Source organism: Crinia signifera, chromosome 2 (assembly GCF_055691185.1).
Source record: "Crinia signifera chromosome 2, ASM5569118v1, whole genome shotgun sequence".
Classification (NCBI taxonomy): domain Eukaryota; kingdom Metazoa; phylum Chordata; class Amphibia; order Anura; family Myobatrachidae; genus Crinia; species Crinia signifera.
In genome coordinates, this window is record NC_139218.1 from 392,494,387 (window position 1) to 392,760,114 (window position 265,728).

The 265,728-nt window shown below is 46.0% G+C and overlaps 2 protein-coding genes across 13 annotated transcripts; one reads left to right on the forward strand and one right to left on the reverse strand.

Annotated features, from left to right (window-relative positions):
- Positions 1-8,500: 8,500 nt before the first annotated feature.
- Positions 8,501-241,465, reverse strand: LOC146058238 (uncharacterized). 12 transcript variants are annotated; one of them, XM_083170401.1, is made up of 17 exons: positions 241,184-241,465; positions 239,774-239,958; positions 238,421-238,563; positions 237,894-238,031; positions 237,096-237,207; positions 236,865-236,965; positions 236,677-236,749; positions 227,677-227,777; positions 227,446-227,515; positions 165,322-165,422; positions 165,091-165,160; positions 60,621-60,721; positions 60,396-60,465; positions 58,265-58,392; positions 58,059-58,128; positions 52,332-52,406; positions 8,501-9,280 (listed from the first exon to the last, which is right to left on the reverse strand). In XM_083170401.1, exons 3-17 carry the CDS (start codon positions 238,538-238,540, stop codon positions 8,655-8,657), a joined length of 1,956 nt encoding a protein of 651 aa, XP_083026527.1. In that variant the 5' UTR covers positions 238,541-238,563; positions 239,774-239,958; positions 241,184-241,465; the 3' UTR covers positions 8,501-8,654. The 12 variants fall into 12 exon arrangements, with proteins under 12 accessions (XP_083026527.1, XP_083026526.1, XP_083026528.1 ...); XM_083170400.1 differs by having other exon boundaries at positions 239,779-239,958; positions 241,184-241,460; XM_083170402.1 differs by having other exon boundaries at positions 58,265-58,365; positions 239,779-239,958; positions 241,184-241,455.
- Positions 241,466-259,569: 18,104 nt separating this feature from the next.
- On the forward strand, positions 259,570-261,548 carry LOC146058241 (E3 ubiquitin/ISG15 ligase TRIM25-like). Its single transcript, XM_083170433.1, has one exon. It carries the CDS (start codon positions 259,571-259,573, stop codon positions 261,239-261,241), a length of 1,671 nt encoding a protein of 556 aa, XP_083026559.1. The 5' UTR covers position 259,570; the 3' UTR covers positions 261,242-261,548.
- The last annotated feature ends 4,180 nt before the right edge of the window (positions 261,549-265,728 follow it).

Genomic DNA, 265,728 nt, shown 5'->3' on the forward strand with positions numbered 1-265,728 from the left:
TTTTTCCCTGTGGGGCCAGGGTCTGTGTGTTTTTCCCTGTGGGAGACTGATTATAAATTGTAAACCAAAACTGAAATTATAAACTGAATATAATGATAAATTCTTGTTAAGAGTGCCCCGTATCACTGGGCCGCATATCTTCGTAGCCCAGGGATCAGGTAAAAGCCACCCACCCCCTTCCCGAACACACTAATTCCCGCCCCTGTGCATGGCTGCTTATTCGTTCGTAGTCGTGCACTCAGGAATAAATCTGCTAACCATTGAATGGTTTGCAGCGCAGAGAAAGCTAGGACTTACTTGGCGCCGCAAAGGCTGCAGTGACTTACTGTGTAAACGTCCAGATGAAGTGTTGTTAGACTAAAAAGAGGTTTATGGCCTCTCTCCCCTCAAAGTAGAGCCACAGGGGAGGCCTGGGAGGTTGTAAACTTAGGTTTTGATGCTTCCTTTCAGGAAAACATCAGTGTCTCTGTTAGGTTTCGGGTGTGACCCCACCGCCGGGACTGCTGTTTAGGACAGCCACGGCCAAACCCTATACTACCTCTGTTGTACCCCCCAGGCTGGGTGAACGACTCCTGCAGGTGTTACTAGGCTTCGCCTGTAGCCGCCACGTTTGAATGGGTAGGTTAAGCCCACCCAAGCTCCGGTGCAGCCAGGTGTTATGAGAGGACAAGGAGCCGGGGACCCCCCTAGGGTACGGTCAAGAGGAAAGCTGACTGAGGGACCTAACTGAAATTAACAAACGGCGACTTGCCGGGCCCTGGCTAACGCAACTAAGCGCCCGCGACCTGGTCGCCACAACCCGCGACAACCGTCGCCCAGGGAACCATACAAAATGTAAGACACAATACCAAAGTATACAAAGAGCAGGAGGGACTGAAAAACCCCAGAAAAACTGGGAGACAAGGGGAGAGAATGAGTGGGAAGCAATGGACCTTCCCAACATAAATGACCTGCCAATGCGGCAGACAGAGAACACAGGTAATGAGTATAGTAATGACAATAAAGAAGGTGTGAATGAAACTACCCCAAAGGGGCAACTCACGACACAGGAGGGACCAAAGGAGGAGGAGACCACGAAGGAGCCGCTGGGAACAGCAGGGAAACGGACCGGAGAGCAGCAGACAGATAGGTCCAAACAGGAGCTATCACCGGCCAGGACTGCAGGGCTGGCTTCCTAGATAAGAAGGCTAGGAGCCAATGAGAATGGAAGCCTGAGTCCCGCCTGTCATAACGAGTCCTTTCCGACACCTGCGGCCTGTTGAATTTCGCGGCTTTTCCTCTCTGCCTAGCAGCGTCTGCCGTTGCTAAGCAACGGCGCTGCCGCGTCTCAGGCGCTGAGAGACGTGAGGAGGAAGGACGGGCGTCACGCTCCGACGCTGCGTCCTCCGGCGTCCCTGGTTGCTAGGCAACCGGACGTCAGAGCCGGAAGGACAGGCGGCTAAGCGTACATGCCGCTCTGTCCTTCCAGGAGCGCTCCCACGGCGCCTAACAGTACCCCCCCCTTGAGGAGGGGTTAAAGAACCCCGAAGCCTTGTTTTCTGAGGGAAATCCCGAAAGAAACTTGCTTTAAGGCGTGGGGCGTGCATGACCTCTCTTCCGGGCCGTAACCTTTCCAATGGACAAGGAAACATAAAGAACCTCGAGAGACCTTGCAATCCAGGATTTTTTCTACAAGAAATTCTGACTGTCCATGGACATTAACAGGTGGTTTACCCAGGTCTGTCTTTCGAGGAAATTTCCTAGACGTGAAAACAGGCTTGAGCAGAGAGGCATGAAAAGTATTGGCTATCTTTAAAGCCCTAGGAATTTGTAACCGAAAGGCTACAGGATTCACTCTCTTAACAATGGCAAATGGACCAATAAATTTTGGACCAAATTTAGAAGTTCCTTGTCGCAATCTGATGTTCCGAGTAGACAACCAGACTTTATCGCCTACTTTAAAGTTGCATGGTCGTCTTGACCGGTCAGAAAAAACTTTTTCCTGAAGAGCAGCCCTCTTAAGAGCGTCATGTACCTCCTTCCAAATGACCTTTAAACGGGCAGTAGTGGAAGAACGAACTACTGATCCCTCTGGAGCCAGAGCAGTGGCTTTAGGGTGAAAGCCATAATTGGCTACAAAAGGTGAAGTCCGGGTAGCCGAGTGATAGGAGTTGTTATATGCGAACTCGGCAATGGGGAGGAACTCCGACCAGTCATTCTGAGTTTTGGACACAAAAAGGCGCAGATATTGCTTCAAGGATTGATTAAGGCGTTCCGTCTGCCCATTGGATTGGGGATGATAAGCGGAAGTTAAACTCAACTTGATCTTTAATGCATTGCAAAAAAGTTTCCAAAACCGGGCAATAAACTGCGGACCTCGATCAGAAACTATATCGGTTGGAAGACCATGAAGTTTGAAAACATAAGTTAAAAACAATTTGGCCAACTTATTGGCTGATGGCAACTGGGGCAAAGGAACAAAGTGGGCCATCTTACTGAACCTGTCAATAATCACCCATACTACTCGAAAACCTGATGATAGGGGTAGGTCGACCACAAAATCCATGGCAATATGTGACCATGGTCTGGAGGGAATTGCCAAAGGGATAAGTTGTCCTGTGGGCGACACTCTGGGAATCTTGTGTCTAGCACAATCGAGACAAGACTGGATGTACTCCTTGGTATCTGGAACCATGCTCGGCCACCAGACGCATCGGGAGAGAAGATCAAGTGTCTTCTTGATGCCAAAATGCCCTGCAATCTGGCTGTCATGGAACTCCTCTAAGACCCGTTTTCTCAAGGACTGCGGCACAAATAAATGGCCGAGAGGCATCTGTCTAGGTGCCTGACCCTGGACCTGCAGAAGTAGATCCTTGAGGGTCTGAGTAATGCCAAAATGGATAATTGATGCCGGAAGAATGGGCCGAGGAGATTCCCGCAACCCTTGTTTGGGTAAGAAACTCCGAGACAATGCGTCCGCTCTTACATTTTTAGAGCCGGGACGGTAAGAGATAATAAAGTTAAAACGTGTAAAGAATAATGCCCACCGGGCTTGTCGGGCATTCAGGCGCTTTGCTGATTCCAGGTATTGTAAATTTTTGTGGTCTGTGATAACCAGAATCTGATGGTTGGCCCCTTCCAACCAATGCCTCCATTCTTCGAATGCCCATTTTATGGCCAACAATTCCCGGTTCCCGACGTCATAGTTCATCTCTGCAGTAGAGAATTTTCGAGACATGTAGGCGCAAGGAAAAAAAAATAAGGACTCAGGATCCTGTTGAGACAGGACTGCCCCTGCCCCTACCTCAGAAGCGTCGACTTCCACGACAAACGGTAGTTGGGGATCGGGATGCCTTAAAATGGGAGCGGACACAAAAGCTTGTTTTAAGGCCCGGAATGCCTCTTCTGCCTGGGGAGGCCACTGGGATGGATCTGCTTCCTTTTTTGTGAGCGCCACGATGGGAGCTACCACATCAGAAAAAGAGCGGATAAACCGCCTATAGTAATTTGCAAACCCTAAAAATCTTTGGACAGCTTTAAGGGTTGTGGGCTTGACCCAATCTAAAACAGCTTGCAGTTTTTTGGGTTCCATATAAAAGCCTTCCGAGGAAATCACGTATCCTAAAAAGGATACCTTAGTAACTTCGAATTCACACTTCTCAGGCTTAGCAAAGAGACGATGTTCTCTAAGCCTTTGAAGAATTAACCTGACCTGATGGCGATGTTCTTCCAACGAGCTGGAGTAGATCAAAATATCGTCTAAATAGACCACAGCGAAGACTCCCAAGAAATCTCTAAGGATGTCATTGATGAAATCTTGGAAGACCGCTGGTGCGTTGGACAAGCCGAATGGCATTACGAGATATTCGTAGTGCCCTGTTTGGGTACTAAAGGCAGTCTTCCATTCGTCTCCCGCTTTTATGCGGACAAGGTTGTAGGCACCGCGCAGGTCGATCTTAGAAAAGATCTTAGCGGTGCGAAGCTGGTCAAACAACACAGATATTAATGGTAATGGATACGTGTTTTTTACCGTTATCTTGTTGAGTGCCCTGTAATCTATACAGGGTCTTAAGGAGCCATCCTTTTTGGAAACAAAAAAGAACCCTGCACTTAAGGGAGACTTTGAGGGCCGAATAAAGCCTTTAGCCAAATTTTCTTGAATATAGGTATTCATGGACTGTGTCTCCGGTCCAGACAAGGAATACAGTCTGGCTTTGGGAAATTGTGCCTTGGGAATTAGCTCAATGGCGCAATCATATGTGCGATGAGGGGGTAAGACCTCAGCTTCGCCTTTAGAAAAGACATCCTGGAAGTCAGCGTAGGCCGCTGGAATCCCCTCCACGGAAACCATTGCCCCGAGTATAGGCTGCCCTAGGCAATGACTGGAGCAATGACTACTCCAACGAGTTATTTCCCCTGTCTGCCAGTCAATCTGAGGGTTATGAACCCGGAGCCAGGGGTGACCCAGAACGATCGGCACAGTGGCGCATGAGATAAGAAAGAAAGAAATCTTTTCTGTATGAAAAATGCCCACACGTAGGGAAACTGGCGGAGTCTGATGGCGGACCACTCCGTTGACCAACGGGCTGCCGTCCAGGCCTCGCATTATTACAGGTTTTTTCAGAGGGAGCAGGGGGATGGCCAGTCTTTCAGCCAGCTGAATATCAAGAAAATTCCCAGCTGCCCCGCTATCAATAAATGCAGTAACTGACATCTTCACCTCTATACCCTGAATCTCAGTAGGGACTAATAATGCATTGTGAGGGGAAATAAGAAGAGAACCAAAGTGAATCCCCTCTGCATTCACTTGGTTTTGGCGTTTCCCGACTTGTTGGGACAAGCGCGGAGGAAATGCCCTTTGCTCCCGCAATAAATGCATAAACCGGCATTCATCCGGCGAGCTCTCTCATCTGAGGTGATGCGGTAAGCACCAATTTGCATTGGTTCTTCTTCGTCCTCTGAGGGTACAAAGCCGAGGGAAGTAGGCCTTAAACTAGGTCCTCTCTCAGACCTGCGTTCCCTAAGACGCCGATCAATTTTAATCGACAACTCCATGAGTTTATCAAGGGATCCCGGGACGGGATACTGAATAAGGCTATCTTTAATGGCTTCAGAAAGCCCTAGCCTGAATTGGCTACGTAATGCTGGGTCATTCCAGCCACAGTCATTCGACCACCGTCGGAATTCTGTACAATATGCTTCTGCAGGGTTCCGGCCCTGCCTAAGAGAGCGTAGATGACTCTCGGCAGACGCCTCTCTATCAGGGTCATCATATAGAAGTCCTAATGATTTAAAGAAAGCATCCACCGACACTAAGGCGGGCTTATCGGATTTTAACCCAAACGCCCAAGTCTGGGGATCCCCCTGAAGCAAAGACATAATTAAACCAACTTGCTGTAATTCAGAGCCGGATGACCGGGGTCGCAGCTTGAAATAAAGCTTACAACTTTCTCTAAAATTAAAGAAATCCTTCCGGTTACCCGAAAACCGGTCTGGAAGATTAACTTTGGGTTCTACCAGAACCGGCGGATTTCCTCGTACACCCTCCTCCTGGGTTTTCATCCTAAGAGATAAATTTTAAACCATCTGTGTTAAACCTTGTAATTGACTGGCAAATACCTGAGCCTGACCCTCAGGAGTGGGATTCATCTTAATAACAGATCCACACCAGAGACAACAAAGATATACACACCCAAAAATGCTATCTGTCCAGACAAACGGGAGAATATAAAAGGGGAAGGGAGAGAGGGAAAAAAAAAAAAAATATATATATTTTTTTTTTTTTTATATGGCCGGTGATAATGTTAGGTTTCGGGTGTGACCCCACCGCTGGGACTGCTGTTTAGGACAGCCACGGCCAAACCCTATACTACCTCTGTTGTACCCCCCAGGCTGGGTGAACGACTCCTGCAGGTGTTACTAGGCTTCGCCTGTAGCCGCCACGTTTGAATGGGTAGGTTAAGCCCACCCAAGCTCCGGTGCAGCCAGGTGTTATGAGAGGACAAGGAGCCGGGGACCCCCCTAGGGTACGGTCAAGAGGAAAGCTGACTGAGGGACCTAACTGAAATTAACAAACGGCGACTTGCCGGGCCCTGGCTAACGCAACTAAGCGCCCGCGACCTGGTCGCCACAACCCGCGACAACCGTCGCCCAGGGAACCATACAAAATGTAAGACACAATACCAAAGTATACAAAGAGCAGGAGGGACTGGAAAACCCCAGAAAAACTGGGAGACAAGGGGAGAGAATGAGTGGGAAGCAATGGACCTTCCCAACATAAATGACCTGCCAATGCGGCAGACAGAGAACACAGGTAATGAGTATAGTAATGACAATAAAGAAGGTGTGAATGAAACTACCCCAAAGGGGCAACTCACGACACAGGAGGGACCAAAGGAGGAGGAGACCACGAAGGAGCCGCTGGGAACAGCAGGGAAACGGACCGGAGAGCAGCAGACAGATAGGTCCAAACAGGAGCTATCACCGGCCAGGACTGCAGGGCTGGCTTCCTAGATAAGAAGGCTAGGAGCCAATGAGAATGGAAGCCTGAGTCCCGCCTGTCATAACGAGTCCTTTCCGACACCTGCGGCCTGTTGAATTTCGCGGCTTTTCCTCTCTGCCTAGCAGCGTCTGCCGTTGCTAAGCAACGGCGCTGCCGCGTCTCAGGCGCTGAGAGACGTGAGGAGGAAGGACGGGCGTCACGCTCCGACGCTGCGTCCTCCGGCGTCCCTGGTTGCTAGGCAACCGGACGTCAGAGCCGGAAGGACAGGCGGCTAAGCGTACATGCCGCTCTGTCCTTCCAGGAGCGCTCCCACGGCGCCTAACAGTCTCCTGATATATTAATATCTTCTCCAGCAAGGGATACAATGCAACAAGTCACTCCAGTCTTTGTGAATCTTCGAAAGTCCATTCTACAAGGACAGTTGATCCTCTAACTATTTTGGTATATCTGTTAAGCATTGTGAGAAACTGTTCTCATTTAAAATCAGATTCTTCTCGGTGATAATTATTGGATCCATGGTGGTGGTGGATTGAGACAGGTTATGTTACATAAAGGTGTGCAGGTTTTTATTTGGGGGGTTACAACTTGGATTTTCATTGTTGTTCTAAAACAAACTCAAGGCTTCTTATTTGGAAGTGTTCAACCTTGAATTAACCGGGAGGTTGTAGCAGATATACTTTATAGTGAGTGGGAAACACAGAGGTGTAATCATTGTGGAAAGAGAGACCTACGTCAAGTAGCCTTAAAGATCCTGGATGAGTCCATGGGCCAGAAAATCCACCACTTTCTTGGACTTGTAGGCAGGTGCATTGATGTGATGAAGGAGGACACCACAAATGCGAGTTTCTAGTCAGTGCCTGGAAATGGCTTCAAGCACTTGTCGCAGGCATTGGTTAGTGAACAAGTCCCCAGTGTTTTTTCTACACAAGTGGTACAGTAGCTACCATCTGCTTGGTCATGCTGCGTCACATCAGAACTTCTTTGGCAGCATACCTCCAACTGGGATGCACTGGGCAGATTGTTGTAGGTTCTGGAAAGATCACCACCTTAACTATGGCCCACAAGGCAGTAACATGTCATCGGTGCTGGCAGACACAGGTTGGCCGAAGCTCTGTCTTCCAAGGACCATTTACCGGCTGAAATTTTGCAACGCACTCAAAACACACTGGTTCGATATAGTGTATCCTCCCCAAAAACAGCTCAGTCAGTCAAAAGTGTCCTGCTGTAGCAGACCCCTCTTGTAGTTGTAGAAGATCCTATATCTCCATTGGCTCCTGTTGAGGTCCATAACTAGTTTGTGAAGAAAGTGAACATGTTGACCTTTTGCTTATAAATGGTTCTGTGCCCTGACCTTTCACAAGAACATTAGGTCAGAGATTACAATTCCCAACCAGTCTGTCAGATTTTTTTTTTTTTTAACTCTACCTATACCTACTATACACCAGTGATTTTCAACCTTTTTACCTTGCGGCACACAGATTTTAAAATGACACACCATGAGATCCCCATGAGATCCCCATAGGGAAAAACACATTGGCCCCCACAGGAAAAAAACAAACCCATTGGCTCCCATATAAAAAAATAATAATCACACTGGTCCCCACAGGTAACAAAAATAAAATACATTGGCCCTTTATATGAAAAGACGAGACCAGTAAATAAGAGTTGAACTGGTGGTGGCTGTAAACTGGTTTGGACATCTCCAGATCCGGGGGCACACTTGAGAACAGCTCAAGGCACACTAGTGTGCCACGGCACAGTGGTTGAAAAACAGTGCTCTACACATTGGGAAACTTATTGCTGACCCCTTGTATCCTAAAATAGTTTCAGTGCCACATAATAATGTCTTATTTTTATCTTCAAAATGGTGTTATAGATTTAATGTTCCACAACAGATAAAAAAAAAATACTGTTACGTGACATCACCCATCCTCATTCATACAAATGTTAGTTTATTTTGGGGAGGGTAGAGCAGAAGAGAATTTGTGTGATGGTTTCACTATATTCCCTATGCGCATTATTAGATGGATCCATAATTGGACACACCGCCCTCTACCTGGGGAGGACCAGACAACATAACCCTGTACCTTTAAATGCATTTGATGGAAAAAAGTTGTCCATGTTTTTTATTTCCAGTTAGTAAACAAGTCTTGTTATGTACGTGATGAGTAGTTTATTCAGATGGACTATTGTGAGTTCTAAGATGTCGGCAAAGACTTGAACTGTCCGAATAGCATTGCCCGCACATGGGACACACAAACGGCTTCTCCCCGGTGTGGATGCGCTGATGCTTGACAAGATCGGATCTCTGGACGAAACTCTTGCTGCAATATTTGCACGGATACGGCCTCTCCCCGGTGTGAATGCGATGATGTACCACAAGGTGACATTTCTGGACGAAACGTTTGCCACATTCTGTGCATGAAAACGGCTTCTCGCCAGAGTGAGTGTGCTGGTGCTTAGTGAGAGCAGATTTCCAGGGAAAGGATCTCCCGCACTCCTGGCATGAAAATGGACTTTCCCCGGAATGAGTCCTCTTATGCGCCAGTAAATGTGACCTCTGTTGAAAGGATTTCCCACAGCAAGAGCAGTGTAATGGTTTGTCCTCGGTGTGACATCGCTGGTGGGCGTTAAGAGCCAGTTTAGAGCTGAAACCCCTCCGGCAGACCGAGCACCTATACAGATTACTGGCTCTATGCGTCTGCAGATGGGTGACGAGGGCTGAATGATTAGGGAAACATTGCTGACACTCCGAGCACTGATGCGTCATCTCAGGATAGTGTGAGGAGGCGTGCGGACCTGTTGGGGACAGAAGTACTGAGATAAACCCTCTGTACATCAGCGGATGGGTCGTGTCATAATGTGTGATATAGTCTGTGCAGTTATACATATGTACCATACAGATATCAGGTATTATTAGCTGTATTCAGTACCATAAACAACTGTTACTTAGAAGATAATCCCATCATTCCCACGTTACCTTGGAGTTTGTCGAGAACGGTCTTGATTACTGCATATTTATAATATAAATTGACAGTTGAACTGACCTAGTCACTCCACACACATTGTCACAATGGAAGCAACCTTCTTTCTTTTAAACTTCTAGAATGTTGATGACCCAGACTCCTTCCCACACTGACATGAAGGGAAAACACCAACAAGAATGGGATGGGACAGTTAAGATGCCCACACACACACACACACCACAACGATTTTTTTTTTCAAAAACCGGCCGATCTCGATCGGATGTGCACTCCCGCGGGTCTTACATGCTGCATGAAAGATCAGAAGATCTAGCAAATGATCAATAGGAACGCACATCAGATCTTAAGATAAACCTTTGGTGAGGATGGGCGCTTGTCTGAAATCTTTTGTCCAGGATGGACAAAAAATGTCAAGGTTAATTTATGCGCACATCTTAAGATCACAGATCTATGGCACCTGAACCTATCCAAAAGGAGACAGCGAACTTGGAGGCATTACACTCAGTCTACGCTAGTTATTACCGCCATAAAATAGGCATAATAAATATATATAAATCATTAGGATACATGTTGGATAAGATGAGGACTGATAATAACGAAATCACAAAGACCACGGACGTATTAGTGCTGTATGAGGACACCAAGTGCTCATGCATCTTCTGTACCAATCTGCGGTTACCAGTAGAAGGATCTAGAACTGGTTTTGTATCCTGTATTGCTGGCGGAGAACATCATCACAGGCGATAATTGTTCTACTTTCCAACTTATTTTTTTCAGCCTCGGTGGTATTGGTTTAACGTATTTTGTGGAAAATTTTATTATGTGATGGTTGGATGTTATCGATCAACTTGTGCGCCTCACTGGGACTGTTCTGTGTTTTTTCACTTATTGTCCTCTTCCGCTTGTCTTCCATTTGTCTCTCTCCCAATCTCCTGACTTGCTCGGAGGTTTGCAGACACTTCAATTGTAGCTGGTGAGGATCCTCCGACAGATTTGACTTATCTGCCTCTCTCTGTGTCCTCCCCACCAGCCTTTCCCTAGGGAAGCTTTCTTCGCGCCTCTTCAACCGCTCTGCATTTTCTAACCATCTCTTGTGAGCTCTGATAAAATATGGCCTATAGCTTTTATTTATAGATGGTTTCAGGGATTAACGTCTATAACTGAGGCCAAATAAAGGTCTGGTGGGGATATTTCTGGTGTATGAGTAGCTTGTTATGTAGTTTCCCTTCTTTGATATCACTTTATATGAAAATGTAATGCACTGATTTACCGCGTCCCTTTTAACAACACAATAACATTTTTTTCCCTTACTTATTTTCTATAGACTCACAGTATTGTATATATTTTGTTACGTACACTAGAAAAGCAAAAATGGAACCGGTTCAGAGTCAAATAGCCGCAGGAACAGGTCCAAGGTCTGTTGGCTACACAGATAATTCAACATCCCCATATGTACAGCCGACATAGGGCGGATGTGAGCAGCTCAAACTACAGTCGTCCCCCATAAGGATGAAACCGTATTATAGTCATTGGGAGTCGGTGGCACAGCACTGGGAGGATGCAATCCAAATAAACACATGCCCTATGTGCGGTTACTCCCACTAAATAGGGGTGGCCAGTAGAAATCAGCTACCGTAACTGCTACTTAACCCTTTCAGTGCTAAAGGCCCCCATACATCACAAAGATATTGCACCTAATCGTACAATCTCAACTGGTTGTATGACTGATTGGATGACAACAGATTGTGAGTACATTGTGTGTCTAAAGACCACCAACGATTGCCGGGGAGTCAAAGGGAAAGTTGGACACAATTGTGATTGTAAGACAGGTCTTTCTGATGTATGGCCACCTTTAGTAAATTTGTCAAAATAGGTGTCCAAATTGGCAAACATTATTATTATTCATTATGACCTGAAATATTTACCTTATACAATATATTTTCTTTTATTTATTTTACACTTTTATTTTAATTTATATAACAAATTTGAGCGATGCTGGCATTTTTAGCATATATTTTGAAACATCTCTCAGAGAGATGTTAGCACTTGAAGGGTTAATATAATCATAATCACTTAATGGGGACTTGTCAGGTGGTTAACATTTATGGAACATTTTTATCTTTAAAATGTCCTGGATTGAAGCCTCATTATTCATATCAACCCAGATTCAACACTTTTTCGCATATGGGATAACTATATCCAATCTCAACCTCCTGACACAATACGCCAGGTACAACTGTGTTTTCCCCGTCTACAAAATACTAACTCAACCACATAATTCATTACTTTTAATAATATAGATGCACACCGCCATTATCACCGGCTCTTTCCGCGCTCTCTCCCCAGCTTTGTCTGGGGTATGTCGCCTTCATGCACTCAGTGCAAACCCGTATCCATTCCTCTACACCAATTTCCAATTCTTTCTCCCATATCCTCTTCTTTCTACCCTCTTCTATTACCCCTTCTTTCCCTTTCTATTTTCTAGTTTTACAAACCGTTGATATTTCATTTCCACAATAGACAAACACAACTTACTACAGCACAGCTACGATTGTAATTGCTAAATGTTAGGTCTAGTCTATTTCGACAAAAATTAAAATCAAATATGCTTTGGATGAACAAAAGACAATTGTTTCTCTCTTGCTCCCACGATGTACACTTTAACCCCTTCCTGACACAGCATGTTTTTGCCTTCCTGACAGAGCCCTTTTTTTCAAATCTGACATGTATCACTTAAGTGGGGATAACTTTTTTTTGTTTTTACTTATCCCAGTGATTTTGAGATTGTTTTCTCGTGACACATTGTACTTCAAATTAGTGGTAAATTTGGGTCGATACAGTCTGTGTTTTTTTGTGAAAAATACCAAAATGTCGTAAAAAAATGGAAAATTTAGCAATTTGCAAAATGTTAAATTTTCTGCTTGTGAGACAAATAATCATACCACTCAAAATAGTTAATAACTAACATAGACCATATGTCTACTTTATGTTTCCATCATTATTTCAACTTCCTTTTAATTTTTTTGGACACTAGGAGGCTTACAATATGAATAGCAAATTCTCAAGAAAATTTCAAACACTGATTTTTTTAGGGACCAGTTCAGTTCTGATGTGACTGAGGGACTTGTATGTGAGACACCCCCATAAATGATGCCATATCAAAAACTGCACCCCTCACAGTATTCAAAACAGCATTTTGGAAGTTTGTTAACCCTTTAGGTGTTTCACAGGAATTAAAACAAAGTGTAGGTGAAATTTCAAAATTTCATTTTTTTTGCAGATTTGCAATTTGAATACATTTTTCTAAGGAACACAGTAGATTTTACTAGAGAAATGTGACTAAAAATTGATTCCCCCAATTCTTTTGTTTTCATAAATATCCTATATGTGGCCCTAGTGTGCACGTTGACCAAACCACAGGCTTCATAATAGAAGGAGCACCTACTTGATTTTGGAGCCTCCTTTTTATGAGATTATTTTTTAGGCACCATGTAGGTTTCTAGGCACCATAAGATGCTAAAAGTTAGGAACCCCCCCACAAGTGACCCCATTTTGCAAACTACACCCCTCAGGAAATTCATCTAGGGGTATAGTGTACATTTCAAACCCCCAGGGGTTTCACCAATTGTGGTACAACTGGGCAGTGAAAATGAAAAATTACATTTTTTACACAAAAATGCAGTTCTGGCTCAAAATTTTTCATTTTCACAAGGAATGAAGGAGACAAAGCACCCCAAAATCTGTGCCCCAATTTCTCCCGAGTACGGCAATGCCTCACATGTGACCAAAAATACCATTTGGGTGCATGGCAGGACTCAGAAAGGAAGGAGTGATTTTTGGATTTTGCAGCTCAGATTCTGGTGGAATGTTGGTGGGTGCTATGTCGCATTAGCAAGACCCCCCAAGCACCAATACAGTGGAACCCCCCCACAAGTGACCCCATTTTGCAAACTACACCCCTCAGGGAATTCATCTAGGGGTATAGTGTACATTTCAAACCCCCAGGGGTTTCACCAATTTTGATACAACTGGGCAGTGAAAATGAAAAATTACATTTTTTTACACAAAAATGCAGTTCTGGCTCAAAATTTTTCATTTTCAGAAGGTATGAAGGAGAAAAAGCACCCCAAAATCTGTGCCCCAATTTCTCCCGAGTACGGCAATGCCTCACATGTGACCAAAAAATACCATTTGGGTGCATGGCAGGACTCAGAAGGGAAGGAGTGATTTTTGGATTTTGCAGCTCAGATTCTGGTGGAATGTTGGTGGGTGCTATGTCGCATTAGCAAGACCCCCCAAGCACCAATACAGTGGAACCCCCCCACAAGTGACCCCATTTTGCAAACTACACCCCTCAGGGAATTCATCTAGGGGTATAGTGTACATTTCAAACCCCCAGGGGTTTCACCAATTTTGATACAACTGGGCTGTGCAAATGAAAAATTACATTTTTTACACAAAAATGCAGTTCTGGCTCAAAATTTTTCATTTTCACAAGGAATGAAGGAGACAAAGCACCCCAAAATCTGTGCCCCAATTTCTCCCGAGTACGGCAATGCCTCACATGTGACCAAAAAATACCATTTGGGTGCATGGCAGGACTCAGAAAGGAAGGAGTGATTTTTGGATTTTGCAGCTCAGATTCTGGTGGAATGTTGGTGGGTGCTATGTCGCATTAGCAAGACCCCCCAAGCACCAATACAGTGGAACCCCCCCACAAGTGACCCCATTTTGCAAACTACACCCCTCAGGGAATTCATCTAGGGGTATAGTGTACATTTCAAACCCCCAGGGGTTTCACCAATTTTGATACAACTGGGCAGTGAAAATGAAAAATTACATTTTTTTACACAAAAATGCAGTTCTGGCTCAAAATTTTTCATTTTCAGAAGGTATGAAGGAGAAAAAGCACCCCAAAATCTGTGCCCCAATTTCTCCCGAGTACGGCAATGCCTCACATGTGAACAAAAAATACCATTTGGGTGCATGGCAGGACTCAGAAGGGAAGGAGTGATTTTTGGATTTTGCAGCTCAGATTCTGGTGGAATGTTGGTGGGTGCTATGTCGCATTAGCAAGACCCCCCAAGCACCAATACAGTGGAACCCCCCCACAAGTGACCCCATTTTGCAAACTACACCCCTCAGGGAATTCATCTAGGGGTATAGTGTACATTTCAAACCCCCAGGGGTTTCACCAATTTTGATACAACTGGGCAGTGAAAATGAAAAATTACATTTTTTTACACAAAAATGCAGTTCTGGCTCAAAATTTTTCATTTTCAGAAGGTATGAAGGAGAAAAAGCACCCCAAAATCTGTGCCCCAATTTCTCCTGAGTACGGCAATGCCTCATGTGTGACCAAAAAGTGGCAGGACTCAGAAGGGAAGGAGTGATATTTGGATTTTGCAGCACAAATTCTGGTGGAATGTTGGTGGGTGCTATGTCGCATTAGCAAGACCCCCAAACAGGGCCGACGCCACCACTAGGCAAATCTAGGCATTTGCCTAGGGCGCCGGCCACTGAAGGGAGGCATTTCGCCCCCCCCCCGTGCCGCGGGGGTACCTGTCCTGCGGCTGTGTATTCAAAGCTTGCGGCGGCGGCAGCGGGGGGTCCCTGCAGTCAAGAAATAACGAGCGCTATCCGCCTGGCTACGCGGAAGCGCTTCTGTTGTGGAAACACTGGCCGCACGCTGATTGGCTGAGATTCAGCCAATCAGCGTGCGCCGTGCGGCCAGTGTTTTCACAACAGAAGCCAGGCGGATAGCGCTCGTTATTTCTTGACTGCAGGGACCCCCCGCTGCCGCAAGCTTTATATACACAGCCGCAGGACAGGTACACCCCCCCGGCACTGGGGCGCCCCCACCCCGACTCGCCTGGGGCGCTCCGGTGCCTTGCACCGGCCCTGCCCCCAAAGCACCAATACAGTGGAACCCCCCCCACAAGTGACCCCATTTTGCAAACTACACCCCTCAGGGAATTCATCTAGGGGTATAGTGTACATTTAAAACCCCCAGGGGTTTCACCAATTTTGATACAACTGGGCAGTGAAAATGAAAAATTAAATTTTTTTACACAAAAATGCAGTTCTGGCTCAAAATTTTTCATTTTCAGATGGTATGAAGGAGAAAAAGCACCCCAAAATCTGTGCCCCAATTTCTCCCGAGTACGGCAATGCCTCACATGTGACCAAAAAATACCAGTTGGGTGCATGGCAGGACTCATGAAGGGAAGGAGTGATTTTTGGATTTTGCGGCTCAGATTCTGGTGGAATGAATGGTGGGTGCTATGTGGCATTAGCAAGACCCCCGAAGCACGGTGAAATTATGAACCTAATAATCCATAGATGTGTGGTATATTTTAAAACACTCCTTTATACATAGGCCGGGTTTGTCGGGGCAAGTGTCACACTGGAAAATAGTTTGCTTTCTTATTCCCTTTTTATAGCAATCTTTGCACCTTTTTTGTGTCCTGCCCTTTTTTCCAGTGGAGGGGATTTCATCAGGAAAATGCTGCCCTGGTACAATACGGGGGCCAGTACTAGAAGTACTGGGGCCCTCTGCCTGCTGGTTCAGAAATATTAGGCCCTTTATGACTTCCTCTTGAAAGTGCATAAATGTCCCCCTCTGGCTGGTAGAACGGAATAGCACGTAAGCGTTATACAGTGCCATCTGGATGATATACACGGCCAGCTTCTTGTACCAGATTTTTGTTTTCCGCAGGGCACTGTACGGCTTCAGTACCTGATCTGAAAGATCCACTCCGCCCATGTACCTATTGTAATCCAGGATACAATTAGGTTTTCAGGTGTGGGTACTGGTACCTCGTACAGGGACGGAGGTGGTACTGTCTCCGTGAATTGTTGTCAGTATAAGGACATCCCTCTTGTCCTTATATTTGACCAACAACATATTTTCGGTGCATATTCCCCTGCTTTCACCCCTTCTCATTACTTGGGCAATGTGCGTTTTTGGGAGGCCTCTTTGGTTCTTGCGCACAGTACCGCAAGCTGCTGTACCTCTTGAACCAAGGGCCTTAAACAAGGGGATGCTAGTGTAAAAGTTATCCACATAGAGGTGATAACCTTTATCCAGGAAGGGGTGCACTAAATCCCAGACAATTTTTCCACTAACACCTACGAGGGAGGGGGGGCATTCTGGCGGTTCAATTCTTGAATCCTTCCCTTCATATACCCTAAACATGTGGGTGTACCCTGAGGTGCTTTCACACAGCTTATACATTTTTATGCCATACCTTGCCCTCTTACTGGGAAGGTACTGGCGGAATTTAACCCTTCCTTTAAAATGTATAAGGGACTCGTCAATACAAATAAATTTTTCAGGGATGTACATCTCTGCAAATTTGGCACTGAAATGATCAATGACCGGCCTGACTTTGAATAGCCGGTCAAAGGTGGGATCATCTCTGGGTGGGCACTGTGCATTATCGTTGTAATGCAAAAATTTAAGGATTATCTCAAAACGAGCCCGAGTCATGGCCATACGGTAAAATGGGGTGCTGTACAGAACATCTGTACTCCAATATTGCCTAATTTCTGGCTTTTTTACTATGCCCATATGAAACACCAGACCCCAAAACGTCATCATCTCTACTGCATCTACAGGGGTCCACCTAGCAAATGATGACGTGGGGTTTTGAGCAATAAACTGCTGGGCATATAAATTAGTTTGGTCCACCATTAAATTTATAAAATCATCAGAGAAAAATAATTTGAAAAAGTCAATTTCTCTGAGACCTGTGGAATCAAATTGGATTCCTGGCATGGCCAAAAACTCAGGAACCTGGGGCTCAAAATTGTCTGGTGGTGGGGTCCATACGAGATCAATTATTGGGGGGGGGGGGGTCTCAGCTGCTCTACGGGGGCGTCTTTGAGGGGGTCCCTCATCACTAGAGGAGGAAGAGGAGCTTAAGATGAATCCTTCAAATTCCCCGCTTGCCTCACTGGCTGTGTCAGAGTCAGAGGCAAGCATGGCATATGCCTCCTCCGCTGAATACATTCTTCTGGATGACTGGGATGACATTTGGGATGACATTTGGGATGCCATTTTTATTTTTGGGTTTCTGGTAGTGAAATGTTTCAACACGTGTATAGTGTAGGGGGGGTACAAACTTTATTTCAACCCGGGGGGGTATGTAGTGTGTAGTGTGTATGTAGTGCAGAAAAAAAAAAAAGGTCCTGCACCAAAAATTGAGCACAGATGTTGGTCAGTAACGTCCGTCACTGAACAGCGCTCAAAGGCAACAGGAATTTGATCAAAAAAAAAAAAAAGATCAACCCTGTGCCGAAAAAGCTGATCAGTGATGTACGTCACTGATCAGCGCACAGTGGCCACAGGACACCCACAAAATCACAGTGTGTGTAAAAAAAAAAATTAAAAAAAGACCCCACAGCACCCTCAAAAAAAAAAAAAGGTGATCACTGATGCGACACTGATTACCAGTGAGGGGCAGCAGGTGCACAACCTTGGGTGCAACTGACAGTGCAACTGGCAGCAACTGACAGGTATACTGTATATAAAAAAAAAAAAACCCTGCACCCCCAAAAAGTTGCTGATCAGCACAGATATACTGATCAGCACAAAAGGGGGGGTAGCAGACACAAAATATAGCACTCTCTATCACTCTCTGTCACTATCTCTCTCTATCTATCACTCTATGACACTGCAGCAGCAGCACTGACAGTTATATATATAAAAAAAAACCTGCAGCCCCAAAAAGGGGGGGTAGCAGACACAAAATATAGCACTCTCTATCACGATCTCTCTCTATCTCTCTATCTCTCACTATCTCTCACTATTTATCACTCTATGACACTGCAGCAGCAGCAGCACTGACAGATATATATATAAAAAAACCCTGCACCCCCAAAAAGGGGGGGTAGCAGACACAAAATATAGCACTCTCTATCACTATCTCTCTATCTCTCTATCTATCACTATCTATCACTATCTATCACTCTATGACACTGCAGCAGCAGCACTGACAGTTATATATATATAAAAAAAAACCCTGCACCCCCAAAAAGGGGGGGTAGCAGACACAAAATATAGCACTCTCTGTCACTATCTCTCTCTATCTCTCTCTCTATCTCTCTATCACACTGCAGCAGCAGCAGGAAGTCACAAGAAGTCAGATCCAGGAAGCATCCAGCACGCTACAAGCAGTGATCAGGTAAGGTATTTGCAAGGATCAGGTAAGTATTTGCAAGGATCAGGTTAGTATCACGGCAGATAGGCACGGTGACCGCTCTGCACGCAATTCCAGACCGGAATGGCGTCTGCAGCGCAGTCGCCGTTAGTTTAAATGTCGCGCCTTGGCTGTGATTGGTCCGTGGGTCCCACAGACCAATCACAGCCTTGGGGGCAGGTGGGGTGAGGTGTCGTCGTCACCGATGACCCCCTCATGCCCCCTGACGCCCTGATTCGCTGGTAACACAGGAAAACGCTGTGAATGGCTGTTCACACTGAACAGCCAATCACAGCGATCGCCGACGGGGGGGCGGCATCGCAGCCCCCCCTGGGCATGCAGGGACATGTCTGCTGTCAGGGACAGCAGACATCGTCCCTCTGTCACTGCGTCTCTAGACGCAGTGACACTTTAAAGTCATGACGTACATTTATGCCATGTGTCGGGAAGTACATCCCGACCATGACGTAAATGTACGTCAAATGTCGGGAAGGGGTTAATGTCACAACTGGATCTCTGACAACACCCTTCAGACTTTGTATCCGCTAATCCAGCCATGTGTTGGGACTCCTTCACCTACAAGAATTATACTTTTGGAAAGTACCCAGAAAGCCCACATTATTAACGTCTTTGTTTAACTTGCTCGTTCCTTTTCCGGTTCATTATCCATTATATGACTTTGCAAACCATTAACCGTTCATCTACAATGTGATCTTTAATAAAAATGTATGGATATAAAAAAGAAAAAACATTTATGCAACAATTTACACAACATAACCAATCACATAATAGGCTTCAGGAGACATGATGACGCATGGTGTGTTCTGGCAGAAACATTGTTCCAATACAAGTTTATTAGGTATCATTTAGAAATTGAATATCAATGTGGATGTTTGAGAACAGCCCTGTGCTAATATGAAAGGTCATCAGTGGAATAAGACCATCACTCAGACTCACTATGACCTAGAGTGGCGCAAATGCAGATTCAGTGACAACACCTGGTTACTTTTGCGCCATATCAGGGAATATTTGGTTGAGCCATGGACTTGTGGGCAAAACTACAGCATAATCTGATGAGCAAATAAGGGATTTTGGCTTCTCGGATTACCTCAAACCACAAGGTTAATTAAGGATAATCTTGTGGTTTCCTTCATTTAACCTAATTGTTCCTGTTTATCGACTTCTATGGGGTTCCCCCCCCCCCCCCTGTAAAGTAGCTTATGGTGACCCTGGAGTAACAACTCAGCAATGCTTAGTAAATCAGGATTACACTATTATGCGGTGCTCCCTGCTTGGCTGTGATGACTACATGGAACAAAGAGGACCGATCTACACTGGATTAGGGGAGTATGGTTTTTTTTTTTGTTTTTTACAGGTGACCTATGGATTGCTTCTGGAGAAGGTAACTGATGGACTACAGGGTTTGCAGATAAGTATGCAGAGGAGGCTTGCTGGTACATGTAGTTCCACCAGTAAACACAAATGAATGGCTAAAGAAGTCCAGAACTTGTTAAAAAAAATACATGGGGGACCTATATTTTTCTAAATGAACTCTTTTATTCACTTTTACAACCAGCATTTCATATATCGGACTGATCAATGCAGACTTCATGTTCGGCAGTGATTTGTTTCCGGCAAACACGAATGAGTACACCGTTGGAAAACATGAATCCAGTAAACCGGAACTTATTGAAATACCAGAATTTTATTTTAATAATACACCAGTCTACGTTCATAACCAGCAGTTTAAACTCAACTGAAACCCGAATTATAGTACATTTACCCCAGTGTGTCTGCATGAAGTGGAGGAGACTGGGCGAGTAGGAGATCAGGATAATAATGCAAGCTGTGGGTGATCTTATAGAGGAGGGACGGTGAAGTGACATTTTCACTCTCTCCAGCCTGGCATTGTCAGATGGTTCCGTAGCAGGACACAATCCTTCTTACACGCCCACTTATAGGGACCAGAGATCAGGCATAATCTGCACTCGGGTGCCAAATAAGCACGGACATTCCGCACTTTTGTGGTTCATAAACCAGCTTTATTATATACTCGAAGGACTGTTTGCTCGGCTAGACCCCCAAAGATTTGTCTCTAGTGTGAATTTTACTGTGACGAACAAGATCGGAGCTCTGGTAAAAGCAGCGGCCGCACTGAGTACAAGCGAACGGCCTCTCCCCGGTGTGAGTGCGCTGATGGATCATCAAGTTGGACCTCCAGACAAAACATTTGCCACAGTCCGTGCACTTAAACGGCTTCTCGACAGAGTGAAAGCGCTGGTGCGTAGTGAGGGCAGACCTGCTGATAAAGCACCTCCCACATTCCGGGCATGAAAACGGTTTCTCCCCGGTGTGAATCTTCTTATGTGACAGGAGACGGGACCTCTGATGAAAGGATTTACCACAGTAAGAACAGGGATACAATCTGTCCTCTGTGTGACATCGCTGGTGTCTGGTAAGAGACAATTTGGAGGTGACACACACCCCGCAGACGGAGCATATATACAGGTTACTGGTGCTATGCGTTTGCTGATGGGTGACGAGGGCTGAATGATTAGGGAAACATTGCTGACACTCCGAACACTGATGCGTCATCTCAGGATAGTGTGAGGAGGCGTGCGGACCTGTTGGGGACAAAAGTACTGAGATAAACCCTCTGTACATTAGCGGATGGGTCGCGTCATCATGTGTGATATACTAAACATACTTATACATATGTACACCTTGTTCAGGATCATATGGATTTGTCCATAAAAGTTACACGCTCACCTTCCCACATTACATATGGGGTCAGTGTATATTACAAATACTAAAGCAGATGACACAGCCACTCTATCTACACTGGCACAGTGGAAGCAGCCATCTTTCATTATACACTACTAGAATCCTCTCTCCAGTGTTACAGCCATTGTAATGGTCATGGGCGATGAAAAGATGTTACATTGTAACATGGGATCCCAATCTGTCCATCACAAAATGAACCAGTTTCTGCTGGCACTGGTTTACTCACCTGAGTCAGGTGATTGTCCTAGCACCAACGGAAGACAAGTTTGCAGTCACATGACACCCACAGCCAATCCCCGATTAGCCAGGGGTATAAAAACGACTTCCTGGAGAGACAGGAGAGGCCAGTGCAATGTTGTCCATAGACCTGCTTAGATCTCTCCCATGAGTGCTAGACTCCACCTTGCTCCCGAACCCAGTCCTATACTATACCAACTCTTCCATTCTTGTGTATACAGCTATTACGATATTCTGATTGGTTCCATTTCAGGGTAATCCACTATGAAGCCATTCCGTTTCCATCCCGGTATTCTCAGTTATTGCGGTTCAATATTCAACATTCAGAAATCTGGATCCATCCCAGTCTGGAGAATTGTTGTTCTATTCATTCTGGTTCCATTTTAGTGAATCCCGTCTTCTGGCTCCATGTTATTCATTATCTGTGAAGAAGAATCCCATTGACTCCGTCCAGCACCCACGGTTTCCAGCAGAACTGCCTTTGTACATCAGCTTCTCACAGACCGTTATTACTACTCCTCCGTTCTACCATTATCCACGAGCAGAGACGACTGAAGGCCGCCAGATTCCCAATGTTCACAACAGATTCCAGGCCATCTTAGGACTCCAGTTCGGGTTCTACAGTATGTCACTATACTGGGGAGATCTCCCAACATACACCCACCTCTACCGTACACTAGCGCATCCCGGGATCACTATGTATCAGGCAACAGTAGGGAGACCCCGTGTCTACTCCAGGCCTAGTCTTGGGTGATCAGCCCCAGCACTGTGATATATGTATTAGCATGTGGTTTGAGGCTCACGCAGATGGTGGCAGTGCTGGGTTATAAAGGCCTGTGTTCTGCTTAGTGGATTGGAGGAACTCGGAGGCTTCAAATCTACAGTGTAAGGGACTGTCTGTATGGTGATAATGTGTAACCACATCCTCATGTGTGCCCATATATAATATACAGCACATTACCAGGGACTGAGATTGGTGATATTATACACAGTGATTACTCTGGGACTACACGCAGTGTAAGGGACTGTCTGTATGGTGATAATGTGTAACCACATCCTCATGTGTGCCCATATATAATATACAGCACATTACTAGGGACTGAGATTGGGGATATTATACACAGTGATTACTCTGGGACTACACGCAGTGTAAGGGACTGTCTGTATGGCTGATAATGTGTAACCACATCCTCATGTGCCCATATATAATATACAGCACATTACTAGGGACTGAGATTGGGGATATTATACACAGTGATTACTCTGGGACTACACACAGTGTAAGGGACTGACTGTATGGCTGATAATGTGTAACCACATCCTCATGTGTGCCCATATATAATATACAGCACATTACTAGGGACTGAGATTGGGGATATTATACACAGTGATTACTCTGGGACTACACGCAGTGTAAGGGACTGTCTGTATGGCTGATAATGTGTAACCACATCCTCATGTGTGACCATATATAACATACAGCACATTACTAGGGACTGAGATTGGGGATATTATACACAGTGATTACTCTGGGACTACACGCAGTGTAAGGGACTGTCTGTATGGCTGATAATATGTAACCACATCCTCATGTGTCCATATATAATATACAGCACATTACTAGGGACTGAGATTGGGGATATTATACATAGTGATTACTCTGGGACTACACGCAGTGTAAGGGACTGTCTGTATGGTGATAATGTGTAACCACATCCTCATGTGCCCATATATAATATACAGCACATTACTAGGGACTGAGATTGGGGATATTATACACAGTGATTACTCTGGGACTACACGCAGTGTAAGGGACTGTCTGTATGGTGATAATATGTAACCACATCCTCATGTGTGCCCATATATAATATACAGCACATTACTAGGGACTGAGATTGGGGATATTATACACAGTGATTACTCTGGGACTACACGCAGTATAAGGGACTGACTGTATGGCTGATAATGTGTAACCACATCCTCATGTGTGCCCATATATAATATACAGCACATTACTAGGGACTGAGATTGGGGATATTATACACAGTGATTACTCTGGGACTACACGCAGTGTAAGGGACTGTCTGTATGGCTGATAATATGTAACCACATCCTCATGTGCGCCCATATATAATATACAGCACATTACTAGGGACTGAGATTGGGGATATTATACAGTGATTACTCTGGGACTACACGCAGTGTAAGGGACTGTCTGTAAGGCTGATAATATGTAACCACATCCTCATGTGTGCCCATATATAATATACAGCACATTACCAGGGACTGAGATTGGGGATATTATACACATTGATTACTCAGGGGATACACGCAGTGTAAGGGACTGTCTGTATAGCTGATAATATGTAACCACATCCTCATGTGTGCCCATATATAATATACAGCACATTACCAGGGACTGAGATTGGGGATATTATACACAGTGATTACTCTGGGACTACACGCAGTGTAAGGGACTGTCTGTATGGCTGATAATGTGTAACCACATCCTCATGTGCCCATATATAATATACAGCACATTACTAGGGACTGAGATTGGGGATATTATACACAGTGATTACTCTGGGACTACACGCAGTGTAAGGGACTGTCTGTATAGCTGATAATGTGTAACTACATCCTCATGTGCGCCCATATATAATATACAGCACATTACTAGGGACTGAGATTGGGGATATTATACACAGTGATTACTCTGGGACTACACACAGTGTAAGGGACTGTCTGTATGACTGATAATATGTAACCACATCCTCATGTGTGCCCATATATAATATACAGCACATTACTAGGGACTGAGATTGGGGATATTATACACAGTGATTACTCTGGGACTACACGCAGTGTAAGGGACTGTCTGTATGGTGATAATGTGTAACCACATCCTCATGTGTGCCCATATATAATATACAGCACATTACTAGGGACTGAGATTGGGGATATTATACACAGTGATTACTCTGGGACTACACGCAGTGTAAGGGACTGTCTGTATGGTGATAATGTGTAACCACATCCTCATGTGTGACCATATATAGTATACAGCACATTACCAGGGACTGAGATTGGGGATATTATACACAGTGATTACTCTGGGACTACATGCAGTGTAAGGGACTGTCTGTGTGGCTGATAATGTGTAACCACATCCTCATGTGTCCATATATAATATACAGCACATTACTAGGGACTGAGATTGGGGATATTATACATAGTGATTACTCTGGGACTACACGCAGTGTAAGGGACTGACTGTATGGTGATAATGTGTAACCACACCCTCATGTGTGCCCATATATCATATACAGCACATTACTAGGGACTGAGATTGGGGATATTATACAGTGATTACTCTGGGACTACACGCAGTGTAAGGGACTGTCTGTATGGTGATAATGTGTAACCACATCCTCATGTGTCCATATATAATATACAGCACATTACTAGGGACTGAGATTGGGGATATTATACACAGTGATTACTCTGGGACTACACGCAGTGTAAGGGACTGTCTGTATGGCTGATAATGTGTAACCACATCCTCATGTGTGCCCATATATAATATACAGCACATTACCAGGGACTGAGATTGGGGATATTATACACAGTGATTACTCTGGGACTACACGCAGTGTAAGGGACTGTCTGTATGGCTGATAATGTGTAACCACATCCTCATGTGTGTCCATATATAATATACAGCACATTACCAGGGACTGAGATTGGTGATATTATACACAGTGATTACTCTGGGACTACACGCAGTGTAAGGGACTGTCTGTATGGCTGATAATGTGTAACCACATCCGCATGTGCCCATATATAATATACAGCACATTACTAGGGACTGACATTGGGGATATTATACGCAGTGATTACTCTGAGACTACATGCAGTGTAAGGGACTGTCTGTGTGGCTGATAATGTGTAACCACATCCTCATGTGTCCATATATAATATACAGCACATTACTAGGGACTGAGATTGGGGATATTATACACAGTGATTACTCTGGGACTACACGCAGTGTAGGGGACTGTCTGTATGGTGAAAATGTGTAACCACATCCTCATGTGTCCATATATAATATACAGCACATTACTAGGGACTGAGATTGGGGATATTATACACAGTGATTACTCTGGGACTACACGCAGTGTAAGGGACTGTCTGTATGGCTGATAATGTGTAACCACATCCTCATGTGTGCCCATATATAATATACAGCACATTACCAGGGACTGAGATTGGGGATATTATACACAGTGATTACTCTGGGACTACACGCAGTGTAAGGGACTGTCTGTATGGCTGATAATGTGTAACCACATCCTCATGTGTGTCCATATATAATATACAGCACATTACCAGGGACTGAGATTGGTGATATTATACACAGTGATTACTCTGGGACTACACGCAGTGTAAGGGACTGTCTGTATGGCTGATAATGTGTAACCACATCCTCATGTGCGCCCATATATAATATACAGCACATTACTAGGGACTGAGATTGGTGATATTATACACAGTGATTACTCTGGGACTACACGCAGTGTAAGGGACTGCCTGTATGACTGATAATGTGTAACCACATCCGCATGTGCCCATATATAATATACAGCACATTACCAGGGAGTGAGATTGGGGATATTATACAGTGATTACTCTGGGACTACACGCAGTGTAAGGGACTGTCTGTATGGCTGATAATGTGTAACCACATCCTCATGTGTGCCCATATATAATATACAGCACATTATCAGGGACTGAGATTGGGGATATTATACAGTGATTACTCTGGGACTACACGCAGTGTAAGGGACTGTCTGTATGGCTGATAATGTGTAACCACATTCTCATGTGTGCCCATATATAATATACAGCACATTACTAGGGACTGAGATTGGGGATATTATACACAGTGATTACTCTGGGACTACACGCAGTGTAAGGGACTGTCTGTATGGCTGATAATGTGTAACCACATCCTCATGTGTGCCCATATATAATATACAGCACATTACTAGGGAGTGAGATTGGGGATATATACACAGTGATTACTCTGGGACTACACGCAGTGTAAGGGACTGTCTGTATGGCTGATAATGTGTAACCACATCCGCATGTGCCCATATATAATATACAGCACATTACCAGGGACTGAGATTGGGGATATTATACACAGTGATTACTCTGGGACTACACGCAGTGTAAGGGACTGTCTGTATGGCTGATAATATGTAACCACATCCTCATGTGTGCCCATATATAATATACAGCACATTACTAGGGACTGAGATTGGGGATATTATACACAGTGATTACTCTGGGACTACACGCAGTGTAAGGGACTGTCTGTATGGTGATAATGTGTAACCACATCCTCATGTGTGCCCATATATAATATACAGCACATTACCAGGGACTGAGATTGGGGATATTATACACAGTGATTACTCTGGGACTACACGCAGTGTAAGGGACTGTCTGTATGGTGATGATGTGTAACCACATCCTCATGTGTGCCCATATATAATATACAGCACATTACCAGGGACTGAGATTGGGGATATTATACAGTGATTACTCTGGGACTACACGCAGTGTAAGGGACTGTCTGTATGGTGATAATGTGTAACCACATCCTCATGTGCCCATATATAATATACAGCACATTACCAGGGACTGAGATTGGGGATATTATACACAGTGATGACTCTGGGACTAAACGCAGTGTAAGGGACTGTCTGTATGGCTGATAATATGTAACCACATCCTCATGTGTGCCCATATATAATATACAGCACATTACCAGGGACTGAGATTGGGGATATTATACAGTGATTACTCTGGGACTACACGCAGTGTAAGGGACTGTCTGTATGGTGATAATGTGTAACCACATCCTCATGTGCCCATATATAATATACAGCACATTACCAGGGACTGAGATTGAGGATATTATACACAGTGATTACTATGGGACTACACGCAGTGTAAGGGACTGTCTGTATGGTGATGATGTGTAACCACATCCTCATGTGTGCCCATATATAATATACAGCACATTACCAGGGACTGAGATTGGGGATATTATACAGTGATTACTCTGGGACTACACGCAGTGTAAGGGACTGTCTGTATGGTGATAATGTGTAACCACATCCTCATGTGTGCCCATATATAATATACAGCACATTACCAGGGACTGAGATTGGGGATATTATACACAGTGATTACTCTGGGACTACACGCAGTGTAAGGGACTGTCTGTATGGCTGATAATATGTAACCACATCCTCATGTGTGCCCATATATAATATACAGCACATTACTAGGGACTGAGATTGGGGATATTATACACAGTGATTACTCTGGGACTACACGCAGTGTAAGGGACTGTCTGTATGGTGATAATGTGTAACCACATCCTCATGTGTGCCCATATATAATATACAGCACATTACCAGGGACTGAGATTGGGGATATTATACACAGTGATTACTCTGGGACTACACGCAGTGTAAGGGACTGTCTGTATGGTGATGATGTGTAACCACATCCTCATGTGTGCCCATATATAATATACAGCACATTACCAGGGACTGAGATTGGGGATATTATACAGTGATTACTCTGGGACTACACGCAGTGTAAGGGACTGTCTGTATGGTGATAATGTGTAACCACATCCTCATGTGCCCATATATAATATACAGCACATTACCAGGGACTGAGATTGGGGATATTATACACAGTGATGACTCTGGGACTAAACGCAGTGTAAGGGACTGTCTGTATGGCTGATAATATGTAACCACATCCTCATGTGTGCCCATATATAATATACAGCACATTACCAGGGACTGAGATTGGGGATATTATACAGTGATTACTCTGGGACTACACGCAGTGTAAGGGACTGTCTGTATGGTGATAATGTGTAACCACATCCTCATGTGCCCATATATAATATACAGCACATTACCAGGGACTGAGATTGAGGATATTATACACAGTGATTACTATGGGACTACACGCAGTGTAAGGGACTGTCTGTATGGTGATGATGTGTAACCACATCCTCATGTGTGCCCATATATAATATACAGCACATTACCAGGGACTGAGATTGGGGATATTATACAGTGATTACTCTGGGACTACACGCAGTGTAAGGGACTGTCTGTATGGTGATAATGTGTAACCACATCCTCATGTGCCCATATATAATATACAGCACATTACCAGGGACTGAGATTGGGGATATTATACACAGTGATGACTCTGGGACTAAACGCAGTGTAAGGGACTGTCTGTATGGCTGATAATATGTAACCACATCCTCATGTGTGCCCATATATAATATACAGCACATTACCAGGGACTGAGATTGGGGATATTATACAGTGATTACTCTGGGACTACACGCAGTGTAAGGGACTGTCTGTATAGTGATAATGTGTAACCACATCCTCATGTGCCCATATATAATATACAGCACATTACCAGGGACTGAGATTGGGGGTATTATACACAGGGATTACTCAGGGAATACACGCAGTGTAAGGGACTGTCTGTATGGCTGATAATATGTAACCACGTCCTCATGTGTGCCCATATATAATATACAGCACATTACTAGGGACTGAGATTGGGGATATTATACACAGTGATTACTCTGGGACTACACGCAGTGTAAGGGACTGTCTGTATGGTGATAATGTGTAACCACATCCTCATGTGTCCATATATAATATACAGCACATTACCAGGGACTGATATTGGTGATATTATACACAGTGATTACTCTGGGACTACACGCAGTGTAAGGGACTGTCTGTATGGCTGATAATGTGTAACCACATCCTCATGTGTGCCCATATATAATATACAGCACATTACCAGGGACTGAGATTGGGGATATTATACAGTGATTACTCTGGGACTACACGCAGTGTAAGGGACTGTCTGTATGGCTGATAATGTGTAACCACATCCGCATGTGCCCATATATAATATACAGCACATTACCAGGGACTGAGATTGGGGATATTATACAGTGATTACTATGGGACTACACGCAGTGTAAGGGACTGTCTGTATGGTGATAATGTGTAACCACATCCTCATGTGTGCCCATATATAATATACAGCACATTACCAGGGACTGAGATTGGGGATATTATACAGTGATTACTCTGGGACTACACGCAGTGTAAGGGACTGTCTGTATGGCTGATAATATGTAACCACATCCTCATGTGTGCCCATATATAATATACAGCACATTACTAGGGACTGAGATTGGGGATATTATACACAGTGATTACTCTGGGACTACACGCAGTGTAAGGGACTGTCTGTATGGTGATAATATGTAACCACATCCTCATGTGTGCCCATATATAATATACAGCACATTACCAGGGACTGAGATTGCGGATATTATACAGTGATTACTCTGGGACTACATGCAGTGTAAGGGACTGTCTGTATGGTGATAATGTGTAACCTCATCCTCATGTGTGCCCATATATAATATACAGCAAATTACTAGGGACTGAGATTGGGGATATTATACAGTGATTACTATGGGACTACACGCAGTGTAAGGGACTGTCTGTATGGTGATAATGTGTAACCACATCCTCATGTGTGCCCATATATAATATACAGCACATTACCAGGGACTGAGATTGGGGATATTATACACAGTGATTACTCTGGGACTACATGCAGTGTAAGGGACTGTCTGTATGGTGATAATGTGTAACCTCATCCTCATGTGTGCCCATATATAATATACAGCAAATTACTAGGGACTGAGATTGGGGATATTATACAGTGATTACTATGGGACTACACGCAGTGTAAGGGACTGTCTGTATGGTGATAATGTGTAACCTCATCCTCATGTGTGCCCATATATAATATACAGCAAATTACTAGGGACTGAGATTGGGGATATTATACAGTGATTACTATGGGACTACACGCAGTGTAAGGGACTGTCTGTATGGTGATAATGTGTAACCACATCCTCATGTGTGCCCATATATAATATACAGCACATTACCAGGGACTGAGATTGCGGATATTATACAGTGATTACTCTGGGACTACATGCAGTGTAAGGGACTGTCTGTATGGTGATAATGTGTAACCTCATCCTCATGTGTGCCCATATATAATATACAGCAAATTACTAGGGACTGAGATTGGGGATATTATACAGTGATTACTATGGGACTACACGCAGTGTAAGGGACTGTCTGTATGGTGATAATGTGTAACCACATCCTCATGTGTGCCCATATATAATATACAGCACATTACTAGGGACTGAGATTGGGGATATATACACAGTGATTACTCTGGGACTACACGCAGTGTAAGGGACTGTCTGTATGGTGATAATATGTAACTACATCCTCATGTGTGCCCATATATAATATACAGCACATTACTAGGGACTGAGATTGGAGATATTATACACAGTGATTACTCTGGGACTACACGCAGTGTAAGGGACTGTCTGTATGGCTGATAGTGTGTAACCACATCCTCATGTGTGCCCATATATAATATACAGCACATTACTAGGGACTGAGATTGGGGATATTATACAGTGATTACTCTGGGACTACATGCAGTGTAAGGGACTGTCTGTATGGCTGATAATATGTAACCACGTCCTCATGTGTGCCCATATATAATATACAGCACATTACCAGGGACTGAGATTGGGGATATTATACACAGTGATTACTCTGGGACTACACGCAGTGTAAGGGACTGTCTGTATGGCTGATAATATGTAACCACATCCTCATGTGTCCATATATAATATACAGCACATTACCAGGGACTGAGATTGGGGATATTATACACAGTGATTACTCTGGGACTACACGCAGTGTAAGGAACTGTCTGTATGGCTGATAATATGTAACCACATCCTCATGTGTCCATATATAATATACAGCACATTACCAGGGACTGAGATTGCGGATATTATACAGTGATTACTCTGGGACTACACGCAGTGTAAGGGACTGTCTGTATGGCTGATAATATGTAACCACGTCCTCATGTGTGCCCATATATAATATACAGCACATTACCAGGGACTGAGATTGGGGATATTATACAGTGATTACTCTGGGACTACACGCAGTGTAAGGGACTGTCTGTATGGTGATAATATGTAACTACATCCTCATGTGTGCCCATATATAATATACAGCACATTACTAGGGACTGAGATTGGGGATATTATACAGTGATTACTCTGGGACTACACGCAGTGTAAGGGACTGTCTGTATGGCTGATAGTGTGTAACCACATCCTCATGTGTGCCCATATATAATATACAGCACATTACTAGGGACTGAGATTGGGGATATTATACACAGTGATTACTCAGGGGATACACGCAGTGTAAGGGACTGTCTGTATGGCTGATAATATGTAACCACATCCTCATGTGCCCATATATAATATACAGCACATTACTAGGGACTGAGATTGGGGATATTATACACAGTGATTACTCTGGGACTACACGCAGTGTAAGGGACTGTCTGTATGGCTGATACTGTGTAACCACATCCTCATGTGCCCATATATAATATACAGCACATTACTAGGGACTGAGATTGGGGATATTATACACAGTGATTACTCTGGGACTACACGCAGTGTAAGGGACTGTCTGTATGGCTGATAATGTGTAACCACATCCTCATGTGCCCATATATAATATACAGCACATTACCAGGGACTGAGATTGGGCATATTATACAATGATTACTCTGGGACTACACGCAGTGTAAGGGACTGTCTGTATGGCTGATAATATGTAACTACATCCTCATGTGTGCCCATATATAATATACAGCACATTACCAGGGACTGAGATTGGGGATATTATACAGTGATTACTCTGGGACTACACGCAGTGTAAGGGACTGTCTGTATGGCTGATAATGTGTAACTACATCCTCATGTGTCCATATATAATATACAGCACATTACCAGGGACTGAGATTGGGGATATTATACAGTGATTACTCTGGGACTACACGCAGTGTAAGGGACTGACTGTATGGCTGATAATATGTAACCACATCCTCATGTGTGCCCATATATAATATACAGCACATTACCAGGGACTGAGATTGGGGATATTATACAGTGATTACTCTGGGACTACACGCAGTGTAAGGGACTGTCTGTATGGTGATAATGTGTAACCACATCCTCATGTGCCCATATATAATATACAGCACATTACCAGGGACTGAGATTGAGGATATTATACACAGTGATTACTATGGGACTACACGCAGTGTAAGGGACTGTCTGTATGGTGATGATGTGTAACCACATCCTCATGTGTGCCCATATATAATATACAGCACATTACCAGGGACTGAGATTGGGGATATTATACAGTGATTACTCTGGGACTACACGCAGTGTAAGGGACTGTCTGTATGGTGATAATGTGTAACCACATCCTCATGTGCCCATATATAATATACAGCACATTACCAGGGACTGAGATTGGGGATATTATACACAGTGATGACTCTGGGACTAAACGCAGTGTAAGGGACTGTCTGTATGGCTGATAATATGTAACCACATCCTCATGTGTGCCCATATATAATATACAGCACATTACCAGGGACTGAGATTGGGGATATTATACAGTGATTACTCTGGGACTACACGCAGTGTAAGGGACTGTCTGTATAGTGATAATGTGTAACCACATCCTCATGTGCCCATATATAATATACAGCACATTACCAGGGACTGAGATTGGGGGTATTATACACAGGGATTACTCAGGGAATACACGCAGTGTAAGGGACTGTCTGTATGGCTGATAATATGTAACCACGTCCTCATGTGTGCCCATATATAATATACAGCACATTACTAGGGACTGAGATTGGGGATATTATACACAGTGATTACTCTGGGACTACACGCAGTGTAAGGGACTGTCTGTATGGTGATAATGTGTAACCACATCCTCATGTGTCCATATATAATATACAGCACATTACCAGGGACTGATATTGGTGATATTATACACAGTGATTACTCTGGGACTACACGCAGTGTAAGGGACTGTCTGTATGGCTGATAATGTGTAACCACATCCTCATGTGTGCCCATATATAATATACAGCACATTACCAGGGACTGAGATTGGGGATATTATACAGTGATTACTCTGGGACTACACGCAGTGTAAGGGACTGTCTGTATGGCTGATAATGTGTAACCACATCCGCATGTGCCCATATATAATATACAGCACATTACCAGGGACTGAGATTGGGGATATTATACAGTGATTACTCTGGGACTACACGCAGTGTAAGGGACTGTCTGTATGGTGATAATGTGTAACCACATCCTCATGTGCCCATATATAATATACAGCACATTACCAGGGACTGAGATTGGGGATATTATACACAGTGATGACTCTGGGACTAAACGCAGTGTAAGGGACTGTCTGTATGGCTGATAATATGTAACCACATCCTCATGTGTGCCCATATATAATATACAGCACATTACCAGGGACTGAGATTGGGGATATTATACAGTGATTACTCTGGGACTACACGCAGTGTAAGGGACTGTCTGTATAGTGATAATATGTAACCACATCCTCATGTGCGCCCATATATAATATACAGCACATTACCAGGGACTGAGATTGGGGGTATTATACACAGGGATTACTCAGGGAATACACGCAGTGTAAGGGACTGTCTGTATGGCTGATAATATGTAACCACGTCCTCATGTGTGCCCATATATAATATACAGCACATTACTAGGGACTGAGATTGGGGATATTATACACAGTGATTACTCTGGGACTACACGCAGTGTAAGGGACTGTCTGTATGGTGATAATGTGTAACCACATCCTCATGTGTCCATATATAATATACAGCACATTACCAGGGACTGATATTGGTGATATTATACACAGTGATTACTCTGGGACTACACGCAGTGTAAGGGACTGTCTGTATGGCTGATAATGTGTAACCACATCCTCATGTGTGCCCATATATAATATACAGCACATTACCAGGGACTGAGATTGGGGATATTATACAGTGATTACTCTGGGACTACACGCAGTGTAAGGGACTGTCTGTATGGCTGATAATGTGTAACCACATCCGCATGTGCCCATATATAATATACAGCACATTACCAGGGACTGAGATTGGGGATATTATACAGTGATTACTATGGGACTACACGCAGTGTAAGGGACTGTCTGTATGGTGATAATGTGTAACCACATCCTCATGTGTGCCCATATATAATATACAGCACATTACCAGGGACTGAGATTGGGGATATTATACAGTGATTACTCTGGGACTACACGCAGTGTAAGGGACTGTCTGTATGGCTGATAATATGTAACCACATCCTCATGTGTGCCCATATATAATATACAGCACATTACTAGGGACTGAGATTGGGGATATTATACACAGTGATTACTCTGGGACTACACGCAGTGTAAGGGACTGTCTGTATGGTGATAATATGTAACCACATCCTCATGTGTGCCCATATATAATATACAGCACATTACCAGGGACTGAGATTGCGGATATTATACAGTGATTACTCTGGGACTACATGCAGTGTAAGGGACTGTCTGTATGGTGATAATGTGTAACCTCATCCTCATGTGTGCCCATATATAATATACAGCAAATTACTAGGGACTGAGATTGGGGATATTATACAGTGATTACTATGGGACTACACGCAGTGTAAGGGACTGTCTGTATGGTGATAATGTGTAACCACATCCTCATGTGTGCCCATATATAATATACAGCACATTACCAGGGACTGAGATTGGGGATATTATACACAGTGATTACTCTGGGACTACATGCAGTGTAAGGGACTGTCTGTATGGTGATAATGTGTAACCTCATCCTCATGTGTGCCCATATATAATATACAGCAAATTACTAGGGACTGAGATTGGGGATATTATACAGTGATTACTATGGGACTACACGCAGTGTAAGGGACTGTCTGTATGGTGATAATGTGTAACCTCATCCTCATGTGTGCCCATATATAATATACAGCAAATTACTAGGGACTGAGATTGGGGATATTATACAGTGATTACTATGGGACTACACGCAGTGTAAGGGACTGTCTGTATGGTGATAATGTGTAACCACATCCTCATGTGTGCCCATATATAATATACAGCACATTACCAGGGACTGAGATTGCGGATATTATACAGTGATTACTCTGGGACTACATGCAGTGTAAGGGACTGTCTGTATGGTGATAATGTGTAACCTCATCCTCATGTGTGCCCATATATAATATACAGCAAATTACTAGGGACTGAGATTGGGGATATTATACAGTGATTACTATGGGACTACACGCAGTGTAAGGGACTGTCTGTATGGTGATAATGTGTAACCACATCCTCATGTGTGCCCATATATAATATACAGCACATTACTAGGGACTGAGATTGGGGATATATACACAGTGATTACTCTGGGACTACACGCAGTGTAAGGGACTGTCTGTATGGTGATAATATGTAACTACATCCTCATGTGTGCCCATATATAATATACAGCACATTACTAGGGACTGAGATTGGAGATATTATACACAGTGATTACTCTGGGACTACACGCAGTGTAAGGGACTGTCTGTATGGCTGATAGTGTGTAACCACATCCTCATGTGTGCCCATATATAATATACAGCACATTACTAGGGACTGAGATTGGGGATATTATACAGTGATTACTCTGGGACTACATGCAGTGTAAGGGACTGTCTGTATGGCTGATAATATGTAACCACGTCCTCATGTGTGCCCATATATAATATACAGCACATTACCAGGGACTGAGATTGGGGATATTATACACAGTGATTACTCTGGGACTACACGCAGTGTAAGGGACTGTCTGTATGGCTGATAATATGTAACCACATCCTCATGTGTCCATATATAATATACAGCACATTACCAGGGACTGAGATTGGGGATATTATACACAGTGATTACTCTGGGACTACACGCAGTGTAAGGAACTGTCTGTATGGCTGATAATATGTAACCACATCCTCATGTGTCCATATATAATATACAGCACATTACCAGGGACTGAGATTGCGGATATTATACAGTGATTACTCTGGGACTACACGCAGTGTAAGGGACTGTCTGTATGGCTGATAATATGTAACCACGTCCTCATGTGTGCCCATATATAATATACAGCACATTACCAGGGACTGAGATTGGGGATATTATACAGTGATTACTCTGGGACTACACGCAGTGTAAGGGACTGTCTGTATGGTGATAATATGTAACTACATCCTCATGTGTGCCCATATATAATATACAGCACATTACTAGGGACTGAGATTGGGGATATTATACAGTGATTACTCTGGGACTACACGCAGTGTAAGGGACTGTCTGTATGGCTGATAGTGTGTAACCACATCCTCATGTGTGCCCATATATAATATACAGCACATTACTAGGGACTGAGATTGGGGATATTATACACAGTGATTACTCAGGGGATACACGCAGTGTAAGGGACTGTCTGTATGGCTGATAATATGTAACCACATCCTCATGTGCCCATATATAATATACAGCACATTACTAGGGACTGAGATTGGGGATATTATACACAGTGATTACTCTGGGACTACACGCAGTGTAAGGGACTGTCTGTATGGCTGATACTGTGTAACCACATCCTCATGTGCCCATATATAATATACAGCACATTACTAGGGACTGAGATTGGGGATATTATACACAGTGATTACTCTGGGACTACACGCAGTGTAAGGGACTGTCTGTATGGCTGATAATGTGTAACCACATCCTCATGTGCCCATATATAATATACAGCACATTACCAGGGACTGAGATTGGGCATATTATACAATGATTACTCTGGGACTACACGCAGTGTAAGGGACTGTCTGTATGGCTGATAATATGTAACTACATCCTCATGTGTGCCCATATATAATATACAGCACATTACCAGGGACTGAGATTGGGGATATTATACAGTGATTACTCTGGGACTACACGCAGTGTAAGGGACTGTCTGTATGGCTGATAATGTGTAACTACATCCTCATGTGTCCATATATAATATACAGCACATTACCAGGGACTGAGATTGGGGATATTATACAGTGATTACTCTGGGACTACACGCAGTGTAAGGGACTGACTGTATGGCTGATAATATGTAACCACATCCTCATGTGTGCCCATATATAATATACAGCACATTACTAGGGACTGAGATTGGGGATATTATACACAGTGATTACTCTGGGACTACACGCAGTGTAAGGGACTGTCTGTATGGCTGATAATGTGTAACCACATCCTCATGTGTGCCCATATATAATACACAGCACATTACCAGGGACTGAGATTGGGGGATATTATACACAGTGATTACTCTGGGACTACACGCAGTGTAAGGGACTGTCTGTATGGTGATAATGTGTAACCACATCCTCATGTGCGCCCATATATAATATACAGCACATTACTAGGGACTGAGATTGGGGATATTATACACAGTGATTACTCTGGGACTACACGCAGTGTAAGGGACTGTCTGTATGGTGATAATGTGTAACCACATCCTCATGTGTGCCCATATATAATATACAGCACATTACCAGGGACTGAGATTGGGCATATTATACAACGATTACTCTGGGACTACACGCAGTGTAAGGGACTGTCTGTATGGCTGATAATGTGTAACCACATCCTCATGTGTGCCCATATATAATATACAGCACATTACCAGGGACTGAGATTGGGCATATTATACAATGATTACTCTGGGACTACACGCAGTGTAAGGGACTGTCTGTATGGCTGATAATGTGTAACCACATCCTCATGTGTGCCCATATATAATATACAGCACATTACCAGGGACTGAGATTGGGGATATTATAAGGAGATTTATGTTCTTACCTGTTAAATCCTTTTCTTCGAGATCCATAGGAGACACAGGGCTTACGCTGGGTATAGGTGGTGATGGACCTGGCAGGCAGCAAACGGGATAAACAAAATCCTAAGCCTCCGGGAACTGGGCTCCTCCCCTCCTATACCCCGCCCCCGCCTCAGGCCACCAGTTTTTTTAAAGTAAACAAGCCCAAGGCAGGAGCAAAGAGAGAAGGAAGAAAACATGCAACATACAAGGCCACACACAAAAACAGGCCTAACCTAACCGCAAAAATCTATAAAATGCAGTGAAAAGTATAAAAGCAGGCGCGTCAGGGAGGGATCCCTGTGTCTCCTATGGATCTCGAAGAAAAGGATTTAACAGGTAAGAACATAAATCTCCTTTTCTATCTCGAGTCCATAGGAGACACAGGGCTTACGCTGGGACGTCCTAAAGCAACCTCTCAGGGGTGGGGACGCGCCTGAGCCGCGCTAAGGACACTCCTTCCAAAAGCAGAGTCCCCGGAAGCAAAGGTGTCAAACGCGTAAAAGCGCAAAAAGGTACTGGGGGACGACCAAGTAGCCGCCCTACACAGCTGCTCCGCAGTAGCCCCACCGCGGACAGCCCAAGAAGCACTAACCGACCGCGTGGAGTGAGCCCGAATCCCATCAGGGACCGGAAGGTCAGAGTCCCTATAGGCCTGGCGGATGGTGGATCTGATCCACCGAGCCAATGTCTGTTTAGACGCCGGCCAACCTCGCTTGTGAGCAGCGTAAAGGACAAAGAGAGCATCTGATTTACGAACTGACTTCGTACGCTTTACATAGATGCGAAGTGCGCGAACCACATCCAAAGAAGATTCTGAGGCCGATTGCTCAGGAGACCTGAAGGCAGGGACCACAATCTCCTGGTTGATGTGGAACCTCGAGACAACCTTAGGCAAATGAGAGGGGCGAGTTCGAAGAACTGCCCTGTCTGGATGGAAGACAAGATAAGGGGAACGCCACGACAGGGCCGACAAGTCGGACACTCGTCGAGCCGAAGCAATAGCTAGCAGGAAAATAGTTTTCCAAGTGAGCCATGGAAGATCAATCGAACGCAACGGTTCGAATGGAGGAGACTGTAGAGCCTGGAGAACCAGGGAGAGGTCCCACGGGGCCACCGGAGGGACAAACGGAGGCTGTATTCGGATAACCCCCTGCAGGAAGGTACGAACATCCGGTAGTAGCGCCAGTCTTCTCTGAAACAGGACAGACAACGCAGAGATCTGCACTTTTAGAGAAGAAAGACGTAAACCAGCTTCCAAGCCCGTCTGCAGGAAAGATAATATTCTAGATAGCCTAAAACGGCTGGGATCCAGCCCCCTTGTCGCACTCCAAGCAAAGAAGGCTCTCCAGATCCTATAATAAGCACCTGCTGAAGACGGCTTACGTGCTTGAAGCATAGTCCGGATTACTCCTGAGGAAAAACCCTTCGCCCGCAAGAGGGACGTTTCAAGAGCCACCCCGTCAAACGGAGGCGGGGCAGATCCGGGTGCAGGCAAGGACCCTGACTGATGAGATCTGGTCGTAGAGGAAGATGGAATGGTAGGTCCATTGCCATCCCCAGGAGATCCGCGTACCAGGGCCTCCTGGGCCAATCTGGAGCGACGAGGATCAAGCTTCCTCCTTCGGCTTTGAATTTGCGAAGGACCCTGGGAAGGAGAGATATCGGGGGGAACACATACATTAGATGAAATGGCCAAGGTGCCGATAGAGCGTCTGTGAGACAGGCGCCTGGATCTCTGGTGCGAGACCCGTACCTCTGGACCTTGCGGTTGTGACGAGTGGCCATCAAGTCCACTTCCGGAGCTCCCCATCTGTCTACGAGCAGGTCGAACACGTCTTGATGAAGAGACCACTCCCCGGAGTGGAGGGTCTGGCGGCTCAGAAAGTCCGCCTCCCAATTCAGTACCCCCGGTATGAATACTGCAGATATGGCCGGGATGTGTTTCTCCGCCCACTGGAAGATGCACCTGGTCTCTGCCATGGCCCCCCGGCTGCGAGTTCCTCCCTGGTGATTGATGTATGCTACAGCCGTAGCATTGTCCGACTGGACCTGAACAGGGTGACCCCGCAGCAACGGGAGGGCTAGACATAGGGCTCGGTATACCGCCCTTAGTTCCAGGCAGTTGATGGAGAGCTGGCTCTCCCTTGCCGTCCACAACCCCTGGAAGGATCTCTGACAGGTGACTGCCCCCCATCCACTCAGACTGGCGTCTGTCGTAAGAAGTACCCAGTCCTGGATCCAAAAGGGGCGTCCCATCTGTAGGTTTCGGGAGAGGAGCCACCACGTGAGGGACAGACGTAGCTCCTGGGAGAGGACAATCCTCTGCGCCCTGATGAGACGGTGTGACCCGTTCCACTGGGTCAGAAGCTCCCACTGCAGCGGGCGGGAGTGGAATTGGGCATATTCCACCATCTCGAAGGTGGAAACCATCGAGCCCAAGACCCGCATGCAGGCATGAATGGAAACCGACCGGTGTCTGAGAAGATCTCGAATCCTGGACTGGAGTGTCTGAAGCCTGTCCTCTGGCAGGAAAACCCTCTGAAGTCTGGAATCCAGGAGGGCTCCTAGATGGACCATCCGTTGAGATGGAAGGATAGCAGATTTTGACCAACTGATAATCCAACCGTGACTTTGTAGAAGGGTCACTGTCCTGTGGATGTGATCCTGGAGTTCCTCCGGAGACTGAGCCAGCAGCAGAAGGTCGTCTAAATAAGGGAGAATTCTGACCCCCTGACGTCTGAGATGTCCTGCCATGACTGCCATGATTTTTGTGAATACACGAGGGGCAGTTGAGAGACCAAAGGGCAGCGCACAAAACTGAAAGTGCTCGCCCAGTAGAGCAAACCGCAGGTACCGCTGGTGATTTTGGCGAATGGGGACATGAAGGTAGGCATCCTGGATATCCAGGGATGCCAGAAAATCTCCCGGTTCCAAGGCCAGTATGATGGAGCGTAAGGATTCCATCCGGAACTTCGGAACCCGGAGGAACCGATTGAGAGATTTCAGGTTCAGTATTGGTCGATAGGCCCCGCTGGGCTTCCGAACCAAGAACAGGCTGGCATAGAATCCTAGACCCCGTTGCAATGGGGGAACCTGTACAATGACCCCAGTTCGAAGAAGGGACTGAACGGAGTCCCTGAGGGCACTTGCCTTGATGGGATCCTTTGGTAGATTGATGGAAAAGAATTGAGAGGGAGGGCGATGGCGAAACGTGAGAGCATAACCTCGCGTGACGACATCGCGGACCCAACCGTCTGTTGTTGTGTCCAGCCATGCGGTGGAAAATCTCAGCAGACGACCTCCCACCCTGGGGTCCCCCAGGTGGAGGTCCGCCCCGTCAGGCAGACGGCTTGTCTGGCTGCTTGGGCTCGGGGCGACGGGTAGACCAGGCCTGACGTCCTCGCTGTTTAGGCGGTCTGGAAGTATGAGGCTGTGATCTTGGAAATGGCTGACCCCGTGCCCTGCCCTGAGGTCGAAAGGCCCGAAAGGAAGTAGTACGAGGTCGCGGAGCCGCTGTAGATGGCAGGAAGGCAGTCTTTGAAGCCGCTACTGTAGCCACTATTTTGTCCAGTTCTGGGCCAAAGAGGATAGTCCCAGTGAACGGCAAAGCCTCCAAAGCCCTTTTGGAGTCAGCATCCGCCCGCCAGGAACGGAGCCATAAAGCCCGTCTTGCTGCAATGGCGGAAGCCGAGACCTTGGAAGCGAGAACTCCCGCATCTAGGGCAGCTTCTCCTAAATAAGCTGCAGCCTGTTGGACCCTGCCTGCTAAAGGTAAGAGTTCCTCCCGGGGTGTACCTTCAGATAGGCCCCTGACGAGGGAGTCTGCCCATTCTGAAAGCGCCCTAGTGACCCATGCTGAGGACAAGGCCGGCCTATCGACAGCCCCTGCATGTGAATAAATGACCTTTAGGAAATTTTCTAGCTTCCTGTCGGTGGGGTCCTTCAAAGAAGCGGTGTTAGGAATGGGCAAAGTAGAAGCTCTTACCAAGCGTGCCACATGGGCATCCACTGGAGGCGGACTTTCCCATTTAACTCTGTCCCCCGGGGGGAGGGGATAAAGAGTGGGAAATCTTTTGGGGAGCTGAAATTTACGATTAGGGGTAGTCCATGCTTCCTCCAAGATATCCTCCAGTTGATCGGATCTAGGGAAGAAGGAGGAAACCTTCTTTTTACGTTTAAAGACCGGGCCCTTAGACACCGGGACTTCATCCTCTGCCAAGTCAAAAGTTTCTCTGACAGCCTTAACAAGGGCCTCCACATCTATGTCAGGAGGAGGGGGTCCTGGGGATCTGTAGCAGGGTCAGCGTCGGGAGGGTTATAACCCGTATCCCCCTGATCAGAGTCTGTGTCTGTGTCAGTGTCCCCTAAAAGCTGAGGAGGGTCGTCCCTGAGCAATGCTGGGCGCTTAGCCGGTTGTTTGGACAACATTTGTTGTAACCCCTGAACCGAGGCCGTTAGGGAGCTAACCCAGGGAGGCTCCAACATGGGGGGTAAAGCACTCTGGGCTGAAGCGGAAGGAGCCGCCTGCGGAGCAGGCTGCGCAGGAGGAGCAGATGTAAGGCGGTCCACCAGCTGCGACATGACCTGGGTGAGGGACGAAGCCCAAGCTGGCTCAGTAATAGATGAGGCGGCTGAAGGCTGCTGCTGACGCCTATGACAGCATGCGCAAAGGCCATCAAACACTTCGTCATGTGTTGACAAGCCTGCAGCACAGGAAGTGCAAGTGCGCAGCAAAGGAGCTCCCCCCTCCTTAGGTGCCTTTCTGGACATGTTAACCTGAGGCACACTACAATCTCCACAACCCTATAAGGTGTGAGAAGTGGCTGAAGTGGGCACTGCAGCACAGGGGGTGTAAGGTTACAGCACTTACACACAGCACTTCAGAGCATACAATGCACAGAAAAATAATAAATGCAGCACCTCTCACTGACCAAAGCCCCAAGGCTGGCAGGAGGAAGCTTGTATAGCCTGACCTGTGGAGGAGAGGTATACAGGGGATAGCCCAGCGTCTCCGGAGGTGCAGCAGGCAGCGCGGCTGAGGCAAAGATGGCTGCTCCGCGTCCTGTGCAGGGAGGGAGAGGGCGGAGGAAAGCCTGCGGCGGGAACTCTGCAGAGAAGGCGCCAGCAGACCCGGGGGAGGGGCTAACGGAGTGAGCCTGCCTCCCCCTGCTGATACTAAAGCCCCCAGGGAAAATGGCCGCCCGCAGCATCAGGCAAATAGCGGGGATCCCTCTAGGGATTGACCGCTGCCTGTGCTGCGCTCCGTTGCCTGATACCCTGGTGGTCTAGCGGGGGAACGAGCGACCCGGTCCCCGCCCGATCAGCACAGTCCAGCGGTCCCCAGCCGCCGGAGCTGTAAGCCGCGATAGGCGCCTAGCGCCTCTTACCTGCTCCCAGCTTCCGGCTTGCGGCTGTGGGTCCCGCTGCGGAGGATCCCGGCCGAGGTCACTCACCCAGTCGTGGTGCTGCGGCCGCCGGCGCTGGGAGTCGTTGGGGCGGCAGCGCGGGCGTCTCACAAGACGCCCAACGCTGCCTGCCCTAGTTAAAATAAATAATAAAAACGGGCTGCCAAAGGCAGCCCCCCGTTTCAAAGGTGCTGCTCCTGCCGCACCAAACGAAAAACTGGTGGCCTGAGGCGGGGGCGGGGTATAGGAGGGGAGGAGCCCAGTTCCCGGAGGCTTAGGATTTTGTTTATCCCGTTTGGTGCCTGCCAGGTCCATCACCACCTATACCCAGCGTAAGCCCTGTGTCTCCTATGGACTCGAGATAGAAACAGTGATTACTCTGGGACTACATGCAGTGTAAGGGACTGTCTGTATGGCTGATAATGTGTAACCACATCCTCATGTGTGCCCATATATAATATACAGCACATTACTAGGGACTGAGATTGGGGATATTATACACAGTGATTACTCTGGGACTACACGCAGTGTAAGGGACTGTCTGTATGGCTGATAATGTGTAACCACATCCTCATGTGTGCCCATATATAATACACAGCACATTACCAGGGACTGAGATTGGGGATATTATACACAGTGATTACTCTGGGACTACATGCAGTGTAAGGGACTGTCTGTATGGTGATAATGTGTAACCACATCCTCATGTGTGCCCATATATAATATACAGCACATTACCAGGGACTGAAATTGGGCATATTATACAATGATTACTCTGGGACTACACGCAGTGTAAGGGACTGTCTGTATGGCTGATAATGTATAACCACGTCCTCATGTGTGCCCATATATAATATACAGCACATTACTAGGGACTGAGATTGGGGATATTATACAGTGATTACTCTGGGACTACACGCAGTGTAAGGGACTGTCTGTATGGTGATAATGTGTAACCACATCCTCATGTGTGCCCATATATAATACACAGCACATTACTAGGGACTGAGATTGGGGATATTATACACAGTGATTATGTCAGACATATAAACTACACATGGAGTGACCCCCTGTCATTGTACCCATCTGCCTAATTACCCCTGTCATTTACCAGCAGTCATTGTTGCTGTGACTCCTGCCATAGATAGGTGGATGGACTGAGAGCTGCTGACTGGGGAGAAGGCGGCCATGTTCCCGGAGACACCACTGCAGACGGAAGCATTCATGCAGTATATATCTAGTCAGGCAATAGCGGCGTGCGAGTACACACATTGCCAGGGGTCATACACACAGAGTGATCCATGCTTCATGTGTAATAGCCCTCACATCGCCCTATGTACAAGTCCCGTAAGCATGAAATGCATCTGCTTCTTATGCACCAACATCTCCTTCATAAGTGAATTATTTGATAGCCTGCCATATTGAAGCCTGCATCTTTATAGCATCAAAAGCATGGTGCTAGAACCAAACCATGGGGGTTATTCAGACCTGATCACAGTTGTGGGACATTCCGAGCCCTGCGATCACATAGCCGCCACCCACACAGTGAGAAATCCCGCCATGCGCAAATCCGCAAATGGATCGCTGATCGGCGGCCCTCTGCAAACCCCTACGCAAGTCACTCACTATCAAGTGATTTCCCAGTCTGTGTGCGACAAAATCAGGATGACTGAGTCCGACACAGACCCTACCGGAAAAGGCCTGGACACACCTGCGCTTTTCCCGACACTCCCAGAAAACGGGCGGGAGTCACTCACAAATGGCGGTTTCCTCTCAGTCAAATTGCAAGGGGAATGCAATTAGATTATACGCTGTTTGGGCTCGCGTACTACGGTCTGTACGTGTGCGCAGTTATTCCATAACCGATAGGCTTGCGAATTCGCACAGCAAAGATCCACTCTGAATAACACCCTTTAAACTGAATTTGGATTTTGGCCTACTCACATTATGTAGTATTACTACTTTCCGTCTTTTGCCCCTAGAACCCCAGGCACTGGGGATTGAGGGGCAGTTCTGTGCTGCAGCCAGTCCCACAGCAAACTTCCGCATGTACACTCGCATGATGGAGGGGCCAGGCCAGGCCGAGTCATGCGACTTGTAGCCGTTTCCTCCAAAGTTATTATTTACTGCGCGATAGATTTTATAGCGCTCTTATCATAGTTTCAATCCTCCTGTTTTATGCTTTTGTTTTATTAATTTCCTGCACCTGGATGTTCTATTTCTGCTACTTGCCAGATGCAACCTATGCAGTGCAGCCAAGATGGCTGCCACTGATGGTTCTTTTTGTGGGTGGGATGAACACCACATGGATCTATTTATGCAGTACTTATATATTACACACGGTGAGATTTGACATTAGACTTTGACTATAGAGTCAAAATCGCATGCAGATCGCACTGGTTTTTTACCTTGCGATCCCGATGCGCGCTCCAATGACAGCATAAATCGAAACCCAGATAGACAGGGCAACAATGACTATATAGTGCAAATCGAATGTAGATAGTATGTAAAAAGTACTATGCAAAGATTGTATAGCACTCAAATCTTAAGTCAAATAGCAAGGGAATCTCACCATGTTTACCTCACACATTGTAACCTTTGCAGAGGACCCAAGATGGCTGCCTCACCTAGTACATCGGTGAGTGGTATTAAAAAAAATACTTGAAAACTGATGCCTCTGCCTCTAGCTTTAGTATACTGTAATTTCGCCCTTTTAAGTAATATCTTCAAGGCACTGATCATTCCATCCATGGTTACCCATGTAACGCATCCAATATGGCCGCCTCACATGCTCACTTTTGTGGGTGGCTTAAGTAATCAGTGGAACGTTTCAAAATAGCTGCACCACCCCATACTAAGCTCATTGTGTGCATTATGTTCCCTATATTTTGGTTTGTTTTCTTTGTGCTGTAAACCTCTGTGCTACAGAAAAAAGTGCCATATAAATAACGATTGTTGTTCTAATCATGATTTTCATAATTTTGTGTCTGTCATTCAGAACATTTTGGATATGGGAGTTCACATATAGCGAACTCATGTGCAAAATGCCAGGTCCCGACTGTACGTCCTGATAGCTGTGACTCTGGCCCGTTTTCGGCCCGCTCGCCAGTTAATCGGTAGGCAGGATTCAATGTTCCACCTGCAGATCGGCGAAATGGGGCCGTGTCTGTGAAAATGGCCGTGGATTGGTGAGATGTGGCCTTGATCACCACAATCCATGGCCGTTTTCAGCAAGTCGGGTCCGTTCTGTCGATCTTGCTCTTCAATGCTGTCGGGAACGACAGCACTGAATAAGCGCCCAGCACTATTTCCCCCATCGGAAATAGCGGTGAGGATTGAATACCCCCCAGTCTAGTACCTGTGTGTAAAGATTGGCTATAAAGACCAATGAAACACTTACGTTACAAGAATACACCTTATACACAAGAGTAGCCATTCAGCTTTGATAGTACATTCAGTCACATGAAAGCCAATATCTGATAGGCTGCGGTGCATAATCCTTACACCATCAGTTAACCATGAAGTCTTAGTAAATACTGTGCTACACATGAGGTGTAACCTGCAGCCACCAGATGCCACCTGTGTTCCCCTCACAGGACAAAACACATTGGCCCCAACAGGAAAAACCAACAAAACTATTGGCCCCAATAGAAAAAACAATCCCACTGGTCCCCACAGGTAAAAAAAAAATAAAAATAAAAAAGGTACTTGTGTAATATCTGGGCGCCCGATGGTTTTATCGCATGCCTTAACTTAAGGCATGCGATGAGATGCGATCGATTTTTTCAGAAAACAAAACCCAACCCGATTTTTACATTGGACCCAATGTTAAATGGCCCCTCAGACCCGATTTTACGTTCGGTCCAATGTTAAATGCCCCCCCAGACCCCATTTTTATTTGTATACCCACCCTGATGGTTAATTATTATGTCAAATGACCCCCCCCCATTGTTAACGCCACGATCAACGTCAACCCGAAGCGGGGCGAGCGCCCGCGGAATACATGTTAAGTAATCCGCTGCGCTCGCCATGCTTCGGGCTCGTATTCCACGTCTGCTCGCCACGCTTCGAGCTCAGTGGCTCGCTGCGCTCGCCACACTATATAAAATCCAATGTAAAAATCGGGTCGGTCACATCGCATGCGATTTGGATGCATGCGATGCAACCGATTTTTCCGACCCGATGAAAAAACTGGGCGCCCATTTATTACACAAGTACCAAAAAATACATTGGCCCTTTACATGAAAAGAAGAGACCAGTATATAACAGTTGAACTCATGGTGGCTGTAAACTGGTTTGGGCATCTCTAGAACTGGGGGCACACTTGAGAACAGCTCATGGGACACTAATATGCCACGGCACAGTGGTTGAAAAACACTGCTGTACTGGTTAACTAAGATGGGGGCATCTGGGCAACACTGCAACGCCCAATCCATGAGATGGCTGCAGCAAGAGAACTTCCCTGGAACCCTGAAGATTAGTATGAATCCTTTTCAAATTATCTTCATCCTCATCTGGTGTCATTGGTTGGAAAGGTTACTTCTGGGGTCATACGTCACACCTCTACCTCCACTGGATATAAAAATATTACATTGCTACTTCTCTCTTTGTTTATCAATATTTAAAATAAAATAAAAGTTTTTCTTCATTTCCTCTTTATAATTCTGCACAGTCATGAAATAACGACACATCCCCAGGCCTGCTACCATAGCGCTGTCCTGACCCAATGAGAGAACGCCGCTGCTCCTGGGACCCCTCTGGAAGAATCCGCTGAAGAGCCAGTGATGGAGGCTGCCGCCTTAATATTGCAAGGCTAGGAGGTCTCCGCTGGGAGTCGTAGTCCTCCTCTGAATCTCCAGGTGGCTTAGTCAGAGCTATGGTGACCTTGATACACCAACTAGAGGCGATAACGTGTATGAAGCGTACAAATGCTGTTATTCCAATATTTACCAAGTATTCTATTCAATTACCCAAAATTCTCAATGGTAACTAAAGATTTATTTTGTTGTAGGAACTATTGTCTAATCGGCAGGAATCTAATAACAGCAACCCAAGAATTACAGCAGTTTGTGTAGCATATGATGAAGACCTACAAGAATTTCACATTCATCATCCCTTGCAGAGACGAAGATAGTAGGATAGGCCAGAAGAACACGTGCTGCATATGTGGAAATGCATGCTGGGAGTAAGCCTGTTCGAGGTTACGTCTGAGTGCTGAAATCAGTACCCTGACTATCACATAACTAAAATGAACACTGGAGGGGAGGAACTCAGATTCAGTGACTTCCTGCTGAGGGCCAACAACCTTGGTATAGTACACAGGACAGTGCAGCAAAGAATAAGAAAGGAGACACCCAGCAACTCTTTATGTACACTATGGCGCCATAGGGAAACCCCACACATTCCTCTGCCATACGTCGTCCATGCTCTTAACCCTAGTTACCTTACAGATCCACACCACCTGAGAGTCCAGGGACATGCAACACCACCAGTCTAACCTTGTTTCTACATCACAGACATAGCCCACTTTAACAACTCGTGGGCAATGTCGAGAGGCTGACTTGTGATATAGAGACCCTGTATACAAAAATAACCCATTTTTCTGATCTCAGATGGGGACCATACAATAGGAGTTTTTATTGGAGTTAATTCAATTTATTTTATCTCATAACTATGTTTGTTTCATTTACAGTTTCACTTACAAAAACATGGTACAGCCATGGGCACCAGTTTTGCCCCTAGTTCTGCGAACCTCTATATGGGTTTGTTTGAAAACCAGTTTATCTGGGGAAGCCCAATCAGTGCAAACTTTGTGCAATACGGTCAATACATTGATGACCTTTTTATAATTTCTTATTATTTGGGATTAACAGTCTTCTATTTTTTCATTATATTGATTCTAAAACCTTTTGGTCTTAAAAATCCATCCAACTTTCCACCCTCCTCACAATGATTACTTCGACATGGTAATCACATACAGAGAAAACTCCCTTTTGACTAAAACATTCAGAAAAGATGTTGATTGTAATAAGGTATTGGAACTATTACAACAGTCATTAGAACAAAAAATAACATATCAAAGGGTTAATACGTGCGACTTAAGTGAGATCGTTATAATAAAATCTTTTTTGAACAAGCTAGAGAACTTATCTGGGGAATGTTGTATCAAGGTTACATTCAGGATCTCATGGATTGTGCATTAGTGGAAGCCACAATACGACATACAGTATTACGAAGTATAGTATCTGTTCCAGTGAGATTAAGGAAATTATGAATAATTTTAAAATTAAACAAATTTCTCCAGGTCTAGATAAGGAACTTACAATTGCATTCCAGATTGCTAGAAACCTGTACAAGGTGCTATTTGATAGCTATCCAAACCTGCAGACAGTTACAGGTGTGCTATATAGATGGATAGAATCCATTTCCACAACTTTGGTAACAGGTTCAGCCTTGGTTTATCCATTACTTAATATTGGTACGTTGTTTATAATTATCAGTTGCATTCATGACAAACAATGTAGGTAGAACAATGTGAAGCCTAAATGTTACATCCTCGCACATAGGAGAAACATCTTGAAAAAGTAACGATAAGCGCAGCCTCTCTCTTCATGTAACTCACATTCATGCTAATAATGTGGGAGCATTAACAATACAGGGTAATGAACATATCAATCCCACTGTAAGAGGAGGGGACCTATATACACAACTTTGTAAAAGAGAGGCAGACAGACAGATAGATATTAATATGACAATTCTATGTTATTCTGTGTATTGTGGTACTTTTTTTTTATAAATTTGTGACAATATATATATATATATATGGATGATTAAAATCACTTGGAGAAAAAGCAATCTTGACTTATTAATTAAAGAAATAAATGAGAGTGGTTGCTTGAGGTTCAAAAAAGGGCACCTTGAGTCCTGCCAAATGGATGGAGAAACACCTTAGAGCAACTTAGTTGTACTCTGAATACCTGCTCTAAAATCTGAATGCAGTACAACCATTCTGACATTCCCGATTAAAGAATGCTGATGTTGACTACTATACAAATAACCGGGCTGGAGAAGCACTATTAAGGAGGGGAAGAGAAAGCATCAATGTCCATCTCTCTCTGCCCTCCAGTACAATGGTGCGGGTGCTGGAGTACTATCAGCGGCTGAGGGGCGGGGGAGCGTACCGCTGTTGCCTAGACTGAAAGCGGCCAGTATGATCCCCCCTCCTCCAGCATACTGTGACATCATAGGGGTGGAGCTTAATGCTGTGCATATATCTGTATTTCCCGACAAAGATCTTTGTGGCACTACTACTAAAAGGATACAGCATTACTAAGATGCCAGAAGTGATGTTCTGGCATTAATGGTCATGGGATGACCGTTAACCAGTCAATAAAAATTATTATTATTGAACCGCTTGGAGATGGGACATGTTATCCCTATAATTCATGCATTTGTAATTTATGTTTTCATTATGTCTAATGGTGATTTTATTATGTCCGTATATAATTTTCCTTTACTGTGATCTTTAATGTGTAAGAATAAATAATGTTTTCATTTATACTAGCAGTTTTTACTGTGTGCCCTTTTTATGATTTTATTATCTAACTCTTTACAAAAACAGCCCCAACCTGTGATAAGGGTGGATAAGGGAAAAAGGTCCTAATGCACACTGTCCCCAAGGTGGGAGATTCCTGTCCATAGACGGGCATAATATCTCTATTTGAGTTCCATCCTATGGAAGATCTGGAGAGCCAACCAAGGGGTAGCAGTGAGCTGAGCGATGCTGTGTAGAAGGCTCTGCTATAAGGATACCTATAGCCATCTGTGTATTTGTCCTTACATCTCACATACTGCCCCCTACAGCCAGAACCACAGCCTCCAATCATTATATGTGACGAGAGAAGCAGCCCGATCCTTCTCATACCCGATGGTCACACATCTATTGCCCAACATATTATAGAGCAGCCATAGAACCGGCTCACACCCAGAACAGCCGCCGGGCACAGTCTATGGCCTCCCGTTCTGTCCGGCAATGTGATATGGGGCAGTCTGGTATAAGTCACATTATAGGAGAGCGAGCAGCACTGACCTGCACTGGATTCTGGGAGGAATTCCTGCAGCTCCCGATGGTCACCAGCATCCAGCTCTACACCGGCCTCAGCTCCTGTGTATGACAATAAGCAGCCAGTGTTACACATAGACACACGTGTGCAGCGACAGAAGGGGCCGGTGTCTGTGTGTAGTAGTAATTACTATCATATGCGCCAGGAGGAATATCCGGACATACGTGTTACCCGCAGCCAGTGTTACACATAGACACACGTGTGCAGAGACAGAAGGGGCCGGTGTCTGTGTGTAGTAGTAATTACTATCATATGTGACAGGAGGAATATCCGGATATACGTGTTACCCACAGCCAGTGTTACACATAGACACACGTGTGCAGAGACAGAAGGGGCCGGTGTCTGTGTGTAGTAGTAATTACTATCATATGTGACAGGAGGAATATCCGGACATACGTGTTAGCCGCAGCCAGTGTTACACATAGACACACGTGTGCAGAGACAGAGGGGGCCGGTGTCTGTGTGTAGTAGTAATTACTCTCATACGTGACAGGAGGAATATCCGGACATACGTGTTACCCGCAGCCAGTGTTACACATAGACACACGTGTGCAGAGACAGAAGGGGCCGGTGTCTGTGTGTAGTAGTAATTACTATCATATGTGACAGGAGTAATATCCGGACATACGTGTTACCTGCAGCCAGTGTTACACATAGACACACGTGTGCAGAGACAGAAGGGGCCGGTGTCTGTGTGTAGTAGTAATTACTATCATATGTGACAGGAGGAATATCCGGACATACGTGTTACCCGCAGCCAGTGTTACACATAGACACACGTGTGCAGAGATAGAAGGGGCCGGTGTCTGTGTGTAGTAGTAACTACTATCATATGTGACAGGAGGAATATCCAGACATACGTGTTAGCCGCAGCCAGTGTTACATATAGACACACGTGTGCAGAGACAGAAGGGGCCGGTGTCTGTGTGTAGTAGTAATTACTATCATATGTGACAGGAGGAATATCCGGACATACGTGTTACCCGCAGCCAGTGTTACACATAGACACACGTGTGCAGAGATAGAAGGGGCCGGTGTCTGTGTGTAGTAGTAACTACTATCATATGTGACAGGAGGAATATCCAGACATACGTGTTACCCGCAGCCAGTGTTACACATAGACACACGTGTGCAGAGACAGAAGGGGCCGGTGTCTGTGTGTAGTAGTAATTACTATCATATGTGACAGGAGGAATATCCGGACATACGTGTTACCCGCAGCCAGTGTTACACATAGACACACGTGTGCAGAGATAGAAGGGGCCGGTGTCTGTGTGTAGTAGTAATTACTATCATATGTGACAGGAGGAATATCCGGACATACGTGTTACCCGCAGCCAGTGTTACACATAGACACACGTGTGCAGAAATAGAAGGGGCCGTAGTCTATGTGTAGTAGTAATTACTATCATATGTGACAGGTGAAATATCCGGACATACGTGTTACCCGCAGCCAGTGTTACACATAGACACACGTGTGCAGAGACAGAAGGGGCCGGTGTCTGTGTGTAGTAGTAATTACTATCATATGTGACAGGAGGAATATCCAGACATACGTGTTGGCCGCAGCCAGCATTGGCCTCTCTCACATGCTTACTCCTCCTTCCTCCCCTGGCGTATATGAATGCCTGGAGGGCGTTATTACTTTTTGATAATTCCCGAACACCATAGTGCTGAAGAGGTCAATCCTAGTGACCCGATATAGCGGAGGAAGTACAGTAAGTAAGTTTTGAGGTTTTTATTTTTGACCATATGCCCATCCTATGTTATTATACAGTATTTTTATTTCCCCTGTATGTATCACAGCCAGGTCCTGCATGGGAATGACAGAAAGATATTTGGGATGTACTGCACACAGGGTGGGGGGTGATATTTATCCTCCAGTGTCTGGGATGCACTCCACTCTTCCTGATAAAGAGGTGGGGGGACAGCTCCTAAACCACGTCTAGGTCGACAGCAAAAAGGTCAAATATGGAAAAGGTTGACACACAAGCAGAAGCTTAACATGGAAAAGGTCCACCTGCAACTGATCTGTCTGTCCATTGTGAAAATGGACTTTATAGTACTGTGGCTGCTGTATAGCAACTATACATTATGGGTACCTTCATGAGCCAATCACCAACTCCCTCAATGTCCCAATGTTTGTTGATACCATCATCAGACCCCCGAAGAACAGACTTACGTGCTGCACATTCCTGGAACCGATGTAGCCTATATTCTATGCTAACGTAACAATCACCCACAAATATTACATCCCATGTCGGTTGGGTCACATTGTGTGTTATCCTTTGATTTGGGGATGTTGCTACACTCGTCTGTATTGTCATTACTGCAGGAAATCCTTACAGCCAACATGAGGAATGATTGGGAATCCCAGCAGCATAGACCTCTGTGCGTATCACCTATATGACACTACTGTCTGTACGTCAGCCTCTCTCACCTGATCTGATCCCAGCAGCATAGACCTCTGTGCGTATCACCTATATGAAACTACTGTCTGTATGTCAGCCTCTCTCACCTGATCTGATCCCAGCAGCATAGACCTCTGTGCGTATCACCTATATGAAACTACTGTCTGTATGTCAGCCTCTCTCACCTGATCTGATCTCAGCAGCATAGACCTCTGTGCGTATCACCTATATGACACTACTGTCTGTATGTCAGACTCTCTCACCTGATCTGATCTCAGCAGCATAGACCTCTGTGCGTATCACCTGTATGACACTACTGTCTGTATGTCAGCCTCTCTCACCTGATCTGATCTCAGCAGCATAGACCTCTGTGTGTATCACCTGCATGACACTACCGTCTGTATGTCAGCCTCTCTCACCTGATCTGATCCCAGCAGCATAGACCTCTGTGCGTATCACCTATATGACACTACCGTCTGTACGTCAGCCTCTCTCACCTGATCTGATCCCAGCAGCATAGACCTCTGTGCGTATCACCTATATGAAACTACTGTCTGTATGTCAGCCTCTCTCACCTGATCTGATCCCAGCAGCATAGACCTCTGTGCGTATCACCTATATGAAACTACTGTCTGTATGTCAGCCTCTCTCACCTGATCTGATCTCAGCAGCATAGACCTCTGTGCGTATCACCTGTATGACACTACTGTCTGTATGTCAGCCTGTCTCACCTGATCTGATCTCAGCAGCATAGACCTCTGTGCGTATCACCTGTGTGACACTACCGTCTGTACGTCAGCCTCTCTCACCTGATCTGATCCCTGCAGCATAGACCTCTGTATGTATCACCTGTATGACACTACCGTCTGTACGTCAGCCTCTCTCACCTGATCCCAGCAGCATAGACCTCTGTATGTATCACCTGTATGACACTACCGTCTGTACGTCAGCCTCTCTCACCTAAATCTGATCCCAGCAGCATAGACCTCTGTGCGTATCACCTGTATGACACTACCGTCTGTATGTCAGCCTCTCTCACCTAAATCTGATCCCAGCAGCATAGACCTCTGTGCGTATCACCTGTATGACACTACCGTCTGTATGTCAGCCTGTCTCACCTGATCTGATCTCAGCAGCATAGACCTCTGTGCGTATCACCTGTATGACACTACCGTCTGTATGTCAGCCTCTCACCTGATCTGATCTCAGCAGCATAGACCTCTGTGCGTATCACCTGTATGACACTACCGTCTGTAGGTCAGCCTCTCACCTGATCTGATCTCAGCAGCATAGACCTCTGTGCGTATCACCTGTATGACACTACCGTCTGTATGTCAGCCTCTCACCTGATCTGATCTCAGCAGCATAGACCTCTGTGCGTATCACCTGTATGACACTACCGTCTGTATGTCAGCCTGTCTCACCTGATCTGATCTCAGCAGCATAGACCTCTGTGTGTATCACCTGTATGACACTACCGTCTGTACGTCAGCCTGTCTCACCTGATCTGATCTCAGCAGCATAGACCTCTGTGCGTATCACCTGTATGACATTACCGTCTGTACGTCAGCCTCTCTCACCTGATCTGATCTCAGCAGCATAGACCTCTGTGCGTATCACCTGTATGACACTACCGTCTGTATGTCAGCCTCTCACCTGATCTGATCTCAGCAGCATAGACCTCTGTGCGTATCACCTGTATGACACTACCGTCTGTATGTCAGCCTCTCACCTGATCTGATCTCAGCAGCATAGACCTCTGTGCGTATCACCTGTATGACACTACCGTCTGTATGTCAGCCTGTCTCACCTGATCTGATCTCAGCAGCATAGACCTCTGTGTGTATCACCTGTATGACACTACCGTCTGTATGTCAGCCTGTCTCACCTGATCTGATCTCAGCAGCATAGACCTCTGTGCGTATCACCTGTATGACATTACCGTCTGTACGTCAGCCTCTCTCACCTGATCTGATCTCAGCAGCATAGACCTCTGTGCGTATCACCTGTATGACACTACTGTCTGTATGTCAGCCTCTCTCACCTGATCTGATCTCAGCAGCATAGACCTCTGTGCGTATCACCTGTATCACACTACCGTCTGTACGTCAGACTCTCTCACCTGATCTGATCTCAGCAGCACAGACCTCTGTGCGTATCACCTGTATGACACTACCGTCTGTAGGTCAGCCTCTCACCTGATCTGATCTCAGCAGCATAGACCTCTGTGCGTATCACCTGTATGACACTACCGTCTGTAGGTCAGCCTCTCACCTGATCTGATCTCAGCAGCATAGACCTCTGTGCGTATCACCTGTATGACACTACCGTCTGTATGTCAGCCTCTCACCTGATCTGATCTCAGCAGCATAGACCTCTGTGCGTATCACCTGTATGACACTACCGTCTGTATGTCAGCCTGTCTCACCTGATCTGATCTCAGCAGCATAGACCTCTGTGTGTATCACCTGTATGACACTACCGTCTGTACGTCAGCCTGTCTCACCTGATCTGATCTCAGCAGCATAGACCTCTGTGCGTATCACCTGTATGACATTACCGTCTGTACGTCAGCCTCTCTCACCTGATCTGATCTCAGCAGCATAGACCTCTGTGCGTATCACCTGTATGACACTACCGTCTGTATGTCAGCCTCTCACCTGATCTGATCTCAGCAGCATAGACCTCTGTGCGTATCACCTGTATGACACTACCGTCTGTATGTCAGCCTCTCACCTGATCTGATCTCAGCAGCATAGACCTCTGTGCGTATCACCTGTATGACACTACCGTCTGTATGTCAGCCTGTCTCACCTGATCTGATCTCAGCAGCATAGACCTCTGTGTGTATCACCTGTATGACACTACCGTCTGTATGTCAGCCTGTCTCACCTGATCTGATCTCAGCAGCATAGACCTCTGTGCGTATCACCTGTATGACATTACCGTCTGTACGTCAGCCTCTCTCACCTGATCTGATCTCAGCAGCATAGACCTCTGTGCGTATCACCTGTATGACACTACTGTCTGTATGTCAGCCTCTCTCACCTGATCTGATCTCAGCAGCATAGACCTCTGTGCGTATCACCCGTATGACACTACTGTCTGTATGTCAGCCTCTCTCACCTGATCTGATCTCAGCAGCATAGACCTCTGTGCGTATCACCTGTATGACACTACTGTCTGTATGTCAGCCTCTTTCACCTGATCTGATATCAGCAGCACAGACCTCTGTGTTTATCACCTGTATGACACTACCGTCTGTATGTCAGCCTCTCTCACCTGATCTGATCTCAGCAGGGATGTCCTCTTCTTTACATTGCTGGTAACACATCCCATCTGCCGGTACAGCCTGTCATACAAGAACATGTGTCACATACGTGTCCCACTCACGTCTATAGGACAAACAGGATGGGGACAAAGGAATGACACAATATCCTACAATGTTAGGAATCAGACCTCGGAGAGGTCAGACCAGGTTCCTCTACCTGATAATCCTGGCTAATCATTCTGTTCTCTTCTCCCATACACCCCGGAGTATAGAGAGGGGACTTATATGGATCTGCAGGATGTGTAGGATTACACCCACCTGTGGGGAATGGGTACACACATGTATCTGTATAAATGCAAAAGAAGAACTCAGCCGACACAAACACATTATAGTGACGGATATGGCGGAGTAACATAGAACCAAAGTCATGCAAATAAAAACCACCGTATCCCGACTCCCGGCTAATGGTCCAGAACAGGAATCAGCGCAAGAAGGACAGCAGTGACCAAACAGGATTACCCCTGTACCATCTGGTCTCCCCCTGCTACATGGTCAAATGCAGGGGCCACACCTTGTACATGGTCAGATGCCGGGGCCGCGCCTGCCTGCCACTGGTCAGATGCCGGTGCCGCGCCTGCCTGCCACTGGTCAGATGCCGGGGCCGCGCCTGCCTGCCACTGGTCAGATGCCGGGGCCGCGCCTGCCTGCCACATGGTCAGATGCCGGGGCTGCGCATGCCTGCCACATGGTCAGATGCCGGGGCCGCGCCTGCCTGCCACATGGTCAGATGCCGGGGCCGCGCCTGCCTGCCACATGGTCAGATGCCGGGGCCGCGCCTGCCTGCCACATGGTCAGATGCCGGGGCCGCGCCTGCCTGCCACTGGTCAGATGCCGGGGCAGCGCCTGCCTGCCACTGGTCAGATGCCGGGGCCGCGCCTGCCTGCCACTGGTCAGATGCCGGGGCCGCGCCTGCCTGCCACTGGTCAGATGCCGGGGCCGCGCCTGCCTGCCACTGGTCAGATGCCAGGGCCGCGCCTGCCTGCCACTGGTCAGATGCCAGGGCCGCGCCTGCCTGCCACTGGTCAGATGCCAGGGCCGCGCCTGCCTGCCACTGGTCAGATGCAGGGGACGCGCCTGCCTGCCACTGGTCAGATGCCGGGGCCGCGCCTGCCTGCCACTGGTCAGATGCCGGTGCCGCGCCTGCCTGCCACTGGTCAGATGCCGGGGCCGCGCCTGCCTGCCACATGGTCAGATGCCGGTGCCGCGCCTGCCTGCCACTGGTCAGATGCCGGGGCCGCGCCTGCCTGCCACATGGTCAGATGCCGGGGCCGCGCCTGCCTGCCACATGGTCAGATGCCGGGGCCGCGCCTGCCTGCCACATGGTCAGATGCCGGGGCCGCGCCTGCCTGCCACTGGTCAGATGCCGGGGCCGCGCCTGCCTGCCACTGGTCAGATGCCGGGGCCGCGCCTGCCTGCCACTGGTCAGATGCCGGGGCCGCGCCTGCCTGCCACTGGTCAGATGCCGGGGCCGCGCCTGCCTGCCACTGGTCAGATGCCGGGGCCACGCCTGCCTGCCACTGGTCAGATGCCGGGGCCGCGCCTGCCTGCCACTGGTCAGATGCCGGGGCCGCGCCTGCCTGCCACTGGTCAGATGCCAGGGCCGCGCCTGCCTGCTACTGGTCAGATGCAGGGGACGCGCCTGCCTGCCACTGGTCAGATGCAGGGGCCGCGCTTGCCTGCCACTGGTCAGATGCAGGGGCCGCGCCTGCCTGCCACTGGTCAGATGCAGGGGCCGCGCCTGCCTGCCACTGGTAAGACACCCTATATGGGGGACATATATGTGACAGATAATACCACAGAATCAGTCAGTGTGGGTGTAATATGTTCCATGTATGTAATGTCTTCTGGCTTGGATACTGGGGAATTGGCTTGTTGTGGTTCAGGCAAGAATATCAGCATATTATTACCATTATAAATAAATATAACTAATCATTATATAGGTAAATAATATGAGAGACCCCCATTGCTGGAAACGATTACAGCTACAGAGAGCGCCCCCTGCAGTCAGTGCACTGGTTATACAGAAGGTGCCTAGTTGGGGTCACCAGGTTCCCAATCTTCTGTGGGTGGTGCGGTGTCATCAGATTGGAGAGACTGATCACTGCGTGGTAAAGATGGCGGCGGTGATGTTCCACTGACTCCGTATCATTCCTGCATTCCCATTTATAGTCCTGAGATAACTGCTGTTCCCCCCCATTTATATAACGTAACATATACCCCACATTCCCAGTAATATCCATATCCCCCCTACAGCAATATTGTATCCCCAGAGCATCTGTGTCTCTCACCTGGGCTGATCTCAGCAGGAACTGCCTCTTCCTTACACTGCTGGTGATAGATCACGGGTCCCGGCTCAGCCTGTCATACAAGGACATGTGTCACATACGTGTCCCACGTTACACGGGACATCCCTATAGGACTCACACACAGGGCGGGGACATGGGAATAATACAATATCCTGCACTGTGAGAAGCGGATGTACAAGGAGGAGAGGTCAGAGCAGGTTCCTCTACCTGATATTCCTGTGTCACTGTCCTGTTCTCTTCCTCTATACAGCCCGGAGAGTACAGAGGGGTCTCACAGGGGTCTGCGGGATTTCTAGCGCTGCGCCCACCTGCGGGGAATGGGTACAGAGCATTACATTACAGTAGGTATAGTTATTCTATATACAGCCCGGAGAGTACAGAGGGGTCTCACAGGGGTCTGCGGGATTTCTAGCGCTGCGCCCACCTGCGGGGAATGGGTACAGAGCATTACATTACAGTAGGTATAGTTATTCTATATACAGCCCGGAGAGTACAGAGGGGTCTCACAGGGGTCTGCGGGATTTCTAGCGCTGCGCCCACCTGCGGGGAATGGGTACAGAGCATTATAGTAGGTATAGTTATTCTAAGTACAGCCCAGAGAGTACAGAGGGGTCTCACAGGGGTCTGCGGGATCTCTAGTGCTGCGCCCACCTGCGGGGAATGGGTACAGAGCATTACATTACAGTAGGTATAGTTATTCTATATACATCCCGGAGAGTACAGAGGGGTCTAACAGGGGTCTGTGGGATTACTAGCGCTGCGCCCACCTGCGGGGAATGGGTACAGAGCATTACATTATAGTAGGTATAGTTATTCTATGTACAGCCCGGAGAGTACAGAGGGGTCTGCAGGATTTCTAGCGCTGCGCCCACCTGTGGGGAATGGGTACAGAGCATTACATTACAGTAGGTATAGCTATTCTATATACAGCCCGGAGAGTACAGAGGGGTCTCACAGGGGTCTGCGGTATTTCTAGTGCTGCGCCCACCTGCGGGGAATGGGTACAGAGCATTACATTACAGTAGGTATAGTTATTCTATATACAGCCCGGAGAGTACAGAGGGGTCTCACAGGAGTCTGCAGGATTTCTAGCACTGCGCCCACCTGCGGGGAATGGGTACAGAGCATTACATTAGGTATAGTTATTCTATGTACAGCCCGGAGAGTACAGAGGGGTCTCACAGGGGTCTGCGGTATTTCTAGTGCTGCGCCCACCTGCGGGGAATGGGTACAGAGCATTACATTACAGTAGGTATAGTTATTCTGTCTACAGCCCGGAGAGTACAGAGGGGTCTCACAGGGGTCTGCGGTATTTCTAGTGCTGCGCCCACCTGCGGGGAATGGGTACAGAGCATTACATTACAGTAAGTATAGTTATTCTATGTACAGCCTGGAGAGTACAGAGGGGTCTCACAGGGGTCTGCGGGATTTCTAGCGCTGCGCCCACCTGCGGGGAATGGGTACAGAGCATTACATTACAGTAAGTATAGTTATTCTATATACAGCCCGGAGAGTACAGAGGGGTCTCACAGGGGTCTGCGGGATTTCTAGCGCTGCGCCCACCTGCGGGGAATGGGTACAGAGCATTACATTACAGTAGGTATAGTTATTCTATATACAGCCCGAAGAGTACAGAGGGGTCTCACAGGGGTCTGCGGGATTTCTAGCGCGGCGCCCACCTGCGGAGAATGGGTACAGAGCATTACATTACAGTAGGTATAGTTATTCTATATACAGCCCGGAGAGTACAGAGGGGTCTCACAGGGGTCTGCGGGATTTCTAGCGCGGCGCCCACCTGCGGGGAATGGGTACAGAGCATTACATTACAGTAGGTATAGTTATTCTATATACAGCCCGGAGAGTACAGAGGGGTCTCACAGGGGTCTGCAGGATTTCTAGCGCTGCGCCCACCTGCGGGGAATGGGTACAGAGCATTACATTACAGTAGGTATAGTTATTCTATGTACAGCCCGGAGAGTACAGAGGGGTCTGCGGGATTTCTAGCGCTGCGCCCACCTGCGGGGAATGGGTACAGAGCATTATATTACAGTAGGTATAGTTATTCTATATACAGCCCGGAGAGTACAGAGGGGTCTCACAGGGGTCTGCGGGATTTCTAGCACTGCGCCCACCTGCGGGGAATGGGTACAGAGCATTACATTACAGTAAGTATTGTGATGTGGGGAGGGGAGGACTTCCCTACTGAGCAATGAGGAGACCACCGCCTGCCTTAAAGTACCACGTTACATGTATGTCACACGCTGACTCAGCCTGGACGTTACGTGAAGCTAAATAATTTGCTAATTATTAACATAATAGTCTTAAGTTGCCATAGGCACCACAATACAGTGCCAAAATGTGCCTACACCCTTACAGCCACCTCTATACCTCACGATTCCAGAATCCACAATGTGTGAAACAGTTATATTTATAAGGACATCTATGAACACTTCTCTCTATCGCTGCACAGGTAACGATTACCTGCTCTGATGCTGCAATCTGACCGCCCTATGGCTACATACAGTTTCGGTGAGGAAACAGCCTTATTTTGCATAACAGATGTAATATTTTGTACACATCAATACGTAGTATGTTATTAATTGTAATATTTACTGTGACAGGGAATCACATACACTGGATATTGATGAAGTCTGGGTCTAATCTGTAGCAGGTAAACAGCATACCAGGTTAACAGCTCGGCAAGCGAGGTTACAGCATCACAGGTTTTTCCACATATATCACAGTCAGGGTACACTCCAAAGCACCTAATGTGTTATTACATTACCGGCCTATCACCTAGCCACTTTTCAGCATTGGGAGCAATGACCTCCTGCCCTGGACACAACTATAACAGGAAGCCACAGGTGCTGCTAATCAGCCAAACCTTTATCACATCAGTTTAGGAAATCTGGACTGGATCTAATTTTCCTTCTGCTGCTCTAAAACCTGGGCTGGATCTTCCAGATCTTCCATATTTCATCCTGTGGAAATATGCTGTCCCTTCCACAGTACCCAATTAGCTATTTATATACAGTAGAATACAATTACATACAATGTCTCAGTCATGTGACCCAATCCCGCTGCGGTCTCACCTGAGCTGCTGGGATTGGGGACCGGCTCCTCTTCCTTACACTGCCGGTGATACATCCTGTGTTCCGGCTCATCCTGTCATACAAGGACAGAGATATTATTACACCGAGCGTCTATACCAGAAGGATACACAGGATAAGGACATGACAGTAACATAATACAGAAGAGATAATGTATCCAGTCCCGCTACCTCATATTCCACTATGATAATCCCATTCTCTTCCTTTATATGATCCCGAGTATACAGAGGGGTCTCACGTCGTCCTGGAGGGCTTCTAGAGCTACACTCACCTGCGGAGAGAACAGACAATGACAGCCATATGGCAATGCGATAGATGGTGGTCAGATGTCAGCTGGAATTGGCAGTCCCTTTGGACCCACATGCAAAGTGATGGAGGCCAATTAGGCCCAAACTGCAGCGATCAGTAACAGCCAATCACCTGGGAGAGGGTGGAGAGAAGTGACTGGATGGTGCAGGATACAGACACACCCCCTGACAGACATCCTCTTACCCACTGAGTCAGGCTGCTGCGGAGGGTCCATAACATCGTCCTTGTGTCCGCCTGAATAGTCCCACTCTGTCACAGAGAACGAGACCTCCATATCCTTACACTTCCCAGGCACCTGCAGCATAGGAGAGCTGGTTACATGAGTTACCCCCATACCTAGGAGCACCGTGTAATACATTCCCCTGCAGGGCACTATGGGAGACGATGGGTCAGGGATCAATTACCGAGTGCACCCTGACCAATCACCAGGGGTCCAGTGATGGATCAGTAATGTTACACTATAGCACAACATAAATCAGTGACCAATCAAAAGGCCATATAGCATTGATTATATAAAAAACAAAAGTTCTCCCTGGAAATATACAACTATATGTACAATAAGAGCGCTCACCTCTTCTGTCTCTCTGTGATATACCTCAGTAGGTGCCTGGATACGGTTCCTTTCCTCTTTTGGCGCATGAGGTGATGCCTCTGTGCTTGGGCTCTGGGAACGGCTGCTTCTGTCTGTCACCAGGTCATCCGACTTTCTCACAACAATAAAATCCTAGGAGACAACAGCGAATGTCACTATGTCGCACATACAGTACAGACCGAATAGAACACGTCACAATTCCTTAGGAGACATCACCCTGGCACCTCTCAGCGAACCGGAGCAGCAGCTGCGTTAACAGCTAACACAACGCTATAAATGGGTAACAGACATAGGGTATTATGTGTCCATGCTCAAGGAGAACTAAATTAAACAAAAATACTTCTTCATTAACACTACGGTGGAAATTTACTAAGATGGGAGTTGTATTTCACATGGGGTGTTGCTATGGGCAACCAATCAAAATCTACTTATTTATTTAGCACCTTCTAGAAGATAACAGATAGTATATGATTGGTTGCTCTTAGCAACATCCCATCTAAAATAGAACTCCCATCTTAGTGAATGTCTCCCTACATCACTAAAGAAGTATTTCATGTTAAAATGGAAGACCTTGAGAACTGAAGCTAGCGAAATAATTTACGGTTGATCGGTGCGTCAGAATCAGTTAAAGTCAGAAGATCTCCTTCACCTGGTTTCCTCCTCCCTTCCTGAAGCATTGGGATTGTCGTCAGCCACATTGCCAATGTGGGCCTGATTGTCAAGGCTGCCAGCTACGTCTAATGCTAAACCTTTTTATTTGTTTCCTGGATAAAGGCGAACATTTTGGAAGCTTACTGAAAAATGCAGAAGCTTTGTGAAGGCGGCTCAAAATTACTATATCAGGACTTCAAGGTTCAGCTAGACTAAGGGAATTCTCACCTATCTGCAAAGAACTCATTATAAAAATGTGTTTGCGGCTCTCTCCTGTATCTGGCCAAGTTCTGAGTAATCCATGACAAATAAACCCTTCTGTTTTGACTCTCCTAAACCTGTGCAGAATGTTCTCCACTCAGTAAGCTCCCCTTCTTCTGGTTCCACTCAGGATGAGAGTGACAAAGATTGAGACAATTGATAAATGTCCTATTATGCTGGTTGTTTTAATATAAAAAGTGTTCGGATTCTTTATTCTATATGTCTATTTGTTTTGTGACTTCCTCGCAACCCTTGTGGTTGTATTGTTGATACTGCGTTTACCATCTCATAGAATGCATGCTTGGGTTCACAAAAAGAAAAACTTTGCTGGGTTGGTTTGAGTGCGGGCCTTCTTTATTCAGGTATACACTGGGACGACTGTTCTTCCCTTCATCTGCTTGCTGGGACAGTTTGGGGGTTTATAATGTGTCCTCCCTTGGAACCCACTTTGGGATGATTGGTTGGGGTCACACATCCTCTAATGGAATTTTGGGCCATTTATCCAATCGCTCTTTAAAATGCATATTGTGGAATGAGGAAAACGTAAACAGGCCCATTAAGAGGAAAAAGTTTGGTTTTCATTAATGACTTGGATTATAATATCGGTTTTGTCAGACATGCAAAGTTTCTTAGTCAATGCAAGTTTTCCCGTCGCTCCATTCATTTTTATGAGTGATACCATCTCTTTGAAGAAAGTGTTGAATTAACCATTACTCTGTCTGACTGTAATGTACTTCTGTATTTCCTGGGTTTGTCCTCATTGTACTTTCGTCATTTACATATACGCCCGAACCTAATCCTTCCCCAGCCCAGCAGCCTAACCCGAATTCCCCCCTTTTATGAGCCTAAACCCTCCTCCCTGCAGCCTAACCCTAACCTATCCGCTGCAGCCTAACCCCTCCACCCAGCAGTCTAACCCCAACCCATTCGCTGCAGACTAACCTTAACCCCTCCATCCAATAGTCTAACCCCTCCCTCGTAGCCATACCCTAACCTTTCCCTCCCAGCAGCCTAACCCTAAAACTAGTGCCTTCATGTAACCCTCCTATTCCCAGTCTAACCCACCACTAAACCACTAGATTCTCTAGTATATAGAACAGCAACTGCTCAGCGCCTCTCACCTCTCTGGTCAGCAGACTGATAATCTCCATGGTGAGGCTCAGCAGCTTGTCTATGATCAGGTCTTTGTTCCTGTCAGTCAGTAGCGAGTGCCGGATATGTTCCAGGACCAGGACCTCCATGGTTGGTCTTCAGGTGACGTCTCCTGAGGGAAGGTAATAAAATGTCAGCTCCATATAGGTCATTTGCTGCCACAAACTCTGCCACAGAGGGAGCACAAAAATTGGGAGTTGTCTGCAGCATTTGGGAGAGCGTAGGGTCAGAGGGTCTCTGGAGAACACACACACACACGTCTCACATGTAATGTTCTATTAGCCTAGCTACAGCGGAGGAGGCCAGCTGTACACTTAAGCCCTGCTAGAGCAGAGGAGGCTGGCTCTACACAGAAGCCCGGCTAGAGCGGATGAGGCCGGCTGTAGACAGAAGCCCAGGTACATCGGAGGAGGCCGGCTGTACACAGAAGCCCATCTACAGTGAAGGCCGGCTGTACACAGAAGCCCATCTACAGTGAAGGCCGGCTGTAGACAGAAGCCCGGCTAGAGCGGATGAGGCTGGCCACAGACAGAAGCCCGGCTACAGCGGATGAGGCCGGCTGTACACAGAAGCCCGGCTACAGCAGAGGAGGCCGGCTGTACACAGAAGTCCGGCCACAGCGGAGGAGGCCAGCTGTAGACAGAAGCCCAGCTACAGTGGATGAGGCCGGCTGTAGACAGAAGCGCGGCTAGAGCGGAGGAGGCCGGCAGTATACAGAAGCGCGGCTAGAGCGGAGGAGGCCAGCTGTAGACAGAAGCGCGGCTAGAGCGGAGGAGGCCGGCTGTAGACAGAAGCGCGGCTAGAGCGGAGGAGGCCGGCTGTAGACAGAAGGGCGGCTAGAGCGGAGGAGGCCGGCTGTAGACAGAAGGGCGGCTAGAGCGGAGGAGGCCGGCTGTAGACAGAAGGGCGGCTAGAGCGGAGGAGGCCAGCTGTAGACAGAAGCCCAGCTAGAGCGGATGAGACCGGCTGTAGACAGAAGCGTGGCTATAGCGGATGCCCATACACAGGTCCAATTTGGCCTGTTTTCATCCGATTCTGACAGATCGGCCCAATATTAGATGAACACTGGCTAAATGGAACTTGTTTGACATCTGATCTGACCCAATGCACATTCCTGTGGGAATCGGATCGTGTAGATCATATGATCTATCAGATTGGATTGGTACATCAAGGGGGATGTAGGTGTGTGCCAGTGGTCCTGCACCTATAGTCAGCAAAGCAGGGAGACGACAGGCAGGAAAGGCACTTTCCCCACTCTGCTCTTCTGAACCCCCCCCCTTCCCTACCCCCACCGCTGGCCACCAGAGAGAGAGAGCAGCTGTGTGGCAGATTTAAAAACTCCCTTTCAAAAGAATGGGGGACACTAATTGGTCACCTATTAATATAATGGGAGTTTTAAAATATCCTGCCCATGCTGCTACCGCAGCATATCCCCAGGAGTCCTTTTTCACTGTGCGATATGCTCCACCAGCCATATTGATCTTGCACGTCATGTAAAAATGATAAGCGTTGAAGCTGAGCAGATCTATGTAGTTAGCTGCTGAACGGAGGTGTGGCTGCACACTACATAGATCTGCTCAATTGTACTACTGCCTCCTGGTTACTAAAGGCAACCAGCAGTGGCATGGATAAACGTCCTCGGCCTTGCTCCTCCAACTGGACGTGAAAGGTCCTTTAGCCCCAGGGTTGTGGCTAGTTCCTCTTCACCGTAAGGACCTGGGGAGGAGAGGGGGCGGGAGAAAATGAGCAAAGTTAGAAAAAAGGGACCAAAACAGACCCTTGCGGGCTCCCTTCGTACGCCACGCTTCGGGCATGGAGTTCCTTCACTATCCATGCCACCACTGGTTGCCTTTAGTAACCATGTGGCGAGCGAAGCGGAGTGAGCCACCATGCGTCCGTTTGGGTCCCTTGTTTATTTATTTACAGTTCCAACCTTGCTCCTCCTCTCCCCGCCCCTTCTCCTACCCAGGTCCTTTTGGCGAAGGGGAACTAGTCACAACCTTTAACCCACCTGGATTTAGCAGCTACCAAACTGAAGTGTGTTAATTAATTGATCGAGATTAGATATGCACCTTATGTCACTATTTGATAGGATGGAAAGAGGGACAAGAAATGGGAGAGAGGAACAAGGGGGGGGGGGAGGGGCAAGAAGCGGGGGAGAGAGGGACAAGAAGGGGGGGGGCGCCAATTCTCCTCATGGCACTAGGTACATACAAGTCTACTTAGATCTCTACTGAGGAGTGTTGGCAAATGGCGCCAGGGTATTCACCTGAGGCTTCTGCTCTACGGGTCACTGCTGGGGTCTCCTTCTGGGGTCAGAGCGCTGCGCTGAGGGGCTGCCGGTAACACTGCCCGCTATGTCCGGCCTCTATGTGATGGGGAGCGGAGCTTCCGGCATCCATTCGCTCGGCAATCATCAGGCTTCGTCTGGTGGCCTCATCGGTGTGTGCGACTGCTTGATTCCTCAGGTCTGGCACGCAGATCCCATTCGGTAATCTTCACTTCCGCCACTGAGAGGATGCGGCGGCCATCTTTAACACTGGCATTAATGGCATATGTGCGTTACTAATAAGTGTTAGATACAGTAGATGCGCTGAGTTTTTTCATACTTCAATCAGTCAGTGACCCAGACAGTAGGGAAGGTGCTTCTGCTGCTATCTGGCCGATGATACACGGGATGTTTGCTCATTATTGTTGATATTTGCCCCATACTTTCCTACCTGACCCTCTTCCTCAGGGACACAATGCTCTGTTCCTTGACTACCCTGGTAATGTAGGATTGCCATCACCACCCTCCAACTGTACCGATTTACCTGGTACAGTACCGTTTTTTAACGGTCTGTACCGGATAAAATAAACTGTACCGATTGTACCATTTTTTTAACAGAAGCTCTGGATGTTTCAGGGTCTCTGGGAGTTGTAGTTTAAAATACCATTGACTGCTCCCCAGGGAGCGTGGGGGAGCTGCCGGCCAGGACTATATACCCCAGGGAGCACTGCGGGGGGACGCAGCAGGCCTGCCTCTCCCTGCTCAGGGATAGGCTGCAGTTGGAGGATGTCATGGCATGGCTGCGGGGGAGACTACAAGTTCCGGCATGCTGTGTGCGTCCATTCAGCAGTGCCAGACTGTGGATTGCTCTCCCCACGCCGCCCCAGCCCCTACAGAACAAGATTACACCGGGATAAAATAATAGAATGGGCTGCGTGATGTCACAACCCGGCAGTGGGGAGTGGGGACTAACAGCGGCCGAAGTTTCCTGCCATCTTCCTGCTAGAACCCACACAGCCGATGGGGCAGAGGTAGGGACAGCCAGCGCTATTTAAAAATGGGACTCTAAAAAATGTTGGATACTAAGTGGAAAGTAAAAGGGTCATGGCCACTCCCCCTTTACCCATGGTCACGCCCCTCTATATATGGCCACACACCCGGTACCGAGTCAGATATGTTGGAGGGTATGCATCACCTGTGGCGAAACAACTTTCTTATCAGTTACCTAGCTCACCAAAGATGATGCCAATCTTACATTACCAGGGAGGTCCAGGAACAGAGCTTTTTCAGAGGGTCAGGTAAGCAAGTATGATTGCCTATTCAAGGCTATGTCGGCCATCTTTGGTGCTGGTACATCGGTAGTAAAAACAGCTTCATATTGTCATACCTCCCAACATGTCCCTCTCCAGGAGGGACACAATGCTCTGTTCCTGGACTTCCCTCTTAATGTAAAATTGCCATCACCTGTGGTGAAACTCCTTTCTTATCAATCAATCTGTATAACACAGGTGATGTCAATCATACATTAAAAAGAAAGTGCAGGAGCAGAGCATTCTGTCCCTCCTGGAGAGGGTCCTGTTGGGAGGTATGTGATTGTGTAAGTGCAGCATACTACAGAAAACACACAAAGACTGAGCCCCAAACCACATATCTAAAACACTAGTTCATACCTCCCAACATGACCCTCTCCAGGAGGGACACATTGCTCTCATTACCAAGAGAACGCCCAGCAGAAATGCGCCTGCACAGATGCACAACATCGGTCCTCTGTGTGAATGCAAGGAGGACCGAATGGATTTGAATGAAGGTCCTTTACCGCTGTGCGATAGAAAGTATCATTACCAACTGTGTTACAGTTTGGTATGGTAATTGTACAATGCAGGAGCGTAAGAAGTTGCAGCGGGTAGTTAGAATGTCCGAATGGATTGTGGGGACTACATTACCATACCTCCCAACTTTCATCAACGTCGATGCAGGACGTAGCTCCTTCGCGCCGGAGGCGCGGCGGAAAGTTCGTGGGCGTGGCCTAGTTTCAGGGGCGTGGCCTATAATCGCGCCCCCACGAGGCCACGCCCCCATTTTGCCGCTATGGGGGCATGACCCAGAGGCTCTGTGAGCCTCTAGCCATGCCCCCAGCACCCTGGCTGCGGGAATAGACGCTGTGCGCATAGCGTTTATTCCACGCTGTTTAGCAGCCGATAGGGGGGACTCCCAACAGCCCCCCCTCACCGCGGGACACTGCCGACCGCGGGAGGGACAGCGGGACAGGCCCTGATAATCGGGACTGTCCCGCTGAAATCGGGACTGTTGGGAGGTATGCATTACCATCATTGGAAGTCATTCAGCGGAAGCGATGTTTGCGCCGTGCAAACAACATTGTAAGGGATCCGACGCACCCAGCACAGGGCCTATTTACACTGTTGCCATCGGGCAAGCGTTTTAGATGTCTTAGAAATAGGACTAGCAGATTGAGGAATAGTTTCTATCCCTCAGCTGTTGTAGCATTGAATACTGGCTAGTGTTTATTAACAGTTTTTAGGTAGAATATACCTTTTTTATGTATATATTAGTATGTATTGTATTGTGTAATGTTCTTGTATATTATATAATTGTTTGTAATGTAGACTGGATTACGATTTGGATGTTAAAACTGAATTTTGTTGTCCTGTCATGGGGCAATGACAATAAATGAATCTGAATCTGAATCTTTGTTTCAATCCAGTCTTTGTGATTCTTGTCACAGTTCCTAATAAACATATGTGATCCTCCCAGTTCTGTTATATCCCTTGTTCCATCATTTCCTATCACTAGATGAAGAGTTGTTTATTTAAATGCCCCCATACACTAGTGAGATTTGGTCCCATGCAGTCCAGTGCACATCAGATAGAGTTGTGAGGTCGGATGGGCTGCACATAAGATTTTATAAATCTTATGTGCAGCCCGTGCCGGGAGATGGGGACACAGAGCAGCCAGGGGACGCTGTGAGCCACCGAGGGGACCAGAGAGTCGGGCACGGAAAGCCAGCAGGAAAAGACAGCAGAGGCACTTAAAAAAAACAAAAAAACATACAAATGAATGGGAAGCCCCCAGCTCCCCATCGACTATTTGTGTCTCCTTTGCCCGGCTCTTGGCTCGACCCCGCCGCCTCTCTTGCAGCCTGCCACAACCGCCTCCCCCACCATACCGCTGAACCCCCTCACTAGCATGCAAGAGGATGTATACTCTAGTCTAACACATCCCCTCAGATGCAGCCGATGGGGAGAGAAATCATCCATGTTCGCTACCTATCGAATGTTTTTTCTCCCCTTCGGTATCAAAATTCAGTCTAAACTGAATTTTTTTTTAGTTCTAATGAACTCTTCTTCCTGCTCGGCAGTGAGACGCTTCAGAGCCATCTCAGCACAAACTTTAATCATGTGATGATCTTGATGCAAAGCATGCCCAACAGGTTCTCTGTCAGTGTTCCCATTTTTGCTGTAGATGGTAAATTTTTGACACATTCCTTATTTTTTATCGCACACGAGGCCTTCCAGGACGTACATCTGCCTAACCATCCTGACAACCGTCACTAGGGGCCTAATTCAGACCTGATCGCTGCTGTGCGATTATCGATGGACTGCGCATGAGCCATGCAGCAATTAAGTCCTGCTACCGTTTTCTATTTGCTAGCCGTTGGCCAGGTGAGTGAGAGGAAGCGCACATCTCTACAAAGCAGTGATGACGCTGGTTTGTTTACCTTCCGACTTTATCAGGCTTTACATGGCTCGTTAAATCCTATGCAGCCCACACACGCACCGATCCCGGCGTGCGTAGTGGGCTTAACTAGCACACACAGCATCGTATGCCTTGTGCATACGATGTGCATGCGATGCGATGCTAGAAAAAGCTAGTACAAAAAGTATGTGCAGCACATACTTTTTGTACTGTACGATGAGGTGCCGCGGGAGCGCGCACCCCATCGTACAGCATCGCACCGCCCGCATCGGTGCGTGTGTGGCCTCCTTTAGATTTTAAATTCAAATTCGATTCAGCAAATGCTTTTGGATGACAGCAACTGTCCACTTTTTTTGCCTGGAAAAACGGTAAAATCAGATGGGAGACATTGGGTGGAAGAGAGGATTGCAAACACGAGGGTTTATTTCATGGGATGAGGTTAAATGAATATTCGGAGGTGTAAGAGGAGACACATTCACAGAATCGTTCCACACATTGGGACGGGCAGAACCTTTTTTTGCTCAGCGAGAGGACTTCTTCTAGCTGCTCTGAGATGGTTTAAATTAGGCGTCATCCTGTACTTATCAGGGGCACCTTACAGCCGCGCGTATGGAAAAGTGCATTGCTAGGATGTGAAGAACCATTTAAATTAGAAATTGTGGGACCCAGTAAAAACTGGTACTTCTCTCCAATGGACCAGTGGATGCTGAGAAGAAAGCACATGATATGTTTGTCCCCTTTCACTGCTGAAGTGAACAACATGCCCCCTCCCAAGGCACCCGCGCACATGTTCACCAGACCTGCCCAATGACCCCTCCAGTACCTGCACATGTCCATCAGACCTGCCCACTGTCTGCTGGACCTACTCACATACCACCAGACTGGTTGCTGGTTGTTATCTCTTACAGATGAAAGCACTCTATGTTTGAGAGCCCTCCCACTTGTTTGACATTAGGGACCCCCCCCCCCCCCCAACAAAAAAAATAAATAATTGCCATGGAATTCTGCTTTGTCCTTGCTCTACCAATGGCAACCATTCCAGCTGCAATCCACATCCAATTCACAGAATCAGCTGTCTAACCCTCTCAGTCCAGGCTCCTTTCTACTAAGCCTTTAAGTGCCAAGTGAATTAGTCAAAATTGGTGTCAATATTGCCAAGCAAACCTTTTTGTTCATCATTATGACCTGTAATGTTACCTTATATAGGAAATATAATCTTTTATTTATTTTTTTTACACAAATTTTTTTATTTGAATTTATATAACAAATGTGAGCGATGCTGGTATTTTTTTAGCAGATATTCTGTGAGGGGGAAGCTGGTGACCCAACTCAAAAATACAGTGTAACCATAAAGCTGTCCAGCATTGTGGGCTGCATGCAGAGGCACACAGTATTTACCCTGCCTGAAAAGAAAAGTGTTTGTATCCTTTGTGTTGCAACATGGTTTGCTTTGCTGAACAGTTACTGTTGTAGACTTTCAAGTGATGTTTCTATTGTATCCAAAACGAGCAATTATGGATGTATAAAGGGACACAGCCCCTTGTTCTGCAATTCCAATTATTGCATTAGGGTGGAAAAAGAAGTCTGTCTGCAGTTCGTACACAAGTCTTGGTATATGCAGGGTCAGCTGCACACCAGTAACTTGGAGGGGTGGGGCTCTTGGAGGGGGTGTGGCAATGTCCCAGTGGGAAAATAGTTATGTGAGGGGCGGTTTATTCACCTGGATCAGTGTGAAGCTTCTTATGTCGCCAAAGATTTGAGCTGTCAGAAAAGCAGCGGCCGCACTGGGAACACACGAATGGCCTCTCCCCGGTGTGGATGCGCCAGTGTTTTACAAGGCTGGATCGCTGTGTAAAACATTTCCCACAGTCTGTGCAACGAAAGGGTTTCTCACCAGAGTGAATACGCTGATGTCTAACAAGAGGAGAACTTCTAGCAAAACATTTCCCACACTCCTGGCATGAATATGGCCGCTCCCCGGTGTGAGTTCGCTTATGGTACAGAAGAGATGACCTCTGATGAAAGGATTTCCCACAGTAAGAGCAGTGAAACAGTCTGTCCTCGATGTGACATCGCTGGTGGGCGGTGAGAGCCAGTTTGGAGCTGACGCACATTCCGCAAACCGAGCACCTATACAGATTACTGGCGCTATGCGTTTGCTGATGGGTGACGAGGGCTGAATGATTAGGGAAACATTGCTGACACTCCGAGCACTGATGCGTCATCTCAGGATAGTGTGAGGAGGCGTGCGGACCTGTTGGGGACAAAAGTACTGAGATAAACCCTCTGTACATGAGCGGATGGGCCGCGTCATCACGTGTGATATAATATACATACTTATACATATGTACAACGCAGGCATCGGGACATATAAAATACCATAGGCATAGGCTGTTTATATAAATGATGTCATTCCCATGTAGCACTGGAGTCTAGTTTTCATGTTTTCTAGTAAGGGTGATGTTTGTAAATAATAAATAAGAAATTAGTGACTTACTAAATTTCTATATAGGCCACATATGTCGTTTTCCCTTCGGACTGGAGTACAAAAAGATTTTTTTCATGTGATACACAAAAGGGCCACATGTAGTTGTCCATGTGGAAAAAAAAACATTTCACACCTACTCCACACCACTGCCTCCCCACACAGCTACTCCACACCACTGCCTCCCCACACTACTTTTCCACACCACCTCTTCCCCACACAGCTACTCCACATCACTGCCTCCCCACACAGCTACTCCACACCACTGTCTCACCACGCTACCACTCCACAACACTGCTTCCCCACACTACTGCTACTTCACATCACTGCTGCCCACACTACTTTTCCACACCACTTCTTCCCCACACAGCTACTCCACATCACTGCCTCCCCACACAGCTACTCCACACCACTGTCTCACCACGCTACCACTCCACAACACTGCCTCCCCACACTACTGCTACTTCACATCGCTGCTGCCCACAAAGCTACTGTCATGAGCCATTGTTGTGGCTCATTAGTTTCATGTCAGTTCTGTGGTCTTCCAGTCTGTTTGTGGTAATAGACTCTCTGGTGGCCTCCGGTGGTGAGTCTGTGCCTTTGCAACTCAATCTTCTCTAAGTTGCTCTGTGCACAAAGCTGTGGTTTAATGACCTCGTTATCTCAGCCTCAGCTGGCAGAATTAGGACTGGGGAGCTGGGCTGGATCTTTCCCAGGTGATTGATCACCTGAGCCCTTTTTAAGGCATTCTCCCCAGCACTGCCCTGCCAATTATATTTTTCTGTTTCCTGTAGGTCACCTGTCAGCTTACTATGTTATCCTCTGTTCATGGATTCCCAGTTATTAGTTCCAGAGGTCTCCTGTGGCCCACCTTTGTCGGTCCTGGTTCTGTAAGCGTCCATTTTGGGTCAGTCACCTGCCTTGCTTGCTCCTGGTTCCTGTGGTCCTGGTCTGGGTTCCTGTAGTTCTTGCTCCCCTGCAGGTCCTACCGGTCACCTTGTGCCTATCTGCTGTTCCTGGCCTGTCCTAGGGGACTTCTGCGGCCCCCTGTGTTAGTTCCAGTAACTGTAAGTGCTCCTAGTCGGAGCTCTGGTGTTTCCTTGTTTATAATTCTTGTCTGCTATCTCAGTGCAGTATTTCTTTATCTTGTATATTTGTTTGGCAATCCTGCGGGCAGGCTTTCTCCAACCTGCCTCAGTTGCATGCTCAGGCCCTGGGTTTATTTGGCGTGTGCCACAGGAATTCACTAATCCCTGAGGGAAGCTCTTGTTTGCTGTGTATAAATGTGTGGTGTTCTATTGTGCTTTGTGTGCCTGCAACGAGGTCACGTTTTGGGTTGTGACATGGTCGCCATCTTACTGTTGTTTCCCCTGGTATTGGCTCAGGAGCCGTTAGCTAGTGTTATCCCCAGTCAGGCCCTGTTAGTCACTTTTTCCTTATGGTCTTCCCTAAGGAATCATCAGTACCTTGTCCACCATAAAACCTGGTTGCACCGGAGTTGGGGCAGACTTAATTCGCCCCTTCAAACATGGAGATTATATGGGAAGCCTAGCATACGCAGGTACTGATCATTCCTTGGGTCGAACCAACAGAGTCAGAGTAGGACTCGCCGTGGCCATCCTTAACAGTGGTCACGGCTGTAGGTTAACAACCAATACAGCTACTGCACACCACTACCTCTCCACACCGCTGCCTACACACACTGCTACTCCACATCACTGCCTTCCCACGCAGCTACTCCACACCATTACCTCTCCACACCGCTGCCTACACACACTGCTACTCCACATCACTGCCTTCCCACGCAGCTACTCCACACCACTACCTCCCCACACTACTACTCCACACCACTGCCTCCCCACACATCTACTCCACACAACTGCCTCTCTCCCATACTACTACTCCACGCTGCTGCCTACACAAATTACTACTCCACATCACTGCCTTCCCACGCAGCTACTCCACACCACTACCTCCCCACACTACTACTCCACACCACTACCTCCCCACACAACTGCCTCTCCCACACAACTACTCCACACTGCTGCCTACTCACATTATTACTCCATATCACTGCCTCTCCATGCAGCTACTCCACACCACTGCCTCACCACACTACTACTCCACACCACTGCATCCCCACACCGCTGCCTACACACACTGCTACTCCACATCACTGCCTCCCCACACAGCTACTCCACTCCTCTACCTACACACCACTGCATCCCCACACTACTACTCCACATCACTGCCTCCCCACACTACTACTCCACACTGCTGCCTCCCCACACAGCTACTCCACTGCCTACACACACAACTACCTACACACCACTGCATCCCCACACTACTACTCCACACTGCTGCCTACACACACACACTACTACTCCACATCATTGCCTTCTCCACACCACTGCCTCACCACACAGCTACTCCACACCACTGCTTCCCCACACTACTACTCCACACTGCTGTCTACACACACTGCTACTCCACATCACTGCCTCCCCACATAACTACTCCTCTCCACTGCCTCACGACACAGCTACTCCACTCCACTGCCTACACACACCACTGCCTACCCACCAGCTACTCCACACCACTGCCTACACAAACTGCTTACCTACACACCACTGCCTCCCCATACTGCTACTCTACACTGCCACTCCACATCACTGCCTCCCCACGCAGCTACTCCACACCATTGCCTCACCACACAGCTACTCCACACAACTGCCTCCCCACCCTACTACTCCACACCGCTGCCTACACACACAGCTACTCCACATCACTGCCTCCCCACACAGCTAATCCACTCCACTGCCTACGCACACTGCTACCTACACACTACTGCCTCCCAACACTGCTACTCTACACCACTGCCTACCCACACTGCTACTCCACATCACTGACTTCCCATGCTACTACTCCACACCGCTGCCTACACACACTACTACTCCACACTGCTGCCTACTGTTAGCTTCTCCTCCGCCGCTCCTCCCCTGTGTCCCTGAGCGCTGCTGTCAGTGATCACACCGCAGGCTCAGGGGCTGGAGGCAGCCATCTTCTTCCGGGACCCATCTAGGAAGCCTCAGGGACATTGCTAGGCAACACCCTGAGCTGTGCTGGGCTGCGTCTGACGTCACCAGAGGGGATTTTTGTATATAATCTGGCTCCGCTATCATTATGGCACCAGTTATAGCGCCCAGTGTGCCTGTCCTGTATAGTGCCTCTGTCAGCATGTTCCTGGTCCCATCTGCTGTGCAAACTCCTGTACTGGTCTGTGTTCTCCATCTCTAAAGATAAGTCAGGGGTTGCCAGCCCTTGTATTATTATATTTCTGGAATCATCACTCTTGCATTGTTGCATTTATTATCTATTTGTATTATTCACCCCGGATCCACCTTGTGTATTGTTACATTCCCTTATAATTGTTGTTACTTATATCTGGTTACATCTTCTTACATTGTTGCATTTGTTGGTTATTTCCTTCTTTGGAGGGTCTGCGCACTCAGGCTTGTTATCCCCCTCTTGCAACACCTGGCCACCTGCGGCGGCCTTGTCACCCATAAGACCTGGTAACACCGGGGTGGGGGTGGAACTAATCTAACCCCACAAACGTGGCTGTCATAGGTGAAGCCTTAGCTCATAGGAGGCTAACGGGATAGCCGGGTGTCCGCAACAAGGTGCCTGCGTACCCCCTGCACACACTACTACTCCACACCACTGCCTCCTCTCACTACTACTCCACACCACTGCCTACAAACACACTGCTACCTACACACCACTGCCTCTCGACACAGCTAATCCACATCACTGCCTCCCCACACTACTCCACACCAATGACTCCCCACACAGCTACTCCACACAGCTACTCTACATCACTGCCTACCCATACAGCTACTCCACATCACTGCCTACACACACTGCTACCTCCACACCACTACCTCCCCACACTACTACTCCACACCACTGCCTCCCTACACAGCTACTCCACACTGCTACTCCTCACCACTGTCTCCCCACACAGCTACTCCACATCACTGCCTCCCCACACTACTACACCACATCACTGCCTCCCCACACTGCTACTTTACATCACTGCCTACACACACACACTGCTTCCTCCACACCATTACCTCCCCAAACCACTACTCCACACCACTGCCTCCCCACACTGCTACTCCACACTACTACTCCACACTACTGCCTCCCTACACAGCTACTCCACACCACTGCCTCCCCACACAGCTACTCCACACCACTGGTGTGGAGTAGCTGTATGGGGAGGCAGTGATGTGGAGTAGTAGTGTGGAGAGGCTACTCCCCATCACTGGCTTCCAACACTACTACTCCACATCACTGCCTCCCCATACAGCTACTCCACACCACTGCCTCCCCACAGTGCTACTTTACATCACTGCCTACACACCCAGCTACTCCACACCACTGCCTCCCCAGACTAGTACTCCATACCACTGCCTCCCCACACTACTACTCCACACTGCTGCCTACACACACACACACACTACTACCTACACACAACTTACTCCCCACACTTCTACTCCACATCACTTCCTCCCCACACTTCTACTCCACATCACTTCCTCCCCACACTTCTACTCCACATCACTGCCTCCCTACACTTCTACGGGCCCAACTTGCGACTCGCGAGCCAATTGGAGTTCGCAACCTGGTAGCCAATCAGGAGCCACCTGCAATATTGTTACGTCACATTATGTCGGTTAAATAAACGGTGAAACTGTTTTCACCACTGAGGCAGACTTCAGAGTGCCGCTTTCTTGGAATTCTATATCTTACCCATAGGGTTTAAGAAGGAGCCGGAGCAGTTACATCTTCATCGAAATGGGCATTTTTGCCAAGTGTGTATGGACAGCGATGACCGCTGTCATTGCTGGGGGAAAGGCGCTCAGTGCATACACACTGAGCTGCTTTCCACCTGCCCGGCGCTATCAGCAAATGGCTATGCATTGAACAACGCTATGGAAGGCCGTCCTCAAAGCCGTTCATCTGCTGTTAATACCAGCAGATGAGCGGCTTTCCTGGCTATGATGCGGGAGTGCGCAGCAGCGCTCACCTCCGGGCTGTACACTGCTCAAACCAGAAAACGGAGCGGCTATCACGTGAAAGTCTCCCAGTGTGTATGGGCCTTTAATCTCTCCTTACCTATTTGATTATGACTATGACTGTTCGGCGCTCTCCCCTACTCCCCCTTCCACATCCCATTTGGTTCTTGTTATTTTTTTACTGTGCTTTGAAAAATTCAATAAAAACTTAAATTTAGAAATGTGAATGCCACAAACTTTTAAATGTTTCACTTATTAAAGCTGAATCCATGAATTGGAGATTGATTTGACATCTCCCAACAGCCCTGCAATTATCCACTTTTCTCTTTGCAGGAACTAAAGATTTTGCTTCCCTGTTTCCCTGTCCGTCAGGATAATCTGAAGTTAATGGAAGCGGTATAACATTTGTTCCTGAAGCAGTTTTAATACTGAGGGGATTAACCTCTGTTTATTTTGCTGTTAACGTATCCTTTATATTTTCTGCTGTAGTCTGAATATAGAGTCTATTTATCTCCTATGAGATGCAGAACTTTATCCAGTTCTCTGACTATTAATGAGGATGACGCTCCATTATCCCACTGACCTTTATATATGTGTTGCTATGGGCAACCATACAGAAGATTCTTTATTTAGCACCTTCTTGAATATAACATATAGTATCTGATTGGTTTCCCATAACAACATCCCAGGTGAAATAGACCTCCCAGCTTGGTAAATTTCCCCCTCAGTCTCTTTTGGTACTAAACTTATGACTGCAGTTTTACTCCATATACTCTCATTATTACTGGGGCGTGGTTGCTATGCTTGTCCACCTAAGATTTTTGGGTCATGCCTCCTAGCAGATGGGTGCCGTTACTCCTCCGTTGCGCCGGAGGCTTGTCTTTGTCACCGTGGGACAATATGGGTAAGTGCCGCTGATAATCTTGCGCTGATTTCTCCTCACAGCAAGCGTGACTCTCCTCCTTTTCTCTCCACTGTCAGCCATATGACCCCCTTTTATACCCTATCGGGGGCTAGCGGTTCAGCTCCCTCGGTCCTCAAGCCCCCTTTTCTTCAGGTGCCCTGTGACACTGCTCATCCCTGTTATACAGATGGTACAGTCCATCTTCTGATCTCAGGCTCGTCGTTACTACAAATGGCTGAGGTCGTTTTAGGTTCAAGTCCCCTCTATGAGGGGTATTTGTAATTTATAAATTTTCCTTCATGCATTGGTATATATTTATTACTCTACATATATTGTTTAATCAACTTTGTTTCTAGTGTATCACACTGTGTTTGCTGCCACTTGCTGTCATGGCCACCGAGAAAGGAGGGGGGGGGCTAACTACACTGGCTGATGGAACAGCCCGGCAGGGGTACTGAGGTGCCGCACCCACTCCCCCTCTCTCCCGCACCCACTCCCCCTCCCTTTCGAGCAGAAGCAGCACAGCATACTTATTTTTTTTCGTTAAGGGGCATTGCTGGGTGCCACTACACCGGTTTAAAAATTTTTGAGGGCATGCTCAGTGGTCTCCTAGCGACTGGGAAGCCCCTGGCTCCCTCCCTCTTCTTCTCTGCATTTAAGAGATGTCGTGCCCAGGATCACGGCAACTCTTCAGCAATCACCGCTGCTCACTTCAAACTGCTTCCCCCCCCCCTCGGGATCTATGCCAATATGGATGTTGGTTCATGGCTATTGGTTATTTCAGTGCTCACAGATAATAGACAAGGTCTCCCCCACAAGCAAGCAGATTTTGGTGATTGGTCACCAGGTATCTCTTCACTCTATACACAAGTAATAATATAAATGATAATATCACATACATGTAGCATGGATTTTGGGTACTTAGAGGTCTATGGATTCTTGAAGGACACAAGAAAAAGTATTTATTAACGATGTTTAATTTAAAAATAATTTTAAGGCTTACAGTGAGATATTACACAGGGTGACAATCTATAAGCAGAACAGATTCAAAAATAACTAAAATCAACACAACTCACAATGAATGGACATAAAAGTAGATCACATAGAACTGGATACCTGTCGGTCACTTCAGCAACTCTGCTTAACCCAGAGCCTGAACACATAGGGTCACCAAGACATTGTATCTTTCCAGTAAGCTGCTCCTGTGCCCCAACTTTGGACTTTACTCTTAATACCAAAAATGCATTGATGTATACAGCTTTAAGCTGACCATACATCAGGACAACCAGGTCGTGCACAGGTCGCGGAGTGGCTGATGGAGCGATCGTATGCGCATAGACCATAATATCGTTCAACCGTAATGAGAGCCGATGGATGAGACATGATGCGAGAATACCGTCTCTAACATGCGGGGATGAGGGGATGTGCTGGGCAGAGAAAGCTTCCTGTACGGTCACACTTATGCGTCTTCTGTACCAATGTGTGGTTACCAGTAGAAGGATCTAGAACTGGTTTTGTATCCTGTACTGCAGGCAGCGAACATCATCACAGGTGATAATTGTTCTACTTTTCAACTTATTTTCTGCTGCCTCGCTGAAATTGGTTTCATGTTTTTGTGGTAAATGTCATCATGTGATGGTTGGAAGTTATCGATCAACTTGTGCACCACCGGTGACTACCTGCTGGGACTGTTCCGTGTTTATGCACATATTATTTTCTCCGCCCGTCTTCCAGTTCTCTCTCTCCCCATCCCCTGACTCGCTCAGCAACTTGCAGACGCTTCCATTGTAACTGGTGAGGGTCCTCTGAGAGCTTTTGCTTCCCCCCCCTCTCTGTGTGTGTTCACCCCCCTCAAACATTCTCTAGGGCAGTGGTTCTCCAACTCGGTCCTCAGGACCCCACACAGTTCACGTTTTGCAGGTCACCCAACAGGTGCATTCATTATCCAGTGACACATGTGAAAAGATCCACAGGTGGAGCTAATTAGTTCACTTCATTCTGTGAGGAGACATGCAAAACATGCACTGGGGTGTGGGGTCCCGAGGACCGACTTAGAGAACCTGTGCGCTAGGAAAACTTTCCTCATGCCTTCATTCCGCTCAAGCCTTTCTCCACTTCTTAGCAGTTTCTTTTCATCTCATTCCTGAGAAATTGTATTCTAGTCAAATATGTATATAATGAAGACCAAAAACCTTGAATAATGGGATATTTCTTGCGTAGTGTTAACGCGTTCTCTAGGTTGTCATCTTAAATTGACTTTATAACGGAAATACTGTAAATGTAGCGTTTAAGTTTACCACGTCACTTTTGGCAAGGCAATAAGGGATCTTCAACCTGTAACTTCTAGTATCAAATTTATTAGGGATGACTTAAACAGAGAATAAAACTCCTGATGACCAAGACCGGACCTGTGCTAGAGAGAAAGGTTATCGGTGCAATATGGAGAACATTCAGGCTTCATTTTCTCCCAGAATGGTGCAATTGCAGATTCTGTGACATCACGCGGCGACTTGGGAAATGGATTTTGGGGCAAAATTGCTGAAAAATCTGATGGGAACACAATCAGCTAGAAGATTTCCCCCTAGCGTGAACTCTCCGATGACGAAAAAGAATGGAGCTCTGGGAAAAGCAGCGGCCGCACTGAGAACACCCGAACGGCCTCTCCCCGGTGTGAATGCGCTGATGCCGGACAAGGCTGGATTTTTGGACAAAACGTTTGCCACAGTACGTGCAGGAAAACGGCTTCTCGCCGGAGTGTAGCATCTGGTGCGTAGTTAGAGATAGTCTTCTGGTGAAACATTTCCCGCACTCCAAACAAGAAAATCTTTTCTCCCTGGTGTGAGCCCTCTTATTTGACAGGAGACCTGACCGCTCTTGAAAGGATTTTCCACCCTGTTTGCCCTTGGTGTGACATCGCTGGTGGGCGGTAAGAGCCAGTTTGGAGCGGACGCACACTCCGCAGACCGAGCACCTATAGATATTACTGGCGCTATGCGTTTGCTGGTGGGTGATGAGGGCTGAATGATTAGGGAAACATTGCTGACACTCCGAGCACTGATGCGTCATCTCAGGATAGTGTGAGGAGGCGTGCGTACCTGTTGGGGACAAAAGTACTGAGATAAACCCTCTGTACAGTGGATGGTTCCCTCTATTGTGTGATACAATTCTGCTGATAGAAATATATTTACAATTCTGACTTTAAGTTTTAATCAATGTCACAAATGTGTTGATGTCCTGGAGTAGGCGATGGACAAAGACAACTGGACTCCACCAGACAGGAGCTCAGGGCAGTCCTGTGTTTATGATGGAGAGAGCCCATTCTGTAATTTGGGTGGGAAAATGCATTTTATCTCACCTCAGAGATGGTCCAGAATCACATGCATGGGGTACAGTTTGCTCCTCTATACAGTGGCCAATCAAATACTGTAGACATGGGATCACAAAGATATTCGATAAACCACCCAGACAGGCCATGCACAGCACTGTTGAAACCTCACTCTGATGTCAACAAAGTTCCTCATCCACTAAGTGGGCATCTCTAGACTGAACTACTGTAACCCCCGCTTATCTGGCCACCCCATCTCTCTCCACTCTGACCTGTCCTCAATACTTCTGCTCGGTTTGTCTTCCTCTCCAAACATATTACTTCTGCCTCCCTACATTGGCTCCACCTTCAGAATCGAAAGCAAACCCTCCCACTCACCTATACAGTCATCACCCAATCCTCCACCCCCTACATTTCAGACCACATCTCACTCCTTTTTCCCCCCACTTCACTCTGACAACTACTGCCACCTCTCCTCCCAACTGATTACCTTCTCTCACTTCCGACTTTTTCCCAAACTTCCCCATACCACTGGAACTCACCCCCTCTCCTTTCTCCAATCTGCACAGCTTCAACCACGCTCTTACGCTACAATTCTTTATTAAAGCCTTACAGTTCTCATCCTAACAAACTGCTCTATACTCTCTCTCTGTGTGATCCTTCTGCCCCTCACCCTTAGATTGTATACCAGAGATGAGAAAGGACATGAGCGCTTACACTCAGCTTCTCCACAATGCAAACAGCACCAGAAATCTTGTTTTGGTTGCACAGTTTTGCACTATGGCCCTTATTCAGGTTCATTCGTTCGCATGCACACACGCACGCAGTGTTACACTTGATAACAGCACGTACGCATCTTGCAGAGTCACGCCTATAGGGCTTGCGAACTCATGCGTTCGCACCCATACTAAAAAGGGTGTGGCCTTTCATTGCGTGCAATTATAACTGCTCGCACGCGCCAACACATTTTCACACGCACACGCACCACAGTGTGCGTGCGAACATGCTACACATGGCAGAGTTAAAATGTACATAAAGGTATGTTATGTAAGGGCAATTAATAAATGTGTTAAGTGCATTTGCATTTGTGGCCTACAATTCACCTTACCATAATAATTTAAATGTGTCTGCTAACACTTGTTTGGTTTTGTGATGCAAACTGAAGTGGAGCAGAGTTAAATGATTGTCACAATCAACCAATAATTGGTCACAATGGTGTTCAGGTGCTATTGATTTCCCCATTTCGCTACTGTGTTTTAAGCGTACGAATGAGCAGTTCACAAGAAGTATGGTGTGCGAAACTGAAAACCTGCTTTGAGCTTGCGAAAGTTTTGGAGTTTGTGTGGGAACAATCCCTGTTGCAGTCATGCGAAAGCAACCCCACCACTCGAAGTGAACGCCCACGTGTACGCCCATGTGTACGCCCAGTTTTGCTCATTATACTGGACGCGCCCATACAAACGCCCACATCACGCCTACTGGCTAAACCTTCGCTCGGACGACAGAAACCGCTTGGAAGATTGTTTGCGAATAGGAATTTCGCAGTTTGCACATGCGCATTGCGTACACTGCACATGCGCAATGGGAGCAGTTGGGTGATACATGCGAATTCGCATGCGAACGTGTCAATGTGAATAAGGGCCTATGTAAGATGATCTGTACCACTGTGACACCCAGAGCTGTTTCTATACTATACTAATACAAGAAATACATTGATCTCACACATAATAACAGGAGAAATTATTTATTCAATCCATCGTGATCGGATCGTGACAGTATATTTTCCTTATATTCTGTAGCAAGAAGAGAATAACATGTTATATAAAGTTTAACTCCTGAAGTAAGTGAAATAAAATAACAGGTTTCTGATGGGATATTTAATTCTGAAGAATTCAAGTCAGTGTAAAATACACTGTATTATAGACTCATATGCAGTTAAGAACAGAACAATTATTGAAACAGTAATTACAATGGTGACAATGACATCATAATTGGTGAGCAGGGCAGACAACGCTGCAATGTAGTGAAGGACACATGTATGTAAATATTAAGGTACTTGTTTCCTAGCACGGCGCCCGTCGGGTCCCATTGCATACCATTAGTTAAGGTTGGGGGTGCATTATCGCCCATCAGGGTCACTGTACAATTAAAAATCGGGTCTGGGGGACCATTTAACATAGGAAACAGCCATCAGGGTCACTGTACAATTAAAAATCGGGTCGCATCACATGCGATCGGGTTGCATGCGATGCGATGCAACCTGATATGATAGACCTGATGCCATAAGATAAAAGTCGGTGGCGCCGTGCTAGGAAACAGGTACCAATATTAATTACATTAATCAGTGTCGCTGGGTCAGTAGTAGTGAGGGTCAGGATAACATGTATGTAAATATGAATTACATTAATCAGTGTCGCTGGGTCAGTAGTAGTGAGGGTCTGGATAACATGTATGTAAATATGAATTACATTAATCAGTGTCGCTGGGTCAGTAGTAGTGAGGGTCAGGATAACATGTATGTAAATATTAATTACATTAATCAGTGTCACTGGGTCAGTAGTAATGAGGGTCTGGATAACATGTATGTAAATATGAATGCCATTAATCAGTGTCACTGGGTCAGTAGTAATGAGGGTCTGGATAACATGTATGTAAATATTAATTACATTAATCAGTGTCACTGGGTCAGTAGTAATGAGGGTCTGGATAACATGTATGTAAATATTAATTACATTAATCAGTGTCACTGGGTCAGTAGTAATGAGGGTCAGGATAACATGTATGTAAATATTAATGCCATTAATCAGTGTCGCTGGGTCAGTAGTAGTGAGGGTCTGGATAACATGTATGTAAATATTAATGCCATTAATCAGTGTCACTGGGTCAGTAGTAATGAGGGTCTGGATAACATGTATGTAAATATTAATTACATTAATCAGTGTCACTGGGTCAGTAGTAATGAGGGTCAGGATAACATGTATGTAAATATTAATTACATTAATCAGTGTCACTGGGTCAGTAGTAATGAGGGTCAGGATAACATGTATGTAAATATTAATGCCATTAATCAGTGTCGCTGGGTCAGTAGTAGTGAGGGTCTGGATAACATGTATGTAAATATTAATGCCATTAATCAGTGTCACTGGGTCAGTAGTAATGAGGGTCTGGATAACATGTATGTAAATATTAATTACATTAATCAGTGTCACTGGGTCAGTAGTAATGAGGGTCAGGATAACATGTATGTAAATATTAATTACATTAATCAGTGTCACTGGGTCAGTAGTAATGAGGGTCAGGATAACATGTATGTAAATATTAATTACATTAATCAGTGTCACTGGGTCAGTAGTAATGAGGGTCTGGATAACGTGTATGTAAATATTAATGCCATTAATCAGTGTCGCTGGGTCAGTAGTAGTGAGGGTCTGGATAACATGTATGTAAATATTAATGCCATTAATCAGTGTCGCTGGGTCAGTAGTAATGAGGGTCTGGATAACGTGTATGTAAATATTAATTACATTAATCAGTGTCACTGGGTCAGTAGTAGTGAGGGTCTGGATAACATGTATGTAAATATTAATGCCATTAATCAGTGTCGCTGGGTCAGTAGTAGTGAGGGTCTGGATAACATGTATGTAAATATTAATGCCATTAATCAGTGTCACTGGGTCAGTAGTAGTGAGGGTCTGGATAACATGTATGTAAATATTAATTACATTAATCAGTGTCGCTGGGTCAGTAGTAGTGAGGGTCAGGATAACATGTATGTAAATATTAATTACATTAATCAGTGTCACTGGGTCAGTAGTAGTGAGGGTCTGGATAACATGTATGTAAATATTAATGCAAATGAAATGAATAAGCAGCTGTGTGCACTTGTCTACTACTAATTATAGTATGAAGATTCAGAACTTGAAAACCCTGAAAAACTACTCAGAGGGCGGACCAGGCCATCAGGAGTGACTCCAGAGGAGGCAGGAACAGGACCCACCACCACAAAAGGAGTCGTGGACGCAGAGTTGGACTGCAGCGCAGTGTGTAGCCAGAACACAAAATGCGCCAGACGTCAGGGCCTTGGAGACGCAACAGCGCCCGACCACCGGGAGGCATAAAGAGCCAATCCATGCAGTAATATCCCTGGCCGGACCTAGGGATGACCATCGATGATTAGAAATTATTCATGGTTTATGGCCGATATTGAATAGTTTTGCCATCGACGGGGGAGAACCAGATGGTTACCCATAATCGATGTCATGCTTAAACGAATAGTTTCGTTTTTGCTTTTTCCCCAAGGATTTACCAATGGGTGGGAGGGACGCATTGTACAGATGGAGAACACATAATAGTATTACAGGGAACCATGGAAGCCAGGGCAGTCACAGTGGAACAGCCATGAATCTATACACATATGTAATGAGTCCTGTGATGTGGGGATGGGCGCACACCCTGAGCTAGGTGCATTTACATCCAACGGCGACCTGACCGATCTTCAGTGTAGGTAATATGGCGATCTGAGCGAAGACCAATCAAATCAAAGTATTTCATTATAACATTGTGAACAGATCAGTACATTGGCTTATAATAGATTAGGAAGATGCACACACTATGGCAGTATCTTATGTTGTGTCTCTATAGACTAATACTATTGTGTATGATCACAGGCTAAAGGACGTCTCGCAGCAGTGTTCGGACAACCGATACCCCTGCAAGCCGTCGGGAAGGACGCATGCAATCCGTCGGGATGGGTCGCATGCATCCCTGCTTCCCGCCCGCCCCAGAACGGGTGGTCGGACGGCCAGCCGGTCCGACCACCTAGTCGGGTCCGATGCGCACGGGACCTGACTGCATGTCAGGGAGAGGCGATTTGGTTCGATTTAACGGGACGATTGGTCGCAATTGGACCAAATCGCCTCAGTGTATGGGCACCTTTACTATATGGACAGCAACAGTGTAATAGCTACAACAAACAAAAAACACGAAAGCGCCAGCAGATTTGTCCTCGTAACACAGGAGCTTATGTATTACCCTGCAGATTGCTGGCTGTGCGGAAATTCTGATGAGTATTTTTAAAGCGGCAATCATTTATGTACAAGGCAACACTAGGCTGGTTTTGCCTTCTAAATGATTGCCGCTATAAAGATATGAGGATACTCACCAGAATACCTGCCCAGCCTGCATCCTGTGGGCCAGGGCTGGGGAACCTTTGGCCCTCCAGCTGTTGTCGAACTACACATCCCAGCATGCCCGGCAACAGTTTAAGCATGGACAAATAGCAAGTCCAAAAACAGCCAAAGGAGGGCCAAAGGTTCCCCATCAATGCTGTAGGCTTTTACATGAGCCCCATAAAGTGGAAGCTGCGATTTGTAAGCTGAACCAATATTAATGAAAAATCAACTTTTTCTAGGAACGAGGTGATAAAACCGAGGTATATCGACATTAGTGGCTTAACTAATAATTTGGTGCCCCCCCCCCCTGAATCTGTTGGCAGCACACCCCCTCCCCCCATAGAGTACACAAACCCATCTCCCGTGCCCCCCCCCCGTCAGGCAGAAGACAGACAGCAGCAGTGACCACGTGTACCACCATGTCCCCCAACCTCCTTACCACCCGCTGAACAGTGGCGTAACTATAGTCCCGCAGCCCTCCCGGCGCCCACACACTCTAAGCACCTCCCCGCCACCGCGGAGGTTGCGGGACTATAGTTACGCCACTGATCGACATACATATTTCTCCAGCAACTTATCAATAAATCTATCTTATATTAGAGTATATTTAATTACTTAAAGGTCCTAATACTTCAGAAGACATTGCCACAGCGTATAAGGCCTACTATAAACCATAATCGGCAGGTGCTTGTCAGATGCAGCAACCATTTTGTTAACTATGACTTGAAGAAATTATTACAAAATGGCGTAGATTGAAATGTTTTTGTAGAAAGTGAACTGATGTTAGAGAATTGTCTTTTGTTGAAATTACAGTGTTCAGGAAATGCCAGCTAGTCTGAACATTTTGTTGACAAAACTAAATTACAAGGCCACGCATGTGTAGACCCCAAGGCCACTGAATCTTTTCCCCAGCAACAAGAAGTTGGGTGTTGGGGGGGGGGGGGGGGGTGGATTATGACATTATGACTGAAGGCAGAGATGTGCAATGAAAACTTGACACATAGGAATAATTGATTAATTGAATTAGATAGATAGAGAAGGAGGGAGTAGGCAGTTGAGGAAGAAGAGGCAAACACGGGGCTGGAGGTAACTTTGAATGAGGTTTAATGGCTGAGTCATTGGAAGGTTTATATTTTGATTTGATTTCGAATTTTTGTTGAAGTATAAGCCAATCAATTTTATTTTTCTTGTGTTAGTCTGCATTTTCAAATACTTATATTCCACCTTTTAAGTAAAGCATTATCATTCATTTTTACAGGTTTGTGATGGCGTGCAATTATTTCAGCGTTTGTCATTACATTTAAGGGTTATAAAGTACTTAGATATAATCACGTTTTAACAGAGGGACCCTCATTATTTACTAGATCAGCTACAACTTTGTGGTTTCAGTCAGCCCATGCAACGGCCATATTGTCTCGGTGATGTCACTGGTTTCAGAGTACTGATAGGCTGCACAATCATAATTATTCAGCCAACAAAATGGTTACCGGCAGGCACGCTTGAACAGGAAACCCACCCTTTTGTCATTAGTCTCTTTTTCACAGTTATAACATTCTTTATTCTTGTAGGCCATGGATTTAAGAGGCAAGATGAAGGAGCCAGTTGGAGAGCTCCCACTTTTCACGGTGGAGTTTGGTAGACGGTGGCCGGGATGGATGAAAGCAAGATGTCCTTTAGCATGACTGGATGATCTTGTTGGGACATGGATTTGTGAGAGAAACCGCATTATAATCGAATGGGAACACAATCAGCTAGAACATTTCCCTCTCGTGTGAATTCTCCGGTGACGAACAAGAGCTGAGCTTACGGAAAAGCAGCGGCCGCACTGAGGACACGCGAACGGCCTCTCCCCGGTGTGAGTGCGATGATGCTTCACAAGGTCGGCTTTCTGGACAAAACCTTTGCCACAGTCCGGGCAGGCAAACGGCTTCTCACCGGAGTGAATCCGCTGGTGCATAATGAGGGCAGACCTACTGGTACAACGTCTCCCACACTCCAGGCATGAAAATGGCCGCTCCCCAGCGGGAGTCCGCTTATGTGACAGGACACTTGACGTGTGATGAAAGGATTTCCCACCGTGTTTGTCCTCGGTGTGACATCGCTGGTGGGTGGTAAGAGCGATGTCGGAGCTGACACACAACCCGCAGACCGAGCACCTATACAGATTACTGGCGCTATGCGTTTGCTGATGGGTGACGAGGGCTGAATGATTAGGGAAACATTGCTGACACTCCGAGCACTGATGCGTCATCTCAGGATAGTGTGAGGAGGCGTGCGGACCTGTTGGGGACAAAAGTACTGAGATAAACCCTCTACATCAGCAGATGGTTCCCTTAATTATGTCATAAAGTTCTGCTGATACAAACATATGTACAATTCAGACTTTAGGTTTTAATCAATGTTACACATGTGTCCTGGAGTTTGGAATCTCATTGAACAAGATTAAGAAACATAAATTAGGTGATTTAATGATGTCCTTATACAGCACAGAGTGGAATACGGCAGCCCCTTCGGGAGTCAGGGTCCCTGAGATGGGGACCAGTGGGCGATGGACAAGAGGACTGTCCAATGATGACTGGACTCCACCAGACAGGAGCTCAGGGCAGTCCTGATGGAGCGAGAGTCCATTCTGTCATTTTGGGGGAAATATTTTATCTCATTACCCGTCACCTCAGTGATAGAGATGGTCCAAAATCACATGCATGTGGGTACAGTTCGCTTCTCTATACAGTGTCCAATCAAATACTGTAGAACACAAAGAGATCAGATAAACAACACAGAACCCAGACAGACCATGCACAATGCTGTGGAAATCTCACTCTGAGAGCAACAAAGACCCTCATTCACTTAGTGGTCATCTCTAGACTGAACTACTGTAACCCCCTCTTATCTGCCCCCCACCCCCCCATCTACTTTCACTCTGACCTGTCCTCAATGCTACTGCTTGGCTAGTCTTCATCCCTACGTTGGCTCCCTACACCTTCAAAATCTAATGCAAACCTGCCAATAAAGTCATCACCAAATCCTCTGCCATCTACATCTCCAACCTCATCTCTCTGCTCATTCCCACCTACCCACGTCACTCTGCCAATTACTGCCACCTCTCCTCCCAACTGATTTTACCTCCTCCCTCTTCCGCCTTTCTCCCAAACGTCCCCATACCACTGGAACTCCCCCCTCTCCTTCCTACAATCTGCACAGCTTCAACCTCACTCTTAAGTTGCACTTCTTTATTAAAGCTGAGAGAGGGAGGGAGAGGAGAGCGGAGTGAGGGATTGAGAGGAGAGCAGAGTGATGGATTGAGAGGAGAGCAGAGTGAGGGATTGAGAGGAGAGCAGAGTGAGGGATTGAGAGGAGAGCAGAGTGAGGGATTGAGAGGAGAGCAGAGTGAGGGATTGAGAGGAGAGCGGAGTGAGGGAGGAGAGTGAGGGAGGAGAGCGGAGTGAGGGAGGAGAGCGGAGGGAGGGAGGAGAGCGGAGTGATGGAGGAGAGCAGAGTGAGGGAGGAGAGTGAAGTGAGGGATTGGGAGGAAAGCGAAATGAGGGAGGAGAGGAGAGCGGGATTGATGGAAGAATGGAGCGAGGTAGAAGAGGTGAGAGTGGAAGGGAAAGGAGAGCGGAGTGAGGGGCTGAGAGGTGGAGGTGAGAGCTGAGAGAGGGAGGGAGAGGAGAGCTGAGAGAGAGGAAGAGGAAAGCGGAGTGAGGGATTGAGAGGAAGGAGAGCTGAGAGAGGAAGGGCGGAGGAGAGTGGAGGGAGGGAATGGGGAGTGGAGTGAGGGAATGAGAGGATGGAGGAATGAGGGGAGAGGAGAGTGGAGGTATTGAGAGGATAGCAGAGGGATTGATAGGAGAGCCGAGAGAGGGGAGCGGAGTGAGGGATTGAAAGGAGGGAGGAGAACTGAAAGAGGGAGGGAGAGGAGAGCAGAAGTAGGGAGAGTAGAGGTGGAGAGCAGAGCAGGAGAGTGGAGGGAAGGAGGAGAGCGGATTGAGGGAGAGAGAGAAAGGCTATACACTTTTAAGTGTATGTAAACCCAGTTACTTTTCAAACTCTCAGCATAGTAATGCAAAACCTACTTACATAATGCAGTGTACAGTAGAATTATTAACATATGTATAAATATATAAAGCAAGGTATATCTACATAAGTATAATTGAACAATGTGTGTGTGTATGGGTGCTGTCATAAGGGTCCATGCTATTCCTGTTTGCAAGCATTGTGATGTCATTGGAAAGCTTATGACTTTCTGAATACAACCCAATAAACAGATCATTAAATGAAAAACATTTTCACTTTACAAAACTTTTGACAAACTGAAATAAATAAGTGACTCATCGGCAGAGTGGTCTGTGACTCGAACACTGTAGATATCGTTGTGAAATCCATGTGAGATCGATCCCCAGTCAGTTATTTTTTCTCTTGATTGTTTTCTTATATATTGAGGGTTATTTATTATTATTATTTACAGTTTCTTATATAGCGCAGCATATTCCATTGCGCTTTACAATTGGGAGTTATTGGGATCTTCTGTACCTGCTGTGGTTGGGTAGGGTAGGTGGATAGTTGGAGGCTTGCTCTGGCTGCTGCAGCAGCTCCTGCCCTGCTGTGGTTGGGAAGGTGGATAGTTGGAGGCTTGCTCTGGCTGCTGCAGCAGCTCCTGCCCTGCTGTGGTTGGGTAGGTGGATAGTTGGAGGCTTGCTCTGGCTGCTGCAGAAGCTCTGGCCCTGCTGTGATCGGGAAGGGAAGTTGGATAGTTGGAGACTTGCTCTGGCTGCTGCAGCAGCTCCTGCCCTGCTGTGGTTGGGAAGGGAAGGTGGATAGTTGCAGACTTGTTCTGGATACTAAAGCAGCTCCTGCACAGCTGTGGTTGGGAAGGGTAAGTGGATAGTTGGAGACTTGGTCTGGCTGCTGCTGCTACAGCAGCAGCTGCTGCCCTGCTGTGGTTGGGAAGGGAAGGCGTAGAGTTGGAGGCCGGCTCTGGCCGCTGCAGCAGCTCCTGCCCTGCTGTGGTTGGGAAGGGAAGTTGGATAGTTGGAGACTTGCTCTGGCTGCTGCAGCAGCTCCTGCCCTGCTGTGGTTGGGAAGGGAAGGTGGAGAGTTGGAGACCTGCTCTGGCCGCTGCAGCAGCTTGATTGAAAAAGTGCCTAAGGCATGAAACACGTTGATCCCGTTGCTGGAGATCACAAGAAGCAAGCATTCCGACATCCAGATTAAAGCTGAGCGCCCTCCCGGAGACTGAGAAGCTGGGTGACGTCAACCGCCCGCAGAAAGTCGTGACGCTCACAAGCACTGCAGCAGTGGCAGAAAACTAGCAGAAGAGAAGCACTTACTGACCGCCTCCTCACTGTTTATCATAACAACAATAGGTAGGGATAGCCTACCTACCTCAGCAACCTACTCCAGACAGAGCTGTATACATTTCAAGTTACTTCTTCCTTCCCCCTCCTTTTTTTTCTCACAGCAATAATAATAATTATGTTCATTTTATTCTATTTTTATTTACTTTCTATTTATTTTTTTATTTTGTTCATTCATTTATAACTTTGTTTTCTTTTTACATTTTTAGCGCTCATTAATACCAATTCATTCTGAAGAATACAAGTCAGTGTAGAATACAGAGTATTATAGACTCGTATGCAGTCAAGATGAATCAAAAAATTATGGAAACGTTTATTACAATGGTGACAATGACAATAATTGGTGAACGGAGCAGACAACACTGCAATCTAGTGAAGGGCAACATGTATGTAAATATTAATACAAGTACGAACTTGTCCTTTATTAACCAATTATAGAATGCAGATTTAGGACTTGAAAACCCCAGAAAACGAGAAGGCAGTAGCGGGACCCATCACCACCACAAAAGGAGTCGCAGTCGGCAGAGTCGGACTGTAGGCTGCAGCGCGCAACAGTGCATGCACCAAGCCCGACCACCAGAAGGCATAAAGAGCCGCTCCCGCCGGATACGGCTTACACTGGGCGCCGGCCTACTCTCCGTCTCCAGTCAGTACTACACTACTCGTGTCAGCTGCACAGCTGATGGGTGAGCTGGACTCTGAGGAATACCTGCCCTCTGGGAGGAGCCATGTGGCAGTTGCACGGCCTTTCCCCCTGTAAGAACAGCCCTGTCGGCATCATATAAATAAAAGGATAATAAAAATGACTAGAATAACAAACTACATAATAATATAATAATTACACACTTACTAGGGAAGTCTAAATGATATGACGATATATTGCTGGGAGCAGGAGAGGGAGAAAGATAAAACAGGAGCTGTAATATATACTTAGGATTTACCAATAGGCGGGAGGGACACGCTGTACAGAGAGAGAGGAATTACAGGGAAGCGGGGAAGGGCAGTCACGGTGGAACTGTAATGTGGGGATGGCAGATCATACTGAGCTAGGTGCATTTACATCCAACGCCAACCTGAATGATCATCAGTGCAGGTAATACGGGAGGGTAGAATAGACTAAGGGGGGCATTCTGGTTGATTCGCCCAGTACACCGGCCCACCATTCACAAGGTGTGTATATGTTTGCACTGTCTGCAAAGGGATGTTTTACATAAACATCCCTTCGCAGCCTGCGGGGTAACACCCACATCATTCCATGGTTGCTATGAGCAAGTAGATGGGCAGCTGATATCTGGTGATGTCAGCTGCTGCCCCCACATTATGGCGTCATTGGACTGGGCTTTCCCATATGCTAATAAGGCCACCTGCCGTCCTTCTCCGCCTCCCCCCCCCCCACCCCCGCACACTGTCCTGGGTGCATGCACCCAGCGAACACACTGTTTACAGTGGGTGCACGCAACCTGCATATGGACAACATCGGTCCCCAGGCGATGGAACGGGTTCTGCGAACGGACCGGAATAAGGTCCTAATACTATAGTGTCTGATCACAGGCTAACTCTCTGCATGGACAACAAAAGCACCAGTGACCCCTACAGGTCATAGGGGTAACTAACCAAATTCGAAAACGCCAACAGACTTGTCATCGACACCTAGAAGCTTATGTAATAACCTGCAAGATGCTGGCTGCCCGAATATTCCGATGAATATTTTTAAAGCAGTGATCGTTAATGTACAAGGCAACACTAGGCTGCTTATTCCTTGTAAATGATTGCCGCTATTAAAAAAAAAATGGGTTTACTCACCGGAATACCCACCCAGCCTGCATCCTGTAGGCTATTGCATGAGTCCCATAGAATGGAAGCTTCGATTTGAACCAATATTAATGGAAAATCTACGTTTTCTAGGAACGTGGGAACCTCAATAATTACTAGCGACCTGATCAGCAACAATTTTTTTGGTTTGCATTCTGCCCATGTAGCGGCCATCTTGTCTCAGTGATGCCATTAGCATCTAGTGTACTAGCCAACAAACTGGATACCAGCGGGCGCACTTTAACAGTAAACCCATCTTAGGAATTATTTTTAACTAAATGCATTCACCAGAAAGCAGAATATGATGTAATGTCACACGGCCCTTCACAAGCCTGGTTACAAACGTTCTATGTCATTAGTCTCTTTTCACAGTTATAGCATTCTCTTTACTTGTAGGCCACAGATTTGAGAGCCAAAATGGAGGTCGGAGTAGGGAAGCTCTGATGATTGACAGTGGAGTTTGGTAGAATGGGACGGAATCGGTGAAAGCAAGATTTCCTTTAGCCGGACTGAATGATCTGGTTGGGCCATGGATTTGTGAGAGAAACCACAGTATAATCTGATGGGAACACAATCAGCTAGAACACAAAAGATTTCCCTCTGGTGTGAATTCTCCGATGACGAGCCAGAGCTGAGCTCTGTGTAAAGCAGCGGCCGCACTGAAGACACACAAACGGCCTCTCCCCGGTGTGAGTGCGCTGATGCTTCACAAGATCGGCTTTCTGGACAAAACCTTTGCCACAGTCCGGGCAGGCAAATGGCTTCTCTCCAGAGTGAATCCGCTGGTGCGTAGTGAGGGCCGACCTACTGATACAACATCTCCCACATTCCAGGCATGAAAATGGCCGCTCCCCGGCATGAGTCTGCTTATGTGACAGGACACTTGACATGTGATGAAAGGATTTCCCACCGTGTTTGTCCTTGGTGTGACATCGCTGGTGGGCGGTAAGAGCCAATCTGGAGCTGACGCACAACCCGCAGACCGAGCACCTATGCAGATTGCTGGCGCTATGCGTTTGCTTATGGGTGACGAGGGCTGAATGATTAGGGAAACATTGCTGACACTCCGAGCACTGATGCGTCATCTCAGGATAGTGTGAGGAGGCGTGCGGACCTGTTGGGGACAAAAGTACTGAGATAAACCCTCTGTACAGTGGATGGATCGCTTCATTGTATGATAAAATTCTGCTGATACAAAGATATTTACAATTCACAAATGTGTTGATGTCCTGGAGTTTGGAATCAGATTGAACAAGCCTGAAAAAAGGAAATTCTGTGATTTAATGATGTCTCCCTGCAGGAGTCAGGGAGGCTGAGATGGGGACCAGTGGACAATGGTCTGTCCAAAGATGACTGGACTCCACCAGACAGGAGCTCAGGGCAGTCCTGTGTTGATGAGGGAGAGAGATCACATTCTGTCAGTTAGTCCATTAGGTTGAACTCGATGGACTAACGTATTTTTTCAGCCTTAATTACTATGTTACTATGTATGTTACTATGCATGGGGTACAGTTTGCTCCTCTATACAGTGTCCAATCAAATACTGTAGAACATGGTATATCAAAGAGATTAGATAAACCACAAAGAACCCAGACAGACCATGCACAGCGCTGCGGAAACTTCACCCTGATGGCAACGAAGACCCTCATCCATTTAGTGATCGTCTATAGACTGGACTTCTGTAACCCACGCTTAATCCCCCCCCCCCCAATCTCTCTCCACTCTGACCTATCCTCAATGCTTCTGCTCAATTTCCTCTCCCAACTGCCTCCCTACGTTCAGAATCAAATGCAAACCCCCACACTCAACCAAAAAAGTCATCACCCAATCATCTCCGACCTCATCTCTCTCCTCATTCCCACCCGCCCACTTCACTCTGCCAATTGCTGCCACCAACTGATTACCTCCTCCCAAACTTCCCCTAACCACTGGAACGTGCCCCTATCCTTCCTACAATCTGCACAGCTTCAACCACGCTCTTAAGTTGCACTTCTTTATTAAAGCCTTACAGCTCTCGTCCTAACATAGCGCTCTATGCTCCTCGCTCACTGCCTCTCTGTGCGATCAATCTGCCCCTCACCTTTACGTTGTATATCAGACATGGAAAAGGACATGAGAGCTTACACTCAGCAAACAATGTGAGCGATCCTGTTGTGGGTACTCTGACAGCATGTGCAGCAGCAGTTATATAGGCATATACCATGCATACCTCCCCCAATGTCCTGATTTACATCAGACAGTGCCTATTTTTTGGCTCATGGGGCCAGCAGAGTTGATCGGTTGAGGGGGTGGAGCAGAATCTATTCACTGTAACCTCTCAGAGCCCTGGCCATACCCCCAGAGTTGTTAGAAAAGGAGTCGTGGCCAAGTGGTGCCTGTGTCATAGGCCACACCCCCTGGTCGATACATCATGCACGTGGGCATCCCATGCCTTGCACTGATTTGCACTTTGAGCCTTTTGCACATTTGTCCTTGTTCTGCACTATATAAGGAGCTCTGACATGTTCTCAAAGTCGGTCCTTCAGGACCCCACAGAGCGCATGTTTTGCAGGTCCCCTCACAGAATCAAATAAAATAATTATCTCCACCTGTGGATCTTTTAAAATGTGTCAGTCCGTTATGAGTGCACCTGTCTGGTGATCTGGAAAACGTGAACTGCGTGGGGCCTGTGGACCGAGTTTGAGAACCACTGCTCTAAGCTAGACACATCTGTAATGAGTCATGTAATGTATTATTTCTTTACAGCGCTGCACATTCCATTGCGCTTTACAACTGGATGTGGGGATGGCAGCTTATATCAATCTAGGAGTATTTAGATCCAACATCACCTCCCTAATACTAGTGACCTGATCAGCTACAATTTTGCATTCAGCCCATGTAACGGCCATCTTGTCTAGTTTCTAGTGTACTAGGCTGAGTAGTCATAATTATTTTTTGATAATGGTGATGTTTCACCAGGTAGGACCCCCGGACAAAACGTTTGCCACACTCCGTTCACTTAAATAGCTTCTTGCCACAGTGAATCCACAGGTGCGTAGTACGGTCATACTGTCTGGTAAAACATCTCCTGCACTCCAGGCATGAAAATGGCCTCCAAGTAGGTACATGGTATATAAACATGGCTGCATCAGGGACATGACACTGAAATAAACATCAGGGTTGCAGAAACTGAGGGACAGGTTCCATTGCAGGAGAAGTAACAAAAATCTAAATAAAAGTATAAAAAAAGGGTACTTATGTAGTATCTGGGCGCCCGATTTTGTGATTGTATGCCTTATCTTAAGGCATAAAATCAGATGCGATTCGACGCGATTTTCGGCAAAATCGCATCGAAGCGCATCCGATATCGCATGCTTATCGATGCGATTTTGCATAGGATTCAATATTAACAAGGTCCTGTTCATTTCCCCACTATCCAAGTGGGCATAGAGTTGATTTTATAAAGCGTGGCGAGCGCAGCGAGCCCCGCGAGGGGACGCGGAAAACATTTTAAGTAATCTGCGTCCGCTCGCCACGCTTCGGGCACGGTGTCTCGCCACACTTTATAAAATCAACTCTATGCCCACTTGGATAGTCGGGAAATGAACAGGACTATGTTAACATTGAATCCTATGGAAAATCGCATCGGATCGCATGCGATATCGTATGCGATTTTTCCGACCCGATTTTAAAATCGGGCGCCCAGATACTACATAAGTACCAAAAAAAGCAGATGAGGGAAGAGGACAGTGTTCCCTCTAAGCTGTGCGCGTGTGCGCGCGCACACAACTCGCCGAGCCCGCGCACAGACATTACAACTGAGCGCACAAAGGTTAAAATCTTGTTTTAGTGTGCCACGAGTTTAATAAGGTTGAAAATCACTGCTATAGCCTATATGTATGGTGTGTGAAGTCTGTAAACATTCAAATTGCTTTATTAACTCAACAGAACTCGAAACCTAGGCCTGTATACGTTATGGGACGCACAAAAATGTACATTTCCTTTCAAAGTTGCACAGCCAATATCTTTTTCTGCACAAAGCCTTCGTAAAATTAGAGGGAACATTGGAAGAGGACCCTGCACGTGACAGCGTACATTCTGATGGGGAAGGGAAGACAGACGCGTTCTGTTAAGTTGTCATCTAAGAATTATTTTTATTTTTATAACTGCAGTACTGTAAATGTAACGCTCTGATTTACCATGTGACGTCTGGCAAAAGCAATAAGTGAGCTTCAGCTTGGAATTTCTAGTGAATAGCAAATTTATTTGGAATGTTTTTTCTAAATCTGTTTTTTTTATTTTTCAAAGAAAGAGAAAATTTACATATAAAGACAGTCCAGGTACAACTCCAAAAATACAAAACCAAAATTAACATAATGAAGAAAAACAACACACTGCATCAATGAGATAAAATAGGTAAGCATCTCATTAAAGAAAAAAAAACGTACAAGGATGTACATTTGATCACATCATAAAACGATCAAACAATCAATTAAAAAAAACATAAATCAGTAACAAAAAAAAACAGGGAAATAGTATCAGCAGGTTATGGATACAACATCTATGCAAATTATAAAGAAGAGATGATTACATATCAACCCCAATCTGTCTGAATAAGTAGTAAGTTCGAACATCTTATAGATCTGGGTTTGTCTAGTTGTAAAATAAAGAATTCCCATTTCTTACGGAATTTAATAGCTCCTTTTTCTCGATCTTGAATCGTTGACTTTCTGTCAAAATATATTACGTAGTAGTAGTCCGTTTATTTATAAGGCGCCACAAAGTGTCCGCAGCGCCGTACATAGCAAACAGAAAACAAATTACAAGGTAACGTAAAGGGGGTGTTGATAAAATACAGCATAAATAGGGGTATAGCTGGTAGAACGAAAATCAGCATCAGTTCAGAAGTAGGTGTCGAAATAGTCGAGGAGACTGAAGATGAAGTAGAGGAAGGGAAGAACAGGACAGGAGCACTGGTGAGGTAAAGAGGTAGGGTGAGTACGTGAGGAAGGAGGGCCCTACTCATAAGAGTTAACAGACTAAAAGGAGGTGGGTGGACAAACAAAAAAAATAGGATAAGTAGGAACGGATGGGAACAGATGGAAGGGTAGGGTAGGCAGGATAGGAGGAGCAAAGGAGGTTAGGAGGAGGAGGGATAGGCTAGTTGGAAGAAGTGGGTTTTGAGGGAGCGCTTGAAGGAGGGTAAGGGAATCAGAAAGCCTGATAGGTGGCGGGAGGTTGTTCCAGTGCAGGGGGGTAGCGCAAGAGAAGTCTTGGACACAGGAGTGGGAGGAGGTGATTAAGTGAGAGGTCAGGCAACGGTCGGCGGCGGAGCGAAGAGGACGGGAGGGAGTGTGGATAGAGATCAGTGAAGAGAGGTAAGGAGCAGTGGAGGAGGAGAGAGCCTTGTAGGTAGTGGTGAGGAGTTTAAAGAGAACTCGGAAAGGAATGGGGAGCCAGTGAAGAGATAGACAGAGGGGGGAGGCGGAGGTAGAGCGGCGGGAGAGGAAGATGAGCCTAGCAGCGGCGTTAAGAATGGATTGGAGAGGAACGAGAGGTAGCCCGGAGAGAAGGATGTTGCAGTAGTCAAGGCGGGAGATGACAAGAGAGTGAATGAGAAATTTGGTCACGTCAGTGGAGAGGAATGGTCTGATGTGCGGGATGTTGCGGAGGTGAAAGCGGCAAGACTGTGAGAGAGCACAAATGTGAGGGGTGACAGAGAGGGAGGAGTCAAAGATGACACAGAGGCAGCGCATTTGGTTGGCGGAGGTGATCTCTGTTTCACCAATGCTGATGGAGATAGTGGGAGAAGAGGGGATGTTCGGTGCCCAGAGAGGTGGTGTAGAGGGAGAAGAGGAGAGGGCCAAGGACTGACCCTTGGGAAACATCGACTGGCTGTGGGGTAGTAGGAGAGGAGGAGCTCGGAGTGGAGATGGAGAAGGAGCGATCGGAGAGGTATGAGGTGAACCAGGAGAAGACCGTGCCAGTGATGCCAAAGGAGCGGAGGGTGTTGAGTATCAAATGTGTAAGCAACCATTTAACTGTGGATACCATGGTGTATGGCAGGGCTCGACTAAATCCGGGGGCCAGGTCATCATGGCGACCGGATTTGCCAGGAAGCAGGTAACGCCCGGCAGAGTGGTGCGCTTGTGTTAATGGCAAAAGCCGGGCAGAGCGGTGGACAACTCACCCAGCTGTATCAGACCAGGTCCACGGCGCGGCTATTTCGAAACTCGAGGCGGATCATGAGCAAATTGGAGCTAGTGGTTCAGCAGTCAATCAGGAGTGGCAGCTCCTGATTGGCTGATGGCTCACAAGCCACCTCGAGTTTTGAAATAGCCGTGCTGCGGACCTGCTCTGATACAGCTGGGTGGTTTGTCCACTGCTCTGCCCGGATAATGCGGTTACTGCACGTGGTAATGGTGTGGAGGAAGGGAAGTGGAGGAGGGATAATCATCCATGGCAATGAGCATGTACCCCTGGCAAAGAGCATGCAATCCCTGGAAAAGAGCAGGACCTTTCACTGTTTCCGAGAGGCATATAATCCGGAGGTTGTTACGACGTCCATCCATTTTCCAGATCGTCCACATAGAATAATTATCTTTATATACAGGAAGTAAGAGGACACCTCTATGATTTCTGCTAAATTTAACCCCACTCTATTCTCAAGCACAGCCACATCTGCAGTGATGACGAGCTTTCACTCCTGAACAGAAGCAGCAAATTGAGCTGCCTGATCCTGCAGCATAGGACCTATAGTGTCTTTAATGGTCTGTACAAGCACAGAATAGAAGGGTCTGAATCAGGAACACTACCAGAATATAATGTCAGAGATGGTGGAGGTGGTGCAGGACCATCAGTAGGCAAGGAAGCAGCCAAGTGACCCAGCTCCTCAGATGCAGGGAGCGCATCTTGTGCTCCATGTGTGGCATCTACCTTAGTTTCTTGCAGCTTTTCCACATGGAGGAGGACAGAAATGTGTCCATCAGCTGCTGCACTGTGCTGGAAAACACACACGCCGGTGTTTAAACGCCATGATCGGCAATTGTGCAGGTATTAGTCAGAGATGGCAGCGGACCTCTGCTCACATCGGCACCAGAGCCGAAAGTCTTATTAGGGATAATGTAAACAAAATCAAAATCTGTATGACAGACCGGTCCAATGTTAGAGAGGTTATCAGTGGAATACGAAGAACAATCAGGCTTCATTGTGTTACAGAACAGGGCCATTGCAGATTTTGTGACATCACCAGGATACTTTTCCACAATGCCCAGATTATCTGGTTGGGAAATGGATTTGTGGGCAGAGCTGCAGAATAATCTGATGGGAACACAATCAGCTAGAACACAAAAGAGTTCCCCTTAGTGTGAATTCTCCGGTGACGAGCAAGAATGGAGCTCTGGGAAAAGCAGCGGCCGCACTGAGAACACGCAAATGGCCTCTCCCCGGTGTGAATGCGCTGATGCTTCACAAGGTCGGCTTTCTGGATAAAACATTTGCCACAGTCAGCGCAGGCAAATGGCTTTTCACCAGAGTGAATCCGCTGGTGCTTAGTAAGGGCAGACCTACTGGTACAACATCTCCCACATTCCAGGCATGGAAATGTCTTTTCCCTGTTAAGAGTCCTCTTATGTGACAGTTTTTCCTTGTTGTGACATCGCTGATGGGCGGTAAGAGTCAATCTGGACCTGAAATACATTCCACAGACCGAGCATATATACAGATTACTGGCGCTATGCGTTTGCTGATGGGTGACGAGGGCTGAATGATTAGGGAAACATTGCTGACACTCCGAGCACTGATGCGTCATCTCAGGATAGTGTGAGGAGGCGTGCGGACCTGTTGGGGACAAAAGCACCAAGATAAACCCTCTGTACATGAGCGAATGGGTCGCTTCATTGTGTGAGAAAATTCAGCCGATATAAACATATCTACAATACAGACTTGAATGGGTGGTATTCAATTGTTCCGATTTTTTTAGCGCATATCACGATCATTATGGTCAGGGTCAGCCATGCATTCCAGCTTACTACCCATGGAGAAAGTGAGCTGAAATGCTGGTGAAAAACAATTGAATGCCACCCTATGTGTTAATCAAGGCAACAACTGTGTTGATCCCCTTGAGTTTGGAATCTGATTGTACAAGATTGAGAAAAGAACTTAAGTGATTTAATGATATACTTATACAGGATGGGAGGGGGGGGGGGGGGCCTGCAGGAATCTGAGAGGCTGAGATGGGGGATTTATCTCATTATCGGTCCCCTCTTGACAGTGATGGTCCAGAATCACATGCATGGGGACAGTTTGCACCTCTATACAGTGTTCAATCTAATACTGTAGAACATAGGTTTACAAAGTAATTAGATAAACTACACAGAACCCAGACAGTCCATGCACAGCGCTGTGAAAATGTCACCCTGATGCAGGGCCTCATTAATTGATTCCCCTTCCCCACCACCAATTTATTTTACTCATATTCAGCTAAAAATCTGTAACAAGCTCGGGCCTCAGCTCCTTTTGCCAGATACGTCACTAGCCATGTTTGCAAAGGCGGCAGTGGCATCAATTACAGCCTGCTGCCGTCTCACAGGATGTCCTCTTCCCTGCAACCCTACCTCATTGACGTTGGCCACCCCAACAGGCACTGCTACTCCCACAATTGTTGGGGGAGATCTGAGATCATGAGACCTTCCTCGACCCCAACTCCAGTGGCACAGGTAAGTGCCCAGATCCCAGTGAACTGGGATGGGCGCTGCGTCCCCCAGGACCCAGTGCGCCCCACCTAGTCCTGGCGCCCTCGGCTGCAGCCTAATCAGCCTATTGGTTTATCAGGCCCTGCCATGATGGCGACAAAGGCAGTCATTCACTCAGTGGTCATTTCTAGACTACTGTAACCCCCCTCTGATCTGGCCTCCCCAACTCTCTCCACTCCGACCTGTACTCAATGATTCTAATCGGCTTCCATTCCTCTCCAAACATATTACTTCTGCCTCCCTACCATGTTTTGTCTATAAATAAAATCATCGATCAGAGCTGGAAGTCTTGAACATATATAGTTTTGAATCATTAGCGTTATGACAATAAACCTACATGTTGTATTGTATAAGTTTTCAAAAGGTTGGACTTTAGACTTGGACTCCAAAGGCATAATATCCACATAGTCAATAAGCCGAAGTAATATATCTCTGCAAGAATATATTTTACCTTCGATTGGGTGTAGTTCCCGGACAGTAGATATGGTTCTTATACCCCATGAGCCAATCACATGTACATATAGTGTTCCTTCTAGGAACAGGGTCGGACAGGGCGCCGCTGCACGGGGGCAGCGTCAAGGGGGCGGACCGGGCCAACCAACGTCACAAAAGGGGCATGCCCGGGCCGCGCCATGACAAAAAGGGGCAGGCCCGGACGCCGTCGTCATTGAAGGGGGCGGGCCCGGCGACCCCGAAGGCTCTGCACTTCCGGGGAAGCGCCGGGCTTCCCTGGTATCACCATTACAGTAGGAGGCAGGCTGTTTTAGCGGGACGCTGCCAGAGGGGCAGGGCGCATTTTGCCCTTTAAAAATCGGGCAGTCTAGCGGGAACACTATACAAATGTATAGGAATGTTCATGTAAAGTACATTGCTCTGTGATTGGACTAATGATAATATCGCTCTTTTGTTATATATTATATAATTGCATATGTCAAATACATAAACCATTATATCAATATCTGATATAATAAATATACTTGAGATAAGATTTCACTCTCTCGACAATTGGCACCCCAGTTGGGACCATTATTATTATTGTTATAAGAGAGAGATACTATTCGAAACTCAATAAATCCCAGTAAAAGTGGAGAGCCCCCGCAAATAACTGGCTAAGGGCTCAAATGCCAGGGCAAAATGTAAAGAGGGGAGAGGGGTATCTGTCTGGTGCCTCTCTAAACTCTAAAAGGTAAAGAGACAAAACCGTTACCAGCTGTACAATGTCTGAGGATCAGTATAAGAAGCACAGAGAGTATGGTGCAACGTTTCATATTATAGATGCTCCAAAGTCACCATATGAAGAGCCTTTTCCTCAACTAATGATAGAATAGCGCCATCTAGGCTCCTGGAGGACTCAAGCCACGGCTGAACTTTACATAGATTAACCATAGAATGTCTGCCACAGACAAAGCCAGTTTGGTCTTTGTGAATCCCTGATGGGAGTATATATTTTAAAGAATGTGCTAAAAACATTGTAAGGATTTTATAGTCTATGTTCAAAAGTGAAATAGGCCTATATGAAGCAGCCAACTTTAAGAGTTGCAGAGTTAAAATATTCCGGTAATGATTTTGTGGTCAAAATATCATTGTACACCACCAGTAACGTGTCTTTACTTCATGGAAACAACAGTTTATAATATTCCCCTGAGAACCCATCCGGTCCAGGGACTTCAAGGATTTAATAACGGAAGTTAAATCCTTCATCGGAATTGGGGTTACTAGAGAACAGGCATGCTCTGAGGATATTTCAGGTAAGGATGCATGCACACTGCATCCATATCAATACTCCTAGAGCAGTGGTTCTCAAACTCGGTTATCAGGACCTCACGCAGTTCACGCTTTCCAGGTCACCTGTTGCACATATTATTCACTGACACAGTTTAAAAGATCCACATGTGGTGCTACTTATTTCACTTGATTCTGTGGGTTCCTGAGGACTGACTTTGAGAACCGATGTCCTAGAGGAAGGTCTTAAAGAATTCAGTAATATATAGCCTTGCCTGAATGTATCCAAAACCATCTGGTATTTTAGAGATGTAATAGTAGTGTTCATTCTAGCACCTGCTATCTTTGAAAACCCATGCAGTTCCTCTTCCCTGCCTGGGGTGTCACTGTCTGCTGTAGTGCTTCTAGCACTGCGTGGTCAGTATATCAGCCCTGATATGCAAAGCAGACCTGTGCTAGAAACACCACAGCAGACAGCGACACCCCAGGCAGGGAAGAGGAACTGCATGGGTTTTCAAAAATAGCGGGTGCTAGAATGAACACTAATAGTCATAGAAGGCTGAGTGCCCCTGAGAAAATTAGACCATAAACGACCTGTGTGATTACCATGTTGGTGAAATCTATAGTTGTGCTAGGTTGCAAAGCGTTCTCCTCCTACAGAACAAATTTCTGTGCTTTTAAAAAAAATAAGCATCTTTATTTGCCCTTATTGGAGACGTCTTATAGATTTGATAAACCTCTGTTAGTGCTTCTTGTGCTGCATCATAGGATGCTGTAAGGGTCTTCCTATGCTAGGAAGATATACTACCCCGAATAACCACCTTAGAGACCTGCCTAAATAGCACTGGGATCTGCTACGCATGTTATCATGCCATGCTGCTTCCACCATGTTTCTGAACTTCAATAAATTAGAAAGGAAAGTAGGAAACCACCATTGGATTTGAGAATCACGATCCACCCAAGGCTGAAGGATGAACCACGTTAGAGCATGGTCAAACACACAAATTGTCTCTATAGCCGAATCAGTGGTCTTAGGCAGCAGATGCGTGGGAGCAATCAAGTAGTCGATACAGAACAATGTGCCATGAACAGCAGAAAGATGTTTATTTATTTATTACAGGTTATTTATATAGCGCATACAGCGCTGTACAGAAAATATTTGAACAGTCACATCAGTCCCTGCCCCAGTGGGGCTTACAATCTATATTCCCTACCACAAGCACACACATTCATTCTAGGGTTAATTTTGTTGGGAACCAATTAACCTACCAGTATATTTTTTGGATTGTGGGAGGTAAGTGGAGTACCCGGAGGAAACCCACATGCAAGAACAGAGAGAATATACCAACTCCACACAGTTAGGGCCATGGTGGGAATGGAACCAATGACCTCACTGCTGTGAGGCAGTATGGGATGATGGACCCTCCAAAATATCAGACAATAGGAGTTGATCAGCAAAATAGGAGACACCTAGATTTGGTTGGTATTAAGGATGTTGACCATGTGTCAACCTTTCCATAGTAGAAGAGGAGATCATGTTAATGGGTGTGGTATAATTACCCGACAGTCGGGATTCCGACAGTCATTAGTCAGACGTCGGAATCCCGACTGCACAGCGTGGGGAGCGCAATGAAGCCCCTTGCGGGCTTACTGCACTCGCCACGCTGCGGGCACGGTGGCGAGCTGCGCTTGCCACCTATTTTATACTCCCTCTCCCTCTAAGGTTAATGTGTCCGAACACACCCCCCCCCCCCCCCCCCCGTTTAAAAGAAATACAACTGTTAACCCAGATAATTTAGCCAATACATTTTGAAACAAAAATATATATATTTATAATGCACATTAGGAGCGTACACATTGCAAACAGCAAGTCTAAAGGCCCCCATACACTATGCGATTTTGGTCCGATTTCATCCGATTTCGCCACTTGGTGCCGATAATCGGATGAAATCGGCCCAAAATCGTATGTGTGTGATATCTGATCCGATCCGATGCGCGGTCCCGTGCGCATCGGACCGGATCAGGGAGGTCGGACGGTCTGTACATACGATCACGTCCGACCTCCCTGTATGCATATGCCTGCCACCTGACAGGCGGGCAGCGGGTCCCTGAGCACCGGCTGACTGACCTGGCCGGGCGGTGGTGCGTGCGGGCAGCGGCCAGCGGTGGTGGGGGGCGGGTGTGGTGAGCGCTGCTGACCTGGCCGGGCAGTGTACTTACTTACACATAGCAGCAGCGGGGACGGGCAGCGCAGTGGCGGCTATTAGATTTTGAAAATACTTGTCAAATGAACGGCCGCTCTCTGATTGGCTGAGCCGCCACTGCGCTGCCCGTCCCCGCTGCTGCTATGTAAGTAAGTACACTGCCCGGCCAGGTCAGCAGCGCTCACCGCACCCGCCGCCCGCCCCCACCACCGCTGGCCGTCCCCACCACCGCTGCCCGCCCCCACTACTCCTCACCGCCCTGCAGCTCCCCGGGTTTTTTTTAACATGGGATAAATCGCATGCGATTTATCCCATGTAAAAAATGGCACATCAAGTGCCAAATTGTATGTGAGCCTCCCGGGGAGCTGCCGGGCGGCTCGCAGGTAAATTGGGTCCGACTTGTCCCTAGGACAAGTCGGCCTAATGTATGGGGGCCTTAACAGAGGTAATGGCTACATCAACAATAGCAAAGCATCCTTCAGGGTCAGCCACTGCAGAATGAACCGTGTGAGGTGATGACTACCACTCTGGCTTTTGAGGTATAAGGGGCAGAGGTCAGGATCACTCTCTGCTGGGTGGATAATTTCAATGTTTCTTTCAACGGCATCCTAACATTGCTACAGGTAACAACCTATAAGAGGCCTGGTTATGGTATAGAGGGTTGACAAAGTCTAGGTCGACAGTTACTAGGTCAACCATTAATGGTAGACAGTTTCTATGTCGGCAACTAAAATGGTCAACATACCATAGGTCAACATTGTTAGAAGGTCGATACAAGATTAAAGTTGACACTCAAAAGGTTCTGTGCACTCTTTTAATTACCATGTCTGCACTTACAGTATGTGCCTATGCACATCCTTGCTGGCGGGTCGCCAGAACGTACGCGCTGGCGACCCGCCAGCAGCCTCGCCAGCGAGGAGACTGAGACGCGCGTGCGTCTCACGCGCACGCGCGTCTCCGTCGCTAGCGTGGCGGAAACCCTGTCCGTCTCCGCCTCAGGGAGACGGACGGGGTTAGGGGGGGGTTAGGGGGGATGCGGGCAGGCGGCGGGGACCCCGGGTTACCGCCGGCAAGCCGGCGGGGACCCGGGGAAACGTTTGGAAGCGCCGTCGGAAGGGGGCGCGCGCGCCTCTCGTGCGCGCGCGTCCCCTTCTCACGATCGCCATGGCGCTGGCGGGGGATGGCGGCTGGCGACGCCAGCGCCATCCCCTGCAAAGATGGGAACAGACCCATCTGTATGTCCGCTACATCTAACAATTCCGGCAGGGTATCCTTAAGAAAGCGATAAGGACCTTTCACTGTTTCCGAGAGGCATATAATGCAGAGATTGTTACGACGTCCATCCATTTTCCAGATCGTCCACATAGAATAATTATCTTTCTTTATACGCTATGATTTCTGCTAAATTAGTCCCCACTCTATTCTCAAGCACAGCCACATCTGTAGTGATGGTATGGTTTTGAGCTTTCACCTCCTGAACAGAAGCAGCCAATTGAGATGCCTGATCCCGTAGCGTAGGGCCTGAAGTGTCCTCAATGGCCTGAACAAGCACAGAAAAAGTAATCGGAGGGTCTGAATCAGACTCATCACCTGAATATAATGTCGGAGACGGTGGGCATCAATAGACAAAGAAGAAACAGAGTGATCTAGCTCCTCAGATGCAAGGAGTGCAGTTTGTACTCCATGTGCGGCAGCCATCTTAGTTTATCACAGCTTCTCCTTCTCCACCTTTGCTTTATGGCTTTTGGGCTGCATGGAGGAAGACAGAAATTTGTCCATCAGCGACCGGAGTGACCGCACTGACCGACGATTGTGCAGGTAATAGGCAGCAGATCCTCCGCTCACAAAAGCGCCAGAACCATTAGTCTTATTAGAGATAATTTAAACAAAAACAAAATCTGGATGACGGACCGGTCCTACGTTAGAGAGGTCATCAGTGGAATATGAAGTACTAAAACTCAGGCTTCACTTTGTTATAGAACAGTGCATTGCAGATTGTGTGACACCACTTTTGTACAATGCCTGGGTTTATCTGGTTGGGAAAGGGATTTATGAGAACGCAAAAGATTTCCCCCTAGTGTGAATTCTCCGGTGACGAGCAAGAATGGAGCTCTGGGAGAAGCAGCGGCCGCACTGAGAACACGTGAATGGCCTCTCTCCAGTGTGAGTGCGCTGATGCTTCACAAGGTCGGCTTTCTGGATAAAACATTTACCACAGTCTGTGCACTTAAACGGCTTCACACCAGAGTGAATGCGCTGGTGCGTAGTAAGGGCAGACCTACTGATACAACGTCTCCCACACTCCGGGCATGAAAATGGCTTCTCCCTGGTATGAGTTCTTTTTTGTGACAGTTTTTCATCGGTGTGACATCGCTGGTGGGTGGTAAGAGCCAATCTGGACCTGAAATACACTCCACAGACCAAGCATCTATACAGATTACTGGCGCTATGCGTTTGCTGATGGGTGACGAGGGCTGAATGATTAGGGAAACTTTGCTGACACTCCGAGCACTGATGCGTCATCTCAGGATAGTGTGAGGAGGCGTGCGGACCTGTTGGGGACAAAAGTACTGAGATAAACCCTCTGTACAGTGGATGGATCGCTTCATTGTATGATCAAATTCTGCTGATACAAAGATATTTACAATTCACAAATGTGTTGATGCCCTGGAGTTTGGAATATGATTGAACAAAATTGAGAAAAGAAAATGAGATGATTTAAGGATATCCTTATACAGCACAGTGGGGGATACGGTCGCTTCCTGCAGGAGTCATGGAGGCTGAGATAGAGACCAGTGGGCGAGGGACAAGAGATCTGTCCAGAGATGACCGGACTCCACCAGACAGGAGCTCAGGGCAGTCCTGTGTTTATGATGGAGCGAGACTACTCTGTTATTTTGGGTGGAAAAATGCATTTGATCTCGTTATAAGTCACCTCTGTTATAAAGTTGGTACAGAATCACATGAATGGGGTACAGTATTGTGTCCAATCAAATACTGTAGAATATGGGACCACACAGAGATTAGATAAACCAAATGGAACCCAGAGAGACCATGCACAGTGCTGTGGAAATCTTACCCTGAGGGCAACAAAGACCCTTATCAGTGGTCATCTCTAGACTAGACTACTGTAACCTCCTCTTATTTTGCCTCCCAATCTCTCCACTCTGACCTGTCCTCAATGCTTCTGCTTGGCTTCCTCTCCAAATGTATTACATTGTCTGGCCTTCACCTTCAGAATCTAATGCAATCTCTACCACTCAACTATAAATTAATCACAATCCTCTCCCCAATGCATCTCCGACCTCATCTCTTTACTCATTCCCACCCGCCCATTTCACTCTACCAATTACTGCCCTCTCCTCCCAACTGATTACCTCATCCCACTTCTGCCTTCCTTCAAAACTTCCCCATACCACTGGAACTCAACCCCCTCTCCTTGCTACACTCTTCATGGCTTTAACCACGCTCTCAAGTTGCACTTCTTTATTAAGGCCTTTCAGGTCTTATCCTTACAAACCGATCTATACTCCTTGCTCACCGCCTCTCTGTGCGATCCCTCTGCCCCCCTGCAATGCAAACTATAAGCCTTTTGCACTTCTTGTTTTGTTTGCACTGTTCTTCAATATGTAAGGTGCTCTGACCCACTGCGGCACCATATACATAATAAAGTATATGTACATGTAAATAAAGTATAAAAATCACACGTAGAATAACAAACTACATAATAATACAAATGGTATAGGTTACACACTGGCTAGGGAAGACTAAATTATGTGAAAATATATAGCTGGGAGCAGATAGAAGCTATAATGTATACAGGATTTATCAATGGTTGTGTCTAAATCCACTTCTGTTCTTTGAGGTGAATATGACGTTAGGTGAGGGAGGAAGATGCCCTCACAGTGGTTTTTATTTTTTTCTATAATTTACGTCGATGTAAACGACTTTATTTTATTGCAGCTGGATTCACTTGCAACACTTTGGACACTTTTATATTCCCCCTCCAGGTATACGTGGACCCAGTGCATGATGGGAAAAGTCAAAAGACAAAAGTGGTTCTAGCCACAACCATTTATCAACGGGCAGGAAGGATGCTCTGTACAGAGAGAGAAGGATAAGAGAACATGTACTAGAATTACCGGGAACCAGGGAAGGGCAGTAACGGTGGAACAGCCATTAATCTATACATATATGTAATGAGTCCTGTAATGTGGGGATGGCAGATCATACTGATCTAGGTGCATTTACAACCAACGCCGACCTGCTTATTATGCGCGTTCTTAAAAACACGAACAATCTTCAGAGCAGGTAATACAACAATCTTCAGAGCAGGAAATACGGCAATCTGAGCGCAGACCAATCAAATCAAAGTATTTAATTGAAACATTGTGAAACAAACCAGTACATTGGCTTATAATAGATTAGAAAGATGTACGCACTATGACAATATCTTAAGTTGTGTCTCTATAGACTAATTCTATAGTATCTGATAACAGACTAACTCTTTATATGGACAGCAATAGCACCAGCGACCCCTACAGGTAATAGGGGTAACTAACCAAATACGAAAGTGTCAGAAGACTCGTCCTCAACATCCAGGAGCTTATGTCATAACCTGCAAGATGCTGGCTGTGCGGAAGTTCCGATGAATATGTTGGTATTTTTAAAGTGGCAATCCTTTATGCCCAAGGCAACACTAGCCTGGTTTTGGCATGTAAATGATTGCCATTATAAGTATATTGGGATACTCACCGGAATACCTGCCCGGCCTGCATCCTGTAGGCTATTACATGAGCCCCATAGGAACGAGGGAACCTCACTAATTACTAGCGACTTGATCAGCTACAAATTTGTGTTTGCAATCAGCCCATGTAACGGCCATCTTGTCTTGGTGGTGTCACTGGTTTCTAGTTTACTGATAGGCCGCGTCGTCATAATTATTTAGTAAACAAAATGGTTACCAGCAGGCACACTTTAACAGGAAACCCACCAAAAGGATTTTTTTTTTCTAACTAAATGCATTCAACATAAAGCAGAATTAGATGTATTGTTACGCAGCCCTTCAAAAGCCTGGTTACAAATGTTCTGTGTTAGTCGTCTCTTCACAGCTATAAAAGTCTATTTACTTGTAGGCCAGATTTGGGATGGAGGTCTGAGTAGGGGAGCTCCGACAATGGGCAGTGGAGTTTTGTAGAAGGGGGACAATGGCGGAGATTGGGCCTCATCCTATACTCGGACCAGTTGTATTTCCATCTTGCCATCTGCACTTTTGGAAAACCACCATTCTAGATCTGTAACTGGACGAATTCACTGTAGCACACACATTTCCTTAGAGCAGATAGTTGGCCTGCAGTATAAAATGCATTTGGAAGACAAGTCATGAAAGTCCACATTGTTTGTAATTAGTAGGCCAGCCCTATGACATATCCCAATGCTTATTCACTTAGAACACAAAGAATTTCCACCCAGTGTGAGTTTTCCAATGATGAACAAGATCTGAGCAAGTGGAAAGGCAGCAGCCACTCTGAGAACGCACAAACTCTGGTGTGAATACGTTGATGATTAACCAGGTCAGACTTCCAGACAAAACTTTGCCATACTCCAAGCACGTAAATGGCTTCTCGCCAGAGTGAATCTGCTGGTGCCTCAACTCCAGGCATGGAAATGGCCTCCAAGCAGGTACATGTTCTATAAACGTGGCTGCATCAGGGAAATGACACTGAAATAAGCATCAGGGGGGCAGAAACTGAGGGACAGGTTCCACTGCAGCGAGTATGAAGGAGAAGTAACGTTAAAATTTAAAAAGTTGAAAAAAAATAGAAAAGGGGAGAGGATCCTGCACGTGAGAGCGTACATCTGAAGGGGAAGGGAAGACAGACGCGTTCTGTAGTTTGCTGGATCGAAATAAAGATATCGGAAGAAAGGCGCTTTGAAAGGAGTGTGCTTTGCTCAGCAGCAGTAAATGTATGGGTAGTCACTCCCAATAGTAGACAAAGAAAAGGGTACAGGAAGGTATAACTGCGCTAAAGAAACATTAGATATATCATTTTAAGTACAATATAAAATAACATTTATTGAATAGGTATAACATCAAAAAAGAAGTAGATGAATGGAGGCTCTTGCTGCACCACTACCCACTACAGTGGAACAGTCACCCTATCCACATCCAGAGACATGTTTTTTTTTTCATCCAGCAGAGGTTCACTTTGCCATTTCACAAACGGCGGCTTCTTCATTCCTTCCTGCCGAGGCAACTAAAGGTTGGAGGCAGGCCACCTCCTAAGGACCCGGTGCTACACTTACTAAGGAAGAAAGATCTCCTCCAGATTAACTGGACTCACTGGAAAGTCCTCTTCCAGATTCATCTCCATTCATCAATCCGGCCTTTTTCCCAGTACTGGTGGATACCACAACAAGGGTGACTATTCTTTTGCCAGTGTACTGTGCAGGTCTAATTATGTTTTAATCCAATTCACCATATATTTTTTTATTAATTGTCATGCATGAGTATTTTTTACTTATATTGCATCTACTTCTTTTTTGATGTTATACCTATTCAATAAATGTTATTTTATATTGTACTTAAAATGATATATCTAATGTTTCTTTAGCGCAGTTATACCTTCCTGTACCCTTTTCTTTTCCGCGTTCTGTAGTTTGTCATCTTGGAAGTATTTTATAACTGCAGTACTGTAAATGTAACGCTCAGATTTACCATGTCATGTTTGGCAAAGCAATAAATGAACTTGAGATTGGAATTTCTAGAAAATAGCTTATTTATTATTTTAAACAGAACCTAAATCTGGATGACTGAGCCCGGTCCTGTGCTAGGGAGGTTATCAGTGCAATATGAAGAACTAATATTTAGGGGGAAATTTACTAAGCTTGCTGATCAATGCGGATCCGCGGTATGAATGGCTACGAACGTGACCGTAGCCATGTATTTCAATAACCATGCATCAGGCTCTTGGACTGGTCCTGGCTACAAAAAAACTAGCGGTTCTTCATATTTTTATAACAAGCATCGGGGTCCAATTCCCATCGGTGTCATACGCAGCCGGGGGAAACGTTTTATGCAAGTTACCCCAGCCAAAAAGGACAACCTTGGGTGTTCATTCCTGGCTGGGTCCCTGTGAAAGTGGGGACCCCCAAATAAAGGTGTCCCCCCTCCAGAGCACATTTGGCCCAGGCTAAAGTGTTAAAAAACTGTTAAAATAAGTTATTCAAATTATGTAGTAGAACTACAAGCCCCAGCAAGCCTCCCTCGCGTGCTGGGTCTTGGAGAACTACAATTCCCATCACGTGGGGCATAAATGGGCCTGTTGGGACTTCTAGTCCCACTACAGAATCAATGCCCAAAAAACTGACACACATATAAAGTAAGGCTTTATTACACACACTATAAATACATTCTTACCATCTTCTCCAGCAGAATACAAATGGGCACCTGTCAAGAAAAAATTATACTTACCACCTATAGTGTAGATCGGTCCTCTTCAGTCCAAGTAAAAAACAAAACCACAAAAACCTTACACCAAATGGACTAAGGAGCCCTAAGTGTGTTTACACTTATAGATCCTCACTGGGACTTCCCACAGCCCATCAGAGGTGGGCTCTGGGGGAGCTCTGCACCCGATAGGCTTCATAGACACACGTTAGCTCCCCCGGAAGTCCTAGTGACGGAACTCCCTCATTGTCCGGGACAAGCTCCAAGTGTAAAGACACTTGCAGCTTCTCAGTCCATTTGGTGTTGGGTTGTTGCGGGCTTTTTTTTTAAACCCTGGATTGCCCACTTGGACCGAAGAGGACCGATCTACACTGCGGGTGGTAAGTATAATTTTTTTGTATAAGATTGTATCTATGGTGTGTATGATAAAGTTTTACTTTATTATGTGTGTGTCTTTCATTGGGTATTGGTTCTGTAGTGGGACTAAAAGTCCCAGCAGTCCCATGAATGCCCCGCATGCAGGGACTCATGGTTATCCAAGTTCCAGCATGTGGGGAAGGTTTGCTGGGGCTTGTAGTTAAACTACAAAACCCAATACCTAATTCTAACATTTTTTTTAAACACTTCAATCACCATCAGTCAGGCACCCATTACCCAGGGGCACCGGGAACAGCCCTGGGCTTCAGCCCTGGAGGGTGACCCTTATATTACCCCAGTGGCTGACTGGCCAGGGTGATCATGCTTTGGCTGGGGGAACTGATGTAAAAAGTTTCACCCAGCTGTGGGCAGTTGGAGGCCAGTGCCGGTTATAGAAAAACAGGAGGACCCTGTGCAATGTGTCCCCTGTATTTCTGCAACCAGCACCCACTCAAAGAGCCCAGAGCTGGTAATACTTGTGCAGGAGGGGGGGGGGGGGGCAATGGGACCCAAGCAGTTTTTTTTTTTAATTCATTTTTCTATTTATGAATTATTTGCAGGCTTCCGGACAATATGAATGGAAAATGTGTCTGTTCTATTCGTATTTTCGGCTGAATTCACGGGCGAGTGTTAGCAAATGAGCAGACTACCCCTTCTGCTCCACGGGAGGTTTCTGTCCTCCCTGAGCTTGCCTTAGGACACCTGCGTTACGGTTTGACAGGTGTACTGCAAAAGGAGCAAACTACAATGTAACTCATGGCCATATATCGAGTTCTATCGATGGTGTACTCAATCTTACACCTGAAGTTGCTGCTTGTAAAAATGTCTAATCAGTCGAATAGCGGAGTCCGGACGTATTTAAGATTGAATGGGTGCATTAGTACCCATTTCATCTTAGTAAATTTCCCCCTCAGGCTTCACTTTGCTACAGGATGGAGAAATGGCACAACAGGTTTCCCTCTAGTGTGAATTCGCTGGTGACGAACAAGAGCTGAGCTCTGGGAAAAGCAGCGGCCGCACTGAGGACACGCAAACGGCCTCTCCCCGGTGTGAGTGCGATGATGCTTCACAAGGTCGGCTTTCTGGACAAAACCTTTGCCACAGAATGTGCAGGCAAACGGCTTCTCTCCAGAGTGAATCCGCTTATGCGTAGTAAGGGCAGACCTAAAGGTAAAACATCTCCCACACTCCTGGCATGAAAATGGCCGCTCCCCGGTGTGAGTCCTCTTATGTGACAGGAGATTTGACCGTTGATGAAAGGATTTCCCACAATAAGAGCAGTGAAACCGTTTGTCCTCTGTGTGACATCGCTGGTGGGTGGTAAGAGCCAGTTTGGAGCTGAAACGCAACCGGCAGACCAAGCACCTATACAGATTACTGGCGCTATGCGTTTGCTGATGGGTGACGAGGGCTGAATGATTAGGGAAACATTGCTGACACTCCGAGCACTGATGCGTCATCTCAGGATAGTGTGAGGAGGCGTGCGGACCTGTTGGGGACAAAAGTACTGAGATAAACCCTCTGTACAGCGGATGGGTTGCTTCATTGTGTGATATAATTCTGCTGATATAAACATATGTACAATACACACTTTAGGTTTTAATCAATGTCACAAATGTGTTGATGTCCTGGAGTTTGGAATCTCATTGAACAAGATTGAGAAAAATAAATTAGGTGATTTAATGATGTCCTTATACAGCACAGAGTGGAATAAGGCAGCACCTTCGGGAGTCAGGGAGCCTGAGATGGGGACCAGTGGGCGATGGACAAGAGGTCTGTCTAAAGATGACTGGACTCCACCAGACAGGAGCTTATGAGGGAGAGCGAGTCCATTCTGTAATTTTTGGTGGAAAAATGCATTTTATCTCCTTACTCATCGCCTTAGTGACAGAGATGGTCGAAAATCACATGCATGGGGTACAGTTTGCTCCTCTATATAATGTCCAATTAAATACTGAAGAACAGATTATATAAACCACACAGAACCCTCATTCACGTAGTGGTCATCGTTAGACTTTATCTGCCCCCCCCCCCCCCCCCCCCCCCCTCCACCTACCTATCCTCAATGATTCTGCTCGGTTTGTCTTCCTCTCCAAACATATTACTTTTGCCTCCCTACATTGGCTACCCTCCAACTTCAGAATCTAATGCAAACCCTCCCACTCACCTATAGTCATCACCCAATCCTCTCACCCCTACATCTCCGACCTCATCTCTCTTCTCATTCCCACCCACTTCACTCTGCCAATTACTGCCACTTCTCCTGCCAACTGATTACCTCCTCCCACTACCGCCTTTCTCTCAAACTTCCCCATGACAATCGAACTCACCCCCTATCCTTCCTACACTCTCCACAGCTTCAACCACACCCTCAAGTCCAAGTTCTTTATTAAAGCCTTACAGCTCTAATGATAACATACCACTCTATGCTCCACGTTTATGTCTCTCTGTGTGATCCATCTATCCCTCACCTTTAGATTGCATATCAGACAGAGATGGGAAAGGACATGATGGGAAAGGACAATCAGAATTGACGCAAAGCAAACTGTGCCAGCAATCCTGTTGTGGGTACTATGACAGCATGTGCAGCAGTAGTTATATAGGTGTATCCCATGACAATAATACTGAAGAGACGATAGTCATTATATTAGATAATCACGATCTTGGAATGTTGACCATGATATAAGAACTAGAAGAGAGCTTTTCTGGAACAACAGTGCAACCTGGTAGAAAGTAGAACATTTTCACAATAAATCTGAATGTTATTCAACACAATATAAAAGCTGGTGTATTGAAGAATTCTACACCATAATTTCAAATGATTTTAAAGATCTGTGTGAGCAATTAAATTAGAAAAAGAATGAATTTACATTCAAATGAATGAAAAGCTCTGAAAGATCTGATGAGGGAATGAGACGATTATAGTCAAAACAGCAGACAAGGTGGAGTGGTGCAAGACAAACAAGATTACGGTATGTGAAAGAAGCATTTCACCAATTAAATAATACAAAATTGTATACTATATTACAGATAGATCCTACTTCTACATACTCCAGTGAATTAAAACTATTCCAAGGGGCGTGGCCTGGCGGGCATGAGAGGAAGACGTGTCCTGCAGGAGCTCCCTGATCCCCTAGCGATCCTCGGACCCCGAAGCTTCACCAGCTTCACCAAGGTGCCCACGTCACCTTTGCAGTGCTCACCACCCCCCGCACCCCAAGAGACAGCCCCCGCGGAATCGGGAGAGGCACTAGGCCTCTCTGTGGATTTCGGCCTGCCTCTGACTCACAGGCCGGGCCCTCAATTAGTGAGCCCGGCCCTCAATTAGTGAGCCTGGCCAGACAGACAGAGAAGCGGTCCCTCCTGCGGCGCTGCAAACAGACGGCACCTACTGTGACTGCTCCCGGCCGCCGCTGATCCGTCCGTCCTGCTGTGGGATCCCCGCAGACACTCGGCCCCCATAGAGGAGAGTAAGTGCAGTCTAATATAAGATACCTTCATTGTCCTTATTAAAATATTCCCCAGCCTCAGTGTATGCTGGTGACCTGATTCTCCCTACTTGAAGACATACTCAGTGCATAGGGTGCTCTGCTTTGATATACCTGACTGCCCTCTAGTGTCTACTAGACTTATTAGCACCTCCTGCCCTTTACACTGAAGGGGAGTACCCTGGGTACTGACAATATTGAATCATAACCACAATTCCTCGTCCCCGGATGGAGTACCGGAAGCTTGTCTCCAACTATGCTACCTCCCGACTGAAGATGCACCTTTAAAGCCAGGCTCTTGGGAGTCACCGCTCGCTTTGACGAACTGATCTGCTATGAATACAGTCCGAGAATACGATCCCAGACCAAGCTCCTTCTTATATTATAATTTGTGCTAATTATGGTCAAAAATATGAAATCATCACAGAAAGGTACCACACCTCTCCCTGAAGAAAATATGTCCCAAACAGACATGAGACCGTTCTGCAACCCACCCCTTCTTGACAGGTGGATGAGTCCTCAGTGTCCAGTCCTTCCTCATCCCTCCCATCTTCCCCATCCGCTCATCCACCTGGAGCTCAGATCTCTGCCAGCAATAGAGGTCACGGAACTGAGAGACGTCCTCTCCTACATGAAGACCTTCCCGACAAAGTACGATATTCAAGATACCATCCGATGGGAAATAGCCCTTGTCCTACAATATCTCTCCCAGCTTTGCCATCACACAACCTCCTTTGAAATTTGTCAAGATGAGAGACACGTTCTGTAACTCCCTCTCAGTTATCCTCACTGCCCAGTCTGCAGAGATCCGCTCACTTCAATTGCGGTTGACAGATCTCAACAACAGAGGGAGGAGGAACAATCTCTGAATAAGGGGCCTGAGACGTTGCTCAAGTCAACCTCATCGATGCCCTCACCAAGGTATTCAATGAGATATTGGGAAACGATCCCTCCGAGACCATTCTCTTTGATAGAGCACACCGTGCACTCAGACATATCTGACCATCCACAAGATGTGATATGTTGTTTACACTACTACTCACAAAAGGAGAATATCGTATGTAAAGTACGTCAGCTAGATGCTGTGGACTTTAACGGTTCGAATATCCAGATATATCAACATCTGTCTTGGCATACCCTTCAACAACAGAAAGTGCTTAGACCTCAGACTTCAGAACTCCGTAAACACCAATTGAAATATAAATGGGGCTTCACATTTAATCTACAAGTATGCTCCGCTGGGAAACCACACTCCCTAAATTCCTTCTCTGACCTCCCCTCGTTCTGCGCAGGCCTTGGCCTTCCAAATCTTGACATCCCCAACTGGGATTTTGCGCAGGCTGACCTGCCCCTCCCAAGACGACCTAGACACAACCAGCCTTAGCAGGAAGTTTACCACTCCAAGAAGAAATCGTACCCCGATTCGACACCCCCCACCAGCGACCCTACTAGAGTGATCGAAAGCTCACAACTGTTGGACTCTATGCAACCCCCAGACAGAGTCAAGGACTGGTTAATATGTTATTATAATTGATTATAGTTATAACCATTTTGCATACTGCTTCCCGCCCCTACTCCCCATTCCCCCGCCTGATGGTAAATTTACCGGTCTTTATTTTGGTACCTTTCCAAATGTTATATTAAGTATTACGTGTTAATTTGATAATATCCTTTTCAGTATACCTTAGAGTGTATGCTACACACTGCTCTACAGCGGTGACTCCCTTACCCCATGCCCGCCTTAGGCTATACTGCCTCTTGGGTCACTGGTGTGTAGTCAGTCACCAGTTACCCCATTGCAGGTGTTCTATTACTGTTACTGTTGTTGTTTACTATGTTCCCATTTATCTCCCTCCTCTACTTCTTAATGTTTCTACCCCTATTTTACTATCCTCAGACCTTTCCCAGCCTTTCTAACACCACTCTATGTATAGATACACGACTACACAGCGCAAACTTAAAATTCTCTCGATTAATGCAAAGGGCCTGAACACCCCTGATAAACGGTCCTCCCTACTCAGAACCCTCTGGGCCGAAAAGGCAGGTGTCGCTATGATCCAAGAAACTCACTTCAAAATCTCTGCCCATAACCCAGCTATCTCTAACCGCCACTTTCCCCTCACGTATTACTGCAACACTCAAGAGCATTTTCTGACAACCAAGGCAAATGGGAGGTCCCTTCCAGGGACTTTTGTAAATTCTTCAAGTTAGACACTTCCTACAAAGAATTCCAGAATTCCATTAGCATCCCGCGAACTGACCACGTTTGAGAGACTATGCATAGCCACACTCGATCCTATACACACGATCTCAGCATTATACAGACTTCTCCAGAACTCAAATAATGACATATCCTCATCATTCACCAAAGCCTGGGAACGAGACTTAGGTATAACTATCACCGAAAAGACTGGGAATCTATATTTCTCAAAGCCCACAGAAGCTCTGTTTGTATTCAAACTAGAGAAACCCAATAGAAAATAATCATGCAATAGGCATCCAACTATCTTACATACCATGAACCCCGATACCTGGAGATGTAGGAATGCCACCGGAAATTTCTTACATATTTGGTGGGATTGCCCACTTATTAAACCCTTCTGGAATGATATTAATAAAATATCACAGGACATATTCCACACCTCCCTCCCCACAACTCCTGCCTTTTGGCTGTTAAACCTCTCCTCCACTCCGCTCTCCTTATATAAAACTTCACTGCTTAGACATTTAGGTAATGCCGCCAGAGCAACAATACCAGCACTCTGGAGATCCACAACCCCTCCTACACGTAAATCCTGGTTTGCCAAAATTGACTACTACATGAACATGGAAGATGTATTACTATCCTCAGCCAATGTTCCCTCTAATTTTACGAAGGCTGTGTGCGGCAAAAGATATTGGCTGTGCAACTTTGGAAGGAAATGTACATTTTTGTGCGTCACATAACGTATAAAGGCTTAGGTTTCAAGTTCTGTTGAGTTAATAAAGCAATTTGAATGTTTACAGACTACACACACCACACATATAGGCTATAGCAGTGATTTTCAACCTTATTAAACTCGTGGCACACTAAACAAGATTTTAACCTTTGTGCGCAGTTGTAATGTCTGTGCGCGGGCTCGGCGAGTTGTGTGCGCGCACACACGTGCACGGCTTAGAGGGAACACTGTCCTAAGCCGATAAACAGTCAGATTTTGCAGCCACCTGGCTTCCTTGGCTTTACTATAAGATTTCACTGGTGTAAAGACTCTCTCTCACGTAGACTAACTCAGCACTTTCTACTATACCACCTTTCAACTGCATATATATATTTATGTCTTTAAAGCTCTGGGAAAGGTTAGTTTCTCTTCTCCTCTCCTCCTCTTCTTTTATTCACTCTATTATCACACTATTTTAATTCCCTAACCTTCGCCCGCCTCATTTTGATTGTACTATTTTGATCACTTACAATTCATCCCACTCAGTCTCCTCATCTCTTCATACTCAATCAAGATGTTGATTTGCTAGTTGAACTGTTCATTTTATTTCCCATTTTATGAAAACGTTGGTCTCGTTGCGTCGAGACTGGTTGACTAATCTTATGTTTTCTTAGATTGTAATCACTTCAGACTGTTATTTCTATTACTTCTTTTAATTCTCCATAAAAACAGATTACACAAAATAACTATTCCAATACACTGGAGTGAAAATAAATGCAATATCCAGAAAGGAACACTCATTTTTGTTTAACCCCTATTCTGTTATCCCCAAATATTATCACTTACCTAAAACTAAATCCCTCCAATCACCTCCGGGTTGTCCTATAATTTCTGGTAATGGTCCCTCACCACCAATCATTCTACCTTTCTCAATTTTTTTTCTTCAGAAGTCTGTTGTGCACATCAGTTCTTATATAAAGGACACCACACATTTTATTTTTCTTATAAACAGTGTCCAATGGAACCACAAAAAAATTACACAACACAACTACACAACCACAACATGTGATGTTGAATCACTTTATACCAACATCCCACACAAAGGAGGAGTATGAGCACTCCAGTATTATTTGGATACGAGTCTGGGGGATACAAGAAACTAATTTATACTATATTCAGTTACATTTATTCGGTCACACATTTATTTAATCTTTAATGGTGTTCTTTATTTATAGAGCCTTGGTAAAATCATGCAGTCAGTATTTTCCCTGCACAGAAACAAAATAACTCACCCAAATCGAATTCTCTCTGCACATGTTACATCTGCCCCCCTGCAGTGCACATGGTTTTGTCCATCTAAGAAGGATTTTGTCAGAAAGAATGAACTCGAATAAACCCCAATGTGTCCTCTGGAACAGGTCCAGCTCGGAGAGGGTGTGGGTTGGAATTGAATCTCAGGCTCTTGCTCTCCAATCTTCCCTTCTGTGGCTACCCAGACCGTCTCGCCCGAAAATATCCAGAGCCCACCCGTCAATATCTCATTCTCTTGATATCTGGGACACGGAGAATAAACTATTTAAACTTGCACCTTCTCCTAGCCCCCTGATCCCTTTATATAATAATCCTAATTTTTGTCCGGGATGCTCTCCTGGGTCCTTTAACAACTGGTGGAAAAGAGGGATTATTTTCCTAAATGATATATCTCAAACCTCCTCATTCACGGAAATACAAAACAAACATCCCATTCCACATAAATGTTTCTACCAATTCCTTCAATTGAGGCATTTCCACTCCTCAGTTAAAGCCCGACTATCTGCTAGACCTCTCACATCCCTCGAACACCTGGTTTTCTATAGGGCTTCAACTAAGGGTCTTATATCGACACTATGGGGGAAATTTACTAAAGGAAATTTGTAAAAAAAAAATAGGTGTATTTGTATCCAGAAATTCACTTATTTTTTACATTTACTATCCTGAAAATACAGCAATTTGTATTCGTATTGATGTGCTAGCAATATGAATACGAATTGCTGTATTTTCGGGATAGTAAATGTCAAAAATAAGTGAATTTCTGGATACAAATACACCTATTTTTTACAAATTTCCTTTAGTAAATTTCCCCCTATACCTCTCCTTATTCCCCCAACTTTCTAATACTAGACTCCCTTTTGAGAAAGCCTGGGAATCTGACCTTGGGGAGGCGCTGGAGGACTGAACAATGGTCTGATATCTACTCCAGCGTTGCCTCCAGCTCGATTTGTGTACGGCTGAAATAGAATGCTTATAAGCTGCTTTACAGATGGTACTATGTTCCATCTAGGCTCAACAAAATGAACCCAGATATTTCTTCCTTATGCTGGAGATGTGGAAACGCGGTTACATATCTGCTGGAACGGTCCGATTCTTGCTCCCTTATGGCAGGAGTTGACGAACCTGGCTAATTCTGTATTATCTTTGAATATTCCCTTCAAAGCGGGTCATTTTCTCCTTTCAATGGCTATTCCAGATGCAACTCGAGCTCAAACTTAATTTTAGCCATATGATATTGGCGACCAGGACCGCCATAGCGGGATACTGGAAATCTTCAACAATTCCGTCTTTGACCGAAATTGTAGCTAAAATCTGGCATATCCATTCAATGGAGCACATCACTAGCATTCTGAAAGGTTCTTCCAAAAAATTCATTAGGGTTTGGGATCCCTGGACCAGCCATTTTAATATGCCTCCGGCTTTTCAATAAATAAACATTTCTAGATTGACTATCACCATATCTCTTGCTTCACCCAGATGAGTGAAGTCAGTCAGGTGGACCCCCCCTTTCCCATTCTTTTTCCCTTCCCCTCTCTCTCCCTACGATTTTCTCTTGTTCTCTCTTTTCTATATCTTTGATAGCCTTACAAAATTATAAAACTGTAGTGATGCCTCTTTACTGTACAATTTAAACACAAATTCTTATAATTTTTTACTTTTTGAACCTCTGCGTAGGTTCCCTATTCTGCTAATATTTTGGTATTTCTTGGCATTTCACTAATAAAATTTATATTGAAAAAAAAATATATATATATATATATATATATATATATAAGAGAAGGTAATCATCACATCCACCTATAAAAAAATAAGTTGATAATTATTTAGGCTACCAAAGCTGTCATTATAAACCATGAATAGATAATATTCCTAAAATTCAATATATGAGAATAAGAAGGAACGACTGACTGTGATTACTTCCTTCAGCAGGCAGATGAACGCACAGTGGCATAGGCACCGGGGCCTGTGCACTCACGGAAAAACTTAAGCACCCACCAGGCCAGCCAGCTCCCCCCCCCCCCCCCCACTAGTGCCAGAGCTGAAGGACAGGGGGCAGGACCTACCCGGAACGGTGGAAGACAGCGGGATTGGAGGGGGCTGCAGCGCAAAGACAGATGGGAGAGTCCGGAAGCTGCAGGGGGTCAGAGGATGCCGGCTGGTGCGTGGAGAGGGCGGAGGAGGAACGACGGGCAGCCCTGGAGGACTGCGCGGCGGGAACAGTGCGCAGCCCTAGAAGACGGTGCGGGGAGTGACAGCTTCCTCCCGGCACCGCTGACGCGTCCCCTCACTGCGCTGCACACCAAAGAGCCCCCGTTCCCAGCCTCCCGCCCCGGCAAGCTGAAGCACCTGCCAGCAGCGGTATCAGCTGCCTGTTACAGAAGGGGCAGGCTGACTTGTCGGCAGAGAAACAGAGGTGGCTGGAAAGCCCCAGCAGGAACTACCCAGACAGGAAGCCTCCTGTATCAGAAGCCGCAGCAGAACCGTGAGTTGGGCCCTGGTGGCCACCATTGGGCACCCAATTAACATCTCCCAGTGTGTGGGATCCGGAAGGGCCTGAAAGTGCTGGGTTGGCCATAGGAGGCCCTCCTAATTTAGCCCCGCCAGTTGTGGAGGGTACTTCCTCCCTTACCACCGAGCGGACACCCGCAGATGCCACAGTCCCTACACTTAGACATCGTCACCAGGTTGCAGACAGACTAGGGGGAGCAGCCTGTGTGTGGTGTCCTGGTATTATTATTGTTATTTTATAGGGGAAGCAGTCACATATGGGGGTTGGGGGTGAGACTCCTCTGGCCGGCTCGCGGTGGCAGGGGGGGAACTCTGCTGCCGTAATTTAAATAATGGAGACATCTGTGCTGTGTAAAATAAATTGGTATTATTTTGTGACCACGCCCCTTTCCCATAATGCCACTCCCCTATATTTTTGGCTTGAGCACCCACCAGCAAAAACATAAATCGGCACCTATGCACAGTGGCATTTTCAGAGGATGGATATCCTAATTATATCCATTTTAAAAAAAACTTAGAATGTGCATAACCGGAAACGTTTGTATTCCACTGTGATTATTGTATTTTTGTACAGTTCTTCAAAAAAATATTTAGAAAAAAAAAAACCTCAGAAGATTTCAAAAGTATGGAAACTTTACTGAAAACATTCCTCAGACTAAAGAAGCCAGTAGAAACATCGGAAAGTACATCTATATTTAGTTCTAAATTCAAGCCTCGATCAAAATAAAGGGACCCATACACGGTCCTTTAAACGGATCCGTTCGGGTCTCAATTAGCACGCTTCGCATCGGATCGCATGCCTAGTGCATGCGGTGTGTACTGCGATCCGATGCGAAGTTTAGCTAGTACAAAAAGTATGTGCAGCACATACTTTTTGTACCGTACTATGTGATGCGCGGGAGCGCGCATCGCATAGTACTAAACCAGGGGTGGCCAACCGGTCAGAGGTAAAGAGCCGAAAGATATCGGAAGTCAAGCTAAAGAGCCAACATCATGTGCGCGCCGAAGGCGCTTGCGCCAAAAAAAGGGGTGTAGTCTATTTTGACCCCTTGGGTGGGTGTGATACAAATATGCCTCCAATAGTGCAGTGCCATATATACATATGCCCCCAATAGTGCCAGATACACATATGCCCTCCACGGTGCCAGGTATACACCACACAGTGCCGGGTATGCCCCTACGGTGCCAGAAAGCTGGTATGCCCCCACAGTGCCACAAACTGCTATGCCCCCACAGTGCCACAAACTGCTATGCCCCCACACTGCAAATTTCCCAGCAGCACTCACCGTTGTTGCATCTGCTGCCGGACAGGGAGAGGACAGTCTGGCGTCCCCCTGCAGTCCGACTCCTGTCATGTCACCGAGGGGAGGGGAGGAGAGCACACAAGCACAGCACAGCACAGCGCACGTCTCCTTCCCCCCTCACTTCCCTGTGACTGGTCCGTCCACCAATCAAAGCTCGCTGGCCGGCTCCTGATTGGCTGCTGGCCACGGCCCAGTCACAAGGATGCACAGTAAGGGGTAGGAGAGATGCGCAATGCGCGCTCTCCTCCCCTCAGAAGGAGAAGGGATTCAGGGAACCGGGAGCAGTGGGGACTAGGACGGACGGTGGGCGGCGGGCAGCAGTGGGAGCAGGAGCCGCGCTTTACAAGGGGGAGAGCCGCATGAGGCTCAAGAGCCTCGGGTTGGCCACCACTGTACTAAACGGACGGTCCGGGAACGGACCGTCTATGGGCGCCTTAAATAATAAAGATTATTTATAAATATCATAACATTTTGAAAACAGAACAAAAATACTAAAGAGATAGAAGAACCCAAGGGTAGTTTCTACATTTCAAAGTTTTCTAGCTCCCATTCATTTCAGAACAGAAACACATGTTAATATCATCGGTACACGGCTTGGGGAAAATGAAGGTAAAAAAGGATGTTTTAAGTGTGGCAAACCAAGATGTTTGACATGTACAGTAAGTTTGTCAAGAATACCACTTTTCCATTAAAATCCTGGGTCAAATCTGTTCCTGGGATATTCCCAGGTAGACATCATTTTGACTGAAGGGAAAAGCCGGGAAAGTAGGGCAGTGGGCGGGGACCGGATGAACCAGAGGACATCAAACAATGGACAGACTTCCCAGCCTGGTTTAAAAATCCGGGGTAAGAGCTGTTTCCACAGCTCATTACCTGGGTTTTACCTGCTAAAAACCCTGCTGGATTCCTAGGTAAAATTCCCGGGTCACTTTACCAGGGATTTTTACCTTGTACCTGTTTAGTACTCACTGAAACTCTTTCACATTTGAGTTTCCTTTCGAAATTAAGTTTTATCACATGTTCAACTACATCTATGGAAGTATTTGTGAATGAAGTGCCGAATATGTGGGCAGAATCACACGAACCATGAAAACAAGATTATTTAGAACACAGATGAAATATACTTAAAGGGCTACATACAGATGGGACTTGGCCCATCTTTGCAGGGCTGGCGTTTCTAACGCCAGCCCCGCCATGGGGCGCGCGTGCACGAGATGCTCGCGCACCCCCTGGCAACGGAGCCTGCCTCCGGTCCCCGCCGCCGTTGCCGCAGGTACCCCAAGCGGCCCCGTAACCCTAACCGTCTCCCTGACGCGGAGACGGGCAGGGACACGCAGCGTCCCCGCCGAGAGACTGGGACACACGTGCGTGTGAGAGGCATGCGCATCCCAGTTCAGTGTAGCCCTTGTCCGCCAGCGCTCGCCAGCGGGGAGGGTCTGGCGAGCCCCGGCCAAGGATGGCAGGGGCTACATCTGTACCTACACAATCTCAATGACAGCATAAAGGTAAAATTTTAATGATAAATATTCAAGGTATTGAAGAAATTAAAACAACAGGCAGAGGAGGTGATTGCTTCAATTTGTTATGTAAAAGAGAAGCCTATTAGACTTTTTTATTGGTAACTTTGTTCCCTGCAGGATTGAATGAATTTGTTTAGCTTAATAACCTGGATATTCTTTTTGTGTAATGAAAATCAGAGTATAATGCCCCTTTCAGACCGCACTTTTAAAACGGTATATTGCCGTTTTTTTACCGTTTTAAAACGGTAATGTGTGCGGTCTGAAAGGTACAGTCCCACTTAACCGGTTAGAAAATGCCGTTTTTTCTAACCGGTTAAAATGCAGGGTCCTACCCGTTTCAGAACCGGTATTTTAGGCTCAAAATCGGTTCTGAAACGGTATTTAGGACCCAGCCAATGAGCTGGGTCCTAAATTCAGCACAGTGAATACTTAATGAGCGCTCATTAAGTATTCACAGCACTGGAGCCCCCCCGCGCGCGTGTCGACGCCCCCCGCACGTGTCGACGCCCCCCCCTCCCCCCGCGTGTCGGCGCCCCCCCCCCCCCGTGTCGACTTACCCCGTGCCGGTATCTCCGTTGTGGTTCCCGGCACTGCAGCTCAGTATGCTCGGAAAGCACTTATGAAAAAAGTGTCTTTCAGAAAATGGCTGCCCCCATACGAAAGACAGTTTTTTTAAACAGGGTTTCCTATGGGGCAGCCATTTTCTTGAAGACACTTTTTTCATAAGTGCTTTCCGAGCATACTGAGCTGCAGTCCACAACGGAGGTACCGGCACGGGGTAAGTCGACACGGGGGGGGGGGGGGGGGGGGCCGCCGACACGCGGGGGGGGTGGGGGGGGCGTCGACATGCGCAGGGGGCGTCGACATGCGCGGGGGGGGGGGCGTCGACATGCTCTCGGTCGACACGCGCGAGGGGGGGGGGAGCTGCACGGAGGGGAGGGCTGAAGGCTGCACTGGCTTTGACCCTGTATTTGGAAAGTTTCCAAAAACGGGTCTGCCAGTGTCAAAAAATCGGCACTTAAACGGTAATATACCGTTTAAGTGCTGCGGTGTGAAAGGGGTTTTATCTGGCAGACCCGTTTTTGGAAACGTTTCCAAATACAGGGTCAAAGCCAGTTATGCGGTCTGAAAGCAGCATAAGTTACACAATCTAAATGACAGAAGTTACCCTACGGTGAACGCTCTGCTATATGGAAATTATTTATGAATTAGATGATTGGATAAACAACAGATCCATCTAAATTATTATTCTGTGTTACTAATTCTATATTCTTAATTTAAGAGCATCTGTTTCTTGATCGTATCGTTTCCTTCTAATATACTGTAGAAGGAATACTGTATATTAGATTTTCACACCCATTGATTGGAGGTCTGAACATTCAAAAATAGAGCAGTTTCGATTTGATTTGACATTCCCTGTCCCTGTTTTTCTTTCTGTATCCCTCCCCATTTATTTTGTATCGTTGATTCTATCATTTGTTATCTTTGTTTTTCAATAAAAAAATTATTGATGATAAAAATAAAAAAAATAGAGCTGTCTACAAGAAACTTCCCTGTCTGTAGGAAATATTCATGTTAATACTCAAACTATAAGGTTATTTAGATCGTCTCTAGGTGTCTGATTTATGCTTTACTATATACACCTGTATTTGTTAATCTTCTTTGTATGTTTATCTAGATTTTAAATAACAATTGAAAAAAACAATAGAATATATACCGTAAGTAATACTGCGTACACACGGTGCCGGTGCGATTTGCGTTTTTTGATTTGGACTAGATAGTCAAAATCGCATTTCATCTACTGCAAATGGCAACGTGCTATGCAGCACCTGATCTTCATGCACGGCCCCAGAATCTAATGTACAAACAGCCTGTGCAGCACGGTCAATTTCCCGAGTTTTTAATATTATAGAGAGTTGGGACTCTACTTACTGATACAATTGTTAACTGTTGAAAAGGCTTTTGATAGGCTGCGTTGGGGCTACCTTGAAACTGATCTGCTCAGATTTTATTTATTTACAGTGTCTTATATAGCGCACCAGATTCCGTTACAGTGTGTTATACAGCGTAGCAGATTCCGTTACAGTGTCTTATATAGCGCAGCAGATTCCGTTACAGTGTCTTATATAGCACAGCAGATTCCGTTACAGTGTCTTATATAGCGCAGCAGATTCCGTTACAGTATCTTATATAGCGCAGCAGATTCCGTTACAGTGTCTTATATAGCGCAGCAGATTCCGTTACAGTGTCTTATATAGCGCAGCAGATTCCGTTACAGTGTCTTATATAGCGCAGCAGATTCCGTTACAGCGTGTTATACAGCGTAGCAGATTCCGTTACAGTGTCTTATATAGCACAGCAGATTCCGTTACAGTGTCTTATATAGCGCAGCAGATTCCATTACAGTGTCTTATATAGTGCAGCAGATTCCGTTACAGTGTCTTATATAGCGCAGCAGATTCCGTTACAGTGTCTTATATAGTGCAGCAGATTCCATTACAGTGTCTTATATAGCGCAGCAGATTCCATTACAGTGTCTTATATAGCGCAGCAGATTCCGTTAGTGTCTTATATAGTGCAGCAGATTCCGTTACAGTGTCTTATATAGTGCAGCAGATTCCGTTACAGTGTCTTATATAGCGCAGCAGATTCCGTTACAGTGTCTTATATAGTGCAGCAGATTCCGTTACAGTGTCTTATATAGCGCAGCAGATTCCGTTACAGCGTCTTATATAGCGCAGCAGATTCCGTTACAGTGTCTTATATAGCGCAGCAGATTCCGTTACAGTGTCTTATATAGCGCAGCAGATTCCGTTACAGTTTCTTATATAGCGCAGCAGATTCCGTTACAGTGTCTTATATAGCGCAGCAGATTCCGTTACAGTTTCTTATATAGCGCAGCAGATTCCGTTACAGTGTCTTATATAGCGCAGCAGATTCCGTTACAGTTTCTTATATAGCGCAGCAGATTCCGTTGCGTTTTACAATTGTAGACAGTGATAAAATAAACTGGGTAACAGACAGACTTGGAGGCTAGAGGGCCCTGCTGCAAGCTTACAATCTATAGGGACATAGGAGGGAAACACAAGGACAGGCACCAGTAATAGCCTAGCAGTCCCACCAAGTTACAGGTCCAGAAGGGAAGCTATATAATACATAAGTGCCTCAGAGGGTTATGTGTGCGGTATATAAATATGATAGGCTTGCCTGAAGGGGTGAGTTTTCAGGGAACGCTTGAAAGTTTGGAGGCTAGCAGAGAGTCTTATTGTGCGTGGAAGGGCATTCCATAGGGTGGGAGCAGCCCGATGAAAGTCCTGTAATAGTGAATGGGAGCTAGTGATCCATGCAGAAGAGAGACGCAGATCTTGTGCAGAGCGGAGTGGTCAAGATGGGAGACATTCTGTGACAAGTAAGGAGATATATGCAGGTGCAGTATGGTTAATAGCTTTATATGTGAGTAGAAGTGTTTTATATTGAATACGGTAAGATACAGGCAACCAATGGAGGGACTGGCAGAGCGGATCAGCAGATGAGCGTCTTGCCAGGAAGATCAGCCTAGCAGCCGCATTTAAAATGGATTGCAGTGGTGAGAGTCTGTTCTTTGGTAGACCAGTTAGGATTGGGTTTAATTGGAAGGTTTTGGGATTTTATATTCGCTCTATATTCATATCCCTCCGCGAAGGTATTTGTGAATGGATGTCTCTCCTTTAGTTTTATTAAATCCAATGTTATTAGAGAGGGCTGTCCTCTTCCCCACTCATTTTCGCTCTCGCCATTGAATCCTTATCTACAAAGATTAGATCCACTGAGGAAATTCGTGGCCCTGTGATTGGAGGGATCCCTCATAAAATCACTCTGCTTGCAGACGATATAGTCTATTACAGCCCGAGGAATCCCTTTCTAAAACTTCATATGGTATCGGATGAATATTCTCATATTTCATTTTTTAGATTAAACACCTCTAAGGCCGAAGCTCTTCCCTTTAAGATCCCCTTAGAAAAGGGCAAATACCGGTATGCTTGGCAAATTATGAAATTAAGTTATGTACTTTTAAACCGTTTCTTTTCTCCTTTGAGGAACTTATTCCGAATGGTCTCTACATAATAGAGTACACAAACACTTTCTGTTTGAGACGGCAGACTAAGTACTCGTCCTATGTATTCACTTAAAATGGTTCAAATGGAGCGAATACAGTGACAGTCGAGGTCAATCCGTCATATATGGTGACCCTCTGGACTTGGCAGTGTTACGTTCCCTTTCTCGTGACGAGGTAGTGTGACATGTCTTAATTCTGGAATTGTATTATTTGATTTGCTATTCTGAGGCACTTACTCTGTTCAACCCTACCCCATCCCCTACCTTCTAGTGTTCCCGCCTATCTAAGTCTGTCTTTTTCTGTTTATATCCTCTATCTTTATTTATATATGAGTCTTTCAGATGTATTGTTTTTAAATAGTACTGTACACTGGTATTGTGAAACTACTATTATCGTCTGCTTTCTGTGTATCGAGGAAAAAAATGAAAATTTTGAAAGAGACCGGTTCATTGGCTTATAATAGATTAGGAAGATGTACAAACTATACCAGTATTTTATGTTGTGCCTCTATAGAACAATGCTATAGTGTCTGTTCACAGACTTATTCTCTATACGGACAGCAATAGCAACAGTGACCCCTACAGGTAATAAGGGTAACTAATATGCCATCACCAACAGACGTGTCATAGTCAAACAGGAGCTTACATAATAACCTGCAAGATGCTGGCTGTGCGGAAATTCCAATGAGTATGTCGGTATTTTTTTTTTTTCACATATGTTTTATTAAGGTTTGTATAAAATCAATTAACAACAATGGTTATAAATGGCCAGCACAGATTACACATGTATGAAAAAGATACATTTACAAATCAGACATGCAAATGTGAAGCAGAACATTCACATTAACAACAATGAGAAGAAAATATTTTGTTTTTGAAAATAATATCTGCGTCCCATCTAAGTTTATAAGGTGTATTATCCCTCTTCATGCGGTGCAATAATACTAGAAAGTATAGTCAGTCATAAATAATCACATATACACATGTAAACTAATAAAAACATGGTATTATATAGTAATAATAAGTTCGGAGGGAGGGGCAAAGGTAAGGGATATAGGAGTTAAACATACGCTTTCGGAGAAGACAATAAAAAGACAAGACAGAACAAATTTACACATATAAACCCGGCGTAAATTCATTAGTCATTTGTGATTATGCACTTAGGGTGGTTTTTGTTTCGAATATTCATCAGAATATAATGTAAATCCATCAACCAATGTGGTAGAGGTTATCCCCAGTTGTAGCAATTTGGCAGCGCAAAAAAAAAAACAGGTGGTTTTCTCAAACCAGTTCTGAATATAGTTACGTGAATTCTCATCTAAGATTATAATTAGAATATCCCTTTTTATTTTTAAACGAGCCACCCCTTTCTCAATATTTTGAAAAGTGGCTTGTCTTTCAAACAATAGTATACTGAGTAATAAACGTTTAAGTTCGGTTATTGTCGGAGACCTGCTGGTTACCTAGGTAGCCAAGATTTTTAGCCAATGTTAGGATTATTGTCAGTAATGGTGCAATATCTTTAATCCATGGATTAAAGTAAAGAAAAATACATGATAAAGTCATCTCACTGTGAACAAAGCATGGAGCCTATTAATTTATTCCAAAGTATCTTGATCTTCCCACACTTACAAAAATGATGCTAACAAGTGAATCCCCGTACACCACACTTTAGACATATACATAGGTCATTAGGTACAAAATGACTTTGGTGTTGTTGTGATACATACGCTCTGTTTATGAATTTAACATGTTATTTTCGGCAATGATGTTGGGATACCTTTTGTCCATTTTAATTCTAACAGATGTCTCAATTTATCTTTATTTATCAAAATGAGAAATGCATATACAAATGTAGCCACCCACATGTATCCCAGTTCCGTACATATCGCTCCTGTTTGTGGCGCCAAAATTGCCACTCTGTTATATCAACGCTCAATGCGTTTCTATGAGTTGCAGGAGCGAATTAGATGCACATGCATGGCAACGGGATCTCACCAATCACCACAGGAGTCGCACAAAGAAAGAACCAAGTCAGTTTTTTTATTAATGTCAATCACTTTTGTTTTGGACTGGGCAAAAAATTAGAATACAATTAATTGAAGTTTAGTTAAATATTGCACATAAAAAAAGAACAGTCTCGGTCAGATTCTGACAGTCGAAATCTCAGACTGAATACCCCCCCAAGGGTCAAAAAATATTTTCTTCCAATTGCTTATTAGTATACATTAAACACGAGGTAAACAATCTGTAAATGTATCGAACTAAGTCGTATTGTGAGAAAGATGGTATATGGGGCATTCCAAAACTCCCGTCTGCTTTGGGTAGACATAATCATGCAAGAGGTAAAGCACTTTGTGGGGTATTCAATATGTTTTTTTTTTAGTGCAATATTTAACTAAACTTCAATTAATTGACTTGGCTGTATTTGTATTTATTTATACTTAAAGAACTGACAGTTTTAGCGGGTATTTTGAGGATTGCTCACAGCAACGTTGGTACTCAAAGGGTTAATCTTTTCAAGTCCAACGTATAATAAGGCTCAACAGCCCTAGCGCGAGTAGTAGATCCAATAGTGAGCAACTTTAAAATAGGAACATTAACTTCGTTCAACATTCAAAGTAGACCATTTTTTGATTAAACTTTTTTTACAATTAATGTAAACATTTAAATCAGACTGTATGAAGGGCAAACAAAAAAATTTGGACTGCAAAAGGTTAAGCCTACTGCCTCGTGAAGAGATGATGGCACATAACAGTTAGTGTAGAATAAAACTGTAAGCAGTGAGCATCAAAGTCAAACTCTGTGTGGTTTATACATAAAGGGGTGACAAAAAAAAGTCACAAGAGGAAAAACAGAAGGGGTGATTGCGGAACCAAAAAATAAACAGTGGTTAATATTAGTAATCAATATTCAGGAATCACCTTATTTAAGGGCACAAAAACTAGCCTCTGTAAAAAAAAAGTTAAACAATGGCTGATGGGACTCCAGTAGAAAAGTAACTCCTCTGGAATTCGGGGAACTAATGAGAATAGAACAACAACAACCTGAAGTCTAGGCCAAGCCAAGCCTTTGAAAAAGGATACATTTACGTTTTGCAGCATATAAATATATGCATGCCAACTTATGTCATATAATAAAATGTATAACATTATCGAAAGAAACAGAAGGTACAAAATAAACCATAGACAGCTAGAATGACTAGACTTAAATATCCTCAAGATCAGTAGTAAAGAGTGGAAATGTGAAGTTACGCATTTATATTGTAATTAGACTCAGTCTGATGATCAATAAGAATAGGTGATCTCCTATTGGAAATCCGAGTAACTACACTAAGGTCATATAGCAATCAGAATATAAATTGAAAAAGTATATAGTGAGAAGAATAAAAGGGGGGGGGATATGTAGATCAGAGACTGCTGTTCAATGGTTAATTCCCGAAACAGCAGGAGTAAATTATTTCTGGGCTTCCTCCAATAGGTAATTGTCTGCATCAGACACCATTGAAAAATCTTTATATGAGGAGCCAGAGAACATGTGGAGGCGGGCTGGGAAAAGGAGTGCAAACTTCCTGTTATCTTTAAGTAGGCGTGTAACTCTTTTCTGGTTCTCATCACTTCCGCTGAGATATATATAATCAATTTACTGTCTTTCCAAGTGAGGTCCCTGTGTTGTCGTGAAGCCGGCCATATTGTTTCTTTATGTAAATATTTAAAAGTGTCCTGTCAGCAGGGATCTCTCGTGGTGGGCCCAGTCTATGCACTCTTTCTATGACCATTCCTGAGCAGAGTTCCTGTACAATTAATAATTCAGGAAGCATGGTTAAGAGAAAAAAACTGAAGCATTGGCCCGTAAAGAGATTCAGTTAGTCCTTTCCAACTTCGGTTGCTACGACCTAGTCGATTTTCAAGATCATCAATTTTGTTTAGTAACTGGTAGTGACATTGTTGTAGGGTTTCAACTTCGCCACATCTTGCACTTTTTGTGATCTTATTGATCTGTGATTTTGGCAGCTTGTATTTCCAAAATGGGGATAATTTTTTTGAATGGCCCTGACAACATCAACTTAAGTCAGTGTGCCTGGGGCATCATGTTGGCAGAACATATCAATCTGCGTAGGCACACGGAGTGTTGAGTCTTTGTCTGGGCTGCAACGGCCATGTTGGAAGGCCCCTTTACCTTCTGTGTGCACTGGCGTTGTTGCTTGCCCATGGGTTGGGAAGCTAGGAAGCAGTCCATCAGGTGCCCAGAGGTGACCCCCAAATGAGCGGCAATGTTTGTCCAGGGTAAGTGCCAGGAGGACAACGTGCATGAAGAAGCAGGATGGGCAGAGCTCTGCAAGGTACTGCCACAAGTATCGGCACCGGAACCAGAAATCCAATATGTCAGTATTTTTAAAAGTGACAGCTACTTATGGACAAGGCACACTCACCAGAATACCCACCCAGCCTGCTATTACATGAGCCCCAAACAGTTATGATCTGTAGACAGAACCAATATTGATGAAAAATCTACTTTTTTCTAACAACAAGGTACCCTCACTAATTACTAGCGACCTGATCAGCTACATATCTGTGCTTCCCTTCAGCCCACATAATGGCCATCTTGTCTCGGTGATGTCACTGGTTTCTATTGTACAGTCATCATTATTCAGCCAACAAAATAGTTACCCATCACAGGTTTTTAATTTAACTAAATACATTCAACATAAAGCAGAATGAGATGTAATGTTACACAGTCCTTCAAACGCCTGGTTACAAATGTTCTGTGACAGTCTCTTTTTACAGTTACAAAAATCTATTTAATTCGTAGGCCAAGGATTTGAGATCGGAGTAGGGAAGCTCCGACGTTGGACAGTGGAGTTTGGTAGAAGGAGGAAGGGAATTTGAGAAACCAGATTTATTTTAGCTGGACTGACTAATTTGAATGATACAAAAGGAGAGGCAGAGACATATAACTCAATATTCCCTGCAGTGCAGGAGGCAGAGCTGCCTATTCCCTCTTGGTATAAAAGGATTAAATTGCTCTACCACCTTGACAATGGCGGAGATTGGGAATCATCCTATACTATAAACAGGTGCACTTTCATCTTGCCATGTGCACTGAGACCGGTCCTGTGCTAGAGAGCTTATCAGTGCAATATGAAGAACTAACACACAGGCTTCAGTTTGTTACAGAACGGTGCAACTGCAGATTGTTTGACACCACCAGGATACTTATGCACAGTGTCCAGGATTTTCTGGTTGGGACACGGATTTGTGAGAGAAACTGCAGTATAATCTGATTGGAACACAATCAGCTAGAACATTTCCCCCTAGTGTGAATTCTCCGATGGCGAACAAGAGCTGAGCTCTGAGAAAAGCAGCGGCCGCACTGAGGACACGCAAACGGTCTCTCCCCGGTGTGAGTGCGCTGGTGCTTCACAAGGTCGCCTTTCTGGATAAAACATTTGCCACAGTCCGTGCACTTAAATGGCTTCACACCAGTGTGAATCCGCTTGTGTGCAGTAAGGGAACACCTAAAGGTAAAACATCTCCCACACTCCTGGCATGAAAATGGGCGCTCGCCGATGTGAGTCCTCTTATGGCAAAGGAGTTTTGACCTTTGATGAAAGGATTTCCCACAGTAAGAGCAGTGTAACAGTTTGTCCTCAGTGTGACATTGCTGGTGGGTGGTAAGAGCCAATATGGAGCTGTCACACAATCCGCAGACCGAGCACCTATATAGATTGCTGGCGCTATGCGTTTGCTGATGGGTGACGAGGGCTGAATGATTAGGGAAACATTGCTGACACTCCGAGCACTGATGCGTCATCTCAGGATAGTGTGAGGAGGCGTGCGGACCTGTTGGGGACAAAAGTACTGAGATAAAGCCTCTGTACAGTGGATGGGTCGCTTCATTGTATGATAAAATTCTGCTGATATAAACATATGTACAACTTAGACACTAGGTTTAAATCAATGTCACAAATGTGTCGATACCCTGGATTTTGGAAATTTAACAAAATATTTATTTTTAATAAAATTGCAAAAATATCCCCCAAAATTTTTCACGTTGTCATTATGTGGTATTGTGTGTAACAATTTGAGGGGGAAATTATTTTGGAACAAGGCTGCAACACAACAAATTGTGGAAAAAAGTGAAGTGCTTCCGGATGCACCGTATTACAGGTGGGAAAGAACATTCTTCGCAATGCAAACAGCGCCAGCAATCCTGTTGTGGGTAATATGGCAGCCTGTGCAGCAGTAGTCATATAGGCGTATCCCATGCACACCTGCCATCTGTCCCAATTTTCACCCGATTTTGCGCACAGCATCTATTAACTGTTATAGATGGACTGGGGGCATGACCAGCACATTGCAGAGCTTTGGCCATGCCCCCACAGCGTTGGGAAAAGGAGACTTGGACTAGCGGTGCCTGGGTCATAGGCCACACCCTGGTCACTAGGTATAACCCCCAGTGCACACGGGCGTTCCTTTTGCATATTTGTTCTTGTTTTGTTTGCACTGTTCTGCACTACGTAAGGTGTACTGACCCACATAAATAAATTATAGTAATAATGACCACACCTAAAATAACAAACTACATAATAATACAAATGGTAGAAGTTACACAATAACTAGCAAAGTCTAAATGATATGAACATATATAGCTGGGAGCAGGAGAGAGAGAAAGATAAAACAGAAGCTGTTATATATACTAAGGATTTACCAATGGGCAGGCGGGGTGCGCTGTACAGAGAGAAGTTTAAGAGAACACAGACTAGAATTACAGGGAACCGGGGAAGGGCAGTGACAGTGGAACAGCCATTAATCTATACACATATGTAATGAGTCCTTTAGTTTGGGGACGGGAGCACAGCCTGAGCTAGGTGCATTTACATCCAGCGCCGACCTGACCGATCTTCATTGTAGGTAATACGGCAATCTGAGCGCAGACCAATCAAATCAAAGTATTTCATCAAAACACTGTGAATTTGTATTTTTAAAGCAGCGATCATTTATGTACAAGGCTGGTTTTGCCTCGCCCAGCCTGCATCTTGTAGCCTATTACATGAGCCCCATAATGTGGAAGTAGCGATTTGTAGACTGAAACAATATTTAAAAAAAATCTAGGAACAAAGGACCCTCACTAATAACTAGTGTCCTGATCAGATACAACTTTGTGGGTCCGTTCAGCCCACAGAGCAGCCATCTTGTCTTGATGAAGTCTGCAGAGACAACAGGACTTCTGGTCCATAGGGGAACATGAATCATTACAGTGGGTATAGGCTGGGCTGGCAGGCACCAAAAGTGTTAACTTAAAACTACAACAGTGCCTAGCTACTCAGATCCTTATACCTCTCCCCTAAACCCCAGCCTGCCAGTTTTAGCAGCAAGCCCAAGGTAGGGACAGGCATGGAAGGCACACCATACACACAACAGACTTATGGGAAACCACCCACACCACCAATACAGGCACAACTCCAACAAGACAGGAGTGGCAGGGAGGGCATCCTGGACCCCAATGACTCAAAAGGATTTACCAAGGTAAGACCATAAATCCGATTTTTTTTTTTCAAACCCCTAAGGGGCACAGGAATCATTACAAAGGGAGGCCCAGATTAGTGTCGGGAATGCTCCTGGACTGCGGTCAGGACCGGGTCTGTAGATTAAAAGTTGAAAAAAACGCATAAGGGTTTAACTAACCAATTAGTTTCCTTACAAAGCTGTTCTGCAGAAACTGCCCATTAAGTACCCACACGGAATGAGCAATAATTCCCACAGGAGTAGGAAAGACTTCCAGAGTTCCGTCCCACAAGGTCGTAACCACAATCTCTTGGATTTCATGGAACCTGGAGACCACATTAGGTAGGAAACCCAACCTAGTGCAGAGGACTGCCCTATTCTGATGGAACACTAAATAGGGAGAGCGACATGAAAGAGCACTCAGGTCCGAGAACTGCCTAGTCCAGGAAATAGCCAACAGAACTAAAATTTTACACATAAGCTATCGGAGGTCCACACACTGACTGAAGAGCCCTAAGGACCAGAGAGAGGTCCCACAGGGCCACTGGACAAGTTCAGGGAGTCCAGTCATGAAGAACTCCCTGCAGAAACTTTATGACATCTGGTAGAGATAATTTAAGACCTAACCAAGGCCAGATGGAGAAACGCTAACAAACATGAGGATCAATTTGTCTGGAAATATAAGTCAGGTAAATCTTCCAGACCCTGTTATTAACTATTGCCCGCGATGGCTTCCGTGCCTGAAGCATGGTCTGAATCACCTGCTGTGAGAATCCATTCTTTCTCAAGATGGCAGACTCAAGCCACCCCAATAAAGCAAGATGGTTCAGGGCCAGATGAAGGCAAGGACCCTGCGAATAAATATTCTGGCAGATGGGAAGACGCCCCAGACATTTATGGACAGAGCCAGGAGATTCACTTACCACAGACTTGAACTTCAGAATGACCCATAGAATTAAGGAAAACAAAGGGAAGACATACACCAACAGAAAGGTCCACAGAGCTGTTAAGATCATCTACTAAGAACGCACCTGGATCAGTGCGAGATCCGTACCTCTCGAACTAAAAGATGGGGCATGAAGCCATGAGGTCTATATCTATAAAACCCAACCTTCTGATCAATATCTGAATGTGTGTCCTGCTGCCTTAAGAAGTCTGCCTCTCAATTGAGGAAGCCTGGGATGAAGACTGCTAACAGAGCTGGGAGATGTTTCCCCGCTAAGAGGAAGATCAGTGATCTCCTGCATGGCACCACAACTGCGTGTGCAGCCCTGTGAGCTGAGATAGGAGACCGCCGTCCCACTGTCTGATTGTACCTTTACAGGGAAACCTTGAAGAAGAGAGCATGCTTCGAGAAGTGCTCTGTAGATCGCTCTTCGTACCAAGATGATGATCTATAGAAGACTGCTGTGGTGATCAACGGCCCTTGAACAAGTTGCCCTGGTCGAGAGCCCCACCCCCGAAGACTGGCATCGGTGATGAGCAAGGTCCATTCTGGAACCCAAAAATGGGGGCGATCTTAGTTCAGGTTGGTCCAAAGAAGCCACCAGGTCAGGGAGAGTCAAATGTCTGGAGGCAGAACCAAGATTTGAGTCATCCCATCGCCGGAGCATTTCCCACTGAAGGCGCAAGTGGTACAGAATTACCTTGTCCGATGGTAAAAAGACCCACTATTCTCTGGAGATGAGGATGTCCCCAAAATAACGCTTATCCTGAGAAGGAGTAATAGACTACTTCAGCCAGTTTATCTTTCAACTGTGACATTGGAGAGACCGTACTGTGGTCTGCACATGAGTGGTAAGCTCTGTTGGAGACCGATCCAGAAGTAACAGGTCATCCAGAGCAGGACAACCCAAGCAAGAGCAGGGTGCTGAGACAAAAGCCTTATCTCTGGAGGACATGGTGTCACAAAATCAGTGCAGTATCCACAAATGTAATAATTAGAGCTACGGGAGATTCCCCCACAACTTTCTTGTGTCCCATACACACACTGCATGCAGCATAAATTTAGCCCGGCTAGATGGCAGCATGCAGGACATGGCCATGAGTGTACTACTGGTAAGTCCCAGTGGCAGAGGAGGGGCTGCAGGCTGGACACCCTCCCCCTCAGATGCTAAACCACAGGGATTCTGCACTCCCAGCCCTGCTGCTGTGCCCTGGTGGTCTAGTGAGAAGGAGCTCAGTAAAGGGCCCCCACTGCATCCGGTTGCCGCTAAATGGATTTCCCACCCTCTGAGCGGCCAAATAGGAAGCAACCCACTGTGGAGAGCAGCAGAGGGTTTTGACGGAAGTCCCTAGTCATGTGTTAGTGCTGCCATTCCGGCGTGAGGCGCTGGAGCGGCAGCACCAGGCAACACATCCCAGGACGGTGCCACTCATACAGGATACCAAAAATAACAAAATAAATCAAAGCCCGAAATATGTGCCTGCTCTGCCTTGGCACCAAAAGAAAAAATGCCAGGCACTGTGGGAGTTTTCATTTATCTCTTTTGGCATCTACCAGTCAAGCCTATACCCACTGTAATGATTCCGGTGTCCCCTAGTGGACAAAAAAACAAAACACAATGGTTACTAGTGGGCACGCTTTAACAGGAAACCCATCATAGGATTTTTTTCTTTTTTTAACAAAATGCATTCAACAAAGCATAATTAGATGTAATTTTACACAGCCCTTCAAAATCCTGGTTACAAATGTTCTGTTATTAGTCTCTTCATAGCTATAAAAGTCTATGTACTTGTAGGCCACAGATTTGGGATGGAGGTCTGAGTAGAGGAGCTACGACGATGGAGTTTTGTAGAAGGGGGACGGAATGGGGTAAAAACAAGATTTCCTTTAGCTGGACTGAATTATTTGAACGAGACAAAAGGAGAGATAACTTGTAATTTCCAATGGTGTAGGAGGTGGAGCTGCCCATTTCCTCTCGGAGAAAAGGTGTAATTTCTCTACCACCTTGACAATGACAGAGATTGGGCCTCATCCTATACTCGGACCAGGTGCCTTTTCATCTTGCCATCTGCACTTTTGAAAAACCCACCATTCTAGATCTGTAACTGGATGCAGTCGCAAACACAATTCCTTAGAGCAGATAGTTGGCCTGTAGCATAAAACGCATTTGGAAGACAAGCCATGAAAGTCCACACTGTATGTGATCCGTAAGCCAGCCCAATGACGTATCCCAATGTTTATTCACTTAGGACACAAAATATTTCCACCCAGTGTGAATTTTCCAATGTCAAACAAGATCTGAGCACTGGGAAAGGCAGCGGGTCACTCTGTTAACACATGAATGGCCTCTCTCCGGTGTGAAGGCGGTGATGATTAACCAGGTAGGACCTCCGGACAAAACGTTTGCCACACTCGGTGCACTTAAACGGCTTCTCGCCAGAGTGAATCCGCTGGTGCGTAGTAAGGCCATACCTTCTGGTAAAACATCTCCCGCACTCCAGGCATGTAAACGGCCTCTCCCCTGTGTGACTTCTCTTATGTGACAGGAGACGTGACCTCTGATGAAAGGATTTCCCACAGTAAGAGCAGTGAAACAGTTTGTCCTCGGTGTGACGTCGCTGGTGGGCGGTAAGAGCCAATGTAGAGCTGACACACACTCCGCAGACCGAGCATCTATACACATTACTGGCGCTATGCGTTTGCTGATGGGTGGCGAGCGCTGAATGATTAGGGAAACTTTGCTGACACTTTGAGCACTGATGCGTCTTCTCAGGATAATGTGAGGATGAGTGCGGACCTGTTGGGGACAAAGGTACTAAGATAAACCCTCTATTCATCTGCCAAATAAACAGTTCCAATCTCTTATCTCTGCTCAAGCCTCTAACCTTAAGTGATCTTTAAAACATTTAAATTACTTCTGACTTCTCCCTTTCCCAAACCCACCAGCAACTATCTGTGCACAGGATTTAATTTTCTACTCAAGGACAAGATTGAGAAGACCTGAAATGAAATTCTATACTCTCCCTCGATCAGTAGCCTGCTTTACTCCCTACCTGAACCCTCTGGAACTTTCTCCTTATTTGATCTCACTAATGAAGATAAAGTATCAACACGTTTGTCATCCTCCTAGGAGCAGGGAGTATGAAGTAGAAGACAGTCTGAGTAAACGTAGAAAAAGCACACGAGGAGAGAGGACCCTGCTAGTGAGAGCTTACATTCTAAAGGGAAGGGATAGAGTTTTGTCACACATTGGAATGGCAGTGAGAATGGACTACAAGGATAGGATGAGCGATGGTTGGGTTTAGTGAAGAAGTGGGTCTATACAGCCCATTTTAAGTTTTGTAGAAGGGCTTGTACGAGAGGGGAGGTGGACATGGTCCATTTAGAGAGGAAGATGAGCTGGGCTTCATCATTAAAGATAGAGTGGAGGGTGGTGGTAAGGATGCCATACAGGAGAAGATTACAGTTGTCCAGTCTGGAGATGACCAGAGAATGTATGGGGCTCTTATTAGCATCCAGGCTGAGAAAGTGTCAAATCCTAGAAAGGATGGGGCAAATTGTTGAGGGTCTTGGTGGAATGTGAGGTCCTGACTTATGGAGTCAATTTTGGATATGAAATAGGTAGCAAAGTAAAGGGTAGAGCCTGACAAGTGAAGTCAAGTCAGGGGTTGGCAGTGCAGAGAGTTGACAATGGCAAAGAGATGCGAAGGGGGGAGGGTTTGAAGACTAGGTGAGGAGGTTCCTAAAGTATGACTGTTTAGAAAAGAAAAGGGCAGTACTGTAGTGTGGGAGCATTCATTTGAAATAGAGGATGTTTTCCTTAAAGCATTGCTAATGTGAACATTTTTTAAATATCTGGTAAGTTTGGTATACCAGGGTTGAGGTGTTGAACTTCAAGGGGGAACAGTGGTCTGTGGAGCAACAGAGGCAAGGACAGAAGAAAGAAAGATTTTGGGAAGTGGCTTGTTCAGGGCAAGAGAGAGAGAGAAAAGGATGGAGAAGTGAGTCAATCATGGAAGATAAGTAAACAGATGTTAGCCTTAAGAGCTAGGGATGAAGAAGCAGAGATGGAAAAGTTAAGAGAGCAGATTATGGTCAGAGAGAGGGAATGTAGATTTGGAGCCATAACTATCATAGTGGTGAGTGAAGACCAGATCATGTGAGTAACTACTCACATGGGAGAGTGAAGAGGTCTAGTGGGAGACATGGGAGAGTGAGGAGGTGGAGTGGTAGAAATGGAAGAGTGAGGAGGTCCAGTGGGAGACATGGGAGAGTGAGGAGGTTGAGTGGGAGACATGGAAGAGTGAGGAGGTCCAATGGGAAAGACCAAGTGATGATGAGAGGTTGTAAATTTTTAAGGCATAGGATTGTGGGGATTACGTTTGGGATGTTTAAATCACTAAAATAATGAAGAGAATGTCTGAAGAGAGGAACCGAGGAAGCTGGGAAGAAAGTTGCCAATGAATTTGTAGGGCGGGCCAGTGAGGTTGGTAAACGACCAGTTAAGTGAAGGTGAACCGGTTGGAAGAGGCAAACAGCATGGACCTCAAATGTAGAGAATATACTTTACGAGTTGGTAGGACTAACCTAAGGATAGAAGGAATCTAATACCACCACCATGGTGATCCATGGACTGGGGGTGTTTGAGAATGTGGTGCCAGAGGTTGAAACCTATGTTTCTGTGATGTCTAGGAAATTCAGGGAGTTGGAGATGTCATGGATAGGAACCAGTTTGTTACAGAAAGATCTGGTTTTCCAATCAGAGGGCGCAGGAGTAAAAGAGATATGTGAATGATAATATCAGAGCTTCTGTAGTGGTGAGGTGAGATTCATTTGGAGAGCAAGGGTAGAAGGTGTAGTGATGGTGAAGGCACCTGAGCTAGGAAGGGAAACTGCAGGAGGTCACAGCCTATGGAATGAAACTTAAGTAGAGATACATTGTATGTGTTCTTAATAATTGGAACCTACACCCAAAATATATATAATATTTTTATACATACAATGCTTTTAATCCACAACACTCAACAATCAGTGGTGCCTGAGGTATGTGCACATCATTTATATAGATATATATTGTATCAGCATGGTCCTTACATGAGCGCTATAATATAGCAATCTTCAAGCACTTAAAACTAGGTAATTTAGCTCTTATCAAAGTGACATAGTGCAATCAAGCCAATTTTTCGGCCCATCAATAGACCTTAATTATAGCATAACCTCCATCACCGAAGACAGATAAAGACTATATAGACACGCACAGACATAAGTGAAAATCTAAGATATAACAGAAGGAAAATATTCTAAAAGTCTTTATACTAAATAATTGGTATTTTCATCCTTAGGGGTGTTGCAGCACACCTACGAGGTCCAGGCAATGCAAGCAACAGGAGGAGCAAGGGGATGGGACATATGGGGAGGCAGGAAGTACAGCTGGTCCAGAAAGTCCTCCGAGTGTTGAGATCCAACACCTCCAACCACGCCCTGCCCATGATAAAAGTACTCTGCTGCCACCACTGGTGACAAGTGGGACTCGCTGCGGTCACTGCTGATTATCCCAGCTATGAACCGATACTTGTTGATAGTACTGTAGAAGTTCAGATCCAGAATCATCAGTGACGGCAGCATCAGGCACCATGTCACTGCGGTCCTCATACCACAGTACTGCTCACACCCCCATGATGACAAGAATAGAGGTGCACTCCTCTTCAACACACAACCTACGGTGATTTTGTTAGACATGGATAATGCTACTGCGCAGTCTCTACCATGGTTTTCCTGCATTTCCATTTATTATTATTATAATTATTATACACTAGTTAAAAGCCCATTAAAATGACAGCATCAGCAATGTACTTTCACTTTGAGCTGTGACAGTTTTTAGCCCACAAACTCAACACCCCACCCGCAGTCCCAATCTGCTCCGACCTCCAATCATTACCTGACCTCAGAGTACTGTTCCATCACTGGTAAGATTTCAGTTTGCATTGACAAAGTAACTGACCTGGCAGTTCCCCAAATCTACGCAGGGACATGACTTATATAAGTTAGACATTGTTTTTTTTTTAATTATCTTTTTTTATTGAGAAAGCGATAGTAAAAAAAAATATATATATATATAAAAATAAATAAAAACACATATACTGTATAAACAAACAACCCACAACACAATTTGTGACAAAGAGAGGACCGTGTGAATGCATCAAACCTACGTCTAGGTCTTTTGCGTGACCAGACAAATTGTTGGATCAGAAAGTGGACGGAGAGGAACCAGGTACCTGGGACTGAATCGGCAAGGTCCGCTTTATTGTTTTGACTACATTAATTCTGCCTAGCCAGGAGAGTTGATTACAATGACAACTGTTATGGTCAACTGGTGAAGAGCCCGTTAAAATGAATGTACTTTCACTTTGAGCTGTGACAGTTTTTATCCTTCCAGTGAGTACCTGAACTGCTGCTTTATCAGTCACAAGTGTCCATTGCAGGTTTTCTGTCTGGGAGTCGAAAGCATGTCCGACCGCACCAACTTGTCTATCAGCATGCTCTGGACACAGTGAAGCCGCCGCACACGAGTTAAACGGTACTAGGAGCCGGCGCTGCAGGTGCACTGCCCGCACTTAGCGGCCGCCGTAAGGACGCGCTTCCCCACACCAGAACTTGGCGCACTCCCTGTGCATTGGAGCTCTGGTGAGACCACAAGTCCCATGTGAAATTGGCACCGCTGACGTTGCTGAAATCAGCCTCTATTCGTTCTGAAACAACACAGCCTGCACCGGGGCTGCTGCGCACCTGCCAGGTAGAAGGGAAATCTTTTCCCCGCAAATTGTCCTAATATTAGAACATCAATGTTTCTGAAAACTTGGGTGGTCCTTCACCCGGGGGACTTCTGAAAGCTACTGTTATAATTAAAAACAGGGACTCCAGGGATAGTACTCAGAGTGGTACCCTGTTTTATTTCTGCACCCAGTCATTTTTGCTGTGACCGATATAGACCGCATTCTGTAGAAAATAGAATATCATTTTCTAAGCAAAATGAGAACTGATAACCCGGCATATCTGACCCACTTATACAGTCATAATTAACATAATTAGTTATGATTATGATAGAACACCACATTGGACCTAGTAGATTCTGTTGAAATCACTAAGGGGGGAATTAAATCATGGGCCACGGCTGTCGAGCTGGCCGGACAGCCGTGACCCAGTCCCGTTCTGCTCGACCGAGAGCAAGCAGGATGGATTCAATGTCCTGCCTTCAGTGGGGCGAGAAGGGGGCGTGGCCACGAGCTGCGGCCGGGAAGAGGTACGCTGCGGCAGGAAGCTCGTCACTTCCCGGCCGTTCTCACCAGAACAAGCCTGACTGCTTGTGAAGTCGGGCTCGTTCTGCCGAGATACCCTGTTCAATGCTGTCGGGGAAGACAGCATTGAATAGGGCCCCGCAGCCGTCTTTCCCGTCGGGAGAGGGCTGCGGGTGATTAAATACCCAAATAAGAGTCTTTGAGTGAAATATTACAAGTACTACTTATCAATTTATTCACTTGTGTAATCAAAACGACGCAGACAGAGTCCTCTGTGTATTTATCTCATTTTTTCCTCTACTACTGTTTCGCTCTCCTCTTTTTCACACTCTCGCTCATCTCCGGATTATAGTAGCGGCTCTTTGCAATGTCACACGATAACAAGGACTCACAGACATTTTAACAGGGGACCGCAGAAGAGCGCCTACACTATCCTCAATTTGTCAGAAATACCCAACACAATTTCACACTCTCTCTCATACCCGAATTGCGGTGTGACCCTCTGCAATGTTAGAAGACAGCAGGGTATCCCACTTGCCCTAGGACAGCAGAAGGGTGTCTCTCTCCGTTTTATTAATGCACATCTATCTGGGTTACAGTGCTGCAATGTATTCTCACTGAGGGGCAGATTTATTAAGCTCAGTGAAGTGATAAAGTGTCTGTTTTTTATCACCGGCCAATCAGCTCCTAACTGAAGTTACAGGCTTGGTTTGAAAAATGACAGGTAGGAGCTGATTGGCCGGTGATAAAAACCAGGCACTTTATCACTTCACTGAGCTTAATAAATCTACCCCTCAAAGTTTCAAAGTGATATATATATATATATTGTTACAAAGTAATCATTGAAACATATAAATAAAAACATTTGTATTCATGACTGATAAGCAGCTTCTTTCATGAGAAATAGGTTTGATTAGAAGCGCCAGAAATAATACATTTAAAACTAATATTATCTCATGAAAACAGTTATTTTCATGTCCAGCTGTGTCTGGATGCATTTGTTATGTACTTCTATATATTCATACCAAATCTTTATTAACAACCTTATTAAAAGTTACGTTTTAAGTTACTAAGAGCACCTCAAAACATACATTTGCGATCCCCTCTAAATCATCACAAGAGTCCCAACAAAAGAGCCGTTTCTCCTTTTTTTTTTAAATAACCGTTTTTGTCCCACAAACTCTCCACCCAGCCCAGTCCCTATATGCTCCTGGCTTCAATCCCTGTCTGCATAGCTCCCACTAGAGGTATCCAGGAAGTTTGGAACAGATCAGTGTGCCTGCAAAAATTGCTTTTACTTTATGTTTTGACATCTTTCAGCACACAAAGGAGTAAATTGGTACACTGAGTGGTCACCGACGGTACTTCACTTCAGAGATGAGAAGAATATATAATATAATCTATATCTATATACACACACACACACACACTCAGGCGTCTACATCCAGCAGCCAAATACTGCTTACTACTGTGTATGTGTCGACACACTGCTGACACACCTGACTGGCATTGGCTGGATTCCCGTTGGTCAACGATCACGGACCAGGCCCTGCACTGTAGCATGCTGAGGGCAGAGTTTGAAGACACTGTGCTCACCCCAGTACAGTTGGAGAATGAGAACACATTTCCCGCATTCCTATTGGTCGCCAGTTGAAGTCAGTTGTCTTGAATGCAAAGATATTTATTTACTCAAAAAGTCTTAAAAAGATTATGGGGGGTATTCAATGTCAGGGGTACCCCTGTCCCGTTCTCGCTTTGCTCGACGTGAACTCGGCAGTCGGGATTCAATGTCCCGGCCACCGAGCGGCGAGAAGGGGGCGTGGCCGCGAGTTGAGGATGGAAATAGATGAGCTCCGGCCGGGAGCTTGCCTATTTCCGGCTTTTCTCGGCAGAACGAGCCCGACAGCTTGTAGTGTCGGGCTCGTTCTGCGGAGAAACCCTGTTCAATGCTGTCGGGGAAGACAGCATTGAATAGGGCCCCGCAGCCATCTCCCCCGTCAGGAGATGGCTGCGGGAGGTCGACTGACATTAAATACCCCCCTAAGTCCATTTCTAGAGGTGCGCAGGACTATTCACAGCATACACGATTTTACAGACCATTCCACACTTCCAGAGGTCACAGATGTACACACTGAGGACCGAAGGCCTTCAACACACAATACCACAGGGGGTAGCTCCACCCTGGGCCTTTTAACCAATTTGGCTATCTCTCAAAATATAAATGCATACATATAACATTTGTTCGGGCAGCACGGACGGTGTAATGGTTAGCATTACTGCCTCATTGGTTTGATTACCACCATTGAGCTTACTGTATGGCGTTAGTATATTCTCCCTGTGCTTGCGTGGGTTTCCTCAGGGTGCTCCGTTGCGTCCCGTCTCCCACAACACAAAAATATACTGGTAGGCTAATTGGCTCCCAACAAATTAACCCTAGAATGTCTGTGTGTGCGTGTACATGTGGTAGGGAATATAGATTGTAAGCTCCACTGGGGCAGGGACTGATGTGAATGTTCAAATATTCTCTGTACAGCGCTGCGGAATATGTGTGCGCTATAAAAGAAACTCATAAATAAATAAACTGTCTGCCAGCCATCTGTATATGGTATTGTACAACGCAAGTACATTCATTTTGTTAAAACCGTAATTTCCAAAGCTGCCAATCCACCTAACCAGGAAACCTCCAGGCCCAAACAGCGGCTCAGCAGGTCACCTGACTGCCTAATAAAGGGGGCAAAGGTCACGTTTGCCTCGCCAACATCACAGCTGGGGATAATGATGCCCGGATAATGCAGATGACGACATTTCCAATTATAGCCGGCTTAACATCTACATCATTGATCGTTTGCAATGTTAAAAGCAAATTCTTCTGGTTTTTCTGTTGCCCAGTTTATATAGAGAGGGTGCACTAAGACGATCTATTATGGTAGGTAGCCCAGGCAGGGAGGATTCTGGGTCAGTAACAAGCACCAATCTCTGGGTCGTATATGGTATTGTGCGGTGTAGTTTATGTGTGGTGGAGAGTTCAGAAATAGAGCAGTATTCCTAACCGTGAAAGATAAAAGGTTGCTATGACGTACATCAGAGGGCAGAAAATATTCCCGCAGAAGCCAAACTTGATTGGAGGGTAACTAATGTAGGCGATAAAATGCCTTTTTGGTGTCCAATGACAGAATCCAAAAAGTGGCGTCCACATCTCTTGGTTTATTCAATGAATTTACAGTATCGGGGCTTCCCCTACTAACAGCATGAACCTCTCACTCAGAGCTGCGTTAATGAATACAAGGGAGTCAGATGCTTAAGATCATTGAGAAAGTACAAGATTCTCCTATCGGCTGGTTAGCACCCATATCATTGCCGAACTTGGTAGCACCCCCATATATATAGGTAGCGGTCAGCTGAGTGATGCCGTGTAAAATGTGAGAGAATCTGCTGTGAGGTCACCTATGTATCTGTCCCTGCCCCTCACATTCTGGGCCCAGATTCCTTGGCATCGTAAGCCACTCGCAACAAGTAAGGTTAGACTTAGTCTAACTGCAGTGGCAGAGTGGCACCGCGACCTACGTCCCAGCAATGTGGCGATTCCACTTCTAGAAGCAGAAGCGAGATGCGCACGACATAAAATACTGTCTGTATCTAAGACTCTCTCACCTGATGTGATCTCAGCAGGGACGGCCTCTTCTTTACATTGTTGGTAACTCATCCCCTCTCCCGGCTCAGCCTGTCATAGAAGGACATGTGTCACATACGTATCCCCCCCACACGTTACACAGGACATCTCTATAGGACACACACAGGGCGGGGACATGGGAATAACACAATATCCTGCACTGTGAGACATGTGAGGAAGCAGAGCTGGGAGAGGTCAGACCGGGTTCCCCTACCTGGGATGGGCAAAAAAATTGGAAGATGAGGTGTAATGCTGATAAATGTAAGGTTCTGCATCTTGGGAGATATAACCAGTGAGCTAGTTATAATCTAAGCGGGCGGCATTGGGGAAATCAGATCTGGAAAAGGATCTAGGAGTCCAAATTGACAACAAACTGGGGTGCAGTGTTCAGTGTCACGTAGCAACAAATAAAGCCAACAGGATACTGGCCTGTATAAGAAGGGATATGGAGACCAGGAACTCAAATGTAATTATGCCTCTGTACAAAGAACTGGTTTGACCACATCTAGAACGCGGAGTACAATTCTGGGCCCCGCACTATAAGAAGGACATCATAGAACTGGAAAAGGTCAAAAGAAAAGCATCTAAACTAATAAAGGGAATGGAGAAATTAAGCTATGAGGACAGATTGGACAATTTGGGATTGTTTGATTGCTTCAGAAGAGACGTTTAAGGGGGGACATGCTTAACATGTTCAAATATATCAGAGGCCAATATAAGGAACTGTCCAGCACCCTTGTTTCTTTTAGGGAGGACTCTAGGACACATGGGTATGGGTTAAGACTAGAGGAGAGATTTTGTTCCCTCAGAAGGAAAAACTTTTTTACGATCAGGGCAGTTAAATTGCGAATCTCTCTTCCTGAAGAGGTGGTGTCGGCAGATGGTGAGGTGGTGTCGGCAGATGGTGAGGTGGTGTCGGCAGATGGAGAGGTGGTGTCGCCAGACACAATAAAACACATTTAAATTAAGGTTGGACACACATCTACTGGGTAAAAACCTCCAGGGGTACAAACAACATTCACTTGTCTAAAATAATATTAGAGTACACAATTTATATAAAGGGATATAGCACATAAATGATACACTGTAACCAAAGGTTGGGCTTGATGGCGTATGTCTTTATTCAGCTTGAACTACTATGTAACCATGTACCTGATAATCCTGGCTGATCATCCTGTTCTCTTCTCCCATACACCCCGGAGTATAGAGAGGGGTCTCATATGGGTCTGCGGGATGTGTAGGATTACACCCACCTGCGGGAAGGGGCACACACATGTATCTGTATAAATGGTAATGCAAAAGAAGAACTCAGCCGACACAAACACATTATAGTGACGGATATGGCAGAGCAGGGATGCTAACCCAGGGGCAATTTCACATCCCCCCCCCAAAAAAAAAAAAAAAAAAAAAAGCCTAACCCCCCCACCAGCCGCCCCGCACATTTACTAACATGGGCGAGCAGCCGGGAGCAGGGGGAAGCCCAACCTCCAGACCACAGCATCCTGCGGTTAACATGGAGGTTGGGTGAGCGCACACAGCCTACGCTGCTGTCTGCTGTACTCTGCAGACAGCAGCAGAGAGGAGGGGAATGGATGCCTGTGTGCGGCATCTATTCAACTCACCGACGGGGGCCGCACAGGGGCAGCCCAGCAGCTTACCTTAGTGCTGGGCTTGACCCCAGCGCGGCGATCCCAGCGCTTGAAGATGATGTCATCTTCAAGCGCCGCTGCCCGTTTACACGGCGGGTGGACACCGCAGTGTAAATGGACCAAAATGATGGATCCAACCTGGCTTGGAACCTTGTTAAATACCGGGTCGGATCCGGGATTTTGGTGTAAAATGGGTATTACTGTGATGGGAAAAGGGATTGGTCAGGGATAACATTTATGTAACATAACATATACACCACATAAACAGTAATATATACCGTTGTGCTCATAAGTTTACATACCCTAGCAGAATGTGTGATTTCCTGGCCATTTGTCAGAGAATATGGATGATAACTCACAAACTTTTCTGTCACTCATGGTTAGTGGTTGGGTGAAGCCGTTTATTGTCAGACAACTGTGTTTACTCTTTTTAAATCATAATGACAACAGAAACTGCCCAAATGACCCTGATCAAAAGTGTTCATACCCCAGTTCTTAATAGCGGGTATTGTCCCCTTTAACATCAATGACAGCTTGAAGTCTTTTGTGGCAGTTGTGGATGAGGCTCTTTATTTTCTCAGATGGTAAAGCTGCCCATTCTTCTTGGCAAAAAGCCTCCAGTTCCTGTAATTCTTGGGCTGTCTTGCATGAACTGCACGTTTGAGATCTCCCCAGAGTGGCTCAACGATATTGAGGTCAGGAGACTGAGATGGCCACTCCAGAACCTTCACTTTATTCTGCTGTAGCCAATGACAGTCGACTTGGCCTTGTGTTTTGGATCATTGTCATGTTAGAACGTCCAAGTACGTCCCATGCGCAGCTTCCGGGCTGATGAGTGCAAACTTTCCTCCAGTATTTTCTGATAACATGCTGCAATCATCTTGCCATCAATTTTGACCAAGTTTCCAGTGCCTTTGTACAGTATCTCACACATCCCCAAAACATCAGCGATCCACCTCCATGTTTCACAGTAGGAATGGTGTACCTTTCATCATAGGCCTTGTTGACTCCTCTCCAAATGTAACCTTTATGGTTGTGGCCAAAAAGTTCAATTTTGGTCTCATCACTCCAAATGACTTTGTTCCATAAGTTTTGAGGCTTGTCTCTGTGCTGTTTGAAGTATTCAAACTTAGTACAGGTCGAGTATCCCGTATCCGAATATCCGTTATCCGAATTATTCCGAAATACGGACATTCCAGAAAGTGAAAAATTTTTTTTTTTTTGCTAAAAACTCACTGGGGACATTTGTAACAGCATCACTGGGGACATGATATGTAACTGGCACTATATATGTGCAAGACAATGATTGCTTGGCATTCAAATTCAGTGCTGAGGTAGTACACACATTTTGTTTCACGTTTTGAAACCTTGTTTTTTTAACAATTAAAATATATTTGTGTGTATTTTATGTGGTAATAAAATATATTTGTGTGTATATTATGTGTTTATACAGCATAAATGCAAGATACTTCAAAATACATCATTGAAATATTAAAATATTCCGAAATACGGAATAATCCGTTATCCAAAATTCTCCTGGTCCCGAGCATTTTGGATAAGGGATACTCAACCTGTATAGGGAAAAGGGGAAAGGGAGATGTTAGGGGTCCGTACACACCTATTAGGACAAAGATCCCCAATAAAATATTGGGAATAAGTTTTGGGTCGCCTTATTTTCATATTTTGGCAGTGGGTGCTATCCAGGCAATATAATGAAGACAATAACAAGATAGAGAAAGAATTGCACTATGGATGCACACCAAAAGAGAGAAGGAAAAACAATTATGTTATTTTGGAGGGAATAATCTCAAGATATTAAAATTTAACTTTTATTGGTATTTAAACTAAAAAGAAGAGAGAAGAATCCTGCGTCGATTTTTTAATATATAGAACCACACAGGATAATCCCCTTCTGGTCCTTGTGAAAATTTCGAGAGTTTAAAAAGACTTTAAACATACATACACATAACACATATTGGTGGTGTGCAAAAGCACAAAAGAGAGAAAAGTGATATTTAGGGATAAAAAGTTCCCCTTATGCTGGCTACAAAGAATACTGTGAATTTATGTTGTAGTATTATTTTGGGTTCAATTCCCATCAGAAAAGGTGTTGTATTTTCTCCTTTCTTTAGGGGTTTTAATTCCCACTCTTCAAGGATTTGTTGTGTATGTACAACTGTCAGTATTTTAGATCGCTTTTTGTAGGTAATGGTGTATTACAGAGTCACATGCGTTTTATTCATCAAGGTGGCTGTTTTTTATATGTTCATTTCACCTATGCAGTTCCTATTTCAGCATGTCACAGGTGAACCATTTATTAGGTATTTTAGCTCTCTCTCACGGGGCCACTAATACCAATAAAAATGTATGATCACAGTATCGATTCCAAAATTTCCCTGTGCTGTTATAGCGTCTGCATACTATCAATGTGCCACTTTTGCCTGGAATTTATACTGGGTGAAATGGGTACCAGGTATTTGATTCTCTACTTGTTACTCCACCTCCCTTTGGGTAATAATTACCAATCAATGGATGTTTGGAGTATGTCACAGGTGAACCATTTATTGGGTATTTGGGCTCTCTCTCACAGGGCCACTAATACTACTCAAAATGTATTATCGCAGTATTGATTTCAAATTCACCTATGCAATTTACAATACCTGCGTGCTATTAGTAAGCCACTTTGCCTAGATTTTATATTGGAGGGAGTGGGTACCCGGTAATTAATTCTCCACTGGTTACCCCACCTCCCTTTGGGTTATTATTACCAATCAGTAAATATGGTACTTGTGTACTATCACGGCTCCCATCTCATTGCATACCATAAGGCTTAAGATGGTATGCAATGAGATGAGATGTGCTGCGATGGGACCCGATCTTATACAATTTAAAATTGTATACCATTGTAAATGGCATACGATGAGATGAGATTTTTAATTGTATAAGCACCCTAATGGGTGCTTACAATGTTAAATGCACCCCCACTATCAACGCCAACCCAAAGCGTGGCGAGCGCAGCGGTACGCGTCCTCCAACCTTTTCATACCCCCACTATCCATGTCGGCGTGGAGTTTATTTTATATAGTGTGGCGAGCGCAGCGAGCCCGAAGCGTGGCGAGCGCAGCGAGCCCCGCATGGGGACGCGTAATACATGTAAAGTATTACGCAGGGCTCGCTGCGCTCGCCACGCTTAGGGCTCGGTGGCTCGCTGCGCTCGCCACACTATATAAAATCAACTCCACGCCGACATGGATAGTGGGGGTATGAAAAGGTCGGAGGACGCGTACCGCTGCGCTCGCCATGCTTCAGGTTGGCGTTGATAGTGGGGGTGGTGTGGGGGTGCATTTAACATTGTAAGCACCCATTAGGGTGCTTATACAATTAAAAATCTTATAGGGGGGCCAATTGACCTTGAAAGCACCCATTAGTGTGCTTATACAATTTAAAATCTCATCTCATCTCATCGTATGCCATATACAATGGTATACAATTTTAAATTGTATAAGATCCCATAAGATGGAAATCGTGGGAGCCGTGATAATACACAAGTACCGTAAATATTTTTGAGAAGGTACATGTCAGTAACTCTGTAAATACCTAATACTGATATTTTTCCTGTATAGGGTTAAATATCTATTAAAACCTTTACTGTGCCTTTTTATCTGGGGCTAATACTGACAGGTTTGAGATAGTAGCTGGTTTCCCTGTATAGGGTTAAGTCTCTACAAACACCTTAAATGTATCTCCCTATCTAGGGCTTCACTGTCTACAAACATATTTCACAGTAACATTGTTTCATTATTGGTACATTTCAATATGGTTAGAAACATTTGTAGCCAGCTAGAGGCTGACACGTGTTTCACAAGTTAGCTTCCTCAGAGCCACAAGCCGAGGGTCTCCTGCTGACAGTATTTATTGATATAGTTCAGCCAATCGTTCGGCTGGTAGGTGTCACATGTAATCTTTTGGCAAATGGGTTTGTACGCCATTTGCCAAAATTGCGGATACTATTTCCGCCCTTTCTCCTTGCGTGCCGGCGTATGACGTCATCCGCCCGGTCACGTGATGTGTTTTAGCCTATCGCGGCTTTTCTTTGCCGCAACTCGGAAGTTCCGGGCTTGACTGTAGCGCCCCAGACTCTGTGTATTAAATACTCTGGTTTTAACTTTTATTTAGTTGGCTTTTATATTACAGTCTTCACATGTTTATTCTCACTGTTAATAAAACGTTCTCCACTCCTGTACTCAAGATTTTTTGGAGTGATTTTGTTAGGAGAAACTGCTCCGGTTCGTCTCAGATTATTGCTTTATTCTTATTCGGGTCCTATTGTCCCCGGAATCTGTATGAGTTTCTTTTCTACTGCATAGCTTCTATCTGGAGTGTATGAATGTTACCCCGAACTCTGTATTTTAATAAAGAGTTTCTTTCACTGTCGTATTTAATTTGAGATTTCATCCTTCACCTGAGGTTTATACATTAGTTATTACTAATTCCATTAATATTAGGAGAGTAAATGATTGAGCATATTATTACTTATGTAGATTAAGGAAATTAGCGTTATCTGATTTTGCTATACACATTTAGGGTTTCCAATCCCCGGAATCTGGATACTCTATTAATTCTCTCTTATTTTTCCATATATTTCAAATGGATATGGTAGGTACGTTTAATCTGGAATTGGGATATTATAATGACGTAGTAGTATCGAAGGTTCGAAAGTAATCCATATGACTAGTTGTATTTATTAAATGTTTTAATTGTTTTCATAAATTATGGTAAGGGTAGACATTAATTAATACTAGTTATATCAGAAGTATGAAAGGTTTTTTGATTAATTGTAATGGAGAAATAGAGGAGTTCTAATGGAATTCATTTTGATACTAATTGTGTATTGTATATATAGGTATATTGTGGTTTCAACTTTATTCTGACCAATGGAATTATTTTTGATACTAATTGTGTATTGTATATATAGGTATATTGTGGTTTCAACTTTATTCTGACCAATAAATATTGGTTTTGAATACAAAATAATAATTATTGGGTATATGTGTTATGAACATATTTTAGTGTGGATTTCTTGAACATGATAATATATGGTGAGGAAATAAGATAAGAGGTGATATCAAAATTAAGTGAACAGTGAGTAGTGAGAGGAAGAAAAAAAGGGGAGGTTTTTGGGTGAAAGTGGAGGTTTTCCACTTTCACCCAAAAACCTCCCTCCCCCTTTTTTTCTTCCTCTCACTACTCACTGTTCACTTAATTTTTATATCACCTCTTATCTTATTTCCTCACCATATATTATCATGTTCAAGAAATCCACACTGAAATATGTTCATAATGTTCAATATTTATTGGTCAGAATAAAGTTGAAACCACAATACACCTATATATACACACAATACACAACTAGTATCAAAATGAATTCCATTGGTCAGAATAAAGTTGAAACCACAATATACCTATATATACACAATACACAATTAGTATCAAAAAGAATTCCATTGGTCAGAATAAAGTTGAAACCACAATATACCTATATATACAATACACAATTAGTATCAAAATGAATTCCATTAGAACTCCTCTATTTCTCCATTACAATGAATCAAAAAACCTTTCATACTTCTGATATAACTAGTATTAATTAAGGTCTACCCTTACCATAATTTATGAAAACAATTAAAACATTTAATAAATACAACTAGTCATATGGATTACTTTCGAACCTTCGATACTACTACGTCATTATAATATCCCAATTCCAGATTAAACGGACCTACCATATCCATTTGAAATATCTGGAAAAATAAGAGAGAATTAATAGAGTATCCAGATTCCGGGGATTAGAAACCCTAAATGTGCATAGCAAAATCAGATAACGCTGATTTCCTTAATCTACATAAGTAATAATATGCTCAATCATTTACTCTCCTAATATTAATGGAATTAGTAATAGATAATGTATAAACCTCAGGTGATAGATGAAATCTCAAATGAAATACGACAGTGAAAGAAACTCTTTATTAAAATACAGAGTTCGGGGTAACATTCATACACTCCAGATAGAAGCTATACAGTAAAAAGAAACTCATACAGATTCCGGGGACAAAAGGACCCGAATAAGAATAAAGCAATAATCTGAGACGAACCGGAGCAGTTTCTCCTAACAAAATCACTCCAAACAATCTTGAGTACAGGAGTGGAGAACGTTTTATTAACAGTGAGAATAAACAGGTGAGGACTGTAATATAAAAGCCAACTAAATAAAAGTTAAAACCAAAGAGTATTTAATACACAGAGTCCGGGGCGCTACAGTCAAGCCCGGAACTTCCGGGTTGCGGCAAAGAATAGCCGCGATAGGCTAAAACACATCACGTGACCGGGCGGATGACGTCATACGCCGGCACGCAAGGAGAAAGGGTGGAAATAGCATCCGCAACTTGGGCAAATGGCGTACAAACCCATTTGCCAAAAGATTACATGTGACACCTACCAGCCGAACGATTGCCTGAGTGATATCAATAAATACTATCAGCAGGAGACCCTCGGCTTGCGGCTCTGAGGAAGCTAACTTGTGAAACACGTGTCAGCCTCTAGCTGGCTACAAATGTTTCTAACCATATTGAAATGTACCAATAATGAAACAATGTTACTGTGAAATATGTTTGTAGACAGTGAAGCCCTAGATAGGGAGATACATTTAAGGTGTTTGTAGAGACTTAACCCTATACAGGGAAACCAGCTACTATCTCAAACCTGTCAGTATTAGCCCCAGATAAAGAGGCACAGTAAAGATTTGAATAGATATTTAACCCTATACAGGAAAAATATCAGTATTAGGTATTTACAGAGTTACTGACATGTACCTTATCAAAAATATTTACTGATTGGTAATGATAACCCAAAGGGAGGTGGGGTAACCAGTGGAGAATTACCAGGTACCCACTCCCTCCAATATAAAATCTAGGCAAAGTGGCTTACTAATAGCACGCAGGTATTGTAAATTGCATAGATGAATTTGAAATCAATACTGCGATAATACATTTGAGTAGTATTAGTGGCCCTGTGAGAGAGAGCCCAAATACCCAATAAATGGTTCACCTGTGACATACTTCAAACATCCATTGATTGGTAATTATTACCCAAAGGGAGGTGGAGTAACAAGTAGAGAATCAAATACCTGGTACCCATTTCACCCAGTATAAATTCCAGGCAAAAGTGGCACATTGAATGCAGACGCTATAACAGCACAGGGAAATTTTGGAATCAATACTGTGATAATACATTTTTATTGGTATTAGTGGCCCCGTGAGAGAGAGCTAAAATACCTAATAAATGGTTCACCTGTGACATGCTGAAATAGGAACTGCATAGGTGAAATGAGCATATAAAACAACAGCCACCTTGATGAATAAAACGCATGTGACTCTGTAATACACCATTATTACCTACAAAAAGCGATCTAAAATACTGACAGTTGTACATACACAACAAATCCTTGAAGAGTGGGAATTAAAACCCCTAAAGAAAGGAGAAAATACAAAACCTTTTCTGATGGGAATTGAACCCAAAATAATACTACAACATAAATTCACAGTATTCTTTGTAGCCAGCATAAGGGGAACTTTTTATCCCTAAATATCACTTTTCTCTCTTTTGTGCTTTTGCACACCACCAATATGTGTTATGTGTATGTATGTTTAAAGTCTTTTTAAACTCTCGAAATTTTCACAAGGACCAGAAGGAGATTATCATGTTTGGTTCTATATATTAAAAAATCGACGCAGGATTCTTCTCTCTTCTTTTTAGTTTAAATACCAATAAAAGTTAAATTTTAATATCTTGAGATTATTCCCTCCAAAATAAAATATTTTTTTTTCCTTCTCTCTTTTGGTGTGCATCCATAGTGCAAATCTTTCTCTATCTTGTTCCTGTTTGGAGAATTGTAAGCGGGATGCTTTGTGGCATTTGCGTAGTAATGGCTTTCTTCTGGTGACGACCATGCAGCCCATTGTTCTTCACATACCTCCTTATTGTGCATCTTGGAACAACCACACCACTTTTTTTCAGAAAGTCCTGTATTTCAGCTGACGCTATTTGTGGATTTTTCTTTGCATCCCGAACAATTTTTCTGGCAGATGTGGCTGAAATTGTTATTGGTCTACCTGACCATGATTTGGTTTCCACAAAATCCCTAATTTTTCACTTCTTAATTAGAGTTTGAACACTGCTGATTGGCATTCTCAATTGCTTGGATATCTTTTTATATCCCTTTCCTGTTTTATACAGTTCAATTACCTTATCCCAGAGATCATTTGGCAATTCTTTTGCTTTCCCCATAACTCAGAATCCAGACACGTCAGTGCAGCACTGGATGAAAGATGCAAGGGTCTTTCAGGAGACCAGAAACTCACTGACCTTTTATACACACACACACTGATTACAAGCAAACAGATCACAGGTGAGGATAGTTACCTTTAGTAGCCATTTAAACCCTTTTGTGTCAACTTGTGTGCATGTTATCAGGCCAAAATCTTCAGGGTATGTAAATTTTTGAACAGGGTCATTTGGGTAGTTTCTGTTGTCATTATGATTTAAAAAGAGTAAACGGTACTTGTTTCCTAGCACGGCCACAACGATTTAGATCGTTGTGGTCGTAAGATAAAAAATCGGATCGATCGCATCGCATGCGATTTGGTCGCATGCGATGCGACCGATCCGACCGACCGATTTTTCACCCGATTTTTTTTTTTTTTTTTCACCTGATTATTTTCAATTGCCCCCCCAAATGTTACTAAGTGGGCTAGACCCCACGATAGACGTCAACCCGAAGCGTGGCGAGCGCAGCGAGCCCGCGAGGGGCGGCGGTGCGCGTCCTCCGACCTTTTCATTCCCCTACTATCCACTAGGGCGTGGAGTGAGAATAGAATAGTGTGGCGAGCGCAGCGAGCCACCGAGCCCGAAGCGTGGCGAGCGCAGCGAGCCCCGCGAGGGGACGCGTATAACTTCACAGGTATACGCGTCCCCTCGCGGGGCTCGCTGCGCTCGCCACGCTTCGGGCTCGGTGGCTCGCTGCGCTCGCCACACTATTCTATTCTCACTCCACGCCCTAGTGGATAGTAGGGGAATGAAAAGGTCGGAGGACGCGCACCGCCGCCCCTCGCGGGCTCGCTGCGCTCGCCACGCTTCGGGTTGACGTCTATCGTGGGGTCATGGCGGGCACATAAAAAATGTGAAATGGGTCATATTGGCCCATTTCACCTTTTTTATCATTTTTCCCTATGTGAGATGGACTTAATCAAGTCCATCTCATCTTGTGCCATTATAATGGCACAAGACCGACAAGATCCTCCCGATTTCAATGTTAAAAGATTTTTTAACATTGAAGTCTATGGAAAAATCGGGTCAATCGGTCGGTCGCATCGCGGCCGATTTTAATTGGTCGCGACCGACCGATTGACCCGATTTCTGTCAATCAAAGGGAAAAAATTGTAAAAAATCGGCCACATCGTGAGGATCGTGTCCCTTAATTAAGAGCCACGATCACTCACGATTGTGGCCGTTCTAGGAAACAAGTACCGAGTAAACACAGTTGTTTGACAATAAATGGGTGAAAGAAAAGTTTGTGAGTTATCATTCATATTCTCTGATAAATGGCCAGAAAATAACAAATTCTGCTAGGGTATGCAAATTTATGAGCACAATACAGCAATATTGTATCCCCAGAGCGTCTGCGTCACTCACCTGGGCTGATCTCAGCAGGAACGGCCTCTTCCTTACACTGCTGGTGATAGATCACGGCTTCTGGCTCAGCCTGTCATACAAGGACATGTGTCACATACGTGTCCCAACCACACATTACACGGAACATCTCAATAGGACTCACACACAGAGCGGGGACATGGGAATAACACAATATCCTGCACTGTGAGAAGCAGATGTACAAGGAGAAGAGGTCAGAGCAGGTTCCTCTACCTGATATTCCTGTGTCACTGTCCTGTTCTCTTCCTCTATACAGCCCGGAGAGTACAGAGGGGTCTCACAGGGGTCTGCGGGATTTCTAGCGCTGTGCCCACCTGCGGGGAATGGGTACAGAGCATTACATTACAGTAGGTATAGTTATTCTATGTACAGCCCGGAGAGTACAGAGGGAACTCACAGGGGTCTGCGGGATTTCTAGCGCTGCGCCCACCTGCGGGGAATGGGTACAGAGCATTACATTACAGTAGGTATAGTTATTCTATGTACAGCCCGGAGAGTACAGAGGGGTCTCAAAGGGGTCTGCGGGATTTCTAGTGCTGCGCCCACCTGCAGGGAATGTGTACAGAGCATTACATTACAGTAGGTATAGTTATTCTATGTACAGCCCGGAGAGTACAGAGGGGTCTCAAAGGGGTCTGCGGGATTTCTAGTGCTGCGCCCACCTGCGGGGAATGGGTACAGAGCATTACATTACAGTAGGTATAGTTATTCTATATACAGCCCGGAGAGTACAGAGGGGTCTCACAGGGGTCTGCGGGATTTCTAGTGCTGCGCCCACCTGCGGGGAATGGGTACAGAGCATTACATTACAGTAGGTATAGTTATTCTATATACAACCCGGAGAGTACAGAGGGGTCTCACAGGAGTCTGCGGGATTTCTAGCACTGCGCCCACCTGCGGGGAATGGGTACAGAGCATTACATTACAGTAGGTATAGTTATTCTATGTACAGCCCGGAGAGTACAGAGGGGTCTCACAGGGGTCTGCGGGATTTCTAGCGCTGCGCCCACCTGCGGGGAATGGGTACAGAGCATTACATTACAGTAGGTATAGTTATTCTATATACAGCCCGGAGAGTACAGAGGGATCTCACAGGGGTCTGCGGGATTTCTAGTGCTGCACCCACCTGCGGGGAATGGGTACAGAGCATTACATTACAGTAGGTATAGTTATTCTATATACAGCCCGGAGAGTACAGAGGGGTCTCACAGGGGTCTGCGGGATTTCTAGTGCTGCGCCCACCTGCAGGGAATAGGTACAGAGCATTACATTACAGTAGGTATAGTTATTCTATATACAGCCCGGAGAGTACAGAGCGATCTCACAGGGGGTCTGCGGGATTTCTAGCACTGCGCCCACCTGCAGGGAATGGGTACAGAGCATTACATTACAGTAGGTATAGTTATTCTATATACAGCCCGGAGAGTACAGAGGGGTCTCACAGGGGTCTGCAGGATTTCTAGCACTGCGCCCACCTGCGGGGAATGGGTACAGAGCATTACATTACAGTAGGAATAGTTATTCTATGTACAGCCCGGAGAGTACAGAGGGGTCTCACAGGGGTCTGCGGGATTTCTAGCGCTGCGCCCACCTGCGGGGAATGGGTACAGAGCATTACATTACAGTAGGTATAGTTATTCTATATACAGCCCGGAGAGTACAGACGGGTCTCACAGGGGTCTGAGGAATTTCTAGCGCTGCGCCCACCTGCGGGGAATGGGTACAGAGCATTACATTACAGTAGGTATAGTTATTCTATGTACAGCCTGGAGAGTACAGAGGGGTCTCACAGGGGTCTGCGGGATTTCTAGTGCTGCGTCTGCCTGCGGGGAATGGGTACAGAGCATTACATTACAGTAGTAAAGCAATGTGTGGAGGGGAGGACTTCCCTACTGAGCAATGAGGAGACCACCGCCTGTGCCCGAGTACCACTTTACATGAAGCCAAATCATTTGCTAATTAATAACATAATCTAATGCTGCCATAGGCGCCACAATACAGTGCCCAAATGTGCCCGCGCTCCTACAGCCACCTCTATACCCCACGGTTCCAGCATCCACACTGTGCCCGTGCTCCTACAGCTACCTCTATACCCCACGGTTCCAGCATCTACACTGTGCCCACGCTCCTACAGCCACCTCTATACCCCACGGTTCCAGCATCCACACTGTGCCCGCACTCCTACATCCACCTCTATACCCCACGGTTCCAGCATCCACACTGTGCCCGCACTCCTACATCCACCTCTATACCCCACGGTTCCAGCATCCACACCTCTAGAACCCATTTATCTCTAAAACACTATAATCTGTATGTACAACCTTATTACCTACAGTCTGACTGCTCTGTAGCTGCAGTTAGTTACAGTATGTCACCATCCTTATTTTGAACAACACATGTAATGTTTAGTACATAAAAGGTTTTTGGAGGTGGATGGGATTCTTACAGCGCAAGCTGCTGGAGTGTATGGTAAAGGATGCCAAGAGGGAACACCTACCCTCTGGAAGTAAAACTAAAAGGAGAAAGAAGGAGGCCCTTCACCAATCATACAGCGCTAGGATAGATATTACTTTCCTGATTTGGTTTTTCAGGTCCGATCCCTTTTGTCGGAATACTCTCAGTGTGGAAAATAAGCGTGTCACAGGTTCTTTTCTCCACTCTCCTGAGGATATAGGACTCCACTCTGGTTAAATTGAAATGGATCCTTTATTACAATATGATAAAAGTATACTTTTATCATATTGTAATAAAGGATCCATTTCAATTTAACCAGAGTGGAGTCCTATATCCTCAGGAGAGTGGAGAAAAGAACCTGTGACACGCTTATTTTCCACACTGAGAGTATTCCGACAAAAGGGGTCGGACCTGAAAAACCAAATCAGGAAAGTAATATCTAACCTAGCGCTGTATGATTGGTGAAGGGCCTCCTTCTTTCTCCTTTTAATGTCTAGTACATACCAGTATGTTGAAAGTTAATTTTAATTGTACTATGTATGCAATTAGCTATTTATATAGGATACAATTATTTATTTACAGTTTCTTATATAGCGCACACATATTCCGCAGCGCTGTACAGAGACTATTTTGAACATTCACATCAGTCCCTGCCCCAGTGGAGCTTACAATCTATATTCCCTACCACATGTACACGCACACACAGACATACTAGGGTTAATTTTTGTAGGAAGCCAATTGACCTACCAGTACATTTTTGGAATGTGGGAGGAAATCGGAGTACCCGGAGTAAACCCACGCAAGCACAGGGAGGGCCATGGTGGGAGTCGAACCCATGACCTCAGTGCTGTGAGGCAGTAATGCTAACCATTACACCATCCGTACTGCCCCAATTACAAAAAATGTATCGGTCTCGGTCATGTGACCCAATCCCGCTGCTGTCTCACCTGAGCTGCTGGGAACAGGGATCGGCTCCTCTTCCTTACAGTGCGGGTGATACATCCTGTCTCCTGGCTCATCCTGTCATACAAGGACAGAGATATTATTACATGGAGCGTCTATACCAGAAGTATACACAGGATAAGGATATGACAGTAACATAATACAGAAGAGATAATGTAGCCAGTCCTGCTACCTGATCATCCTCTATGAGAATACAGTCCTCTTCCTTTATAGGATGCCGGGAATACAGAGGGGTCTCACATCGTCCTGGGGGGCTCCTAGAGCTACACTCACCTGCGAAGAGAACAGACAATGACAGCCATATAGAAATGCTTTGTAACAGCCAATGGCCCGGGAGAAGAGTTGAGAGAAGTGACTGGATGGTGCAGGATACAGACACACCCCCTGACAGACATCCTCTTACCCACTGAGTCAGGCAGCTGCGGAGGGTCCATTACATCATCCTTGTGTCCACCTGAATAGTCCCACTCTGTCACAGAGAACGAGACCTCCATATCCTTACACTTCCCAGGCACCTGCAGCATAGGAGAGCTGGTTACATGACTTATCCCCACACCTAGGAGCACCGTGTAATACATTCCCCTGCAGGGCACTATGGGAGATAATGGGTCAGGGATCAATTACAGAGTGCGCACTGACCAATCACCAGGGGTCCAGTGATATCAGTATTGTTACACTATAGCACAACATAAATCAGTGACCAATCAAATCCCTTATAGCATTTATAATACAACATTAAACTCAGCGTTCTCCCTGGCAATATACAGCTATATGTACAATAAGAGCGCTCACCTCTTCTGTCTCTCTGTGATGTACCTCAGTAGGTGCCTGGATACTCCCATCACGGTTACTCTCCTCTTTTGGCGCATGAGGCGGAGCCTCTGTGTTTGGGCTCTGGGTGCGGTTGCTTCTGCCTGGCACACTACGGCCGCTGATGTCTGTCACCTGGTCTCCCGACTTTCTCACAACAATGAAATCCTATGAGAGCACCAATATGTAAGACGCCGCCCTATGTCTATAATACAGTAATCTCCTCATATACAGTAATCCCAGCTGTATATAGGCGGGATAGCAGCTCTGCACCATCTCTGTGTAACAAAGGCTGTGCTGTATATATGGCTGTAACCATAAGAGGCAGGAGACACACACAGAGGGCATCTGCCTGCTCCTACCCACAATTCCTGGCGGCCACTGCTCAGCGCCTCTCACCTCTCTGGTCAGCAGACAGATAATCTCCATGGTGAGGCTCAGCAGTTTGTCTATGATCAGGTCTTTGTTCCTGTCAGTCAGTAGCGAGTGCCGGATATGTTCCAGGACCAGGACCTCCATGGTTGGTCTTCAGGTGACGTCTCCTGAGGGAAGGGAATACAATGTCAGCTCCATATAGGTCATTTGCTGCCATGGCCTCTGCCACATAGAGGGAGCAGCATCGCTCATCTACTCCGGGGACAGAAGACATCAGTGTCAGTCACTTAATGCACTATGCGCCATCTGTAATGTGGGGATTATGGGATTTCCCAGCAGCACCTGGGTGTAACAGAAGCATGGAGGCCTCTTATACCCTCTTCTAACATCGCCGCACCATCAGCTCTTCCACGGCAGCCATTTTACTTTATAAGAAGCTTAAAATCTACAAATGTATATGGGCTTGTAAATGGTGGACCCCCTATAAGATGTCAGAGTGAGCTGGAAATGATGGGCGAGTAAGTGAAATAGCTGGGCCTCTTTGTTCCTAAATCTTCCCATAATGGCAACCACAGTCTTGGACTGGATAAAACAGGGACAGCAGTTCTGGTGGACAGAATACCTCATCCAACTGTCTGCAGATCAATTCTGTCCAGCCTCACTGCCGCCTGCTGAACCACATAGACTTCCACATGGACGGAGGGTAACATATATCCTCTCTTACAATTACCATCAAACAACTAGGTGTGGGCTCTGTGAGGGTCTCTTATTCTAAGAAGCACTAAAATGAATACAAATATCTGGAAATAAATGTATTTTGAACAATTTTAGATTTAAATTTTGCTCACTGCAATGAGATGCATAATAGGCCACACTGTAATACCCCCTATAGATAATATGCCACACTGACATTATAGATATTAAGTGCGCTCAATCTGGTACTACCTAGCCAGTACAATTGTTCCATTGACATGATACAACTATCAGATTTTATATAGGAGATCTCTTGTCCTTTTTTGGAATAAAACGTAAGCTTCGTTCAAACAAGTAGTTCTTTATTTAAAACCAACCCAATGCGTTTCGTCAAAACGACTTCATCAGGGGTAAGACTAGACCCCACGGCAAGGTCTGTACAATGAAGAGTGTTCTTAAAACACTTAAAATGCTTTTTATTTTTTATATCAATCACTGGTCATTTGAGCAATTAAACCTTTATTAGGCAGATCTCGATAAGATGAGTCTTTACCGTATTTCAAATATCAGTGATAGGCACCGCCCACTTCTGAAAATTCTGTAAGGTAAACAATCACCCAGAAGGATGGTACACTACAGTGTAATGTGATATCCTTGCACCTCCACTGGCTGACAGAGGAGGTGCGTTTAGACGCCGGTCAACTAAGCTTCCGAACATCGTAGAGGATAAACAGAGAATCAGATTTTCTGATTGCCGCCATACTAGAATCGTAAAAGGCGTCAGCCCCTAACAACGTCCACCACCAAGAGGATATCCGCATCTGATGAGTAAGAACGGAGAGTAGACAGAAAGCACAATCTCCTGTGGAGGATCCCAATAATTCCACAGGAAAAAGGAAACTTCGGGATGGAGGGGCGACTCCACGGAGTGGATTGTTTGCCAACTTAGAAAGTCGGCCTCCCAATTCAACAACCCGGGAATGTATACTGCCGACAAGGCCAGTAGATACTTCTCGGCCCACCGCAGGATGAAAGTCACCTCTTTCATGGCTGCTCGGCTCTTTATGCCGCCCTGGTGGTTTACATATGCAACCGCTGTTGCGTTGTCCGACTGGATGCTTACGGACTTTTGGTGGATGGCTCTAGGACATTTATCGGAAGAGTGGTCTCCTGACCTATCCAAAGTCCCTGAAAGGAGTGATGCTCTACCACAGCGCCCCACCTGTGCAGGCTGGCATCCGTGGTCACGATCACCCAATCGTTACTGGCAAACGAACAATCCTTCATGAGATTTGCTGACTGCAGCCACCATAAAAGGGAGATCCAAACGTCCCTTGACAATACCAGCAACTGTGTTCTTAAGTGGAGCTGGAGGGTGCGAGAATGGAATTGTCCGAACTCCACCACGGGGAAACTGGACACCATTTTTGCAAAAACTTTCATGCATATTTAGATTGATACCTTGCGATGTTTGAGAAAGGACTGAACCAATACCTGTAATTCCATCATCTTGTCTAGGGAAAGAAGACCCTCTGTGAGACTGTATCGATGAGAGCCTCTAGATGTATCATGGAGGTCGAGGGAACCAGGCTGGACTTTTTCCAGTAGAGAGGTATGGAACAATCCGTACCCTTGTAGGTGGAGGTGAGCTGTCAGTACCGTCATGATCTTTGTGAAGACACGGGTGCTGTTGAAAGGCCGAACGGGAGGGTCTGAAATGAAGTGGCGTTATATTACTGCGCTAACTTTATGGGTATGTGAAAGGTACGTATCCTGGATGTCCAAGGATGCCATAAAGTCTCCCGGTTCGATGGAGTGTAGAATTGACCTGAGGGATTCTATCTGGAATTTTGGCACTCGAAGAAAGGGGTTCAAACTCTTTAGATTGAGTATCGGGCAGAATGAACCATCCAGTTTGATGATTAAGAAAAGGTTTGAGTAGAAACCTGTTCCTCTTTGCTTTGGAGGAACAAGAACAATCACTGATTCCAAAAGAGTCGAGATGGCTGTCTCGAGGGCGGCAGCCTTCAATGGGTCCGCAGGAAGACCAGTTGTAAAGAACTGGGTTGGAGGCCTGGACCAAAAGGTGAGGGAGTAGCCTTGTGAAAGTATATCCAACACCCAGGAGTCTGATGTTGAGTTTGGACAAATCCCTGCGAATTGAAGAAGGCGACCCCCTACCCTTGACACAGCCGGATATTGTATTCTGGCATCAGGCTGTAGTCTTATCAGCCTGCTTTGGGGCTTGTCGATGACCGGCCCAGCCTTGACGGGGTTTGGAATTTTGTTTTTTTTTTAAAGGCAGGCTGAACTCCTGTAGATCTTTGAGATATTGCCTTACTTTGGGTCAAAAAAAATGAAAGGACTGTTGCCTTGGTTTTGACATTCCTGAGGGAAGGAAAATGAATTTAGAGGCAGCTAGGTAAGGCTTCTAATGCTTTTTTTGGAGTCGTTCTGCGCCTTCCAAGATCTGAGGCAGAGAGAGTTCGTCTTTCTGCTGCCACTGATACCGCTGATACTTTAGAAGCAAAAACAGCCCCGTTCAAAACACAAAAAGGAGTGACTACGTCGCACTGGTTCCACCTGGGGATCAGATTATATTTACTATTAAGTTTAGCTGCAGCCACTAAACAGAGGGAATGTGTACCTCTGTAGGCTTAAGACAAGAATGGGGTGTAGTGATCGTGAAAAACTATAACCACTAGATGGCACTGCTATGCTCAATTATATACAAATTGTGTATATAATTGAGTATAGCAGCGCCATCTCACACCATTCCCATCCAAAACACCCTCACTGAGGTAGATGCTTGCTTAGTCCCCACTAGGGACAAAAGTTCTGCTCTGCGTGTACCTGATTGCAGGCCAGTGACCTATAGTCATGGTAGTCCAAGCGGCTGCAAAAGCCTGGTGAATGGAAGCCCTTGCATTATTATAGATCGATTTTAGAAACTGATCTAATTTCTTATCAACCGTGTCTTTAAGAGTAGTCTGGTAAGGTAGGGTGGTAGCTTTAACTGGCCTCGTCACGTGGGCGTCCACCGGAGAAGGAACGCCCCGTTTTTATAATCCTCAGGTAGGAGATAAAAGGTGGAAATGCGCTTAGAAAAGCAGGAATTTCTTATTTGAAGGTTTCCAAGCTTCCTGAAATATTTTGTCCAGTTGAGAAGACTGTGGGAATACTGCCAGATCTTTCTTTTTCTGCTTAAAAAGCGGGGCCTCAGAAGGAGGTTGAAAATCCGATTCCTCAATTTTCTAAGGTAAGTCGGATAGATTTAATCAGATTGTCCACCCTGGCCTGAGTTATGTGATCGTTATTGGCCTTGGAATCATCCTAGGTGCTCCTTGCATGACTTGACACCTCACGGCCTTTACTTTTGGAAGGATCTATGACTGAAGGATCCTCAGATGAGGACCCTGATACAGATGGTATCAGGGTCCTCATCTGAGGATCCTTCAGTCATAGATCCTTCCAAAAGTAAAGGCCGTGAGGTGTCAAGTCATGCAAGGAGCACCTAAAGTGTGATGCAGTGAAGATGATACCTGTACCAAACCCTGGACAGATTGGGACAGGCCTTGTACCCAAGCTGGCTCCTCTGGCTACGGAAAACCTGGGGAACAGGGGGAGCAACAGAAGTACGTGAAGCTGCCAGCTCCCTCATTGCAGAGGACAAGGAAGTAGCCCAGTCAGGCTCGCAGGGAACCTCTGCAGTAGCCTGCAGACTGGGTCCCGGCTGAGTGCAGCGCTCACATACGCCAGTGTGGTTTTGCTCAGCACATGCTAAATTCTTATTACATGAAGTGCATGTACAGTATAGGCAAACAGCGCTGGAGCATTACCCTTTTCCTTTCCTGAGCCCCTAGAAGACATTGTGGAAACTGTGGCTATAACTTTTCACAAATGTAACCTCCAATTCACACTATGGAATGAGAAAGTACTGTAAATTAGCTACTATATACCGTGTACCCTGATAGCCAGTATATAGTACAAAAACAGTGATTTACAATACAGTATATGTACAGAAATAGATGCACAACTTCCCAGCACCAACACAATAAGTGAGGTGAGGGAGTAAAACCTGGTCACTGAACATTCAGCCAGACCGTCTGAGGTAAAATGGCCCCCGCAAGTGCTGAGGGGGGAGGAGAGGAGCGCCCTTGGCGGGAACCAAGGATGAGTCATCTGGGAGGAGGGGGGGACCGGGCTAATCCTGTCCCCTCCTGGAACCCCTGAGTGCCTGCATAAGGCCTTGTTTGCAGGCCGATATTCCCTGGTGGTCTAGCGGTTTCTCATGAGCGGAGTACCGCTGGTAGCGCTCCCCCATCCCACACCGGCGCTGTGAGCGGGGAGTCGCTTACCTGCTGCCTCTCCCTCAGCTGCGGCCCCCTCCTAGTGCAGGGAGGTGACTAGTGTGAGCGGCCGTGGGGTCCGCCCACCAGTCACCGGGGAGAAGACGCTGCAGGTGTCAGTATTAGCGCTGCTGCTGCGCTGACACCCAGTGTTATAACAATTAAAATTAAATAAAAAAAGACAAAAACTTAGGGCTGAAACAGCCCTCTCCCAATAATGGCACCCTGTTCCTCAGAGCACCAAGGGAAAAAAAACTGGTCACCGAGGACAGGAAGGGGTATAAGGGGGAGGAGCTATGGGCTGCATGATCTAAAACAGTGATAGCTAACCTTGACACTCCAGCTGTTGTTGAACTACACATCCCATCATGCCCTGCTACAGCATACAGCAGCAGAGGCTGTAAGCATCCCCTGCTCAACCTCCGGACTGACCACATGATACTGCGGTTGGGAGGTTGGGGCTCCGCCATTGGTGAAAACGGTCCCAGGTCAGATGACCCGGGTTTACATGTCTACACTGCCCCTGAACCTGGGTCTCATCCGTCTTTTAACCCTACACATTTTCTGGGTTAAATTGCTGTGTAGCAGGCCCGAAGTTATTAATCTTTTTTACAACTATTACACCAAGCACTGACTAGGGTTGACTCGGCAATAACCCGGGTTATTGCTTTGGTGTAAAAGCGGTATAAGGGTTTTAGAACTACTGGAATGAAGGCATACACGGTTATGGCTACATGTTATCACTTATAATTTACAGGCTCACACAGTCTAATATGTCACAATCATCTTGCCGAAAATATACCACAAATGCTTTGCTGTATACAGACTTCTGTAGCACAAATAACTTCACAGAATTGGTCCACAGTACTAGTGATTGTAACCTCTGCGGAGGAGGGGGGCTGCCACAATGCAACCCCCCATCCTCTGCTGCCACCTCTGCTGTGCTGGTGGTCCCCGCTGCTGCCAGCCCATAGGTAAAAACCGCCACTGATTGTAACCAATTTACTTGGGTCAGAGTGGACCCACTTAATCCCACTCAAGTTTGAAAAGGTAACACCCCTCTCATCAGTTTCCGTCTGGGCGTTTTATCCCATTGCCTCAGTTTTATCTACTTTTCTGGTACGGATTTTACCAGTATGTAAATTATGTATACGGTACACCAGTAATCGTAAGTCAACTAAATGATTTTTTCCTTCACAATAAAACAGCGTACCATGCTGATTTTTGTGTGTGGTCATTTATACACTTGTTAAGCACCTAAAAAAAAAATTGGTATATAGGGGGAAATTTACTAAAGGAAATTTGTAAAAAAAATAGGTGTATTTGTATCCAGAAATACACTTATTTTTGACATTTACTATCCTGAAAATACGGCAATTCGTATTCATATTGATAGCACATCAATACGACTACGAATTGCGGTATTTTTGGGATAGTAAATGTCAAAAATAAGTGTATTTCTGGATACAAATACACCTATTTTTTTACAAATTTCCTTTAGTAAATTTCCCCCATAATGTCGATTTGACCTAGTGTTTTTAATACTGTTCAAAAAACATGTGTTTAATGCGTTAGAATTTTTGGATTCAGGAGGAGAAGCTACTTCAGGGGGTCCAAATTACGTGGTGATTTCTTAATACACACCCGTGATACTTCAAATAAAGGTGCGTACACACGTACAGATTTTTCTGTCTGATCTATCTGGTGGGAACAATAACCTGGAAATGTATGGGAGCATATGACAATTAAACAATTGTTCCCAAACACTTGAAAACAGACGTGATCGGTCAGACAAATTGTTTAAATCGTTCTGATATAACATATTTATCAAAGCAGATATTTTTTTTTCTGTTTTCTTGCATTTGGGTGGAAATTTTTGATTGTCATATGCTTCCATTTACAGTATTTCCAGGTTTTTGTTCCCACCAGATAGATCAGACAGAAAATCTGTACGTGTGTACGCACCTTAAACTGGATAAAACTGGATAAAGAAGCCATCATTGGGAAATAATTCAATAAATGGAAAACAAAATACAATATTTTATAAACTGTCAAGTTATTTGGCAGAAATAGTTGTTTTGTAATAATCTGAGATGGATGGTGGACATTTCAATTTTTTGGGGGGTGAGCTGAAGTGGAATGACCCCCTATAGAGAATAATCCCTCTTTCAGACCACCAAATCAACATGGGTATTGCCATGTTAACCCAGGTTCATCTGCGGTGTGAAATCAACCCACCATTTCAACCCTTGTCACAAGCAGGGTTGAAGCTGCTGTGACCTGGATTGCTCTGCATTGTGAACGGCATACCTGCAGAGTTCCCGAGGGGGGATGGGGCTAGCCGTCATTAAGCCTCACCCCCTTTCTGGAAAATGGCATGATTTGTGGATCTTCAGGGAAGGGGATGGTACTAAATGACGTGCTTTGTGACTTTTAGCCCTGCCCTCTCCCCAAAGAGCCACAAATTCCGGTATTTGATTGGCTGAGGGGGTTGCGGGGGCCCCGCTAAATGCGTGAGGCTTGCCAACCCTTCCGGGGGGCCGGGAGGGGAACCTGATTTTCTGTACCAAGGAGGGTAGGTAAGTATGTGAATGGGTATCTCGGGTTGAGCGACTCGGGTCACGTTCACACTAAGAAAGTATGGTACTCTTTACTTAGAACGGCGCCCACGATTTTGATCGTCGGCATCGTTAGTAAAAAAAACGCGGGCATTGAATGCACTAAAAAATCGGGTGCGATGCGACCGACGCGATGCCCGCGATTTCCAATAGGGAACAATGCTCAATTGACCCGATTTTTCCATAGGAAACAATGTTAAATGGCCCACAGAGGCCAAATAGGCACCCTGAAGTGTGAAATGGCCCCCACAATTGTTAACTCCAACCCACGATCAACGTGAACCCGAAGCGTGGCGAGCGGTGGCGGTACGCGTCCTACGACCTTTTCATACCCCCACTATCCACGTCGGTGTGGAGTTGAGAATAGAAAGTGTGGCGAGCGCAGCGAGCCCGAAGCGTGGCGAGGGGACACGGACAGCTGTGAAGCCCGCGAGGGGACGCATTTACCTGTGAAGGTATCCGCGTCCGCTCGCCACGCTTCGGGCTCGCCACACTTTCTATTCTCAACTCCACGCCGACGTGGATAGTGGGGGTATGAAAAGGTCGTAGGACGCGTACCGCTGCGCTCGCCACGCTTCGGGTTGACGTTGATCGTGGGGTGGCGTTAACAATTGGGGTGGCCATTTCACACTTCAGGGTGCCTATTTGGCCTCTGTGGCCCATTTAACATTGTTTCCTTTGGAAAAATCGGGTCAATTGCGGCATTAAACAGGAAAATCGGGTCAATTGAGACATTTAACATTGTTCCCTACGGGAAATCGCGGGCATCGCGTCAGTCAATTTTTTAGTGCATTCAATGCCCGAGATGGCCACGATGGGCGCCCTTCTAGGTAAAGAGTACCGAAAGTATTGCTTGCGCTCCTCCCTCGATGATGCGCCGTTGCTAAGCATGCGATGCATGGGATGAGGCCAGGGTATAATGCCTGCACCTGCCCTGGATGAGGGGTATAATGCCTGCACCTGCCCTGGATGAGGGGTATAATGCCGGCACCTGCACAGGATAAGGGGGTATAATGCCTGCACCTGCACAGGCTGAGGGGTATAATGCCTGCACCTGCACAGGATAAGGGGGTATAATATAATGCCTGCACCTGCACAGGATGAGGGGGTAAGAGGGCCCCAGCCATATTTGCTACCTACACGATAACAATAAGAGCCTTCCATACCTCACCCTGCAGAAGGAGGTGTCCCCGGCTGACGGACAATCACTATGCAAGCCTCTGTGCGCCGCAAGGGCTGATGGGAGCTGTAGTCCTTCCCAGTAAACAATCAGGTGGCATGAGGCGGTAGAACTACAATGTCCAGATAGGATGTAGTCACGTGATGCGCCTCCTGCCGGTGCCCGGGAGACAGGAAGTGTACAATGAATACTGATACCCTAGTGACTCAGCTCCGTGTATGGGGACTTATGATGCGGCAGCCATTTTTCTGAAGACCAACTTTAAGTGGAGCTAACAGCAAATGTCGCAAACAAAATGTCCGCCGCCATCAGTCAGACACTGTGGTGAGCAGGCTTACGCTATGGCGACGTGATCCAGTTCTACCCCCTGCTACCCGGGGGAGGGGGCGTGGTCTAACAATATGGGTGTGGTTTCAATCCTCCCCGACCTATTGTATGAAGCAATACATGTACTAATCTTTGGAGAGAGATCATGTGCATATAAAATAGCCAATCAGCTAGTAGCTGACATTGTACAGGCTTATTATTATATTTATTATTGTTTATTTATATGGCGCTACAAGGGTTCCGCAGCGCCTGACAACACATAGATTGAATAGAATAGAATACATAGAAGTTAAGTTTTTAAAAATAACTTTTTTTTCAAGTAGTGCCCCCAGAAAAAGAGAGTATTTTCTCTTCAAAAGCACAAAACAAGAAAATAGAGATTTACAGTACATAAGTATGTGGTAAATAAAACACAGTTGCAGCAGCGGATACAGACAAAATTATAACAGTCGCAGAGATATATTCTTAGAAAAGCACGAGGAGAGAGAGGGCCCTGCTCGTTAGAGCTTACATTCTAAAGGGAAGAGGCAGACAAACTGGGGTGACACAGAAGGGGTAGAAGTGAGCATAAACAGAGGGTTAGGATGAGATTCCTATAGTAGCACTGTCGGGACATGGACTTCCGCCTGCAGATGACTCCATTCTGTCCGTGGCCAACTGCAGTCTGCGCTGAGTGATGCTGATGTAATGATGTCATCACTTCTGCACCAGGGCAGAGAGGTAGTGTAGACTGTAACCAGCCAGCACCAGGGCAAAGAGGTAGCGTACACTGTGACCGGCCAGCACCAGGGCAGAGAGATAGGGTACACTGTGACCAGCCAGTACCAGGGCAGAGAGGTAGTGTATACTGTAACCAGCCAGCACCAGGGCAGAGAGGTAGGTAGTTTTCGCCAGATTCCGGGAAGATCGGGTAGAGAATTCGTACCAAATCACGTGTAACATTCAATCCGCAGTCGGACGTGCTGCACATAACATAAATCATATGTGCAGCCGCCAGCGATACAGTACGTAGGTGTGTACCAGCGGTGCAACACAAATTGTATATACACTTGTCCGACTCAAATTGTAGAGGAAATGGAATGAGGAAGGAAACTACAGAGTGAAGGGGAGGTGAGAGGAAGAAAATGACAAAGGGAAGGGGATGAGAGAAGAAAATGACAAAGGGAAGGGGATGAGAGAAGTAAAATACAAAGGGAAGGCGACGAGAAAGGAAGGAAACTACAAAGGGAAGGGGCTGAGAGAGGAAGGAAACTACATAGGGGAGGAGAGAGAAAGGAAATTACAGAGGGAAGATAAGATAGGAAGAAACTACACAGGGGAGATGATAGAGGAAGAGATTAAAGAAGGAATATGAGAGAGGTAGAAACTACAGAGGGAAGATGAGAGAGGAAGAAACTACAGAGGGAAGATGAGAGAGGAAGGAAATTAAAGAAGGAAGATTATGAGAGAGGAAGGAAACTACAAAGGAAAGGATATGAGAGACAATGGAAATTACAGGGGGAAAGTGATGATAGAGAAAGGAAATTATAGAGGGAAGTGGAGGATAGAGGAAGGAAGTTACAGAGGGAAGAAGATTAGAGAGGAAGGAAGTTACAGAGGGAAGAAGATTAGAGAGGAAGGAAATTATAGAGGGAATGGGAGGAGAGAGAAAGGAAATTACAGAGAGAAGGGGATGAGAGAGAAAGGAACTTACAGAGGGAAGGTGAAAGAGGAAGAAGCTACAGTGGGAAGGATCTGAGAGAGGAAGAAAAAACAGAGGGAAGAAGATGAGAGAGGAAGTAAAAACAGGGAATAAAATGAGAGAGGAAGGAAACTACATAGGAAAGGGGACGAGAGAGGAAGGAAATTACAGAGGGAAGGGGATGAGAGAGGAAAGAAATTACAGTGGGACGGAATGAGGGAGGAAGGAAACTACAGATGGAAGGGGAAGAGAGAGAAAGGAAATTACAATGGGAAGGGGATGAGAGAGGAAGAAAACTAGAGAGAAGAAGATGACAGTGGCAGGAAATTATAGAGGGAAGATGAGAGGGACAAAAAAAGAAATTACAGTGGGACATGATGAGAGTGGAAGGAAATTACAGAGGGAAGAAGATGAGAGAGGAAGGAAACTACAGAGGGAAGTGGATGAGAGAGGAAGGAAATTACAGAGGGAAGAAGATGAGAGAGGAATGAAATACAGAGGGAAGATAAGAAAGGAAGGAAACTACAATGGGAAGGGGATGAGAGAGGAAGGAAAGTACCAATGGAAGATAGAGGAAGGAAACTACAGAGGGAAGATAGAGGAAGGAAACTACATAGAGAGGATAAAAGTGGAAGGAAATGAAAGAGGAAAGATGAGATGAAAATAAATTACAGTGGGACAGGGATGAGAGTGGAAGGAAATTACAGAGGGAAGAAGATGAGAGAGGAAGGAAACTACAGATGGAAGTGGATGAGAGAGGAAGGAAATCACACAGAGGGAAGAAGATGAAAAAGAAAGGAAATACAGAGGGGAAAAGATGAGAGGGAGTTGAGAAGGAAATTACAGAGGGAAGAAGACGAGAAAGGAAGGAAACTACAGTGGGAAGGGGATGAGGTAGATGAGGTAGAAAGGAAACTACAGAGGGAAGAAGATGAGAGAGGAAGGAAATTACAGAGCGAAGGGGAGGATAGAGGAAGGAAACTAGAGAGTGAAGACGATAACATAGAAAGGAAAGTACAGAGGGAAGAAGATAACAGTGGAAAAAAATGACAGAATGAACATTAGAGAGGAAGAAACTACAGTGATGAGAGAAGAAGGAAACTATAGAGCGAAGAAGATGATAGAGGAAGGAATTGCAGAGGGAAGAAGATAAGAGGATGGAAATACAGAGGGAAGAAGATGAGAGAGGAAGTAAATTACAGAGGGAAGAATATGACAGTGAAAGGACACTAAGGAGGTAAGGAGAGAGGACTAAACTACAGTGGGTGGGGGATAAGAGAGGAAGGAAACTACAGAGAGAAGTAGATGGTAGAGGAAGGAAATTACAGAGGGAAGGGGAAGAGATAGGAAGGAAATTACAGAGAAAAGAAGATGAAGGAAATTAGACGGAAAATGAGAGAAGAGGAAATGACAGAGGGAAGGGGATGAGAAAGGAAGTAAATTACAGAGGGAAGGAAATGAGAAAGGAAGGAAACTACAGAGGGAAGAAGATGAGAGATGAAGGAAAGTACAAAGGGAAGATGTGAGAGTAAGGAAACTACATAGGAAAGGAGATGAGATAGGAAGGAAACTACAGAGGAAAGGGATTAGAGAGGAAAGAAATTAAAGTGAAGAAGAAAACCAAGGAAGAAATTTAAAAAGGGAAGGGGATGAAAGACGAAGGAAACTACAGTGGAAAGGAGATGAGAGCGGAAGGAAATTAGAGGGAAGAAGATGACAGAGGAAGGAAACTATAGAGAGAAGTGGAGCATAGATGAGAGGGGGCTCCTAATGTATTGTAGAGGGAGCAGAGCTCCATAATTATTTGCACTTAAATACAAAATGTAAGAAAGAAAGAGTACTCTCAATTTTTTTTTTTTGGGGGGGGGGGCACTCTAGTTAAAATGTCACTTTTTGTATAACAATATAGGTTTTATTCAGTCAATGCAAACATACATGACAAGACTGTCAAGCAATAGTCATACAATCAATACAAATGTTTGAATAGATATAAAAAAGAAGTAGAAATATAGGCAAAAATATAACAAGGGAAAATAACCTCCCCCCCCTCACACACACACACACCGATATATGTGCCTGAGAATCCTTATCCAGTGAATCTATGTAAACTCCCCATTTTTGCATAAACCTCTTGAACCTGATTCAGTTTGAGGAAGTGTGACTCGTCTATCTAAGAAAGTTTTGCAAAGTCAATTTAACAGAATATAGAAATGGGGGAGTAGATGTCATCGAAAAATTTAACTTTTAATTGGTATGTAGTAAAATCAGAGCTAGGGCTCCTAGGATATATAGCACACACAATACAAAGACAACAAAGGACAAATACACACAAAATAGAATTACATTTAATATCACGTGGATGTACTCTAGCTCTTGCCTTTAATGAAATAATATACAACAATCACACACAAAATAACAGTAAAACACTCATGGTTGTTGAAATGTTTAGGTATGTGGCTTAGATTATACATGTAGCCCCCTCCCAGCCAAATTGTGTGTCAATAGTCCGTCGTTTTCCAGGCATGCCAGTAATGGACAGGTGTGTGCCATTGGTGTCTCCACCATTTGGAAGCTCCAGCGCTCCACCCACACCTTGATGCTCCTACCCTTGCCCGGCACTCAGATCCTTACCCCCCTCCCCGTGCAGCTGGTCCTGCTGCTGATTCTCCCTGTCAGTGCGCTGGTAAGTTTGGGGGCCACTCGGGAGTGCTCTGGTGTTCGGGCGCATGAATTCCCGAGTGCCCAAGCACACGAACACCTGAGCTCTCCAGAGCCTCCAACCCAAACTTCATTCAGCAGCTGCAAACAGCCAGAGCCTTCTGTAGCAACCCCAGGGGAGCAGGAACTGCTGCAGAAGTGGCTGCCCCTTGTGTGGCGAGTATTTCCAGGCCTGGACAAACCAACCTGGTAGGTTTGTCCTGCCTCAGAAAAACCCACCACTCAAGGGGTTAATGGTGGTATGTTTGCACTGGTTTCTCCACCCATTCCCCTTCCCCCAGATGCCATAGATACTATATGCCAGCTAATTTCTAAGTTATATAAGGTATCGTGGATCATGTAGAATGTGGGGGTTATTCTAGTTTACACACTCCCCTGTGTGTACTCGCAGGGGGTAGTTTTTTTTGTGACTGCGCATGTGCAGCTGCTGTCCGCAGCCAACAGGTTATTCGCTGAGTGCTCGCACACAACTGTGCGGGCATGGGGAGGTGGGCCGGGGGATTCGTCCATGGGAATGTCCAGTGTTTCATGGGCGTTATCATGGTAATTCCTGGATGACGCGGGTGCAGGGGGACTGGCAGCTGATGTCAGCTGCCCGCCCAATTTCTGCACAGAGCACTCGCAGATCTGAGACACCACAGAGGCCTGCGAGGAAAGGGGGGCGGCCATGCGGGTGGTGTCTGTGGGTGGTGTCAAGCAGAATAACCTCCAGTATTCTCAGAGTTGCTGTGATGCTTTATATGTATTAAAGGATTGTCTCAAGTATTTTCCACAGTGTTTTATTTTTTTTTGCAATTAGATGACTTGCTGTTTCATCTGGTCTGGGGGACAGGAGAGCTTATATTCAGATTAATACACTTACACTGCGACTCATTTTAAATAGCACATGCCACGTCATACTATTGAAAATGTCCATCCCAAAATGGCTGCTGCCTCCTCTAGAATACTTAACTGTCTCCTCTGTGGTGGAGGCCATTTTGGGTGGGCCATCACTCTCACAGTGCTGCTCCTCTCAGCTGCAGTGACAGCTGTGTGGCAGCCCAGGACAGTTGTCCCTACAGTACCCCTGGGGCCCACAAGTCACTCAGCACCTCCAAGCCACCGCTGGGTCTGTTGCTATGCTACTGATTGGAGAAAAACAAGATGGCTCCTACAGGGAATAAGCTTCATTAAGTATATCAGTGCCTCAGTTGCAATTGATGCAACCTGGTAGAATGTTTTATATAGAGGGTTAGGGCCCTAAACCCCTTTGTTGTATACACAGATGCTTCCTGAATTGACAATCTTGAGAACAACTTTATATAAAGGTATTTGGGATTTCTTAACTACAACTAGAATTTGGAGTCCGTAGATCTTATTTTTATAAATTTCAACAACAGTCACTCATTGAAAACTACATTTAATGAATCCCCTATAATCAAGGTTTCCTCTATAAAATAACTATTACAATCAGTAGGAGCTGAGCCATAGGAGATTGTGGGGGATGGAGGTACATAATGGGCCCTCTCCTCTCTGGCAGTAGGCTACAGAATTGTGCCAGAGTTTACTGCACATGCCCAGGTCCCTTGGAACATTCATGGGGACACTTCTATTGCACAAATCACCGGAAAACGGTCATAGGGGCCATATTTCCAGTGATTTTTGATGATGCGTTGCTGGCGCTGGACCAAAGGAGAGGTGAATATAGCGAATGGGTTCAGAAAGTGCATTGTATGGGCCCGCCTGGACAGCACACACCTTGCACCCAATATAGATAACCCTGGGCACTTGATCTCTGGGATATATTTAAGATTTACGCATCAGATTTGACCATTATTAAGAAATGTGTGAGATAGATTTGGGACTGATGCCCATGGCCTCAGTCTGATGCCAAGAGATACAATTTTTCTGTTTGTATAGGGTTTATATTTCACCCATGAAACTATTTAAGTCAATGTCCCAAATGCTGTGCGATGTTTTAGCATTTGCTATGGGACTGTGCCAATAGTAAAGACTTCTTGTGTAATATTCTTAGCGTTAATGCAGTATCTGGAATACAAACTGCAGAAGATAGCGGTCACGGCCACAATTTGATGAGGAGGGGGGGGGGGTGTTCCCCCCCCCCCCTCCCCCTGGATCCGCCATGTACAAATGCGAGATTATTTTCAATCGCCTAGTATTATATGAATAGTATGAAGGGGAAGTTAGGAACATTTACAATATTGTTCCCTGCATTGGGAGCGGTAGAGCCTTTTCCACCTTGCAAGAGGACTTGATTTTCCAAACTGTTTTGAAATGGTTTAAATTGGATCTTATACTATACTTCTCATGGTGGGGGAACGTGACAGTGATGGCTCATCACCATGGAAACACCATACTTGCTTTCTTCTGTGACATTTACCCCCCCCCCACAGGATGGGGTAGGATGTGACAGTGATGGCTCATCACCACGGAAACACCATACGTGCTCTCTTCTGTGACATTTACCCCCAACAGGATGGGGGGGAATGTGACAGTGATGGCTCATCACCACGGAAACACCATACGTGCTCTCTTCTGTGACATTTACCCCCAACAGGATGGGGTAGGATGTGACAGTGATGGCTCATCACCACGGAAACACCATACATGCTCTCTTCTGTGACATTTACCCCCAACAGGATGGGGGGAGGATGTGACAGTGATGGCTCATCACCACGGAAACACCATACGTGCTCTCTTCTGTGACATTTACCCCCAACAGGATGGGGGGAGGATGTGACAGTGATGGCTCATCACCACGGAAACACCATACGTGCTCTCTTCTGTGACATTTACCCCCAACAGGATGGGGGGAGGATGTGACAGTGATGGCTCATCACCATGGAAACACCATACGTGCTCCCTTTTGTGACATTTAACCCCAGCAGAAAGGGACTCTGGGAACATGCCCCTTATCTTCCTCGTTCTGGCTATACCATAAGCGATTATCCCAGCAGCAATTATTTAAAGCCTCCGGTCCCTGTCTGTCCAGTGTCCTTTCTATTGTACCCCTCTCCCCCCAATCATGGTCATTGCAGGATTCTGGTTTGGGAATAAGTAAGAGCCAGTAACTGTGCAGCTTGGTAACGCCGTGCAGAGAAATATAGATGTTGGGGCAGTACGGACGGTGTAATGGTTAGCATTACTGCCTCACAGCACTGAGGTCATGGGTTCTATCCCCACCATGTGTTATATATATACGGGGCAGTACGGATGGTGTAATGGTTAGTATTACTGCCTCACAGCACTGAGGTCATGGGTTCTATCCCCACCATGTGTTATATATACGGGGCAGTATGGATGGTGTAACGGTTAGTATTACTGCCTCACAGCGCTGAGGTCATGGGTTCTATCCCCACCATGTGTTATATATACGGGGCAGTACGGATGGTGTAATGGTTAGCATTACTTCCTCACAGCGCTGAGGTCATGGGTTCTATCCCCACCATGTGTTATATATACGGGGCTGTACGGATGGTGTAATGGTTAGCATTACTGCCTCACAGCGCTGAGGTCATGGGTTCAATACACAGCATGGCCCTAACTGTGGGGAGTTTGTATATTCTCCCCGTACTTGCGTGGGTTTCCTCCGGGTACTCCGGTTTCCTCCCACAATCCAAATATATACTGGTAGGTTAATTGGCTCCCAAAAAATTAACCCTAGAATGTCTGTGCGTGTACATGTGGTAGGGAATATAGATTGCAAGCTCCACTGGGGCAGGGACTGATGTGAATGTTCAAATATTCTCTGTAAAGCGCTGCAGCATATGTGTGCATTTTATAAGAAACTGATAATAAATAATAAATAGATGTTAGAGGGGAATTGTCCAAGCTTAAGCTGCAGTGTAAACATACAGCTATCTAGCAATGCAGGCTACATGCAGAAGCAGACAGTATTTACCTCACATGCAATAATGTATGCGTTTGCACCCCTTGCGTTGAAACACTGTCTGTCCTGGTGCACAGTTACTGGCTGTCACTCTTACACCTAATTTACATTACGCCAATGGCATTCGGTGGGACTTTCCAGGGATGTTTCCTATGTACACACAATGCCTAATTTTAGATGACTGCAAAACTGTACACGGTCCCTTGTGCAATTCCAAGCCCTGCATTCATCAGGAAAGGACATCTGTACACACCTTGTCATTCTAGGGACAGTTTAGTTACATATTTGAGCCTTCTTATGATGCCAAAGATTTGAGCTGTCAGAAAAGCAGCGTCCGCACTGGGAACACATAAATGGCCTCTCCCCGGTATGAGTGCGCCGGTGCTTCACAAGCTCGGCTTTCTGGATAAAACATTTACCACAGTCCGTGCACTTAAACGGCTTCTCGCCAGAGTGAATCCGCAGGTGCGTTCGAAGGCCGTACCGTCTGGTAAAACATCTCCCGCACTCCTGGCATGAAAATGGCTTCTCGCCGGTGTGAGTCCTTTTATGTGACAGGAAACGGGACCTCTGATTAAAGGATTTTCCACAGTAAGAGCAGTGAAACACTTTTTCGTCGGTGTGACACCGCTGGTGGGCGGTAAGAGCGATGTCGGAGCTGACGCACACTCCGCAGACGTTGCATATATACAGATCACTGGCGCTATGCGTTTGCTGATGGGTGACGAGGGCTGAATGATTAGGGAAACATTGCTGACACTCCGAGCACTGATGCGGCATCTCAGGATAGTGCGAGGAGGCGTGCGGACCTGTTGGGGACAAATAATACATGCTTATACATATGTACTTTTCCGACATAGGGAAAGGATGTTTATATTAAAGCTGTCATTCCCATGTAGCACTGCAGTCTAGTATAAGGTCCATTATGGCTTAATATGAGGGGCGTTGTCCAGTTATAAGGGGTGTGGTCTAGCAGAAAAACAATCAACTAACATCTCCCTTTTGCAACCTGCACGACCAGACATTGGTTACCGCAGGAATGGTCGTTGTCCATGGTTAAGTTGGCGGGCTGAAGGCCATACAGTGACATAAAAACATACATACGCAGTAGACCTCACAAATCAAGCGCAAACAATGACAGGCTACTTAAATCAATATACACGGTTCATCCGTAATGCCTATTACACATTATTCCTCACACTGTGATGCCCATTACACATTATGCCCCACACCATAATGCCCATTACACAATATGCCCCACACTGTAATGCCAATTACACATTATGCTGCACACCGTGAAACCCATTACACATTATGCCAAACAGCATGATGCCCATTACACATTATGCCAAACAGTGTAATGCCCATTACAGAATATGCCCCACAGCTTAATGGCCATTACACATTATGCCCCACACTGAAATGCACATTACACATTATGCCCCACACTGTAATGCCTATTGCACATTATGTCCCACACCATAATGCCTATTACACAATATGCCCCACACCGTAGTGCCCATTAAACCGCACACCGTGGTGCCCATTACACATTATGCCCCACACCGTGATGCCCATTACACATTATGCCAAACAGCGTAATGCCCATTACAAATTATGCCAAACAGTGTAATGCCCATTACACAATATGCCCCACAGCTTAATGGCCATTACACAATATGCCCCACAGCTTAATGGCCATTACACATTATGCCTCACAGCATAATGGCCATTACACAATATGCCCACCATAATGTCAATAACACATTTTGCCCACAACGTAATACCAATTACACATTATGCCCCACAGTAAAATGCCCATTACACATTGTGGCCCACACCATAATGCCCATTACACATTATGCCCCATTTTGTAAAGCCCATTACACAATATGCCCTACACCGCAATGCCAATTACACATTATGCCCCACAGTTTAATTCCCATTTACGCATTATGCCCAACAGAGTAATGCCCATTACGCATTATGCCACACACTGGAATTCTCATTATACATTATGTCACATAAGTGCCACTTAGCTACATGGTAGTGGCCATGGGGGAATCCCTGCTTGGTGCCAGGGGGTGATAACATGCTCGTTGCCCGGGGGGGATTTCATTGCCCAGGGGCAAGGGTACACATGCTCATGGCCCTGGCCTTAGGGGGTTACTGGCGCACTGCGCATTCGCCACTTGAATTAAAAAGCCCAACAAAGTACAGTAGCTGAGGATTGTGGCTGCCAGGCGCTCCCTTCCACTGTCTCCCGGCAGAGGGGAGCTCCTAAGAGCCGAGAATTGCCAGCAGAGGTAAGCACCTCCCTCCCCCATGCTGACCCGGGTTGCCGGCTGGCGCCCAGGCCCATCGGCAGCTATAGCAGTGGCAGTCAGTGCGGCACACAAGCCATGCAGTCACACATGGTGTCAGACGCGGTGCCCTGTGCAGTCTAGAAATGGCCCTGCTTATACATAACATACAGTGCGCATTATCAGGGGGACAGTACTGGGAATAGCATTAATCACTATAACAATTCTTACAGCAAATGTCTCCTCGTGCTGTGTGATATCCTGCTCGCTGGGTACGGTACCACGGCTCGTGATATTACAGGTCCCACAGTGATGCTGAGATATGACCTGTCCTATTCACAGCATCTATACCGTCATATAGAGATGGAAGTGTGTAATGGGAAAGCCGTCCTCTGTGCTCCACAGTGATGCTGATATATTACCTGTCCTATATACAGCATCTATACCGTCATATAGAGAGGGGAGTGTGTGCACAATGGAACAGACGTCCTCTGTGCTCCGCAGTGATGCTGAGATATAACCTGTCCTATACACAGCATCTATACATCATATAGAGAGGGGAGTGTGTAATGGGGCAGATGTCCTCTGTGCCCCGCAGTGATGCTGAGATATAACCTGTCCCTATATACAGCATCTATACCATCATATAGAGAATGGAGTGTGTGTAATGGAACAGACGTCCTCTGTGCTCCGCAGTGATGCTGAGATATAACCTGTCCTATACACAGCATCTATACATCATATAGAGAGGGGAGTGTGTAATGGGGCAGATGTCCTCTGTGCCCCGCAGTGATGCTGAGATATAACCTGTCCCTATATACAGCATCTATACCATCATATAGAGAATGGAGTGTGTGTAATGGGACAGACGTCCTCTGTGCTCCGCAGTGATGCTGAGATATAACCTGTCCTATATACAGCATCTATACCATCATATAGAGAGTGGAGTGTGTGAAATGGGACAGACGTCCTCTGTGCCCCGCAGTGATGCTAAGATATAACCTGTCCTATATACAGCATTTATACCATCATATAGAGAGGGGAGTGTGTGTAATGGGACAGATGTCCTCTGTGCCCCGCAGTGATGCTGAGATATAACATGTCCTATACACAGCATATATACCGTCATATAGAGAGGGGAGTGTGTGTAATGGGACAGACGTCCTCTGTGCCCCGCAGTGATGCTAAGATATAACATGTCCTATACACAGCATATATACCGTCATATAGAGAGGGGAGTGTGTGTAATGGGACAGATGTCCTCTGTGTCCCGCAGTGATGCTGAGATCTAACCTGTCCTATACACAGCATCTATACATCATATAGAGAGGGGAGTGTGTAATGGGGCAGATGTCCTCTGTTCCCCGCAGTGATGCTAAGATATAACATGTCCTATACACAGCATCTATACCGTCATATAGAGAGGGGAGTGTGTGTAATGGGACAGATGTCCTCTGTGCCCCGCAGTGATGCTGAGCTATAACCTGTCCTATATACAGCATCTATACATCATATAGAGAGGGGAGTGTTTGTAATGGGAGTAGTAGTAGTACTTTGTTTATTTATTTATAAGGCACCACAAAGTGTCCGCAGCGCCGTACATAGCAAACAAAAAACAAATGACAAGGTAACGTACAGGGTGTGTTGATAAAATACAGCATAAATAGGGGAATAGCTGGTAGAACTAAAATCAGCATCAGTTCAGAAAAAGGCGTCGAAAGTTTTGAGGAGACTGAAGATGAAATAGAGGAAGGGAAGAACAGGACAGGAGCACAGGTGAGGTAAAGAGGTAGGATGAGTACGTGAGGAAGGAGGGCCCTACTCATAAGAGTTAACAGACTAAAAGGAGGTCGTGGACGAACGAAAAACAATAGGATAAGTAGGAACGGATGGGAACGGATGGAGGGGTAGGGTCGGCAGGATAGGAGGAGCAAAAGAGGTTAGGAGGAAGGGGGATAGGCTAGTCGGAAGAAGTGGGTTTTGAGGGAGCGCTTGAAGGAGGTAAGGGAATCAGAAAGCCTGATGGGTGGCGGGAGGTTGGGTAGCATGAGAGAAGTCTTGGACACGGGAGTGGGAGGAGGTGATTAGGTGAGAGGTCAGGTGGCGGTCAGCGGCGGAGCGAAGAGGACCGGAAGGAGTGTGGATAGAGATCAGTGAAGAGAGGTAAGGAGCGGTGGAGGAGGAGAGAGCCTTGTAGGTGGTGGTGAGGAGTTTAAAGAGAACTCGGAAAGGAATGGGGAGCCAGTGAAGAGATAGACAGAGGGGGGAGGCGGAGGTAGAGCGGCGGGAGAGGAAGATGAGCCTAGCAGCAGCGTTAAGAATGGATTGGAGGGGCGAGGCGGGTAGAAAGGGTAGTGTGTGTAATGGGACAGACGTCCCCTGTTCCCCATAGTGATGCAGAGATATAACCTGTCCCCATATACAGCATCTATACCATCATATATAGAGGGGAGTGTGTGTAATGGGACCAAACCGGCTGGTCCACAGGTGCAGTTATTAGTGTCATATTTTCAACCATGGCGCATTTCTTGATAACTGACAGATGATGCAGATACACATGTGACCTAGGGGGAAAAAATGAACTGTTAGTAAATCCAGAGAACTGGTTTGGCCACTCATTTGTTACTTGGTATCTGTATGGCCAAACCTTAATTTCGTATAAAGGGAAACTATTCATCGGTGCAGAATAAAAAAAAAATTTGGAAGCAGAACATAAAAACGATCAACATATTCTGGTTACATGCAGCGTCACATGAAAAAGAAGTGCACATTGCATAGTAACTGATCGGGGAAGCCTATCCTGTTACCACAAAGTATGGTCACCGGCTAACCCTCTACAGGGGCAGTAATAGCAACACTGACACCTGCAAGCTATAGAGGACATGACAGAATGTCTATAAGGGCACTAATAATGTGTGGCACAAGGTCCATAAGGGCACTACTGTGTAGCAAAGCGTCTATAAGGGCACTGTGTGGCACAAGGTCTATAAGGGCACCAATAATGTGTGGCACAATGTCCATAAGGGCACTACTGTGTAGCACAGTGTCTATAAGGGCACTGTGTGGCACAAGGTCTATAAGGGCATTAATAACGTGTGGCGCAATGTCCATGGAGGCACTGTGTGGCGCAATGTCCATAAGGGCACTACTGTGTAGCACAAGGTCTATAAGGGCACTAATAACGTGTGGCACAATGTCTATAGGGGCACTAATGTGTGGTAATGAAAAAACAATGATTTAAAAATGATTTAACGTTACAGTGGAGACTTCACCCATGCGCAATGGTAGTTTTCATAAGTGACACCGACCTGGTGGACTAACCCCAGTACTGCACTTGGCAGAGTCTAATTTCTTGACTTTGCAACAGTAGAGTGCGCTATTACGGCCCGACAGTCAAGATTCTGATATTGGAATCCGACCACTGGTACTCCAACAGGGGGCCGAATGAAGAAGCTCCTTGCGGGTACGGTGGTTCGCCACAGATTCTAGTATCCCTCTATGTGGGCCGTAGACCCACAATAGAGAATAGCCCATCAGCCATATCCCAACTGTAGGGTATTTGAACAATTGAGATTCCAATGTTGGTATACCAACTTCCAGGAAAAACACTGCCCCGCTACCAGGTGCAGACATGTTTTTTTCCCTGGACACTGTACTGGCGATAGAGCGTGTCTACATCTGCACCTTACAACTGTTATTTTCTAAGGGGGTGATGAACAAAAGTAATCACTACATACATATATACACAAAGGTCACAGAAGTAACAGAGACCGTCCCAATGTCCCGTCACTCTCATACCCAATATAACAGACCAAGAAGTAATTCATGTGATAGTATCACTGTATCCCCTACGCAAATTATTAGATGTTTACATAACTGGGCACAGCGCCCTCTACAGGTCGGAGGACCAAAACACACAGCCCTTCACTTTATAATGTATTTAGAAGGGAAAGTCATCATTATTTGCCATAGTTTATAAACAAGTTTTGTTATGTGTGTGACGGGTAGTTTATTTGCCTAGACCGATGTGAACACTCTCCAGTGTGAGTGCGCTGATGCCGGACCATGTCGATTTTCTGGACAAAACATTTTCCACATTCCATGCACTTAAAAGGCCTCTCTCCGGTGTGGATGCGCTGGTGGGTCACAAGGTTGGATCTCTGCGTAAAATGTTTCCCACATTCTAAGCAACTAAAGGGTCTCTCCCCAGAGTGAATCCGTTGATGCATAACAAGAGCAGATCTTCCGGAAAAACATCTCCCACACTCCTGGCATGAATATGGTCTCTCCCCAGTGTGCGTCCTCTTGTGGGTCAGGATACCTGACCTCTGATGAAGAGATTTGCCACTGTAGCAATGAGACCATTTGTCCTTGATGTGACATCGCTGGTGGGAGGTAAGAGCCAGTTTGGAGCTGACACATATTCCACAGACGGAGCATATATACAGATTACTGGCGCTATGCGTTTGCTGATGGGTGACGAGGGCTGAATGATTAGGGAAACATTGCTGACACTCCGAGCACTGATGCGTCATCTCAGGATAGTGCGAGGAGGCGTGCGGACCTGTTGGGGACAAAAGTACTGAGATAAACCCTCTGTACATTGAATGGGTCGCGGCATCAGGTGTTAGAATTAATATACATATTATAGCCTCAATACACCCATGGTCAGTCCCATGGGCACGCCCCCTTACCGCCGCCCAACGCCGGCACTGGTGGGTGCCAACAGCACATGTGCATTAGGAAAACAGTTAGGTCCCGAGGCTGTATAGGAAGCATGGAAAGCATCAGCTGCATTGTAGCACTTCACGTACAGATTCAGATATCGCACACATATACAAGTGTTGTTTATCAATCAGCACAGTCTCCCGACGCACACTATTCACACCTGTGAGATGCAATTTTGGCAAGAAGCTTAATGCTCACAGTAGGTGCTGGTGTGACAAGAGAATGTTCGTGGTGATTGCAGCACTGAGGACACATCTGTATTAAATATAAATGTATTACGTCCCATATACTTCTAACCATGCCATTGCCACATAACCATTCTAGACAAACTCCAAGGCTAAGTTATACCCCGTTCTCACTGCTAAGCAAATTCCCAGGTCTAGCATGTCGACCCGGTAATTTGCCTTACAACACAGGTTTTTTTTCCAGTGTGAACGATTCAAACCGTGTCAAAATTTCCAGGTCTCCAACCCTGCTTTATACCCAGGATTGAGACCCAGGTATGCAGACATGGTTTGGCCCTTTCACACTGCAAAAAAAAACAACCCATGTTAAAAGGCAAATTACCGGGTAGAACTGCTTCACCCGGGAATTTGCCTTAGCAGTGACAATGAGGTCTGGCGCTGCAGTCCCCGGCATTTAAATGATGGATAAAAGCCGCGTTGTTCCCACTCGCAGTGTAAACACGGCATAAATGGTTATTTAAAATATAGATGGACTGTCATGTTGACATTTTGAGTCCGCTCACATCAACACAATGGAAGCAGCCATCTTTGTTTTTAGACTTAAAAAAGATCGAGAATATAATCACCAATTTCCTCAAAAAGCTGACAACGAACATAGGAATAAACCAATGTTTTCATTCATAAACAGCAAATAGGCTATAATAATCACATACGTGAAATACAATATAATAATATTAAGAGGGTAAGGACAGTAGTTCATGATAAGGAGTAAGCTATCACGAGCAGGGCCCTCTCTCCTCATGTGCTTTTCTCAGACTATATCTAGGCAACCCTGATATTTGCATCAGCGCCCGGTCTTCTGCCGCGATTTACTTTACCATGTACTCGTCCTAATTTGCCTTGTACTGCAATTCTTATGTTCTTGTTTTTTGCTCATCTAGGTGCTGTGGAACCCATGACCAAGGTGCATGGTCATTATTTGGGCTCTGCTGAGTCTTTTGGCGTGGCTGTGGCCACTCAAGAAGATGGGTAGCCCCAAAATTGGCACGCACACAGCATCTATCAACTTAGCGGTGATCACTTTTCCCCAACATTACCCTCTGTGGGACACTACGGCCTGTGGGTCAAGCATGCCACTGGCAGGCTGTTTCTGCAGGGTGCCGCCATAATGGCATGGCACATTTTAGAATTTAAAATTGGTCAGTACACGGCACCCTGCTAAAATAGCAAAGTAGGAACATTATGAGATTGATTTTATTAGGGACACTAAGCACTTTCTACAACTTCTGGATTTTGTGAAGTGGCAGCAACATATTACGGACTTGCCCTGTAGAGTCATTATAAGCCAAATATCCTCTAAAAATGGAGAATGGAAGCCAATTTCCACTTCCTGTGCTCTAATGAGGATTTTACATACTTTGTCATAATTTGTTTAATACACCATTTTTACCTACTATTGCATGGTACCGTCATGGGCACCAGATTGTCCCCTAGTTTTTTTGAACAACAATATATTTGAGAGCACACATTTGGGACAAACTTGGTGCTATATGGGCAGTACATGGACTATTTCTTTATAATTTGAGGTGGAAAACTTGACTTATTATCTAGAATCTTTATTTGAAATATTTTGGTATTCGTAAGTTTGCTAGCTTTTTCCACATTCATTTCCTTGATATTGCCCGCTGTCATAGGTAACCAAATTTGCAATGAAGCAAGAAGTGAAATGTAAGGTCACATTATTTTAGTAGCCATTATTATAAAATGGGAAAATATTATTCCTAAGGGGGAAGTGCCTGTTTAAAACGGAACTGATCAGATGAGACATTTTTGATCTTGTTAGGTTTAAAAGGAAAAAGGCATATTAAATCTCCTAACTCTTTTGGTCAAGAGAAGTCTATTAATTTGCCATTTACATCACCATATAATGTATGTTCTAATAAAATTAAAAAGATCATTAATCAATCTGTTTGGATAAATCCTTGTCCCCCTGCATAAATGAGCAACTATTAGCCATCCTTTGTAAAACTAGAAATTTTAAAAATATCACTTATCATTGAGTATTTTTGTAAAAATGTAATATTCAGTCCGAGTCATGTATGAGAACCCCAAGTTCCCGTTCCTCGATGCACTCCAGGTCTTGGATCTCTAATATCTGCTCACATCAGAGAAGTTCCGTGGTCACCAATGTTTTTGCTTCCCATTATGACATAACATAACGCATATAGGTCTTACAATTATAACTGCAGTACTGTAAATGTAACACCGATTTACCATGTCACTTTTGACAACACAGTAATACGTATATTTCCTTATCTTATACTATTAAGATATGTATGATTTTATCTTATACTGGAAAATCAAAAACTTACGTTTAGGAGCAGATTTAATTAAGCGCCAACAGCTGCCAATGAAAATCCTGGGGGCTGGCGGCGGGGTGTACGGGTGCTCTCAGTATAGCTGGAAGTACCAGCAGAAATGACATACTGTAACCGTTGCTTAATGGGACTTATGTGTGGTCTGATTATGTATCTATAAACCAAGTAACAAGCATCAGTAGAATATACAACGTTACCTGTTCTATAATTACAGCAACAGTGTCCCAAACATCCATCACAATAGAAAATAAGTAACAGTCAACTTCATAAAAAGCTAGTTTATTTATTAGGGATAACTAGAAGAGGAGAATCAAAATGTGGATGATGTAGAACAGTCCTGTGCGAGTGAAAGGTCATCAGTGGAATATGAAGAACTAACACCCCGCCTCACATTGTTAGAATGGTGTAAAATGCAGATTGCATAGCATCACCATACTACTTTCGCGAAAAGACTGTGTGGACAAAACTGCAGAACAATGAGCTACAACACAAAAGATTTCTCCCTAGTGTGAATTCTCCGGTGACGAACAAGATCCGAGCTTTGGGAAAAGCAGCGACCGCACTGAGAACATGCAAAAGGCCTCTCCCCGGTGTGAGTGCGCCGATGCTTCACAAGGTCGGACTTCTGGACAAAACATTTGCCACACTCAGTACACTGAAACGGCTTCTCGCCAGAGTGAATCCGCTGGTGCGTAGTAAGTGCAAATCTTCTGGTAAAACATTTCCCACACTCCTGGCATGAAAATGGCTTCTCTCCGGTGTGAATCCCAGTATGTGACAGGAGCCCTGACCGCTGATGAAAGGATTTCCCTGAATAGGAAAAATGAGACATTCTGTCCTCAGTGTGACATCGATGGTGGGCGGTAAGAGCCAACTTGGAGCTGAAAGGCACCCCACAGACTGAGCATATATACAGATTACTGTCGCTATGTGTTTGCTGATGGGTGACTAGGGCTGAATGATTAGGGAAACATTGCTGACACTCCGAGCACTGATGCGTCATCTCAGGATAGTGTGAGGAGGCGTGCGGACCTGTTGGGGACAAAAGTACTAAGATAAACCCTCTGTACAGTGGATTGATCGCTTCGTCGAGTGATAAAATTATGCGGATCTATACATACAGTAAGTACAAGTGAAAGCTTAGGATTTATTTATTGTTTTACCATCATTAACGTTTATTAAAAACATTTTCCAGGAGGGATACAGAAAAATAAAGAGGGGGGGGGGAAGGTGCATGAGGGTAGGACGCAGATGGAAACCAATTCGTAACCAATATAAGATGTAATCAAACAAAATACAGGTCAATAGAGAAATAAAGAAATCAGGATCATCTAGAAAGAGTAACATCAGGGAGTATTAGCTTCATTTAAACTAAACGGCAATGGGCTGGACCCAAAAGGTTAATCAACAAATTGAGCCCCTTTGCCATCAATCATATACAGTCATGACCGGCTTATCCACTTACTATTCAGAAAGGAGGCTGAGGAAGAATACAGGATTTCCACTGTAGAATGAAGGTGGATTTTGTGGCAGTATAGGACTAAAAGGCTGCTTCCGACATAGGTCTAAAGCGGCTTGTGCTGCCATACAGATGTGATCTAGTACAGAACTCTGGTGGGTTCGGGTGCCGAACGTCTCACCAACAGTCGGGATTCTGACATCGGAATCCCAACTGTCAGGGGCCCGACAGTCAGAATCCCCAACTTAACACATGCTTTTTTTTTTCCCCTCATGGGGGTCTGCGACCCCCATAGAGGGAGCACAGAATAGGTGGTGAGCCCGCAGCATGCCCACAAGAGGCTTCGATGTACTTGCTACCCTGTCGGGATCCTGGCAGTTGGGATTCCGATGTCGGAGAGACCACCTCCAGAATCCCGCCTATCAGTAAGTTATAAAATACCCGGTGGGTTGCACTACAGTGGGATAGACATGTAGAAATAACAGTAGTTTAGGTTGAAATAAGACTTTCGTCCATCAAGTTCAACCTTTTACAGGACGCATAAGAGCAGGCTTGTCCAACCTGCGGCCCTCTAGCTATTAGCAATACCATGGTAAGGCATCCTGGGATGTGTAGTTTCACAACAGCAGGAGGGCCGCGGGTTGGACAAGCCTGCATTAGAGGGTGTTGTCTAGATGTTAAAGCCTCTATTGAATTGTGAAGGGGTCAAGAATTTAACACTTTATTGAACAACATCTCATACTAAAAAGTGCAATGCTCAAAACAGAAATATGCCACAACCTCTCCACAATTCCATCAATAAAACAGAGCATGAACCCCAAAAGGTGTACACAATCTATCCGGAGGAAGGTGCTCCAATCATTTTAGCATATATCAGGACAGTACATACACAGTTTCTCATCGATCATCAGAGATAAAGTGACCCAAATAAAGAAAAAAAAATGATGGAACACTGTCCGAAATCAACAAACCAAATGTTTTAAAACAACAACATTTATTCAGAGTTAAGTAGCCCATACACTTGTGTGATCGGATACAATGTCCCATTGCATCTTATGGTGCCCACGTGCTTTTTTTCCCCCAGCACCTGATGTGGCATGCCCGGGCGGCAAGAGGGCTGGCATGTGGCAGTAGCCAGCACGGGCGGCAGAAATTGATAAAACATTTCCAAAAACTGTGTGGCCCTCTGATTGGCTGAGAGAGAGAGGTCTCAGCCAATCAGAGGGCCGCCCAGTGTTTTGAAATGTTTTATCAATTTCTGCCACTGACTACTGCCGCAGGGCAGCTCTCCTGCACAGCGCTCCACTACACCAGCAGCCCTCCTGCACAGCGCTCCACTACACCGCAGCCCACCACCGGCCCTCCTCACGCCAAACGCATGTGGTTAAAAGCCACACGCGACTGCCCACGCAATTGCAGAACATAAGATCTAACTACGCATCATTCAACTGCAGAACATAAGATCTAACTACGCATCATTCAACTGCAGAACATAAGATCTAACTACGCATCATTCAACGGGCGGGTCCACGCATCGCGTGGGCGACACATTAGATGTGCATAAAATCCTTTAGATTTATCGCACAGATGCAGTCAAAATCGAAGCATTGTATGCAATATCGCCCTAGTGTATGGGCAGCATTATTCAGCACACTTGGCCTAACAGGCAACAATATTCAATCTATATCCTAAAGAGACACATAACACGGACACATTATATAATAAGTAGCAATCAGCGGTGAGACATTGGTAGAGTAGATCTGCCCAGCACATTCTGAGACCAACTGAAAAAGCGGTTTAGAACCCAGCAAGAGTCTCACTCATATTAGTAACTTATCACTTACTAATATAAGCAATGGGCTGTGGGGTAAAGGTCCATACACAATTTTTGCCCGGTCAACCGATTTTCTCTGGGTTGGCCGGCTTTCCATAGCAGGACACTATTGGAAGTCGTCCAACCCGTTGCGGCGGCCTGTGATGATGTGTGAGCACGTAATTCGAGCTAACCGCTGCCCCAGACACCAGTGGTTCCCAAACTGTGTGGCATGGCACCCTGGTGTGCCTTGGGAGACTTGCAGGGGTGCCTTGGGTTGGTGGTCCAGGACCAGTTCAAGTTATTTATGTCCAATATAATAGTCAAATTGGGGACAGACAGTAGTGAATCCTGTTCATTACCACATACCTGATCCTAAGGACACAATTTATTTAACTTAATATGTGTTTCTTACTTTCTTAATGATAAACCTTTAGCCTAGGGGCGCCACGAAAAAAATTCTGGTGCCGTGATTCAAAAAGATTGGGAACCCCTGCCATACACACTGGGAAGCAACTCACACAGCAAAACTGCTGGGCCTTTAATTACACAGTCACATGTCAGAGATTAGTTTTCTGCTGTTACAGGAGTTTCCTCCACGGCGTAAGGATTATACATTTACACCTGACTCCTGTTTGTACACATGACCTGTATCAGATTAGTATATGGAAAACCAAGGCTATTCCTCCACCTCTGCATTACATTGCTTGCTACTTACACCAGAGACCGCCACCTAGCGCATTACAAGAATAGCCGTCTCAACCCCCTACCCAGCTTCATTTTTTCTACCACCATGACAATGGTGGTGATTGGGCCTCATTCTCAGAACGGGTCCTTTTTTACCTGCCCTCTGCACTTTTGGAACACCTCCATTCTAGATCCAAAGGATTAATGTCATTGAAAGAATAACATGAGATAAATGGTGACATCCTCTCACTCTCATATGTTAAGATTATTTTAGGAGCAAAAATTTAACATTGAAATGAGCAAAAGGCGAGCTCTTAAATGAGCACAGTCGGAATTCTGGGAAAAGCAGCGGCCGCACCGGGAACACACGAACGGCCTCTCCTCGGTGTGGGGGCGCTGATGCTTCACACGCTTGGATTTCTGGGTAAAACTCCTCCCTCACTCCGTGCACTGAAACGGCTTCTCGCCAGTGTGAGTCCTCTGGTGCGCAATAAGCTGAAAACGCCTTTGATATCTTTTCCCACACGTCAAGCATGAAAATGTCTGCTCCGTGGTGTGAACGAGCTGATGCTTGACCAGATTGGAACTCTGGGCGAAACGCCTTCCACATTCTGTGCACCGAAACGGCTTCTCGCCAGAGTGAATCCGCTGGTGCGTAATAAGGCCATACCGTCTGGTAAAACATTTCCCACATTCCGGGCATGAAAATGATCTGTCCCCGGTTGGAGTCTTCCGGGGACGAGTGTAATGATAGGATTTTCCACTGTTCTTGTCCTCTGGGTGACATCGCTGGTGGGCGGTAAGAGCCGATACTGAGCCGACACTCACTCCGCAGACGGAGCATATATACAGATTACTGGCGCTATGCGTTTGTTGATGGGTGACGAGGGCTGAATGATTAGGGAAACATTGCTGACACTCCGAGCACTGATGCGTCATCTCAGGATAGTGTGAGGAGGCGTGCGGACCTGTTGGGGACAAAAGTACTGAGATAAACCCTACATCATAGGATGGGTCGCGCCATCATTTGCCATAAATTATACATGCCTATATATATGTACACCTCCAGCAACCTATGGGTTTGTTCCCTAAAAGATGTACCTGCCCTTCCACATTGCATTGGGATAGGATTTAGTGCGTGTTTCAGAGTAAACGATACGCTCATAATCTAGTTTTACAATGGAAGCCGCCATCTCATTATACACTAGAGCAGACATAGGGAACCTTCGGCACCCCACCTGCTGTTAAACTACACATCCCAGCATGCCCTGCTACAGTTTTTCTTCTTGGCTATGCTAAAACTGTTGCAGGGCATGCTGGGATGCGTAGTTCAACAGTGCCAAAAGTTTTTCATCCCTGCCATAGGGGGGGCGGGGGATTCAATATGGGATTCCGACTGTCAGAATGTCCCGGCAGTCGGAACTCTGGGTTTTCATCTGATCCGACTGAATTTAAAGTGTCAGAAAGTCAGTAGATCTGTGAAAATGGCCGTGAATTCAACAATCCGTAGGGATGGGCTCTAGGAAAGGAAGGTCAGGGAGGATTCCAGCATCCGTATTCTGACCGCCGGGACACCCACCCCCACCGCCTGTCACCTGTATGTATTCCACGGACAGATAGAGGGGAATGTCCATGTTACATTGTTCCATGCAATCCCATCATACACCTGCCTAGATTACACTAACACCTCAGGCTTTGTCTGCTCAGCCCCGGCACTGGGATATGTAACAGCGTTACCCGGTTACTCACAGTAACGGCGGTGGTATGACGCAGCGTCGGGTTATGGTGGCCTGGGGGAAATGGGAAGTTTCATATCCACAAGTCTAGAACTACCGGCTACACAAGTTGCCCTGGAAAATTGGGGTAATCTATTCTACATTAGGCCTGGCCAGAGAGGTACGAGGTACTGGAGGATTAACACATCACACGTCCCTGCAGGAATAGCGATGGTGCAGATAGAATCACAGGCACAGGACACAGCTGGGGATGACAGGATCCCAATAACAGAGAAGTCACTGCATGTAGAGAGTACACATAAACCTTAAACCCCCAGAAACAGAGGGATATAAATGTGAGAATTATTATAACACATGATACAAGTGTCTCTTCCTCCTGTATAACCCCAGGGCACCCCCCATGTACACCCCCATAATCTGGCCCGTTGCTGAGGATATTTTGTGCGTCAAAGGCGGCTGAACGGATCGGATGTTGGCTGAAAGCTACAGAGCAGAAGATGTAAATCTCTCAGATGCCTGTTGTACATCCCCCCGGAGAGAGGAGGTGCTGATAGCGCAGGTACTGTAATAGTTCTACACATACAGAGCGCACCAAGTGGTATATATACATAGACATAACATATCCCCTGCTAGGCTCCATCACAGCTTTCACACCAGAGCACGGTACAGTGGTTTCTGCAGTGAAAACAATGTTAAATAGAAAGTAAGCCAACATATGTCGTATCCATGGGCAACAGAAATACCAATATGGGTCATGTAGTAGCTGCTAAAGGGCGCACAGAACACAATAATGCAATCTGTCTGCCTCTCCGCTCCCGGACCCTCCCCGCAGACAGGCCCGCCTCTCCGCTCCCTCCCCGCCTCTCCGCTCCCTCCCCGCAGACAGGCCCGCCTCTCCGCTCCCTCCCCGCAGACAGGCCCGCCTCTCCGCTCCCTCCCCGCAGACAGGCCCGCCTCTCCGCTCCCTCCCCGCAGACAGGCCCGCCTCTCCGCTCCCTCCCCGCAGACGGGCCCGCCTCTCCGCTCCCTCCCCGCAGACGGGCCCGCCTCTCCGCTCCCTCCCAGCAGACAGGCCCGCCTCTCCGCTCCCTCCCCGCAGACAGGCCCGCCTCTCCGCTCCCTGCCCGCAGACAGGCCCGCCTCTCCGCTCCCTCCCCGCAGACAGGCCCGCCTCTCCGCTCCCTCCCCGCAGACAGGCCCGCCTCGCCGCTCCCTACCCAGGGCAAAGCCCACAAGGAAATGAACAGTAAACATCTTACAGAGAGACCACTTCCTGCAGAACATTGCCATCTAATGCCTGTGCCCTGGTTGGTCAGCAGGTGGGTTTGCTATAACCCCAGGGCACCACCTGTATATCACCATTATCTGGCTCCATTGCTGAGGATATTTAGTTTTGCAGTGACAAAGTGACTGACCTGGCAGCTCCCCAATCCAACATGGACACAGGACCTGTATACATCACTGACATTTGTGGCGTTAGATCAAGTAATTAGTGTGTGGAAATGGATTAACGGACTTAAGCTGGCTACTGATTTATTGTCTGATCTGGCTGGTTGGAACAAAAACCTGGTAATATACGAATGACAGTTTGTCAGTTTTCCAGCATTTTGAAGCATAATGAGTTGACCGTTTGCTTTGAAATGCTGGAAAACTGCCAAACGGTCACCCGTATATTACCAGGTTTTTGTTCCAATCAGCCAGATCTGACGATCAATCTGTAGATGTATGGCCAGCTGTACTCTCTGCAATGAGTGGGGGATGGAAGAGTCTGGGTGACCCTAGGCGGAACCATGTACAGTATGTGCATCACAGACTGCTGAAGGGATCAGATGTCGGTTGAAAGCTACAGAGCGGAAGATGTAAAACTCTCAGATGCCTGTTGTACATCCCCCCGGAGAGAGGAGGTGCTGATCGCGCAGGTACTGTAATAGTTCTACACATACAGAATGTACCAAGTGGTATATATACATAGACATAACATATCCCCAGCTAGCTTCCATCACAGCTTTCACACCTGAGCACGGTACAGTGGTTTCTGCAGTGAAAACAATGTTAAATAGAAAGTAAGCCGACATATGTCGTATCCATGGGCAACACAAATACCAATATGGGTCACGTAGTAGTTGCTAAGGGGGGCGCAGAAGACAACACAATAATACAATCTATCGGGCAAACACAGATGCACCAGTAACGGCATTGCCGGGAGAGCAGCCACCAAGAGCTTTGACGATAATAGATGGAATCTCATTGGTTGCCCACAGCAACATCCAATGTTAAACAGATCTCCCATCTTAGTAAATGAACCGCAGTTCTCGGACCCTCCCCAGGATGGCTCAGACTCCCAGAGCCCACCAGGAGACTAACATCTTACAGAGACACCACGGCTTGCAGCACCTTCCCATCCAATGCCTGTGTCCTGGTTGGCCAGCAGATAGAACAGAGTATCAGCATTATCTCAGCACTGACATACAGCCCATACTGTGCAATAAAGTAATCATAGCTCTGAACCGGCCAAGGGGAGAGACCAAATCTGCAGAAAAAGACAGTGATGGAGACCACCAGTCTGAGACCACCACTTCTCTGCTGGGAGCTGTAGTCTTCGGCAGAACATCCAGGTGGCTTAGCCGGGAGTCATGATGACCTTCCTACACCTTGTGCATGAAGCCAGAATTCCAGTAGTTACATATGACGTGTGATCTCGCACTATGCATTGCAGAGTATGTAGGAAGGTAAATGTGCCAATACAGGACCCCGCCAGCATTCTGTCTCCATCAGACCCTGCTGTGAGGTCACCTGAAGCCATCAGTGTATCTGTCCCTGCTCCTCACATACTGCCCCCTACAGCCGGAACAACAACCTCTCATCATTATATGTGACCAGAGGAGCAGCCGAACCCTCAAACATCTATTCCCCCAACATATTACAGAGCAGCCATAGAACCGGCTCACACCCAGAACAGCCGCCGGACACGGTCTATGGCCTCCCGTTCTGTCCAGCAATGTGATATAGGGCAGTCTGGTATAAGTCACATTATAGGAGAGCGAGCAGCACTGACCTGCACTGGATTCTGGGAGGAATTCCTGCAGCTCCCGATGGTCACCAGCATCCAGCTCTACACCGGCCTCAGCTCCTGTGTATGACAATAAGCAGCCAGTGTTACACATAGACACACGTGTGCAGAGACAGAAGGGTCCGGTGTCTGTGTGTAGTAGTAATTACTATTATATGTGACAGGAGGAATATCCGGACATACGTGTTACCCGCAGCCAGTGTTACACATAGACACACACGTGCAGAGACAGAAGGGGCCGGTGTCTGTGTGTAGTAGTAATTACTATCATATGTGACAGGAGGAATATCCGGACATACGTGTTACCCGCAGCCAGTGTTACACAGATACACGTGTGCAGAGACAGAAGGGGCCGGTGTCTGTGTGTAGTAGTAATTACTATCATATGTGACAGGAGGAATATCCGGACATACGTGTTACCCGCAGCCAGTGTTACACATAGACACATGTGTGCAGAGACAGAAGGGGCCGGTGTCTGTGTGTAGTAGTAATTACTATTATATGTGACAGGAGGAATATCCGGACATACGTGTTACCCGCAGCCAGTGTTACAGACACGTGTGCAGAGACAGAAGGGGCCGGTGTCTGTGTGTAGTAGTAATTACTATCATATGTGACAGGAGGGATATCCGGACATACGTGTTACCCACAGCCAGTGTTACACATAGACACACGTGTGCAGAGACAGAAGGGGCCGGTGTCTGTGTGTATTAATAATTACTATCATATGTGACAGGAGGAATATCCGGACATACGTGTTACCCACAGCCAGTGTTACACATAGACACACGTGTGCAGAGACAGAAGGGACCGGTGTCTGTGTGTAGTAGTAATAACTATCATATGTGACAGGAGGAATATCCGGACAGACGTGTTACCCACAGCCAGTGTTACACATAGACACACATGTGCAGAGACAGAAGGGGCCGGTGTCTGTGTGTAGTTGTAATTACTATCATATGTGACAGGAGGAATATCCAGACATACGTGTTACACATAGACACACATGTGCAGAGACAGAAGGGGCCGGTATCTGTGTGTAGTAGTAATTACTATCATATGTGACAGGAGGAATATCCGGACATACGTGTTACCCGCAGCCAGTGTTACAGACACGTGTGCAGAGACAGAAGGTGCCGGTGTCTGTGTGTAGTAGTAATTACTATCATATGTGACAGGAGGAATATCCAGACATACGTGTTACCCGCAGCCAGTGATACACCTAGACACACGTGTGCAGAGACAGAAGGGGCCGGTGTCTGTGTGTAGTAGTAATTACTATCATATGTGACAGGAGGAATATCCGGACATACGTGTTACCCCCAGCCAGTGTTACACATAGACACACGTGTGACAAGACAGAAGGGGCCGGTGTCTGCGTGTAGTAGTAGTAATTACTATCATATGTGACGGGAGAAATATCCAGACATACGTGTTACCCGCAGCCAGTGTTACACAGACACACGTGTGCAGAGACAGAAGGGGCCGGTGTCTGTGTGTAGTAGTAATTACTATCATATGTGACAGGAGGAATATCCGGACATACGTGTTACCCGCAGCCAGTGTTACACATAGACACACGTGTGCAGAGACAGAAGGGGCCGGTGTCTGTGTGTAGTAGTAACTACTATCATATGTGACAGGAGGAATATCCGGACATACGTGTTACCCGCAGCCAGTGTTACACATAGACACACGTGTGCAGAGACAGAAGGGGCCGGTGTCTGTGTGTAGTAGTAATTACTATCATATGTGACAGGAGGAATATCCGGACATACGTGTTACCCACAGCCAGTGTTACACATAGACACACGTGTGCAGAGACAGAAGGGGCCGGTGTCTGTGTGTAGTAGTAATTACTATCATATGTGACAGGAGGAATATCTGGACATACGTGTTACCCGCAGCCAGTGTTACACATAGACACACGTGTGCAGAGACAGAAGGGGCCGGTGTCTGTGTGTAGTAATTACTATCATATATGAGAGGAGGAATATCCAGACATACGTGTTACCCGCAGCCAGTGTTACACATAGACACACGTGTGCAGAGATAGAAGGGGCCGGTGTCTGTGTGTAGTAGTAATTATTATCATTTGATGTCGAAGTCGAGTTGCATCTACACCACAGTAGATTGGTATGGCCGCCATTTTGGTTTGCAGAGTTACGGAAATAGAGTATAGGAACCAGGTGGAATTATGCGATTCACATGCACACCCAAATTAATACACATAAACCCATATCCCACACTTACACAGATAATTAGATATATGGTTTAAATCCACTACACAATCTTCCCTGGACATATTTCGCAGCTGTGTGTTCCGTCTCTCATGCGCAGCGCTCCGGTTCTTGTTTAAAGTGCGTAACATGTACCAGTCAAAAGTTATGGACCAAATACATATTTATACCGAGGACGGTATAGTTGGGAGATCTGGATAAAACAGGTTGTACAGCTTGACTTCTAGACCTATGACGAAGCCTTGGACAAAGACACAGATGTGCATTCTACTGTACCAATCAAGCAGAAGCGAAACCGGACCTCTTGGCCAATGGAGAACTTTATTGTCTTTTGTTTGGACACTATATCTTGTTGAGCAAAGCTAAGAACTTTCTCATTCTATCTTCTATTCTTGGACTGTACTCTGGATTGAATACAGGATACTCGGACCGAGTTGCGCCAGCGTGTTGAGAGACGGTAACTGTTCTTTTCTCTGTTTGTGTAGCTGTACTGTGGCTGATTGTATTTAAATCTGTTTCCCCCTTTTCAATATATATTGTTTGTGTTGTATAGTGATCTGTAAAATCGGTTATTGCATTCTTATTTCTGTAAACTTCACTTATTGTCCATTGGTTTGATATTAATTAGAAATATCCGGACATACGTGTTGGCCGCAGCCAGTTTGCCCCTCTCACATGCTTCCTCCCCTGGTGTATATGGATGTTCGGAGGCAGTCTTACTGACAATTCTTGGTCTTGTTGAATTGCTGCAGTTAACAAGAGGGCCTGATCATCGTTGACTTGGGGACCGATGTTGGGGCTCTTCGCATAGGCGAATATACTCAAGAGCAGGGCCACAGTGCGAATGCCTTCAGCGACTATCCCAGTTGCCATGGCGCTCGCACTCAGCAATGCAGAGAGAAGGCGTGTAGTGGGCAGACGGGAGGCTGGAGCATGGGGACACTCAGCAAATATAGTGGGTGCGTCGATAAACCACTGGAAGTCCCCACGCGAATGTAGGCGTGCCTAAGCCTATACAGCCGCATGCAAATGGATGCATCAGTGCTGAGAACATTTGTTCGGCTCGAGGGGGCGGCATTTGCTCGCCTGGCGGGCTGCGTTTAAGCGCTCGGCAAAGCAGCAATGTTTGTTGCTTACCGAGCCAATGTGAATCAGACACTTAAAATGCACACCAGACCGTGTGCTCAGTGAATGTTATGGCTGAACAACTTCCCTTGAACGTTCCAGTGTCCTAGACAAACAATCTAGAGGACAACGAATGATCTAGCTACAGTCCAACCCATAACAGCGTGCATCAATCACACTGGCCGATATTTCAAGCAATATCGTTCAGAAGGACCAAAATGAATGAAATTAATGACTTTCTTCAGTAGTGAATCCTGTGAAGTTGGGAGTTGCACTATGGGCTCTGCAGTTGCACCGTCCCTTACAAACTAACGATTATCTGAGGAACAAGATAACGATTTCACAGAATCCACAAAATATCTCCACCTGTTATACAGATGAGGCCCCCCCCTAAAGAGTTCGCCTTTGGTTTTGATACATACAACTCACTGGGTGAATGGTAATGTGTAATACACAATAAAATGGGAATATATGATCAATACGTAAAATTGATTCTAAAATAGTGACCGGAATGATCTTAGAGGCCATGGCGTAAATTTACAAAGCAGTTTAGAATACTCTCCATACCTCCGGGCGTACAGAAGGGGACAGAAGACACTGAAGGAATGATCTGTGGCAAAGATGGCCAGGAGACTATGGCTTGAAGGGTCTCACAATGCATTGACGCAAATTGTGTCTCTGCATTGTAAGACCCTACAAATTGTAGACAGAGAGCCATGAAATAAATATAGAGGGTGAGATTTAATAGGATGAGAGATTCAGAAAATGAGAGATTTGGGAAGAAATCTCCAATTTTTTTTTTAAAGCGGCAATCATTTACACTGCAAAATCAAACTGGTTCTGCAGTGTAAATGATTGCCGCTTTAAAAAAAAACTGGAGATTTCTTCCCAAATCTCTAATTTTCTGAATCTCTCATCCTATTAAATCTCACCCAGAGTCTCTCTTTGCTAATATAGCAAGTTATATCTCTTTCCCAGACTTCATCTGTTGGGACACATTTCACAGGGTGGTTATTAATAACTTGAGGTGTCAGAACTTAACGAGCTAACATTTTAGCAGTACATAATCTGCTCACCACCAACCGTCTATTATACAGTTTGAATTTATTTTCATCTGGGGGACACTTCTTGCCATGGAGATGTACAAAGGCCGAGTTCAGTCCTACGGGTGTGTCCAGTCCTATCTAAACTTACCTTTGAGGTGTGGACGCAATTCATCCAATGCGGGTACCCGTGGGTAATGCCTTTAGCATGCAGAAAGTTGAACTAACGAGCGTGCAGGATTTGCCCATATCGTTCCATGTGTAGGCTTGTTAAACGATGTGGCCCGGATTGGACATAAAATCTATGCATGTGTAGGCATCCTAGAGCTGGGTGCACCACCTAAAGATTTATCGGTCCAATCTGTCTGATTAGAAGCAAAATTCTGGATATTTATGGAACCATCGAACATTTGCACCCACACACTGGAAAGCAGACAAATTAGGTACATTTGTTATATCAATTGGCTTTAACCAATCATTCTGGTCCATTTTCCAGTGCTGGGAGCTAATGGCTGATTGTCATACGCACATACATCAGTTTTTTCCATCAGATAGATTGGACAGATAAATGTACACAGCTTAAAGATGGAGAATTGCAAGCTAAAGCTCCCAATTCTAATAGGAAAAAGGTTTGTAATCAGCGCACTGAATCGTGTTCGGCTAGCAGCTGCACTTCAAGGGTGACTAATCCTTTGCTTGTACATAGATATTTGGGTTTTGTAGTGCTGCGCTCTGCCTAAGTATTAAAGTGTGTGTGTGGTCATAATAACAGTCCGTTGTTGAAATTGAAAAAACACACTTTACTGATAAATCAAGGTGCGAATTGACATACACATGCAAAATTTAAAGATAAAATATAAATGAAAGTCAAAACATAAACTTAAATGCATACATGGTCTGCAAGTAATGTTGCAGCACAAGTGGAAAATAGTTTAAATGAGCAACAGTTGCCGATATGTGCACAAACTCCCAAGGAGTCAGATTGGTGATCTGTCCTGGTTGGGCAGTGTGTACGCTCTTGCGGAGCTGTTGCTTCGAAATGTAAATTTCACGTCAGAGATGAGACAAAACCTTAGGTTGTTAATAGCAACGGGGGAAGGTGAGTTGCAGATGGTAATTGGCAGTCTCGGAATGGTACTGAGCGCGGCGTCCCGCTAACTCAGATGTAATTTGAACAGATCTTCAGGTACCCCTTTAGATGTTAAGGTTGTATTGGTTTTCGGAGGAGCTGTGGATGGTGCATGTAGGTAAGCCAGGTGAGCTAGTGCACCCACCGATGTTTGCTGTGCGTGTGTGGAGACACAACGCACAGCACCTCGGTCCTTTGGTGACTGCCTGTTTCAAGGATGTGGACCGCGCCGCCTGAGTCACCTTCGGTCACTCGTGCGCCGCGTACCAACCTCCTTGCCTGGGAGTCCTCCTGCCTCTCGTCACACTGGACTACCTCCTACTTACCCGTCCTCACAGTCCGGCTGTCTTAGCTTCCGCTCCGTCTCAGTTCTGCTTGCAGCTTGTCTGTTTGCTGCAGCAGCGCGGGAAATTGCGGGATGGTTTGATGTTTTCCTCTCTGGTGTGGAACAGTCCAAATGTCTAATGGATATCACTCCAACGCGTTTCAGCCTTATTGGCCTTCTTCTAGGGAGATAATTGTATGTCTAAAGTTGCAGTTTTTATCTGTCCCTCTGTTCAGACAAACTGTCTGTCATTGGTTCATTTCCGTATGTTCTCATTGGTTCATTTCCTTGTTTGTGCATGATTGGTTGAGTCATGTGTCAATCATGATTGACATGTTCAAGTCTGTTGCTAATCAGTTGATTAGTTAAACAGTGTGTAGATTGCCGTGGCAGGCTGTCTTCACATTCTGGTGGCAATTAAATGAAAACTTTTGCTTTGTATTCATAATCCTAACAGTTCTAGCATTTAAAATGGTTTTATAAGTAATGTTTTAACGAATGTTGGATTATGTTCTAATTATGCATTGCTGCAACATCTTAATCATTTCTTACCCACTATTGCTTTTACCTCATTATCTAGATTTAAGCCTCTGGGTTTCAAGGTTTTTAGTGTATACATCCATTTTAGCTCTAACTTGTTAATTTTAAGTGTGAAGTCGCCCCCTCTCCAGTTTTGTTTCACTTCTTGAATGCCTATAAACCTCAAAGTGCTAGGGTCCCCATTGTGGTGGTCACAGAAATGTTTAGAGAGATTATGTTCTTCATGTTTTTTCTTTATGTTACGTACATGTTCTGCTATTCTGGTTTTGAGTGTCCTTGTCGTTCTGCCTACGTATTGTTTGTGGCACCCACATTCCATAAGATAGATTACCCCCTTACTGTTGCATGTGATCCTGTTCTTGATTATGAATGTCTCTTGTGTGATGGATGATTTAAATTCAGTAATTGGTTTGGTTGATTTTATTTGTTGGTTGGTACATCCTACACATGTCCCGCAGTGGAAGAAGCCTTTACTGGGTTGGCTGGTGCCTATTGTTGTCTGTGTTTTAGTCTTGGGGGGAATGTGGTTGGTGACAAGTTTACTCCTGATGTCTGGGGCTTTCCTGAATACCACTCTAGGTTGTTTAGGCAAAATGTCAGATAGTGTTTCGTCTTCCAATAGTAAGGGCCAGTGTTTCCTAAGGCTTTTTTGTAGTATTTTGGATTCCTTAGAATATTGTGTGATAAATAATGTCTCTTGGTATGTGTCTGATTTCTTTTTTTTGTAGCTTAGAAGGTCCTTTCTGTCTATAGTTTCTACTTCTTGTATTGCTAGCTGTAAGTCTTTCTCTTTGTAGTCTTTCTCTCTGAATTGGTCTGCCATTATTCTACTTTGTTCTATAAAGTCTTCATGTTTCGAGCAGTTACGTTTTACTCTTATAAATTGGCTCTTTGGTATTGATTGTAGCCATCTCGGGTGGTGCCAGCTACTTGACCTTATGAAACTGTTAACATCGACCAGTTTCCTAAATGTGTTGGTATGAATTTGATTATTTTCTATAAAGATGTTCAGATCTAGAAATTGTACATTGGTCTTACTGTACTGCGTGGTGAAAACTAGGTTGTTGTGGTTGTTATTCATGGATGTCAGAAAATTTTGTAATGATAATTCGTCCCCTCTCCAAATGAATATGGCGTCATCTATGAATCTATTCCAGAGCACGAGATTCTCCCCCGGGCCGTCCGCACCCCATATGTGCCGGTCCTCCCACCAGCTCATAAAGAGGTTTGCGTACCCCGGGGCGAATCTCGTGCCCATAGCTGTGCCAGTTGTCTGCAGATAAAAATTGTTCTCGAACCAGACATAATTGTGTTTTAAAATGAAATTGATACTGTGCAAAATAAATTCAATTTGGTCTTGTGGGATTGTTTGGTCTTTTGTTAAATGGTATGAAATGCTGTTGACACCCTGGTCGTGATTTATTACACTATACAATGAACTCACATCTGATGTTGCTAACCAAAAATTGTCTCCCCATGAGGTGTCTTGTAGTATTTTTAGAATGTGTGTTGTGTCTCAGATATATGATCGCTGTTGTTGTACGTATGGCTGTAGGAAGGTGTCCAGATATTGTGATAGATTTGAAGTTAATGAATTGATACCTGATATTATTGGTCTGCCGGGGGGTGATGTTAGATTTTTATGAACTTTTGGTAAATAATAAAAAACGGGTATTACGGGGTTTTGAGTTTGAATGAATTTAAGTTCCTGTGGGTTGAGGATTCCCTTATCGCTCCCTGTTTTTATGTGTTTGTCCAGTTCTTGTTTGAATTTTAGTGTTGGATCTCCCTTTAATTTGGTATAGGTGGTTGTGTCATCTAGTATCCTATGTGCCTCCTTTAGATAGTCTTCTTTATTCAAGATTACTATCCCCCCCCCTTTATCTGCTGATTTTATGATTATTGCTTTGTTGTCTTGTAAATATTTTAGTGCTTGTTCCTCTTTTTTAGTGATGTTTCTCTGTGTTGGTTTGTGCTTGATGTTTTCGATGTCACGTTCTACCATTTTAACAAAAGCATCTATTTGGGGTCCTTTCATGTAGCTGGGGTAGAAATTAGATGCTGGTTTTAAATCTGTGTGTTTGTAGGTGCCTTGTGTTTCCTCATTTCTTACTGCTACAGGGGTGGTGTTTGAAAAAAACTTTTTAAGGGTCAATTTTCTGGTGAAATTATGCAGATCTAAATATGTCTGAAATTTGTCTAATTTATGTGTAGGGGCAAATTTGAGCCCCTTGTCTAGGATTTTCAATTCTTGTTGTGTGAGGGTACAATTGCTTAAATTGAATATCCCTTTTCCTATTTCTGTTGTCTCGTCTTTCTTATCTTTTTTATAGTCGTTCTTGTTGTTGTTCTCTCCCCCCCTGCACCCCCTTCTGGTTTTGTTCGTTTTTTTCTTTCCTGTCTTGGTGGTTTCTTTTTGTTCCCTTCCAGAGGGGTTTGTTTGCCTAAAAAAAGAATTTGTGTTTGGGAAGCACATGGTTCAATGTGTTGGTCCTCTGTCTGTGTTTTGTCTGGGGTACTAGTGTCCAAATCTTCTATGGTGTCTTGTATACTGTTAATCTCTGTGAGTAGACTTTTTTCCCACCCCTTACCAAGTGAGAGTCTGGCTATATGGTCGTAATTGTTATGCTGTTCAGCTCTGTCGTCCTCTTCTACCTCGTGAACCGAAAAGGATTGTTCGGACACGGTTAAGTCTATACTCTCTTGTGTGGTGTCGTTGTCTTTATGTATATTGGATGGTTGTTTAGTGTGTATTCTCGTCATGTATTGTTGGTAAGTGAGGTTCAATTTCTTGTAGATGGGCGTTTTGATCTTTGTCTTTGTTGATTTATTTTTAAAGATTGGAGTAGATTTGTTTTTTTGTGTGTGGTTGGTATTTGGTTTGATACCAAACTTGTCTCTTAATATCTTTTTCTTTTTAATCTCGATAAGTTTATTTTCTCCTTGTAATAACCTATTTTTTGTAAGTTCTGTCAATGTAATAAATTCTGGTTGGTCTTTGTACGGTTCAAGTTCTGTTTCAAGTTGGTTGATCTCTAGCTCTACACTTTCCAGTCTGTCGCTATTGGTCTCAATCAGTAATTTTATGAGTTCTAATGAGCATTGTTTAAGTGTCTTATTCCATTTGTTCATAAATAAGTCATCTTCTGTGCTATGTGTCGGTAGTTTCTTGATAATCAGTCCTTTTGGTACAATTTGGTTCTGTTCGTATAGTTTCAATGTTTGTACTTCCCACCAGAGTCGTGATTCTTTGTTTACCAACTTTTCTAGTTTTAGAAATGTGTCACAAAAGGTGTTGACATTATGGGGTTGTTGTTCCTCGAGTAGCGGGAGAAATGCTGCATTTGCCCTATCTACCCTGTTTAACCTGATGTCAGATAATCCCATGTAGATTCTTGCTGCTGATAAATAGTCAACGGTAATACAGTAGGAAAAAGGTTTGTAATCAGCGCACTGAATCGTGTTCGGCTAGCAGCTGCACTTCAAGGGTGACTAATCCTTTGCTTGTACATAGATATTTGGGTTTTGTAGTGCTGCGCTCTGCCTAAGTATTAAAGTGTGTGTGTGGTCATAATAACAGTCCGTTGTTGAAATTGAAAAAACACACTTTACTGATAAATCAAGGTGCGAATTGACATACACATGCAAAACAAGGAAATGAACCAATGAGAACATACGGAAATGAACCAATGACAGACAGTTTGTCTGAACAGAGGGACAGATAAAAACTGCAACTTTAGACATACAATTATCTCCCTAGAAGAAGGCCAATAAGGCTGAAACGCGTTGGAGTGATATCCATTAGACATTTGGACTGTTCCACACCAGAGAGGAAAACATCAAACCATCCCGCAATTTCCCGCGCTGCTGCAGCAAACAGACAAGCTGCAAGCAGAACTGAGACGGAGCGGAAGCTAAGACAGCCGGACTGTGAGGACGGGTAAGTAGGAGGTAGTCCAGTGTGACGAGAGGCAGGAGGACTCCCAGGCAAGGAGGTTGGTACGCGGCGCACGAGTGACCGAAGGTGACTCAGGCGGCGCGGTCCACATCCTTGAAACAGGCAGTCACCAAAGGACCGAGGTGCTGTGCGTTGTGTCTCCACACACGCACAGCAAACATCGGTGGGTGCACTAGCTCACCTGGCTTACCTACATGCACCATCCACAGCTCCTCCGAAAACCAATACAACCTTAACATCTAAAGGGGTACCTGAAGATCTGTTCAAATTACATCTGAGTTAGCGGGACGCCGCGCTCAGTACCATTCCGAGACTGCCAATTACCATCTGCAACACAATCACAACAAAACTCTGGTCCTCTAATCACCCTCCCCAGAAGTCTCTGGGGCACGTGTGATAAGTTTAGACACACGGTACCAGGAACAAACTTGAGGGGGGTAGAAAAAGAGGCCAAATGATCGGGCGCACAGCTAGTTTGAATTTAGCAATCAACTGGTGTAGTTTGTCAAGAAGTGTGACTTGCTGCTCTCAATTAAGGCTCTCTGTAATCCTTAATAAAGTTAAACCAAATAAACAAGTATATATCTATATATAGAGAGAGCGCAAGAGACACTGAAAAATATCACTGTATAAAAATACTATTTTATTTAAGCTTCCTTAAACACAGATATTATATTTAATAAAAAAATACATTGTACATTAAACCCACAGATAATTTAATAAACATAAAAATATATAAAAAATGACTGTGTCCCTTTGCCAATTTCTGCCAATATTTATTTTCCAGAGAAAACTGATAATGTGGATTTCAATAGCCAGGTTAATGGTGTTATTTCAGATGATCATATCCACAGAGTTCAAATGTTTTTAATTGATATTGTTTAAATAGCAAGTCCAGATATAACCAGATGTTTTGAGGGTCAATTGGACCGTAATTCTGGCATACACATAGATATCAGTAGTCAGTATTATGGTTGAAATATGGAGGCACCTGTATTATTCTCACTTTTAGCCTTTGGTTTATACACTGTCAGTACAGGTAGTGTGGAGACAGGCAAACACGCACTTTCACAGTTACCTTCCTGGATTTATATGCCGTATAGTTCCTCAACCTGACCACAGCATGGAGACCTGCTCGCTGTGTCAGGGAGCCGACCGCCGGATGACGGACGCTGCAGGGAAATGGATGTTGCGGCAGTTAGAGGGTATAGCTACCTCAGTTTCCAGCAGGTGATTGGCAGCTTGTGCCGTGCTCCGCTTTGTAGCATATGTGTGTCTTGCAGTCTTTGCAGTCTCTGTCACTTTAAAGAGGGTTCCTTTGGCGCAGTGAGATACAGGCAGGCAAGGACAAGGGCATCACAGGCAGGGAGAGCTCTTGACTAGTTTCTCCGTCGTACTAATCTGACGGTTTCCTCAGAAGATACTCTCTTAGTTTCCTTGTGGGTATTTAAAAGGCTATTCACCAATCAGAACGGCAGAATTGCAAGAGGGAACACCTGTGTTGTGTTCGCAATTAAATCAACAGGTGTATATATTAAAAGACAATCCTATATTGCTTCTATGGTATCTCAATGGCAAGTTTATAGCTGTATTTTATATAGAGAGACAGCTTAGTTAATAACCAAGGGGGAAAAGTGATTACAAGCATGGAATAATGACAGCATAAATCTAAGTTTTATACATATGTATACACAAATAGGAACAATTGTTCCATTATTTACTTTTCTTCATTATCACCACATTGAAATATTTGTTACTGATAAGAAACATAGTGTGTCTGTTGTGGCGCAGCAGCTAGAGTGGGATCAAAGCAACCTGGGAGACCCGGGTTCAAGACCAACTCAGAGCATCCCGCGCACAGCCCACACAAATATGTCTAATTATTTTCATATTTTTATATTTTTATTTCACTTATAATCAGCGGAACATATTTATTCTATATTTGCAGTAATGGTCTCTTATAGGTAACAAATCAGATCATTTTATTTATTCATTCATTCGTATGTGGAACATCAAGTATTCCCAGAGATTTACGATTTTAATTTAATCTATAACGATCATTTAAGAAGTATCATGATAATCATCGATAGTGGTAAAGAACCAGCAAGGAGGAGAGAACTATATAACCATATATCTCATATAACATATACAATAATATAATACATTTAATAAAGTGAAATGAGGAATAATATTGTAGACAAGGATAACCCCACACTAACACTGAACCTACACATAAAAGTACAATATTTTTATATCGTTTAATCAGTTACAGTCTAATTTATCTTTGCAGAACATTTTCATATAATTATACACATATAAACCAGACACTTGTTTGACAGTATAAGTATGGTGAATCTAATTAGACCACCAATTTATCTATGCATATATAAGAGGGGGAGAGAGAGGACGATGACACAGCCAGCTTCATACTTCTATATTCAATTCTTAAACAATTCCAAGAAACCAAAGACGAAGGACTATAGGGCAGGGAGATACATTTTCTCCTCCAGATAATAGGGGAGAAACATGAATTGTCTTTCCATGTCTTAAAAAACAGTGCACATGTACATATATAAACCTAATTCCCTAAATTGTTAAGTTCAATGGACTCATTAAGTCCCAAGGGAGTAAGGGAGCCTAAAGAAAAAATCCAAAACGCTTCTCGTTTGCAGAGAGTGGAGAATCGGTCACCCCCTCTTCTTGAGATTGGAACCCCTTCAATCGCCTGGACCTTGAGAACCTCTACATTGCCTTGGTGTTTTTCTTTAACATGTCTGGATATGCTATGAGTTTTTACTTGATTGAGTACATTTCTTCGGTGTTCAAGGAACCGTATATTTAAGGAGCGTGTGGTCCGGCCCACATATTGTAGACCACAGACACATGTGATCAAATAGATCACATATGTAGAATTACAGTTCAAAAAACTATTTATTTTATGAATGGACTGATTGGAAAAAGAAACAAACTGTTTACTTTTATCTATCAAAAATGTACATGTTATGCACTTCGTCCGGCCGCATTTATGGCAGCCTATAGTTTGTATGGCATTTTTAGAGGACCCAGTTGTTTGTTTAAAATGACTAGGGGCTAGTGCATTTTTGAGATTGAGGTTCTTTTTAAACACTATTTTCGGTTTGTCATCCAGAATTGATGCAAGGTGTCTATCGGTTTTTAGAATTTTATAATTTTTATTTATGATTTTCTTCACCTCAAGAGAGTGAGAGTTGTATTTAGATACAAAGAGTGGTTTATAGTTAAAGACATGGCTATTGTCATCAGCAGTGTCCGGGACATTTTTGGTTTTGTTAGGGAGAGCTGATAAAAGAGATTCCCTGTCAACTTTTTTGACTTCTTCTAAAGCAGAATTTAGGACCTCAAACGGATATCCCTGATCTAAAAAGGATAGGATTAGACTATCAGCTTGTTGTTCAAAGGACAGGGGGTCGGAACAGTTTCTTTTGATCCTTAACAGCTGACTTTTAGGTATATTGTTCACCCAGGGGCGATGATGGCAACTCCTGTAGTCTAAATACCTACTACAGTCAACTTCTTTTATGTAAGTAGAGGTCACGATTTTATTATTATCATCAATATGAAGAGCAATATCCAAAAAAGTAATGTGCTCATAATTAATAGTGTAAGTGAATTTTAAACCAAAAGTGTTGTGATTCAAGTGTTCAATAAATTTTAATGCTTCTAATTGTTCACCCTGCCAAACAAAAAACATGTCGTCTATGTATCTGCCATAGGACACCAAGCTCGCCCCGAACGGCCCCCCCCAAATGTACTGCTCCTCAAACAGTCCCATATAGAGGTTGGCAAAGCTCGGGGCGAACTTGGTGCCCATAGCAGTACCCAGAATCTGCAGAAAGAAAACACCATCAAAAGTGAAGTAGTTGTGAGAAAGAATAAATGCAACCGAATCCAGAATAAATTTTCTCCTACTGTCACTCAGGTCCACATCATCTAACAAGAATTTTTCTAGAGCCCTGATCCCTTGATCATGCGGGATGTTGGTATAAAGGGACTCTACGTCACAGGTTAGAAACAGATAGTTCTCCTGCCAATTACACCTTTGAATGTTAGTCAAAAAATGGGTGGTATCTTTGATGTAGGACCTGAGTGACCGTACATGTGACTGTAAAAAAGTATCAACAAAGGCAGAAAGTGAAGTTGTGAGAGACCCAACACCAGAAATTATTGGGCGACCAGGAGGTGAAGAAAGTGATTTGTGTATTTTTGGCAAGTGATAGTATGTGGGGATAATAGGGTGTGCATTATATAAAAAAGAGAATTCTTTTTTGGTTATTGCGCCATCATCAATCCCCTTGAGCAGAAATTCCTTTAGGCGACAGCAATATTCATTTGTAGGATCTTTTGAAAGTTTTTCATAAAATTTAGGATTATCTAATTGCCGATAGGCCTCTTTCACATAGTCTGTTTTATTTTGAATGACTGTTCCTCCACCCTTATCAGCCCCTTTAATTATAATGGACTGGTCTTTTTGTAGATTTTTTAGGGCCCTTCTTTCGTTAATATGCAAGTTATCATGTCTTTTTTGTGATTTTGAATTCTTATTACTTGAACACATAGAAGAAAAATCATCAAGAGTAAGTGAGTAGAATGCCTCTATGCAGCCGCTTTTATATTGAATGGGATAAAACTCGGATTTTTTCTTTATTAGGGTTTTATTTTTATTTTTATTTTCATTATCTAGATTGTAAATCGGGACGGGATCATCCATTAGGGTACCACCCTCTTTTTCTAAATCCTGTAATATATGGACTGCAAGTAAATCATGTTGGTCCAGTACAATAGGGGCTCCATTAATCTCATTTTGTTTTAGATGTTTGCTTTGGAAGTATTTTTGCCTACACATATCTCTTGTATAACGATTTAATTCAATGAAGAGATCGAATAGGTCAGGGCCTTTTGTCGGGGCAAAATTGAGTCCCTTTGAAATAACCGATTTCTCACTCTCTGTCAGCATTCTGTCGGAAAGATTATACACTCCTGTATTTCTTAATCTTTTCTTATGTTTTTTGGATCTTGCCTTATATCCTCCTCTACATCCTCTCTGTCTTTTCTTTTTGGTGATGGTTGTTGTAATACACTGAACCGATTCTGCGTTTTCCAGATCGGATATAAATCTCTCTCTAAAAAACTGGGAGAAGTTGATTTCATTGATTCTCTTATCAGCTGTGTCTTAGGTCTAGCACCTTCTCGTGTATCTATAGATCTCTCCTCTCTGGGGGGGTAGAAAGGTGCATGGTTGGGTGGGTCTGTTCTTCTAGTCTCTTGATTTGATTGGTTCTTATTAATGTATGGTCTCCTTCTCTGTTTTTGTTCTACTGGTGTGAAGTTCGGATTCCTATCATTTTGCCACACTTTTATTTGTGATCTGTTATATCTCTGGGAATTCCTACCTCTATTTTCTGAATAATCTCTATTTCTTCTATTGTAAGTTCTTACTTGATTGGTTTTATAATCATTACTGTCTCTGTACAGTTTGTTATTTTTACTTGATATCAATGTTTTTTCATATTCATTGATTTTCTGAGTAAGTCTGTAATCATAATCTCTAAAATCCTCCCTTACTTCATAAGGTTTTAAGAGTTCTTGTATGTGCTCAATTTCTTTAGCCATTTCCTTTACCTTTTTGTCTCTATAAGAAATCAAGATTTCAATCAATGAAAACGAACAACTGTCTAAAGTACCATTCCATGCTTCAGTAAGCTCTTTATCCTCTTTAAATGAGCAGGATTTAAATATCCTTAGCCCTCTTGGGATAATTTTCTCTTTTTGATATTTGGTCAAAAGCATTTTATCTAGCCAGTGTCTTGTTTCAGTTTTAAGTAATAATTCCAACCTATTAAACAATTGTTTCATATCTAGAGGGTTGATGACATCATTAGCTAGTAAATCATTAGCAGGGTCATTAAACAGTTTATCTCTCCTGGAATTTCTCTCACTTGTACTAATAAAACTTGCCATTGAGATTACCTGTGCTGCCCAATAGAGCAGAGAAAATATTCAACACAATCACAACAAAACTCTGGTCCTCTAATCACATATGGTTATATAGTTCTCTCCTCCTTGCTGGTTCTTTACCACTATCGATGATTATCATGATACTTCTTAAATGATCGTTATAGATTAAATTAAAATCGTAAATCTCTGGGAATACTTGATGTTCCACATACGAATGAATGAATAAATAAAATGATCTGATTTGTTACCTATAAGAGACCATTACTGCAAATATAGAATAAATATGTTCCGCTGATTATAAGTGAAATAAAAATATAAAAATATGAAAATAATTAGACATATTTGTGTGGGCTGTGCGCGGGATGCTCTGAGTTGGTCTTGAACCCGGGTCTCCCAGGTTGCTTTGATCCCACTCTAGCTGCTGCGCCACAACAGACACACTATGTTTCTTATCAGTAACAAATATTTCAATGTGGTGATAATGAAGAAAAGTAAATAATGGAACAATTGTTCCTATTTGTGTATACATATGTATAAAACTTAGATTTATGCTGTCATTATTCCATGCTTGTAATCACTTTTCCCCCTTGGTTATTAACTAAGCTGTCTCTCTATATAAAATACAGCTATAAACTTGCCATTGAGATACCATAGAAGCAATATAGGATTGTCTTTTAATATATACACCTGTTGATTTAATTGCGAACACAACACAGGTGTTCCCTCTTGCAATTCTGCCGTTCTGATTGGTGAATAGCCTTTTAAATACCCACAAGGAAACTAAGAGAGTATCTTCTGAGGAAACCGTCAGATTAGTACGACGGAGAAACTAGTCAAGAGCTCTCCCTGCCTGTGATGCCCTTGTCCTTGCCTGCCTGTATCTCACTGCGCCAAAGGAACCCTCTTTAAAGTGACAGAGACTGCAAAGACTGCAAGACACACATATGCTACAAAGCGGAGCACGGCACAAGCTGCCAATCACCTGCTGGAAACTGAGGTAGCTATACCCTCTAACTGCCGCAACATCCATTTCCCTGCAGCGTCCGTCATCCGGCGGTCGGCTCCCTGACACAGCGAGCAGGTCTCCATGCTGTGGTCAGGTTGAGGAACTATACGGCATATAAATCCAGGAAGGTAACTGTGAAAGTGCGTGTTTGCCTGTCTCCACACTACCTGTACTGACAGTGTATAAACCAAAGGCTAAAAGTGAGAATAATACAGGTGCCTCCATATTTCAACCATAATACTGACTACTGATATCTATGTGTATGCCAGAATTACGGTCCAATTGACCCTCAAAACATCTGGTTATATCTGGACTTGCTATTTAAACAATATCAATTAAAAACATTTGAACTCTGTGGATATGATCATCTGAAATAACACCATTAACCTGGCTATTGAAATCCACATTATCAGTTTTCTCTGGAAAATAAATATTGGCAGAAATTGGCAAAGGGACACAGTCATTTTTTATATATTTTTATGTTTATTAAATTATCTGTGGGTTTAATGTACAATGTATTTTTTTATTAAATATAATATCTGTGTTTAAGGAAGCTTAAATAAAATAGTATTTTTATACAGTGATATTTTTCAGTGTCTCTTGCGCTCTCTCTATATATAGATATATACTTGTTTATTCAATTACCATCTGCAACTCACCTTCCCCCGTTGCTATTAACAACCTAAGGTTTTGTCTCATCTCTGACGTGAAATTTACATTTCGAAGCAACAGCTCCGCAAGAGCGTACACACTGCCCAACCAGGACAGATCACCAATCTGACTCCTTGGGAGTTTGTGCACATATCGGCAACTGTTGCTCATTTAAACTATTTTCCACTTGTGCTGCAACATTACTTGCAGACCATGTATGCATTTAAGTTTATGTTTTGACTCCCAATTCTAATGTAGTGCACACACAGGGCGACTTGGTCCATTTCCTAGGTCTGGAAGAACAGCTAACTTCTGGAACTCCGCTCACCTACTCCTTCCCAGATCACCCACCAGATGATCATTTTTTTAATTATAAAAAAATAAATTTTAATTGGATTTTTATAAAAATGATCAAGTAAGCAAAACATATACAAAGTTTGTGTAGAATACTGTAACAATAATATTTAATTTAAATGACTAGGAAGTGTCCCCATGAATCAGAGCAAACTACACATCGCGCACTGCATAAGGAAAGACGCAGCAATGATGTCACACATAGTGGTCAGCAATTTCCCGATGTGTAAATCTGAATAAGCCGAGACATTAGGTTTATTTGACGCCTTTAAAAGAAATCAAAGTTCTGCATCATTGTCAGTACCCGGCGGAGCCTCAGTGACTGCGCCACATGTGGGAAATCTCCTTTATACTGACGCTGCTGTTTGGAATCGCTCTACTGCTACCATGATATTGGGCAGGATACAGGCCTGTAATGGTGCTTAAACATCGCGCCGGGTGACACATGATTGGAGTACGATCCATGCGATTGGTCGCTGCGATTTATCAAAATCACATGATTGTAATATAGATCATATCTCATGAGCATATAGGCTGCATTAGGAACCTGAAATATTGACGAACAAAACCATGCTGCGCTGCAGGTGGGGCAAATGTAACAGGCGCAAAGAGTTAGATTTGGGTGGGGTGTGTTCAAACAAATCTAAATTGCAGTGTAAAAATAAAGCAGCCAGTATTCACCCTGCACAGAAACAAAATAACTCCCCCAAATCTAACTCTCTGCACCTGTTACATCTGTACCACCTGCATGGTTTTGTCCATCTGTAGATTCGATAACGGGTCTTAATGAGGCCCATTGTCATTACCTGCTGCAGTGTCTGACCCAATGTGCATTCTATGGGGGCTACTAAGGCCACAACGTGGTCACTATACGGGCAGCTTGTGCTTGGGACACGAATAGTGTTGGTAGAACGGATAACGGGTCTTAATGAGGCCCATTGTCATTACCTGCTGCAGTGTCTGACCCAATGTGCATTCTATGGGGGCTACTAAGGCCACAACGTGGTCACTATACGGGCAGCTTGTGCTTGGGACACGAATAGTGTTGGTAGAACGGGATCCGAATGTGGAGAGAAGCTTTTAAGTTCTGATTCTTCTGCACCTACACAACTACCACAGTAACGTGGTTCCACTACATCCCATATACTGTAAGTAATGTTCTCCCATATTAGCACTAACCTAAGATTCCACCTAATCAGTAACTTAGACCTGTGTCCAGTGATCTCAGTGTGTAACCACTGCAAATACAGACTTAACATGACTGAAGGTGCTGTGTGACCTGTATGACACTACCGTCTGTACTTCAGCCTCTCTCATCTGATCTGATCTCAGCGGCATAGACCTCTGTGAGTATCTCCTGTATGACACTACCGTCTGTACTTCAGCCTCTCTCATCTGATCTGATCTCAGCGACATAGACCTCTGTGCGTATCGCCTGTATGACACTACCGTCTGTACGTCAGCCTCTCACCTGATCTGATCTCAGCAGCATAGACCTCTGTGCGTATGACCTGTATGACACTACTGTCTGTACGTCGGCCTCTCTCACCTGATCTGATCTCAGCAGCATAGACCTCTGTGCGTATCACCTGTATGACACTACCGTCTGTACGTCAGCCTCTCTCATCTGATCTGATCTCAGCGGCAAAGATATCTGTGCGTATCACCTGTATGACACTACTGTCTGTACGTCAGCCTCTCACCTGATCTGATCTCAGCAGCATAGACCTCAGTGCGTATCACCTGTATGACACTTCAGTATGTATGTCAGCCTCTCTCACTTGATCTGATCTCAGCAGCATAGACCTCTGTGCGTATCACCTGTATGACACTACCGTCTGTATGTCAGCCTCTCTCACCTGATCTGATCTCAGCAGCATAGACCTCTGTGCGTATAACCTGTATGACACTACCGTCTGTACGTCAGCCTCGCTCACCTGATCTGATCTCAGCAGCATAGACGTCTGTGCGTATCACCCATATGACACTACCGTCTGTATGTCAGCCTCTCTCACCTGATCTGATCCCAGCAGCATAGACCTTTGTGCGTATCACCTGTGTGACGCTACTGTCTGTACATCAGACTCTCTCACCTGATCTGATCCCAGCAGCATAGACCTCTGTGTGTATCACCTGTATGACACTACTGTCTGTATGTCAGCCTCTCTCACCTGATCTGATCTCAGCAGCATAGACCTCTGTGCGAATCACCTGTATGACACTACTGTCTGTATGTCAGCCTCTCTCACCTGATCTGATCCCAGCAGCACAGACCTCTGTGTGTATCACCTGTATGACACTACTGTCTGTACGTCAGCCTCTCTCACCTGATCTGATCTCAGCAGCATAGACCTCTGTGCGTATCACCTGTATGACACTACCGTCTGTACGTCAGCCTCTCTCACCTGATCTGATCTCAGCAGCATAGACCTCTGTGCGTATCACCTGTATGACACTACCGTCTGTACGTCAGCCTCTCTCACCTGATCTGATCCCAGCAGCATAGACCTCTGTGTGCATCACCTGTATGACACTACTGTCTGTATGTCAGCCTCTCTCACCTGATCTGATCCCAGCAGCATAGACCTCTGTGTGCATCAGCTGTATGACACTACTGTCTGTATGTCAGCCTCTCTCACCTGATCTGATCTCAGCAGCATAGACCTCTGTGTGCATCACCTGTATGACACTACCGTCTGTATGTCAGCCTGTCTCACCTGATCTGATCTCAGCAGCATAGACCTCTGTGTGCATCACCTGTATGACACTACCGTCTGTATGTCAGCCTCTCTCACCTGATCTGATCTCAGCAGCATAGACCTCTGTGTGTATCACCTGTATGACACTACCGTCTGTACGTCAGACTCTCTCACCTGGACTGATCTCAGCAGGTATGTCCTCTTCTTTACATTGTTGGTAAAACACCCCGTCTTCTGGTATAGCCTGTCATACAAAAGCATGTGTCACATACGTGTCCCACCCACACGTTACACAGGACATCTCTATAGGAGACACACACAGGACGAGGACACGGGAATAACACAATATCCTGCACTGTGAGACATGTGAGGAAGCAGAGCTGGGAAAGGTCAGACCGGGTTCCTCTACCTGATAATCCTGGCTGATCATCCTGTTCTCTTCTCCCATACACCCCGGAGTATAGAGAGGGGTCTCATATGGGTCTGCAGGATGTGTAGGATGTGTAGGATTACACCCACCTGTGGGGAAGGGGCACACACATGTATCTGTATAAATGGTAATGCAAAAGAAGAACTCAGCCGACACAAACACATTATAGTGACGGATATGGCGGAGTAACATAAAACCAAAGTCATGCAAATAAAAACCACCGTATCCTGACTCCCGGCTAATGGTCCTTTCTCCTGCAGCGCCGCAGTCACCAGCGACCGGGAAACACAGACTGTTACACTTACTGTGATGGGACCAGGGATCGGTCAGGGATGACCATATACGTAACATATACCCCACATTCCCAGTAATATACATATCCCCCCATACAGCAATATTGTACCCCCAGAGCGTCTGTCTCTCTCACCTGGGCTGATCTCAGCAGGAACGGCCTCTTCCTTACACTGCTGGTGATAGATCCCAGCTTCCGGCTCAGCCTGTCATACAAGGACATGTGTCACATACGTGTCCCACCCACACGTTACACGGGACATCACTATAGGACTCGCACACAGAGCGGGGACATGGGAATAACACAATATCCTGCACTGTGAGAAGCGGATGTACAAGGAGGAGAGGTCAGAGCAGGTTCCTCTACCTGATATTCCTGTGTCACTGTCCTGTTCTCTTCCTCTATACAGCCAGGAGAGTACAGAGGGGTCTCACAGGGGTCTGCGGGATTTCTAGCGCTGCGCCCACCTGCGGGGAATGGGTACAGAGCATTACATTACAGTAGGTATAGTTATTCTATATACAGCCCGGAGAGTACAGAGGGGTCTCACAGGGGTCTGTGGGATTTCTAGCGCTGCGCCCACCTGCAGGGAATGGGTACAGAGCATTACATTACAGTAGGTATAGTTATTCTATATACAGCCCGGAGAGTACAGAGGGGTCTCACAGGGGTCTGCGGGATTTCTAGCGCTGCGCCCACCTGTGGGGAATGGGTACAGAACATTACATTACAGTAGGTATAGTTATTCTATGTACAGCCTGGAGAGTACAGAGGGGTCTCACAGGGGTCTGCGGGATTTCTAGCGCTGCGCCCACCTGCGGGGAATGGGTACAGAGCATTACATTACAGTAGGTATAGTTATACTATATACAGCCCGGAGAGCACAGAGGGGTCTCACAGGGGTCTGCGGGATTTCTAGCACTGCGCCCACCTGTGGGGAATGGGTACAGAGCATTACATTACAGTAGGTATAGTTATTCTATATACAGCCCGGAGAGTACAGAGGGGTCTCACAGGGATCTGCAGGATTTCTAGTGCTGCAGCCACCTGCGGGGAATGGGTACAGAGCATTACATTACAGTAGGTATAGTTATTCTATATACATCCCGGAGAGTACAGAGGGGTCTCACAGGGGTCTGCAGGATTTCTAGCGCTGCGCCCACCTGCAGGGAATGGGTACAGAGCATTACATTACAGTAGGTATAGTTATTCTATATATATATATAGCCCGGAGAGTACAGAGGGGTCTCACAGGGGTCTGCGGGATTTCTAGCGCTGCGCCCACCTGCGGGGAATGGGTACAGAACATTACATTACAGTAGGTATAGTTATTCTATATACAGCCCGGAGAGTACAGAGGGGTCTCACAGGGGTCTGCGGGATTTCTAGCGCTGCGCCCACCTGCGGGGAATGGGTACAGAGCATTACATTACAGTAGGTATAGTTATTCTATATACAGCCCGGAGAGTACAGAGGGGTCTGCGGGATTTCTAGCACTGCGCCCACCTGCGGGGAATGGGTACAGAGCATTACATTACAGTAGGTATAGTTATTCTATATACAGCCCGGAGAGTACAGAGGGGTCTGCGGGATTTCTAGCACTGCGCCCACCTGCGGGGAATGGGTACAGAGCATTACATTACAGTAGGTATAGTTATTCTATATACAGCCCGGAGAGCACAGAGGGGTCTCACAGGGGTCTGCGGGATTTCTAGCGCTGCAGCCACCTGCGGGGAATGGGTACAGAGCATTACATTACAGTAGGTATAGTTATACTATATACAGCCCGGAGAGCACAGAGGGGTCTCACAGGGGTCTGCGGGATTTCTAGCACTGCGCCCACCTGCGGGGAATGGGTACAGAGCATTACATTACAGTAGGTATAGTTATTCTATATACAGCCCGGAGAGTACAGAGGGTTCTCACAGGGGTCTGCGGGATTTCTAGCGCTGCGCCCACCTGCGGGGAATGGGTACAGAGCATTACATTACAGTAGGTATAGTTATTCTATATACAGCCCGGAGAGTACAGAGGGGTCTCACAGGGGTCTGCGGGATTTCTAGCACTACGCCCACCTGCGGGGAATGGGTACAGAGCATTACATTACAGCAGGTATAGTTATTCTATATACAGCCCGGAGAGTACAGAGGGGTCTCACAGGGGTCTGCGGGATTTCTAGCGCTGCGCCCACCTGCGGGGAATGGGTACAGAGCATTACATTACAGTAGGTATAGTTATTCTATATACATCCCGGAGAGTACAGAGGGGTCTCACAGGGGTCTGCAGGATTTCTAGCGCTGCGCCCACCTGCGGGGAATGGGTACAGAACATTACATTACAGTAGGTATAGTTATTCTATATATATATATATATAGCCCGGAGAGTACAGAGGGGTCTCACAGGGGTCTGCGGGATTTCTAGCGCTGCGCCCACCTGCGGGGAATGGGTACAGAACATTACATTACAGTAGGTATAGTTATTATATATACAGCCCGGAGAGTACAGAGGGGTCTCACAGGGGTCTGCGGAATTTCTAGCGCTGCGCCCACCTGTGGGGAATGGGTACAGAGCATTTCATTACAGTAGGTATAGTTATTCTATATACAGCCCGGAGAGTACAGAGGGGTCTCACAGGGGTCTGCGGGATTTCTAGCGCTGCGCCCACCTGCGGGGAATGGGTACAGGGCATTACATTACAGTAGGTATAGTTATTCTATATACAGCCCGGAGAGTACAGAGGGGTCTCACAGGGGTCTGCGGGATTTCTAGCACTGCGCCCACCTGCGGGGAATGGGTACAGAGCATTACATTACAGTAGGTATAGTTATTCTATGTACAGCCCGGAGAGTACAGAGGTTTCTCACAGGGGTCTGCGGGATTTCTAGCGCTGCAGCCACCTGCGGGGAATGGGTACAGAGCATTACATTACAGTAGGTATAGTTATTCTATATACAGCCCGGAGAGTACAGAGGGGTCTCACAGGGGTCTGCGGGATTTCTAGCACTGCACCCACCTGCGGGGAATGGGTACAGAACATTACATTACAGTAGGTATAGTTATTCTATATACAGCCCGGAGAGTACAGAGGGGTCTGCGGGATTTCTAGCACTGCGCCCACCTGCGGGGAATGGGTACAGAGCATTACATTACAGTAGGTATAGTTATTCTATATACAGCCCGGAGAGTACAGAGGGGTCTCACAGGGGTCTGCGGGATTTCTAGCGCTGCGCCCACCTGCAGGGAATGGGTACAGAGCATTACATTACAGTAGGTATAGCTATTCTATATACAGCCCGGAGAGTACAGAGGGGTCTGCGGGATTTCTAGCGCTGCGCCCACCTGCGGGGAATGGGTACAGAGCATTACATTACAGTAGGTATAGTTATTCTATATACAGCCCGGAGAGTACAGAGGGGTCTCACAGGGATCTGCAGGATTTCTAGCGCTGCGCCCACCTGCGGGGAATGGGTACAGAGCATTACATTACAGTAGGTATAGTTATTCTATATACAGCCCGGAGAGTACAGAGGGGTCTCACAGGGGTCTGCGGGATTTCTAGCGCTGCGCCCACCTGCGGGGAATGGGTACAGAGCATTACATTACAGTAGGTATAGTTATTCTATATACAGCCCGGAGAGTACTGAGGGGTCTCACAGGGGACTGCAGGATTTCTAGCACTGCGCCCACCTGCGGGGAATGGGTACAGAGCATTACATTACAGTAGGTATAGTTATTCTATATACAGCCCGGAGAGTACAGAGGGGTCTGCGGGATTTCTAGCACTGCGCCCACCTGCGGGGAATGGGTACAGAGCATTACATTACAGTAGGTATAGTTATTCTATATACAGCCCGGAGAGCACAGAGGGGTCTCACAGGGGTCTGCGGGATTTCTAGCGCTGCAGCCACCTGCGGGGAATGGGTACAGAGCATTACATTACAGTAGGTATAGTTATACTATATACAGCCCGGAGAGCACAGAGGGGTCTCACAGGGGTCTGCGGGATTTCTAGCACTGCGCCCACCTGCGGGGAATGGGTACAGAGCATTACATTACAGTAGGTATAGTTATTCTATATACAGCCCGGAGAGTACAGAGGGTTCTCACAGGGGTCTGCGGGATTTCTAGCGCTGCGCCCACCTGCGGGGAATGGGTACAGAGCATTACATTACAGTAGGTATAGTTATTCTATATACAGCCCGGAGAGTACAGAGGGGTCTCACAGGGGTCTGCGGGATTTCTAGCACTACGCCCACCTGCGGGGAATGGGTACAGAGCATTACATTACAGCAGGTATAGTTATTCTATATACAGCCCGGAGAGTACAGAGGGGTCTCACAGGGGTCTGCGGGATTTCTAGCGCTGCGCCCACCTGCGGGGAATGGGTACAGAGCATTACATTACAGTAGGTATAGTTATTCTATATACATCCCGGAGAGTACAGAGGGGTCTCACAGGGGTCTGCAGGATTTCTAGCGCTGCGCCCACCTGCGGGGAATGGGTACAGAACATTACATTACAGTAGGTATAGTTATTCTATATATATATATATATAGCCCGGAGAGTACAGAGGGGTCTCACAGGGGTCTGCGGGATTTCTAGCGCTGCGCCCACCTGCGGGGAATGGGTACAGAACATTACATTACAGTAGGTATAGTTATTATATATACAGCCCGGAGAGTACAGAGGGGTCTCACAGGGGTCTGCGGAATTTCTAGCGCTGCGCCCACCTGTGGGGAATGGGTACAGAGCATTTCATTACAGTAGGTATAGTTATTCTATATACAGCCCGGAGAGTACAGAGGGGTCTCACAGGGGTCTGCGGGATTTCTAGCGCTGCGCCCACCTGCGGGGAATGGGTACAGGGCATTACATTACAGTAGGTATAGTTATTCTATATACAGCCCGGAGAGTACAGAGGGGTCTCACAGGGGTCTGCGGGATTTCTAGCACTGCGCCCACCTGCGGGGAATGGGTACAGAGCATTACATTACAGTAGGTATAGTTATTCTATGTACAGCCCGGAGAGTACAGAGGTTTCTCACAGGGGTCTGCGGGATTTCTAGCGCTGCAGCCACCTGCGGGGAATGGGTACAGAGCATTACATTACAGTAGGTATAGTTATTCTATATACAGCCCGGAGAGTACAGAGGGGTCTCACAGGGGTCTGCGGGATTTCTAGCACTGCACCCACCTGCGGGGAATGGGTACAGAACATTACATTACAGTAGGTATAGTTATTCTATATACAGCCCGGAGAGTACAGAGGGGTCTGCGGGATTTCTAGCACTGCGCCCACCTGCGGGGAATGGGTACAGAGCATTACATTACAGTAGGTATAGTTATTCTATATACAGCCCGGAGAGTACAGAGGGGTCTCACAGGGGTCTGCGGGATTTCTAGCGCTGCGCCCACCTGCAGGGAATGGGTACAGAGCATTACATTACAGTAGGTATAGCTATTCTATATACAGCCCGGAGAGTACAGAGGGGTCTGCGGGATTTCTAGCGCTGCGCCCACCTGCGGGGAATGGGTACAGAGCATTACATTACAGTAGGTATAGTTATTCTATATACAGCCCGGAGAGTACAGAGGGGTCTCACAGGGATCTGCAGGATTTCTAGCGCTGCGCCCACCTGCGGGGAATGGGTACAGAGCATTACATTACAGTAGGTATAGTTATTCTATATACAGCCCGGAGAGTACAGAGGGGTCTCACAGGGGTCTGCGGGATTTCTAGCGCTGCGCCCACCTGCGGGGAATGGGTACAGAGCATTACATTACAGTAGGTATAGTTATTCTATATACAGCCCGGAGAGTACTGAGGGGTCTCACAGGGGACTGCGGGATTTCTAGCGCTGTGCCCACCTGCGGGGAATGGGTACAGAGCATTACATTACAGTAAGTATAGTTATTCTATATACAGCCCGGAGAGTACAGAGGGGTCTCACAGGGGTCTGCGGGATTTCTAGCACTGCGCCCACCTGCGGGGAATGGGTACAGAGCATTACATTACAGTAGGTATAGTTATTCTATATACAGCCCGGAGAGTACAGAGGGGTCTCACAGGGGTCTGCGGGATTTCTAGCACTGCGCCCACCTGCGGGGAATGGGTACAGAGCATTACATTACAGTAGGTATAGTTATTCTATGTACAGCCCGGAGAGTACAGAGGTTTCTCACAGGGGTCTGCGGGATTTCTAGCGCTGCAGCCACCTGCGGGGAATGGGTACAGAGCATTACATTACAGTAGGTATAGTTATTCTATGTACAGCCCGGAGAGTACAGAGGGGTCTGCGGGATTTCTAGCGCTGCGCCCACCTGCGGGGAATGGGTACAGAGTATTACATTACAGTAGGTATAGTTATTCTATGTACAGCCCGGAGAGTACAGAGGGGTCTCACAGGGGTCTGCGGGATTTCTAGTGCTGCGCCCACCTGCGGGGAATGGGTACAGAGCATTACATTACAGTAGGTATAGTTATTCTATGTACAGCCCGGAAAGTACAGAGGGGTCTCACAGGGGTCTGCGGGATTTCTAGCACTGCACCCACCTGCAGGGAATGGGTACAGAGCATTACATTACAGTAAGTATAGTTATTCTATATACAGCCCGGAGAGTACAGAGGGGTCTCACAGGGGTCTGCGGGATTTCTAGCGCTGCGCCCACCTGCTGGGGAATGGGTACAGAGCATTACATAACAGTAGGTATAGTTATTCTATGTACAGCCCGGAGAGTACATAGGGGTCTCACAGGGGTCTGCGGGATTTCTAGCGCTGCGCCCACCTGCGGGGAATGGGTACAGCGCATTACATTACAGTAAGTATAGTTATTCTATATACAGCCCGGAGAGTACAGAGGGGTCTCACAGGGGTCTGCGGGATTTCTAGCGCTGCGCCCACCTGCGGGGAATGGGTACAGAGCATTACATTACAGTAGGTATAGTTATACTATATACACAGCCCGGAGAGTACAGAGGGGTCTCACAGGGGTCTGCGGGATTTCTAGCGCTGCGCCCACCTGCGGGGAATGGGTACAGAACATTACATTACAGTAGGTATAGTTATTCTATATACAGCCCGGAGAGTACAGAGGGGTCTGCGGGATTTCTAGCACTGCGCCCACCTGCGGGGAATGGGTACAGAGCATTACATTACAGTAGGTATAGTTATTCTATATACAGCCCGGAGAGTACAGAGGGGTCTCACAGGGGTCTGCGGGATTTCTAGCGCTGCGCCCACCTGCAGGGAATGGGTACAGAGCATTACATTACAGTAGGTATAGCTATTCTATATACAGCCCGGAGAGTACAGAGGGGTCTGCGGGATTTCTAGCGCTGCGCCCACCTGCGGGGAATGGGTACAGAGCATTACATTACAGTAGGTATAGTTATTCTATATACAGCCCGGAGAGTACAGAGGGGTCTCACAGGGATCTGCAGGATTTCTAGCGCTGCGCCCACCTGCGGGGAATGGGTACAGAGCATTACATTACAGTAGGTATAGTTATTCTATATACAGCCCGGAGAGTACAGAGGGGTCTCACAGGGGTCTGCGGGATTTCTAGCGCTGCGCCCACCTGCGGGGAATGGGTACAGAGCATTACATTACAGTAGGTATAGTTATTCTATATACAGCCCGGAGAGTACTGAGGGGTCTCACAGGGGACTGCGGGATTTCTAGCGCTGTGCCCACCTGCGGGGAATGGGTACAGAGCATTACATTACAGTAAGTATAGTTATTCTATATACAGCCCGGAGAGTACAGAGGGGTCTCACAGGGGTCTGCGGGATTTCTAGCACTGCGCCCACCTGCGGGGAATGGGTACAGAGCATTACATTACAGTAGGTATAGTTATTCTATATACAGCCCGGAGAGTACAGCGGGGTCTCACAGGGGTCTGCGGGATTTCTAGCACTGCGCCCACCTGCGGGGAATGGGTACAGAGCATTACATTACAGTAGGTATAGTTATTCTATGTACAGCCCGGAGAGTACAGAGGTTTCTCACAGGGGTCTGCGGGATTTCTAGCGCTGCAGCCACCTGCGGGGAATGGGTACAGAGCATTACATTACAGTAGGTATAGTTATTCTATGTACAGCCCGGAGAGTACAGAGGGGTCTGCGGGATTTCTAGCGCTGCGCCCACCTGCGGGGAATGGGTACAGAGTATTACATTACAGTAGGTATAGTTATTCTATGTACAGCCTGGAGAGTACAGAGGGGTCTCACAGGGGTCTGCGGGATTTCTAGTGCTGCGCCCACCTGCGGGGAATGGGTACAGAGCATTACATTACAGTAGGTATAGTTATTCTATGTACAGCCCGGAAAGTACAGAGGGGTCTCACAGGGGTCTGCGGGATTTCTAGCACTGCACCCACCTGCAGGGAATGGGTACAGAGCATTACATTACAGTAAGTATAGTTATTCTATATACAGCCCGGAGAGTACAGAGGGGTCTCACAGGGGTCTGCGGGATTTCTAGCGCTGCGCCCACCTGCTGGGGAATGGGTACAGAGCATTACATAACAGTAGGTATAGTTATTCTATGTACAGCCCGGAGAGTACATAGGGGTCTCACAGGGGTCTGCGGGATTTCTAGCGCTGCGCCCACCTGCGGGGAATGGGTACAGCGCATTACATTACAGTAAGTATAGTTATTCTATATACAGCCCGGAGAGTACAGAGGGGTCTCACAGGGGTCTGCGGGATTTCTAGCGCTGCGCCCACCTGCGGGGAATGGGTACAGAGCATTACATTACAGTAGGTATAGTTATACTATATACACAGCCCGGAGAGTACAGAGGGGTCTCACAGGGGTCTGCGGGATTTCTAGCGCTGCGCCCACCTGCGGGGAATGGGTACAGAGCATTACATTACAGTAAGTATAGCGATGTGTGGAGGGGAGGACTTCCCTACTGAGTAATGAGGAGACCACCGCCTGCCCCGGAGTACCCAATTACATGTATGTCACACACTGACACTGGACATGTTACATGTAGCCAAATCATTTGCTAATTAATAAGATAATAATCTAATGCTGCCATAGGCACCACAATACAGTGCCAAAATGTTCCCGCACCCCTACAGCCACGTCTATACCCCACGGTTCCAGCATCCAGTATGTACAAGAGGGGGGAAAAAAAAACTGGTTTCATAAATCTGGGAACACTATAATCCTTGCCACCGAACAGCAAATGACCTGCTCTGTGACTTCTGCAATCTGAACGCTTTGTAGCTACATCTAGTTATGGCAATGAAGCAGACTTATATGTATTTAAAATTACATCTGTTATTCAAAATCAGTATACTGAATACAATTACACACAATGTATCAGTCATGTGACCCAATCCCGCTGCCATCTCACCTGAGCTGCTGGGATCAGGGATCGGCTCCTCTTCCTTACACTGCGGGTGATACATCCTGTGTCCCGGCTCATCCTGTCATACAAGGACAGAGATATTATTACACCGAGCGTCTATACCAGAAGGATACACAGGATAAGGATATGACAGTAACATAATACAGAAGAGATAATGTAGCCAGTCCCGCTACCTGATCATCCTCTATGAGAATACAGTCCTCTTCCTTTATATGATGCCGGGAATACAGAGGGGTCTCACATCGTCCTGGGGGGCTTCTAGAGCTACACTCACCTGCGGGGAGAACAGACAATGAAAGTCATATAGCAATGCTTAGTAACAGCCAATCGCCCGGGAGTAGAGTTGAGAGAAGTGACTGAATGGTGCAGGATACAGACACACCCCCTGACAGATGTCCTCTTACCCATTGAGTCAGGCAGCTGTGGAGGGTCCATTACATCATCCTTGTGTCCGCCTGAATAGTCCCACTCTGTCACAGAGAACGAGACCTCCATATCCTTACACTTCCCAGGCACCTGCAGCATAGGAGAGCTGGTTACATGACTTACCCCCACACCTAGCAGTACCGTGTAATACATTCCCCTGCAGGGCACTATGGGAGACGATGGGTCAGGGATCAATTATAGAGTGCGCACTGACCAATCACCAGGGGCCCAGTGATGGATCAGTATTCAGGAACAATCGCATGACTAGGCAGCATTGATGTGCAGTCTCTGTGTTTAACAGCTCCCAGAGAATAATACAAACTGTGTGGTGCCAGAAAGCTAAGGCAGCAACCGGAAGCTGTTCAGCGTTCAAATCTCAAGTTCAAATCAATGTAAAGTCAAGATATAAAAAAGTTATCATTGTGAAGACCCCAAACTGGATACTTCTTGATGCCAGCCGGCTGGAAACCACTTACGCAGAGAGCACTGCTCTGCCTTTCATCCCATAAATGCACTTATTTATTATTAACCCCCCCCCCTCCCCCTCCCCCCAAAAAATGTGTTCTTCTAAGAAATATGCAGCTGTAAGTACAAGTAGCTGCTGTTCTCTGGCACCTTTGTACCCGTAGCAGTGACACGACCAAATAAAGATGTGTCCACCGCATGTGACAGCTCGACACAGGGGACCCCTCCTGCGGAAACCCATCCCACAGCCTCCCCAAGGAATATATTAAATATACATACATACACACACCTCTTCTGTCTCTGTGACATACCTCAGTAGGTGCCAGGATAATCCCAGCTGAGTTCCTCTCCTCTGTTGGCGATTGAGGCGGAGCCTCTGTTTTTGGGCTCTGGGTGCCGCTGCTTCTGTCTGTCACCTGGTCACCCGATTTTCTCACAACAATAAAATCCTAAGAGACACCGCAGAGAATTTCCAGATAAAGCAACACGTACAGATGTCACTATGATGTACAAGCACTGAACTACAGCAGTGTCCTCATACATCTAGCCTCCTTCCGCATTAAATAGCCCTTCTAGTCGCAATAAGCCATGGGTCAACGCTGTAGTGCCGGCATCTTTTTGTGACTTTTTCCGTTATATAGTGTCTTATTTGCATAACGGAGTGAATAGGAACCAAAAGCAGCTCCTGCTGATTAAAATAGGCGTCATTCCTATAATTCTGTGTGTGACCGAAGGCTGAATCAGCATAGAAAATGCCCCCCCCCCCCCAGCTCCTCCTCAATCAGCACCGCCCTCCCCAGCTCCCCCCCCCCCCCCCCCCAGCTCCACCACCGCTCACCTCTCTGGTCAGCAGACTGATAATCTCCATGGTGAGGCTCAGCAGCTTGTCTATGATCAGGTCTTTGTTCCTGTCAGTCAGTAGCGAGTGCCGGATATGTTCCAGGACCAGGACCTCCATGGTTGGTCTTCAGGTGACGTCTCCTGAGGGAAGGGAATACAATGTCAGCTCCATATAGGTCATTTGTTGCCGTAGTCTCTGCCACATAGAGGGAGCCGCATCGCTCATCTACTTCGGGGACAGAAGACATCAGTGTCTGTCACTTACTGCACTATACGCCATCTGTTATGTGGGGATTATGGGATTTCCCAGCAGGCACCAGGGTGTAACAGAAGCACGGAGGCCTCTTATATCCTCCACTGCACCATCAGCTCTTCCACTGCAGCCATTTTACTTTTACTTTGTAAGAAGCTGAAATCTACAAACATATATGGGCTTGTACATGGTGGGCAGGTAAGGGCAGTGGGTGTGCGCGGTGATGTGCTGTGTGTGATATCAGCTGTTACTGTGGGGTCTGCTGTATACCCTGTATACAGCAACAAGCACCTAGGCCAGCTGGTGATACCTAAACTACACAGATACTGTAATTTGTCTAGGTGTGGTGCACCAAAGAAAAGAACATTACAATAAAATGTAACCTTTAATATATATTTAAAACTGCAAAATGCAGAGGAATGTACCTTAGTTTACCATGCCTCGGATGCCGGGTGAGCCTGTCTGTCTTTGGCTAATTAGAGACAAAGTGCCACATGAAGAGCCCCATCGCTGGAACTAACAGTAACGGGTAGCAAGGCAGAACATTTGGCATCTAAATACGTTGCCCCATTTATGTATTATGCCACACTGTAATGCCCCCTATATATAATATGCCACACTCACGCCCCCTATAGATAACGCACCAATGTAATACCCCTAGGTAAATAGGCCACACAATACCGCTCAGTCATGTCTCTTTATGACTTAGAACCCCATGATATGCCAGGCCAGAGTCCGTCTGTAGAAGACGGCACTGTACAGTGATCGCCACCCTGGGCTACAGCCCGATCATTATGGTTATTCCCTTCCCATCGCTACAGTTCTGTTTGCAGCTTCATATTCTGGGGACTTATCATAGCTGGTCCCCATCTTACATGGTGCAGTCACCAGAGAATCTCCTGATTGGTACATGGGTGTCCGTGTTCTGGGCTTCCTCAGACACTCCCCCCTTTAACACCCTTCGGCAATGCATAACCCTGGCCGCTGTTGACATGACATGGGTGCTTCTGGCATTATATGATCCCCAGTCATGTATAATGACCTGCACCCTCATACAACATGTACTACCTACATGATAACAATAACACCGACTCATACCTCACCTCGCAGCAGTTGGTGTCCCCGGCTGAAAGGCAAACTGTATGCAACTCTCTTTACGGCAATGTGTTGCAATGGCTGATGGAATCTGTAGTCCTTCCTCGTGCACACTGAAGCGTCATACAGCAGTAGAACTACAATTCCCAGATAGTATGTAGTCGCATGTTACGTCTTCTACCAGTGCCCTGGGGAGGAGATGTCCACAATAAACATTTGATACCCAAGTGACTCAGGAACCTACAGTATATGGGGACATATGGTGTGGTGGCCATGTTTCTGAAGACAGAGACTTACTAAGCTAAAAGCAAATAAAATGGCCACTGATGTTAGTCAGACGCTGTGCGGCGTATAGTAGTAGCATGAGCTGGGGACTGCAGGGTGTCAGGGTATAATTACACCAGGCCTCAGCATTACACAGCCGGTCTCTTCTTCCCTCCAACTAACCGGGGACATTGTAGTGAGACAACGTTCTGCTCCTGCTGTCAGTGAGGTACCCAAGAAGGGGTGTGGCCTCTAGACACGGGGCGTGGCTATGTGGGAATGTCACCAGCATCCCCTCTCTTCAGCAAGGAAACCTACTGTAGGGATAGACACCAATGAGTTATCCATTGATGCCGCCACTGATGGATAACCAGCCATCTGTATGGTGACATGGTCACCATCAATGACCACTTGCCAACTACTCAGTGGATGGCCATCGATGGTTTCACCAACCGATGGCTATCCCTATTCATTGACTGACTAGCGGCCAGGCCTGGCCAACCTGTGGCTCTCCAAATGTCAAACTACAAATTCCATCATGCCTTGCCACAGTTTTGCTATAAGGGAGTGTTAAATCTGTGGCAAGGCATGCTGGGATTTGTAGTTTCACAACAGAGAGCCACAGGTTGACCTGTGCTGGACTAGCCCATGGGAAGTACTCCATGGGTGTCTGAGGGGCAGAACTTATGCTCCCAGTCCTGGAAGCGTCATAAGAAATAAAACTAAAACCATCTGGTTCTCCCCCATCAAAAGCATTCAACATCGGCCATAACCCAATGGTGACTCTAGGGATGGAAATTGGAAGCCCCGGGTCCAAATTGTCTTCTGTCATAGGATTTTGCAAAGTGATGGTAACAGGTATGGGTCATAGGTTCGACCTAGTGACCGTATCCCATGGCAACAAACCATCGCATCAAAATAATTCAGAAAAAGGAAAGTAAATGAAGTTGGGGAGGGAACATATCGGGATCCCCTCATTCAGGGTGCCGGTGTCTATCCACATATATACCCCCATAATCTATAGCCTGCACCTAGCAGCCTGGGAATAACCCTACTCCGAGCAGGCCTGGATATAAGGGGTATATAGCGAGCAGGGGGCGGGTAACGCGGCCCTGACCGGCGGCCGAGGGAAGAGAAAGCGCCGCTCACCAGCATGAAGCCCGGAGCACGATCCCGCATCGCGAGGACCGGAAATCATCAAAGTAGCGATTTCCGGAAGTGCTGTCAGTCATTTATAGAGGGGAGGTGCTTGGCGGGGAAGGGGCGGTTCTGCGATGGAGGGACCCGCGTAATTGGACGGCTTAAGGGGGCGGTGACACGGACTCCCCTACCAGTCAGAGGCTGTTACGAGCTGGAGTGATAGTTGCTGGGCTGACGGAGCGAGGGCCGCACAGAGGAGGGGTCGGCAGGTACAGAGGACTCGGAGAGGGTACAGCGCCACCGTGTGGCCACGATACACACACTCCGCACTCCGCAGGCAGGCAGGCAGTCCTGCACGAGTCCACAGTCACACACACCACACACATACCCACACTCTGCAGCTCTGCACACACACACCACACACGTACCCACACTCTGCAGCTCTGCACACACACCACACACATACTCACCCTCTGCAGCGAGCCCAGCCTGCACACACACCTCACAGTCACTTCAGCCCTGCACAGTGCACACACACCACACACACAGTCACTATGCAGCCCTGCACACACACCACACACACAGTCACTCTGCAGCCCTGCACACACACCACACACACAGTCACTCTGCAGCCCTGCACACACACCACACACATACTCACCCTCTGCAGCCCTGCACACACACCTCACAGTCACTTCAGTCCTGCACACACAGTCACTCTGCAGCCCTGCACACACACCACACACACAGTCACTCTGCAGCCCTGCGCACACACCTCACAGTCACTTCAGTCCTGCACACACAGTCACTCTGCAGCCCTGCACACACACCACACCACACACACAGTCACTCTGCAGCCCTGCGCACACACCTCACAGTCACTTCAGTCCTGCACACACAGTCACTCTGCAGCCCTGCACACACACCACACACACAGTCACTCTGCAGCCCTGCACACACACCACACACACAGTCACTCTGCAGCCCTGCACACACACACTCCACACACTCACAGTCACTCTGCAGCCCTGCACACACACACATACTCACAGTCACTCTGCAGCCCTGCACACACACCACACACTCACAGTCACTCTGCAGCCCTGCACACACACCACACTCACAGTCACTCTGCAGCCCTGCACACACACCACACACATACTCACAGTCACTCTGCAGCCCTGCACACACACCTCACAGTCACTCTGCAGCCCTGCACACACACCACACACTCACAGTCCCTCGGCAGCCCTGCACACACACACCACACACATACTCACAGTCACTCTGCAGCCCTGCACACACACCACACTCAGTCACTCGGCAGCCCTGCACACACACCACACACACACTCACAGTCACTCTGCAGCCCTGCACACACACACACACACCACACACTCACAGTCACTCTGCAGCCCTGCACACACACCTCACAGTCACTCTGCAGCCCTGCACACACACCACACACTCACAGTCACTCTGCAGCCCTGCACACACACCACACACACAGTCACTCTGCAGCCCTGCACACACTCACAGTCACTCTGCAGCCCTGCACACACACCACACACTCACAGTCCCTCGGCAGCCCTGCACACACACCACACACATACTCACAGTCACTCTGCAGCCCTGCACACACATACTCACACTCTGCAGCCCTGCACACACATACTCACACTCTGCAACATGACTGTAGGTTGACATGGGTTAGGTCAACGGGGTCATTAGGTCGACACAAGCATTAGGCTGACATGGGGAAGGTTAACAGCTAAAAGGTCGACATGGTTGTTTTTTTTTTTAAACATTGTCCCAAATTTCGACACAGACACTGAAATGTAGCACCGCGTCCCCTGGCTGCACTCACCATGCTTCGAACGCAGTGCCTCGCTACACTCGACACACTATATACTTCCACCACACCCTAGTGATGGTAGGGCATGAAATGCCGCCTGTTGGCACGCTTAGATTTCAGTTTGACCACACCCCACCCAAATGTAACTCTCTCTGCACATGTTTCATCTGCCCCACCTGCAGTGCAGCATGGTTTTGTCCAATAAAAAAGGAGTTTGCTTTGCAAACAAACCAGAATCCCCCCTGTGTGTACGCAGCTGAAGTACTGAGCGTGTTTATGGTTAGTTATTGCACAGATGGATAAGATTTCGTTTTATGGTTTTGTTTTATGTATTGCACAATAATACTAGCCAAGGCTACATTGGGCAAATACCTGGGCTGGTGTGCTGCTTTTTCTGGCTGCTTTGTTATATATATATATATATCCGGTAGATGTGGCACTCGTAGCTTATGTAATCAGATGACAAGAGCCAATGTGATAACAACGTTTCAAATTTTAGTAATTTTTCATCATAACCTGATGAAAAATTACTAAAATTTGAAACGTTATCACTAGAGACAGGATTATATGCAACATAAAAAGCTTGAAATATGCATGCAAATATGCATGAAAAATACTTAAAATATGCATGAAAAGTGTTAAAATATGCTACATTAAATAATAAAAAAAGTAATTTTTTACTTGTTTATTTAAAAATCAGCATACAATTAATTGCAAATAAACCTCAACAGCATCTGCAGATGTCTAGTGCTGTACACATGATTTTTTTCTTCCTGGATGCTACAGCAGACTGCAGCGTCCTAGGCTCTTCTTGCATCAACTACACGGAACCTCATCTCCAGTGCTGATGGATCACATGTCAGCATAGCGTGTGAAGGTGGCGCAGTGGAAGGCTTCCTCCCTGCGCCGCATACTCACTGTGACACGGTATTTCCTCCGCAACGCTTGATGTCACAACTCTTCCGCCCGCCTCCTCTGCTGCAGAAATCTGTCTCTTTGTGTAAAGTACCTTATTTAGTCGACAGGATAGCACCCCCCGCTAGTAGAAAACAATATAGCGGTGAACACCCTGATTCTATAGGGTAACCTAAATTCTTCTTTTGTGTGCAGATCTCAATCCCACCCCCCTCCAATCTTTGTGTAAAGTCCCAGGCCAGGAGCAGGCATAGGTTCAGGAGCTTCATGACGGCATCCGCCCCGACTGACTTTTGGCAACATGGATTGGCAGCCTAGAGCAGTGTCAGACATAGTGCACATCCAAGGTTCCCCACACTGCGCACATATTGCCCCAGCCTGCACAATCTACCACTACCTGGCCAGCAGCAGCAGGGCAAAGTAGTGCTGTGACACGTGGATGGAAAGGGGGCGGTGCCTAAAATATGCACCATCACTAGATTTTAGTTAAAATATGCAATAACCAGTGAGAATGGGCAAAATATGCAAATGCATATGCAAATATGCAAATGCATATAATCCTGTCTCTAGTTATCACATTGGCTCTTGTCATCTGATTACATAAGATACGAGTGCCACATCTACCGGCTCTATACCTATCTTCTATGCTGGCACCAGCTGAAGCTCCTTACGTTGTTTGGAGTGCCTGACCCTCCATTTACTATATATATATATATATATATATATATATATATATATATATATATATATATATATATATATATATATATATATATATATATATATATATATATATATATATATATATATATATATATCTATCAATGTTAATCTTAGCATGGTATCTGTAGTTCTTTCCATGAACCCATATGTACACCTCAGAATTATTACGGTCAATGCTACTTATGAGTTACGTTATAGTTTGAATAATAATAATGGTGGTACCGTATTGATCAGGAGTAAGCAAGGGCTCTGTATGTGCAATAAAGATGTATTTCATTATCTAATAGGAAACAGTAAAGGCCCCCATACACTATGCGATTTTGGTCCGATTTCATCCGATTTCGGCACTTGGTGCCGATAATCGGATGAAATCGGCCCAAAATCGTATGTGTGTGATGTCTGATCCGATGCGCGGTCCCGTGCGCATCGAACCGGATCAGGGAGGTCGGACGGTCTGTACATACGATCACGTCCGACCTCCCTGTATGCATATGCCTGCCACCTGACAGGCATATGCATGCAGACACCGGGCGGGCAGCGGGTCCCTGAGCACCGGCTGACTGACCTGGCCGGGCGGTGGTGCGTGCGGCCAGCGGTGGTGGGGGCGGGCGGCGGGTGCGGTGAGCGCTGCTGACCTGGCCGGGCAGTGTACTTACTTACATAGCAGCAGCGGGGACGGGCAGCGCAGTGGCGGCTATTATATTTTGAAAATACTTGTCAAATGACCGGCCGCTCTCTGATTGGCCGGAGAGCTCCCAGCCAATCAGAGAGCGGCCGGTCATTTGACAAGTATTTTCAAAATATAATAGCCGCTGCTGCTATGTAAGTAAGTACACTGCCCGGCCAGGTCAGCAGCGCTCACCGCACCCGCCGCCCGCCCCCACCACCGCTGGCCGCCCCCACCACCACCGCTGGCCGCCGCCCCCACCACCGCTGGCCGCCCCCACCACCGCAGCCGCCGCTGCCCGCCCCCACTACTGCCGCTGCCCGCCCCCACTACTCCTCACCGCCCTGCAGCTCCCCGGGTTTTTTTTAACATGGGATAAATCGCATGCGATTTATCCCATGTAAAAAATGGCACATCAAGTGCCAAATTGTATGTGAGCCTCCCGGGGAGCTGCCGGGCGGCTCGCAGGTAAATTGGGTCCGACTTGTCCCTAGGACAAGTCGGCCTAATGTATGGGGGCCTTAAGACTGGACACTGTAAGGAAATGTTCTTATGTCACGTCATTAGGGAGTTATAGATACGTATATTAGGGGATACTAACATGGAGGGGATAGTGGAGTCAGCAGAGGTGACACCGGGTCTGGTGACACCTGATGCACACTCTACATTTACACTAAACCCCGCAACACCAGTGGAAAGCGGGTGTGGGATTGAGGGGCCCCCATTTTTATCACTCCGGGGGAGTATACAGAATCAGTGAAGATGCTGAGGGGCAGATTTATTAAGCTTGGAGAAGAGATAAACTGGAGATAAAGCGGAGAAAAGGTAAAAGGAGATAAAGCACCAGCCAATCAGCTCCCAACTATCTTTTTCAAACACAGCTGATTGGCTGTGGTTTATCTCCTTTTACCTTTTTTCCCGCTTTATCTCCACTTTATCTCTTCTCCAAGCTTGATAAATCTGCCCCTCAGTTCCACCAGAGATGGGGCTTTCTTCCTCGTGGGCCTCTTGCTGGTGACACCTGGGTAGTGATGTCACTGAGACCCAGGATTAGGCAGAGGGTGGAAGGGGAAGTGTTGGCTGGTGAGTAGGTGTGTAGTTAGTATGCTGGTGCATCTCCCATTGGATCCCTAGTACTTTGTACAAAAGGAAGACATTGGAGTCACCAGCCAATAGCGACAGTTGTTACATCTTATGCTAATCCTCCTCACTTCCCTTTAGTCTGAGGCTCTGCAATGCTAGGACACCACAGTTCTGATTAACATCCATCGTTACCTGTGAGGTCGCATCCAAAGGTCTCCGGTCGCTGCCTTAGGGCAACTGCATCTGGCTAGCCAGGATCACTGCTGCGTCCTGGACATGTAACCTGCAGCCTGTACAGTCACTGGGTGAGTCGCCTGGTCAGTGCTGGTGACCCCGCCCTTTCTGTGCAATATCATGCACTGACATAGGGCATACTATTACTAGGACATTTTATCATCAGGGACTGTATTCCCCGGTATGCAGGACCGAGGGCTCCTCCACAGTCTCCCTCCGCCCATGTCCCGCCACAAGCTCCCCCCGCCCATGTCCCGCCACAGTCTCCCCCCGCCCATGTCCCGCCAGTCTCCCCCCGCCCATGTCCCGCCACCGTCTCCTTCCGCCCATGTCCCGCCACCGTCCACGTCCCGACAGTTTCCCTCCGCCCATGTCCCACCACAGTCTCCCCCCCATGTCCCGCCACAGTCTCCCCCCGCCTATGTCCTGCCACAGTCTCCCCCAGCCCATGTCCCGCCAGTCTCCCCCCGCCCATGTCCCGCCACCGTCTCCTTCCGCCCATGTCCCACTACCGTCCACGTCCCGACAGTTTCCCTCCGCCCATGTCCCGCCACAGTCTCCCCCCCCCATGTCCCGCCACAGTCTCCCCCGCCTATGTCCCGCCCCCGTCTCCCTTCACCCATGTCCCGTCACAGTCTCCCTCCGCCCATGTCCCGTCACAGTCTCCCTCCGCCCATGTCCCGCCACAGTCTCCCTCCGCCCATGTCCCACCACAGTCTCCCCCGCCTATGTCCTGCCACAGTCTCCCCCAGCCCATGTCCCGCCAGTCTCCCCCCGCCCATGTCCCGCCACCGTCTCCTTCCGCCCATGTCCCACCACCGTCCACGTCCCGACAGTTTCCCTCCGCCCATGTCCCGCCACAGTCTCCCCCCCATGTCCCGCCACAGTCTCCCCCGCCTATGTCCCGCCCCCGTCTCCCTTCACCCATGTCCCGTCACAGTCTCCCTCTGCCCATGTCCCGCCACAGTCTCCCTCCGCCCATGTCCCGACCACAGTCTCCCCCGCCCATGTCCCGCCACAATCTCCCCCCGCCCATGTCCCGCCACAGTCTCCCCCCGCCCATGTCCCACCACAGCCTCCCCCCGCCTATGTCCCACCCCCGTCTCCCTTCACCCATGTCCCGTCACAGTCTCCCCCCACCCATTTCCCGCCACAGTCCCTCCACTGCACAGAGGGAAAACCATTTGCAATCACTGACCATCCAATGGTTTCCCCCATTTGCAGCCGCAGGGTGCTGCAGTGGGTGTAGGGAGATGGAGGCTGATGCGGTCGTCAGCAGCCCTCCCTCCCAACCGCCAGGCCTGATTGCGTTTTTAGGCGAAACTTCCAAAAAATGCCAGGGTACTGCCTATGATCAGGCGCTGGCTGTCAATCACCTTTGCTAACCTATGACTGTCCATTGCTGGCTTTGTCCGCACAGAGAGCTCATGCATGCGCACTGCATTCTATAAACGCTCAGGCTGCCAATTCGCAGTGGAGCGAATGGATCTGAATCGGGCCCTGGGTATCATCACCCCTACCAGTGATGAGATGGATAGTGGACTTAGGGGGTTATTCAGACCTGATTGCATGGCTGCGAGCGCACAGGCTGACTGAATATCGATAGACCGTGCATGTGTTATTCTGTAGTATGCATCCGCCATGCAATAAAATCCTTTTTTTTTTTTTTGTCGCTAGCAATACGCAAGTTGATTGACAGGAAGCTGGCGTTCGTGGGTGGTGACCGGCCATTTTCTGGGAGTGTCTTGGAAAACGCGGGTTTCCCCAGCAAGTATGTCCTGGGCTACGTACAGACTGCGCACACTGGGAAATCAGTAAATGGTGAGCGGTCTGCGAATGGATTTGCAGCTAATCGTTGATCCAGCTAATTTTCACAAGCCATGCTAAGCAACTAGCAGGCAGAGGCGTAGTTGGGGCGGTGCACAAGCTCCGGGCGCCGAAAAGGGGGTGGGGTGTATGCAAATGAGGGTGTGGCTTATGCTAATTAGCCGCAACATCATTTTTATACGAGAATAGACGCTGTGCGCATGCGCACAGCGTCTATTCTATTAGATCGGGGGGTCTCCCAACTGCCACCCCCCGCAGCGGGACAATGCCTGCCGCGGGTGGGACAGCGGGACAGGACCCGAAAATTGGGACTGTCCCGCTGTAATCATGACAGTTGGGAGGTATGCATAGAGGACAGAATGTCCAGACATGTCATTGTGTCACATAGAGGACAGAACGTCCAGACATGTCATTGTGTCACATAGAGGACAGAACATCCAGACATGTCATTGTGTTACATAGAGGACGGAACACCCAGACACGTCATTGTGTCACATAGAGGACAGAACGCCCAGACATGTCATTGTGTCACATAGAGGACAGAACGCCCAGACATGTCATTGTGTCACATAGAGGACGGAACGCCCAGACATGTCATTGTGTCACATAGAGGACGGAACGTCCAGACATGTCATTGTGTTACATAGAGGACAGAACGTCCAGACATGTCATTGTGTCACATAGAGGACAGAACGTCCAGACATGTCATTGTGTTACATAGAGGACAGAACGCCCAGACATGTCATTGTGTCACATAGAGGACAGAACGTCCAGACACGTCATTGTGTTACATAGAGGACGGAACGTCCAGACATGTCATTGTGTTACATAGAGGACGGAACGCCCAGACATGTCATTGTGTTACATAGAGGACAGAACGTCCAGACATGTCATTGTGTTACATAGAGGACAGAACGTCCAGACATGTCATTGTGTCACATAGAGGACAGAACATCCAGACATGTCATTGTGTCACATAGAGAACAGAACGCCCAGACATGTCATTGTGTCACATAGAGGACAGAACGTCCAGACATGTCATTGTGTCACATAGAGGACAGAACGCCCAGACATGTCATTGTGTCACATAGAGGACAGAACCTCCAGACATGTCATTGTGTCACATAGAGGACGGAACGCCCAGACATGTCATTGTGTCACATAGAGGACAGAACGCCCAGACATGTCATTGTGTCACATAGAGGACAGAACGTCCAGACATGTCATTGTGTCACATAGAGGACAGAACGTCCAGACATGTCATTGTGTCACATAGAGGACAGAACGTCCAGACATGTCATTGTGTTACATAGAGGACAGAACGTCCAGACATGTCATTGTGTCACATAGAGGACAGAACGTCCAGACATGTCATTGTGTCACATAGAGGACGGAACGCCCAGACATGTCATTGTGTTACATAGAGGACAGAACGTCCAGACATGTCATTGTGTCACATAGAGGACAGAACGTCCAGACATGTCATTGTGTCACATAGAGGACGGAACGCCCAGACATGTCATTGTGTTACATGGAGGACAGATTGCCCAGACATGTCATTGTGTCACATAGAGGACAGAACGCCCAGACATGTCATTGTGTCACATGGAGGACGGAACGCCCAGACATGTCATTGTGTCACATGGAGGACGGAACGTCCAGACATGTCATTGTGTCACATGGAGGACGGAACGTCCAGACATGTCATTGTGTCACATAGAGGACGGAACGTCCAGACATGTCATTGTGTCACATAGAGGACGGAACGTCCAGACATGTCATTGTGTCACATAGAGGACAGAACGAGAAATGTCATTGTGTCACATAGAGGAAAGAACATCCAGACATGTCATTGTGTTACATAGAGGACAGAACGTCCAGACATGTCATTGTGTCACATAGAGGACAGAACGTCCAGACATGTCATTGTGTCACATAGAGGACAGAACGTCCAGACATGTCATTGTGTTACATAGAGGATGGAACGCCCAGACATGTCATTGTGTCACATAGAGGACGGAACGTCCAGACATGTCATTGTGTCACATAGAGGACAGAACGTCCAGACATGTCATTGTGTCACATAGAGGACAGAACGTCCAGACATGTCATTGTGTCACATGGAGGACAGATTGCCCAGACACGTCATTGTGTCACATAGAGGACAGAACGTCCAGACATGTCATTGTGTCACATAGAGGACGGAACGCCCAGACATGTCATTGTGTCACATAGAGGACGGAACGTCCAGACATGTCATTGTGTCACATAGAGGACAGAATGTCCAGACATGTCATTGTGTCACATAGAGGACAGAACGTCCAGACATGTCATTGTGTCACATAGAGGACAGAACGCCCAGACATGTCATTGTGTCACATAGAGGACGGAACGTCCAGACATGTCATTGTGTTACATAGAGGACAGAACGTCCAGACATGTCATTGTGTTACATAGAGGACAGAATGCCCAGACATGTCATTGTGTCACATGGAGGACAGATTGCCCAGACATGTCATTGTGTTACATAGAGGACAGAACGTCCAGACATGTCATTGTGTCACACAGAGGACAGAACGTCCAGACATGCCATTGTGTCACATAGAGGACAGAACGTCCAGACATGCCATTGTGTCACATAGAGGACGGAACGTCCAGACATGTCATTGTGTCACATAGAGGACGGAACGTCCAGACATGTCATTGTGTCACATAGAGGACGGTACGAGACATGTCATTGTGTCACATAGAGGACAGAATGTCCAGACATGTCATTGTGTTACATAGAGGACAGAACGTCCAGACATGTCAATGTGTCACATAGAGGACAGAACGCCCAGACATGTCATTGTGTCACATAGAGGACAGAACGCCCAGACATGTCATTGTGTCACATAGAGGACAGAACGAGAAATGTCATTGTGTCACATAGAGGACAGAACATCCAGACATGTCATTGTGTCACATAGAGGACAGAACGCCCAGACATGTCATTGTGTCACATAGAGGACAGAACGTCCAGACATGTCATTGTGTTACATAGAGGACAGAACGTCCAGACATGTCATTGTGTCACATAGAGGACAGAACGCCCAGACATGTCATTGTGTCACATAGAGGACGGAACGCCCAGACATGTCATTGTGTCACATAGAGGACGGAACGTCCAGACATGTCATTGTGTTACATAAAGGACGGAACATCCAGACATGTCATTGTGTCACATAGAGGACGGAACGTCCAGACATGTCATTGTGTCACATAGAGGACAGAACGAGACATGTCATTGTGTCACATAGAGGACAGAACGTCCAGACATGTCATTGTGTCACATAGAGGACGGAACGTCCAGACACGTCATTGTGTTACATAGAGGACAGAACGTCCAGACATGTCATTGTGTCACATAGAGGACAGAACGTCCAGACATGTCATTGTGTCACATAGAGGACAGAACCTCCAGACATGTCATTGTGTCACATAGAGGACGGAACGTCCAGACATGTCATTGTGTCACATAGAGGACAGAACGTCCAGACATGTCATTGTGTCACATAGAGGACGGAACGTCCAGACACGTCATTGTGTTACATAGAGGACAGAACGTCCAGACATGTCATTGTGTCACATAGAGGACAGAACGTCCAGACATGTCATTGTGTCACATAGAGGACAGAACCTCCAGACATGTCATTGTGTCACATAGAGGACAGAACGTCCAGACATGTCATTGTGTTACATAGAGGACAGAACGTCCAGACATGTCATTGTGTCACATAGAGGACGGAACGCCCAGACATGTCATTGTGTCACATAGAGGACAGAACGTCCAGACATGTCATTGTGTCACATAGAGGACGGAACGTCCAGACATGTCATTGTGTCACATAGAGGACAGAACGCCCAGACACGTCATTGTGTCACATAGAGGACAGAACGTCCAGACATGTCATTGTGTCACATAGAGGACAGAACGCCCAGCCATGTCGTTGTGTCACATAGAGGACAGAACCCCCAGACATGTCATTGTGTCATGCTGCTTTCCCACTGCCTACACGGGTAATGACCCGTTTTTTTTAAACGGGTCTTTAAACGGGTAAGAGCCATAAAGACTCTTTCCCACTGCAGCTTTTAAACGGTAAATTACCGTTTAAAAGCTGTTTTTGTCACATTCCCACTTACCCGTTTAAAAACCCGTTTAAGCAGTGTAAAGATAGGGGGGGGGGGGAGAATTAAAAAAAAAAAAACAGCGTGGGGTCCCCCCCACTGCCGTAACCAGCACCAGGCTGAAAGAGCCGGGGCTGGTAATAAAAAATCAGGAAACCCGACAAATAGGGGTTCCCTGATTTTTTACAACCAGCCCCAGGCTCCAGGTCCGGGGCTGGTTCCCAAAATACGGGGGACAAAATGACTAGGGGTCCCCCGTATTTTAAGAACCAGCCCCAGGCACAACCAGCCAGCAGGGTAATGCCACAGCCGGGGGACACTTATGATATAAGTTCCCGCGGCCAAAGTATTAACCCTACCGACCAGTCAGCCTGGCCAGGGGCCCTGGGGGAGTGGGGACCCCCCCAGTAAAGGGGTCCCCCCCCTCCAGGACTTACCTGACCAGGCTGAAGCCTGGTGCTGTCCTCGATGCCCCTGGGCGGTGGGCATCGAGCTGATGGTATGGTGTAAAAAATAGAATAAAAACCATTGTCTTTTACTGGTGAACTATGAGTCCCAGCAAGCCTCCCCCGCAAGCTGGGACTTGGAGAACCACAAGTCCCAGCCTGCGGGGCATTAAAGGGCCCGCTGGGTCTTGTAGTTCCACAGTAAAAGAAAGAGTTAAATAAACACACTGACACACGTGAAAAATAAAAGTTTAATACATACATAACACATACATACTGATACTTACCTATCTTGAGCCCGTAGGTAGCCCTGGTCCTGATGTCCTGGTCCGTGTCGGCGTCTGTATCCATGTCGGCATCCCTGTCGGCGACGGCGTCGGCGGTCCGGAGTCCGAAGAAATCCATTTGGGAAGCTGTGGAAGGAAACCATACTCACCTGTCCCAGCGCGACGTAGTCCAGGTAAGGTCTTTGCAAAAAAAACAAACCGAACACCCGAACCAAGCGAACAGGCAGAGAGCCGCACGGTGTGTTTACATCGTGCGGCTCCGCCCCCGAATGCCGCTATTGGCCGCCTTGCGGCCTAGCGGCCAATCAGGAGCCGCTAGGCCGCAAGGCGGCCAATAGCGGCATTCGGGAGGCGGAGCCGCACGATGTAAATAAACACACGTGCGTCTCCGTCAGTCCGGTCTGGTTTCGGGGTGTCGGTTTGTTTTTTTGCAAAGACCTTACCTGGACTACGTCGCGCTGGGACAGGTGAGTATGGTTTCCTTCCACAGCTTCCCAAATGGATTTCTTCGGACTCCGGACCGCCGACGCCGTCGCCGACAGGGATGCCGACATGGATACAGACGCCGACACGGACCAGGACATCAGGACCGGGGCTACCTACGGGCTCAAGATAGGTAAGTATCAGTATGTATGTGTTATGTATGTATTAAACTTTTATTTTTCACGTGTGTCAGTGTGTTTATTTAACTCTTTCTTTTACTGTGGAACTACAAGACCCAGCGGGCCCTTTAATGCCCCGCAGGCTGGGACTTGTGGTTCTCCAAGTCCCAGCTTGCGGGGGAGGCTTGCTGGGACTCATAGTTCACCAGTAAAAGACAATGGTTTTTATTCTATTTTTTACACCATACCATCAGCTCGATGCCCACCGCCCAGGGGCATCGAGGACAGCACCAGGCTTCAGCCTGGTCAGGTAAGTCCTGGAGGGGGGGGACCCCTTTATTGGGGGGGTCCCCACTCCCCCAGGGCCCCTGGCCAGGCTGACTGGTCGGTAGGGTTAATGCTTTGGCCGCGGGAACTTATATCATAAGTGTCCCCCGGCTGTGGCATTACCCTGCTGGCTGGTTGTGCCTGGGGCTGGTTCTTAAAATACGGGGGACCCCTAGTCATTTTGTCCCCCGTATTTTGGGAACCAGCCCCGGACCTGGAGCCTGGGGCTGGTTGTAAAAAATCAGGGAACCCCTATTTGTCGGGTTTCCTGATTTTTTTAATACCAGCCCCGGCTCCTTCAGCCTGGTGCTGGTTACGGCAGTGGGGGGGGACCCCATGCCGTTTTTTTTTTAACGTGTAAAGGGCTACCCCTTTCCCACTGCCGAAAAAACGGCTCTTACACGTTAAAAACACTGCTTTTTACACGGGTAACAAAAACCGGTATTTGTTACCCGTGTAAAGCAACCTGGAGCTTTCCCACTGCAGCTCTAGCCGTTTAAAAAGGCTAAAAAAACGGCATTTACACGTGTAAAGCCTGCAGTGGGAAAGGGGCATCACATAGAGGACAGAACGTCCAGACATGTCATTGTGTCACATAGAGGACAGAACGTCCAGACATGTCATTGTGCTACATAGAGGACAGAACGTCCAGACATGTCATTGTGTCACATAGAGGACAGAACGTCCAGACATGTCATTGTGTCACATAGAGGACGGAACGTCCAGACATGTCATTGTGCTACATAGAGGACGGAACGCCCAGACATGTCATTGTGTCACATAGAGGACAGAACGTCCAGACACGTCATTGTGTCACAGAGGACAGAACGTCCAGACATGTCATTGTGTCACATAGAGGACGGAACGTCCAGACATGTCATTGTGTCACATAGAGGACGGAACGTCCAGACATGTCATTGTGTCACATAGAGGACGGAACGTCCAGACATGTCATTGTGTTACATAGAGGACGGAACGTCCAGACATGTCATTGTGTCACATAGAGGACAGAACGTCCAGACATGTCATTGTGTCACATAGAGGACAGAACGTCCAGACACGTCATTGTGTCACATAGAGGACAGAACGCCCAGACATGTCATTGTGTCACATAGAGGACGGAACGTCCAGACATGTCATTGTGTCACATAGAGGACGGAACGTCCAGACATGTCATTGTGTCACATAGAGGACAGAACGTCCAGACATGTCATTGTGTCACATAGAGGACAGAACGTCCAGACATGTCATTGTGTCACATAGAGGACAGAACGTCCAGACATGTCATTGTGTCACATAGAGGACAGAACGCCCAGACATGTCATTGTGTCACATAGAGGACAGAACGTCCAGACATGTCATTGTGTCACATAGAGGACAGAACGTCCAGACATGTCATTGTGTCACATAGAGGACAGAACGTCCAGACATGTCATTGTGTCACATAGAGGACAGAACGTCCAGACATGTCATTGTGTTACATAGAGGACAGAACGTCCAGACATGTCATTGTGTCACATAGAGGACAGAACGTCCAGACATGTCATTGTGTCACATAGAGGACAGAACGTCCAGACATGTCATTGTGTCACATAGAGGACAGAACGTCCAGACATGTCATTGTGTCACATAGAGGACGGAACGCCCAGACATGTCATTGTGTCACATAGAGGACAGAACGCCCAGACATGTCATTGTGTCACATAGAGGACAGAACGCCCAGACATGTCATTGTGTCACATAGAGGACAGAACGCCCAGACATGTCATTGTGTCACATAGAGGACAGAACGCCCAGACACGTCATTGTGTCACATAGAGGACGGAACACCCAGACATGTAATTGTGTCACATAGAGGACAGAACGCCCAGACATGTCATTGTGTCACATAGAGGACAGAACGTCCAGACATGTCATTGTGCTACATAGAGGACGGAACATCCAGACATGTCATTGTGTTACATAGAGGACGGAACGCCCAGACATGTCATTGTGTCACATAGAGGACAGAATGTCCAGACATGTCATTGTGTCACATAGAGGACAGAACGTCCAGACATGTCATTGTGTCACATAGAGGACAGAACGTCCAGACATGTCATTGTGTTACATAGAGGACGGAACGCCCAGACATGTCATTGTGTCACATAGAAGACAGAACATCCAGACATGTCATTGTGTCACATAGAGGACAGAACGTCCAGACATGTCATTGTGTTACATAGAGGACGGAACGTCCAGACATGTCATTGTGTCACATAGAGGACAGAATGTCCAGACATGTCATTGTGTCACATAGAGGACAGAACGTCCAGACATGTCATTGTGTCACATAGAGGACGGAACGTCCAGACATGTCATTGTGTTACATAGAGGACAGAACGTCCAGACATGTCATTGTGTCACATAGAGGACAGAATGTCCAGACATGTCATTGTGTCACATAGAGGACAGAACGTCCAGACATGTCATTGTGTCACATAGAGGACAGAACGTCCAGACATGTCATTGTGTCACATAGAGGACAGAACGCCCAGGAACGTCCAGACATGTCATTGTGTCCCGCATTTCCATCCATCACCCGGGACCCCCCTCCCAGCAGGGGGGGGGGGTGGTCCGCGGTTTAAATGACGCGATCGCGTCATTTTAGCCCCGCCCCCTGCAATGACTGAAATACCGACATTGCACTGCCAGGGGCAGGGCTAAAATGACGCGTTTGCTATAGCCGCAGTCCCACTAGAGCAGCCCATCCATTGCTCCGCCCCCGGACCGCCCCTCCCGGTGATGGCCACGCCCCTACTCCAGTGAGCTGGCTGCCCTCTCCCGGAGAGGGCAGCACAGAAGTCGTCAAGTATGAAATACAAATATATATATATTACACTAGGTGATTCATCGCGCCCTACGGACGCTCTTCACACCGTCGTAAGGGGCTGCGCTTATTGTGAGACATATGGTTACAATTGTATGAAAAATGCCCTGTAATGCAACTTGAGTTATAGGTGAAATGTGTTAAATAGAGAGCATATGATTTGGAAGGGGGTGTGTATTGTTTTGTTTAATTAAAAAGCGGTTGTTTAGGTGTGTGTGTGTGGGCAATAGTATAGTAGGGTGTTTTGAGTCAGCGGCCCCCCACTGGCGGAGGTCACAACACAGGAAAACAGGAGGCTGGGTAGTGATAGGGGTGTGTGGGCATAAGGGGGACTAAAGAGGAGGATGGGGGACACTGTGCAGCTTCTGCCATTGGGTGAGGGTCCAGCGTGGCAGCACAGGAGTACAGGATGGTGGCCCTGAGTCAGTGTCTCCTCCTACTGGGTGGGAGTTAGGGTGCATGAGAGCAGGAAGCTGGGTAGTGATAGGGGTGTGTGGGCATATGGGGGGGGGGGGGGTTTTGCCGCAAATCGCGGGAGGGGGGTCCCGGGGCGGGGGTTGCCGCGAATCATGGGAGGTCGCGGGGGGGGGGGGCTGCTGAAAATTGCGGGAGGGGGGTCACGGGGTGGGGGTGGGTGCCGCGAATCGCGGGAGGGGGATCGCGGTGGGGGTGCTGCGAATCGTGGGAGGGGGGGGGTCGCAGGGGGGGGGGGAATCACTGGAGGGGGGGTGCCGCGAATCGCCACAAGAAAGAATCAACACAGAAAGGTCAACACATGTAAATGTTGACATAAGCGTGGCACTTCATTGGTGTCCATGTCGACACATGAGAATGAATATGAAAACAAATGTGTAAATAGGGTCTGAGGCAGGGCACGCCCTGGCAATTTCCTGTGATCAATTTCCTGGGTCCTACCCGGGATTCTGGTGTAAACTTGGTATAAGTGTAACTGAGCCTGTAGCTATAATCTGAGTGACAGCTCCCCCTCCCCCTGTGTACAGAATGTGACCCCACTGGTATCTGAGTGACAGCTCAGCCTCGCCCTGTGTGCAGAATGTGACCCCACTGGTATCTGAGTGGGGGGGGGGGAGAATCACTGGAGGGGGGGTCGTGGGGGGGGGGGGGGGTGCCACGAATCGCCAAAAGAAAAAAATCAACATAGAAAGGTCAACACATGTAAATGTTGACATAAGTGTGGCACTTCATTGGTGTCCATGTCGATGAGAATGAATATGAAAACATTCAAAAATTGAAAAATAAAGCTTCAAAAACTCATGTCAACCTTTTTCATTGTCGACCATAGCCGTGTCAGTGTTTTGCATGTGCCATTTAATCCTGGGGTTGCCATGAATCGCGCGGGGGGGGGGGGGGGGGGGGTGGGGGTGTCGGCGAATCACGGGAGGGGGGGGTCGTGGGGGGGTGGGTGCCGTGAATCGCGGGAGGGGGGTCACGGGGGCGGGGTTGCCGCGAATTGAGGGAGGGGGGGTCGCGGGGGGGTGCCGTGAATCGCGGGAGGGGGGTTTCGCGAATCGTGGGAGGGGGGGCGGGGGTTGTGTTTTGCTGCGAATCGCGGGAGGGGGGGTCACGGGGGGTCGGGGTGCCGTGAATCGCGGGAGGGGGACGGGGTGGTGTGTGTTTTGCCGCGAATCCCGGGTGCGGGGGGCGCTCACCTGGTGGATGTGGAGTAGGTTCCTGGGCAGCATGGGGAGGCAGAGGGTGTCTGGCACTGTGCAGAATGTGACCCCACTGGTATCGGAAGCGGTCATCTATTAGAATGAACTTAGGTCTACAGTCATTAGGTCGACCCCACTAGGTTGACTGGCAGGAAGGTCGACCTGACTTAAGGTCGACATGGGCCAAGGTCGACATGACTTAAGGTCGAATTTGCATAAAGGTCGACATGAGGAAGGTCGACTGGTCATAAGGTCGACACGAGATTTTTCACTGTTTTTTTGAGCCGACATGTGCCGACAGGCGGTATTTCATGCCCTACCATCCACTAGGGCATGGAGGAGGTTATTAAAGCTGTGGCGAGCGAAGCGAGCCACCGTGCCCGATGCATTGCGAGCGAAGCGAGGGTCCGATTCTCATTGCCAATCATTGACCAGTCGACCTTCCTCATGTCGACCTTTATGCAAATTCAACCTTAAGTCATGTTGGCCCCTGTCGACCTTAAATCAGGTCGACCTTCCAGCCAGTCGACCTAATGGGGTCGACCTAATGACTGTAGACCTAAGTTCATTCTGACAGATGTACCGATTCCCTGGTATCTGAGTGTCATCTCAGCCTCGCCCTGTGTACAGAATGTGACAGCTCAGCCTCGCCCTGTGTACAGAATGTGATCTCACTAGTTTCAGAAACTTTCACTTTCATTTCCCTCTTATGCTGCCAGCGATGGCGTCTGCTGATCTGAGACAGGAGCTGGACTGTTCCATCTGCCTGAGCATTTATACAGATCCTGTAACCCTGAGATGTGGCCACAACTTCTGCCGGGTCTGTATTGATCATGTGCTGGATACACAGGAGGGGGCTGGAGTTTATAGCTGCCCTGAGTGCAGAGCAGAGTGTCAAGAGCGTCCTGCACTGATACGGAACATAACGCTGTGTAACATAGTGGGGAGGTTCCTGTCTGCTCGGCCAGATCAGGAGGAGACCGGGATCTGCTGCACTCACTGTATTCACTCTCCTGTACCTGCTGCTAAGTCCTGTCTGCTGTGTGAGGCTCATCTGTGTGATAATCACCTGAGAGTACACAGCAAGGCAGCAGAACACGTCTTATGTGACCCCACCACTGCCCTGGGGAACAGGAAATGCTCCGTCCATAAGAAGGTCCTGGAGTATTACTGCACTAAGGATGCTGCCTGTATCTGTGTGTCCTGCTGTCTGATTGGGGAACACAGAGGACATCAGGTGGAGTCATTGGATGAGGCCTCAGAGAAGAAGAAGGAGAAGCTGAGAGATGTTCTGCAGAAACTGACCAGGAAGAGAGCGGAGACTGAGAATAGAGTGCAGAGACTGCAGGAGCGCAGGAGAGAGGATCAGGGAAAAGCAGCGGGTGTCACAGAGACAGTCACTGCCCTGTTTAGAGACATCAGGAGACAGCTGAAAGACCTGGAGAAGAGAGTCCTAAGTGAGATCTCCAGGCAGGAACAGCGCGTTTCACTCTCAGTCTCTGATCTGATCCAGCATCTGGAAATAAAGAAGGACGAGCTGTCCGGGAAGATGCGTCACATTGAGGAGCTGTGTAACATGTCTGACCCAGTGATTGTCTTACAGGAACCGGACACAGGGGACTTGTGTGACACTGAGGACACAGAGAGACATGATAACCAGGTCCGTGGTGCAGGAGGTCTGGATGTGGGACTCATCTCCCGGACATTACACACATTATCTGATATAATAACAGGGATAAATACAGGGATCTATGTGCAGGAAGCTACAGACCTATTACTGGATGTAGCCACAGCTGGTGATACAGAGTCTGATATAGTAACAGGGATAAATACAGGGATCTATGTGCAGGAACCTACAGACCTATTACTGGATGCAGCCACAGCTGGTGATTATATACAGATATCAGGTGACAGGAAATCTGCATCATGGTCACAATACCAGAGACACCCAGTAACACCAGAGAGATTTCAGTATTATCAGGTAATCAGCACCAGGAGATTCTCCTCAGGGCGACATTACTGGGAGGTGGATGTCAGTAAGTCAGTGAGGTGGGCGGTGGGGATGTGTTATCCCAGTATAGACAGGAGAGGACAGCAGTCACACATTGGATATAATAACAAGTCCTGGTGTCTGTGTAGGGGTAACAGTGGGCACGCAGTGATACATGACAGGACAGAGATCCGGTTACCTGGTAATATCCCCTGTGACAGAGTGAGGATATACCTGGATTATGAGGCAGGACTGATGTCCTTTTATTCTCTGTGTGATCCCATCAGACACTTACACACCTACACCACCACCATCACTGAGCCCCTCCATGCTGCATTATGGGTACTGAGAGGGTTTGTAACTATATGTGGGGGAGTCAGGAGCTGGGAGACATTACCATAGGAAATCTACCCAGAGACTGGTGACATCACAGGAAGGAGAATCTGATTGGGGGAACATTCAGCACATGGCTTATGGCTTAGCCGCTCCCCCTGTGTGACCAATGTGCCTGGAGATGTTCCAGTATTGGTGTGCTAGATACTGTCATTATATACAGTACAGCAGGGTTGCCGACTTTAAAAAAATCCTCTCCGGGAGAAGCCCGGAGAGGAATCTTGCATTACGCGTTTTGGGGGCGGGGCTTAACTGTGACGTCATTAAACCCCGCCCCCATTACGACAAATAGCCGAAATAACTGTTATCCATGGAGGGGGCGGGGCTAAAACGTCACGATTGTGCCGTTTTAGCTCCGCCCCCTCCCCTGAGACCCGCGGATTGCGGCATATAAATGCCGCGATCGGGGGGCTCAGTGGGGGTCCCCCTGATTCCGGGAGGGTTGCCCACCCTTCCGGGGGCCGGGAGGAAGGACCCCATTTTCGGGAGACTCCCGCAAATTCCGGGAGGGTCGGCAACCCTGCAGTACGGTAAAATGTTATATTAATAGTGGTGATTATATAGCGCTCCCTGTATATACCGCAGCCCCATGTCCCACCAGGCCTGCGCCTGTATTCTGGTGTGGGGTCTTTGCCGGCAGTTAAGATACACTTAGATTTATACTGTATTATATGTTTTTTTTTTTTTTTTTTTTAAACATATTTTATTGGGTTTTCAATACAGAATAAAGAAATAAATGTCAAGCAGATGACCGATGAAAATTAAGCGGAACATGACAGAATCATGGTATCAATACAGTATACACAACAGTCCTATTTGACAGTGTCATATACAAATAGCTTTACTGTAGCTCAATAGGACTAGTAGAGTGGAGATCCTGCAAGATATAATTATATCTAATACAGAAAAAAAAAAAAATAGAGATAACATAAATAAAACTACTATCTGAAAATATAAGAGCTGAATAAGGGGAAGACGGACAGACAAGGGAGAGGGGGGAACAAACATACGGGAGGCAGTATAGGGGGGATATATAGTGAAAGATCCAGGTCAGTAATTCTGGTGTAACCGGAGTAAAGTACAAATGAAACATATCATGATTAATCTGTCAGGAATGTCAATTACCAGTCGCTATCCGACGCAGCAAGCTCCAGGAGGTATTTTCAAACAGTCTCATGATGTGATCTTGAGATTGGGTGTCAAGGGTATTAATAAAGTGCTCCCATTTTTTATAGAATTTCTCTACACCTGCCTCCACATCTGGGATCGTAGAGCGTCTATCGCAATATAGGATTTGGATTAATTTCTGTTTGACCTCTGTAAGGGAGGGGGCCGACCGGGTAGTCCAATGTATAAGGATGGTTTTCTTGGCAACTGTGATTATCGTGGCCAGAAGTCGAATTTTATATTGTTTATTCTGTTTGTCAGGGCCTAAGTTCCAATTTTTGAAGTTCCCACAGATGCATGCTAGTGGATCTGGGGTCAGGTGAAGGGAGAGCATGGAGTTAATAAATTGAGTGACTTTGTTCCAGAATTTCCGTATCTTCCCACAACCCCAGATGCAGTGAAAGAAATCTGCGTGCGAAAGCATGCATTTGACACAGGCACCTGTCTCTGCATTTGTCATGTGTTTCCTCTGAGCAGGGGAGATATATGCCCTGTGGATCGTTCTGATATGGACTTCTTGTAAATAAGAGGAGTGTAGGTATTTAAGGGTAGTGTCGTATTGGGACAGAAGGTCAGGTAACAATGAGATGCTGGGGGTATCTGTGGACCATTTCTGTAAGGTTGTAGACCAACTGGAGGACGCTGTTAGGGATATTAATGGTATATATAGGGAACTGAGTCTGTATGGAACAGAGGGAATGAGTTTGAGGAGGGATTGGAAAAGGCATGCCGTGTTATCCGAATTATTCGGCTTAGGAAGCGATTGGATGTAGTGTCTGGCTTGAAGGTACATGTAGAAGTTTTGAGAGGGAAGTTGGTATCGCAATTGGAGGTCAGCAAAGGAGAGCAATTCGCCTCCAGGGTCAAATACTTTATTGATGGAGGCTAGGCCCTTCATTTTCCATTGGGAAAAAGTAGAGTTAGTTAGTGACGGAGGAAAGGCTGGATTGCCCCACAGAGAAATGTATGGGGAGTATAAGGGGCTACAATGAAATTTCTTCGAAATAGTTATCCAGGCTCTGTATGTATCTGTAAATAAAGGATGTTCTTTAATAAAAGCTGGGAGGTCTGGCCATTTAGTGTGGAGCAGCCCGTTTGGCGAGAACGGGGCAAACAAAGCGGAATCTAGTTGGGTATCTGTGTAGGAACTATTGTCAAGCAGCCAGTCACCAATATACCTGAAGAATATGGCATTGGAGTATTGTGACAGGTCTGGAAAGCCCAGTCCTCCTTTGTTACGGGGTAGACGCAGTTTGGCGAAGGCTATTCGGGGTCTTTTTCCTTGCCACAGGAAGCGAGAAAAAAGGGAATTGAGGACTTTTATATCTTTGGGTTGAAGTGTTATGGGTAACATCTGCATTATATAAAAAATTTTGGGGAACAGAATGCTTTTTATCGCCGCTATCCGTCCTAGCAGGGAGATGGGCAGAGACATCCAACTATCCAGGTATCTCTTGATTTTGTCAATTATTGGGGTAAAGTTTATTTTGTATAAGTCAGCGAGGTCTGAGGGAATATTGATGCCTAAATATTTAATGGAAGTGAAGGAGATGTGGAAAGGTTGGAGTATCGGCAATGTTTGGAAGTATAATGGTGCACCTTGAATTGGGAGGATCTCAGATTTGCTCAAGTTTACTTTATACCCTGACACCCGGCCAAAGGCAGCTATCAAATCAAGCACTGCGGGAAGGGATGTAGAAGGATTGGAAAGGAACAAGATCATGTCATCCGCATATAAGGACACTTTTAGTACATGGTTTTGGATAGGGATCCCCTCAATTAGGGAAGAGTTACGTATCGCGATCGCTAAGGGCTCTATGGCAATGGCAAATAAGAGGGGGGATAATGGGCATCCCTGTCTGGTGCCCCTTGAAACTGTAAATGATGAGGAGATAGAGCCATTGCATGATATTTGAGATACTGGGGAATTGTATAAAGTACGTAGGATATTGATGAAGCCAGGAGTAAACCCAAAATGGTGCATTGTTGTAAAGAGATATTCCCAATTAACTAAATCAAATGCCTTCTCGGCGTCGAAGGAAACAATTAGTTTAGGGGTCGAAGGGGGCGTGTATGACATATGATGAATAATTCCTAGCATCTTCCTAACATTTATTACGGAGTGTCTGCCTACTATGAACCCTGTCTGGTCCGGATGGATGATCTGCGGTAAATGGAATTTTAATCTATCTGCCAAGATCTTCGTAAATACCTTATAATCAAAGTTAAGTAAAGAAATGGGTCTGTAAGATCCCGGCTGAGCTGGATATCTGCCCGGCTTGGGGAGCAATCTAATAACCGCAGAATTGAAGTATAGCGGGATGGATTGGGTAGTAATGATATGGTTATAGAATTTAACTAAATTATCACCAAGCCGGGGGAGTAGAATTTTGTAAAATTCCGCGGACATGCCATCCGGTCCAGGGGCTTTTGAAGGTTTAGATTGTTGGATCACTCTCGTGACCTCATCTAGTGTAATTGGGGCTTCTAGTCTATCGGCATATTCCTCTGGATATTGGGGGAGGGTGGGAAGTGCCCAAGGAGGGGGAGATGACTCTATTAGGGGGTTGTTTGTGTGTTGGGGGGGTTCAGTGTAAATCTGCGAATAAAAAGTCCTCATTACCTCAGTTATCTGGCTGCTTGACGACACCATAGTTCCATCTGCGCTACGCAGGGGGTGTACTAGTGTGGTTGGCTGTGAGCCACGTAGAATGTTGGATAGGAGTTTGCCCGTTTTGTTTCCATAACGGTGGAATTTGAAATTAGATGAAAACATATATCTATCGCTTTTTGATTTTAGATATTCATCATAGTGAATTTTAGCTGTGTTATAGGCTGCTTTATTGTTAGGGGATGGAGTTGATTTAAATGCCTGGAACGAGTTTGTTAGGTTTGTTTGTAAATCGAGGTAGGCTGTTGCCATCTTTTTATTTTCAGCTGCGACATAGGAGATAACTACTCCACGCATAACAGCCTTACCCGATTGCCAAAACAAAGCCGGATCTGACTCTGCACTCTCTGCGTTATTAAATTGAAAATCCATCCAGGCTGCATCTAATTTATTTCGGAAAGAGATAGATTGGGAGAGGTAGTTTGGGAATTTCCATAGTCTGAAGGAGCCTCTATTAGTGTTGGTTTGGAGTGTTATCCACATAAGAGCATGATCGGATAAACATATTGGTTCAATTACGGCTTCTTGAATATTAGGAAATAGTGAGGAGGCTAGTAAGATATAATCTATTCTGGATAGCGTTTGGTGAGCAGAAGAAAGGCAGGTATAATCTCTTTCTATTGGATTAATTGCCCTCCATGCATCTATTAGTTGAAGT

Bases quoted from the DNA above. Each gene is read 5' to 3' on its own strand.
- LOC146058238 (XM_083170401.1), bottom strand. From the start codon at position 238,540: ATGGAGGTCCTGGTCCTGGAACATATCCGGCACTCGCTACTGACTGAC. The intron at 236,966-237,095 runs GTAAGAGGACAT...TTCTCCCCGCAG, and splicing joins ACAGCTGCCTGACTCAATGG to GTGAGTGTAGCTCTAGAAGC. The intron at 60,466-60,620 runs GTAGAGGAACCT...CTTGTATGACAG, and splicing joins CAGTGACACAGGAATATCAG to GCTGAGCCGGGACCCGTGAT.
- LOC146058241 (XM_083170433.1), top strand. From the start codon at position 259,571: ATGGCGTCTGCTGATCTGAGACAGGAGCTGGACTGTTCCATCTGCCTG.